This window comes from Ictalurus punctatus, chromosome 24, assembly GCF_001660625.3.
Source record: "Ictalurus punctatus breed USDA103 chromosome 24, Coco_2.0, whole genome shotgun sequence".
Taxonomy (NCBI): domain Eukaryota; kingdom Metazoa; phylum Chordata; class Actinopteri; order Siluriformes; family Ictaluridae; genus Ictalurus; species Ictalurus punctatus.
The window spans coordinates 10,617,248-10,863,116 of record NC_030439.2 but is presented as its reverse complement, the minus strand read 5'-3'; the positions used below and the strand labels follow the sequence as shown (position 1 = coordinate 10,863,116).

The 245,869-nt window shown below is 37.7% G+C and overlaps 9 protein-coding genes and 1 long non-coding RNA gene across 19 annotated transcripts; 7 read left to right on the top strand and 3 right to left on the bottom strand.

Moving 5' to 3' along the window:
* Positions 1-40,363: 40,363 nt before the first annotated feature.
* mfsd2ab (MFSD2 lysolipid transporter A, lysophospholipid b) lies at positions 40,364-56,173 on the top strand. The gene is made up of 14 exons (XM_017455117.3): positions 40,364-40,659; positions 42,913-43,038; positions 44,841-44,965; positions 47,618-47,741; positions 47,844-47,922; positions 48,430-48,599; positions 48,719-48,809; positions 49,454-49,572; positions 49,761-49,844; positions 50,573-50,656; positions 50,837-50,949; positions 51,032-51,175; positions 53,319-53,495; positions 54,565-56,173. The coding sequence occupies exons 1-14, from the start codon at positions 40,573-40,575 to the stop codon at positions 54,617-54,619; spliced, it is 1,578 nt and encodes a 525-aa protein (XP_017310606.1). The 5' UTR covers positions 40,364-40,572; the 3' UTR covers positions 54,620-56,173.
* Positions 56,174-57,986: 1,813 nt separating this feature from the next.
* On the top strand, positions 57,987-64,527 carry yars1 (tyrosyl-tRNA synthetase 1). Its single transcript, XM_017455174.3, has 14 exons — positions 57,987-58,142; positions 59,134-59,213; positions 59,892-60,038; positions 60,525-60,700; positions 61,391-61,520; positions 61,623-61,703; positions 61,847-61,939; positions 62,058-62,193; positions 62,274-62,359; positions 62,675-62,804; positions 62,924-63,024; positions 63,136-63,329; positions 63,489-63,630; positions 63,725-64,527. Exons 2-14 carry the CDS (start codon positions 59,157-59,159, stop codon positions 63,833-63,835), a joined length of 1,584 nt encoding a protein of 527 aa, XP_017310663.1. The 5' UTR covers positions 57,987-58,142; positions 59,134-59,156; the 3' UTR covers positions 63,836-64,527.
* A 1,218-nt stretch (positions 64,528-65,745) lies between these two features.
* Positions 65,746-106,831, bottom strand: kiaa1522 (KIAA1522 ortholog). 5 transcript variants are annotated; one of them, XM_017455152.3, is made up of 8 exons: positions 106,443-106,831; positions 105,202-105,482; positions 73,523-73,678; positions 73,373-73,413; positions 73,141-73,285; positions 71,454-71,561; positions 67,722-71,342; positions 65,746-67,578 (listed from the first exon to the last, which is right to left on the bottom strand). In XM_017455152.3, the coding sequence occupies exons 2-7, from the start codon at positions 105,449-105,451 to the stop codon at positions 67,759-67,761; spliced, it is 4,284 nt and encodes a 1,427-aa protein (XP_017310641.1). In that variant the 5' UTR covers positions 105,452-105,482; positions 106,443-106,831; the 3' UTR covers positions 65,746-67,578; positions 67,722-67,758. The 5 variants fall into 5 exon arrangements, with proteins under 5 accessions (XP_017310641.1, XP_017310642.1, XP_017310640.1 ...); XM_017455153.3 differs by having other exon boundaries at positions 106,450-106,831; XM_017455151.3 differs by having other exon boundaries at positions 106,454-106,831.
* LOC108256892 (uncharacterized) lies at positions 70,089-117,834 on the top strand. 3 transcript variants are annotated; one of them, XR_006980954.2, is made up of 6 exons: positions 70,107-70,168; positions 70,766-70,909; positions 82,425-82,466; positions 111,169-111,345; positions 115,313-115,386; positions 117,107-117,834. It is a non-coding gene; the product is annotated as an uncharacterized LOC108256892 (long non-coding RNA). The 3 variants fall into 3 exon arrangements; XR_006980953.2 differs by lacking the exon at positions 70,766-70,909 and having other exon boundaries at positions 70,089-70,195; XR_008393377.1 differs by lacking the exon at positions 82,425-82,466.
* Positions 117,835-123,165: 5,331 nt separating this feature from the next.
* On the top strand, positions 123,166-127,779 carry sync (syncoilin, intermediate filament protein). Its single transcript, XM_017455060.3, has 5 exons — positions 123,166-123,312; positions 124,508-125,265; positions 126,557-126,979; positions 127,138-127,262; positions 127,348-127,779. Exons 2-5 carry the CDS (start codon positions 124,522-124,524, stop codon positions 127,403-127,405), a joined length of 1,350 nt encoding a protein of 449 aa, XP_017310549.2. The 5' UTR covers positions 123,166-123,312; positions 124,508-124,521; the 3' UTR covers positions 127,406-127,779.
* A 237-nt stretch (positions 127,780-128,016) lies between these two features.
* Positions 128,017-139,374, bottom strand: rbbp4 (retinoblastoma binding protein 4). The gene is made up of 13 exons (XM_017455062.3): positions 139,199-139,374; positions 138,641-138,925; positions 137,855-138,002; positions 135,786-135,931; positions 135,515-135,688; positions 133,843-133,958; positions 133,564-133,724; positions 130,511-130,637; positions 130,266-130,343; positions 130,105-130,181; positions 129,944-130,001; positions 129,691-129,801; positions 128,017-128,687 (listed from the first exon to the last, which is right to left on the bottom strand). Exons 2-13 carry the CDS (start codon positions 138,654-138,656, stop codon positions 128,625-128,627), a joined length of 1,275 nt encoding a protein of 424 aa, XP_017310551.1. The 5' UTR covers positions 138,657-138,925; positions 139,199-139,374; the 3' UTR covers positions 128,017-128,624.
* Positions 139,375-139,954: 580 nt separating this feature from the next.
* bzw2 (basic leucine zipper and W2 domains 2) lies at positions 139,955-154,204 on the bottom strand. Of its 2 annotated transcripts, XM_017455090.3 has the most exons (13): positions 154,150-154,200; positions 149,195-149,427; positions 148,088-148,158; positions 147,010-147,186; positions 146,263-146,366; positions 146,010-146,075; positions 145,048-145,183; positions 143,509-143,618; positions 143,066-143,236; positions 142,385-142,531; positions 141,903-142,041; positions 140,542-140,664; positions 139,955-140,414 (listed from the first exon to the last, which is right to left on the bottom strand). In XM_017455090.3, the coding sequence occupies exons 3-13, from the start codon at positions 148,149-148,151 to the stop codon at positions 140,389-140,391; spliced, it is 1,263 nt and encodes a 420-aa protein (XP_017310579.1). In that variant the 5' UTR covers positions 148,152-148,158; positions 149,195-149,427; positions 154,150-154,200; the 3' UTR covers positions 139,955-140,388. The 2 variants fall into 2 exon arrangements, with proteins under 2 accessions (XP_017310579.1, XP_017310580.1); XM_017455091.3 differs by lacking the exon at positions 149,195-149,427 and having other exon boundaries at positions 154,150-154,204.
* Positions 154,205-154,453: 249 nt separating this feature from the next.
* LOC108257374 (ankyrin repeat and MYND domain-containing protein 2) lies at positions 154,454-164,422 on the top strand. Of its 2 annotated transcripts, XM_017455087.3 has the most exons (11): positions 154,454-154,576; positions 154,647-154,716; positions 155,458-155,522; positions 156,510-156,648; positions 159,528-159,626; positions 159,738-159,898; positions 161,416-161,630; positions 161,759-161,894; positions 162,385-162,513; positions 162,720-162,849; positions 163,682-164,422. In XM_017455087.3, the coding sequence occupies exons 2-11, from the start codon at positions 154,695-154,697 to the stop codon at positions 163,858-163,860; spliced, it is 1,275 nt and encodes a 424-aa protein (XP_017310576.1). In that variant the 5' UTR covers positions 154,454-154,576; positions 154,647-154,694; the 3' UTR covers positions 163,861-164,422. The 2 variants fall into 2 exon arrangements, with proteins under 2 accessions (XP_017310576.1, XP_017310575.1); XM_017455086.3 differs by having other exon boundaries at positions 154,454-154,716.
* A 4,298-nt stretch (positions 164,423-168,720) lies between these two features.
* Positions 168,721-172,072, top strand: sostdc1b (sclerostin domain containing 1b). Its single transcript, XM_017455085.3, has 2 exons — positions 168,721-169,441; positions 171,263-172,072. The coding sequence occupies exons 1-2, from the start codon at positions 169,246-169,248 to the stop codon at positions 171,634-171,636; spliced, it is 570 nt and encodes a 189-aa protein (XP_017310574.1). The 5' UTR covers positions 168,721-169,245; the 3' UTR covers positions 171,637-172,072.
* A 16,111-nt stretch (positions 172,073-188,183) lies between these two features.
* On the top strand, positions 188,184-196,795 carry meox2b (mesenchyme homeobox 2b). Of its 2 annotated transcripts, none has more exons than XM_017454007.3 (3): positions 188,184-189,140; positions 192,335-192,507; positions 195,709-196,795. In XM_017454007.3, exons 1-3 carry the CDS (start codon positions 188,642-188,644, stop codon positions 195,928-195,930), a joined length of 894 nt encoding a protein of 297 aa, XP_017309496.1. In that variant the 5' UTR covers positions 188,184-188,641; the 3' UTR covers positions 195,931-196,795. The 2 variants fall into 2 exon arrangements, with proteins under 2 accessions (XP_017309496.1, XP_017309497.1); XM_017454008.3 differs by having other exon boundaries at positions 188,188-189,131.
* The last annotated feature ends 49,074 nt before the right edge of the window (positions 196,796-245,869 follow it).

The following is a 245,869-nucleotide window of genomic DNA, read 5'->3' as shown; positions in this document are numbered from 1 at the left end:
GTGTGTGTGTGTGTTCTTTCACATTATCACAGTTATGATACTCGAGGTGTTAATTAAGAAGTCTGTCTTCAAAGCTGTGCATCAGTAATGAGAAAAGGAAAACTTGTATGGGCACCTGGAGTGAGGAAGAGACACACACAAAAAAAGATCCAGCACCAGAGAATCTTGGTATCCTGAAGATGTTTAAAGGGTTGTTTTAAGGAGAAGAGGTCATCCAAAATCCTTCATTATTATTAGTGTTATTGTTTTCAAACTAATGTTATAACTGAGTGCTTCCTTTATGCTATCTCTTCTGGTCAATGGACTGAAACAATGTGTGTGTGTGTGTGTGTGTGTGTGTGTGTGTGTGTGTGTGTGTGTGTGTGTGTGTGAGTGTGTGTGTGTGTTTTACTTTTTAAAGTGTGTTTCATTTATAGCCATTTATTATTTAAAAACTGCACATACAAATGAGTCGGTTGTATTACAATTTGTGAAGAACAATCCAATCTAAATGCTAGCCGAAATCTTTCTACTTCTTAACACAACCCAAAACTTAGCTTTAACTTTAACTGTAACAGTCTGTGTAGTTATAAAATGTAAGTAAGGAATGCCAAAATTTGTGTGTGTGTGTGTGTGTGTGTGTGTGTGTGTGTGTGTGTGTGTGTGTGTGTGTGTGTGTGTGTGATCACACACAACCCTACATAACAAATTGGCATATTAAAAAGAAAGTATTTTGACTATGGTTGTGATGAATCTGTTATTCTATCTTCACTGTAGTGTGTATATTCAAGGATCACTCACTGCCTTTAGCTCGAGGCTCAAAAGGATACATTGACAAAGTGCACTGAATGCCATCTGGTGCCTTCAAGCCCTGAAGATATAGCAGAAGAGGTCAAACCAGAGGTAATGTCTCTCTCAACCTCATTACTCCATTTGATCTATGGGCAACAGGAGAAGTTCATATCTTCTTTTCCCTAAACCCCAGATTTAATACCATCTAGCGACAAGTATATTTACTTTAATTATACATTTAATTAATAATTAAGTTAATATTTATATTTAACTCTTATACCCTCCTGTATAGTCATATGTACAATATACATAACCTGTATGTATATGTACATGTATATGTGTATAATAGTTTTCACAAGGCTACAATCAAGGAAGCTGTCCTGGGTCCAGGCTGGCTGAGAGGCCCAGGATGGTTTAGTAGTCCTCTGCATTGACATGCAGAATGAACCCATCTGAAATATGCCTGTGCATTGTTTTCACCTCATTAGATAAGTTAATATTTCTCCTGTTTTGTGAAATGATTTATTCTGGTGTGCTTTTACAGTCAGAGCTTCCATGTCCACCGAACTTTTTATGACTATTTACAGTGTGTAACTAGCTATTAGTTACTATCTTTCGTGCAAGTAGGCTAAGATGTTGCGTAAGACAGATGCACCAAAAAAGAAAATAAGAAGAAGGACTGGTAAACTCAAGGGAGTGCATGGCAAAGTTCTTAAAGTAAAATTGATTATCACATTAAAATGAGTTATTGTGTATGCATGTTTCCTTGGGGGCAGTTTTTAAATGGTTTTTCCTAGACCCAGGCAATATGTATTGTGTATCTTTTTCAGTGACAACAAATACAACAATACAATAAGTACACCAAACCAGCACACCAAAATCTGATGATCCAACTCTTGTATTTTTTAAAAGATCTATAAGAATTTGCACATGCATGTCGAGTGAAGTTATTACAAACACATTTACCCAATGAACCCAGTGTCAGCTGATCTGCCGGTCAGCTGTCATAAGAACACACTCTATCCCTGCTTTTGTAACTCAGTTTCCTCACAGACCCATGGAGCCACCCAAAAAAGCCTGCAACAACAGCCATCCTCTTAATTTACTTCTCCTTCTCCTGCACTACAGGACTGAACAGATGGGTGGGGTGCGGTGTGGTGGGGGGTTGCTGATTTCCAAAAGCTGGATATTTACAGCTCTTTTATCACTATCCAAAGTATGTTTGTACCATGCATTTTTGTTGCTAATCCTATATAAAAGAACTGTGTGCTTATGTCTTCTATGACCTGAAATGACCCGAATATCCACCTAGACATGCCACAAGATCCCAACATCCTCAATCTGTCTTCATTCAACCAAAAGTATCTTTGCACCTCAGCAACATCAATGTTGATTATAGCACTCCTACATGCAACCTAATCGTCGTGCATCTATTTCAAAGGAAGTGTAAATCTACCACCAAGAAATGTAAATCACAGTTAGAACTAAACTAAAAACATACGCTTACCTTACAAATTAAGATGAATGCATGTTCTGCCATTTGCTAGCATCTAAATGTGTTTTAAATAGCAAATATAACCTTACACAAAAGTTCATTAACTTGCATATTGGTTCATTTTTAATTTTGCAAATGTTTTCATTTACAAGGAATTTTATTTATTGATTGATATTGTTTGTTCATTACAAATGCAATTAGTAATCACTATTATTAGTGACTACCATTAAGTATGCACACAAAATGGTCCCATACTCATTCAGTCCTTTGGGGAAGCTTCTCCATGAGTCAGCTGGGCAGGGTAATAAGATTTTTGTTACCACACCAAAGAACAAAGCAGAACCTATCATTCAGGATCTTGGATCTTGTGATTATTTTGTCTGGGGAAAAAATGCTTTACATTAAAAATTGTTACTTTACTGAACATATTAGTCAATAAGAACAAACCATGTACTTCAGCATTAATAATCCACACTAACACTCGTATTAATTATTTGCAATAATGAACACTTACATAATACAATATTCAGACAAATGATGAATAAAATTGAACCCACAATGGCTGATATGAACCAACACCTTATTATTAAAAATTGAAACTGAACAGAAAGTTCCAGTATTTATTCCTCGAGTTCAATAAGTTATAAACTTTTACGGACATATAATTCTTTGCTAATTTATTTGGATTTATTTTTAGACATGGATTAAATAAATATTAGTCATTAATAACCATTAATCACATCTTTACTATGTAAACAAATGTCAGTTAATACTGTGTTGACTTTGATATTTTGTTAATGTTATTATTAACAAACAAATTATCCATCCATACATACATCTTCTACCGCTTACTCCTTTTCAGGGTCAAGGAGAACCTGGAGCCTATCCCAGGAAGCATCGAGCACAAGGCGTTGTACACCGTGGACAGGGTGCAGTCAAACAAATTCTTCTTCTTCTTCTTCTTCTTCTTCTTCTTCTTCTTCTTCTTATTATTATTATTATTATTATTATTATTATTCATGCTAATAATACATTTGCAGCAAATAATGTTAGTTAAGCGAATCTTAATATAAAGCATTACAACTTATCCTTGTAAACATGTCAGATTCAAGATGACCCCCATGCTTTGGAGAACGGAGCGATCAGGCACAATGTTACAGTGTATTTACAGTGTACAGGCAGGTGGAAATGTTATGTAACCATGTCATATTACTCAAATGAAAGTCGAATCTTAATTATCAACAATTGTCCATGCTTAATTCTGTACCACTCTTACTACCCCCACTGTATCCAAAACTTTCAAAGATTACAATGACTAAAATACAAAACGTGATCCAATAGGGGAAACAATGCAGTGAGTGGATTACAGACACTTTGAAACAATTCCTTCTAAAATGTAAACATAAAACCAAAGCATTAATCATAACATTAGGAACCTCTTGATAACCTTGTACATGAAGTACCTGAATATCATCAAAAATTCACAGCCCATTAAATTTGATGAGATGCAGAGAGCAGTTTGAGCAAGCCCCTTTTGTGGCCCCTACCACACACACGCGCACACACACACACACACACACACACACACACACACACACACACACACACACACACACAGAGAGAGAGAGAGAGACAGAGAGAGACAGAGAGAGATAAGCCTCCTCCTGAGTTGGGTGTGAATAGGGAGCATTGGGGGTCCTTCAGCTCCTCCTCCTCAGGAGGTCATTGCTGTTTCTGATTGGTTGACTTTTAAAAGATGCACAGCTAATGGAGACCCCCTTATCCCTTCCAATGTCCAAATGCAAATCAATAGTAATCCTGAGTGTATGGCCTTCTCTGCAGGAACAATGGCATCTACTATATTCTCTCTCTCTCTCTCTCTCTCTCTCTCTCTCTCTCTCTCTCTCTCTCTCTCTCTCTCTCTCTCTCTTTCTGTGTAAAACACAACAACTGGAACAACTGGAACAGATGTGGAAGGTGAATTCCAAAGTGGTCCCAGTGGTATTAGGAGCATTAGTGGCTGTGACCCCAAAACTGTGAGAGTGGCTCCAGCAGATTCCAGGTACATTTGAGGTCTCTGTCCAGATGGGTGCAGTCCTAGGAACAGATAGAGGACCCGAGCTTGATGAAGACACACCCCCCCCCCCCCCCCCCCACACACACACACACACATTTTAGTATAATAATAAAGTCATTAAAACTCTGGAGTAACACAAATGGACCTATGGGAATTATGTTGTGATAAAAAATCCAAAATAAATCAAAATAATTTGGTATTTTATTATTTTTAAAGTAGACGCCTTTTTTGCCTAGAATTTTCAGAAATGCACTCTTGGCATTTTCTAAACTGATTTCTTGAGGAATTCCCCTGAAATGCTTTTTAAACAGTAATAAAGGAGTTCCCACCTATGCTGGACTCTGATTGGCTGGGACATGGAGGACTCTGATCGGAATTTTTTACTCCAAGCCATCTGCTTAAAAAAAACATTTTTTTGTAAATAAAATGTTAGTTTTGAAACTAACATGAAAGAAATTAATATGTTATACTATATATATATATATATATATATATATATATATATATATATATATATATATATATATATATATATATATATATATATATATATAAGTCAGTACACTTATAAAGATGGGTGTATTACTGCATTAGTAGCAAATGCGAAAGAAAGTATTTTTAGCAACCTCTGTGACTACTCCAGATTCCAGAGTAGTGTAGCTGGCTGGTCAGCCTTTTTTCGGTAAATGATGTTGATGGCCTTCCCTTTGCATGTGTTTCTGTATGTGAGATTTGGAGAGACAGATTGAGAGAGAGAGAGAGAGAGAGAGAGAGAGAGAGAGAGAGATAGGGCAGGGGGGTTTGGGGGAGGGGGCTGCATAGTTGTGCTGATCCGTCACTTCAGAGGTAATGCAGATCACACAGCTGATGCCTGATCTGATAAGACACTCACCAGGCCCAGTCTCTGATTATTGTGGCAACACCAAACAGCAACCTCACAAGGCAAGCTTCTCATCATACACATGTAGTTCTCCCCTCATAGCATCCTGAATATCTACACAACAGCTTGTCAGATCAGTGCATGAGATTTACACAAGGTGTGAAGCATCACTGATACACACCCTTCCTGTGTGATAAAAAAAAAAGTCTGCAAATTGCACACTTTTCCTCCACATACAAAATAAAAACAGTGTAAATGGAATCTTTTTCTCTTTTAGATTTATCACAATGTGTGTTTTTTTCAATCTCAGGGTGTGGTCTTTGTGTTTCATCTCCTCTGAGTATACAATTTACAGGATGCCTCAGAGGATTCTCTGTGAACTGGAATAGCGGTGCCTGGTAGTGCAGTATCGAATCGATATTACTGCTTATGAGCCATATTTAGGACAGGATTTTTTGCAAAGTGACTGATGTCATCTAGGGGTGGAGAGCATGGACTATTGACCAGCACAGAGGAATGTGAGTGGGTTAGTCAAGTGGCCTGTTTGATTGATAGATCATCATTAATCCTTAAAGCTGCAAGGTCTGTACTGCATTCTTGGCTGAATCAACCCTGAGAATGAGAGAAAGAGAGAGGGGGGGAGGGAGAGAGGGAGATAGATAGATAGATAGAGAGAGAGAGAGAGAGAGAGAGAGAGAGAGAGAGAGAGAGAGAGAGAGAGGAGGGTGAGCTCAGCTCTATGTACAGCTTGTTCTTGTTGCAAACTGTGCCTTGGCAGTGACAGGGTGAGAAAGGGTGTGTAAGAGGAGAGAGAGAGAGAGAGAGAGAGAGAGAGAGAGAGAGAGAGAGAGAGAGAGAGAGAGAGAGAGAGAGAGAAGATACTGATACAGATTGACTGAGAGTTGGAAGGGAGGTGGAGAAGGAGGTGGTGTATTTCACAGCAACAGACTCTGTTAAAAGATTTCATAATCATTTTCTGGTGATGAAAAAAAAATTGTGAAGACAGAACATGCAGTGTTGTCATGTCATTATGTTAAACATGCCAACTGTACAATTACTTATTATGCTGGCAGCATATGCATTTGTACTTATGGCTGAGAAAATATAAATGCTTTATGATATCCACTAATGACAGATTTTCACATGGATAACATTAACAGCAATGGAAATGCTGGCCACCTGCTTTTCTATTTTACCAACACATCACCACAACTATACTACAGCTGCTGTGTCCTGTGGCCAGTGCTCAGTGAAATGAGCATATGAATTTAAAATTATTCTTTCGAATAAAAACTGCGAGACAATAACGGCAAAATTTAAAAAAGACAAGTAACAAAATAAAATAAAATAAAAATCTTCTAACCAGCTGTGATGGTAAACAACAAAAGTCGACTGTCTCAAATGCTAGATATAAAAGACAAACAACCAACTGCCCTCTAAAAACAGGAAACATGGATTAGCATGAAATTTAATACCACAGTCACAAAAAAAATATCAATGTCGTGGATGTATTATGTGAACGCAGACTATATGCTGTGTATCCAGTACATGGTTTGTGAAATCTAAATTGCATTGATAATGTATTCAGTAAGGAAACCTGCAATACATATTTGCGTAAATAAATTTACATACATTACATTACAAATTACATACAAAAAACATTTTGCAGAGTGTAAGTGGAGAACATGTGCAGTCAGTGTTTCCTGCTAAAGTAGCACATTATAATGGAGCTTGGATACACTTCTCCTTTCAATCAAATACTAAGACAGAAGTTCAGCTTTGTGAGCTTCTGAAGTGGGAGGAAAAAGAGAGGGAGGCTGCATTGAGAGTGTACTGAAGATGAAGAAGCCTTTATTTGTCACATACAGTGTACATTTCAGTGAAATTCTTTTCTTTGCATAAACCAGGTTGTTAGGAAGCTGGGGTCAGAGTGCAGGGCACAGGCCATAATTCAGTGCTCCTGGAGCAGAAAGGGTTAAACGCCTTGCTCAAGGGCCCAACAGCTGCAGCTTGGCAGGGCTGGGGCTTTAACCCCCACCCATCTGATCAGTAATCCAGAGCCTTAACCGTTGAGCCACCACTGGCCTACAGGAATAATACTTCCATCATCCCCCACCCTGTCTTTCATGCTGAATACTGCTTTAATACACACCTTTCCTTATTTTAGGACTAGGCCAATTGAGCCAACATCTGCCACTATCCCTCACACTCTTCCCTGTTTCTCTTCTTGCTCTGATTCTTTCCTCACCTTCTTACTTCTAACCTACTGGTCATTCATGTTCCTTCATCCCATAACTTCACATTTCAGGACTATGCCATATTTACTACCAAACGTAGACGAGGACTCCTTCATCCAGATTTATTATCTCCTGCAAAATTACACAGAGGCTGATGCTACTGTTCTCATTTTCACATTTGGAAAGTGTATACTTGAGCCTTTTTGTGTACTTGCTCAGATTTCATTCTCCTCACTGGCAAAAGTTGTCAACATGTCGTGTGAGAGAAACTATCTCTGTATAAATGAGAGAGATGAGCGTGTCTTCATGATATATACATGGTCATGATTCAGAACATTCCCTGAATAGTATATACACATCATAGTAATACAAATGGATTGTTTTGACCTTTATAACACAGTAAGCAGCATTGTAGGGCTTGTGGCTGTGCTTGATTATTAGTAGGTTGTTTGTGTATTGTCTATACCCTTAGGAAAATTAACCATGGTTTTTACAGTTGTAGTGAAATCATGGTTACCATAGATTTTAGTGCTTTACCATGGTTACTACACAATTATTTTCAGCTGCTTTATCCTCCTCAGGGTTATGGTGGATCCAGAGCCAATCCCTGGAATACTGGGTGCTAGGCGGAAATGGGACGCTACACCTTCACAGGACACCATATACACACATTCACACCTAGGGGCAATTAAGCATAGCCACTCCCATTTCCAGCATCTTTTTGGAAGGTGGGAAGAAACTGGAGATCTGAAAGAAACCCGTGCAGACACAGGAAGAATGTGTGAAACTCCACACAGACAGTTAATCTGAGTTGAACTAGGGATCCTGGAGTTGTGAGACTACAACACTACCTTCTGCACCACCACAGAACTCCATGGAGCACTGTTTTACTAACGTGGGTATGAAATGTGAAAAGAGTAAATACTAAGTGTGAAAGATTACTGCATTTACTGAAGATTATTGAATGAGTCAAGCTGTGGTGAAGTTACACTTACGAAACATGACAATAGAAATTCCTGAAAGCCTCATTCTTCAATTGAAAGCCATGTCGTAAAACATAAATATCAATGTACAGCCTTGACAGCAAGTCTTAACCAGCACCAACAGCCTGATGGACATCTAAATACAGTGCCACTATGCTGATTGAATCCTCAGCATTGACTAGGACACTTTTTCTTATTATTTTTTAGAACAGGCCTGTATGGAAGCCGATTGAGGGACTGTTGCTGCTAAATCTCTTGAAGATCATTTTACTTTCTTTTCTTCACAGGCAGATGCTAGTTAACTGTCACACTATGGAAGTTGTATTTTGACACAATCCCATTTTTTTCCAGACAATCAGTTAGCGCCAAGGTGAATAAACAATATTGGAGCAGGTGTGTTAAGGCTGTTTAATAGAAGGTGATTTAAAAATTTTAACACATATGTGTAACATCAGTGTAACACTGTAATGGTTACAGTGGCAAACTGAAAGACTTAATCTATTCCGCAACCTTTCTTCAACAGTACTGTTAAGAAGGGAAAAGTAAAATGTGAAGGAAGAAAGAGTGATTTGATCAAGGTTTGGAGCAAGGACACCCAGTGGCGGAGGAATAAAAATACATCCTGCATACTTACATTCATACAGTAATTCAAATCAATCCAATTTGCTCATGTTTACCTGATCCACTAACGTAGGCTGCTGTTATTTTGAAGTTCATCTTTTTTGTTGTCCAAAAATTCGAAAGAGCAAATAGTTTTGGCAGCACTCAGAAGACTGTACATTCAGTCTCTTTGAGTCACAAAGCAGAAGCCTACTACATTCACCAAAGAACATTTACATTTCAATACCCAGCTGAGCTAGCAATGAGAGGCAGACACTCTTCCCACTCACTCTAATAGAATGTCCTTGTCATTTGGTGGGTTTTCTTTTTCTTGAGAGTCTGTGATCAAGGTTTAACCTGTATAACTTATGTGTGTTTAGACAAAATTGTACAGTCGGAAATGAACTCAAAGCCCCATGCACTGTAGGATCAGTGTCTTGGCCTTGCTTCAAGGCCCCCTTTTATTCACACCCACTCATCTGTAAACTTCTGCTGCCTCTGCAATCATTGTTCAATCAGTCTACCGCACCGCTACACACACACACACACACACACACACACACACACACACACACACACACACACACACACACACACACACACACAGAAAGTGCTCATCATACCAATCCAATACATGTGTAGTTTATTACCCATCTATGCACCTCTTTTAAGCCCACTTTATGCACAGTTTTTTCAAGCACTTATAAGAACATTTTAAGCCTATCATGTGTTTACTAGGGTTACGAAATAATAATAATGCTGAAATGTGACAATAATAGGGCACACGATGACTTAGTGGTTAGCACGTTCACCTCACAGGTCCAGGGTCCGAGTCCCGCTGGGGCCATATGTGTTCTTGTGTTCCATGTGTTGCATGTTCTCCCCGTGTTTCCTCCTTCCAAAGACATGCATGGTAGGCTGATTGGTGTGTCTAAAGTGTCCGTAGTATATGAATGGGTGTGTATGTGATTGTGCCATGCGATGGACTGGCACCCTGTCCAGGGTGTACACTGCCTTGTGCCCAACGCACCCTGGGATAAGCTCCAGGTTCCCCATGACCCTGAAAAGGAGTAAGCAGCAGTAGAAGATGGATGGATGTGACAATAATTATTATTACTATTTATTCATACTAAGACACAGTGATACGGAGACATGATGATGTACCTGCAGCCAAATTAAACTATCAAACATTTTATATTCTTATACAGAAAAGTGTAGTTGGCTGGGAAAACCTTTCACATTGTCAAAATCTTGACATCTTCTACTATGTATAGCTGAAAACTACAGGGTTTCCTGAAATATCTTCTCTTTTACACATATCTCATTCAAAAGTAAATAATTTTAAGGTCTGGTTACCTCCAAAAGTGTAAAAGGAGAAAATTTATTTAAACATTCCGTTCGGACTGTGTCACCAGATCATTGTGGACATTTTGACAGACGGTATCTGAGTACAAACTGAACTGATTAGGCTGATCTGATTAGGGTTATCTCCATTTTTCTATCACCTATAGCCATCCAACAACTTGATCAAAGCCTGACATTCACTGTGTGAGGAAATCACACTTGGCTAGACAGGTTTTAGACATCTTCAGGCAGACTGATGATATCATCATGTTTGTTGAACTGGCTCAACATAATCTTTGCAGGAACATAGCCTAGGCAAGATTATAAAGTAAATAAAACACGTTCACATTTTCATGAAATATGTTTAAGGTGAGTTGGTAACGTATGTTAAAGTCCTAACATCTTCAGACTTTTGCATCACAGTTTTCTTGGGAAATTGACTCTGTCTGCTGTTTATCAGGTGAATGAGTGAACTATCCATGTCCTTTGCACTCCGTCAAGCTTTTCAGCAATGGCCTGATGGAATGTGATGCTCGTTGACAGAGGAGGTGTACATTGTGGTCTGTTATCTGGTCAAGATCAAGATTAGCAGGCCAGCACAAAGGGCCATGTTGAGTCAGGAGGTCCAGGTGACCCACCATGACCTGCTGCCACAGACATGTTCCCTACTTCAAAGGGCTGAACTCTCAAAACTCAACACCACACAAGAGGAAGGAATGTGAGTGGAACTTGTGAGGAATGAGGTATCAGTGTGCATAACAGAAACCGGATTATTTAAATTTGTACAATATCAGATAGTATCAAGTGCTACAGATAATGCTACTCAGAGACATTTGACTTTTTTTTTTAACCCTGTCAAAACTACTCATACTTGAATGCAACGCCATGCTCTTCTAAATTACAAATCAAAATAAAAAACTGACAAGCCACTCAATGCTGTTCATTTTCCAATTTTTTTTTTTGCTTCAAAAGGTTCAAGCTGTTTGTTTGTACCAGCTTGTACTCTATTTCTCAAATTATATTTTTTTTAAAAACAACAACCTAGTAGCCTCATTTAACCACTGCATCCCTATCCAGGACGTTACTAAAGATGAATGAAAACACGGTCTTTGTTTGATTGTCCCAGAAGCTTTTAAAGCTTCTACTCACTTGACTTTTTTGTAGTGTCCCTGTCTTAGTTAGCGTAACTAGCTGTTGTCATTGTTAATGTGATCAGTAACATCTGAGAATTGTTTAGAGGAGTACTGTGGTTTTTTCATAGTGAATTTTGACCCTAGGTCAAAATGAATCGATGACCACTGCTGTATCCTATTGACTAATACAACTATTTCTCTCTGTTTCTTTCTTTCTTTGTTTTTTTAACCTACACACAGGTCCTGAAACTGCATTCATACAAACTCTAAATGTTTACTTCCACAGCTTGAGGATTAGAGAAAACAAGAATCAGCAGTCTTTTATTGATTATTTTTTTGTGAGTATAGCCTGAGTATGTGGAGCTCTGGTGTGACGTGAATGGTAATGTCTCCTTGTTGCCTCTTTCCTTTGATTAAGTAAGACTCCACCTTTGTCATGCACAGTAGAAACCCAGCTGTGCCTAAGAAAACAGTTGTAGTTTTGTGACTGGTGCTAAAAGTCTATTGCTTCCTCTGTGCTGCTCCAAACAGCCTAGTTGCCTCCTAATTCTCTGTGGGACCGTGTGTGTCTGTTTGTGTATATGTGGGTGCGTAACTCAGAAAAAAAAAGAGATCAAAAGAATCAACGTTAAACCACGATTATTGTTATTTGTTGTTACTTGTAACAAACAAGACATTCTTAGGTTTTAAAACTATACATCAAAGTTTTGCTGGGAAAGCGTGCACATTCAGTATGTTCCTGTTTATCCCTTAGTTAAGTAATTTAACAAAACAAAGGTACAAGGGAATCTGTCATCAATAAAAGCTGCTCAGACTTATTTAGAGGAATAGTCTTGCATTTTTTCAACCTATCTGCATCTGTAGCATATGTGCAGTTACCAAAGGCAGTAATTTTGACACATTTCCCTATATTGAGAAAAAAAACCATGTTTACCAGAATACCAAAACACACTTATAGTAGAGATGTAACTGAATACATTATTCAGAATTAACGGATAAATTGCTCTGAATGGATACACATTCAGAGACAAATAGGCAGCAAACAATAAGAAAAAAAAACTTATTTATGGTGTACTGAGTGCCACAACAAACAGCATTCACCCTAATTTCCAGAGGTTGTGAGTTCGAATCCCAACTTTGTCACAGACATCTGTGGCCGTGAGCCTAAGAGCGCAAAATTGACTGTGATCTCAGAGTGGGAGGGATGGCATACACTCTCTCCCCTGTCAATCTCAGTAAAACGAGCCAATTATGGGCATTTGTGAGCTCATGCATGCAGAAGGGGGTGGATAGCGCTTTCCTCCAAGTGTGTTGTGTCCATTACGCAGTTTGAAAAGATGTAGTTGGAAGCATGTGTTAGCCTTCTCCCTCCTGAGTTGGTAGCGTTCGTATTATAAGGGAGAGCTGGCTGGTGGGTGGGAATTGGCCAAGACTACTTTTAGGGAGAAAAATCATGGAAAAGCTCCTTAAAAAGATAGTTTATTTGCTTAGCTTGCTTGAAAGGTCCATAGGACATTTAGGACATTACACTAAGGGTGTGTATCATGACTGGGATTCTGCAGAATTCAACAAAAAGTTTTGCTAGTGGGAGGTTTTTGGTTTCATGTGAATGCAAGCTAGCTTAAAAAAATTCCCATTTAGGCCACACCCACTGTGTGTTTAAATTCAAATCCAGAGACATATATGAATATTTGGGGCACTAAATAGATACAGATACAGATCATTGCATTGCATTACACCCTTAACTTTTATTGGACGTCTAAGGGCAGTTATTGTGATGAATGTTAAATTATCTTTCAGACTACTTTTTAGGTGGGAAGAGCTTGTGGTTAGTAATTACCAGTGTGGTGATGAGGGTTTGACTGCACATGGATACCACAAATGCTTAAGTTAAGCATCACAAACCAGAATAACATTTTACTGTATTGTACCAGAGTTCAAATATTGGATGAAACTACACGTCATTTCTCATCCTCCCATGTCCCATGTCTCGTCCTAAGACCTAGCAAGTAATGACCTAGGTCTAGATGATCAAGACCTATCCAATTAGAGTGTAATGGCTTTAGTTTTACGTTTTGAGTTTGTGTTGCATGGCTTTATTTTAAATGATTATTGAGATAATTCAACAATTGCTCTTAGGCTTTCATTACAAGTAAATATGAATTTTCTGTTCATTCTTGGCACAAGAAAAGGTGGCGAAATGTTTTGTCTTTAGCAATAGCACATATGATACAGATGTAATGGACAGACATCAGGCAGAAGTTAGGCAGTTATTTAGGTTGAATTGGCCCTTTAACCACCTCTTTGTTAACAAATTATGTCTGTGTTTTGGATTCCAAATTACCAAAGATTCAAAGTGTCAAAATAACAAATCTATTAGCATAATAGCTTGTAAATAAACCAGCCATTCCTTTGCTCCTAAACTATTGTTGTGTTTTCATTGTTAATGTCATCTTAACATTCATGCGAGTTTTTTTTTAAGTTGGCCATTCTCAGGGGAAGAAGAATAAACCTCATGAATACCACTTTGCCTTTGTTGTAGCTTTGCTACTCAAGTCCTTTACATCGTGGCTGCATTTGTCTTTAATACCTATTGTCTTATGAGACAATTTCACTGTTTTGGGGCCACCCCACAATCTGTTGCTCTTGTGAGGTATTCAGCAGTGGCTAAGAGAAAAGCAGACCCTATGGCATCTTGTCCACCCACACCAGCCATTCATCCTCTGCCAACTGTAGCTCAGAGCTCCGATCATTGTGTTCCGCCATTCACACTTCAGCCACAACAATGCTCAGACCAATTCTTGTTTTCACCCTGAAGAGCTCTACAGGTTAACTGAAGCTGAAGATAACTCAACTTATCCTCCTCACGCTGCATCTCTTCACACCCTTACACCCTGTCTCCTTTGTGTCTGAAGCATATGTTGCAGAAACAGTGAGGGCCAGAGGGCATTGCTACCATTAGGGAGAAGTCAAGCAGGGCACATTAGCACATTAGCAGCCAGTCACCCCAGAGAGATGGACCACTACTGAGTCTGCATGCAGTTGGGAGTGAGGGGGACTGGAGACGCACCACAGGAATTCAGATCATTCAGAGAATTCTTCTCATTGATCCATTGATCCCACCCCTACATTATTCACTCATGACAGCCCCCCACTAGAAAATTCAGCTTTTTTGACCCCCAATCACCTCTTATATGCCTCTACACTAAAGATCCAATCTAGAACAGATTGAAGGGAGAGAAAACTCTTATTACTGACAGGGAAGCACACTGTCTTCCTTTTAGTGTATGCAGCTGACAGAATGTCTGTTGAAGGTTTGAGTTAAGGGGTCTACCGAGTCAGTGCCTTCTCTGGCCGTTCTGGTGGGAAGAACGAGAGAGATATAGAGGAGATAGAAAAGGAAAAAGAGAGAAAGGGGTGAAATAAGGATGCCATACATCGTTTTCAAGAACATGTATAGTGCCATCACTTACTCCTGTTGTCTTGGAACACAGAAAGGCCATGAGGGAGGCCATAAGGCATATCCATGAGGCAAAGAGATGGACGTGGTTTGTCTTGGAGAACACTCATCAGTCACTCAGCTCTTCATGCGCGTGGAGAAAGAAGGAGTAGAATACATCTGTTTCTTACATAACACATGAAACGGAAGCCTAGCAACAGGCTACCGTAATTGTAATACTACAATTACCATAATTGTAATACTACACATAGTCTGTGTTATGATACATTAGATACATTAGAATTAGGAGGGCAGCATGGTGGCACAGCGAGTAGCGTTGCTGCCTCGCTGCCAAGGACCTGGGTTCGAGCCTGAGTTCAGGAGTTCATGTGAATGTTCTCTCTGTGTCTGTGTGGGTTTGCTTTGAGTTTTTGGGTTTTACCCCACTTCTCAAAAACATGCTAGCAAGTGGATGGACTAAGATAAATTGCCCTCTAGGTGTAAATGGGTGTGCATTGTTCAATGCAAAGGACTGGCGTCCCATCCAGGGTGTTTTCCTGCCTCATGCCCTGTTCCCTGGGATAAGCTCTGGAATGTCCACAGCCCTGATCAGGGTAAAGTGTTTATTGAAAGTGATTGAGTGATCCTTCCACAAATACAGCAGATTGAGCAGTCCATTTGGTCCATTCTGGTCGAATCGCTAGCCCAGGTGCCTGGGACATGCAGATTTTATGACCAGGCTATTGAACACTTCTCCTTCCAAATCCCACCGCCTGCTGCACTACATTGGCTGAGGCACAATCTTTCTGACAGTAGAACGGTTTTTACTATGCATAATAATTAGTGTGCATGAATGACAGACAAACCTTCCATAATATGTGGAGACACTGACAAAATGGAGTCCAGTGAAAAAGCCATCATTTAGAACTATATTCAGTCTTGGATTTAACTATATATCAAGAGAAAATAATATAATAGCCAGACTATCTTTCATGTGCAATGAGAGCAAAGAAAACTAAAATGTATTGCCAAAGTAGTGGTCAACAACTTACACAAACACAAGGTGCTACATCAATATTCTACATGATCATACAATTTCCCTTAGTCTGTATTAATGCACTTAACTAGCTAATAAGCTTATAAAACATTATTACATTATGTTAGCTACTTATTTTTCCCGTGTCATTTCATGAATAATTGATCATGATTGAATAATGAATAATTCACACAAATGTAAATGAGCTTGTATGTGTCTGTATAAAAAAATTCGTTAAATACTTTTGTGTGATTATGTATGAGTCAGGAACAACTGGATACTAAATGCCTTAAATAGTCCAAGCCTAAAATATATGCTCTGAGCTGTAATAAGCATTTATTGAACGCTGATTATTATTGCCGCTGTGACTGCTGAGTTTGGCCAAAGATGAAATCTTCACTGTGTGTTCACTCGATTTGAGTCAATTAGCTGTAATGAGTATGGATGAGTCACAATCCATCACAGTCCAGCTTTTCATCTTGGCCATGGCTTAATAGGCCATCAATCAGGAGTCTTTAACGAGAATCTATGCACTGTAGCCTTGTGTGGTGATAAAGAATTATACTATTGTGTAGTTTTCAAAAGGCGCTGGCCATTGTTTAACATTTATGACATTTCCTCATCATAATAAATAAGAAACATTTCATCACTGTTCCCTGTGCTTTCATGATATTGTGTGAAAAGCAACAAAAGAATTAATACATGTCTCACTGAGCATCATCACTTCTAGTGTGCTGTGCTTCTGTCGCATCAACCTCTATTCTTTTCATGTTAGGTGTTTATAAGTAATTTTTTTTATTTAAAACAGTTGATGATTGGAGAGTTAACTAGCTTGTTGCAGTATTTTACAGCTCCAGTAGGACTTGTAGCAGATTGTGATAGCAGGTAACATATGTAGATTGAATGTAACAAACTCCTACTGAGTTTCGGTTTTCTGAGTCTTGTCTTTATTCCCATTTGTAGGTTTCTCTGGTTTTGACTCATGTCGGCCTGTTTTTTGTTGTTTTGTATTTAATGGTCTGACTGATTTAGCCAACCTGTGTTTTGGTGAACCAAGACAAGTACTTGGATAATCCAAATAAACAACCTTTGAGTATACTCTTGAGTACAAGCTTCAAATTGCTTCCTCACCCCCACATTAGTTTCACTACTGGCTAGTTGATCAGATGAGCTTTTAAAAATGAGAGTTATTCCTAAATTGAAAAACCTTTTAAGTGCTTTACAAAGGCTGAGTTGAGAATATTGTACGGGCTGCATGTGTATCATATATAAGGAGTAAAACACAATGGGGTGTGCTGTTATAGTAAAATAATCAATGACAGGGTGGTGTGTAACAGCCTGTGTACCACATCAATACTACACTAAGCTTTTTAAAAAATTAATTAAAGAATGACACGTTGCAATTTTATTAGTTTATAGTTCCGTTTATGATTGTGGAACATCTGAGAAAGTTAGTTCCTGCTATCACTTACGTTTACAACAGCTATAAACGGTCATTTCCTCACCAGACTCTCTTTTTCCCTCTCTCTTGAAGTTAATAAAGTGAGAAAAGTGCAAAAACCTAAGGTTACAGGTTTACCTCTGACTGTTACAAAGGGCTGATACTGGAGACTCCTTCGAAAAATGCTAATCAAATGTCTCCTCTTTTTCTAGACACCAAAAATCTCATGGTGTGTGGTGTTTTGTGTTGTGTGGATAGTAGTGTGTGTTTTGCATCTAGAGTGCTAGTAAATCTGATTGTATCTGATTGGAGTGTGCGCATTTCTCCTGCTCTGACAGTTCTTTCAATATTACGGCGTCAAAAGAGGAGGAAGGAAAAGGAACGGGAAAGAAGTGGTTACAAGTGTTGAGTCAGCAGGATGCTAAACACACACCATCAGCTTCTTCTTCCTGACCACAATGATCGAGTGGAGCATGAGCTCTCTGGGGAGATCTGGCCCTTCTGCTCATCCTGAGCCCCATCTTGAAATCTAACACACATTTGTGCTCTGTTTCTTGTTTTTTTTTGTTTGTTTGTTTTTTTTGTTTTGAAATGCGTACACACAGTGTGTGTAAAACTGCTCATCCTTTACTATCTACATGACCTAAGCATTATTCACTGTGAACAGGAAAAGGGGGGTGGAGGTAAGGTGGGGAAGAGACGCCTTCTGTTCTTTTAGAAAGCTGTAAAATGTTGTCGTAATTGCACTGCGACACCTCCTACAGTGAGACACTTCTGAATAATCAATCGCTTGAGCCAATGCAGTCAGTTGCAGATTCAACAACATTGGTCAGATGAGCTGAAAAACTGAAGAAGAGTTTTACATATCATTAAGATGGTGAGATGAGAGGGAGATAAAAATCCTTGAAAGATAGGCTCTTATTATGTGCTTCAGATTTTTTTGATTAAAAAAAAGGGAGTCCATAAGTTTTAAAATGTATTGATGTAAAGACACCAGAGCTTCTTTGCATGTATTTAGAATGTATTTAGAGCTAGCTGTAATAAAACATACTTTGGATATGGGTCGTTCCATCTCAAGTGGTCCATCAATTGTAAAGTTGTTTGCGTGACCGTTTTTTAATTTTCTTAATTGTTTTGTGTGATTACAGTGATGTCATTGCAAAATCACCCATTTTTAATATTTATTTTACTTGGTTTAACTATGACGGATATCTTTGTGTCATGGCACACAACAAATTTTGGTTATGCAACTGTTTACAGAAACCTCAATATCTCAGATCAGGACGCTCCTAGCTCCTTGACACAAAATAGATCAAAATAGACACAAATTATATATATATATATATATATATATATATATATATATATATATATATATATATATATATATATATATATATATATAATGGGAGGGGTTTGAGTCTCAGTCTCATTTTTTTAGGAGGTATCTTGGAAAGTATCGTGTGCATGCAGAACATTTCAGGTTTGAGACTTTTTTAAAAAAATTTATTGGGGTGAGAAAATGCAATTGCTTTTTTATAACCCCAATTCTGAAACAGTTGTGACAGTATGGGAAATGCAAAATAACAAACAAAAAGAGTCATTTTAAAATTCATTTCACCCTGTACTTTATTGAAAATACATTATTAACACATTATTTGATGTTTTACTTTGTTTTACTTTCATTTATTTTTGAAAATATATACTCATTTCAAATCTGATGATTGCAACACACTTCAAAAAAGTTGGGACAGTCGACTGTTTATTACTGTGCAACATCTGCTTTTCTTTTAATAACTCTTATTTAGCATTTGTGTGCTGAATGAAGACAGCAGGTGGTTAAGTTTAGCAAGTGGAATTTTCCCCCATTCATTCATTATGCATTTCTTCAGCTGTGCAACTGTACAGGGCCTTCATTGCCTTATTTTGCACTTCATAATGCACCACACATTCTCAATGGGAGTCAGGTCAGGACTGCAGACAGGCCATGCTCGCACTCGCACTCTCTGTTTACGCAACCATGCGCTTGTAATACGGGCAGAATGTGGTTTGGTGTTGTCCTGCTCTGCATGGCTGCATATGTTGCTCCAAAATGTGTACATATCTTTCTGCATTAATGCTGCCCTCACAGATGTGCAAGTTACCCATGCCATGGGCACTGACACACCCCCATACCATGACAGACACTGGCTTTTGGACCTGACGCTGATAACAGCTTGGATGGTCCTTTTCCTCTTTGGTCCGGAGAACACGACGGCTGTTTTGTCCAAAAACATGATTCCACCCTTTTACTCTCCATCTCAGATGAGACTGAGACCAGAGAAATCAGCGGCTCTTCTGGACAGTGTTGATGTATGGCTAATGCTTTGCATAGTAAAGTCTTAACTTTCATCTGTGGATGCAGCGGTGAATGGTGTTTTCTGACAAAGTTTTACCAAAGTATTCCTGATCCCATGTCAGGATATCCATTACAGACTCATGATGGTTTTTAAGACAGTGATGTCTGAGGGATCGGAGATCACGCGCATTCGGAAGTGGTTTTCAGTCTTGCCCTTTACGCACCAAGATTTGACTGGATTCCTTGAATATTTTAATTATACTGTGCACTGTAGCAGGAGAAATGCCCAAAATCCTACCGATTTGTCTTTGGGGAATGTTGTTCTCAACATGTTGGATTATTTGTTGACGCATCTTTAGGCAGATTGGCGAGCCTCGCCCCATCCTTGCTCTTGAAGGACTAGGCCTTTTTTGTAGACTCATTTTATACTATGATTAGACGATTGTCTCACCTGTTTCACATCACCTTCTTATTTCAACTCATCACATCATTATTAGTCCTAAATTGCCCAGGCCCCAACTTTTCAGGAATGTGTAGCATGCATCAATTTCAAAATAAACTTTTATCTTCAAAAAACTATGCAGTTGATTAGGTAAAACATCAAATACCTTGTCTTTATATGTTTTTTGTTTAAAACATTTACAAATTACTCCTCTTTGTTTTTATTAACATTTTCCATACTGTCCCAACTTTTTCATAATTGGAGCTGTAATATCTCTGGTGGGAGACCAGACACAAATCTGAAATTTTCACAGAAATAAGTCCTCTATAGTAGCATTCTGCTGGAAAAATTGTGAGTTTGAGATTGGAGGTAAACTCCGCAGTGGACCTCGACGGCCAGATGTGAAGAACTAGCCTGATTTACCATGTTGGTACTGTATGTCTGAATAGATTTTATCCAAATATGGATGTACAGTGTTCATTTGGGTGTTTTACAAATGAACAGTGTCATGAACAGAGCTGTGGTGTTATTTCTCCTGTGATAAAAGCAGTAAGTAACTTCTGAGCTGTAGTCACTCACTGCATTTATCACAGGAGAAACAACTCCACAGCTCCGTGCTAGTTTAAAAAAAAATATTCCACTTAGAATTTTAATCTACTTTGGACCTTAGGCTCCTCCAGGAAAACAATCTAAAGAAGTGTATGTGTGATGGTCTGGGAATACCCTTCAATTTTAGACTTTTTCTGCTATATATATAATGATGAAAACTAAAGTGAAAGAAAAAAATCTTTCGGCTGACTGACTGTTAAAAAAACGAATTATTTACTTTTTTTTTTTTTTACTTTTTTTTTTCTTTTACCACAGTCTTTGTTACATTGGCGCTTTTATGAAGATAAAAACATGTCCAGCTCATTTTGGTGAAATATATTTGTGGTTTTCAAAAGTTGATGTGGCAAAGTATGTTATAGCAGTCATCGGATGAAATTATTATTTTTTATCTTTGGATAAAGGTTCATGGACAGTCTATTTTCTGAAATCTGATAATGACACTGCAAGAAGAAGCATGGAGGAGATTCAAGCTGTGCTGCTGCTGCATGTGATGTATTGTTTTGCTAAAAAGGTCATTGAGAAAACGTTGGAAAAGACACGAGCAGTGGTAGTAAACGAATTCAGAATGCTCCTAATACTAGACTTAAAGTAAGCAAACGGATTTTATCAGCTATTGCTGAGATGACTGAGACGAACGTGTGCACGAGGTTCTCTCTGCACTGTTGTCCTGTGTGAACAATGCCCAGCTCGCTTAACCCACTTGATATGTTTAAGTATACTTTTTCATTGCAGGTCACCGTTTCCAGTTCCCGCTGTATTTCGTCCTCGGCATAAATACTTAATAAGGCTGTGGTTGAAAAAAAAAAAAAAAATGCTGTGTGCACTCAACCACTCAGCATGTTCAGTGCCCAAGTCCCACCCCCAAAAGGTCCCCCCAAGTAGGGACTTTCTGAGGGGAAAATATTTTACCCGGACCCTGGTACCGAGTGCCTCCAAAAGTCCCTAGTTCCTGGTGAAAATTCCTGCAGTTTTATATATATATATATATATATATATATATATATATATATATATATATATATATATATATATATATATATATATATATATATATATATCTTCTCTTCAGCTGTTCTCAGCCTACTGCAGGGCGTAGGCCTCTGTTGAATGCCGCCACCAGCTATGATCCTGTGCCCTTTGTTGCCAATTGATTCCAGCGAACTTTCTGATGTCATCAGCCCACCTGGCCTTAGGTCTTCTTCTTGGGCGTTTGGCTTCCAGTGGAGTCCAATTTAGGACTGCAGACGTTCATTTTTGGTCTTTCATTCTTGCTACGTGTCCTGCCCACTACCACTTTAATGTTTTCACCCTTTTGATTATGTCCATTACTTTGGTTTGACTTCGTACCCACACATTAGTCTTGTGGTCTAATAGCGATATGTTTAGCATGCGGCGTTCCATGCTTCATTGAGTGACCCTTAATTTTTTAATTATTTTAGTATTTGAGGTCCAGGTTTCACATCCATAGGTAAGAGCAGGGAGAACACAATGATCAAACACTTTTCTTTTGAGACATAGAGGAAAGTCGTGTTTGAAGATGAAATTGAGGCGGCCAAAAGTTGCCCTCTTGTTGACTTTGTCAAGGCCATTCAGTTCCACTGATATGTTTTGTCCTAGATATATGTAACTGTTTACTTGATCCAATAGTTTTCCCTGTATTTTAATTGGTATTGGTTGAACCCTATTGTTGAACATAACTTGGGTTTTTTGTAGGTTAATTTTTAGCCCTGATGATAAATGTTCAAAAAGAAACCGATATATATATATACACACACACACACACACACACACACACACACACACACACACACACATACACACACACACACACACAGACACTGCCAGTTGTCTCAGCATTTTTGGTTTTTGGATTTATTTAAACACAGAATGTATATATTATATGTAATATATAATACTCTGAAAATGTATACTCTGAGAATGAACAAAACTGAAGAAAAATTAAAAAAAAACTTTTTTTCTAATGCCAAGGAGAACACTCTTACTGTACAGTCTCTTTTAAGAAGCCCTCAATGACCTCAGTAACACAAAAAGTAGCTCAGTGTCTTGATCTGAGGCTTCCACATGGATGTAGTTTAGGAGCAGGGAGATGAATGGATCATTGTGTGAACAGCGAGGTGACAGAGCTTGGAGACTGACAGCAGTGTAGTGTGAAGCTAATGGAAGCAGGCCAGTTGCCAAAAGGCTGGTGTAACACTACCGGAACATATGTCCAAACTACCCAACACACACGGCATACTTATGCTTTGGGCAGCTGGAGTGGCGAAGTGCTTCAAAAAACATCGAGCAACTGGACCTGGGTCCAAACAAAGAGGCTTTCAGAGGAGAGGATAGAAGAGGATAGAATCAGCTGTTGCCTTTCAGTGTGTGTAGAGGATGTGTGTTGGTTATTTGAATTCATCTACACATTAAAAACATTCATTCCAGTAGTGTTTGAAGCTTTCTGGGTGTGTATACGATCCAAAATCTGTGCAACCTTCTAAAGTTTCACATTTTGTTAATGTAACAATCAAAACCAAGACAAATTATACCAGACTTCAATTTGATCATGGAAGCTTTTCTTTCAGTTTGTTCATGGTGATCGCCAAGGATCATGCAAGTTTAACCAAGAAACCTGCAATGAAAGTCTACAAGGATAACAGATTTTTCAGGGCTAATAACAATCAATTAAAATGAGCAATTTTACCTTTTATGCAATTTGCCCTTTGAGTGCTTTTATCTCAGCACAGATACAGTATGACGCAATAAAGGCTATAGACTCTTATGCAACCAAGTACTTGAAGACTTCTTGTAATTTTTAGAGCTTGCAAAAGCAATAAGTTTCATTTTAATGCATATGATGCAGTTTTATTAAGAGCATTGGCCTTGACATGAAAAACTCTAATGTTTTTATAAGTAGATGTCCATCTGTAGACTTCTAATATACACAGTATGTGAATTTAGGCACTGCAGTGTGTCCATGCATGTGCATGTGTGAGTTTAATATGAACATATTCTGTATCATATGCTAAAGGAACCATGCTCTATACTCCTTTTGTTCCTGTCTCCTGAGGGAGACTTTCAGGCTTCTGTAAGCTGATTCCATGACGTTGTGGACAGTTGGCCTGGCTCATCTGTCCATCAGCTCAGTTCAAAGAGCCGCTGAGTCTGCATCTACCCCAGAGGAATTGCCACGGTCAGCCTTACAGTTTCGATGTACAGGGGGTCCAGGCCACTTTATTGATCATACACTGCAAGTGAGCGGGAGTTACAACGGGAGTTCAGGTTTAATGACTGGATGTATTTAAAAATGACCATAGTATCAAGAAGGAGCATTGATGTGAATGAGCTACTGTATACTGTACAGTTTACTGTAAATTACTGTAAATACTGTACATTTGTAAAACCTCCACACTTATTACTAAAATACACTGAAATATATTTGTAATTTTTTTTATGTATTTAAGTATATAACAGTCAAAAATATTGTGTAATAATAATAATAATAATAATAATAATAATAGTAACACCACCAACAATACTACTACTACTACTACTACTACTACTACTACTACTACTAATAATAATAATAATAATAATAATAATAATAATAATAATAATAATAATAATAATAATTATTATTATTATTATAATTATTATAAATAGTAATTCCACAGTTTTTTAAGCTTTGTTAAGGTCAGGCACCACAGCTACAGTATTTTCTTTTTTCCTTAACTCACAGCAGACCTTCAAAATATACAAATGAAGGTTTAATTGTGTACGCACGTTTTTCAACAAAAGGTTTTACTTTGTTTGTCTGTTTGTTGTCAATGATCATATTAACTACAAACAAAGTATCAATATTACTTCATGATGCATATGATATTATATAAACTATGCCTAAAATCTGGCTTTAAGGCCTTTATGAAACAATCTGTGAGATTGTGGTATGTATGTGTGACTTCTTTGAAATTTGAGAAAAAATAATTGGCACATTGAAAAGACAACATTTTGAGGAAAATACTAAGACTTACTTAATACTCTTAATACTAAGAGTTGTCTATTCCTTTTTACCTATTATAGAATTATGTAAGTTATTGATATAAAATAAAATAACTAAAATATACTGTTGCCTGTGGTGCAGCAGTAACTACTATGTTTAAGAGTGAATTATTTCTATTTATTATTTACAATTAGATTTACTTTTTAAATTGTTCCAAAAGTAAGTACACCTTTATAAAACTTGTGTGAAATGATCTTTCTACCACCACTTGTTCCTTGGACTCTTTCGTGTGAGCTTGTAGCTTGTGTAAGGTCCATCTGTGCTATTTCACAGTCAACAGAGTTGCACCAAGATGCCTGAAGGGTCTGAAGAGGATAGTGTGTGTGTGTGTGTGTGTGTGTGTGTGTGTGTGTGTGTGTGTGTGTGTGTGTGTGTGTGTGTGTGTGTGTGTGTGTGTGTGTGTTTGTTGTGTGAGTGTGTAGGTGTGTTCATGGGGACATGGGATGAGTGTCAGTGTTTGACCTGCACCTCAGTACCCAATAAAATCCCAGTAATATGTGAAGGAATGTAAGGCCTTGTCAGTACTAAAGTTGATGGTATCAGTTTGTCTGTGCCACACTGAGCTCCTCACCATGATGAAGTTGTGAGACATTACACCAGTTAGACCATATGAGCTGCCTTTTTTCATGCCAGTGGGAACATGCTGCTTGTACTGAGCCATTGGGGAACAAACTAACATCAATTCTAGCCCAATGTCTACATCTTCAGGCCAAACCACAAATTACAGCACACATCTTCATTTCCCTTGGAAAGCTTTCCTGTAGATCAGTGGTTCTCAAAGTTTTTCAGCATGAGATCCCCCTTGTGTAGAGTGTATCCCTTAGATATACATATACATGATATACTTGTTGCAGCATATAAATATACATGTGGCCCCCTAGAGTCGTCAGATTTTCACAATTGCATTTTTTAAATTCACGCTAGGCTCTTCAGTGTCCAATTTAAATAGTCTTATGTTTTTTCAGCGTGTGGCTAGCAGTACTGTACACTAGTATATCAATGTATATCTCTATTTGGTGTGTGTCAATATGCTGTGTATAATTGATTAAGATTTCTAATTTGTATGTACATCATAGTTCAAAGGTTGACAATCCTGACTTACATACAGGTTAAATTTATTTTTTTTAAAAAGTGGCCCCCGGTTTGAGAAGCACTGCTATAGATAACTGGTGGGAAAAGTACCAAGAAATCATACTTAAGTGAAAGAACAGATCATGTGTCAAAATCTTACTCAATCAAAAGTATCCGGCCAAAGGTGTACTCAAAAGTGTATAAGTAAATAAGTTGCAGCCTTTAAATTTATTTATTACATTTAAATGTATTAATTTACTTATTAAAACGTCCTCAGGAAAATAAATATGTTTATTTTTATGTGAACTTTTATTACTTATCTAAACTGTTATAAGCAACTGTACTGTTTTGGCTGAAAATACCAATCCATCTCTGTATATTTGCTGGTCATATGCATGAACAATGGTACATAATGTGCTACTTAAAAATAAAATACCCCGTAAATAACCAACATTTACCATTAGCTAGAATTTGACTTGCTTTCTAGCTAATTAAATTAGCTACTGGAATCAAGTTAGCTACTGGAATCTAACCTGGCATTAGCAAAGAAAACAGATTAACCTAGTTAAATATAGCCAGTCAATGTTAGAAAATTAATGTAACTTACAGTACCTAAATATGTGTTTTCAAATGAGATGAAAATTAAATGAGTCTTTGCTTACTCCAGCATACTGAACCATTTACTGAAATAGGGCTGGAGACACTCGTCCTCACGCCATCCTGCAGTCCATTAGCTTTATTCGTCTTCAAAATGCTGACTACACTGTGCAGCCTAAGACAGTCACAGCAGATGATGAATTGGCATGATTGTTGTAATTGAATTCTTTAAACTGACATACTGCATATAGTCGTTGGATAGATAAAAAAAGAGACCTTCACGTTTTATAAAGACTACACTGAAGGCCTAAATCAGGGGTGCAAAACATGCGGCCCGCCTGTTGATTCCATGTGGCCCGTAGGCCAAGTAACGGAAATGCAATGCTGTAATGTAATGGAGATGTAAAGATTTATCCATACACAGATGCAGTTACTTATATATCTACTAGAGGACCTCTTGTCGACGTCCTTAGTCTATATGTGGCATTCCTGAAGTGGTGGTCCTCAAATAATTTAATATTCGATCGCATTACAATACAAAGCATGTGAACAAGTACAGCCAGTATACTGGCCAGGCACGGACAGACAAAGTAAATGCACTTAAAAAGCAACAGTTAGTTTTTACTCATAGTTGGGAGCTTAAAGATGCTGCTGTGAAAGCCAGTTATGTGTGATGTGGTGAAATGATAGGTCTGGTCTTGTATCAGATTTATTCTTCATGTTGTATGTTAGCCTAATCCTGCCTATTATTGCTGTTATATAAAAATTTACCTCATTTACCATTTTGGGTGATAAATAAGTGTCCAGTTCAATTTTAACTGTTCTGATTGTTCTCGGCCCGCCTAAGGTGATATTTTAGCCAATGTGGCCTTCTACTCCAAATGGATTCCCCACCACTGGACTAAATAAAAATAAGGACTAAAAAAAATATTACTTTTTTTTTTTTTTTTTTTTAATATATGCTTGTTTTTTTTTTTTTTTTTTTTTTAATTAAATGTAAGTAAGTAAGAGTACAAGTATTCAATTTCAATAACAGCAAGTAAAGTAGCTGTTAAGAAAACCCCAAAATAATACAATATAAAGCTTTTACACTTTCTGGTTCCCTGAACTGTCAGTTCCCTGAACTGTCATAATTGTAGAAAAAATTTTTTAGGGTGACTTTAAACAATACTGCTTCTGTAGTTAGAAAATTCCAACCTTTTTATATTGGCCCAGAAAGCTGTGATAAATTAAAGGGAAAAAATGTAATAATAATGTGTTGGACCACCACTGCAAGCCACCAGAGCTTAAACGTGCCTTGGCTTATATTCGGCAAGTTTCTGAAACTGTACTGGAGGGATGAACACTATTCTTCCAAAAGATATTCCCACAATACGTGTCCAAACTCTCTATAGGTTTTCAGTTAGGTTGAGATCTGGTGACTGTGGAAGTCATGGTATGTAATTTACATAATGTTCATAATGTTCCCATCAAACCATTCAGTAGTCCCTGTGCCCTGTGGACTGGGACACTGTCATCCTGAAAGAAATCACTTCTAAATGGATAGAAATGTTTTAACATAGGATGGGTGTAAGTGAACTCAAGTCATGCCAGAAGCATGCTTCCCACAGTATAACAGAGCAACTGTAATTGTCACAATATGTCTATTCAGCAGGGGCATGGTGGTTTAGTGGTTGGCATGTTTGCTTTGCACCTCCAGCTGCCACAGGAACTCTGCTGAGGTTATGTTTTCCCCATGCTTTGGGGGTTTCCTCCAGTTACTTCAGTTTCCTCCCCTAGTACTAAGACATGCCTTGTAGGCTGACTGGCATCTCTAAGTTGTCTGAATTGCGTGTGTGCAATTGTGCCCTGTGATGGATAGGCTCCAGTCTCCCTGTAACCCTGTGTAGGATAAGCAGTTCAGAAAATGGATGGATGTCTACTCGGCACACATATACATTAGAAGGTGTATTACTTTCCTTTCTTGTTGGCTTTATTCCTATTTGTTCAACTGATTTTTGTTGTTCTGGGATTTCTAGATGAGTTGGCTGAGTGCATAATGATTAATCACACGTTCTTTATTTATCATGGCCACGTTCCCGAAGACTAAATTGCTAAGAACAGTTTAGAATCAATCACTGAACACTTGACAGCATCAGTTATCAAGTTAAAACTCGAATGGTGCTCATATTCAAGTTCCTTTTATAGTTTACAGTTATAGAAGATAAATGATTTATAATCACACGATCCGGTGTCATGATGAGAATGGGTTCCCTTTAGGGTCTGGTTCCTTGCCAGGTTTCTTCCTCTTGTCACCGCAGGGTGTTTTTCCTTGCCACCATCACCTCTGGCTTGCTCATTAGAATTAAATAAAATAAAAAATTTATATCTGGATTTCTGTAAAGTGGCTCTGTGTCCAATGTCCATTGTTAAAAGCGCTATTTAATTAAAATTTTACTGAATTGAATTAAAGTCTAGCTCCATATTTACATTGTTACATGATCGATTTATATAGTTATAATGTTTCTGATACCTGAACTGACATCACTGGTGGATTGAATGCTGGTTAATCATGCAAGCAGTAAACACACTGCACTTAAATATTGTATTTTTCAGAAATTTTCAGTATTACAGCTTCATTGCATTTATGTGCATCAGTTATTAGCCTAAAAAGAAATATTGCACAGGTCTCCTGGAGCATCCTACAACTGTGGTATAGCATGGTGAGTGGAAATGCATTCTGGAATAATATGCAGACTTTAGCTATAACAACAAGTGGCAAAAGAAGCATTAGCCAGCACCATCTACAGGAAGTCATTGTAGGCTGCCAGGTGTAAATATAGGTATTTGTGTACATCACAGATCTAAAACAGCTTGCAAAGCTTGTCCATTTGTGTGTGTGTGTGTGTGTGTGTGTGTGTGTGTGTGTGTGTGTGTGTGTGTGTGTGTGTGTGTGTGTGTGTGTGTGTGTGTGTGTGTGTGTGTGTCTGTGTGTGTGATGTAGCTACACTTTCTTTGGCATTTTGTGTAATTGAATATAGCAGATGTTGCCTTTTAGTTACCTTCAGAACCTATGCATGGCTATAACTATTATGAGGGCACAGAAATCCAGACCTCTGTAGTTTTGGAAGGTTTTATTTATTTATTTAATTTTTTTTTTAAAATCATTTTTATAATTTTTTCCCACATGTAGAGAGTTGAAATGCTTCCTTTCCAGGACTACCCATTCAGCAATCCAGCCTGCTGTTCAAATGACCTCGGAGCATTTTACATTTTAGGCTTGCCCATAAACCTCAACTTTTTGCTAAGAGGTGTGCAATGCACAATGGTGCTTGAAAGTTTGTGAACCCTTTAGAATTTTCTACATATCTTTATAAATATGACCTAAAACATCATCAGATTTTCACAGAAGACTTAAAAGTAGACAAAGTGAGCCCAATTAAACAAACAAGACAAAAATATTAATCTTTGTCATGAATTTTTTAAGGAAAATGATACAATATTACATATCTGTGAGTGGCAAAAGTATTTGAACCTTTGCTTTCAGTATCTGGTGTGACCTGCAGCAATAACTGCAACTAAACATTTCTGGTCATTGGTGATCAGTCCTGCGCATCAACTCTGAGGAATTTTAGCCCATTCCTCAATACAGATAATTCTCCACAAGGGGGAGATCCAACATGAGCTTTGGTCATTGAAATCTTTTCAGAGCAGAAAGAATCACAAGTGCTTGAGTCAGTCTCTGCTTTGAGGAAATATTTCAACAACTAAAGCTCCTTTTGTGTGTCTCATTGCCAAACAGGTGAAACTGGCATGAAGTTGTACCAGCAGGTTCTAAGCAATGCAAAGCTGTTTGCCCTCATCATGGAATGCATAAAATGTAATGCTCCCTCCTCAAGATTAACTAGCTACTCATGTGTAGGATAGTTTCTCACACTGTAGACACATCTGTCTCTTCGAGATGTCTTTCTTAGACATTTAGCAGCTTCCTATTTTTTAACAGTGTAACTTTCATTACAGTATTCCTCCACCATGCTTGACTGATAAGCTTGTATGCTTTGGATCATGATTAGATCCTTTCTTTCACTACACGTTGTCCTTTCCATCACTTTGGTAGAGGTTAATCTTGGTTCAAGAACTTTTGTGGCTTATCTCTGAATTTCTTTGTGAATTTCAATCTGGCTTTCCGATTCTTCCTGCTAATGTTTGGTATGCATCTTGTGGTGTGGCCTCTATATTTCTGATATTGAAGTCTTCTCCAAATGGTGGATTGCGGTATCTTTACCCCTGTCCTTTGAAGGTTGTTGGTGGTGTCACTAACTGTTGTTTTGGGGGTTTTCTTCACAGCTCTCACAGTGTTTCTGTCATCAGCTGCTGCTGTTTTCCATGGCTGACCTGTTCCTTGTCTGGTTGCTAGTACAACAGTGGTTTCTTTCTTTATTCAGGACACTTCAAAATGTTGTATTGGTTATGCCTGTTGCTGTTGCAATGGCTCTGATGGATATTCCCTTTTCTAAGCTTCAAAATGGCTTGCGTTTTTCCAATATGCAGCACTCTGGCCTTCATGTTGGTTTATCCTTTTTAACAACAAATTCTGACTTCACAGCAGAAACCTAGTTCACAAACCAAGTATAGACATTCAGAGCTAATTAATTCTTTATACAATCAGTTTAACAAAGCAGTATGAAATGTCTATGAGTCACATGCTCAAATATATATTTTTTTTTTAAATGGGTTGGTCCATACAATAGGTGGCATGTTCTAAGTTGTTTAACACATCTAGATATAAATATAAAGAAATGAAAGGTGAAATTATGATCTGTCATCTCATATTCATCTTTTCATCTCAAACCAAATTGTCTTCACTGTATAGTGAAAAAATAGAGTTGGCCTTGCTGTTTCAATAGTTTCAGAAGCTTTGTGACTTCTATGACTTGTCTAAACTTGAACATGCTTCACAGTATTTCTATCTGTCATTTGTCAAGCCAAATATCAGTACCAATACCTTACATAGCATGCCATAGCACTGACGTAGCTCATTGGTTAAGGCATTGGACTTGTCACCAGCAAGCTGCCTCTACAATACTTTCAGAGGTGAATGTAGTCTGTCACAAATGTTTGTGAATGTAGTTACTCCCAAATCAGATTCTGATGACTGTGTTACGTCTATGACTTGACATGCTACTACACCCTCAACTGCTCAGTTGTATAACTGAGATAAATGTAAGTAAAATGCTGTACAACTTGATATATTCACATAAAGGCATATAAAATGTTCAAATGGATGAACTTGTAAGATATCCCATGTAACTTATCTGAAGTCAAAATTAATGCCTTTGCCTCATTGGTCATACAGAGAGAGATACTTCTGTTGGCAAAGGGTGTGTGACATTGCAGATTTTGATCCAAGAAATCAAAGGGCACACACTGGAGCAAACAAACATCCTGGTACGTGCAAAATTCATTAATCTTCAGTAACTTTATCCGTATCAGTAAAAGTAGGTGATCTAGTCGATCTCAACACTGCACAGATAATGTATAAAGAATAAAATCATTTACTCCATAAATGTATTCAGTTCAATTCAGTTCAATTCAGTTTTATTTGTAAAGCGCTTTTAACAAGGGATGTTGTAATAAAGCAGTTTTACAGAAATATATAAATTTCAGATCTAAATTTTAAACACATGAATTTATCTCTAATGCGCAAGCCAGATGCGACGGTGGCAAGGAAAAATTCCCTGAGATGAGGAAGAAGCCTTGAGAGGAGCCAGACTCCAAGGGGAACCCATGCTCATCTGGGTGACACTGGATAGTGCAATTATAAATAATTCCTTTCTATAACTGTGTGCTACATGATAAAAACAAAAAGTGCAAAAGTGTAATCAGGAAATTCAGCACAGTCTCAACATGAAGTCTATTCCATTGAAGTCATGAACTGTCCATCGATGGAGATTCAAGCGCAAAGTCTGTTTGTGCAATTGTTTGTGACAATTGCAGTCCTAAAACCGTCACCACAAACGCAGTCCAGATACCGCACCAAAAATGCCCGCCTCAATTGCAGTCCAATGCCATCTTCATGGCTTCCAAGTGTGTCCCCAGGCTGTCCATATGGGACCGTCCTCAGCAACAGCAATTGGCCTCCAAGCAATGAGATTCCAGAAGCAGGGCACCAGGATGGTTACTCACGTTTACCCTGAGTAGACTTTCTTTTACACAAAGCATAGTCTTACTTAACAATCTCTCCGTCTCTCCTTCTGCCGAGCCATACATGATTTTATGGAGATCCTAATGATCCTGATCCTTTCTGCTGTCCGGACCTGCCTGATCCGTTCGGATGCCCTACCTCTGGATGGAGCTCTCATCAACTCCAGTTACACATGGATATTGTCACTGTGGTTGCTGTGACTATGGTTTCTATTTGGCCCTGGGACTGCAATTACCACATGCAGTTTTGCAGTCGGGTCTCCTTTGAACAGTGGACTAGTTCAACAAACAGACTTCATATAAAAACTATAATGAACTTTCTTTTACTTTCACACTATCTGTTGTTACCCAGATGAGGATGGATTCCCTTCAGAGTCTGGTTCCTCTCAAGGTTTCTTCCTCTTAACATCGTAGGGGTTTTTTGCTAGCCACCGTCACCACCAGCTTGCTCAATTGGTATAAATTCACACATTTAAAATCTGTATCCCATGCTTATATATTTCTGTAAAGCTGCTTTGAGACAATGACCACTGAAAAAGTGCTATACAAAATTTTTAAATAAAAAACTTTTAAACTTTTAAAATAAGGTGGTAAATAAATATAGAACTCAAAAATAAATAATTTGTGTATGTGATACTGAAATTATTGTATTAATGTATGAAACATGTACCTTTGTAGGTATGTCTGAAAGTTTTGGGAAATGTCTTCAGTTTTTGTTTTATTTTATAGAGATCAAAACTAGTAATGAAAGTGATGCAACTAGATTTAAAATGAAAAAAGGGCAAGCGTAATAAGCAAAGACTTCAGCCTACACCTTTTTTGGTTAGTATGTACAATTATGTAAGTTATCATGGAAAATTGTTTATGAGGACTGAAAATAAACGGATCTTGTTGTTGTTGTTGTTAGCATCAGTGGTGTTATGGTCAGGGTGGATCTGGCGCCAATCCTGGAATATACCTTGGATGTGAGGCAAGTCCATCGCAGGGCATCAGACACACATCTAAGAACAATTTAACATAGCCAATTTGGTTAATGTCGTGTTTTTAGGAAGGGGGGGGGGTAGTGGTGGCTCATTGGTTAAAGCCTCTGGGATACTGATCAGAAGGTCAGAAGTTCAAGCCCCAAGACTGTTGGGCCCTTGAGCAAGGCCCTTAACCCTCAGTTGCTCAGTTGTATAAATGAATCAAATGGAAGTTACTCTGGATAAGGGTCTCTTCCAAATGTCATAAATGTTAAATGTTAAATATGGGAGAAGACCGGAGAACCCAGAGGAAACAGGAGAACATGCACATCACACCAAAATGAGCTCAGGGGAGCCTGAACTGGGGAGCCTGGACAACTGAACTGGGGAGCCTGGAGCTGCATCATGCAGCCAAATGCCAAAATGATGTAGAATACATATTAAGCAAACACCACCACAAATTCCAATATAACCAAGCAAGAAAACACAAGACCTTGTTGCCTAGTACCAGATAAAGAAACCTAATTTAAAATAAACAAAAGCAGAAACTATTATAACTATTATAAATTTTATAATGTTATTTACACCTGAATGTACACTGTCTTGTAATCTGATGTTTTTTTTGAGGGTCAAGTTTTATTGTTTAGTAAATATGGACTTTTCACTTTAAGCCTTATATGCCTTTTCATCACTAAAGTGTACAATTTCATGCATGCCTCAGGTTTATTGCCCTGAAGAGTTTCTGCATTATCTTAGTGTGCTTTAAATTAAAGTATTCCTTATTTCATACTTAAATTGTTTACATTCTGTATAAATGTGTCAAATATTTTTTTTTTAAATGGTCAAACAAAGCTTTTTGGGGGGAATTATGTCATAAGCAGTATTCCTCAAGCTATCTCACATCTTAGTTTGGTCAATTGCCACAAGCTACTAGAAGATGATGCTAAGCTAGTGTTTGAGTTCTGCAGTAACCTTTCACTATATTGCTGCATTTGGCAAAAAAACACCTGTCAATTTATAATGAACACAGTCAAAAGTTTCTGAATGTTTGAGAACCCCTGTTCTAGAGAATGCACTCTTATATTTATAGAAATCCTGAGAATTTAGAGGCTCTATCTCAGTTATACAGTATAAGTATGCTTGAGCTTATGTTAATTTACATTATGCAATTGCAGCACATTCCCCATCTAAATCCTTAAACAGTAGTTTATATACGGTTCAAGAATGAGTAAGTTACTAAACTAGAGTGATTGCTATAATCTTTGGCAAAAGTGATCCATTATGAAGTGATGAAACCATGAAAGCTCTTATCTGCAGAGACATGTTATTGCACTAACAAACAGGGTGACATCCTTGACTCTCTGTGGTCAGACTGAACGTTTTATGGGTTAGGCTGCATCGGTTTGGCTCACTGGGTGTGTTTGACCTGCAGCCACATAGACATGCTGTCATACTTTGATCCCATCACCTGAGATGGGCAAGGTATAAAAAAAGTGTGTGTATATCATCTGACTATTCACTGTCAAATATACAATGAGGTGGCAGTATATTAGATGCACCTATATTTAACCTACAACAATTTGTCATTGAATGAGGTATGTTTATTATATTATTGCATAATGTTGGTATACCATTACTGATGCTGACTATGTAAGTGTAGGCGTCAGCCATGTCTACTCCATCCATCAAAGGATATTGTAAACCCTTCTATTAGACTCTTCTACCTTATTTGTCCACCCTGTAGGTGTACAGTTAAAGACTACAGCCCAGTTTGTCATGCACGACGTATTTAAGCCAGTAGTGCCTGATACATTTGTACATTAACTGGTCACTTGACCCTCACACCCATATGTGCTTGTTGAACATCCTATTCCAAAACTATGGGCATTAATATGTAATTGAACTCCTCTTTGCTGCTATAACAGCCTTCACTCTTCTGGGAAGGCTTTCCACTAGATTTTGAAATGTGGGGATTTGTATTTATTTAGACACAAAATAATTTGTGAGATCAGCTGAGAAGGCCTGACACACAGTCTGCAATCCAAATTTATCCCAATAGTGTTGAGGTGCTGAGGCTCCATGTAGGCCACTTGAGTTCTTCCACACCAACCTTGGCAAAACATGTCTTCATGGACGTCACACTGTCGTGCTGGAACACAATTGGGCCCCTTAATTCCAGTGAAGGAACATTTGAATGCTACAGCATACAAAGACATTCTAGACAATTGTGTTCTTCCAAAATTTTTTGGCAACAATTTGGGGAAGAACCACATATGGGTGTGATGGACAGGTGTTCACATACTTCTAGCCATATTGTGTTATTTATATTGTTATGCTTTGACATATTTTTGTGTGTTGCATGTTAGGCAGTGGAACAGGTGCCCTCAATTGCTTTTCTGGATAAAAGAGTTAGGTTTTCTCTTTTTAGCGGCAGCTACACCTTGAGCTTGGTGTGCGGAATATTATTATCTCTATAAAGAAAAAGTTAAAAACTATTTAAATAAACCAATAAAAAAAAATACCACTTTAAAAAAAACATTTAAATGAACAATATTTTTCAATTGCCAAATGAAAAGCAATATGTACATACTGTTCCACATAGTATCAAAGGCAGGCAGTGCTTTCCATGTGGCCATGCTGGGACACAGTGCACATATCCTGCACACAGAAACACAAACCTATCCATGTGAGTTTCCATAATACCTGTGTCTATGTATAGGCTATGTGTGGCCCTTGACTCTCCTGACACACACACACACACACACACACACACACACACACACACACACACACACACACACACACACACACACACACACACACACACACACCTCCTCACTGCTATGCTTTGCCCCTTCGCTGTGTGTAGGTATACAGTGTGCTTGTGAGTAAAAGCAATATAAGGCACTGTGTGATAAAAGAAGATTACTGTTATAGTCATAAGTCACAGTGACTGATTCACCTCAAACTAGGTGAGAGGCCATATGAAAAGCACAGTACGTAATGAGTATAATTCATGAAAATATTAATGAATGAAAATATGAACGAATTTATGAATGAATGAATGAATGAATGAATTCAACCAATCATTTTCATATTCAGTAACAGCTTTTTCATGGTCACAGTCACTATCAATAAAACAAATACAATTTATATAAATATAATTCAATTGGTGTATTTTGTAGCAGGAACTCTTTTATGGTACAAGAGACTTGCCTCCTGAATAGTCCTATTTCAACCACTGTCTTTTGCAGAAATGTTAAACGCAACCATAAACCATATAAAGATTAGTGGATTTTAACTGTCTTGAGTATATTGACTTTCTCTTATTGTTTTATCTTTCATGGGTTTAATTAATGTGTGGATTGCTATTAATGTTCTCCTTTTTACTGATTTTATGTCTTTAATGGCTTCAATTGTTTGTATTTTCAGGTCTGCCTCAAAAATCCCCTGTAGGAGTAATTTAGCTTAATCACGTAAACTCTCAGGACCTGTCTAGACTTAAAATGTCTAGGAATTTAAGTCCAGACTTAAATCGCTTACGCTTGTAAATACATACACTAAAGGCAAAAGTTTGCATACCCTTAGGACAAAATGGAAAAAGGTCTAACAGACAAATCACCTAAAATTATATGAGTTCAAAAATGTGTGTAATATATATATTTTCTAATAATTGATATGCCCACATTTGGGGAATTTTGCTGCCTCCTTTTTTTTTATTTTCCTCTCAGTTGTAATCCACCTCTTCTTTTTGACATATCTGTTATAATTCTGCCATATATCGAGCCAAATCAAATTTCAAGTCAGGTTTGCTGGTCGAGAGGATCATTTAAATGCCTTCTCATCATTTATTTCAAATGATCTCTCTCTTAATTGTGCCATAACCTGTATTTTGAAATGTTTTCTTGGTGGATGAGCAATGCAAACATTTACAAACTTTACTGTACCTTTCCTACCTTTATTGGCACAATGTTATTACAAAAGAAGCACTTGGATGTGAAAGTGTGAATGTGTTTTTCATGGTCAGGCCTAATGGGAATTCTTTTTTCTTTTGCATGATCTGTATTCATATCCAAAAGACGAAAAATAGTTGCGTTACAGGGTAATTTGCATGCTTGGCCTCATGGGGAGAACATAGTAACAATTCATGGTTTATTACATTAAAGGTCAATAATCTGTTTTAATTCTGTTGTGAATTACACAATGCAATGGGCAAATATAAAAAGAGTAAACCTGTTTTTGGCATTTACAACTTTAGTTCCAGGCAGACTGGTTTTGCCTGTAACTGTGTTGCTTTAATATTTTCCAGCACAACACAAACACATACCATGTGCAATGCATTCTGTCTTATATATTTCAACTGCATGCCTCAAGATTTACTATAGGACCATGACCAAACTGCTGTTGTAAAATACCTAATGGCTTCAGTTCCCTGTTGGCTTCAGATAAGTGCACATAGCGCTGTTTCATTAAGCTCTACTTACTACACTGGAGTCAAGTGATGCTGCTTTAAGTGCTATGGCAGTTTACTGTAACTTGGACCAAAACCTCATGAAATCTGCCAAGTCAATTTAAGCCTGAGTGGTAATTATTAAAAGTTTTTATTGCTGTCTTTCCTTAAGCAGTCTGAATTAATAAACAAATACCCAAATACAGTGAGGCAATATTATGACCAAACATTACCATTATCAACACTAACAGACACTCTCAATAAACTTATCTTATCTTCTGTTGACACACATTGATTAGTTTGGTCTGCATGAACTTGACTTATGATCCTAAATCTTGAGTGACATCAGATAGTGACTCTGAGATAGTAAATACTGCCACCTCCACGTGGACATCTAGGCTTTGCCTAACACTGGCGCCCATTCAAAGCTCATTCGAGGTTATGTACATAACTAAAATGGGAACACGTAAACATTGTGGCTAAGGCTAATTAAATAAGATTTGTTTTTAGTATGATTTTGTATATACATTTATAAAAGGTTTAGTAACTATTTTAAGTAGATATTAAAATTAATTTCTGAGAATGTCATCTCAAATATACTTCAATATCAGTTATTGTGCCTGTTTGTTCTTTCTTTTTCTTTTTAAAAAGATCAGTTACTGACCACTATCATACATCTAAGGTCACTTAGTGTGTAAACGTAATGTATGGATAGAATTAAAATGATGATTTTATGTGAATATCAGCAAATAACATTAACTTCTTCTGGTGATTGCTATGGACTTTGCTCCATGCAATACATTAATGTTCATTGTCAATGTAAGTCATCATTCAATTGAATGGTCCTGTTTTTTGTAATAATAATAATAATAATAATAATAATAATAACATGAAGTATTAGTAATGGCATCTGACGTTCGCATTAGAAATGTAATTGTGGATATTGATTGATCTGTGGAAAACTAAAAACACAATACTCGTAGCAAAAGTAAGCCAATATGCCATCTGTGAATGTTGTTCCAAAAAATGAAAACAAAAATTCACATTATTCATATTTTCTTTCATATTATTTGCTTTGACGGCAATATTTATAATTTTAGTTTAATTGCTGTTGTTTTTTTTTTTTTTTTTTTTTGGGGGGGGTTTTTTGCGTAGCTTTAGCACACTTTTAATGTCCTTTAGTTTTTGTGAACTCTAATAATCCTGTCTTTTGGGAATGGCCTTGCAGTCAGTGTCATGCCAGGTAATGTAACTCAATGTCAAATGAAGTAATACAGTTTAAATGTGGTTATGGATAAATGTATTTGGAGTCGGTAGACAAGGCTTGGACCCTGGCATGTGCAGATGCTGGTCTAAAAAAGTAAAACAAACAAACAAATAAATAAACATACACATGCACACACACACACACACACACACACACACACACACACACACACACACACATATGTATATATATATATATATATATATATATATATATATATATATATATATATATATATATATATATATATATATATATATCTTGCCCGACACATGACCCTCCCAGTGTACAATGCCTGGGACAGGGCATGGCCAAATTTTTGTCAAAAATGGAAACAAACAAACAAACGAACAAAGAGTCAATACATGAATACTGCCTCATACATGCTAGTGTAAGGATTGTTCAGGGCAATTGTTCAGTAAATAAATAAACAAATAAAATAATTGTTCATTAAATAGGCAAAAAAATTAAAAAATAAATAGATAAATTAAGGAACAAACAAACAAACAAATAAATGCTGACAAGGACACCATCTTGCTACTGTATGAGGCTCAGGCACAAACAAACAAATAAACAAATAAATAAATACTGTCACGAACACCCCCCTGGTAGTATGAGTCTCGGGTCAGGACACTCCTGGATGGTAATATATTATATCATACATACATACATACATACATACATATATATATATATATATATATATATATATATATATATATATATATATATATATATATATATATATATATATATATATATACACACACACACTGCCCCAAATATGACTCTGCTAGAGTGCCGTTATGGGCAATAGGGGGTTTTGGACATGACCCCATGCTGAATTTCGTCTCACGAAGTTAAACTTCTTCTGTAGTCTCGCGCCTCTGTAAGATTCATTACGTTGTATGGTGCGATGTGTGGGTGGGCGGAGCTACAACTACAGGCATGAATGGAGTGGAGTGACTGACTCCGGTGTATTTCAATTGGCCCGCTCTCAAGCGTGTGGTTTAACGTGTAGTCGGTTACAAACGGCGTTCACGGAACAGTTACACTTCAAATAAACACCTCAGACGGTAGAGTTTTATCTGTCGGTTAGCTGTGTTTACCACATTCTTCCAGAACACTAGTGGTTTTTTGGAGAGAAGCGTCGCGACATGGCCAGAGGTGCAGGAGCTGAGCAGTACTCCAACGCCAGCATGCTGAAGAAAACCGAGCCTAATGAAGTCAGAACCGGTCATAAGGTAATTTCATAAACAAAAATCTTCATGAAGATTGATTCATAGCGTTATTCTGAGTGAAAATACATGGGTTTAATCCGGGGTTTGTATCTAACAGGATAGCAGGAAGACTCCAGAGGTTGATCTAGCTCTGTACTGACGGGCGTGGGTTTAGTCTAGTGACTGTACAGTGTTTACTCTCGGCTTCAGAGGCAGGAACATTTAATCATCTTAATACAGGTCCGATTAGTCAGATTTTAAAATAAGGTTCATTTATTTATTTACTTGTTTGTTTGTTTTTTTATGATTATTACATGATCACTGGAGGTTTGAACTTCAAAAGTGCCGCGCTTTCTTGATCTCTATCAATGAACCGAAATGCTTTTATTTATTATTAAAATAACTATCTTTCCTATCTTGCGTGTAACTCGTCTTATCTAAAACTATAAATGTGTGTGTGTGTGTGTGTGTGTGTATGTGTGTGTGTGTGTGTGTGTGTATATATATATATATATAAAGCGAACCACGTCATGCTCTGTGTCCATATACTGGGCGCACATGATGTGCTACGTGTCATTTGCCGGTGTGGCTCGTGCTTACGTCACCACATCATTCTATCTCCCAATCTGTCTCCCCAGTTTCTGTCTCCCAATCTGTCCCCAGTCAGCCAGGAAAGCCAATGAAGGAATGACTTGAATGGGCTTTTAATAATCGGATCTACTTCTTGCACCACCTTGTGCATTTTATTTAATCAGTGGAAAGTAAGCGCAAGGACGTTTATCCAGTTTAAATGAAGTGTGTACTTTTTTAAATCATGGAACTCAATAGTGATGTGAAGGTGTGACTGCACATGATCAAACCTTTCCACGTAACTGAAGCTTTTCATGTTAATATTCCAGTACAAGTTTATCAGTATAGGTTTCATGTGTTGTTGTTTTTTAATGTGTGTGTGGTTTTGTCCCCATTTTGGTGATAGTTGTGTGTTGGATGTGTTGTTGGTGGTGTAAATATCAGTTTGAGTGAAAGTTTAGGTTGAGTTGTACATCATTGAGATCATTGTAGACGTGCTACATAATGTACAGTCGCACCCCACTGCAGATTAATTAGTCAGAGTGGAAATCATTTCATAAGGTTTTTTTGCCTTTTTATTATTTTTTTTTTTACGATGAATTTTGCTACATGTTGTTGTTGTTGTTGTTGTTGTTGTTGTTTATGTATTGGTTAATATTTTTTTCCATTACCATTCGGTGTTTTCTTGCTGCCAGTAAATTATGACAATTCAATTATCTAGTTTGGACATTTTGCAGAAGTGAGGAATTTCCAGTGTGAAAACGCAACCAATGACACAAAAGGATGAGAGTTCTCCATTGTAAAGCACTGTGTTGAAACTTTAGATCAGTGGTCACCAACCCTCTCTTCCTTGAGATCGACCTTCCTGCACGTTTCATCTCCAACCAAAATCTAAACTCACTGGTTTTAGTTGATCAAGAACTGCTTAAGGCAATGATTAGATGGTCAGGTGGGCACCATTTATAGCTCTAGCTAAAGTCTTTAGGAAGGTAGATCTCCAGGAAAAGGGTTGGTGACCAATGCTTTAGGCTAAGAACACGAGAGAGTTCACTGGTTTCCTTTCTGACTTTCGAATTTTAGGTCCAGTTCAGTGCACCTTAAAGATAGACTTTATAGTGATATATTTTTAACGCATTATGTTAGTTTTTATCCGTGCTGATATGTTCTGCATTGTGTTGGATCACGTCCACCTATTTTGTCAGCCTGCTCTTGATTTTCGAACTCGATTGGCTGTGCCCCCAAGGGTGTATGTTTGTGCACTAGTGACAGAACGTGTGTGTGGTCTTTGCCAATCAATATGAGGTCAGTAAACGGTCAGGTGTATGCACACAGGTTCTAGTCAGTACAAAATACAGATACACCCATAAGCTTGTACATGTTCACCCCCTTGACTAACACTTACAGCATTATAATTCTGATTGAATAGCATGATTATAACTTCATTTGGCTTTTTTACAAAAGTATTTTGCCCTTCCACTTGTCAGTTATTTCTGACAGTTATCCTGTCAGATCCACAAAAACATGATGTGTTTCTAATAGCAAGCCAAGCACTTAGCCATCGTTAATCATTAATACATTAATACAGTATTATATATAATTCTTTCCCACAAAGAGTTTTTGAGTCTTATTTGTACTTTTTTTTTTCTTCTTTTTTCATGCAGACTTGAAAATTATTTGAAATGTGATGTCTCTCTTTTTTTTTTCCAGAGTGAAGTGAATCGTCACTTGTCGGTGTGCAGTAAGCTGTGTTATGCCGTAGGAGGAGCGCCTTATCAGATCACAGGATGTGCCTTGGGTTTTTTCCTCCAGATCTATCTCCTAGATGTTGCTCTGGTGAGTTTAATGATCCTTTAAAGCTTTGCCATTAGTTATTCCAGAGAGAATGGATGCATCTCCATGTGCTACTTTATGTGGATATGGACATGCTGAGAAGAAGCATTAAGATTGACCACCTTGAAGCACCCTATCCTGTCCTAACACTTCACATTGAATAATGACATGATTCTCATGTGAAGTTTTCCACATTTTCTCACATTATTAATTTTGTACATGTTCATATTTCACATTTGGGGTGTGTGGCTTTTCAAACAAGATCACTTATTGTTAAGAACTTCTGACCAGGTGTTAAATGTGTATGTTTCCAGAATTAGACTCAATCAACTAAGCATTTAGGCCAATGTTGACTCCTGAGGTCAGGCTAAGATTTACATTTGCAATGTGTTAGTTGGTGCATGTGCTAATACTAAAACCATAAAGTTACACGTTTATGATACAAAAACCAAAATACAATAGATTGCACGCAATACACCTCATTAGCACTTCATGGACTTCTGGACTTCCCAATGGCATTCATACTCCAGTTTATGAGCTTGTATTTTAACTTCAGGAGCCAGTGAGTTTGTGTAAATAACACCCCACTCACAACAAGGTGACGGCCACTACACACACAAACGCAACAGAGGCATTGTCTTGGACTGTAATAGAGTATGACATTTATTATGTTTCCAAAGGCGAACAAGCAAAGTCCTCCTACAGTGTGAGTTACGATTGTCCATTCAGGATTTTGAGAAACTGCTAATTACGCCATACCGACTGATAAAATGTTTAACCTTAGTCAGTCCTGTCAGTTTGGCACTCTAGACTGGGAAAATACAATGCTCACAAAACTCACTTGGTGAACAGATTTCAAGGCCACTTTGGTGCTTTGGGTACTTTCTGACTTGTACAAAAGGTCACTACAGTTCATTTATAGTTCAGCCTTGTACATCTGTGCCACAACATTCAACCAATCAGAACTGTGCTCTGCGACAGTATAGTTTCACGTGCTAGGAGAAATTAATGAATAAAGCATACAAGATAGATCAGTCATACCCATGTGAAAGCACTTGGTGTGCGAATGTGACTCCGTGTGTGGTGTTCCATTCAAATTAGTCCTTGTGCTCATGGTAGTTATACTTCATTAAAATCTTCATCATTTTGTCTTTAAATTTCACTTGGATTGGCACTTTAGAAGTGCTTTTATGGGCCATATATCTCTCAATGCAGCTCAGGTTATTCGTGTCACTCCTTTTACATACAGGAACTCAAATTTCAAAATATGACAAACCTTTTGTTTTCTTAAATGATAGTTCTATGATTGAGGGAACTAACTTCATTTCTTAATTAGTTGCACTGGATCTGATATGCAATTTCAGAATATAAAACTTAAGGTTGTTTTCCTGTATAATTAGCAGATAGTTATTTGCAGCACACCTAATCATTTTCAGTTGGTAACAGGCGCCACACCTTTCATGCATGGGAATTTCAACTGAAAACGACACTTGATCTTTTTAAAGCATTTCTCCAAAAAAATCTGATGAATCCTTGAACAAAGCCATGCTGTTCAATTGGAGTTTTTCTTGTTGCAGTAAATGCTAATAACTGTTAAATTCTAGTCAGGGCTACAGTGGGATATTGTATGTGATGCTGTGCCTGCTTCTGGTATGCACAATTGGACATTTCTTAAATTCCTCCTAAATTAGCATGTTAATGTGCTCTGGATTATGACCAGTGTGCTGTCTGTTTTGATTATATTTATTGCTGCTGAAATGCTCTGTTTGTGTAAGGCCTTGATCATTCCCCTCTCTACTCTTCAGCTGGATCCATTCTATGCCTCCGTTATCTTGTTTGTGGGACGAGCCTGGGATGCCATCACCGACCCAACCGTGGGATTCCTGGTCAGCCGGACTCCGTGGACCAGATTTGGGAGGATGATGCCATGGTATTTAATTTTTTCTTTTTCTTTTTTAAACTTCTTTTCCTGGTGTTATTTTTGTTACCACACTATTTGTAAATAGGCCATACATTATACATGAATTAAATTGGTTTTATTGAAATATCTTGGGTTTTTCTAACCCTCATATTGGTGTCTGAATAAGATAAAAATTTCCCTCCCTTCCTGATTCAAATTGGTGTCTGTAGAAGGAGTCCCATATGTAAAGCCAACTAAGTAGGACTTTTTCTGGGATGAGCCCATGCCGAGGCTCCTGTTTTGAATGATTGGTTTACTAAGTTTAACACCATCCCCCAATGGCCTGTGAGTAATAACGGAACTCACCCCATGAGGCTATTTTAGTTGAAGAGGGAATGAGTTGTACCGAGTTGGCATTACAGGATCTCTCACATGATTCTGTCCAACTAGACATTTGTTCCAGTGGGTTTGAAATGTCATGGGAGATTGTTAGCTCAGTTGCCAAGTCAGCTTGGCGGCCTTGACTGTGTGAAAAAGTCTAAAAGCTCATTAGAGGCTGATTTACAGACTTTGGAAGGTTGAGAGGACTGGGGATGGGAAAGGGATTTTTAATAGTGATTAAATTCCATTCAGGTAAACAAAAGTTTTTCCATGTCAGTGGGTCTTGCCAGAACGTTTGGAGCTAAAGTAAATAGCTGCACCTGATACTTGCGTGAGAAGATTTAGTGATTGGATACAGCCCTTTCGTTTTGCTAGATTATGGGTGTATTTGTCTACTATAACTGGGAATGTGGCAGTTAAACAAACCTTGTTAATTTCTAATCCTGTGGTCATAAAATGGGTGGAAAGTCATGAGTCAAGGTGGCATCTGGTTTCGAGAACCCTGAAATGCTCCTGGTACATTTGAAAGGACTCTCTTGGCTTTGTGAGTTGGATAAGGACAGAGCTGTTCGCTTGGGTTGATGCTGCTTCCACATTACTGCTTCCAATTTTGTGGCGAGGTCACTGCCCTTGGAAGTGCCCATCCCCCTTTCTTTGGTTCATTCTAGCCACAGAAACACGTCAGTTTCATTAGCAGACTCCTGGTATATATAGCTGGCTGGTGGCGTGATAATTCTCTCTGCTAAGTCTCTGAGGAATGGACGGGCATAATATCACATGTCCGTTCATTGTTCCATAGGTAGAACAAGGCGATTTTAAAACACACATGGGATTTTCTTTCCTGTTTTATCTAGTCACATTTATGGTTGTAGGCATGACTGTTTGAAATTAATGCAGTTTAAATAAGGGTGAAAAATTCTCTTCAGATAATTTGTAATATTAAAGTATTTAATATACAGAGAGAGAGAGAGAGAGTGAGAGGGAGACGGAGACGGAGACGGAGACGCGAGAGAGGAGAAGGCAGCATTTGGAGGGGGGATGAGGTCTATGACGACACTCAAATTCCAGACCCATGAGTGGTCCAGCCTACAACACGCCACTGTTTCTCCTCCAATCAGAGGCAGCCAAAGGGTTACTTTAGTTCAAATAGAATAAGACACTCAAATGTTAGTCATCAAACAGCTAGTAGCTGTAGCAACAATTAATTATGGTTCTGTGCCGTTCTTTAGGGTAGAATCTATTAAATACTAGGTATTTGTTTAATGGTTAATGAATTAATATTGGAAAAGAAAACTAAAAATTCACCATTGTGCTCCAACCTACTTGCTGCAATGGAATTTGAGGAGAGAGGAGCACAAAACAATGGATGTGTGTGGGGTTGGATATGCAGATATAATGCTTAAATTTTTACACAGAATATCAGGACAATATCTGAAACTACAGGGGCTGTAATAACAGTGCATTCAATAAAGCAATAATCAGCTTAACGCATGCTTGGTATTTTAAATGAGACTGAGGATAACCCCATAGTTTTGAAAAGAAAGTCTGCTTTTCTCTAACACATGCTAGACAGTACTGTCGTCGTGGTTTATCGTGTCTGTGTGTATTAGCACACACGCAGCTAGAGAATAGTTTGATCCTTTTTTTTAGTTAGTTGAGTCACATGCTTGTACATTATTTTCTGTCCCTGACCTAATACATCCATGTGAATATAAATAACATTACCCTCCAAACCTGTTCACAAAACCAGTTTCTTATACACATACATTTGTATAAGATTACACATTTCTAAATTTTTGTTCCTCATAGTGAAACGAGTCCAACCTTCCCTTTAATTTTACATCCTGTACATGTGAGATGAGTATTGTGCCATCGGAAATTTGTAGCAATTGCAGGATGTGACCCAAAACATTTTTTGTAATGAAATCGTCAGCTACCATTCGTGGTTATGTTACAGTCCGAGTAGACGTACTGTAGGATATGTCAAAATGGAGAGAATTGTGCATTGGTTACATGTGGTCTGGAGGACATTTTCTCAATTTTGGATATGCTGTATATGAACTTCCAGAATTTGTCTAATGGCACTAAAGTGAACTAAGGTGTATTTATTACGTCTGCAGATGAAATCTGACCATTAAACCCTTATAAGTCCTACTTTCTTCATTTGTAAGTCGCTTTGGATAAAAGCGTCTGCTAAATGAATAAATGTAAATATGTCTGAAGACTGAATGGTCTTCATGTTTTGCATCGCAGTGCTCATACAGCTTGTGTTGTAATTTTCTCGTATCCATTTCTTTGCAGGATCATTCTATCCACTCCTTTTGCAGTCATATCCTACTTTCTCATCTGGTACGTGCCTCCTGTTGATCAGGCCAAAGTCGTCTGGTACCTCATCTTCTACTGCCTCTTCCAGAGTCTGCAAACGGTGTGCATCATCTAGTTCTTCTGTATGAAAACTACCTGTAGTTTTTGCGTGAGTGAAAACTAACTTTCATCTCTTCATTTCATTTCTGTTTCTGCATTGCAGTGCTTCCATGTGCCATACTCAGCCCTCACCATGTTCATCAGTGCAGAACAGAAGGAGAGGGATTCAGCCACCGCCTATCGTAAGTACTTCAAGGTGCCAGCAACAGTAATGGCATGAGTCATGCTTAAATACAAGTTTGATTCAGAGAACCACCCTTTCAAAGTATATTTTAATTCATCATAAAACTCTAGGCTGAAAGAGAGCAGTCAGAACACATTTTGTGTATTTCAGAGCAACACACTCACATTCACATGTTTAAGGTTCCATATTATGCTGCATTATGCTGTGCTCCCTACATTGGGTGTATTTGTACTGAATAGGACACCATTTAGAATTTAGCCTAACTATGTGAAGACTTTATTAATTAAAATTAAAATTGTTATCATAGGATTGCTAACAATGAAGTGCTATTAGAATAAGCATATTTAATATAAACTAGCTGGCGATACTGTCAGAGCTGATGTTACGGAAAAGTAAACAACACCTTCTGACCAATCACATTTGAGAATGTGATATACACTGTACTGTGATAATGCATTAGCTTTCTGCTCCATACATACCCTCATCATTGCCATTTCCCATCCAGGTATGACTGTGGAGGTTTTGGGAACAGTCATTGGCACTGGAATCCAAGGCCAGATCGTGGGGATGGCCAATACACCCTGCATACCAGTTGGAAATGATCTCAACTCCACTTTCCGGAATTCTGGATCTGAGGTCAACATCAGCCAACCAGATCTTTCCCTGGACAAAATAGTAAGTCCCAGAGCTCGGAGGCATTGTCATGATGTCTTAAGAATGAACTGGATTAAAGATCTGTATTATCCTTGCTTGGAAATGTTTAACACGTTACCTCACCCATATTCTTTTTGCAGAGAAATGCTTACATGATTGCCTCAGGGGTTATTTGTGCCATTTATATCCTCTGTGCCATCATACTCTTCTGTGGTGTGAAGGAACGCAAAGGTAAGACAGAATTTGTGTCAGTTTTCATAGCATTATTTCAGCTTCCACATCCTGATATTCTCTGGATATTAACAAAGATGGTTTCCATAGAGAGTTAATTATACCCACAGGTTTTAAATAGAGATAAGTTTGGTTTAATTTAGATCACATTTTCTGTTTCGTGGACACAAACTTTTCCACAGGTCTCGGGTTACTCTGAGGCAGTGGCTGGCACACGGGCAGTTTTTGGGGGCCTGGGAATGGCACTGGGTAAACCGAGAGGAGTTCTTTTACCAAAGACACAGAAAAAAGGGGTCCACTGTAAAAGATAGTACTGCAGTTTGTTCGTTTATTTCGGGACAATTTGGGGAAAAACTTTTTAACAAAGTAGTCTTTGTAGAGCAAGATCAGCCCAGGGCAGAGGAAAGCACAGAACAGGAACTGTATACCTTCAGTCAAGAGTGTTTACTGCTGAACAATTCACATGCTGTTGAACGGATCCAACATACACACTGTTTTAGTATTTATGGTATACACAGGGTTTGTGTGAGCTTGAGATGGATGAAGCGTTCACGGTGGCTCCATGACTCAAGTACATTTGACACAAATTACATTTAACATAACCACAGCTTCAGCCTCTAAAATGTCCTGTCTTGTTTTGGCAGAAACCTCAAAGGTCCAATCAAAGCACATGTCCTTCTTCCGGGGCATCCGTCTAGTAATGGGCCATGGTCCGTATGCCAAGCTGGTGATGGGCTTCCTGTTCACCTCTCTGGCGTTTATGGTGAGTGTTCGGCCTGCTTTACAGGAGGTGTTTGTTTTTGTGGGATTTGGTTCAGCCACTTTTTTGGCCTCCTTTCTGGGGCAGAAGCCTCAGACCACCATGGCTACCCTTAGCTATCTTTGGCTGGTGTTTTATTTTATTAGGATTTGCAAGTAGGTTTTTATAAGTCTTAATGTTTCTTTGTGCAGCTCCTGGAGGGCAACTTTGCTCTGTTCTGTTCCTACACCCTGGGCTTCAGAGATGACTTTCAGAACGTCCTACTGGTCGTCATGGTAAGAGCTGTTCATAGCACAACAGCCAGCATTTGAAAAAAAATTAAGACGTCTTGCTTTGTGACCATTTTGTGCATGTGTATAGGAAGCTTTTTAAATCAAAGAGTAAACAAATAGGGTGCCTTTGAACTCAGAAATGTGACTTTTTTTTGTTGGTTAACTGCTTTTGGTTGGTTATAGATGAGTGTTTTGATCAAACGTCTGAACACAATACAAAAGTCACATTTAGTATATTATTTAACTGCCTCAAGGTTTACTTTAAATTATAGACTCTTTGACACATATATCTATAAAACAGTCTAATAAGTGGCTCATCAGGGTAGGTGAGTTGCTGCAAGTAACTTCCAGCTTAAAGACTGTTTCTCATTTAATGCCATTCAACAGCTAATGTAGTGTTTTAACATGGGATTTGGACTTACTGACCACTTTTAACGACAGAATCCTTTCTACCTGCGTGCTGCATGTTGAATTGGCACGCACACTTTTGATAAAACAGGTTATACTCAAAAGGAATGCATAGACTGATGTGTAAGCTTAGTTTCGTTATGAATGAGGGACCAGTTTTACTCCATCAACTTTACCAAGCTCACCATATAATTACCGTCTTCCTCCCAGTGGCTTTACTAGTATGAAAAGGCAGTTCTAAAGCTCTTAAGAGTTAATTAATGATTCAGGAAAAGTCTTAGCCTTGCCTTGTTCTAATCTTTTCTAATCCATTTTGTCTCCAGCTCTCCGCCACTCTCACCATCCCATTCTGGCAATGGTTCCTTACTCGATTTGGAAAGAAAACCGCCGTCTATGTTGGGACTACAGTAAGTACTGGCAGGACCATTTAAGAGGTGTAACTTGTGGCATAGTTTAAAAATAGTGAGCGCAGTTTTGGATGTGATTTATTTGTAACGCAGTTGGCCAAGACTAATTATCTCTGGGCGCTATCTGGTGGTCATTATACCCGATGAAGGTAATGTTTCTCATCTTTGTGATGTTTGCAGATCGTGATTCCATTCTTGATCACAGTGGTCCTGTTGAAAAGTAATCTCATCGTGACCTACGTTATTGCCATTGCTTCTGGAGTCAGCATTGCTGCTGCCTTCCTCCTCCCCTGGTGAGTGGCAGTCATAAAGGGAACCTATGATGCTGACCAAGACTGCTTTCGTAAACTAATCTGTATATATGTGTGTATGCAGGTCCATGCTTCCTGATGTGGTTGATGACTTCAAAGTTCTGAATCCAGAATCCCAGGGGCATGAAGCCATCTTCTACTCCTTCTATGTGTTCTTCACAAAGTTTGCCTCTGGAGTTTCTTTGGGAATTTCAACTCTAAGCCTTGAGTGAGTCAATCTGAACAATCACACCTCCTGACCAATTCTTCTTAATATTCTCTGCCTGCATGAGCCTTTGAAATGAGATTTAATGGGAGGCTTAAGTAGATGAAAAGCCTTTTATGGCACATTCACTCTGACAAGCTGTGTGATTCAACTTTTGGCTCAGTGTATTCTTGCATTAACACGCAATGTCTTTCTGGATAATGAAAGATAGGCTCTTGCATTTAGACCTTGTATTAATATACATATCAGATCTCAGTGCCTTAGCATCATTTGCAAAAACACTAGCGAGGTTAAGTCTGAGATCAGATGTCAATTAGATGTCAAAAATAGGATTGGCATAGACCAGGATTCCTCAGTTCCAGACATGAGGGCAAGAGCCCGACATAGTTTGGTCATTTCACTGCTTAAACTGGAGTTTAATCAGAATTCTTTTAGCAGAAAATCACAAAAGTCTGCTAGATTGGATTAATTAGGGAACCAATTAATAACAATACACAAAGTTGCAAAAGTCTTAAGAGCCTTTCACACAGAGCGTGATTAAGCAACACAAATGTACAACACGATGACGCTTTTGAATCGGAATAATAAATCCCTTTGAAGCTATTCACACCGGGCGCAATCAGTCGCGGCGTGACATAGCGATTTTTTTTTTTTGCTCCCCCCCCCCCCCGCCCCCCCGAAGAGTGTATTGAGTTTTTTTTTTTTTTTTCTCCCCGTCGCTCCCCCGATGAAATGGTTAGATTTGAGCTTTAGATCGCGTGCCTAGAGCTGCTGCTGTTGCACGAAAGGGTAAGATAGGTAACTCCATAACACAAAAAGCTGTTTTGAAAACCAGTGTAAACACAGAAGAAAAGTATTCTGGAACAGAGAAGAGAATGAGCGTTGAGTTTTTATCATTGCTGCCTGAGAACAGAAAACTTTTTGATAAAAGTCACAGCGACTACAAAAACAGACAGTTTTCTGGGTTTTTATTTTAGATATTATGATTGTAATCCCCTTTATTCTTATCATTCTTCTTCTTCTTCTTCTTCTTCTGCTTTCATCTATATATACATATTTTATGTTTTATACTTTTAGATATTAACAGTTTTTTTTTTATTTTTGTTTTGTTTATTTATCTTGCACAAATAAACGGGTGTTGTCCCACTACTATGTTTCATTCATACTAAAACAGCTTGATGGTGCTGTTCAAAAAACACAAAAACTTTCTGCCTCCCTTTCCGGGCAGAATACACATAAAATAATTAAAGTTAGTGTAACAAGCCTAGAGGCATTATTATTATTATTATTATTATTATTATTATTATTATTATTATTATTATTTAGTATAAACTTGTTATAGATTTTTATTTTAAGCAGCTTATTACAGAGACACTTTTCAGACAAAATACACAATTAAGGCTGCTGGGTTTTGATGCAAAATAAGAAGCAACAGTCAAAGTCTCCAGAAGACTTGATGGGCAAGATGCTCAATAAAAATTACAGCTCATTTCCTGAGACAATTTTTTTATTTTTTTTTATTTTAAGGGTCGTCAAACTAAATATTGACTTTGTTTCATTTATTTGATTGTTTATTACTGCACTTTTTTAATGTAGAAACATTTAATTTCTGTATTTTTGAAGGCATCTTTGCTGTATAGACCTTTGCACAGTACTGTGTGCATGCATATTTATAAATACACACATCACATCACACATAAATGTATTTGAGTGATTTAATGTTTTCAGTTGCTGTTAGATTTTTTTTTTTCAGATGTAGTCAATTGCTGCCAGATCATTGCTGAAAATGCATATTGATGCAGTTAATCCCATTTAGTTTGTTAGTAGTCCTGCAGAGTTTCATGCAAAAGCATTAACATGGAAGTTGGTCTTTCTGATGTGGCTCATCACAGTCTGATCTCATTGTTAAATCTGTATGCGTTTGTGTCTGTATAATTATTATTATTTTTTATGTGGTTGGATTCTTTTCTGGTCTCAATCTGATGACTTAAAAATGCAAGATTGCATCTCATAATCAGTATGATGGATCTCAGTGAAGACATTTTCCGAAGAACCTCACAGTTGTTTATGACTTGCCATCAGATTAGTTGAAACAGGCTGAGCGTTAACATTTCCTTTAAAATCATTCATTTTTCTTTCCGAACAGTTTTGCCGGATATGTAACGAGAGGTTGCACACAACCAAAAGCAGTGGATGTTACACTGAAGGTTCTGGTCTCTGCTGCTCCAGTTGCACTAATCATCATAGGACTCCTCATCTTTACCTCTTATCCAATCAACGAAGAGAGGAGGCAGGGAAACCGCAAACTGCTCAACGAGCAAAGGTAAATTCCACTGATGCACACAAAATGCGGTCACTTTTAAAAAGTGATGCCACGAAGGGTTTTTGGTCACAGTAGATTGTTTCCAACGTTAAAAAGTTTTAAGAAAAGTGCTGCATGACATAAAAATTTTTTTTGTTTGTTTGTTTTTTTTTGTTACATACCTCCTGATCAGGTTGCAGTTTAGGGTCCATGTGAGAACAAGCATAGAGGACAAAGTGTTGATGAACAATGAGTTTTGTTATTGTGTAAATTTAAGGAAAATTTCAACATGTATCAAATATTTCATTGGCAAAGATGCAATATAATAAAAAATCAGTCGCCTGTTTTTGGGATTTTCACCGGTATGCAAAGGGATGCCCTACTTTAAGTGAGGCTGCACCTCCTCACTGCCAGAGTGAAACCTATTTTAGTTCCTCTTTACTAATGATATGATATTTAAAAATCTAATGTAGATGTCAAGCTAAGCTAGTTAGTTTGCAACCACTTGCTGGGACTGATAAGATACCTGGTGTCCCAAAAGTCTCCGTACATGTAGTGCTGGCAAACACAGTCCCCTGTCAGTTGTGCCTTCATCGGTGGATGTTCGTGGACATCCACTTCTCAGTTGAGCCACAGCATGTCCAGTCATTTTGAATTGATTAATAAGCTAATAAGTGTGTGATGTGCTTGCCAAGTTTCATATTAAAATCCATCGGAACCTTGACAGCTCCTTGGTGTTCATAAAGGCTATCTAGAAATAATATAAAGTATAAAAAAAATTGGAAGATATTTTGCTACATAAGTGTTAATTTCCCCTGTGTATGGAGACTTTTGGAACACCCTGTAGTTATGATTACGGTGTGCATGTCACATTTTATTCATATCAGCTGTGGTCAGCTTTTTTTTGTCTGGAAACAAACAAACAAACAAACAAAAAAAAGCCAACTGTGAAACCATCCTTAGAGAGGTTAGAAATATTAATGTTACGGCCGAGCTGTATCAGTTGTAGTACCATTTAAAAAGTTACTACATTTTGCAAATTTTGAATGTTATGAACATTATCTGACTCTTTCTCTTTCTCTTGCTTTAGGGAGCTGGAGTTGGCAGCAGACTCGTCAGAAACCGAGCTGGTCAATGTATTGTAACATCACACAACTCTAAAGAGGGCATTTATTGGACGACCAAATAATGGACCCTCCGAGACAAATTGCCCACAGAGGCATTCAAGCCAATCGTGTTTAATCAACTGTGTTCACATGACTTCTACTTCCTTAAGAACCTCAAGCGGAGGATCTGAAACATGCAGGTTACATTGCTTTTTAGTGTCTGGAAGCTGCTCAACCACATGCAAGGCCAAAAGACACAAAAGCTTGAAATGTGTTATGAACGTATGCATGTTTTGTTTGTGCTGCCTACAGTAGTGCTACTTGTCACAATGGAATTAAAAAGTGTCCTGTACTTGAAAAGCATAATGCTCTCACACTACACTAAGGTTCTCCACCGGGCAGATGATTGGGAGAAACGTCACATCATGGTTCTTTTTGAAATTCAAGTATGTTTCATTAAATCCAGGGTACCTCTTTTTAATACCTGAAGCAAGTTTATACATTACAAGGAATAATTAGCACATTTGGAGTGCTAATACAGCAGTATACTACACTACATTATAACACTGTACAGAATAAAGCCGTGTGCATGCGCATACATCTGTGCACATTTAATACAAATCCACAATCTTTTATTTTTGTATAGAAACAGTATACGGTCGGTCTAGTTTAGACTCCAAAGCAACATTTTATCTCTGTGCAAATAGCAACTGTGGGATATAAACAAAAGACAAGTTCAAACAGCACCCTGGGGGGCAAAATTCCAGTATTTGCACAATAACAGTGCACGATGTTGAATCTTGGTGTTTTGACTTGGACAGTGTTGGTCCTTCATAGTTGACTGCCTCAAATATGAGAAGAATGAAGCTCTTTAATAATTTAATATTTTTAATATTATGTTTGTTTGGTCGTGTCAACAACTATGTAATGCCGCTTGAAGAGGAAGGGAAAAATGCTCCTGGACCTAATTGATGTCTGTACATTTAAGATTCTTTTGATGTTGCATTGCTGTGGTTTTTTTTGTGTCTGTGTGTTTGTGTGTCCTTCATTTGCATGTGAATCTTTTGGCTCTCCAGAAGTTCCCAGATGGCATAAGGGATGCACTAGTGTTTTATTTAAGTGTTAGAATAATGCATTATAATATTCTAATATTAAATATATAATGTAAAATTTGAAAGTGATTTTGTAAATATGGACCGATAAGGAAAGATTCTGTTGTGACATTTAAAAAGCCAACTATGAATTTGATTTTAAATTGCAGATTTTATTTATTTATTTATTTTTATTTTTAAACTTTTTTTTTTTTTGCATTTCATCTCTTTATTCAGGCCTGAGATGATTTCTGAATATACATTTGTGTATGTTGCCATATGTCATACATATATTAATGTATCTACATTTGATGCAGAATCTCTTGGAGATCACTGAGGACTTTTGTACATATTTATGTGTAAATATGTATATAAATGTTTGTACAACATTTAAATACTTTAGGTGTTAATGACTGTAAAAAGAGACAACCTGTATGTGGAGTTATTTAAAGTTTTTGCCAGTTGAATCTGAAATGGTTAATAAATGCTAATTAACTCTTTATACTTTTGTATTCTGTGAACTTTTGTAATGTTTTTCTATGTATAGTATATGGAAGTGCCAAAGTTTACACACTCTTAGGAAAAATTTACAAGAAATATTTCATAGCAACACGACATTTCGTGTGTGAGGTTTCACACATGCCCCATCAATATCACAAGTTGATAAAATATGAACATTTTAAACAAAATAATAATTTTAAAAGCATTTCCCACTCTGAATTCTACTTTCCTTAAAACTCTGCTTGTAGTCACACCCTCCTTTCTTTGAATCACGTCTGGAGACTTTGAGTGTTATTCAACGTCTAACCCTTATTTTTAACTAGCTGTTTTTCATTCTTTCTTATTTTTATTTGTTTTTGGGGGGCATATGGTATAGCATAACATAATTTTCATATGGGTCACATGCTAAGTAATCTGACTTTAGTCGATTTTGAACATAATCTAATTTTTAATATTTAAATCAGCACTCTCGGGTTTGAATAATATTTTAGTAAATTATTCCACAGCTTCAGAAAAACAAACAAAAAATCTAAAGAATTTGACTGGGTCTTTCTGATTGTTATATTTATGTGTGCTGTGCTGCTGTGTGGTTCTGTTAGTAACAGCCTGCCAAGGCCACTTAACTTAAAATGATCTTGCTTATGTGCAATGTGTTGCAGTGATCAAGTCATCCTTAATAATATACACTGGAGTAGATAAGTGACTCAAAAGGGTCAAAAATCATAGTGTATACTATAAAGTCAGTATTAAGAGTGTTGTGTGACCGTATCGTGAATAGGAAACCTGGGATGAGCAAAGTGCGGTCTTTGTCTTTACAGCTGCAGTTCTTAAGTACGAATCTACAGTATGAGATTATCCACTGAAATAAGGGTGACAACTGAGCATGAACTGTTATTAGGGAGCACATTTTTTTTCATCACATGTATCCATGAATGATTATTCAGTCACAAGTTCAAGTCAAGTTCAGAAATCTCCCAGCAGAAGTACAGCCTCAGCAGACAGCTATACTGTACATTCAGACTGTAGTAAAAAGTCTTCATATTTTAACATTTCCAGGCTAATACAGTATTGGCAATTTTTTTTTCTTTTTTATAATTGAAAGGAAATTGTGTAAATCTTAAGACAGACAAGCGTAAAATATGGCAAGTTGTTTTGTTAGTAATGCTAATCATTATCAATTAATTTACAAACTGATTTATTCAAGTGATTGAATCCATTTATTAATATTCGCATTTGGGGAGCACGGTGGGGGTGCACGTTCGCCTCACACCTTCAGGGGATTCGCTTCCCGCCTCTGCCCTGTGTGTGCGCGCAGTGTGCATGTTCTTCCCGTGCTGCATGGGTTTCCACCGGACACTCTGGTTTCCTCCCCAGTCCACAGACATGCATGGTAGGCTGATTGGCATGTCCAAAGTGTCCGTAGTGTATGAGTGGATGTGTGAATGTGTATGTGATTGTGCCCTGCGATGGATTGGCACCCTGTCCAGGGTACCCCGCCTTATGCCCGATGCTCCCTGGGATAGGCTCCAGGTTCTCCACGACCCAGTAGGATAAGTGGTATAAGAAATCGATGGACGGATGGATCGTTGCATTTGGGCTCCATCTAGTGGCTGGAGCAGAGTAGCTGCTATTCGATTAGTCAGCCTGGGTAGGTGACGCGACAATGGATTCTACAGCGCTGATGCAACACTTCAAACACATTTCAAACCTACCCTCACAAAATAAATATCAACTCATCTAGCTCTAAATTGTAGAGTTATTAGATTTGTAAACTGTCATATAAACTGTCATATACAATATCAACAAGTATTGATATTTTCCACATCATCTCCATGGATGTTTAATTATTATGTAGCAATGAGAGACTTTTATTTCGAAAAATTTACTTTTATTCGAAAGTGAGACGTAACACCCCGGAAGCGTGTGTAACCGGCTTAAGCTACACGTTTTCATACACCACAGAGGCTCGGGTACGACATATTATTCACTTATCTGTATATTATATATCAGTTTTCATAAAAAATATTTTTTTTTTACTGAATTTGTCATTGAATATAGACATTCGTTTGGGATGCTAAACAGCGTAGAGGCGAACTCTTAGCTTTATAGCCAGCTAGCATATGCTAACTGAACGAAGGTTCAGCAGGTTTAAACCTGACTTTTTATATTTAAAAAAAATTACAGTTAAACTTACTGTAAAATAAATGCAATGGAGAAGATGTAATACTTCAGAAATGCGAAAGAAAACGAAGAAAATGTGCAGCAGGGCTTGTATGAATGAGACGTCATCATAGTTTGAATTCCAAATCTGTATGTCATCTAGTTCACTATACAGGGGTTTAACCCGTCATGTAGTTCACTACACAGGGGTTTAACCCGTCATGTCATGTACTTCACTACACAGGAGTTTATCCCATCATGTCATCTAGTTCACTACACAGGGGTTTAACCCGTCATGTAATTCACTACACAGGGGTTTAACCCGTCATGTCATATAGTTCACTACACAGGGGTTTAACCCGTCATGTCATATAGTTCACTACACAGGGGTTTAACCCGTCATGTAGTTCACTACACAGAGGTTTAACCCGTCATGTCATGTAGGGAGTTGGGAGGCGTTTGAGATTTAGCCGTATTATTTCATGTTTTTGAAAGAGTAAAATGTTTAGCACCGTGTCTAAGCTGAAAGCCATCTCAATGCTTAGTAAAGTCAGATTAACATTGAAGTGAAGAATTAAACATGACGGGGTAATTATTTTCCTATAACAGCACACGGCCAAGTGTTTTATTCCTCTTATATCACAGCTTAAACACTAAACTGTACAGTGAAGTTGGGTTCAGCAAATCCACACTTATTCTGAACCCTGGAAAACCATTCGAGTTGCGCAGAAAGCATACATTATGTTTGATTTTCTCATCAAGTAATAATATTTGCTTTTCTGCTGTTTCTGCATATTACAGTGAGTAGAGGCAGACAGGGCACCATGGCAGAAGAAATGAGTCCTGACAAGAAGTTTAACCTCATCACTCGGAACCTTCAGGTGAGCGCACCTAAAGTGAATTATACTATGGTTTAAGTAATAATCAGTGGTGTTTCTACATACTCTTTATGTAAGTAAGTTAGTACATTTTATTTATATAGCACATTTAAACACAGCAAAGCTGACCAAAGTGCTGAACAGCGTAAGAAAAAGTTAAATAGAAAACAGAATAAAACCAAATAGAGACAGACGATAAACAATAGTAAAAATTAAAACACCTTGGAGAAGAGATACGCTTTCAGCCTCTTTTTAAAAATGACAATGGAAGGACCAAGACGGATATCCAGTGGCGATTGATTCCATAAACGAGGGGCAGCAACTGAAAAAACTCTATCCTCCTTAGTTTTTAAACGGGATGGAGGGACATACAAAAGAAAGATCTTAAAAAGTCTGATAGATGAATGTGAAATATGGCGCTTGATCATTAAGAGATTTAAAGACAAACAGCAGAATCTTAAACTGGATCCTACAATGGACCGGGAGCCAATGGAGCAATGCTAAAATTGGGGTGACGTGATCATATTTCTTTGCCCTGGTCAACAGCCTTGGAGCTGCACTTTGAACCATCTTTATGTCCTAATATATGGCACACCTACAACTATGCTTGCAGATTATAATTTATACTGCTGCATCTATATGCCACATGAGAACTTAACTTATGGGCCACTTTATTTTCAGGAGGTTCTGGGGGAAGAGAAGCTGGAGCTGATTCTGAAGGAAAGAGAATTAAAGGTGTATTGGGGCACAGCAACTACAGGCAAGCCTCACGTAGCCTACTTTGTCCCCATGTCTAAGATTGCAGACTTCCTGAAGGCTGGCTGTGAGGTGGGTTATGTGGTGATGTGTTCTTTGACTTTATAAATTTATTCAAAATTGTAGTAGTCACATCGATAATTCAGACTGATAACGCTGCATTTATTGTCAGACTGTTCTATTTCTATATAAATAAAACAGAGTGATTGAGTGCTGTAGATATTGTAACATTCAGCTGCTGCTATATCTGTAACACTTTATTAATTAAAGAAAACATACCAGGACTTTCAGCATCAGTGATTCAGTCACTCATGGCTGTGGTTCAGCAGACATTTTTAATCGTAATGGATTTGAATTAAAATGATCTACAAATAAATCTTTAAGGCTAATTCAGCAGGCTCTAATCTCTCTTTCTACTTCCACCATCATCGGCATGTGTTAACATAAGATTTTTAAAAATGTTCTTATATCGGTAATGAAAGTATTATTAATTAATAACATCGTCAGATCATGCATTATTAACGTGGACACACTTTATCACTCATTTGTGATTGGTAGGTGACCATCCTCTTTGCTGACCTTCATGCCTTCTTGGACAACATGAAGGCGCCTTGGGAGCTGCTCGAGCTCCGGGTTAAATACTATGAGCAGGTCATTAAGGCCATGTTGGAGAGTATTGGCGTCCCTCTGGATAAACTAAAGTTTGTCAAAGGCACCGACTACCAGCTGAGCAGGTGAGAGATTGCTGACTTGTGCTCAAGATACACTACACGCACCTTAGAAAATTACATTAATTGTGATAATATAATAAGAGTTAATTTTATATATAAATATATTGCCGTGATTTCCAGTTTTCATTCCATCCAAATAGGGCTTGTACATAATAGTTTCTAGAAGACAAAGCTTGAGGTGGAATCACTTGCAGCTTCTATTTGGTTGGATTGAAAGCTCCTATTTGCATGGATAAGATTAGTGAACCTTGCACTAGACTAAGTATCACAAGATGGGGTTATATGACAGAAAAAAAATCCTCAAAATCCCAACATGCATATGGTATGGTACTCAGTGTCTGCATATCATTGAAATAAATATTCATTCATTCTTTCATGTTTAGTAAGCAGTTGATCCTAGACAGGGATGTGGTGCATTCAGTGCCAATCATAGGAACACTGGGCACAAGCTGGAATAAACACTGGATTGGATTGGATGCTCTTTTACATATAGGGGCAATTAAGCACCGACAATAATCCTCCCTATGTTTTTTGGGAAGTGGAAGAAAAGTGGAGGAATGCATATGGATACGGAGAGAACATGAGCTCAGGATCAAATCCAGAAACGCTGCACACCACACCATGGTGCCACCCCTGAAGTAAATATTTTCATTCTGTCTAACCTCCTGCACTGTTATTTTCACTGTTATGCAGGGAGTACACACTAGATGTGTACCGGCTCTCGTCCATGGTGACCGAGCATGATGCAAAGAAAGCTGGTGCTGAAGTAGTGAAGCAGGTGGAGCATCCTCTCCTGAGCGGCCTTCTCTACCCCGGATTACAGGTACGTCACTTAACTTCACTTAGCTGGTACTCTATATGTAAAGCTTGTTTAAATAGACTTGAAGTAAAAATCATGAGATCATAGCTTTATATTTGTATTTAGGCACTGGATGAGGAGTACTTAAAGGTGGATGCTCAGTTTGGTGGAGTGGACCAGAGGAAGATCTTCACTTTGGCTGAAAAGGTATGAATTTTAGGCACTATATTATCCTGCCAAGCAGGGTTTTTTTTTTTTTTACACAATTGTCCTTCACAACAAGTTCTCTCTGTGGATGCAATATGTACAGTTAAGTTACATTGGTTTAGAGTTTTCCTCTTTTCCTGCAGTACCTGCCCTCTCTAGGTTACACTAAGCGGATCCACATGATGAACCCCATGGTGCCCGGCCTAACTGGAAGCAAGATGAGCTCTTCTGAAGAGGTGAGGTACTGATCTGTATAACTAAATCCATACCTGGATCTTTGAGAAACGTTTATTGTTGCTCTTCCACGACCTTTGGAAATATTTCATTTGAAAACTTTTGCTTTGACAATCTAAGGAATCCAAGATAGACCTGCTTGACAAGAAAGAGGATATAAAGAAGAAACTGAAAAAGGCCTTCTGTGAACCTGGCAACATCCAAAACAATGGAGTCCTATCTTTTGTCAAGCATGTCCTCTTCCCGCTGCATTCTGGTGAGCAAAGTCACAATGTTAGAAATATTCAATCTGCTGTAAAATGGTGTGTTAATGAGCTACTCTTTTCTGTTCACTAGAATTTGCGATTAAAAGAGATCTTAAATATGGCGGAGACAAAGTTTACACATTGTATGAAGAACTAGAGAAAGACTTTGCTGTGGAGGTAAGTGGAGTTGCCACGTACGGTTTTGTATGTTTATGTTCATTTGTATTTGTATTCTATATGTATTATATTCTATAATTATATATATATATATATATATATATATATATATATATATATATATATATATATATATATATATATATATATATATTGGCACACATTTGTGAGCTCTGATGCTTTCTACTCTCGAGTAAAAATGTAATTTCTGTCCAGTTAGCATTTTTATTTTCTCTTATGTTTAACTGCAATATGACTGCATAATGGGCTTGGTGTCTCTTCTGTAGTAACACTCTTTGAACATTTGATCCATAGCAAATCCATCCTGGTGATTTAAAGGCGTCAGTAGAGGTGGCCCTGAACAAACTTCTGGATCCCATCAGGAAAAAGTTTGAGACACCAGAGTTGAAGAAACTGACCAGTTTAGCCTATCCCTCAAAAAATAGTAAGTACAATACAACACAAAGGTATACTATACATACACTCGTAGTATCTGTGGGTAATGTTCATTCCAAGCAAGGTACTTTCATTTAGCCTGATGAAGAGTTTGTAACTGTTTTATAGAGAATGCAGTAAAAGTGAACCCCAAAAAGGCAGAAGAGGAGGAAGAAATCATCCCATCCAGACTGGATCTTCGAGTGGGCAGAATTGTTGGTGTAGAGAAGGCATGTCCATTTTATCCAGTACTTTTTGTTTGATTTAAGATTGTTAATCACTGTAAGTGTACCAGAGTTAACCAATCAATTGTTCACATTTTTTCAAATTCAACTCTACAGCATCCAGCTGCAGACACCCTTTATTTAGAGAAGATTGACATTGGAGAAGAGCAGCCTCGGACTGTCGTGAGTGGACTGGTGGCATACGTTTCCCAGGAGGAGCTACAGGACCGACTTGTGGTAGTACTGTGCAATTTGAAGCCTCAGAAGATGCGGGGGATCGAGTCTCAAGCTATGCTGCTCTGTGCGTCAGTGTGAGTATTCCCAATATCCAGGTTAAAACAAACTGACGCTGTTTAACATTTTAGAAAAAGCTCTTGATTTAATAAGGCGAATTACAATTTCGTAGACATTTCTTAACCATTTAAATGTATGATGTACTGTATGTTATTTGTTTACGTTGTATATAACAGTGATGGTGAACCCAAAAGAGTAGAGCCTTTGGATCCACCTGAGGGATCAGCACCAGGGGAATGTGTCTTTGTAGATGGATATACATCAGGGACCCCCGATGATGAACTCAAGCCAAAGAAGAAGGTGTTTGAGAAGATTCAGGTATGTGAAAGTGAAATTTGAAGCAAACTATGACCTTGTATTGAGGGCGGTGTGCAGGATACTGAGTTTTACATGTCTGTCTGTATCTCTACAGGTGGACATGAAGATCTCAGATGAGTGTATAGCTCAGTGGAACAAGAAGGATTTGATGACCAAATTAGGAAAAATCACCTGTAAAACATTGAAGGGTGGAAGCATTTACTAAATATTCTTTCCCTATTCTTCAGAATGACTAATCTTCAGAACTTCATTTCCATAATAATGCACATCATGTTCATCCACACATAATGTTCATGCTGAAACTCTGTGCCACACATTGCTTGTACTGATGTCCATTAATGGAGCATGTTTGGATTAGGTAATATGTGTAATCTCTTGCCTTTCTTGACAGATTTTCTTATAGTGACATTGTATCAGAAGTCACCTCAATTTACATTAATGAGTAAATGTAAAGGTATGAGAATGTTAAAGTACAGGAAAACAGAAGCATTTTCATACCGAATTCAATATATGAAATCATAATTTAACCAAACGCATACAAAATAAATATGTTCAATTGAGAAATGCTGTATATCTCATTTTTGTTCAAAAGGATTAATAGCTGCTGCAAGGAAGATGGTTAGTGAGATGATTGAACTGTTTAAATCTGTGTACAAATATCTGAAAGTCTTACCTTTCTATGTTGATTACTAAGAGGTACAAATGCATCCAAACACTCGTGGTTCTAAACCAAATTATGCTACTTCTGAAATGTGATGTTGTTATACAGTGGTACATCTGCCCACTACTCAAGCATCTTTGGTAATTTGTAGTAAACCACACTGAGCATATGTGGATTGTAGCTCATGGTTGAATTCATACCTGAAAGTGTATATGAATAAAGATGAGTAAAGTTTTTTTTTTTTCTTAAATGTTTAATCCAATTTATGACATGGTTTGCAATAACTAAAGAACTGACTAGATCAAATAATACACAGAAGTGCTATGCTTGGGGCCTAGTTACAGTTAATCACAGTGGATACATATGTTTGGCCAAGTTTTAATGCATAGTTACTTTTCTTTGTATTTTGTGAGAGATTTATAGACATTAACCATAAATATGTGTGTATACTAATATAATAACTTTATTGTTTATTTTATTTAACCCTTCACCTAAAATTGCACTCAGTAATTCAAAATTTCCGATCAGAGAATATGACTTATTGCATGGTATTCTTTTTCTATTCATTTTCATGAAGGGCACTTAAAAATGTAAAATTACATTGTCTCCTTGTAACAATGGTAATGTTAAGGCTAAATTATTACTCTAAATTATAAACAACTAATTGTTTACTTGTGATTTGTACAGGGCAATTGCACAAAAGCAGGGGAAAAAAATATTTGAAGCACCTCCAGTGACATTTTCAATTGGAATAATACGGCAAGTGCTTAAATTATAGGAATTAGATTAGAACTGCAAAATTTGGGTTTTTTCATCTAAAAAATGAAGAATGCATTATAAAATAAATAGAGAATAGTTTTTTTTTTTTTTTTTTTTTTTTTACATTTTCATTTAAGGTTATGCATCCTTTGCAAATGTTTACCAAATGGACCTTCTGTCCAATTATACATCATGATAATTGGCACTAGGTGTACTGCTTCTAGCATCTCATGAGGGCTTTCAGAGACTGTTGTGTAAAGACAGTACAATATTCCTGCACAATGCATCCAGCATTCGTAGAGCCCATGATGCACAGATTATTTTATACAATTCTGAAAGCCAACGGAGGTACGAACACAAGTTTGGTGTACATAATAAACTCTCAGTACTATTTAAAAACTCTTTGCACCTACTCTTAGCTTCCTAGAGATACTAAATATTAAGATATTATGGAATCTTGTATTTTACCTCTCAAAGAATAAAAAATCAACCATAACTTCAGCCATTCACTATGTTACAGTATGATTTTGTTATACACACAAATTTATTACAATTGTAATTTTTTGGGACAGATTTACAACCTTAGAATGAAAGTTGGCAAAACGTTGTCATTCATCTTACCTTGCTTTTGGTCTGGAGATCTTGATCTCCCACATGACCTTACATCCATGATGTCTACTAAAAACTTGTGCCAATAATGTTGACTTGCTTTTATTAGAGTATATAAGAGAAATAAACAAATAATAAATAAAAAGTAAAATAAAAAACTATGTAAAAGAAAAAAAAACCCAAACAAAACAGTTGTTACCATTTTGATTCCATCCTGTTTGGCTGGTTCCCATTCAAATGACTTTGCACATTTTATTACCTTGTTATTCGCTGACAGTTTTGAGAATTTTTCTTACTTGTACTTACAGTGTAAATGACAAAGATCAGTTTAGCAAGATATAAACAAAATGTCAAAAGATACATTCAGACCAACAAGTTTTATAGAACATGAAATGATATCTTTACTTGAATAGAGAAAATACATTGCATATAATTGAGAATACTGGAAAATACTTGGTGGTGTTGAAAATAACTGCTATAATTTACTAAAATTATTGTAAAATAGGCTCCACAATGCCAGAACTAATTCATGATTTAACTTGTCAAACCAAAATAGCCAAATACTTTTAACAGCCAAATATTTTAATACAACATTGTTCTCAAAGTGTCAATTCTATTTGTGCTGTGACATTAAAAGTAGCAGCTATTTTTTATATCAATTTTACAGGGAACATACAGAAATTTTACTGCCTTGGTCATTTCATTAGAAATAGTTCTGCATTTGTAGCTTGCAAAGTGCTTTTTCTAGAAATAATTATAATAAAAGGTCATTTTAATGTAATAAACACTAATCCCATCTCTCAAGCACATTCAATATATACTGTGATGTTTTTTTAAGCATGTGTATCATATTATACAGATGCAGAAGGCCAATTCTGTAAGTTTCAAATAAAATTGATTAATGTGTAAATATATACATTCTCAAAATGTATTAGCATAGCATTAGCCACTCCACATATACACTATATGGCCAAACGTATGGGGACACCTGACCATCACACCCATATGAGGTTCTTCCCCAAAATGTTGCCATAAATTTGGAAGCAAACAAATGTATAGAATGTCTCTGTAGGTTGTAGCATTAAAATTTCCTTCACTCTAAGAGGTCCAAACCTGTTCCAGCATGGCAATGCCCCTGTGCTTAAAGTGAAGACAGTGAAGACATGGTTTGTCAAGGTTGGAGTGGAAGAACTCGAGTGTCCTGCCCAGAGCACTGACCTTAACCTCACTGAACACCTTTGAGGTGAAGTGGAATGCTGGCCTTCTTGCCCAAAATCAGTGCCTGACATCACCAATGCTCTTGTGGCTGAATTGGCAAATGTTTCAAAGTCTAGTGGAAAGCCTTCCCAGAATAGTGGTCATTATTATAACAGCAAAGGGGGAATTGAATGTTCAAAATGTACATATGGGTGTGATGGTCAGGTGTCTACAAACCTTTGGCCACATAGTGTAAATGGAAGGTAAATTATGTACTTGTGAGCATAAAAATGCATATTTGTGTTGGGAAAAAGCTCTTTGATCAGCAGTGACTACTACCCATTATAACCACTAGATGATAGATTAACATTGTAGTCAAAGAATAAACTGAGGAATTTACAAAATCTAACTGCAGCAGCCACCCTTAATACCATAAGGTGGCTTAAAACTTACTACAAGAGACAAAAATTGTATTGTGTAGAAAAATATGCCAAAGCTACGGTAAAGCTATTGTATCAAAAGAACTGGAACCAACTCCCAAATTTATTTATTTTTTTTTGCATAAATATGAAGGCCATATTCAGGCTAAGGCTTTTACAATAGAACAGTGAGTGACATTGTCCATGATTGCTACACATTGTCTTTGCTAACATTGTTTTCCTTGTGTTGGACAGTTCTCCCAAAGCATTACTCAAGACACCGTGTACTCTTTTCTTTTGTACCTGAAAAGAGATATTTAAATGTAGTCAAAAACTTCATAAGTATCAAATAACATAAATGCATAAAACAAAGTTAATGACATTTGTTCCATGTATTTTTTTATATTGAAACATTCAATAAGTATATATTAATATATATTTATTACCTGTGGTGGAGGGCACTCACTGGCCAGCAGGTTGCTCTCAGTCAGTCTGTTGATTATTTGCTACTCCATTGTTTTGCTTACTTGAAGAGCCCACTATTGTAAGCTTTGTGACAGTTCCAACTTTTTCTGATGGACTTGTTACATGTACTGGTTTCTTCGCAACAGGTGGTGGCACCTTGTGATGCTTCTTTGTTCCATTTGTAACCATTGATTTATGCTGATCAGAAATTTGCATGAGCTCTGCTGCAAGGCTCTGCTTGAGACTGGCCTGGGCCTCTGGTGATGTGGCTGTTTCAATGACTACTTTCTTTGTGCTCTTGGAGAAAATGAAGCTGGCTGTAGAGGCAGGGGACTTACAATCATCAGGTGTTTTAGGGGACAGTGCAGGCATGTCATTGCTGATTGCAGTTGGGGTTGGCAAACGTAGACTGGGCCTTGCTGGGAAGCCACTGGAAGACATTGCAGCTGTCTTCATACGTATAGCCTCTTGGAGGCGCATGGAAGGACCCGAGGATGCAGAGGATGACTTCACAGGAGACTGCATGGATTTGCGAACAGGTTTTTGTGGAGTTACTTGAATAGACACAGACAGATCTTGGTCTGGGGTGGTCTCAGTACCAGCTGTATCTTCTTGTGATAGAAGGTTAACTTGGTCTTCAACATTTACAGTCCGCAGACGCACCATCTGAAGTAGGGAAGGTGTGACAAGAGGAATGTTTGCATCCTCTTTTGGAATAGGTGCACATTTCTGCAATGATGAAAGTCCTTTGCATCTGCTATCTTTACTTATTAGACTTGGTTGTCTTTTGAAATTAACTGTGGACTGATCTTCCATTGGAAGTGGGGGTGTAATTTTCAAATCAGTAGAGAGTGCAGGAGCATGAGACATGCATTGTGATAAATCTTTAGGTAATGTGGCTGGTGGATTCAGAGGATCATGTTGAGGTGAAAGAAGGGTTTCTTGAGGCAGAGTTTGTAAAGGTATATCATGTGATTTGGAAGATTTCAAAGAAATTTCCGAAGGTACAGGAGTTTCTGAGCCAAGTAGGTCAATGCAGACTTGGGAAACATTCTCAAACGATTGTGGTTTGTCATGTGTTTGATCAAACAATTTGTCATCTGACATATTTGGAATGCTATCAACTGGTAGAGATTCATTTATTGTTTTCTCCACTAATGTTGTGCTCTGAATAATTTGTGGCTCTTGATTTTGCTCAGTGTGACTGGATATATCTGATAAAACAGGTGGCTTCTCTGGAGCCACGCTGTCTCTCTGTCCTGATGATTCTACCTTGTAGTGCTCTGATATGACTATAAATGATTCTTGCATGCCTGGTGGTGGAGGTGGAGGGAAGTCTATCTCATCTTGTCCTTCAAATACCAAGTCAGATGGCTCGTCCAAAGGAGGAGGTGGTGGAGGCCAGGAATGCTCCAGAGTGAGGAGTCCTTGTTCCATCTCAGTCTGTACTTCTTCCTCCTGTAATAGTACAGACACTGAGCATACTGAAAAAGTTTTAGAGGGTGGTGGAGGAGGAGAATGTTCAGGAGGTGGAGAGGGAGATGGAAAGATACCAATGACTCTAGGACCTTCTACACTTAGATTACGTGCGAGTTTATGTTTGGGAATCTCTTTATCAGTGGTGTGTTTGACAAAACATTGGTCTTCTGTGTCAGTTCTCTCTGTCTCTGGGGTTGAAAAGTCATTCTCTGGCAAACCGCCAATGCTAACATGACATGACTTGATGACACATTGCTCTTTTAACAGCAATATTTGATTAACCTTGTCTGCTGATTGCAATTTCATGGAATTTACTGGACTTTCCTCCTCACTTTTGAGCTCTTCTGAGTTTACATGCTCTCTTTTGTTTATAACATGACTCACTTGTTCCCTTTCATCCAGAGGAACTTGTTCTTGCACTAGCATATGCCCATCCTTTCCCTCAGACATTGCAGCTTTATCCTCTGAATGGGTTCCATTCATTTCAGTTTCTACTGATATCTGTCTTTGTCCAGAAGTTAGGTTAGTGGTATCTGCTGTGGCCTGATTTTTCATCAATAAAATGTCTGTTTGATAATGTTTTTGGAGCCCAAATATCCTGCGGGCACTTGGATTTGGACCACATAAAAGTTCGGTTGTGCGTTCATTGTGAGCCCAGGTTTCAGGGGGTGGGGGACAAGGCGCTTTCACCTTAGGTGGAGGAGGAATGTTAAACAATTCCCTGAGGTTTGCCGTAGGTAGTGGAGTCACTTTGTTTTTTATTGTTGTTGTAGTAGGGGAGATCTTTGGTGGCTGTGACTGGGTGGTGTGAGTTTGTTTAAGCTGATTGGCTGGATCTGATACATTTGATGACAGGGAAACCAAGGATGATGAGACTGACACTGCAGGAGAAATTCGTGTCACTGTCCTCTCTGGCTTTGGCGGCTTCAACTTCTGTTTTCCAGGAGAGGTAGGGCAGATGTCTTTAGAAGAATGGGTAGGTGTTCCACTTTGACTTGAGTATCCACTTGAAGGTGATAGTGTTCTTTCAAATATATCCTGTGGGGATGAGTTAATTGATTCAGATTGAGCTTCAATAGAGTCTTGAACAGGTCTGAGTGGACTGGCAGTCACAGATAATTTAGATTCATCAAATAATGGAGACTGGGTGGAGATATTTTCAGTGTAGGATAATGTAGAATCTTCTTTCATATTAAGATCTCCATCCAGTTGCCTGCCATTGGATCCTAGGTATTTTAAATCTTTTTTGCATCCCAGTTCCCTTGGCCTTTGCTTAAGGTTTTCGAGGTGTAAAGAGTATGTTCTCCTTGGTGGTGCTGGTGGTAGTTTAGCCTTCATTACTGACAGATTACGAGAGAACAATCGACTGTTTTGGGCAGTCTCTGCAGCATCACTTATTTCCCCTTGTTCCAGTCTCTGACTGCCTGCTTTACTGGTGGAACTTGAGCAACTGACTAAGCTCTTAAAACTCATCTGTTCCTCATTTAAATCTGTGACTTCCTTCATGCTGTCTGTTACATGTGAAGATGGTATGCTTCCTTTGAAGGAGATGGTGGAGGTGTGGGAGACAATAGTCTCAGAAGATTGTGAATGGCTCCATTTAGAGCTGGTGGAATTTGGTTCATCATGAGTACCACCTCCTGAGCGTGAAGAAGCTGGACTTGCAGGTGCTAAGCTGCTCTTGCTAACTGTACGTACACTCCGCCGGTTGCAGCTTCTATCAATTTCTATCACATCTATTGCAGAAGGTAGAATTGCATTAGGAATAACTGTGGATAAATAGGTAGCCTGTGGTGAGATAGACATCACGGGACCTTGTGGTTCTTGCAAGAGGGCAGAGGAAGTTGTTATTCCAGGTACAGCAAGAGACCTGGGTCTCTGGGAAATTTGTGTTCCAGATTTGGTATTTAGAAGGAAGTCGTCTCTGTACACAGCATGTATGTGGTGCCTGAGAAGTTGATCATCTCTGGAAATCTGAAGGGCTTCAATATCCTGTAGGTGTACACGTGCCCCTTCATGATTTGTTATAGGCACTTCTCCATCAATTGTTGGGATTATGATTCTACCAGACGAATCATCATCTTCATCAGTTGGGAGTTGTAGCAAAGCTCCCCTCCCCATAGCTATGTCGAAAGTTGATTAACAAAAAACATGAATGTTTTTAAAATTGATATAATTTTTTATATATTGTGTCAACATAGAGTAGTAATTAAGTCAGTAGTTAAATGACATACATAGTTCTCTCTGAACCTGTTGTGGTATGCCCATAATTGTTGTTCTTCTACTCCTTTTTCTTGGGTTGTCCAGCCTCTTCACAGTGTTCAAAGGCTTAAATGTCGAACCTAAGAAGTATGTAGAATATATACATTACATTTACAAATGCAATAACATTTAAATGGGCAGAAATAATCTGTTATTACAATTTTTACGACTGTTAAATTTTCAATTCTGATTGGTCAGAATTCACTGGTTAATTTTCTATAACTGGATGGCAATGACACAAAATCATCAACTTTGAGTTGGTAACATTCTGCTTTGCCTCAGACTGAATCACACCACCCACTGTTGATCATATGTGTGTGTATATATATATATATATATATATATATATATATATATATATATATATATATATATATATATATATATATATATATAAAGACACACACAGCTGTAATTCCAATAAATGTAAACAAATGTAAATAAAAACTGAATGCAACAAATAGGTAATTTTGAATTTGATAGCTGCAACACATCTCAAAAAAGTTGGGACGGGGCAACAAAAGGCTGGAAAAGTAACTGTTACTAAAAACTGGAGGTTAATTGGCAACAGGTCAGTAACATGATTGGGTATTTAAAAAAAAAGAGTATCTTAGAGAGGCAGAGTGTTTCTGAATTAAAGATGGGCAGAGCTTCACCAATCTGTGAAAAACTGCGTCCACAATTTGTGGATGTTCCTCAACCTAAAATTGTGAAGACTATGAATATCTCATCATCTACAGTACATAATATCATTAATAGATTCTGAGAATCTGGAGAAATCTCTGTGCGTAAAGGACAAGGGTGAAAATCAATATTGCATGCCCGTGATCTTCGGGTCCTCAGGCGGCATTGCATTAAAAACAGGTATGATTCTGTAATGGAAATCACTGCATGGGCTCAGAAACACCTCCAGAACTCATTGTGTGTGAACACAGTTTGCCATACTATCCACAAATGCTGATTAAAGTTCTATAAAATGATACAGAAATGCCACCATCTTCTCTGGGCCAAAGCCCCTTTAAAATAGTCTGAGCCAAAGTGGAAAACTGTGGTCAGACGAATTGAAATTCTTTTTGGAAACCATGGACGCTGTATCCTGAAAACTAAAGAGGCCTAAAAAGGAGAGGGACCATCCGACTTTTCATCAGCGCTCAGTTCAAAAGCCTGCCATCTCTGATGGTGTGGGGGTGCATTAGTACCTATAGAATGGCCAGCTTGCACATCTGGAAAGGCATCATCAGTGCTGAAAGGTATATACAGGTTTTAGAGCAACATATGCTTCCATCCAGATTCCATCCCATCTTTATTTCTGAGACTCTGCCTCTCTAAGATCTTTTTTTATACCCAATCATGTTACTGACCTGTTGCCAATTAACCTAATTAGTTGCAAAATGTTCCTCCAGCCATTTCTTTTCACTTTTGTTGCCCCCGTCCCATCATTTTGAGATGTGTTGCGGCCATCAAATTCAAAATTACCTACTTTTTTCCTTAAAATGGTACATTTCCTCAGTTTAGACATTTGCAAATCATTGCATTCTGTTTTTATTTACATTTATTCACATTTTACACAGTGTCCCAACTTTTTTTTGGAATTGGGGTTGTATATAACCACGTCTCTTTGTGTTTTATTTCTTACTTAGGGTAGTGCATGTACTATACCTTGTCGTGTTAGCACAGGTCTTGAGGACACTGCAGATACAGTAGACACTGATGTAATGGAGTGGTCAGCAGTGCTGTCAAAGCTCAGATGTCCATCTCTTTCTTCACAGTTGACATAATTTTCTTGTTGTGCCGTTACTGTGGACTGCACAGGAACCAAACCAGTAAAGCTAGGTGAAGTCTCTTTAATTTAATAAAAGTTGTACTCTGTCTTGATGAAAACAAAACTTACAACAGGCTGATCCTCCTCAAGAGCCCTTGCAATGTTATGCTCTGTATTTGAAATTGGGAAAACATGCATATCAGCCCAGCCATATCACTGATATGGCTAGTATATAATAAATTAAGAATTTTAATTATTAATGTTGTATAACATGCTCACCCTCCTGTTGTAGTATCTTAAGTCCTTCTTGGGCTTCAGTGTGCAGATCTTCCAGATACTTTGGCCTGCTACCTTCAATGAACACATTCTCTTGGTAGTGTTGGGAGGCTGTATAATGCACTGTCAGTTTCGTCTGCTCATCTTTCTTTTGTCCAGCTGGAGAAAGCGATAGAATATCTTGTGTGATTTTTCAATTTATTCAAATATACGCAAGTGTGTATGTGTATAAATTGCCCATAAGTGTGATTGTGTTTGAATGATGCCTTGCAGTTGACTGTAGTGCAATCCAGGGTTGAATTCCGAACGATAAATGAATGAATATTACATGAAGATATATTTTTGTTTGCATGAAGTTTCTCTAGCAAACCAGTGATGCATGGGCAGTTGTCTAGATGTTCAATGTGTTATAAGCCCTGACACTTGCATGATGTAATGTCTCTAGATCCTCGTAACCTTTAATGATTCAGCAGCAGGTTTAATCACTGACGTTGCATTTATGGTTCTGGTTAAACTAATTTGAAATAAGACTGCAATTATAGATAATACTAGAAGAGTAAATCGACATCCTCATTCTTAATCAGTGTAGTAGTCTGGCCCTTGCTGGTCACTATGCCATGCTTCCTGACTGTTAGTTGACTGTTAGTTGGACAATAGTGAGAAACCTGAAACTTCAAGTTGACCTTTGGACACTGTCTAAGAAACAGTAAGAAGCTTCATTCTGGTCCCCCTATCAGGTTTCTAATGTCCCCCTGAGTACCTTAAACTCTTGTTCAGAAGAGAAATTCAGCTCTTGTCCTTGTGAAGGCATTGGGATGCAAAACTGATGAAAGGTTTTTGCCTAAAAAGGGAGGTTTTCCTAAAAGAAATCCCCTTGGCTTTTTATTACACTCTCTAGCCGCCTACCAGGCATCGACGTTTAAAAATCTGGATTAGCAGCTACCCCATGGGGGTGTCAGGTAACTTAACTGTGAAGACAGTGACTCTGATACCATGCAGAGCTTAAAATAAAACCTAATATTGGCAGGTTTACTACATGAAGCAAACTAAGGGGAACAAGAATATCACAAAATTATCATGACTATGTAGTATATTAAAACTTCCAAAAGACTTCCTTTAGACTTCTTAAAGCAGCAAATCAATCAGCATTGAGTGATCTTTAGAAGGGAGTAGAATGGTTGAAGAGCCAAAGAGTCAGTAAAGTGAAACTAACAAGGAACATACAAGTAAAAACCTCTGTATCCTGCTCCCAAAACATTTTGCCTCAGCTTCGTGATAAAAGACTGAAGTTGACAGATGATTAGAGATTATTAGAAATGATTACAGATATGCATTTTCACAATCCTCCCATCTGATCAAAATATACCTGCAGTGTACACAGTGGTGCCAAAGATACAAATACTAACACTAACCTAACTCCTAATAAGACAAAGGTCTTAATTACCCCCCCCCCCCCCCCCCCCCCGCCCGTGAATTTTGATAAAATATAATGAAATTCTGAAATATGTAGACACCTTATTAAAAAACACACAAACAAAGACTCACTTGAAAGAATAGAATGATATAAAACCCTCATTTTGCAGTATTATATTCAGTAACTAAAAGTTTCTGGGAATACATCTAAGTTAGAATAAGGTGTTTTTTTGGGGGGCCTTTTTTTAAAACCATGAGTATCCCAATTGTTCTCTACTCACCCTTTTTCTTGAAGACTGAAAGTAGCGATCGAAATTTTTTACCCAGAAAAACCACCATCCTTTCCTTGAGACAAAAATCTACAAATTGATCACTGTACTAAATGCCAAAATGAGTTCAGTAAATGTCCATGTAAAGCTAACTGCTGCTTTCAGCATCATGACAAAGTTCAAACTGCAGATGCCACAGAAAAGACGTTGTGAGGTAGTTGATCAGCAGACTGATGAAGGATAAGCCTAGTGAAAACAATATGAGCTGCTTCTAGGTTTCAATCTCAGCTCCCTCCCTGCCCTCCCTCCTTCCTCTAAACAACTCCCCCTCCTTTTGTCACACATAACCACCCCTGAACCACTGAGGGGTTTGGCCACTTTTACTTCTTTGATCACTGAACTTGGGATCTGATTTCCCAATGAAGAACCAATTTCTTTTAATCTTTCTTTTTTCCCCTTTCTTTTTTAATACAGCTTTTAACATCCGCTAAATATTTAATTCAATGCTTTGGGTCAGAGTGTATTTATCAATAAAACAATTACTTCTATATACAGTATAATCCTACTGAACTGTGTGTTCACGTTTTAAAGAGGTTTGGAAAACCCATTTAGAATGTTAAAAACTATTAGTAATATTGTATACCATAATAACTATAGTATACAAGGAAAAATATAGAAAAAAAATGGTTATAATATAGCATGGTTGTTTTTGCGCCAAACACATTTTCGTTAGTGTTAGCCTTGCTACATTAGTCCATATTGACAATTCGATACTGTTTTGCAAGTGAGGAATAATAAATGAATGATTTCATTGGTAGTATCAGAGCTTTATTAGCCATTATTCAATATAATTTTCCCTATGATGCATCTCTACAGGTGGTACAGCTGTGGAATACTTTAGCCTGACAGGAGGGACACACTTTTGAACCATTTATCCACCCTCCCAATGCCTCCTTCGCTGCACAGACACTGGTTTTGGCACTGGGTTGGGACTCAAATGGATTTGGCACAGAAAAGGGGCACCATTTCAAAAGGACATACAAAAGGAGTTATTTGGGTTGGTGTGTTGCCAACTCTTGGTTTATCCAGGGGGTTAATCCTTTTGGCCTATGTGTTGTTTTCACTGCCTCACCTCCCATTTCAATCTCACACTTCTCAATTCTCAGTCCTCCCTTCACCTAATACCCTCTTAGCCATCAGTGTGCTCAGTGTTGTCTGATTTTAGCTCCCTATTCCTATCCTTCTCAGACAGACTGAGCATCAGAAGTTGTTGCCCTTCTGTCTGGAGCTGTGACTCAGATTCTACCACCACCTGTATACAGCAAGACACACTGCTGAGACAAACCTCACTCCTTATACTAAGATACTCAGTTGCTCAATTTTGATATACAGTATATACAGTGCCCTCCACTAATATTGGCACCCTTGGTAAATATGAGCAAAGAAGGCTGTGAAAAATCGTGTTTATTGTTGAACCTTTTGATCTTTTCTTAAAATAATTAACAAAAATACTCTGCTCTCATGGATATCAAACAATTGCAAACACAACACAGGTTTATCAAAAAAAAAAAAAATCTTTGCTAAATATAGGTGTGCAACAATTATTGGCACCCTTTTAGTCAATACTTTGTGCTACCTCCCTTTGCCAAGATAACAGCTCGGAGTCTTCTCCTATAATGTCTGATGAGGTTGGAGAATACATGGAAAGGGATCTGAGACCATTCCTCGATGCATAATCTCTCCAGATCCTTCAAATTTCGAGGTCCACGCTGGTGGACTCTTCAGTTTACTCCACAGGTTTTCTATGGGTTTCAGTAAGGGGACTGGGATGGCCATGACAGGATCTTGATTTTGTGGTCAGTAAACCATTTTTGTGTTGATTTTGATGTATATTTTGGATCATTGTCCTGCTGGAAGATCCAACCATGGCCCATTTTAAGCTTTCTGACAGAGGCAGTCAGGTTTTCATTTAATATCTGTCAGGTCCTCTGGTAGAAAAACAGCACCAAAACCATCTATGGTGTTTATTGCCATATTGGTGTTTCATGTGACCATAGAACCCGATCCCATTTGAGATTCCAGTAGTGTCTGGCAAACTAAAAACGCTTGAGTTTATTTTTGGATGAGGGTAGAGGCTTTTTTCTTGAAACCCTTCCAAACAACTTGTGGTGATGTATGTGATGGATTGTAGTTTTGGAAACTTTCTGACCCCAAGACGTGACTAACTTCTGCAATTCTCCAGCTGTGATCCTTCACGATTTTTTTTGGCTCAAACAATCCTCCTCACAGTGTGTTGGGACAATATAAACATGTGTTAAATTCCAGGTTAATTCATAACATTACCAGTTGACTGGAACTTCTTAATTATTGCCCTGATGGTGGAAATGAGTATTTTCAATGCTTGTGCTATTTTCTTATAGCCACGCCCCATTTTGTGAAGCACAACAACCTTTTTCCACTGATCACAGCTATATTCCTTGGTCTTGCCCATTGTTATGAATGACTAAGGGAACTTGGCCTATGTGTTACTTCATATTTATATCCCTGTGAAACAGGAAGTCATGGTTGAACAATTTCCTGTTCCTAGTCACCCAGGTGTACTAAATAAATGAGAATTTACTTAATCAATGGGAATTTGCTTAACATTTTTATATTTTTCTCATACGACTTCATAGGAGTGCCAATAATTGTCGCACACCTATATGAACCTGTGTTTTGTTTGCAATTGTTTGATATCCATGAGAGCAGAGTATTTTTGTGAATTCTTTGAACAAAAGATCAAAAGGTTAAACATTAAAAACTATTTTCACAGCGTTCTTTGCTCATATTTACCAAGAGTGCCAATATTATTGGAGGCACTGTATGTATGTATATAACACCTGTGGTCTAGAGTAGGGGTATGCATTATTGATAAAGACTTGGGCATACACTGTTGGTGTTATTTTTTGAAAACTGAAGGCGAGACACACCAAATGCAAATTGTGTGCCTCCTGTTGCTGTTGTCCCTTCATGCAAGCCCAATTAATATTTATCAGGAGATCCTAAAGCCACCATCTGGCACATGATAAAGGGTGTGGGGTATGCTTATGAGCCTAGCAAAGAGACCCCAAGTTTCTACACACAGCCAAGTCAGCACAGCAGTCTTTGCAAATGACCCATGGGGCTATTTTATGCTAAATTACTTGGCTGTGGCTCACACAGAATTCTATTTTAAATAAAACAATGAACGCTAAAGGACTTCAAAAACAAAAACAAAAAAATATTATACTGGATAAACTGTTCAGGAATTAGAGACCTGTTCTGAGGACCATAAATACTTAAACTAATATAAATTAAATTGTCACACTTAGTTCTTGATTGTGTATACACTGCCTAAAATCTGTGACGCAAAGATATCAACAGACCCAGTATATGTTTCCCTTTGTAGTGCAGCTGTTTTCTTTATTTTTAATGTTAGCTTTAGTTGGTGAAATACAATTCTTAGTGGGGTCAGATCATTTACTTGGCTGGTCAAAAAACCATTACAATTGTGGCATGGAAAATACCATGTATTATTAACTGTATCACATCCTGCTGCAGCAGTACCTGTTGTTGGGTTTTCTGGCATTTTGTTGAATTTGAGGAATTGATGATTCTGGGGACTTCAGAAATTTGCTTCTATGGTCAATAAAGAGACACAAACTTATTCCGCTGGCAGCGATACAGCTGTTTCACACATGCTGTGGTATGGTTGGAATCCTAAGCAGTCCCTTTTTTCCACCTCCTAATTTTCTTTATTCCCTCACATTTGTAAAGGTTATTCTTTGCCTAATCTCTCTAATAGACTTAGCTTCAGACTTTTAACCAGTGATTATGACCGTAACATTGGTCTGCTATTCTGTTTACGGTGCTGGTGCAATATTTAATCATCTTTAAAATTCCAGGACTACTCACAAATACTGTATTGCATTTTGCTGTGTTTAAGTATGCCATGCAGTAATCGGTAACCACAACTTGCATGAATATACTGAAGTTAAAATCAAAATTCAAAAGGGACTTCCATCAAGGTTGTACAAGATGATCCAATTTAAGCACTAAGCTTTCAAAATCATACAAGTTAAAATGCCTTTGGAAGAGTTAGTATGAAATCTAGACTGAGGTCTTCTTCAGTCTAGACAAATTTAAAGAGACCACACCTCTTTACCCAAAAGTGCAATGTTCTTGACTGTTCCAGGTGTGTGTGTGGTTTTGATCTCATTTGCCTCATTAAAAAGTCTGCTGCTAACAAAACTACCAGAACATGTCCACCAGGTGGTACTACTGTTCATGCTTTCAAGTGTTCACAAGTAGATCTGTCCAACCATCTCTCTCTTTGTATTTATGAGAATATGATGGAATTTGAGTGGGCTACTTTGATTGGGCAGGCCAGGCCTCCTTCTTGACAAAAGCTGTCAAACCACTTGTATGCTCTTAAATAAATGAGTTTGCTTGGGAAGACTGATGTCAAACCCACACATAGCAGTTTGTGTAGTTCATAATGTTCTATGACTAGATTTGTATCATGAGCGCGATTGGGAGGCAGACGGCATTGAAACATGTTCCACTAATACAGCATTTAACTTACTTCTCTGATGCATATAACACATATGAACTTGAATTCTCAGCCTCAATATGTTCTATTATAAAATCCATTATTGTCCATATTAGTAGGAACATCTACCAGAAAAAAATATCTTATATAGTGGAGAGCGAGTGGTCTGGTGAGGTCTTCATGTTCCCTTGAGGCAGTGTTGCTGAGACTGAGGCAGTGGGATAGAGAAACATCTGCTGGTGATGAAAAGGAGCCAGATGAGCTCTGACTCTGAGCTCATCATAAAGCAGATCTCCACCCTCTCACAACCCTGACTGGAAAAATCCCCATACATGAGCACATTGTGTTTGTGCATTGTTCTAGGAACTTCACATTCCAGTGTGTTTTACATTTACAGAAAGCTGAGGACATGCCCTACACCCTACACTGGAGTAACACCGGAGGACTGGGGTGGATATCGATAGAAAGTTAATGTACCAATGAGAAACACACAGCACCTTCTGTTTTGTACATTATGCATTACAAAAGAGCATTATATATATGCCAGGTAAAGATCTGAAAAAAATATTTTACACTTCCTCAGGGTGTTCCTTTTATTATTATTTGTTTAATTGTACTGCACTTTGATACAAAATGGCTTTCTTAAGTTATATTAAACAAATATTATTCCCAGATATTAACTTCTGGATTTCATTATTCTCCTAAATGTATTCCTTGTAAAATGATGTCTTTCGCAATCTGAAGAAGACAATAATGTTTAAAACAACTCCCAGGCCCATAGGAGGAGACATATTGCGTATATCAGGGCAACTTTCCAATACCTAGGGGACGGAAGAAGCATCTCTGACCCACTCCCTCCTCTGCAGTGTCTCTATAGTAATAATGCTCAGTCATCAGGCTTGTTTTAGTTCAGCCTGCTCCATAGCAGCACATCCAGTTATTAACAGCAGGAAATAAAACTGAGTCATTTATTCTCACTGAGACTTGGCTACAATCCTAAACTATATTATGGATGTCACAAAAAATAATAATAATCCTAATTCTGTTCCTTCTATACAAACACATTCAAGGCTGAAAGCTTCATCGCTAGTGTACTATTAGTAACTGGTATTGTGACATTGACTGGTACTGATACCTTCTGTGCATCTCTGAGTGACATTTGAGCATGGCTTCCATCCAGACTGAAAATCAATCAGTGATGTCCTTTCTAGCCTTGAAGTGTTCCATATAGTATTATGGGGTTATTGTTTTTTTTTCCTAATCACAAAATATCTCGCGCTAAAAACTTGACTAATGTGTCTTCTGGTGTACTGCAAATAAAACCCAGATTTGACCCATAAGCATAAGGTTTGGATCTGAAAACACTCTCATTGCTGTTCTCATTTTTCAAAAATATCAAGTCTTTCCTTTGGTGAGTCACCCTGGAAAGTGGATGGTGAATGGCTTTACTGTAATGCCTTGTAAACACATGATCTGAAGGAATGCCCCAGTGTTATTTTAACCTAATCTCTATCTACCACTTCTGTAGCCTCTGGGAGATTACCACAGCCAAGAATTTCAATATTTTCCCTGTATGCGGAAAACCGTCACTTATATAATGGAAGGACATTTCTTGGAGCAAACAAGAAACTTTTATGCATAATATATTCATAGAATACCTTTATATTTTTTTCAGTTAAAGAAATGTAAGTAAGTAATAAAATATGGCGGGGGGGGCAACAGAGTGGCGTGATACATTCTGACACAAAGTTCATTGTTTGCCAGTAGCAGCACATTCTGAAGTGTTTCATATCTTCTATACCACAGTTTATCAATGCGAACATTAAAAAAAAAAAAAAAAAAAAGTATTAAAGAATGACATGTAATGTGAAACAAGTTAGTTCATGGTATCACTTATAACTGATTAAGACAAAAAAAAAAAAAAAAAAAAAAATCAGCTTATCATGTTACCAAAAAACCTTCATCCTAAATACTTGTCCACATCAGAAACTTGTTGTAATTCAGGTTTATACACAGCATCTACCACACAGGTCTATGTGTAAGCTGTTACTATAGAAACAAAACATATTGGAAAGTGTGCTGTCAGGAATTTCATAGAGGAGACGGATGCAAGTGCAGATTTCATTTTTAATAAGAAATGAACGGTAGAGATGGCATCAATTTATACACCAAAACAAAAAATATCATTTCAAGGCAAAAAAAAGACATACAAGGTCTATCAAGCACAACCTGACAGCACACGACAAACGACAAAAGCCAGTCAATAAGTGAGGTGCAAGCCGTGACTTAAACACTTGTGCTCATTAACCAAAACCTGACACAGGTGCAAACAATCACGTGACATGATCCAGTGAGGTGCTGGTAAGTAAGTAGTCAAGTGCTGAGTAGTCAAGTGCTGAGTTCAGGGTAACCATGACAGGTGCATTAATTTTTATTTTTGATTTGCCTTACAGTCGTCGCTACAGTCAGAGCTGTAAAATGAATGAACACCTTCTAACTCATCTGAATTGAGATTTCAATAGCAATATGGTATAAATCTGTATAATCCATCCTTAATGATATAAGACTACTTTATACAGAGAGAATGACTGTGTTTATGCATACTGTGTCGGTCCGATGGCAACTAAAATGACATTTTACTTTGTGTCTCCAGTGCAGTTCTAAGTTGGATTGAACTACAAAAAGAACAGATTTGGTAAGCTTTATCTCACACTGGCCTCATCATAAGACTTTTATTGTTTAGTGCCATAGCTACAAATTTAGATTTGAAATATATGGTAATGTATTTGAAATTTCTTCCATTAGACTTCCATTATAAGTTTGTTTCCATTATAAGTAAACAAGATTTTTGGTCTCAGTACAGAGAAATGTCAAAATTCTTGTAAACACCCATATGCTCGAGATGAAGTATATGTAGAGATTAGGTTTACAACATGCCGGCATATTCCTTTAATACTGCTTTTGGTTGATTTATTATTGTCCATCTAAAGGGCATCTAATCACTTAAAATGCTGGCAATGTTCTGTGAATATATGCTGAGCAGATTGCTAAAACACTATAAAAGCCTCCTTGTGCATCTTTGAGATAACAGAGCATTGCATAAACCAACCATGCTATAAATGGCAGGCATCCAGGAGAAAGCCACATCACATTTTCTGCCATTTTTAATTATATACATTAGTTGTGGAAGGCTAGACTTCATAATCAGGATTGAGCCACTGACTGTGCTTTCTCCTTTGGGGTGGTAGTGCTAATTTGAGCACTGAAAAAAAAAAAAAAAAAACACACACAAAAAAACACATTTATTCGGGGGACAAGAGTGTAACTGGGGAGGAAAAACTAGCTATTTTATGATTGCATTATGTCAGTATGCCAGCATAAACAAATCTTTGATTGCATGTCAGGGAGGATATTGTGTGATGTTCCAAGACTAAGAGAAGAATAGAAATACAAAAACAAAATCAACTGGACTAACTCACTAGATATATTTAGCCTATAATTTGCACTGCTTTCTAGTCTGGCACCAAAGCCTCAATATAGAACCCACTAATCCTGCAGTATCCTTTATCACTCTCATTGTGTCTGCCACTTCTTCTTCATGCACCACAGTACATGTTTAACATTTTAAGGGTTTTTTTTTTTTACTCCACAGATTGAACAGCACTACTGTTGTCTGATGAGTGTTTTGCTTCTAGTCTTATCTCTGTTCGTCACTCGTTTGTGTCAACATCTCCATAACCACTAAACACCAAGGTGCTGATATAATCGATAAAGATTTTCCATTTGTCTCTCAGTGATTTTGAGTTGTATATTCTTTCAGGTTATTCATAGCAGGGGAGGATAAATCATAAGCTCAGGCTACAGATTTATTCATCAGTTTTTCATTTAAAGTTCCACAGTAGACCAACAAGTTCAGTAGGCTGTTAATACTATATAACATCAGCACCATTGTTTGCTTCACTCTTCCAAAGAGGTGAATCCCACCTCTTGCTGAACTATGTACACAAATTGAGGATGTGGTCTGGCTGTTGGTTAAGAACTATTTTTACTAGGCATATTAATTAGCTTGGATGGATGCCAGAATCAGGAATATGCAGGGATGTGAAGACTGAGGAAACTGAGAAAAATACAGTACAGTGTAGGGCTGTGCCATATTGTATTGCCCAAGATATATCAGTACAATTCCTATGTAATTGTTGACTTGTTTATGCACCACAACGTGGGAATCTCACATGTAGAACAAGAACAAGCATGCCAGAAGGTGGCGTTCCAACCCTAGAGGAGGAAGAAGAATGAATCTCCTAAAAAGGAGATTCCTCTGTAATATGGAAATGGTTCAGATACAGAAAATCAGATATGGTAAATGGTCTGCACTTATATAGCGCTTTTATCCAAAGCACTTTACACTGGTTCTCATTCACTCATTCACACACACATACGCACACACCAATGGTAGCAGAGCTGCCATGCAAGGTGCTAACTTGACATTGGGAGCAACTTGGGTTTCAGCGTCTTGTCCAAGGACACTTCGGCATGTGGAGTCATGTGGGCCGGGAATCGAACCGCTAACCCTATGATTAGTGGACAACCCGCTCTACCACCTGAGCCTCAGCCGCCCCAATGTGAATCAAACGTCAGTGATTCACCCTAATTTAAATTTGTGAATAAAATTCATATTCTATTTTTTTAGCCTACTTAATTGGTAGAGAAAGTATTTGATGATGGTTAGGATTAAGTTTGACTTTTTTGGATCAATCTTTGTGTTGGCACAGCTTTCAAGACTCTATACTGATGTGACTTGTGGCCAAAAAGATAGGGTTGGATGGTATTACTTTCACATTTATATCATTACTGCAAAAAATACAACCCATGAAATATCATGATATTATTTCGATATACAGTGCACTAGAAAACGGATATGTTACTCAAATGCTAGCACAACATGCAGTCACCCCGCATTTAAACATGCCATCAAGCAAAATGAAAACACTACCCTCTCTCACATAATATCATTACTTGTAACAAGAGAGCAGCACAGTTCATACCTGAAATGTTAGCCAAAGACTGTCTGCCTTTGTGCCAAGGCTACAAACAGAATATACTTCAGCAGCAGAGACATTATCAGGAAAAGATAAAGCCTATGGATATATAAAGCCAACCCTCCTAGGAATTCAAGTATTTTCTTATTTTTTATATTCTGTATGAACATAATAAATTTACTCACATAAGTTTGAGTTAAATTATGTTAGTTTGGCCATTTTTATCCAAGGCAAGCACAACATGGCACTGAGCAAGTACACTGGAGCTTTCACTTGGCCAGTGGGGTTAGCCAATAAAGCTCTGAGCTTTGTCCACCCCTGCATAGATAGAAAGTGTATGTTGTAGATAAACCGAAGCATCCCAACATGCTGCTTTTATACTTCTTTTAGATCAATTTCTTAGTCCTGTCATACTATAGGAGTCCACATTCTCTGTAGTCTATGTCATCGTGTGATACTGGATATTCGACATGATTTGTTAAATCATGCAGGCCTTCACAAACAAAATCATAAATCTACTTGCGTGGTATTTAAAAGTCTGCCACTTTGGCGATGCACATGGCAATACTGTCCAGACACAATAAAATTGAAAGAGAGAGAAAGTGATTGTAAAGCTTTAAATGGTATGAGAAATTCCTTCCATGGTGGTTGAATGTTTGTCCCATGCAGATTTAGACATGTAGCAGTCTAAGAAAGACTTTAATTCAGGGATAAGTATAGCCACATAAAGACCAAAGCAAGCTATTGTGGACAGGCTATGGTTCTTTTAGTGTGTGACTTTGCTTTTGCACACTAGCAGGCTGCATTTCCTTGATTTTATGTCTATGCTTTTTTTGTTTATATCATATTTTACTTAGGGTCTTTTTAATATTTAGAGAGGACTTGTACTCAACCCCAAAGACACAAACAATGCATTCTACAATCAATCAGTAACTAACTCTTATAATTATGAAACCATTACAGTTGAGCCTCATAGCATTGTAGGCATAAAATTAATACACATACACAGGAACACACACACACACACACACACACACACACACACACACACACACACACACACACACACACACACACACACATTCATTACATGACAGGCCAATACTTACTAAAATACTTACTTTTATAAGTGAAGTGTTTTACTAATGACCAGTGATGGTGACTAGAGGTCAACCGATTAGTCGGTTCTGCCGATTAATTGGCACTGATAACTGATTGCTGGAACTATCGGTTATTGGCAAAAAATCAACACCGATTGCGTCTGTTTCCTGTCGGCTAAGAAGAGTCCGCTGTCACTGTACAGTATGAGAGCGGCCTCTAGAGGCGAAATAAAAACTATTTACTTTAATAGCCTATTTATTAATAGTTAATATATAATAATATTGATATATTTATTATTTACATTATGTTTATTAAAATCATACAGCACACTTTATGGTACAGTCAGAACTATTTATTTTTGTAATAAACTTCAGCAGTATTTTACTTTGAGTGTAATGTTGTCATTCAGTATGAATTTCAAAAACTATCGGTTGATTAATCTGTTATCGCTAGGAACTGCCTGACTTAGTTATCAGTATAAGTAAAATCCACTATTGGTCAACCTCTAATGGTGACATCATTCTTGGTTCCACAAAAATAAAAATAAAAAAGCCATTTGTTAACAACAAATAAGGTGATCTGGATGCCAAACATGAGCTTTATTTTTTATGTCTTTTTCCTGGACATAGAGGGAGGGTTTAGCCCTGTTAGCCCATATATACCAACTGGCCCTGCGGTACCAAAGGACCAGTGGTATGGAAAACAAGAGTATTTTAATCCTACAAAAATGAAGATTGTTAGTCTTTCCCCAGGGCCCTTCAAGTCCTTTTTAAACTTTCACCCTACTCAGACAAGACATTAAGCTTGTCATTTCTTCGAGACATCTGGGTAGTTAGTCTGAGACTTACAATTAAATACCAGTACAGAAAGCTCAGAGCTATGCAGCCATTAAGACCCTGTAATTGTGAGGTGACCTGCTCTGTGGAACAAAGTTAAATCTGGATTCAACAAATCATAGCTTTATGGTTGTTCTGACACTAGTTAATGGTGTGCTTCAGCTTCCGAAGCTGAATTAGAAGCTTTAGTCAGAGTAATGGGTGTGAACCTTTCACAGTACAATAAAACACACAAGGAGAGTAAGTGAAGAAGCTCAACTCTTGGCATGATACCACACCCTCTCTACTGCCATATCAATCTGCAAATAAATGAAAGTCTGTTGATCAAAACGGCATTAAACCTGAGTAATTAAAATTACAACAAATATTACAATTACTTTTAGAGCTTGCCAGCTAATAATTTTTTAGAGAATAACAACATCCCATATATATCACCAGCAATTTGGAAACACAGTAATAATGCTTCTGATGTAATGCTTTTACTTACCAGTTCATACCTTGGGTTTACTATGCTGAATATTTCCTCCTGTATGACAGAATTAGGTAAAAATGAAAATGACAAAAGCAGCATCAGCTGTCTGATAATAATATAAATAAAACAAACTCAAATGCTTACAGCTATGCTTTATTTGTGAATTGCAGATCTGACTAACTGGATAAAGCTAGAATATTAATGATTAATTATGTTTTATGTTTACAAAAACTTCCAGGCAATCAGGCAGTTATACCAAGTCAACCAAGTCTGGAATAAAAGTAGTTTGGACATAAAAATAAATAAATAAATAAATAAATAAATAAATAAATAAATAAATAAATGCTGCATGTGCTCTAAAATTCTCTCCATTTCTGTATCTCTGAGAGTAAAAAATATCTCTCATGTGCCCCATGAGCTCTTGGCAAAATATTTTGAAGCAGAGGAAAATTAAATTCACCCATTTATGCTAATGAGAAACAGAACCTCTGTTTCCAGCTTGTGTGTGAGTATGTGTTGGTGTATAATCTTCCCTTGCTAACATCGATGCTAGATATCTTCATGGCAAACTCATCATTACCCCTTTAAATGAACTGGGTTTGCCTTTTTTTATATATCTGTAACACAATAACATCTTGAGTCTGTTCACTAAAACGTGAGCAAAACAGATTTTTAAATAAAATACAAGATCTCATTTCACCCCCAACTTGTACAGATTGTTCTAATGTGGGGAAATGATCATATCAAATTATCATCATGTGAATGGTCTTGATGACTATCAGTACTGGGTGTCTCTGGTTGATATGTAGTCCACTCAATGTAGGTTGCTTGACACAGAGAGCACTGACTGTGCTGAATAATATTTTACTGAACTACATTTGCACTTCACTCTGTAGCAGGACACAAAAATAAACCTGAGTGAATGCATCAGATTTATCAGTGCTTTAGATCACATAGCATGGGATACAACCTTGTTTCAGGGTCGGGTTCAATCCTAGGCCTTTGGTGTCCGCAAAGTTTTCTTCCTCCCTCTCAAAAAAAACATGACTGTAAGTGAATTGGCTACTCAACATTTGATGACCTCGATTTAGCATCTCCTGACCACACGCACAATTTTCTGTTCACTTTTGGTGCAAATCTCAACAGTAGATATAGTGTTTTATTTACACAATAGCTGAGTAGTTTATCAAAAAAAAAAACCTTGGATGGATTCAATTAAACTATTATTAGATGTTGGTGTGTGTGTGTGTGTGTGCGTGTGTGTGTGTGTGTGTGTTTCAGGTCTATTCCTGCTTTACATCTAATGTTTCCCAGAATAAAACCTTTACTAAAGATAAAATGACTGAATCAATCTAATTTGCTGCTAAAACGTCCCTCCCTCTTTTATTAAGCTACTGATTGTTTAAAGTTGGGAACTGAAGCTTTTCTACATTTTCCTTGTTGAGGCATTTAGATCCTGAACTCATCATTTGGACATTCACAGGTAAGCAGGTTCATGATGCTGAGAAACTTGCAACATGCAGGTTCTGCTTTAAGGAGTCAGCAAAGCTAATGACATGAGACGTGTGAAAATGTGAAAAGCAAATGACCCTTAACATCCGAATTTCCCTTAGTCACCTCTCACCCATTTATACAGCATTAAATCAAGAGGGTTACAGTAATGCTGTGCTTTGCTCGAGCTACAGAGGGCAATGGGTCTCGTGTTGGATTACATTTCATAAATGAAATATATATTTTATATTTTCATGGTGGGGATGTTTAAAAAAGGAACTCTGCTTTGTCAGGGTGAGGGCATGATTCAAATGGGTATAAATGCACAAATGATCATGAATTGGTGCTCGTCTTGTCTCCAGGAGTCTAATATCTTAACTCAATTTGTGCCTAATGGAGGAAAGGAAGCGGCTGCTCTGGGCGCCATTACAGCCAGGCACAGAGGGCTTTGTGTTAGAAACCTTTTACTCTAGCTAAGCACTCATTCTCTTTGCTTCATCCAAAAAGATCCAGCTGACATTTCTAAATATCATTTCAAAAACAGGTGGTTTCCATTAGGTTAATATATGTGTATTTATAGTTTTTACCTAGCATTACTGTTGAATCCTTTAATTTGATTGGTCAGGAGGTAGGAATTAATTTTCTATAACAGCAGTTCTGAGAGCAGTGCCAGCTGTAATTCAAATCACAAGTTTATATTAATGTGGTCATTCTAATACGTTATTGTTTCTATAGGAACAAATAATTCAGTGGGACTTGTATGGTGGACGCTCGACATACTCTAAGCCTAATAATAAACGGTAAAAACATGTGTTGCCTCCAGTGTCAGCTATATTTTTTAATAAATAAGAAATTGTTACTGTTACTGTTGTAAAGCAGGAATAAAACACACACATGACTGCGTCATTGATTATTTTCCTATAACTGCATACCCTGTCGTGTTAAATTCTTTAATATTAGTCGCTGCTTAGTGTGATAACTCACCCTTCTCTGTTAAACTGGAACATTATAGAAATAAACCCAACACCAAGGCCACCGATAATGCTCTGCAAGGCTTATGAATGCTATAGCACTGGAAATCCCAGCCCATCATTAAGTTTTATTTATTATTGAGTTCTTATAGTTATTAGCTTATTAGACTGGTCACTTGAGTTAAATAGGTTTAATCCAAGCTTTAATAACTGCCAAACAAGTAGGCCTTTAAAAATAATCTCAACAGAAAGCCTGAATGAATAGATTTTCATGGGGAATATTATTATACATATTTGAATAATGAGACTAATATTAAAATAGCTTGTACCATAAATCAGAGGAGTGCAGAGGGGGTCCACGGTTCATTTTAGAATATACAGTATAGAAGAAGTTATAGAAGAAGTTATACAGAAAATGTAAAATCTCTATCCGGTGTAGTTACTTCAGTTTATCGCTGAGAAAAGCTCAAAATTAATGAATCATTCAAAGTAACGCAATGTATCTACTGTACATCACACCAGAGATTCATTTGACTAACTTAATGTACATGGCTGTCAATGCATAAAATACATATAGAACAATACAATATTGTAACTAATAGGCTACTTCACAATATGAAGTAACAGATGGGAACTAATAAATTTGGCATAGTATTTTTGCACAAGTATGGGGTTTGGGATGCAGTAAGCACAGATAAACTCAACTACCTTATGAGTGAAAAGGGCCTGGAGCAGAAAATAAATCTGTGCATATTTTTTTCCTCAAACAATTTTGTGTGGAATATGAATTTTTCATCGGTCCTCCGACTGCAGTCCTTATACTCCTCATATGAGATTTTATACTCAGGCAAAGCTCTTTTTTTTCAGGACAGCATTGCTAAACCAGTTCAGTATGATTGCACATTTTTTCATGACTTCAGATTTATAAGATTGGCTAATATATCTGTGTAATATACTGCAATACTGGGGGTCTATGAATATTAATGACTAGTGAGTAGTCTCAATTAAAATACATAGAGTTCTGAAAATACTTTGAAATCAAGAAGCAGAAAAAAGCATGACAGTTTATTAAAAATATATTGGCATTTTCAGAGTAAAATCACTTTTAGTGTGTTTTTATGAACATTTAGGAATAATTCAAAAATGCCTGAAATTAATAAGATAGAGGACTGTCCATGCCCCACCCCACCCCCTTTGCTGTAATAAATGTTTTGTATTCAGTGGTCAGTTTGGCACTTGTTTAAAATGAAGGCAATTATTATGTATTGTCTTTCTTTTTCAGCAATCATCCATGGATGAGCTCCTAAACTGCTTTTACAGAATATAACCTGACTTTTTTAATAGTGGATAATAAATATCTGTCCCAGCACTGGCCTGCACCTTCTCCCTCCTCTATGCTCAATTCTTAATCTTCTGTATTTGCGCTGACTAACCAGGGTATTAAAGTATCTCACACACTGCAAACTCTGTCTTTATTCAAGTTAATACATAAGGACACAAGAGAGAGATTAAAAATGCTATCATTAACAGCCATGAACCTTATCTGGAAAAATGTTAACAAAAACATGCTATTGTATTGAATAGGTCCAGGTCAAGGCCAGTCTCCTTACCAAGCAGCACAAGAAATGGACAGGGTGTGAAAAGGAACAAATGTCTGTCGCTCCTAAACGCAAAGTTACCAGACAAAAATGAGTCATGTTTTCTCTACACCCCATAATGATCATTGTTTATCTTACAACTTTGCAGCATGTCTGCACTTTGTGAACACATCCAGTAGAAAGCGAGGACACTTGTTCACCCTGAGCTATCCACTGTCCTCAGGCATCCAGGAAGTTAACTCACAAAATGAAAGAGGTTGTAAGAAGTGAAGAGGTGAAAACATGTGAAGAGGGCTGTCTGAAAATCAAATGCTAATTATAATCTGCCAATTATAAGTTTTCTTGCTATCTTTTAGAGCTGCAGTAAGTTGGGCATGTTTTTCTTTTTTTGTATTGTAGAATAAAGTTCATTAAGATGCTTGAATGAATAAGCCTCTTTGACTCCTTTGTTATATATTAGCCTTCTTTATTTGGTTCATTAGTTATATCCTGTTAAAACCTAACTTCAGTGACTTATTGTGAGGATCCTAGTTTTCTAAGGGTGGGTTTATCACAGGTGGGAAAATACCAAATGTTTTTTCATCTGTGTGGGGAAGTGGTGATCTTAAACATTCATTAAAAGGGATCGTCAATTGTAAAACGCATTAACTAGCAGGCTTTCTGTGTCTTGAGTGCATTTCCATGGCTAAGTGTAGGCTTCCATCCAGCTGGTTGCTCAGTGAGCATTTCTCACAGTCAGTGTCTGACTGGCCATTTGTGCCAGACATTTAACAGTATTAAACATGTTTAATAAGACATTTTGAAGAATAGGTCCATGAAAGAGTGAGATTAAGACCTCAGTAGAACATTGCATCGTGTTTTGACATTTGTTGTTCTAGTCATATGCTTTTAGACTGGAGATAAATAAGGTCAGAATAATTACAAACAGCAGGTTCTCAGTTGGAGTCACACTAAATCTTATGACTGCACACTTGGAGAGAAGATGTCGTTACAGGGGTTTTAATACTTAGTGAAATATTAAACACTGAATATTATAGTGCTAACCAGAGAGATTTTCAGGAGGATTTTCAGCAAGTGAAATTCCTGAATTTGGATTGGGAGGAATGCCGTAAAGTGGACCACACACATGCACGCTGACCCTGGTATTTAATCAGATTGGTCTCTAATCAGAAAGTCTCTCTCAGTCTCTCTCGCTCTCTCTTTCTCAGTTTGTCAAGCGTTGTAACTCTGGCAGTATTTTGGGTATACTGAACACTGCATTTGTAATGAAATAAATCAATGAAAGAAGGTGCCTTTACTTAAGATTGGCTTTTAAAACATGCCATAGCTTAACGTACTTTAAGTGCTTGGAAACATCCCTTGTGGTGTCCCACTATGGTAATGCATATGGGTGCCCATATCACCTATAAAACCTTGCAATAAGGACTTGCTTTTATAAGCAATAGCACTTAAGGACTGAGCAATAAGAACTAGTTTCTTGCCTTAATGGTTTACTCAGAACTGTTTCAGATGTGCATGTGCCACATACACTGTTCAGTAAAGACTTAAATTGCTTTCCTTGGCATGTTCAAGCAAATGTAGAGATGTGTTACATATAAGTCAGTTTTCAATTAGAAGTCATTTGTATAAGATAATATTTAATCTCAATGATGATCTTTTATAATGGCTTATTTCAGCGCTGGCACATCATCTTTATCCTAGCCAAAAAAAAAAAGAAAGAAAAAAAGACAAATAAATCCATCTGCTTTGTGTCCTCATATTTCAGTCGGGCTTCCTGGTAAAAGGCAGTATAATCCTCCCCCATATGCATTCAAGGTCTCCTCACTCTGCATACTGAGTATAAGGATGAGTCAGAGATAATAGGAAAAGGTTTACATTAAGTCTTTAGTTAAACGAATAAATCAGCATTAATACACTATAAGTGTTAACAAGGTATTTAAGACATGTTTTATTTTTGTTTAATTAGTAACTAAATAAATACATCATAATCATTTAATGTTTATTTCATCCATGGCTAAGGACATATTAATGTCTGGTCTGTGAAATACAGAAAAGCAGTCAATGAATTAATTATAAGTCAGATAATTAATGCATTATGGTAAAATTCTGTATGGTAACATAAATATTAGTTATTTCAGATAATCAAATATGAATAAATACTAGCATTATTTTTTCTATAATTACTTATTGTTAGTTAATTTCTTAATTTCATGATGCATTAATGTTAAATAAATCCATAAATAATGATAAAATGTCAGCAGACCAGTCATGACCTTGGAACAGGTTAACACTTATTCAACCTCTAATAAAGGCCAATCATTCGCTTAACCATGTAGAATGTGATGTCATTACAAGCAATTAAACCATTTTACATGTTCTGTTTTCTGAAGTATGGACAGCAAGAACCCGAGGATGTACATATTGACATGACCTTCTGCTGTGTGATGTGTCCAGCCATGTGTGAGGTGTCAGACCTCTCTCTGAATGAGGATAAACTATGCAGAGCTCAAAGACACACAGGGGACACATCTATACCCTACAGCCCCTGGCATTAAATAGAGCTTATTATTATTATTGCAAGCCTAATAAATAGTGTTTTGTTGAGTGTAGTTGAAAGGTCAGACTTTTCCCTTAAATAAGCAGTACATAGGATGGAAACTGAGTGGTGCAAACACAGGAAACACCCCATGAGTTTCCACACACTGCTCTTTACCCACAGTTATCTCTAAGCATTGAAGCAGACCGTAATGCATTACTACTTGTTTTCTCATAATGAGATATTTAGTACAAAACATCATTGTTGTGGCATGTTCTGTAAAAACAGTGAGTTCTTTTAGAAAGTAAAGTATATGAAAGAATAAAGCTATAACCCCAATTCCAAAAAAGTTGGGACGCTGTGTTAAATGTCAATAAAAACAGAATGCAATGATTTCCATATCTCATAAACCCATATGTTATTTCCAACAGAACACAGAAAACATCAAATGTTTAAACCGAGGAAATGTACCATTTTAAGAAAGAAATAAGGTCATTTTGAATTTGATGGCCGCAACACGTATCAAAAAAGTTGGTACGGGGCAACAAAAGGCTGGAAAAGTAAGTATTACTAAAAATAAACAGCTGGAGTAACATTTTGCAACTAATTAGGTTAATTAGCAATTGGTCAGTAACATGATTGGGTATATAAAGAGTATCTTAGAGGCAGAGACGTTTTGAGACGTGTTGAGGCTTTCAAATTCAAAATGACCCTATTTATTTCTATAAAATGGTACAATTACTCAGTTTAAACATTTGATATGTTTTCTATGTTCTACTGTGAATAACATATGGGTTTATGAGGTTTTCAAATCATTGCATTCTGTTTTTATTTACATTTAACACAGTGTCCCAATTTTTTAGGAATTGTGATTGTAAAAAGTTACAGCTGAGGCTTGGAATATTCTCACACATGCTTCAAAGCATTCTTAAAAACAAAACATAATAAAAAGACAGTAATAAAAAGTGTTTTTGTATGTATAAACTGGAGTGCTGGTCATGTGATTTTGCTATTTGCTCTTTTTTTTTTTAATTTGATTTTCTGTTTAGAGGAGGCTCTCAGCTGTCATCTCTCGAGATTCAAAATAGTAGACCTAGTGTCTTACACACAAACCACCTTGTAAATAAGCCTAATTAAGTGACATAGCTAAAGAGAACAAACAGGGCCTTTGATAGCAACACAATAGTGTGAGTAGCCTGAAAGTTCTGCTAAGCATGAACCTGTTTATTGGCTTTTATTGAGCTATAGGAAAGATAGTCTAAGCGATGGACACTGGGCGGGTTTAAAGAAAAACACACCCACACGTGTCCCAGACTGACTCGCATAGGAATAATAACAGAATTCATGATTAGACTATCGAGTAGTTTAATCTCATGCATCGTGATGCCTTAGAATACATGTGTGGTACTGCTGATGTTGCCTTACCTTTGTAGAGCTGACTAAGAACGTGTAAGCAAATGAAAAACAGCATACGTTGCAGATAGTGTGCACAAAAGTCTAGGAGCCTCTGCATATTGTATAGTAGCATTAAAACCTGACTACTTTAGGTTTCTAAAGCATTAACAACAGCCATGACTCGTTTTAGACTAATTTTAGGTCAGATTGGCATTGGGTGAGCCCCCCCCTGCTTTCATGGATGCCAACAATGTGGTGAAAGTGACATTCAGTTATTATTATTGTTATAAGGAGTAATAGTAGTTTGATCATTTGATGTACCATCATGTGATGAGACTTTTAGTTTTTCAATATTCCTTGTATTCCATTAAGGTCCCTGAGTTTCATTTCTGGATGTATTTGTTATGTTTTAAAATAATTTGGTTATGAATTAAAAGGGGGTCTCTGTGTGGAGTTTAAGATTGGGATCAGACTTCATTTTGGACAAAACTGGTAGCCTTACGTTACGTTACCTTATCTTATCTTATCTTAACCAAAAATACATGTTACCTCTGATAACGGAAGATAAGAAGTCAATAATATGCCCCAAAACAAACACTTTCCAGTTTGTTCCTACCTGGTTTTAACTTGTCCACATGTCCTATATTCCAGAAAGCCTTAACTTTACTTGGGTGGTGGTTGGTGATAAAATTGGCCTTTGCCTTCTTTTTGCTGATGGGATTCCCCATGACAGTACTGAAGTCTCCCAAGAGTACTAGATTCCCAAAGTGTACAGAACATCAGCCACATCTGGAGCCTCCTACTCATTTAGTTCCTCATTTCTGTTCCTGATGACTCTCTACTCCAGCTGCAGATGCAGGACAGTATGGTCACACTGTGTGCAGTGCCAGCAATCCAGGCTGCTTGTGTGCATGGTGTGTGTGAACACCACCCTCTCTTCCTTGTTTAGAATGCGCTCCTTTCAGTGGTGATCAGTTACGGATCACTCTAGTGAGGAAGGAGGGATTGTATCCAGCCCTTTCTGGCCCTACCCACCCCTGATAACAAGCACACACACAGCACACTTCTTTCAGTCTAGCTTAACCAGAATTTAGAGAAAGATCAGAGTAATCACATGTGTTCAAGGATGATCCTCTGTCCTATCATTTTGTTATGACTAAGCTTATCTGTGCCTGATCTTATCTGTTATAACTCCAGCATGTTCCTGTCCCTCTCAGCTTATATCCATTTATTCTCTGTTCACTAGAACATTGTTGTTTTTTTTTTTTTGGTTCTTGTATTTCTTTAATCTATCTTTATTAACCCCCCCCCCCCCCCATCTCTCTCTCTCTCTCTCTCTCTCTCTCTCTCTCTCTCTCTCTCTCTCTCTCTCTCTCTCTCTCTCTCTCTCTCTCCATATCCGTTTCTGTGGTCAGGTAATCTAATATGCTTTTCAGCATATTGTTAGCCAATGCTTTTATGTGGTGCTGTTTCACATGAACATCCCAGATCTGTCAGCTGTCTGTGGTCTTTTTTTAATCAGTAGTGCACGGCCACCAATTGTAATAAAATGTTACCTGAGGAAATAGTCCTTTAACAAATGAACATGTCCACATGCACCTCTTCTCAACACATTCCACCTGAATGGAAAAACTATACCGATCCAAATGGTGCATACAGTATTTTAAATAAAGAGCAGTTAATGTTGCAGTAATGTGGGCATAATGATATTATCCTTGACAGTAAATTGATATGTGATTTAATATTACTAATTCTATTGTGCCTACTAATCCAATATATACACAGCATGGTGAAGACCTTGTACCATATTTGAGACTGAGACAGCCATACGATGTTTTGAACTTTTCCAAATTCTGTAATGTTATGGAATGGAAATGCACTTATTTAGGATTCTATGATTCAAGAATAAGCACGAAACAGCCCATGATATTGAAGTAAGGACAAATCTATATATCTGCTAAATTATTTACAAATAAATATAAAGTTTGTTTTGCATAAATAAGTAATCGGTTGCTGTGAAACCCCTAAATTATTTTTGTTCAAAACCATTTGCCATTTGATGTAACATAATTGAAAGAATTCGACGTGCGAGCGATTAAAGTGTCACATGTCTCAATATACATACGTCTCTTCCTGGAAGGCCCCAGAGTTTTTTCGAGAACATCAAAATTCAGTGACTGGGTAAGGAGGACATTAGTCAGAGAAGCAACCTAGTTCTGGGTTGTTACACTACAAAATGTGGGAAAGTTCGGGGGTGAACACTTATGCATGGCACTGTGTACATAATTTCAAAAAGGTGGATGAATTTGGCTGGAAAAGTCAGTGTGACATTCTGAACATCAGTAATATCAATTCATTTAGCACAGGATATTACTTCTGCACTTTATTGGTACACGTAACACTTCTCACTAACACTCTGATCAAATACACTACTGTCCTTCCAATTCTTTATCTAGCACGCAATTTTTTGTTACACTTGAACCTCAGATATCAGTACAAATATAGCTTAAATAACATTTCCGACAGGGTAACTTTCTTAAATAGACATTAGATAAATAAATATGTGGAAATGAGTTGTATTAGCACACATGTACTCTGACAGCAATTTATTGAATAGATAGCTTTTAGATGTCGGCCATTGTAAGCCAATGTCTTATTTAAATCCAGGTAAAAATTCTTCCATGTTGTAACTAATGCTTAACACCAACTCACACAGTGAACGCTATTGAAATACTGCCTCTTACAGCTAAGTGCAATTACACTGTATATCCCAAACTATCTGTAATTCTGCAAATCTCTGTACTGATGTGACCTTCATAATATTTACACCTGATTGTCCTGTACATGTGGTGCAATTGTATATACTGATCTTTATTTGCACTTTTCCTAGCTTTTTATTTCTTGTATTTCATGTCTATTGTTTTAGTTTCAGTCAGCATTAATGGATCAAATGCCAGATTCATTGTCAAGTCAAATTCCTTGAAAATACATTTTCAAAAATTTTACTTTACCAATAAACCTCTTCTAGATTCTGATGTTTATATTGTACGATTAAAGCCATGGCTATGTGACCTTATTCAATAGGATCAGATTGTGTTTTTTGTTTTTTTGTTTCTTTTTTATTTAACAATTTATGGCACCTGCACATATGACTTCTGGATACTCTTCCACACACAAAAAGAAAAAAACCCTCACCACCAAACTCACAAGATGTTCCAGTAATACCAAATAGGCTCTTAGTCTTTCCAAAGTGAACAATCTTAGAAAAGGCTTGTGCTGATGATTAGTTGATTTTATCACTACTGCAGTGATGGAGTGTCTCACACTGATACATGGACGTGCACGTGACATTATTGATTAAGAAACTGAAAGCCTGTGGGTCATTTCAGAGCAGGGGTTTATTTGCACTAAAGACAGATATTGGTCTTGAAACACAGAACATTTGGATCTGAGAAGGAAAATGAGAAAGAAGCAATCAGGCTTGTAACATAAATGCAACCTAAATGCTGCCCATTTCTGAGTTTACAATACATTATATCCAGAAGGCCAGCCTTCTTCAGTCCTATCATTGCTCCACTGTGGGCCTGCTTCATTAAATTCTCTCCCCACTATTGATTTCTTTCCTGCCTGGAAAATGCACGTTGGTATTTTAGTTGGCTTGTGATCTGAAGAAGTGGATATTGCATGACAAAGATATAATGCCCTGAGGGGTGCACGGTGCTTTACTTAGAATACCTTCTGGATCTACGTTATGAAGGCTAACTGCTGGCTTTAAAATGCAGCCAGATATCTAAATTTCACCCGGGAGTGTATGCTGTGTGTGTTTTATGGGACTTTTTTTATTACACCTCTAAAGACTATGCATAATTGTTGAGGGAGCTGATGAAAAAATGAAAATGAAAATTTAAAAGGGCTCCATCCATCCATCCATCCATTTTCTATACCGCTTATCCTTCAGGGTCACGTGGAACCTGGAGACTATCTCAGGGAGCATCGGGCACAAGGAGGGGTATACCAAGGTGGGGTGCCAATACATCGGAGGGCACAGTCACATACACATACACAGACACTTTGGACATGCCAATCAGCCTTCCATGCATGTCTTTGGACTGGGGGAGGAAACTAGAGTACCCGGAGGAAACTCTGCACACACAGGGCCACGGCGGTAATTGAACCCCCAATCCTGGAGGTGTGAGGTGTAAATCATTGCTTTATACAATTATAGAGTTTAGACACTCGCAGGAACAGCAGTCTGAGGTGGAATGGAGAAGTCACAGTTATCATTCTTTTGTAAATGCATAAAAAGCAGCACTTCTGTTGGTTATGACAGATAATGAATCTATTATTTAACCAGACTAGCTAGTTATCCTGTCGCAATGATATAAGTGGATGAATGACTTTTCGAACCATAGCAAAATTTTCACCCATATCTACTCTAACCCTAGCTCACTACTCTACTACTTTAATCCTGTTATCCAGAAGGCTATTAAAATACCTGAACACAGCCTGAGCCAGTGTAAGTTTAGTGCCAGGAAGAGATGGTCCATGGAGAGCAAGTGAGGAAAATAAGCTGTGAACAAGTAGTTTCTGTCTTCCTGGCATAGTTGGACTCGACTGATGGAGTGCTTTGTTTCACACTGCCCTCTTCTGGTTGAGACACACACACAGCTTGGCAGAGATATCTAAAATCACAGAATGCTTTCTGCTTTCTGGAGCATCAAACTAGGCAGAAATCCTCATACAACATTTAAGTAAATTAGATGTTTTCTCGCCCTCAAATCCGCTACTGTGTTAAATGGGCTGGAAATCTGCCGTGCTGGAATGTGGGTCGAAACACAGCTGGAACCGAAACGAAATTCCATCCAGCTGCATTCCAGCAGGTTCAGAGACTGGCAGGCTCTCAGAGCACTCACCTGGTGCCAGCATGCACCTCTCCATGCCTTCCTTCAGAGGTTCTGAGATAATGGTTTGTTTTTCAGCTAGTTTTATTGCTCCTCGCTGTGGTATTCATGACCATTGACATTTGTGACTCGCTAAAAGAAGCAGGAACTGATAAGTAAGATTCCTGAATGCAAGTTTGCATTCTTCTGGCTTGATGCCAGTAGCATGATTATTATTTTTTTTTAATCCTTTGTGTCTATTGGGTCCTGTCTCCATTCTTGGCATGACTAGGTCTGCGCTATGAGCAGCGCAGGTAGGGGAGTCTCAAGGTTAATGTGATATGATACGTCATTGATACGTCCATTAATGGCAAGGCATTCAGCATTCAGTATGATTTAACCACACAGCTGGTCAGGTGCAATGACAGGAGAAAGTGAATATAAAGTGAGTGAAAAGAATGTACTGTTTGTGAATGTAAAAAAAATTGAAAACATTATTTGAGGTGACCAACACCTGCCTTTCAAAAAGTCATCTATTCTATTAAGTACAGTTTTGCCCAGTGTTTATAAGGAAATCAGTTTATAGGTCCTTATAGATCCTTTCTTTACCAGCATGTTAAAAAGTTCTGTGTATCATATGTTTATTTAAAAAATAAATGTTTGGAAATCAAAAAACCTGTATTTTTCCCCACTGATGCACTATTAGCTCATGGTAGTAGACTTGCTACAGACTGTCTGTTCTGCTTCTGTTAGATGCTCAACCAGCACACTACGGTACAGACCATTCTTTTGTTAAATGTCATTACTTTGTCTATAAGTTGGTATGTTGGAATCACCATCGAATGTCACTTTTTATATGCAAGTTATAAAAGTTTGTCTACAATTCTGTTGCTATGGCCCTAAATGAAACATTGAATAAATAGTTCATTGCACATTTTTCAAGGCCATGACAGTGCTGCTCTGTCTTATCCACAGACCTCTGGCCCTGTGCCCATTTCATTAACAGTCACTGTGTTTCAGATGACTGAGATAGCAGAGTAGCAGGACGTTCCCGAGACTAAAATAAATGGAAGAGAAAAAAAAAAGTAAGTGTGTGATGGAGGGTGGTTTTGAGGTAACACACTGGCTGCTATGACAACAGGAAGGGAGTTTATTGTCTCTGTGGTGATCTCTGTTATTGTTGGTCACAAGGGTCTGGTCTGGTGGCCTGGTCTAAAAGTGTGTGTGTGTGTGTTTAAGTGTGTGTGTGTGTGTGTGTGTGTGTGTGTGTGTGTGTGTGTGTGTGTGTGTGTGTGTGTGTGTGTGTGTGTGTGTCAAATAATTATGGGTGTATCCAGCATGACCCTGTCTGAGGTCACTGAGCCTGTGACCTTGTCAGCTTGGTGTAACACATGTTCCACATCACTGTGATTATCCCCTGCAATGCTGAACTATTCCAGTCCGTTCACACTGTTACCTCCTCTGTCTCACCGGACTAACATCACAGCTTACAGTCGCTGTACCTCAAACACCAGGCCAGCATTCAGCTGATAGATTAAAGCCACATAAAATCTGACTACAAAAGGATTACCCACTCAGTTTTTCCCACTGTTGACATTAAAAGAGGTGTGCACGAGCCCTGACTCCTAGTTTCCACTAGAGGTTTATAGTAAAAAGAAGACTTAATGGCTTCCTGAGTAATTGTGGAGTGAGTCATAGCACTTACAGACAACAGTCAAGTTGATTTGCCAGGCAAGTGGCAGAAAGAAGCAAACTAAGAGAGGTCAGGTGAAGTAAATAGTAAGAGTGGATGTGTCATCAGGTGTATTCATTACTGACAGTTACATAACAAAAGCCCCACACACAGAGTGAGACACATGAGATGATCATGATGTGCTGGAGGTGCAATCCAAAGCCTACACAGCAAACATACATGTCTATCACTCCAACTTTCAAATAAGTCTGTGTTATTGTAAAACTCCAAGAAAGACAGAAAGAAAGCAAACAGGGTACACTTTTTATACTTAAAAGGAACAATTCTTTTCTCTCTATCTTTCAGCCTCATTGGGTTATTTTTTGTAGCTTGTTTTCCTATTTTTCTCACATTGCTCCTTCTTGTAACTATATGCCTTTCCTATTAGTTTCGCTGTAGTTACTGAAAATGTATTTAGTAGGTACTGAGTAATAGGCTTTAAGATAAATGACTGAATGATAAGTCAGAAGTGGTGGTCCTCCAGCAGTCCTGGGATTTGATTGCACCTAACCGTAAGCCTTTAATGTATAGTGTCCACACTTATAGACAGTCCATTTAGGCTGATATTTAGGCAAGAATAAGATGTAAATCACTTGAGACCATTACTGTAATTTAGTATAAATCATTATTATCTCGGTTGCTCTCAAGAGTATATACTATTCTTGGACTGTCTACACAAAATCCAAAATTAAATACAATATAACTATCAACATGAAATATTTAGACCTAAATGACATAAATCTTTTTATAAACACACTAAAGGTATAAAGTTGAATCCTTTTTTACTCATGGTATTCCTATACATTACTATACATTCGTATACAATCCATTTACTTTTTAATATAAGTGATAGTTTTAAATAACATCTTGGGGAGTTTTTCCGTCACCACCGGCTTGCTCAATTGAGATAAATTCACACATTTAAAATCCGGATCCCATGTTTATATGTTTCTGTAAAGCTGCTTTGAGACAATGTCCACTGTAAAAATTTGATTGTAAAAATTGTCCATTGTAAAAATTGAATTGAATTGAATTAAAATAGTTTTTGCATGAAACAGTTAACCACTAAGCCAAAACATCCGCTTACAGACTTTGGGGCAATGATAAAATGATTGTTCCATATATTTAACCTGTGTAATATATTATTCTACACATAAAGTGCATTCAAAACCAGTTTTTCAGTGCTTAAACACTAGGCCTTAAAAGCTTCATAAATAAATGTTAACACTTTCTACAACAATTTTAACATTGTATCCATCAGCAACACATTATGTTCTTTGTAGAGTTCTTTCTCTGAGATCTCCGAGTCTTTCATCTCCTGCACGCGCTTACATATTTGTTTTCAGTGACGTATTGTGAGCATCTATATCACTGTCACTAGACATCATTAAACATTCAGCTGTGTGTTTTTCCAGAGTAATTATCAAGCGGTCACATTTCACCCCTCCTCCACCTCGATTTGAGCACGGATCTCCTCACTATAGTGATGTTCCCATAACTGATAACAAACAGACATTACATTTGCTTTTAACAAAAGCCATTAACACCTTTCTGCTTGGCTCCATTTGACACTTTCAATACACAGATGACGCATGAAGCTTATCATCAATCCTACTTGGATGAAAAAAAAAAGGCTTCATTACATTCCACATCTCGAGCTACAGTCCCTACAACAACCAGTATGGATATCCAAAGGACCTGTGGGGATGGGTGTGGGTGTATGTGTGTGTAACATGTCCTAACCTGGACAGAGACTGAGGGAATCCTGCACACAGTGATCTCACCCCTTAAAAAGCCTCTGGACTGGATATAGCCCCTTGAGGCAAGGGAAGGGGTGGACAGAGACCAAGCACAATGAAACAAGGCTGACGCAATGGTTTAGTGCTGCACTATCAAGCACACAGCCCATAGATGTGTTTGCATTTGCCTGAATCAGGACAGCACTGTGGGTTCTCAGGATCGAGAGAGGTCCAACAAAGCATGTCTGCTTACGCTGTGAGAAAAATAAATGCCATACTGTACAACAGTAAGTCCATATTATTTAGAATTAGTTGACAGTCTGTCTGTTAACAGTCTATAGATGGTTCATGGATTGGTTGTAGAGTGTCTACACTGGACGATTTACATTGATGGCATTTGGCAGACACCCGTATCCAGCGCAACTTACATTTCTCTAATTTATACAACTGAGCATTAGAGGGTTAAGGGCCTTGCTCAAGGACCCATCAGTGGCAGCTTGGCAGTGCTGGGATTTGAACTCACGCCCATCCGATCAGTTGTCCGACCTCTTACCCACTGAGCTACCACTGGCCCCTAAAAATAAAGTTTTACCAACTTTACTGCTGTGGCTTTTATTGAGCACTTTCCTTTACTTATCTTGAAAGTGCAAGTTTGTCAAGTGTATTAGCAACCTAAACCATATTAGACCTCACACCAGAGTTCAAAGAACATAGTAATGTGCAGTGGGGTAAACAATATAGCATAATAAGCAGTAATGAATAGCTGAATTGGCTAACTGTATGCATGTGTAATTCTACCTCCCTGTAATTCTGCAGTTCAGGAGTTGTACTGTCTGTGAGAACAGAGAGGAAAAGAAGAAAGAGACAGAAAAAGAAAGAGAGTGTGTGCTCTTTTTTTTTTTAAAGGCATTTAATAAGGAATTCATTCTCTCATCTCTTTAGATCAATACAGCATTGTGTCTTTAATCTCCCTCCTCTCTCGCATGGCCCAGTCGACATTCTGGCTCACATTGCCTGCTCTCTATTGCATGCCTGAATCAAATTTTTCATCCTGAATAGAAGATAGGAATCCAGTATAAGTAGTTAAACTCAAAAACCTAATGCATCCAATATGATCTTATACTCATGGAGAGCATCCAGGTAAACCTTCAAGCATTCTTTGTCCATTCCATGGACAATGCTTCATTACATTCGAATAGCACAGTAATTTTATAATATATTTATTTTTTCAAACATCTATATAGTATATTTCATGCAAAAGAAAAAAAAAACAGTTTGCCACTGATCTGGTTAGTCCACCAACTCACCAAGCAGGTTTTTAAGATAGACTATAGAGGATGAACTCTGAGGTCTCACACATTGTGTCACCACTGGCTGAAATACAGACTTTGCACACTTCAAATCAACAATGTTCTTTAAACTGACATAACAACGCTCTGAAATAAGACTGAGCCAAGTGAGCAACCAGACCACAAACAAAAAACATATCTTCATATGCGTTTAAAATTTTTCTCAAAATTAAAAAGCAAAACGCCTTAGGCATTGCCATACCATACCAGGGCCTGAGAAGATATATATGAAGTGGATAAATGAAACCACTATGAAGTGTAAACATCAGAAACATCTGAAATGTGACTTACCTTTGGAAACGTCATGATCGTCAGCATCCTGTCTGGTGGTAGTACACTCTCCCGTCCAATCTCCCAACCTCCCTGACCGACTTTGACCATTACTGACAAGCCTCTTTGGTTTACTGCCTTTAAACCAGCTGAAAGTCCGACTCAGAGATGAGCCACGCTTCTTCCTGCTCTTTGTTATTTTATTCTGCAGGGCCAGCATCTCCATGATGTCCTTGGGCACCAGGTCCCCTGTGGAGCTGCTCCTGGACATCCTCACCTTTCACTTACTCCAATCCCGTCACCTATTATAGCAGGTGGAAAAAAAGGAAAATGATCCTTGATTTTTAATCATCTGTAATCATCTGTAAAGGTGTATTCAGTGATTTTGACAGAAGGTATCTGTTCAAAACAAAACCCTCCCGTCACATGCACATGCTACACCTGCTGCCTAGGCTAAAATGCCTGAATGCAAGGAATTTTCTACATCTTTATGGTTAACAGATTAACAGGACAGTCAAGACAAACACGAGGAAGGAGTGGTAAGGGACCAAAAATTCAGGAATGTGGTCAATCCTGACTTGTGGCTAGCTTGCTCAAGCAATAATATCAAATCCAAAGTTAGTGCTCTGTGTTGTGTCTGTGTTTCGACACGGAAGGAGGAACGTGTGAAAGAGACTGAGGGTCATTTTGTCCATGGCTCACATGCAGTTCAGTTTAGCCAGTATTTCCAGTATGTTCAAAATGTAGCCTCAGCAACATTGTCATCCTTAGGGGGAAAATGCCTTCTCACTAATCCTCTTAATCTTATTCATGTCATGAAAACTGGGGGGAAAAAAACAAAATGGGAGAAAGTAAGGGACAAAAAATGCAGGAAAAAAACCTTCATTTCCCCCTCCCTGTCAGAGGTATGTAGTAGAAAACTCCTAGCTTTGCCACAAGCACGTTATTTTTTGCAGGAGTGTGCCTGTGGCAAAAATCTCTCAGAGCTGAAGGATGTAGCTTTTAGAGTCTTTGCAATATGCAATTGTGTGCATCACAGAAGCAGAAGATGAGAGCTGCTCAAATGAGAAACATACTCCTGAATACACCCACCAGTGCAAACAATCATCCCGAAACCCACCCTTAAACACGCAAACTTGTGTTCACAAGCTTAAATACAGTCAGAATGATATACTACAGACTCTATATGTTCTAAACTAAGGACCTTTTCTACTCTAGCACAAATAGTTCACACTTACATGCTGGTTGACATGAATACATACATATTACCTACATACAAGTACACTTCCGAGGGGATCTTCCCTTCTTTTCTTGTCTGCCTTGTTCTCTCTGTCTCGTCGGAGCTGTGCTGTGCTGTTGTTCAGCTCTTTTGGGGTGACTGAAGCTCCATGCTGGTCAGTCCTCCCCCTTCTGACTGCTCCAGCTCCAGGACTGCACTGGCCTCTATTCAAGTTCGCAAAGAGGAACTGCAAACTCACATGTGTATTCCAGCCAGTGCTGTTTCACAATGACAGACTGCCTCCCTGTCTCACACTCTCCCTCCTCTCTCTCTCTCTCTGTCTTTCTCTCATACCCACGCACACCCCTCTCTGCCTTTCTCATTGCTCTCAGACAGAGCTTTTCTGTTGTTCCTCCTTGTTTTCATGTCTTGTATTTCTTCACTCTTCCTTTCTATGGCTTGCTCAGGTTTCTCAGGTAGTTGCCTGTTGTACCATCAGCTGACGTCTGGTTAGCATCTGTTTATAATTAACTTTATGTAGCATTTCTGTTTTAGCAACAGACATCTGGATAAAGGAATGATGGAAAAACCAAGAGGATCATACATCCCTCCTTCAGCAGGAAAAATACGTACTTCAATCTTCATTTCTGTGAATGACAGTCAGACTTCAACAGGTGAAATATGAGCTGCCACTTTTCAGTTCACGTGACAAACCATGACCTAACAACCTACTTATCTCACAGTCACACACAAACTCAAGGAGTGGTCAAAAACAGAAAGTGTCTCCTTCTCTTATAAAGACACACGTGTTTATATTTATTAACTTCTACACATGGATAAAAAGCACTTCATGTGTGTTTGATTTGGATGTTAATTCTTTCATTTTTAAATACAAAAATACCTAAAAAGGAATATTTCCTAGAACTTCCTGACTGCAACATTGCATTAATTGGCTATTTTCTGCTGTTTCACAGTGGAGTGAAGCTATAAATCAGAAACTAAGAATAACGCAGGCAAATGATGGCACACCACATTGGAGTCAGTGATGGGGAAATGGAGCAGGGCTCATCTGGTTTCAATAGGGTTATGATGGTGTAGAGCTGAGCTTGCCACTACAATCTGAGAGGGCCATAAGCTCTATGCTGGCTCTCACATTGTGTACCTGCTCATATTATAAATGGTGTGGGGTTTATGTACAGAGCAGTACAGTTTGTAAACCCACATCCACAAGAACTTTTTGTATTTGTCAAAAGCACATTCTTATGTGTTGCTGGTGTGCACAGGAAGCTGGTATAGATGGGCTAGCAGGGCTTTTAAAGACAGAAATACAGCAATGTAGGTAAGCATTAATTTAATAGCATCCATATCAGATTATTTGCTTTTAACAAATGTCTTAATAACGACCCAAGGCTGGGGCTGATTTCTTGTCCCATATAGTAGATTAATTTGTGTCAGGTGATTACACCTGATTATCAGTCCCCGTCGTAAAAAAAAGAATAATTAATGGGTGACAGATTGCATCATCATCTTCATCGCCATGCACCGGTGTGCGCTGTCTATCAACACACCATTCTCATTTAAATGAATTACAGTGGTGCGTTTTTGGATAGCAAATTATAGGACAGGAGATTTTGGATTTAAAATAACTGTGCGGTTACAGTTCTAGGGTCCTGGGTTTAAACCTGAGTTTGGGCAAGTGTCTGTGCATGATCTCCTTGTGTCCATGTGGGTTTTCTCCAGGTTCTCCAGTTTCCTCTCTCCTCCCAAAGACATGCTAGTAGGTGGCTTGCCCCAAGATGTGAATGTGTTCGCATGTGCCATGCAATGGCCTGGTGTGCCATCCAGGTTGTATTCCTGCCTCACACCCAGTGTTCTTGGGATAGGCTCTGGATTAATCATGACCCTGATCAGGATGTGAGTGGGAGTGAGTGAGTGAAATGGTTAAAGGTGGGATATGTGGAGAAAAGAAGAGAAACTCTGGTCTCTGAAGCACCCTAGGCTCTAAACGGGAGAAAAAGCAAATCATGTGGGTCATCAACATCCAACCAATCACCGAAGGTATCTCTCTTCCCTGTCAATTCCCAAACATACCCCTCTTGCACTAGTTTTCAGGCATCTTACCCTAGTGGTTAGTTGGGGGAGTGGCTTCGAAGGGGACACTGAAGGGAGGGACTTCGTTTGTTTAGATTTTTAAGACTCTAAACAGCTAGCTTCAGCTAACTTCTTCCAAAATTGTTTATTACACCTTTAAACTGTGACATATCAACAGAGTTTGTGTCTTAGAAGGCAGTGTGTTGATACTTACAAAAATATCTAAGAGGAAATGATTTGAGATGTGTTTTGATGACATACAGTATGCTGCCTTCGAAATGGATGAGTGTTAATGGTTGCTAGCCCAAGAAGATAGATGAAATACCACAGGGAAACAATAAAATAAATATTATGTGAGCACACCTACTATTTCTCAACAGAAATAAAACCTTATGTCACAAACACCTTATTTATATGACCACAAGCTGCTTCCATTCTGTGGATTTTGCTACAATTTTTGGTTGCTGCACTCAAGTTGACACACAGGATTATGGGATATTATATTGCTGCATATAAAACTGGTCACAAGAAGGCATCTCAGAAGGTAGCATTCTATGCAAACATTCAATTCAGACATTAACCCAATCCTTTCTTTATTCTGACTACCAGCATTTCTTTTTTGTGTGTGTGTTCTACTTTTTCCTACACTGTGTTTTGGATACAACCTCAAGCTGTTTCTTGGGCTTGGGTAGCTCATTACTTCATGGATATAAGAGTTAAGAAAACGTCTATGGTTGTCTTTAAATGTGGCATTGCATCTGGTATGTTACTTTTCTCCATCTTCAGAATGAAGACTGAATATAACGATGGAATAAGGATGAAAACATTTTGTTAACCAGAATGCAAGACTCCATTCATGCTGATATTGAAAATGAGTCCATTAATGAATCCTTCCATACTGTTTTGTAATTTCCACCAAAATATAGATGCTCACTGCTCAATTATGCAGGCATCACCTCCATCATTTTAGAAAATAGAGCCAAACATTGCAACACAATTTAAGTTTTATATTAAAATCGCAAGGTTCCACCATTACATTAAAGGGGAAAGTTTGGAAAATGGATCCATCAGAAAAAAAACAAACAAACAAACAAAAAAAACCTTTGCATAGTGCTTGATTTGTTTTGGTGGATTATTCAGATATACTCAGATGTATTAGGTTCAAATATTTGCTCTCATCCTAAGCACTAGTAATCAATCTTACTGTGATTTAACTGTCCTCTGTACATTCTTTCTGCACGTATAGCAGCTATAATTTTAGACTTACAGCTGAATTACTGCAACCCTCTAATGCTGGGTGCTGACCTGGTATTTCTTCACTGAACATAACCATGTTGGAGGTATTGGTTAATGTATTTTCTCTCATGTGAGTCAGTGAAAATTTAACTAGATTTAAAGCTAAACACAGATAAGGGAATGATGTGGACTGGGATATGTATCTAAGAAGATCCGAGATGCACTGTAAACAGTGGAGGAGGTTTTTTTCATGGTGGTTGTTTGACTTTTCCAAGCACAGATGGAGCTCTTCTGCTCCTGGCCTCTGCCTGTACTGGACTGGACCAGACTGGATTGAGTAAATCAGTGCTATCTGGGGATCACTATCTCAATCTTTTTTTATCATGCTCCAATCCAGAGAGACATTTTCAGGAATTTTGCTTGAAGTGTTATTTGGACACTTTAGTATTTTAGTGTTGAGACTGACAACAAGAGTATGGGCAGAATAAAGAGAGAGGCAATGGGAGAAGGAGAACCCCAGTACATAAGTATATAGGGTGGGGCTGGAGTGAGTCAAACTCAAGTTTAGTCACTCCAAACAGATTGAAATGTTTAAATGCTGCTATAGCAACTATGAAGAAAACAGTCATCTGCTATTTCATGCAAAAAGTTTTTTTTTTTCTGGTAAAACTATGGGGTACTAACAGCAGAGTTCATTTCTGTGCAGCTGTGTATGAACATTAACCACCGGCATATCCTGAACTTTGTGTGCAGTCTTTGATCTGGCAAAACCAACTTTTTCCAAGTTCAATTCAATTCAATTCAATTTTATTTGCATAGCGCTTTTTACAATAGACATTGTCTCAAAGCAGCTTTACAGAAATATCAACATGGTATACAGATATTAAAGGTGCGAATTTATCCCAACTGATCAAGCCACTGAGTGGCGACGGTGGCAAGGAAAAACTCCCTAAGATGTTTTAAGAGGAAGAAACCTTGAGAGGAACCCGACTCAGAAGGGAACCTATCCTCATCTGGGTAACAACAGTTAGTGTGAAAAAGTTCATTATGGATTTATATGAAGTCTGTATGGCATTAGGAGCAGCCGTAGTCCCAGCAGTCTGGATTTAAAGAAGATTTGAGCTCCATCCAGAGGCAGAAAGGATCTGGATCTCTAGTATCTCCATAAATTCGTGTGGGGCTCGGCCAAGTGCAATGAAATAAAACAAAACGGGCTTAACAATCAACCAGGAAAATGCACATTCTGTGTCATAAACTAATACGCACATGCTTCTGACATACTCACTAACTAACCAGCTTCTAGTGTCTCCCTAGAGTGCACCCTTCTCATATGGAGGACCAAAGTATAGAAAAAAATCGTAAAAGTCCATCTTTAATATGGAGTCTTCAATAAATGAATACTGATAATATTATTATTGTTAAAACACTTTTATCCTGGTCAGGTCAGGGTTGTGCTGAATCCAGAGCTTATCCCAGGAACATTGGGCAGGGGTAGGAACACACCCACCTACTGGCATGTTTTTGGAAGTTGGGAGGAAACCAGAGAACCTGGAGGAAACCCACAGAGACAAGGGGAGAACATGCAACACTTCACAAAACATGGACCCTGGAGTTGTCAGGTAAGAACGCTAAACTGGGCAGTTGAATGTTGGATATAGACTAGGCTATGTTTTTCCATGCTTCATCTGTACAGTGTGGATGAGCCTGTACCCCAATATAGTCTCAGATTCCTGCTATTTACTAACAGGAGTGGAACCCAATGTGGTCTTCTGCTGTTGTAGCCCATCTGCCTCAAGATTTGATGTGCTGTTTGTTCTGAGATGCTTTTCTGCTCACCACAGTTGTAAAGAGTTGTTATTTGAGTTAATGTAGACTTCCTGTCAGTTCGAATCAGTCTAGCTATTCTCCTCTGACCTCCCTTATCAACAAGGCATTTCCACCCACAGAACTGATACTCACTGGATGTGTTTATGTTTCCACCACTGAGTGCTGGAGGCATTATCCTTTCAGGTTATCTGTCTGTCTGTCAGTGTGTCTGTCTGAGATGCCTGTTAATGCAATATCTCGAGAATGACTGCTCGAAAGTTTGTAGGATTTATTCAGAATTATGATAATAACCAGCAGATGGTAACACTTTACAATAAAGGTACACAAATATGTATTAATTGATCATCATTTAAGCATTAGTTCACTCATTAATATATGCTTATGTGTGTACCCTTATTGTAAAGTGTTACCCAGCAGATGTACTGAATAGATTTTTTCTTCTTCAATAGTTTGCTTCCAGTTTGTCATACAAATAAGTTATTTACATGTTCATGTTTAGGAACTCAAGGCTCACTTTTTGGCACTATTTGGTAAGATTTTTGCCCTTGGTCTGTTTGGGTGTCCATCTGTCAGTCTGTTTGTCCAGGATTTGAGATTCTTCCTAGCACAATATCTCAAGAACGAGTGATTGAATGTTTGTGGGATTTTTATGGACTTATCATTGTAACCAGCGGATGAACTGAATAGATTTTGGAATTGACCAAATAAGGCCAATGTCACACAAAGGTCAAATGTGCAAAATAGTTTTCCTTCAGTAGCTTCCTTCCTGTTTGAATTATGTTTGAAGGTTATTTCTGGCATAGAAATTAGTAACAAGAGCGGCTAGACTTGAGGAGGAGGCTTTCTTGTCGATGTCGTTGGTGTTGATTTCTACATTTGTTTTTCACATCATTCCGTGTAAACTCTAGAGACTGTTGTGTATTAAACTACACAAGCAATTTCTGAAATACTCAAACCAGCAACCATTCCACAGTCAAAGTCACTGAGATAACATCTTCCCCATTATGATGTTTGATATATGGCTTTATGCATTGCACTGCTGCCACACTATTGGCTGATTCACTAATTGCAGGAATGTGCAAGTGTACAGGTGTTCCTAATAAAGTGGACAGTGAGTGAAACCTACAGACTATAATTTCAGACTACAACTCCACTGCTCACACACCCAAGAGAGACAGTGATCAGTGCTGAGGCAACAAGCAGGAAATCCCATGTGCCAGCAGGACTAAGCCCCCCTTTCCCACTCCTCATTATCCCACTGCTCCTCTCTTTGTCCTCTGCATACTGGATTTCCGTCTGCACCATCGGGTTGCTCTGCTGATAACACACACACACACACACACACACACACACACACACCCAGATAGAGAGAGAGAGAGAATTGTACCACATATACGTAATTAGCAAACACACACTTCTATTAGATAAAAGAATAGCTAGCAAAGCTGTCTATCTTTGGTGCACATCACACAGACATGAGCTCACATTTGTGCATCTCTCACACCCACTTTAAACTACTGTGTCTCAGTGTTTGATGCAGCCATAGTCTCACTGCAACATCAATACACTGTCTGTACTAAGTAAGTAAGTCATATCAGCCATATTCAATTTTTCAGTTAATTTCTTTCTTGCACACTTCCAGGGTTAAAAGTAGGAATACTATTAGCTTTTGGTCCATTATGAGACATATCATTTATACATTTTTGCACTTTATGCCCTTCAAAAAGCCAGAGGTGAAGGCACAAATAAGATTAAGTCCTATTATTTCATTAGCTTCCTAACCATTTCTATTTAATTCATTCCTATTAATTCATTAGCGTCCTACCCAATTCTGAACCATCAGTAACATCAGAGTAAATTTCACATTTTACAATTTCACATTCTGTTAAAAATGATCATTTCTACTTGTTTAATACTTCTCAAATGTCCATCAACAAAAACCTATAGCTCTGATTTAAAGTCTGCCACAGGGGACAGGATGTTTCCCAAAAAAATCTACAGACCTGTTTCTACACTGTCAGATTACTTGGCCAGGTTTGATTTGAAGGATTTCACCTTTCCTTTTAGAGGTAAATAAAATCCCTTTGTTGTCAGTGCGGCCTTAGAGATACACACACACACCCATGCTTGCCATAATATGCTTGGATAAAAAATGGATACAAATTCTGTATTTCTGTGAGAGCAAACACAATTGAAGATCACCATAACCAAAAGTGGTGTTTTAATAAATGCAACATACAAGTGAATAAACAGAAAATCATCTGTGGACAAATAACTAGTTTAGGTAGGTTTCTTATACAAGCATATGCATCTGGGATAATCATTTTAATTATTGATTTTAATCATAATTGCTGATGTACTGGTCTAAAGTTTGTTGGTTATTTATTCCTGTCTTATTCAGAGAGAAAAATCTGTTTCGTATTAGCGTATACTGCTAAACAAAATCTCTCATTTGATAGGCCATTTAGAAGGCCTACTGTTATATATTTTCTTTAATACTTAACCAGATAATTAGCTCATTATAAATTAATTATAGATCAGTTTTGTTACCTTCAATTATTTAGTCGGTTAACATTCTGTGCTAGGTAGCTAACATAACATTATAGATAATTTCCTCGCTAGCATGCAAGTCCTCACTCTTAGATATAGCTTCAAGATCAAATCTGACATTTTGGTTACTGTCATGTCTTCTACATGTGAGCGTGATATTAAAAATAAACATGGGAGTATTCACTTACCCAATAGATTTGTGATGTCTCCACACCTGATAATAATTTTTCCACACTTTATATAATGAATAGACAACAAAAATATAATTCAGAGAGGAATCACAATATTATTGAAGGATTATTAATGATAAATACTAAACAGAAAAATTTAATTGGGGGCATAAATTCATGAGGTATATGAGGAGAAGGAGATGTAATAATATATAAAACATATCTTTGAAAGTTTTTCTGGAAAAAGCAGCAATTAGCAAGTGGAAAAAGGTTAAATGAATCACAGTCTCTCTCTCTCTCTCTCTCTCTCTCTCTCTCTCTCTCACTCACACCCACACACACTCACACACACACAAACACACACACACATTTGTTTTTAGTTTCTTTTACTGTGAGCAGACTTTTGAGAGATCAGACATACAGTCTGCTTCATTATTCCTTCATTCAGTTCTCTGTTTAGAGGAATAGGCACATGTCCAGGCCTGGTGATGACCTTCTATATCTCTCTTTCTCTCTCTCTCTCTCTCTCTCTCTCTCTCTCTCTCTCTCTCTCTCTGTCTCTCTCTCTCTCTCTCTCTCTCTCTCTCTCTCTCTCTCTCTCTCTCTCTCTCTCTCTCTCTCTCTCTCTCTCGGGCCTCGCCATCCCCGGGGCACACTGAGAGGCTGAATGTCCTGGAATTCCTCCACCTTGCTCCATTTGCACCACACAAAGGACCGGACAAAATGTTTGTGTCCGTTTTTCTTCCACATCCCTGAAACTGTGGAGCTGAACCAGTGGGTGTTTTGTTTTAGGTTAGAGACATGTTTGCGCTGCTTCCTTTTCTAGACAGTTTAATTATTGCCTGCACTAAGAGAGCCTGAACACATTTACTCATTGTAGTCTGATATATACAGTATGTTTTACTGGTGCTGTACAGTATGTGCAATCCTCATGCTGAACTGAGTGTCTAAAAGTATTCAGGCTCCATTGGGTGATGTGGTTATTCAGGACATTAATGCTCATGTGGACATTGTTTTGTTTTTGTCTTTTTCCATGTAGACCTTTATTTCTGGATCTCTGCTCAGGAACGCTGCTGGCCTAAACCTACACTGACCTTGCTCACTGGAAAAATGGTCTGGTCTTTCCTTTGTCTGTAACATGTCACAATATATCAATTTATAATGGAATATTTGTAGAATGGAAATAATTTACAATAGGCAGAGACACAGAAGAGCAAACATTTAATATTTTTTTTAACTCATCCCTGTGAGTTTATATATATTGCAAGACTTAAAATTTTGAGGATTTGTAGGTCCATGATGGGTCAGATCTAACTAGTACAGTCAAGCAGAAATAAATAGTTCTACTCTATGTTGAATGGTGTTTCACTCCTCTTTCTGTTACTGTTCTGTGGTTATGACATCACAGTAAATGGTAGGAATGTGTATTTGAACCATTGTTGCATTTTTCCCCATCACAGTGCTAATGAATAATAGACTAGCCAGTCAATTGTTGTGCGGTATTGTGAAAAACATAGGGAATCTCTTTGCTTTCAGTCAGTGAAAGTTTGTGAACCCTAATAAATATGACCCAAAACACATCATCAGATTTTCACACAAGTCCTAAATGTAGACAAAGAGAACTCCATTAAACAAATGAGACAAAAATATTATACTTGGTCATTTATTTGTTGAGGAAAATGTTCAAATATTACATCTCTTGTATGTAAGTGTGACAAAAGTATGTGAAACTCTAGTATTAGCAGTTAATTTGAAGGTGAAATTAGAGTCAGGTGTTTTCAATCAATGGTATTACAATCAGGTGTGAGTGAGCGCCCTGTTTTATTTAAATAACAGTTCTGGAAGCCAGATTCTCAGATGTTAATAGAAGTTTCACAGTTGTATGTGGATCAGATGAAAGTGGTAGCTTGGAACAGCACTGTGTTATCACGCATTTGTTGTCTGGTTTGTGTAATGTTGATGATCTGTTCATTGAAGGCACCAAGGTATTTGTATGTTTGTTTGTAGTAAGATGGACTATAAATAAGGATCATGGACTTTGTTGTTGCAAATTTTTTCCAAAAGTTAAAGATTAATAAGTTTCAAAGTCAAGTACTTACATCAGATCAGCTTGTGGATGAAGAAAAACACAAAGAACCACGAGTGAGAAAAGGAAGGGTACAATTTATTGTCCACCACACGAGATCCACACAGTGAGACGTCCCAAACAGATCTGGAAAAAAAAACTCCCGTTACGGGGCTCCCTTATATACATTGGAAACACCCCTGGTTTGCCTAAATACCAATACATTTGATTTCTGAGTGATTTCCACACCATAAAGTCTGAATTTTAGTTTTTTTTCCAAAACTATTATGTTTGATTTTCTGAAACTTTCAACAACCATTGTTTCTGATATTCTGATACTTCTGAAAACTATTATAGTTGATTTTCTGGAATTTTCGAAAACCATTATGTTTGAGATTTAAGGTTTTTTTTTTCTTACTTTTTAAGTTTGCCCTTTTTCTAGTTCCTCTTTTTTAAAAACTACTTCTGCTTATTATGGCATTTTGATCTGACCATCACTGATTGAGGACCTTAGCTGTCTTTGTACTTTTCTTCTCCATCATGGGTAAGTGTATGTTTTTCTTTATTTGTCAATAGTATATGTTTAGTATGATTCTTAAACTGTAAATGACTGTTTATTCACTGTAGTTTATTCTATATGTTCTCTGTCTGTGTGTGTATGTGTGTGCTTCCCTTTTCTGTTGAGGCTATGTAATGCCTGATTTAGAAGGGCCTTCTTTTTATGAGGTAAAGAGTATAGTATAACTTTGTTCTTTTTTTCCCTTACAGCTGCACGACTTAGGCCTAGACCTGAACGCTCGCTATCAACTAGCACATCTTACTGCTGATCCGTCTCTCCTGAGTGACATCCCACAAGATGAGTCCAGTGTTCCTGGTCTCCCTCATTCTCAATAAATTTTCATTCTCCACATTTGGTGCCCTTGTGTTTTATTTCTATCATAAATTTTATCCAACGTTCTCTCCTCTGAGGCTTTCCAAGCATCACATCACTAATTTAGTGGATATCTGTGAATAAACTGATTCTGGCGTACTCACTGGCCATCTTCGGTTAATTGCCTGATAGAAACTTTTACATACCCATAGTGTCGGCAGTCGTACTCACCAATTGTCGGGCTGCTAGTCGCGACTACTTCTATAATGCTGCTGTTGGGGTGATCCTTAAGGAGTGTTCGGAGGGAGGGCCGGTGAGAGAGACTCCAAAGCCATTCTTCTAGGCGCCTCGAAGTAAATGAGTAACTGAAGTATGGGGCGTAAGGCTCCGTTTTTCCAGGCCGGAGCTACATAGAAATACCTGCTCATGTGGTTATGTGGGTTAATGCGGCTAATATTATAGTGGTGTTAGCTGCTGGTTTTGATCACACTGGTTAAATGCTGATTGCTTATATTTTACCTTCTACCTGTTAACTATGTATACTTAAAATTTTGCCTGTTTTTCCCTAGAGGTGCCTTCTTTTTATGAGGAAAAGAGTATAGTATGACTTTGTTCTTTTTTTCCCTTACAGCTGCACGACTTAGGCCTAGACACTCCCTAGCACATCTTACTGCTGATCCGTCTCTCCTGAGTGACATCCCACAAGCTGAGTCCAGTGTTCCTGGTCTCCCTCATTCTCAATAAATTCTCATTCTCCACATTTGGTGCCCTTGTGTTTTATTTCTATCATAAATTTTATCCAACAACTTTATATTTTTGGTATCTTCATGGCCATCAGTGCAGGCAGTAACATGGTGCAGAGCAGCAAGGGTGTAAAAAAAAAAAAAAAGTTGAGTTTGAATAAATACATTACTAAGAGGTGTAGTTAGGAATGCTACCGCAATATATCTAATCAAATCACCTCTTCTCATTCCCTAAGAAAGAACCCAGTATTAGCAGTGACATGAGATTTTCATATGATGACATGATTAGAGTACACTTACAGATCATTTATTGATTTTTCAAAAATTCTAAAACTTACAGCATATGCTATGTCTAATCTGAAATCTATATTCTAAATCCTAAAATTTATAGCCAATACATAGGATTATCTTTTCTCATTCTCCACCTAAAACATGCTGACCTGAATTAAATATGGAGAGACATGTAGTAACTGATGGTCTTTTACCATCATCCTTCATGCCCTTATTCACTGTGAACATTAACGGTGACACGATTCCAAAAACCCTTATTTACCAGGCAGCTGACTGAAAGACAAGGATAGGTTTGATTGTTGTCATCTGCCTCAAAGGCTTCATTATCACTGTCATCATTATTGAGGTGACATTGTTGCAGGGAGTGTCTGAAACAATCGGGTTAACTAGAAACCTGTTCTAGGACCCAGGGACAAGATGTTAACTCAAGATTTCTTTCCAGTGAAAGTTACGCTTACCAGATAAAACCATATATAGTGATTAAGTAAAGCACTGAACCTGGTGTGTCCCTAACTTGTTATAATTTATCATAATTTATTCCATCATTTACATCACAATTACCAGACAAGTGTTCTAATATATGTGCCTTAGAGATGGTTATAAACAATCAAGTTTACAAGACAATTTGTAGAAAACAGATGAACTCGATGTGATTTCTGAGAAATGAATGTGACCTTCATCATGAGACACATAACTCAAATACAGGGATGAAAAGTAACAAACTACACGCACTCTCGTTACAATACTTGTACATGGTTCACTGTAACTTCAAATTTTTTTAGATGAATTAATAATAGTACTTTTACTTGAGTTTTTAAAAAATAATAATAATAAAACATACAACTGTGCTACATTTAGTTTTGCTCATCATTAATCATGTATTTTATCCAGGATGTCATTTGAAAAATAACATTTACTTCAAAGGAAACAATGTGATAATGATCTGCAGATTACCCAAGGAGGCATCAGCATTTCACATACAACCTAGGGCAGTTTGGGGTGGCTGTAGCTCAGACGGTAGAGCAGGTTGTCTACTAATTGCAGCTTCAGTGGTTCGATCCCTAGCCTACATGTCTCCACATGCCAAAGTGTCCTTTGAATCCCAAGTTGCCCCTGATGGCATGCTAGCACCTTGCATGGCTGTGTGTGTGATTAAGAAACAATATAAAGTTCTTAGAACCACTAAGGTTGATTTACCATTTAACCTGCAATAACATACACAGGCTACAGGTGAGTCATTATCTGAGTGAGCTACACTAACTATCCAGATCTTTGGATGTAATACATCTGTATTAAGAAATAATTTTGGTGTTTGGTAGTTATTGTCTATTGTGTTGATTATTTGCTGATACACCCTATAGGTAACAGTCAGGTTAATGTGTAAGGGGCATCTTTACTAGGTAGCTAATTATGTAGCTGGAAACATGCTCACTTGATTAGTTAACATAATTGTTCAAAAAATGCATTTCTCAGGTATAGAACATTTTTTGTTTAGTTGTATCAATTGTAGACGTAAAAAAAAAAAAAGTACAGTAGCAGTACTTTAGCTCAAGTTTAAAATGATACAAATAACAAATGTTGCAATAAAGGAAGATACAGTTCTGTAATAAAATGAACCCATTTTGAACCTTTAATTTTTTTCTGTCTGTTTTGTCAAATTCAAATGAAACCCACTGAACCTTCACTCAACACAGGTTTATTATACAGCTGCAGTGCTGCTGCATTCCAGAGAGGTTTTCTTCAACCTGTGTTTCAAAGGAGAAAGAGAAATAATGAGACAAATGGGAGGGAGAGAGAGAGAGAGCTTACAGACTCACACAGACACACAGATTGGTGTGGATGTAAAGAGGATGAGGAGAAAGGGAAAAGCTACCCAGCCCAATTCAGGAGGAGTGAGAGAGTCTTTGAGAGCACCGAGAGATCTGCAGTGTAAGAGAGCACCCTTCTGAAACAAATGTACATTCCTGAGGAATTCACAGGTCCTTATGGCTCAATCTGCATGGATGAGAGCTTGAGAGGGCAGAGAGTGGGGGACTGGGATTTTTTCACATTGCTACATAGCCTTCACTGTGTGCTCAGGTTTGGGATGTGCAATGAAAAGAGAAACTAAGCGCCTCTCGGTGGTCATAAAAGAAAAGCACAGTTTGACCAAAGGATTAAAATGTGAAAGGAAATGAATCAAAGATGAGACACTGGGGTTTCATTTTACAAAAACTATTAATATTCTTAAATATAAGACATCTTTGTACGTATCTTATAGAATGAAAATGACATATTAAGGGATTAATAACGGTCTAACGTGTAAAATAACTGCAGAATGACAGTTAATAGCAGCTTAACAATTCTAACACCAAATGTTAATGCTAACGCTAAACTAAACTTCATTAAAAAACAATAAAATTGAATATTGAATCAATCAATTGCACGTTATAATAATAATAATTATTATTGTTGTTGTTGTTGATTTATATTATACGTGTAATTAAAGATTTTTTTTTTGACCCAGCCCGTAGCCGCACTATATTAGTAAATTAATAAAATCTAGTGACACATATAATAATAGCATTAAAATACAATAAACAAACAAAGAAACACTTAAATTACTGTCTTGGGTAAAGAGAAGCTGAGCAGCACCTCTTTGTGGTCATAATGCTGAAACACACCACTGGGAACCCTGGGAATTTAGTTTGCAGGAAAGCCCCTGGAAGCCAGTGATCTTTTCCATTTGCTCATGTACACCTGTTTGACACTTATATGACTTCTATGCACTTCTATGTAAGTTATGTGTACTTTCATACATCATTTCTCTTAACATTTTTTCTTACAATACATTTCATTAGATTTCACGAAATACACTACCACTCAAAGGTTTGGGCACACGAGAATGGATGACAAAGAAATGAACACAAACAAAATGATTTGCCAGCAAAGGTTCTTCTAAGTGATCAGCTTTATCCTATGATTTTCTATCCTGATGGGAGTGCTGTTTTCTAGGAAGACCTTTCCCATGCACAGGGTATTAGGGCTTCCTCAATGGTGTGATGAATATGAAAACAATGTAAATATACTCACTCAGATCACAACCCAATTGAATGCTTATGGGAGAATTACGGGATGTGTTCATCACCACCATTGTCAAAAGACCAGTCTTTTGGAAGAATGATGTTTATCAATCCAGTTTAGTTCCAGAGATTTGTACAATTCCAAGCAGGATTGAAAGCTGTTCTGGTGACTCATGCTGGTCCAACAACGTACTGAGACACTTGTTTTTTCCTTTAACTTGTCACCCATTTTGTACATTTCATTGTCTTAAAGAAATGTTAAAGACGAGGCTTGAAATTGCATCTAAGACAAATATAAATAGTGAAGTAAATGCCGGTGTATACATTTATTTCTGAATTAAACCTTATTAATGATAATTTTCCCAAGCAAGTCATTTAGATTCAGAAATTAGGAGAAGCACTGAGGGCTCAGTCTATTTTGTGACCTTTAAGAAAAGCCTCCTGGGTGAAGCTCCCTCATGAAGCTGGTTGAGAAGATGTATAATTTGTGCAAAGGTTCATTAAGGATTTACAGTACGTATAAATTCCATCTGTGTATTTCATAGTATTACTGTCTATTATTATTTCTTTAAATAATTTTTAATAAAAAATAAAACCCTTCTATGTGCAGACATGTCCAACATCAACCAGTAGTATACATATAGACTTTCATTAAATAAAAGTAAAAATATTTTGTTTATTATTTTTTGTTCATTTTATTGTGTTTAAACGCAAAAATTGCATAATTGGGTATACATATTACCAAGGCTAATGCTGCATTTATTTATTCATTTATTTTGAGTTCCTTGTCTACTCTACGGTCATTATCACTAATCAGAATAATGACCAGGAAACCTCTCTCAAGAGATCACAGGCTGATCCATATAATCTAATTCTTTGCTCAGTTTTGAAATAAAACAGGCCAGAGAAAATCATATTATAACAGAGTTATGCATTATATGTCACATACTGCATGCATAGTAAATTGCTGCTGAACTAAAAGTTCATTCAACCATTAAGAGGTATTTTAATGCGTATTCATGATATTAATTAATGATTATTGATATTGTTGTGAAATGTTTATCCTATACTCATTTTATTTTGATTTCTGTCTAATCCTGGAAATTGCAGTGCTTAAATGACTTGTGTTTCCTACATATAAAAGTAAATCATATGGTACACGATTTACTTTTATATATCAAGTGAACAGAGAAACAAAGTAACAAAGTATCCTTTTCTGTCTTCTGACAGGCCGTGTAAAGTACAGTGTATATTTAGAGTAGTTGTGGCATAGAACAGGTATGGAGGGAATTCAGAACCGTTACTCTTGCTACAAGACATACACTTTGTCTTCATGGGTCCTCCCTCCTCAGGTTACCTCTCTGTTTTGCGATAGATTTCAGTTAGCTTCAGTTATGTTTGATGATAGCCAGGCATTTAGGCCATGTTGTAGTCTAGGTCACCGTTTAGGATTATTCAAGAGTCAAGTCAAAGGCTCGTCAGTGAAGCTTACTTCACATTAACAGAGGTAGCAGAAGACCTTGATGTAGTAGTTGGTACAACAGTATGATGTTTTGAACACAGCCACAGATTTGCAGCCAGCTCTTCCTTTGTTTTTCCCCGGACATCGTAGTGTCACATTTATCTGACTGCCCTTTTGCAAATCCCATTTGATACTCCTGCTTTGTCATGAACAATACACTTTAAATTGGTTGCTGACATTTATTTACATAAAATGCTCTTTCTGGAGCCTCATTGGTTCATGTCAGCTGGTCAGCTCCCAGTGGACCTCTTTGTACATGCTCAGATTAATATGTTTGCTCTATGTTTAACTAGCTCATATTTCGTCCCTCCTACTGTTTATTCATAAATGTAAACAGAGCCTACGTTGCCTGGGTGACTCGGCAGTCTGGGAGAAAGAAACCAGATGTCCTGTGTCTCTCCCTTACTTTCTGAGTTCTACTGGCTCTTTCTCACTACTTGAATCTTGCTCTGAGACTGTGGGGGGAAAGAAACTTAATGACTGTGGTGAGTACCTGACATGTTAGCTTATTTTATACAAAATACATTTGAATGAATCTAGGTCACTGTAGTATATAAGTAATTGTGTAGCACTGACACAGTGTAGTTACAATCGTGCAAGAGCTTAACGCTTGACCTTTTAAGGATCTGAATGAAAGTTTGGCCAATTTCAAGCTAGGACAAATTTGCTCAAGCAAATGTTATTACTGCAAATCTGTTTGATATGTTGTTGATGCACCAGGGAAGAAACAGACAATGGAAAAATTAAATGTACATTTCGGATGTTCCTCGTAATAAAGTGATCATGGGCGGTTGTTTGTGGTGGACGTTTTGCAAGTGTGCCGCTTGTGGAATGTGCAATGCCTGTGTCCATGGCTGGCAGCTGCTCTTTCTGAGGTCCCACTGAGTCCGCTGTTGTACCTACTGACCCCATATACCAGGGATGTGTTCTCTTGGACCATTTAGGGTATCATATCAGTAATATCACATTTTCTCCCAAGGGAACACATGGAAAAGAGTGCAGCCATATACCCTAAAGCTGGAATAGAGGTTCAAGCGTGTGTCACTGGGCTATATGGGCCATACCGATGAGAACTTCAGCATGCATCATCTGTAAAGATGCATCACCTCCCAAATAAATGGATGTATATTGTTATAATGGACCACATATAACAGTATGTAAAATAGCTAAAATTACATTTAAAATAATTTGAAAGATTTTCATCTGAGCTTTGCTCAGTACTGCATTTATGTCTGTAGGCTTATCATCAATCAGCTGTTCATTAGGCTTGTGCAGCTGCTGCTAAATGACCCACATGCCTCTCAGAGCTTAGATTCCCCTCAGCCTTATGTCCTTATCCATGTACTCACAATCCATCCAAACATTAATGTTGTTCAACAAGATCTCTCTCATCACTGAGAACCAAGCAGGAATGGTTGCTAAGGGAACAAGTCAAAAACAAGTCTTCTCATAACAAGTTCAACACATCTCACATGTTTCTTTGGATAATTAATAGCGCTAAGCTTTGTAATGGGATTCTACTTGGGGAAACCCTCTGTTGTAAGGTTCTACAAAAAAGTTCCTAAAGGGACAGACCAAAAATCTGTTTAGGATTAACTTTTATTTAAGAATGTACCTGTATGTAAATGTCTAAATTATGATATAGCCTATAATTCAGCACAAAAAAAAAATTATCCACAGGTAATAAACTGAACATGGCTGAAGAAGACATTTACTTGGAGGAACCCTGTGGGTCTCTGTCCGAGCTCAAGGAAAAGCACGAACCATTATTTATTCAGGAAGATGAAGAAGAATACTTTGAAGATTGCTTGGAAGAGATCGAGGCTGCCCTTGCTCTTCCTGATGATTCCATGACCTATTCACAAAAATGTCAGGAAACTTTGAATGCTGAATTTAATGTACTTATGAGACAGATGCTGGTACAGTTAGAGGAATTTGAAGCCACCCATGAGACCAAATCTACTCTACCGGCTTTCTTCGACGAAAGAGAGAACATTTTGGTAACAAATTGCTTCAAGGATAGTGGCGATTATGAAGACTATATTTCAGACACAGCAGAATCTATGGCAGTATTCGAGCCCGAAGACATCACCGTTGAAACAGGACCAGAACTGTCTGCACCCATGGAACTAAAGGAGCTGGGGACAACATTTGAGAGCTGCATTGAGGAGGTGAGACGACTGGAGCACAGGAAAGAAGAGCTGGTGCAGGAACTTCTGGAGCTGGAGAAGCCCATGGAGGAGGACACTCATGCCTTAAGAAGTGAGCTGGAGGAGGCCCAGAAGCTCCTGTCTAAGGCCAAGCTGCAGAGACAGAATCTACTGGACGAGATGCGACTCTTCAAGAGACGCTTGTTTGTTGCTGCCAGAGATTGTGCACAGAGCCAGATGACCTTGGTCATACAGCAGAAAGAAGTGGAGCAGCTGAATGAAGAACAGGTAAATGCTATATATGTTTTAAATGTTTATATACATAAATATGTGTGTGTATATATATATGTATGTATGTATGTATGTATGTATGTATGTATGTATGTATATAATATATACACAAACACACACACACACACACACACACACACACACACACACACACACACACACACACAACCGATCAGCCATTACATTCAAACCATTGACAGGTTGATGTTGATATTTCTGTAAAGCTGCTTTGAGACAATGTCTATTGTAAAAAGCGCTATACAAATAAAATTGAATAGGTGTAGAGTGAATAACATTGATTCTCATTTCAATGGCACCTGTCTAGGGGTGGGATATATTAGGCAGCAAAAAAAAGTCGATTTCATTTCTCAAAGTTGATGTGTTGGAAGCAGGAAAAATGAATAAGTATGAGGATCTGAGTGACTTTGACAAGGGCCACATTGTGATCGATTGACGACTTGTTCAGAGAATCTCCAGGTCAGGTGCTGTAGTGCAAGGAAGGACAACCAGTGAACCGGTGACAGGCTAATGGGCATCCATGGATCATTGAAGCGTGTGGGGATCAAAGGCTATCCCATCTGGTCTGATCCCACAAAAGAGCTACTGTAGCACAAATTGCTGAAAAAGTTAATGCTGGCTGAACACACAGGCATCCCGGTTTGCTGTGTATGGGGCTGCGTAGCTGGCCTGGTCTGATAAATCATGTGTTCTTTTATATCATGTGGATGGCCAGGTGCATCTGCATTGCTTATACGGGGAAGGGACGGCATCAGATCTCAATCTGACTGAGCATCTGTGGGATGTGCCAGACAAAAAAGTCTGATCTATGGGATCTGCTGCAAACGTTTTTGGTGCCAGATTTCACAGCACACCTTCAGAGGTCTCGTGGAGTCCATACCTTGACGGGTCAGCTGTGTTTATGGTACAAGGGGGACATGCACAATATTAGGCAGGTGGTTTTAATGTTATGGAAAATGTTTAAGGGTTGCAGATTTCACTTATATTCTCCAAGGGTTTAACTTTCAAATGGGGTTCTACTTGGAAACCTTTTTCGACGGGAAATATTTTGTTGTATGCTTCTACATAGAATCTTTCAGATTGGCTCCTCATAGGGACAAACCAAAAAACCCTTTAGAGTGCTAGAAGGATTTTTAAGTGCCTAGTATAGTATGCAATTGCACTTAAATATTGATGCACTCACCTAATACACATTTTTAAATATCCCATGCTCCCTATACATTTCATAGCAATTCACAATGTCTAATGCTGCATTGTCCTCTTCAATTAGGATGAGATGAAGGCCTTTTTTGAGAAGTTGATTGAAGTCATTAATCAGCTTAACTCTGAACACCAAAGCCAAGTGCAGGCCTTACAAAATCAGATGGACAACATGACCCAGGAATCCAGCAAGGACAAGACACACTCGTACCTGTCCCAAAGCAGACGTGCATCCCTCGACCTACAGCAGTACCTGCAGGGTGGAATCAAAGCACTGGAGGAGTGGTATGAACCCAGACTGGTGGCATTACTAAAGAGACGACAAAGCAGCGCTGATGCTTTAATAAAGTACAGGGAGCAGTGTCAAGATCTGAAAACACAGCTGGGGCCCCTGAAAGAGGAAGAGCAGAGGCTGGGATTAGAGAGGGCCCGACTGGAGGAGCGCATCTATCTGATGGAGAAGCAAAGAAAGGAAAATGTGGAGCAATACCGTGTATGTAACCGAGTCTATATACAACATTTCAAATAAGCCTACACTTTCGATATGTGTTGAGACAAATAGTTGAGTCATATAGCTCTCCTAAACCAACAGTTTAACTATAATTATCTTAAATTATAATGTGCTAAATGTACATGATTCCCCCCCACCAGGTAACAATAGACCACCTAGAGGAGAACAGCCGAGAACTGAAAACTGAACTTCGGATACAGATAAATAAGATAAAAGAGCTTGAAGAACTCAAGAACAGTCTGACCCAGCAGCTATACTTCTATAGGCAAGTGTTACCATCCATGTAAAAGACTTAATTCGCAAATTATAAGACAAATTACAAGATATATGTTGTATTTTTTATTATACAGAGAGAGCATAGAGGGACAACATCCACAGGAGACCCTAAAGATGGAAGAGAAAACCTGATCGCTAAAGACGAATATGCCCGAACACTGCACAGTTTAATATTAGTGGTAGAAATTCTTCTTGGTGTTTCTACAGTATGGTCTGATAGTTTAATTCTTAAATGTAAATAATCTCTCAGTGCACTGCCATAATTGTAACAGCATAAACATGCATGTGGGTGCCCTTTATAAATATTCCAAAGCAGGCAGAAGGTAATATGAAATGTACCAGCACCACTCAGCCTTTCTGCAATGTCACATCAGAAAGGAACGTGTGATGGAGACTGCCCAGATTTTTATCTGCCCACTTAAGCAGCTCAGAAGTCTCTAGATGTACCTGCAGTGTTGACAGGGATGTGAGTCAGAGTGGAGGAAATAAAGCTTTTATACACAACAGTCTGAGTGCTATTGACTTGTTTTTGTGACCGCAAATAAGACGAGTCACGAGAGAAAATGTACATATTAGGGCATGATGGTAAAACTCAGAACGTGCTGTCTGAATGACACTGAGCAGCTTTAGATAATCCTCAATAATAAGACAGCTGAAGCACTTTATTACGATCAGTATGAACATACTTAAATAAATCAAAAATGTTTGAGCCAACGGTATAATCATTATTATGGCTAAATCAGTTTGACGAAAACAGTTTATTCTCAATGTTCTGTACAACAGTGTGGACATAAAGAAAGACACTGAAAAACACAATGATTTTAGAATATTAAAGACAATAACATGACAGACCATTGTTGAGGAAAAAGTACAAAATTAAGAGTGCACAAGTCACCCTGTGGACCCATGGCAACATTTGATGAATGACTTGATTTTCAGCCGTGTAAAAATAAATCTAAAATTAAGTCACCTACTGAAGATACACCACAATTTGACCATGATAATTAAGCACGTGGGCCTAAGCATTTTTTGTTTTTACTTTTACATCCTTTTACCCAAGACAATCCCTTAGAACGTGAAGGCAATGGGAGAAACATTAAAAAAGGATCAGAGCTTTAATGTGCCGTATTAAAAATTAAGAGCAACCAATTTCTCTTAGAAAAATACACTTCATATTAAAGAGAAATACTTTGAGTCATTTTTTTCTCTTTCTCTCAAGAAAATGTCATTTTGAGTACATGAGAGTGGCTGAAGATGCGACTGATGCAGTTCACCACTTCAGAAAACAGGAAAGAGCATGGTCATGTGAGACAGTGGGATGTGGTGGAGGCTGAAAGTTCTACATTGTTCTTCATCCCTGGACCTCTGTGTCTGCTGCTCCTTCAGGGTCCTCATCGTTGTAGATGTTCTCCGCCTGTAGGGGGAAAAAAAAAGTGCAAAATGGAATCAGGGATTTCTCGTCTTTATATACGGACACGATCAAATCCTTATCACACACTGCACAGAACTTGATAGCACTATTCTTTCAAGGGAGTTCCCTGATCACAAAAAGATTACACGAGGCAACAGTAACAGCTTTTCACAGTTCCCCTGTACACACATATGCAAATGAATACATGCCAGCAGTGCATAGGCTTACACTCAGAATACACAGTGCATATTAATGTTAAAATTTAGGATGCCTCACTCTGATCACTGGATAACAATGTTAAAGAAAAGCTAAAGGCTTTTATGTTTTGGGGGCATTTTTGCTGGTATATTTTGGGTCCACTTTCTCACTTTAAGGGAAGTGTCACAGCAAATCAATTCAAAGTTTTTCTAACTGATCACCTTCATCCTATTTATCCTGATGGGAGTGCTCTCTGCTGTAATGGCCTCACCACCATCCACAGGGAACGTGAGCACATTCAATTGTTTGAGGAGTAAGAAAATTATGTGAAACATATCTTATGGCCTTCAGTCACCAGATTTTAACCCAAACCAACTGATTTTTTAAATATCATTCCACCACTACCAGAACACTAGTTAAGTACATTTTTGGAGAAGAATGTTTTTTTCATCTAGTACAGTTCCAGAATATCTGTGCCAAGGTGCACTGAAGCCATTGCCCCCCCCCCACAATCACTTCTGTATACATACTGAACTGATCTTGAAAAAAGGTAGGAATTTTAGCAACAGCAAGAAAGCATATATAGAGGCAACTGTTGGCCTAGGGAGATACCGTTTGTCCACCCCACCTGATGTGTACACACATGGAATTTGTAAAATAAACAGATGACCAAAATAGCACACAGTAATTAACTATTGGCCTGACTGTTTATTTTAACCATTGCATCATTTTGAGATATTGGTTTAGTTGGAAACCTTAACAGTGGACACATGTACACAAGCTTTCAAAACAGAGCATATTTACCCACCATCTGCCAGACTTGCATGATGTTGTCCTCAGACACAGAGCAGATCACCCACGGCTCATTGGGGTTCCAGGAGAAGTCAGAGATCTTCGCTGTGTGCCCACCATGGATGAACTGACAGGAGAAATAAATAAATAAATAATTCCATACATACATACATACATACATACATACATACATACACATAGATACATATACAATCTATGCAAGTCTGAATAACTAAATCGTAATCAATGATGCATTTGCAGCTTCTCACCAGCAATTCAGGAGGCCCATCTTCTGCATCTTCTGGTGACTGTTCCTCGCCAATTTTACTACACAAAAATAAGGATCAAAGCGATAGTGTGATGGATTACAGCAAACATCTTTGTGCTTCGAGGAATCAAGAATGGAGTGAAAATAAGTGAGGAAATTCACCTGAGGTCCCAAACATTGAGACGTCTGTCTGTTCCACTGGAGGCCAGGATGGTCTCGTTATGAGGTGACCACTGAACCTGTAGGCACATTGAAAGGTCAGGGAAATTTGCACTCAAGATTGAAGCAGCCGTTACAAGAGAATTTTAAGGCCGTTCACAAACCTGGAATATTTCGTCTTTGTGGGACTCAAATGAATGCAGCTTCAATTTAAGGTTCCTGAGGTCCCACAAGGCAACAGTCTATAAAGGAAAGACTTACGGTTTATGGTGGGATTTTTAAAAAACAAACAAACAAAAAAAAAAACAAAAAAAAAAACCCCTATTTAAGAATAACATCCATCAAAAAAATAAAAACAAACATTCTTTACATTTTGATCAGAGAAAGGCTCTTCCACTAACGTTCCTACCTTGTCAGCAGATCCAGTAGCCAGGATGAACTCACTGTAAGGATTGAACGAGAGGCAATTGACCTCTGCAGTGTGTGCATCCACTGCATGACTAGGCTTGGATGTGTTGTTGGAGCGTGTATCCCAACTGAGACAGAAAAATGAGGGTAAACGTGAATTCTCATAACCACTGACAATTTTTAAAAATAAAAAGGACTTTTTCAAAATCCCCATTTATTCCAGTTGTTCCAAGTAAAAAGACATTTTGCTGGGATTGCATAGCATTTGTACTTTACTCCGATTCACGCACAAGATCATGCTGAACACAGATTTTGGTTGTAACTTGGGGACAGATGCATTTACTCTAGTATAAGAGTTGGCTATAATGTCTTTCAGGCTTCTTTAAAATGAACTGTGCAAGTGCAACTGAATCTCTTAAGCGAGTCCTTGGTGCATTTATCTGTGGATAATTCTATCCAGATATATTTCTGATATTCAAGAGGCTTAAAAAAACTCTGGTTCCAGTGGGGTCCCCTGAATAAAATTATGCTGGTACAACCTCTGGCAATAATGATGGAATCACCACACTTTGAGGATGTTCACCCGGATTTTTTTATTTCGTAGCAAATAAACAAATCACAGATATGACAAAACAATTTTTGTTTAATAGCTGAACATTCTGGCTTCTTGAAACATACCTCAAACTAATTTCATTAAATTGTTTGAATGAAACGCCATATTTCTTTCCAGATCAATTAGAGGAAAAAATTATGGAATCACCCAAGGTTGAGGAGAAAATTATGGAATCACCAAAAAAAATAAAAAATCAATCCCAATTAGTACTTTGTTGCTCCTCCTCAGACATTTATGACAGCACATGGACTTCACTAACGAAAAATAATATTGTCCATCAAGCTGGTTCCAACTTTCTTGAACAGCGGTTAACGGATCAGCTTTGCAGTATGGAGCCTTGTCATGGACTAATTTTTTACATTTCCACCATAAATTTTAATCGGCTTGAGATCCGGACTGTTTGCTGGCCAGTGTACACTTGTGTATTGACTGTTGAGGTCTCCCCTGGTCCTTTACCTGACATGCAACACCATATCATAGATGAGTATGGAAATCTGATAGTCTTTTTCAGACAGTCATATTAATACGTTTCATTAGAACGGCACCAGACAAAACTTCAGCATCATCTCCTTGGCCAATGCAGATTCTTGATTCATCACTGAATATTACTTTCATCCAAAATCATCCACACTCCATGACTGTAACCTGGTTTTCTTCTGGTTAGGTGTTAGTGCTGAATTTTGTATGGCTTTTCTATCCATAAATTCCATTTCATTTAGCCGATTTCTTACACTTCTATTACAAACATCGACTCCTGTATCCCCCCATGTGTTTTGTTGTGCATTTTCTATTTTCAAGGCATATTGCTTTGAGTTTTCTACCCTGACGCTTTGACGTCTTCCTTGGTCTACCCGCATGGTTATCTTTTATAACGTTCCCATTTCGTTTATACTTGCACCAAATTTTAGACACAGCTGACTGGGAACAACCGACATCTGTTGCCACACTCAGTGTTGGATTTCCTTCTTGAAGGAGTTTTATAAGCCTTCCCATTGCTTCAACTGATTGACACTTGTTAGGGTTAACTGTCCAAGGTTAAGGTCTGTAAGCACGCTCTTGTAACTCTGCAGCTATCGGCACTTTGAATGTAATACTTTTTATTACCACATTCAAGACATTTCCCAAAATTTTTAAGACCTGCACGTCACTTCAATCATGCTACGCGATACATCAGCTGTAATGGGTTGTGTTCGTGCATATACATCCATTTCTGGGTTTAAGTAAACCATAGCAGGGTAAACTTCTATAGAGGGATATGGGAGACCAGAGCAAATATCCTTTTTGTATTACCATTTGCTCAAACAATGAAAGGAAAAGAAAAAAAAAATGCAGTATTTCCTTTCCATGACTTTCCAAGAGAGGAAAAAACAGAGATGGATTACAGCAGTAAGAAGAGAAAAAGATGTCACATTTACCATCACTCCCTCAGCAGCTGTTTTAAAAATCCCCTCGCAACAGTGTTTAACAGGTTTTTTTTTTTTGATTATTTAATGGCAGGGTAATGCAACAAGTAGTGTTATAAATGCACATAAATGTTTGTACAGAATAAAATATATAAATAAAAAATTACTATTTTGTAATATTAAATATTATTCAGTGCAATAGTAATAGTATATATTTTTTGCTATAATTATTACAGAAATTAATAATACATTTCTGACTTAATTCACTTTTATGCGTTAGGCTGTGTGGCTTTTATTCTGACGGAAAACCGCAGGAAGTCCTCTGTTTATTTGCAAATAGTATTTTTTTTAAACTCACTTCTCATTACCAATCAGGTGAAAGGCTGTAATCCTCCACCCATAAAAATGTTTGAGATTACGTTAAGGTAAAACCAAATTGAATCTAGCGCGTGTTGTGCCTAAATGCAGGTTATGAGTGACTCAAACTCACAGCACACACAGAGTTCATGTGGAGCGTCATTTATCGTGGACCGAGCTGCTCTAAAACACGGGTGAGCCGCACACACACTGAGTGAAACAGCAGCGAGCAAGAATAAAATCTAAATCTTGTTTACGGTGTCTGTCCGGTTGCATTTTTTAAATCTTTGAAACGTGAATTTAAGATATTTTAATGCTAATTAAGGCCTTAAAATAAAAACAACTGACATTTTAAGACTTTTTAAGGACCTGTGGAAACTGTAACTACAGACCAATTGGCATTTTTTAGACTTTTTGGTATTTGTTTTACACATGCAAATTACAAGGTGATTCCATAATTCTTTCCTCTGCCATTAATTAAACTAACTTCATTTAACTTGTCTGAGGTATGCTTCACAAAGTGAGAATGTTCAGCTATTAAACAAAAATTGTTTTATGCTCTATATGTGCTTTGTTTATTTGCTATGAAGTAAAAAACCTGGGTGAACATCCTCCAAGTGTGGTGATTCCATCATTTTTGCCAGGGGTTATAACTGCTCAAAAGAATCCAAGGTAACTTACATCATCAGCTTCTGGTCATCTGCTACTGATCCAAAGAGTGATTCATGCAGAAGATGCCAGGACACATCCTCCACCACAGCAGTGTGACCAGTGAAAATGGTCTTAGCATCAACTATCTTCCCTTCCTTGGGTACTGTGCTGATGTCCCACAAACAGATCGTCTTAGAAAACAAAACAGGAAAATATAAGCCCATCACGAGGTGTACAGATTTTACCATACCGTGATCTGACCAACAGTATATTCAACTGTGATATGATAACACGAATTATGCATCTTACATGATCATCAGAGGCACTGAGCAGGCAGCCACTTAAGTTGGGGTTCCAGGACAGACCATAGCCCTCTTTCTGATGTCCTCTCAATCGCAGGTCAGGAGTGCATTCCCCAGAGGGGTCTACAGAGAACAGGCAGCAGAGAATACACACACACACACACACACACACACACACACACACACACACACACACACACACACACACACACACACACACACACACACACACAAAGGCTATGACAGATTTCACAAAGCTCGATGAGCCACAATGGTGGGTTTAAGATTCTCTGGCAGAAAAAAGTGACATTGCAAGCTACTTGTGGAATAACAGCTCAATAACATGAGCTGTACCGTGTTGTTTTTCCACTGCACAGATCCAGCTCACTACTGTGAGCGAGCGCAATGCACACCAAACAGTATGCCTAAACAGTAAGTGACGCCAATGGCGGGTGAAGTGGCCTACTATTTAGCAGTATGCAGTTTAAGATGCTGCAACTAGCCCACTAGCTCTTGATAAAACAGTGTGGTATGGTGTGGTGTTTATTTTGATCTCCAGTCTTTGAAAAAAAAAATAATAGTTGGTCATAAACTACAACACCCAATCTAAAATCAACACCAGAGAATAAAAAGACAAAGATTGGCTAGTAAAGAGCTTGAATCGCTTACTAAACTGAGCTTAACATTCAAAAACACGGAGAAAGGTTACATGTTTACTTGTTACAAATACACTATAAAGTCCACAACAACTCAGTTCTCTTTTATATTCTAATAGACTTATTCACACTATCCTGGTTGCTGGCTCTTTCATGCCTAAAGGTGGGGCATGTCAATATTTCATATACCTGAGTTGGAGTATGATGCACACATAGAAGTTTCCCATCAAAATACGCTCAGTAATGCTCACGCTCAGGAACACTATATACAGAATATCAATTTTCAATAAAAAAAATTGCTACACTGAAGACTTGACATACAACATAATAGAGCTGCAAGAACTTACCGATAATAATCGATTATGAAAATCATTATTGATTAGTTGGTCTGTGCACAACACAGACCAACGTACATAGTCTGAAATTTATATTTGTAACACTCGGTTTGTGGATTTTATTTTAAATATGTGAAAAAATAATACTTTTAGAGTAATACAGTTAGATTTATATAGCGCTTTTCTAGACGCTCAAAGCGTTTTACATATTACTTTTACATATTTTCGATTACGAAAATAATAGTTAATTGCAGCCCTACAACACAATAAAAGTTTTGAGACACAAAATTCATGTCACTACAGCAATATGGGAGACACCTGAAAAGCATCCCTTTTCTGCTTTCTCAGCTAAAGCATTCAGACCAAAACAAGAATGAAATATCTTGATTCTACGCCAACTCTCAAACATCCAGTGACCTCACATTTAAACACAAGACTTGCACAAGAAAGGAAAAAAAAAACAAAAAAAAACGGAAAGGCCACATACCTACATAAATTAAATTGTACTCTAAAGTAAGATTAAGAATATCTACAAAAATGTCATTTTTAGTATAATCAGCATAAAGACAAGAGACTTGTATAAAAAGCTCTAAATCACCCATTTTTGTTCCACTAGCACTTTAACAGACTTTGGGGTTAGAAATGAATTGGTTATTCTACACAATCGCCACTGAAAAGGTGTTCATACCTGGTTTGGATGGGTGTTTGGTGTAATCAAAGACCAGCACATCACTGGTTGGCGTCTTGGTAGCAATGATGCAGGGGTTCTGAGGCATGTAGCGAGCCCGGTTCACTTCTCCTTCATGGTTAATCTTAATCTCAATCTCAATCTTGCCACTTACTGATCCGAAGCCACCAAACTCTGAAAGCAAACAGGACACTCTTCATAGACAACTTGCACACCCATGCTTATATCAAATACCTAACATCTTATCACCAGATTACACAAACACTCTTACCCCCTTTCTCACTGTCGTAATGCGAGGCATCGAACTGGGCATCATCATTGGGCAGCTGAACACTGGCAATGACCAGGTGGTTTTGCTCATCGGAGGTGTGGGTGCCGAGGACCAGCCGGTGGACACTGTAATCTTTCCCCTCAGGCCTGCAAAGCACAGGACAACAAATCTTTTCTTAATTCTATAGCAGATGCAACAAAGAACAAAACTTTAAAGTAATGCTGCTCAGAAGAAGTAGAAAAAAAAAGTCGCCCCGCTTCACTGTAATTCTTAAGGTATGTTAAGAAAATGTTACACATAATTTACACAGGCCATGATGTGACAGAAGAAAAAAAAAATTTATACAGAGAACATGAATTTCTACTGCTGTATCCACACTGGTCAGAGACTTTTACTCATCTACTTTCGGTTTTGCCAAACTGCTAATATTATTCGGTCTGTAACGAAAGTCATGTAAAGAAATGTTTGAGCAAGTTAACAAAAATGTCCTGGTGATGATAAAAGCTAATTACTGCAGTCTGTTCTCTATTGCCACACTAAATATCGGCCAGCAACAGCTATCAAAACACACACACACACACACACACACGTCTTCACAAAACAAAGCTTAGGTATGTGCAAAGATAAATCAAACACACAGTAAACATTTAAAGCATCAGTATTTGATAATTGAAATCACTACTCGGGTATCTGTTATGCTCTACGGCCACGTAAAGTCTGAAAAAAAGAAAAGAAAGATCTATACTGACGTTAGTCTGAACACAAACAGCTACTAACAAATTGTCAGTCCAATGAGTTTCACTTCTACACCCTGTGACAGAACAATCGCAAAGTTTGGTTTTTAACTGACACCAGAGCGCACGCTGTTACTGCATGCCCGAGATATACTGAGCTGAACTTCAGTGATGCTTTTGCTGCGTGTTTAATATTTTTATGCATCATTATTTTATATATTACATCTGACAAACACACACGTGCCACTACAGACAATATTAATTATCCCTCGTCCAACCGAATGCCTGCCCATTTCCATTAATGGTCTTGGTTTTCCCCAGGGGGAATAAAGAGAACACATGCTGCTTGTGGCAAACACTGATATTTAAAAGGACAATACAAATGTCAATGTCTGTTGTTCGTTCCTTTGTTAATTAACAATAACTGGTAATTGAGAAACTGAAAGCACTTTAAATCATACCATAATAAATATCGATGCTATGAATTTAAAACTGTACAGTGATTAACTTTTGGCCATCCAGACGACTAATACCAGCTAAATGTAACTAATAAAGTTAGGTGTCTGTGGTGTGTGGGTTTTAAAACAGTATTCTTAACTTTTTCAGTGGCTATGTTTCATACTCTGGTATTTTGCTATTCGTCACATGAAAAAGATCTAAAGTTTGAGATGAACCTGAGCTTCAGACGGGAGTGTGCTGAAGCACCTCGTGGCGCCAGGTACGGGAGTGTGCTGAAGCACCTCGTGGCGCCAGGTACGGGAGTGTGCTGAAGCACCTCGTGGCGCCAGGTACGGGAGTGTGCTGAAGCACCTCGTGGCGCCAGGTACGGGAGTGTGCTGAAGCACCTCGTGGCGCCAGGTACGGGAGTGTGCTGAAGCACCTCGTGGCGCCAGGTACGGGAGTGTGCTGAAGCACCTCGTGGCGCCAGGTACGGGAGTGTGCTGAAGCACCTCGTGGCGCCAGGTACGGGAGTGTGCTGAAGCACCTCGTGGCGCCAGGTACGGGAGTGTGCTGAAGCACCTCGTGGCGCCAGGTACGGGAGTGTGCTGAAGCACCTCGTGGCGCCAGGTACGGGAGTGTGCTGAAGCACCTCGTGGCGCCAGGTACGGGAGTGTGCTGAAGCACCTCGTGGCGCCAGGTACGGGAGTGTGCTGAAGCACCTCGTGGCGCCAGGTACGGGAGTGTGCTGAAGCACCTCGTGGCGCCAGGTACGGGAGTGTGCTGAAGCACCTCGTGGCGCCAGGTACGAGAGTGTGCTCAAGTACCTGGTGGCGTCAGGTACGAGAGTGGGCTGGAGCACCTGGAGATGCCAGGTACGAGAGTGGGCTGAAGTACCTGGTGACATCAGGGAGCCACTGTGCTGTGAGACTGGGCCACTCGAGCGCATGGGTCATCACCAGGTCGTAGAGGAAAGGTGTGTTTTTCTTCCATATCTTGTACTCTTCATTGATCACCCTCTCCTCAACTGCATCATCAAAAGCAGCTGCAACACAAACAATGGAAAAGTTAGCAAGCCACATGTGAACTATCAAACTTTCAACTCAGCCACACACACACACACCTAAACACTCCATCCATATCTCTACATCAACTCTTCAGAGACAGCTTTAAAGCTTGATGAATCGAATTTCTAAAGACAGCGTAAACACACAGCTCTACAATGAACTCCAATACAAATACTCATCTCTAATAATTCATTTGGACAGAAACACAAGCTGTTAAGCAATTTGCAACCATGATTTAATTTACAACTTATTCTTATAAGAAATAAACCTAGCTGAGACTAGCATGCTAATTCATTCAAATAGCTGCCGCCTACCACCGGCACCGAGCCACATCCTCCAGGCCAACCTGTCAACTATTTACAGGAGTATAACTTTCATTTCCGGCCCAATTCGAAGTGCATCACACTACAGTTTACTCCTGCAAATGAAGTTCTTTATAAAAAGTTACAAACACTGAAGCCATATTGTGAGCTATTAATATGGCGGGACGCGCGCGGCCTGTATTGATTCGCAAATGGCTAACAATTAGCAGCATTAGCTCAGGAAGTAAGCAGCTGAATAAATCTCTCAGAATATAAAACAAACCATTCATACCGTCTGCTTAAACAGCGCTTACCTTCTTTATCAGCCATGCTGAGTCAGTCAGTCGTAATTACACACCTACAGTCCAATAACCGATAAAAATCAACGGAGACTCCACATTGACGAGTGCAGGATGCTCTTTGTCTTGCGCTGCCGTGCACGTTCGCGCCAACTACAGCCGGAACCGCAAAAATGTCCGCCAATCAGAGAACAGTAGTCGGGACACGCTGTCCACCAATCAGAGAGCAGCAGCCGGGACAGCACGCTCTCCACCAATCAGAGAGCATCATCCGGAACAGCGTGCTCTCTTTATGATATTCTGGGAAGTAGTGATGCGAAGTTCGGATCATTTTACTGACTCGGATCTTTGAATCTCGTTCAGCAAAAAGAACGGATTTCTTTTCGAGTCATTTCGTTAATTTCAGCAGAATATAATTAAAATGTTACATGTTAAATTCCCCGACACATCTAGTACTTAATAAACTACAAAATAAACTATAGGCTAATGCAATAAGGCCGAATTATGAGAAACAGAAATTATTAATTAATAGCTTATCATTAGGTCTTCAGGCTATGCAGTCTGTTGGTTCACCTCATGGTCCGAGTCGTTGTTTCTTTTGTCACGTCACATTTGTCACGTCTGTTCCCCGGAAACAGATATGATTAGTACACGTCTCGAGTCTTCGGGTTCGGGTCGTTCGTTTATACCGTTTCCTGAATGGGATGGTGCATTGTCTATGCGGTGGTGACCGGAAGAACGAACCACTCGAACCTGAAGACTCCAGACGTGAACTAATCATTTCGGTTTCTGGTACAGAACCTATGGGGGATGTTGCTGCGCATGCGCGGTCAAAAATGAACGAATCACTCTCTGAGACAACTCGTTGCTCCCGAGTCATATTAAAGATTCGTTCAAAATGACCGAATCGTTCATGAACGACACTTCACTAGTGGCAACATGTCAGTTCTGTTCGCAAATAAATTCTGGGAACTTCAAAGCAAGTTATGGTTTAATATTATAATCTTATGGCTATATGACATCTGACAAGGAACATTTGCTAAAGGTTGCTTTTTAGGTAGCTACAATTTTTTTTTAAACATTAATCCTTCAGGAACATTTCCCATAACATTCTTTCACTGTCTCATAAAATAAAGTTTGCCCAGTGGGTATTATTCATGTAATGACAAATTAAATATGTGATTATTTAAAATATTACTGTGGAATCTGAATTTTGTTACTGTAAAGAGAAAAAAAATAATAAGGGAAGGTTACACAAGGAGCTTCATAACCTACACAGTGCACATTTGACAGATAAAATAAAAGTGCATGATTTACACCACTAAAGCATTTGGGCTTTAAAAAGATTCTTTATTGGGAAATAAAAAAATACAATAAAACTTTTGTATTTTCACTGTATAATATTTTCTGAGGGGAAAAAAAAGACAAACTATAAACTTCTAATCCCTCCCACATTAGTAGAAACTGAGATTATGGTTTTGGATTTTTGATGTGACATTTCAACAAGATACAGTACATATAAAAGCCTTTTTATTAATAAAAATCAGTCATACATACAAGTGGGTTTATTCTGTTGAATATTTGAGAAACAGATTTTCAGAGTACCTGAACAGTACACGGTAAGGAATATGTGTCTTTTATTAAAAGGTTATCTATGGCTTCTCCATTGGTTGTGCTTGAGTGTCTAGGACTCTTCCTACTACAGTGGACTAACAGGCTGGCCTCAGAGAGCAGTGTGTCGTGATCTTCAGTCGTCCTGAATGCTAATCTTCTTTCTCGGATTCAGACTCTGCCAGAGAGAGTGTCATACACACATATTGACTTCAGTAGTGCCTGGTATACAGTATATGCAGTAAAGCAAAACTGAGAATGAAGCAGAGTTTATACTTTTCAACATTTCTGTAACACCTTCATACCTTCCTCTGCATTCTGAAGCCACTCCACAAATTTCTTCATCTGCTCCAGAAAGATACTTTTCCCTTTGGCAGCATGGGCATCTTTGTACCATTTTAAAATGGCTTCCTCACTAAGGACGTCAGCTAACAACAGAGAAGGGTGCATAGTCATATAACACCATTTGAAAAATATAATTTACACAATGTCCAAATGTAGCCGAGATGTTTCCAGGGGGTTGGTATTTTGTATCAGCGTCATAGTGCTATGAAAAGCTACAGATATGAGAAATAAACATTATATATACATAATGAACATTACACACACACACACACACACACACACACACACACACACACAAATATATATATATATATATATATATATATATATATATATATATATATATATATATATATATATATATATATATATATATATATATATATCTGAAACTATCAATAATGTTCATAAGGGTCATTGCCCTGGATAATAGCCTTTACAACAAAGGCAGAAGCATTTTGTAGTTCAGAACCTACTTTTAAATCTTTGAAATTGCAGAAGTATTGACATTCAGTGTACAACCAGGAAATAAAATAAATTCTGTGCAGTCAAACTGACCAGTTTTCCCACCATTGCTGTCCTGAGCAGCTCCTAGCTCTTTTTAATCATTTTGACTTTGCTCATTAACTCATTAGACAGATGTGCATATTGTCCCAAACTGTACACTAGCATACTAAACAGTATGTGAAAAAATAGCAAGCGTCCAACCTTTACTTGATATGATGGAGTAGCTTGCTACTTGTAACTAGTATTTGGGTTGGAATTAGATTTGGGTGCCTATTATGCTGTATGTTATTTAAGTGCCATTGGGCCAATCACAGCCAGTTATTCATCACTTGTGATGTAGATAAAGACGGTGATTTTTTGAACAGAGTATAGTCTACAACCTGCTAAATCTATTGTCACAATTACGGATCTTTGAGTAAATTTAGACAGGCTTGAGGACATGGTTCAGGATAATGAATGACTTGCTGTAATATAGAAAATGAATAAAACTGTTAAGGACTCAGTTTAGACAACAGAATATTTTTTTTCCCTTAGTATAGCTAGACAATGCTTCATTGAGGGCATTTATTGTAAATATCGACTATCCTACTCTCAAAAAATCAGTTATTTAGAGATGAGTTTACATGATTAGCTTAACATTATAATTCGAATCAAGTATATAAGTTGAGGACAAAATATATTCATTTGGACACCAAACACATCTTGGCTGATTGGTTACGTTCAGGGTAATGGGTAAATTGTGTATAACTTTCCCCAAGCTTTTCGTATATACGTACTATAACTGAGCAAGTGAGTTTTTTCTGTTAATAAGTACCTTTGTAGAATAGCACTACTATCTTGGAGAAGGATTTCATAAAGTGGATGTTGTCATAGCAGTACTCCTGAATCTTCAGCAGCAAGACCAGTTCAGATTGACCCTGAGTACTGAACACAGCCAGCAGAGGAGCGTAGTGCTACACAAAAGAGTGAGACATCAGTATGACTAACCATGCGGGGTTGTAAAGGCTCATAAATGAACTAGCAGAAAACACTCTTAACATTGAAAAGGTCTGCAAGAAGCACTATCTGTACTTTTGCTCAGGATTTATAGTTTTGTGAGCAGTCTGTACTGTCCATAAAACAATTCCTGTATAAATGTCACAACACTTACAGTATGAATAAATTGGTTAGTTTTCCTACTACCTCCACCCAGGGAAGTGCAATTTACTGGCATAGTCACTGTAACAGGATGGCGTATTAATATATTACTAAATGTATTTAATGCATTTCAGGAGAACACCTCCTCAATCTGTGTACCTTTAGGTGTTTGAGGGCCTGCTCAGTAACCAGCTCTTCCTTCTTGTTCCACTCTACAGCGTTCATAAGGCAGGACCAGAGTAAGCCAATCACAGCCTGCTCCTGTAGATCGTTCCTCTTCATCTCTTCCTTCACATACACCACAATCTAAACAGGAAAAATGCATATAATTTTTTTCTAGATTAAAAAATATACATATCACCAACCAGCTTACCGTGTAGCCTTAAGCACTATTGCTCATCAGCTGTACATATTGATGAGCACAAATATTTGTGTACAATATAATTCTCAGTAGTAGGGCCGGGCGATATATTGATATAATACTGATATCATGATAAGTGATTATGCAATACACATTTCTATCGAGATATCGGTGATATCGATATATCGCTGGAATGGTGATGTATTTTTTACTTTTTTAATAATTACATATTAAATGGTACTGAATGGCTGAAGTTTAATATGACTTCTTTGTATTTGTAGGCATTAAAAAAATTACTGTCAAACTCAGTTTAACTATTTTTTATTTCTTTTACTACAGTTTTGCAGACAGTTTGTTACCTAAATTATATATTGTGATACATATCACATATCGTAGAAATGTCCTCAAGTATCGTGTTAACCACAACCAATGAGATCATGACTAGAGAAGTAAGTGTATAAATGCGGAGGCATGTTCACCTCTCTGATGGGACACTCTTGAGACAGACGCTCTTGCAGTTCTTTCTGCAGCTCCTTGCGGGTGCCCAAAGACTGCTGCACACGCAGGAAGTCAGACAGCTCCTTCAGTCCAGCTTCAGTAAAGTACAATGTGAAGTGCTCCACATTTTGCTTGTTGGCAGGAAAGAGTTCCTGAGCAGATTTATATGAGACTGAATTATATTCATTAACTAAACTGGCTAATGAAGAACAAAAATAACTTAAATATTACGTCAAAATTTAGTAATAATCTAAAAAAAACTAAAACAAAGTAATGACTTTCTCCGCTGTCCAGTTCTTAAGGTCATGAATGTTTAGAGCAAACACCTTCACAGATCTGCTGATTATCTCAAATTTGGCATGTTTACAATATTAAATATCATCTATTATTGAAACCGCAGGAAATCTCTCACACACAAACATACCAGGAGTTTCTTATCCAGACTGGCCTTCCTCAGGGCTGAAGTCACTGCATTGGCATCTTTCTCAGCTATCCATGCTTTGAATAGCTTCACTGCAAAGGAAGCAGCAATTCCTGTATAATAAGATTGACATAGAGGTGAGTAAAACAATCATAAATTCCCACATCACACACAGAAGGATGATTCTAAAAACTTTAGTGTGCATTCATACGGTGTACCTTTTCCAAATAACCTTTACTGGTAGTGAATATTTATTCTACAAAAATAGACATGTTTCTAAAATTAAAAAATTTAAACCTATAAATGAAAGCACTGACATGCAAAGTGTCCCATCACTACAAGGACCACTACAGGGATTTCCATGCATCTATTGAATTAAAATTTGAGAACTCCTGAAAAGCCTAAACTGCAAAAAATAACTCATGCTTAGCAAAGGTGAAAACGTTGTCATGTCCATGAAACCAGTTTGCAATAACCTTGCTTTGGAACATGGTGTATTATCATGCTGGAAGTAACGATTAGAAGATGGTAAATTGTGGCCATGAAGGGATGCACATGGTCAGCAACAATACTCAGCAATACTAGATTGTGGCATTCAAGCGATGATTAATTGGTATTAATGGTGCCAAAATATGTCAAGAAAACTTTCCCCACACCATTACGCCATCTCCACTAGTCTGGACTGTTAACACAAGACAGGGTGGGTCCATGGATTCATGCTGTTGGTGCCAAATTCTGACCATCTGTGTGCCTCAGTAGAAATCGACATTCATCAGACCAGGCTACGTTTTTCCAGTCTGTCCAGTTTTGGTGAGCCTGTGCTCACTGCAGCTTCAGCCTTCTGTTCTTGTGTAACAGAAATGGAACCAGACCTGGTCTTCTGCTGTTGTAGCACATCCACCTCAAGGTTAGACGTGTGGTTATCTGAGTTACTGTAGCTTTTCTATAAGCTCGAACCAGTCTGGCCATTCTCCATTGACCTCTTTCATCAACAAGACGTTTCCATCCCCAGAACTGCTGCTCACCGGATGTTTTTTCTTTATTATTCCATTCTGAGTAAACTCTAGAGACTGTTGTGTGTGAAAATCCCAGGAGATCAGCAGTTATAGAAATACTCAAAGCAGCCCGTCTGGCACCAACAAACACGCAGTGGTCAAAATCACTGAGATCACATTTATCCTCATTCTGATGGTTGATGTGAACATTACCTGAAGCTGCTGGCCTTGCTTTGCATTTCACTGCTGCCACGTTATTGGCTGATTAGATAACTGTATGAATGAGTAGTTGTACAGGTGTTCCTAATAAGTGGTTGTTGGAGATAATGAATGTCAAATCGAATGTGAAATCTATCCATTACGATGCTGTTTCACTGTGGAGAGAGAAACTCTTGATGGACCTAGTAAATGCTGACCTTCCCAGTATCACCATAACTGTAATCCCTAAGCCCTAACCTTCCATACACACACACGCACACACACACACACACACACACACACACACATGCACATGCTTAAAGCCTAATGTATAATATTTTCCACAAACCTTCTTTCACAATGTTATCACTGAAGAGGCTGGTAAGGATGGCAGGTGGCAGTGTGCCATTGGCCAGCAGGATGCCAGTCAGCATGGCCAGTTTCGCCTGCTCAGACTCACTGAAGGCTTTCAGAAAGAGAAGAAGCTGCCCAGGGCAAACAGCAACATGCAGAAGGTGTCCATGTTTAACAGGTTTTAGAAAGAAAGAAAGAAAGAAAGAAAGAAAGAAAGAAAGAAAGAAAGAAAGAAAGAAAGGCCCTTATTTGAGTTCCTCCAAAACATTGCCTGAACAAAAGCCTTGCCCATTCTTTACTAAGGCATAAAACAGCCAGATGAACACTGAATAGTTATATTTTTAATTATATAGCAACCAGAAACTTTGACATAATGAGTATTTATTGACCATGGTTTCAAAAGTCCATAATTATGTGGTTTGGTTATTATGCCTTGGGCACACCTTATTATGGAATATCTAGGCTCACATGTTAAAACCTACCAGGTACCTTAGTCAGTATCATGAGTCAGTAGGACGGACACAAACAAAACCACACCACTTAAAGCCCAAAGCCCAAGCTATTTACAGCTTAAGCAAAAATTATTTTTAAGTAGAAAATAAACACTAATGGTATAATATAATAAAGCATATAGGTACTGCATCAAGTCCTTCATACCCATTAATGTGTCCTGTTCTCAGCATACTATTCTTATTAAGCAGAAAAGCTTTGACAGAATAAAATGTTCCTTAAGATGTGGTCTTTTTCATAATTAGGTTTACATTTATAATTAGAGCCTGTCAGAAGAGTAATAAATGGGAGCTACATAGACAACAGTGAGTCATCATGACAAATAGCACAGAGCTCTTATACCATAGCAGTATTTAGGCTGACTGATGAAAGATGCAAGACAAACTGTTTTATCTCCCCACAATATAAACGCCATCTGTTGGAACAAGATGAGTACAAGGAAAGTACCTTTTTTATTTCATCCTCAAACGCCTTCTCCAGATATTTGTATCTCCTGATAAGTTTATTGAAAACCTGGCGATATGTAAATGAACAAAATGAAAATCAGAATAATAAACAAAAGTCATTTCCAGCCATCCAAGTGTTAAAAATGTACATTATACATAATAATAAACTTTTACAGGATTCATTTATAAAGCACTTTGTAATATAGTGTCAAGTCGATCTGTACTTGCTGCATCTGAGCATTACCAAGCATTACCTGAGCATAGCTACGAGCAGCAGTGTGATTTTCCTCTGTAGTGAACACACAGTGGACAGTCACCTTGGTCTTGTCCCCATCATCAATGCGCGTTCCCCCAGGGGCTGGGAGAGAAACAGAGGTTAGAGGTTAATGCTGTAATGGCTTGCATGACTGTACATTGTTCGTTTCAATAAACACTAAAGAGATAATGCCAACAGGGGGGAAAAACACAACCTGTGTGTGTGAAATGTAAAAATTAGCTGTTATTTATATTTATATAAGGTGTATTAGCTTTATTACGTCAATGTGGGGTTGACAAACTGTGCATAGCCACAGACTACATATCATAATTGAATACCTACTATGAATACCTATGTGCATGTACATTTAATAGCTTACTAACTGCAACTTCTGCTCACTGTTAATCACTTTGCCTGAACTATTTCTTTAAGACAGATTTCATACTTGTCCATCTGATTAATGTAACTTAATATAAACCATTTAACTGCAGCTAAGTTTACAGAGATACCCTGAATGTGAGCTCATTCTAGACAAAGTACAGTGTAGTGATTCTGTAGGAAACATTAATGAACTGTTGCTCTTCATCACGATACTAAGCTAAGAATAACCCCAGCATTACCAAGTAGCTGCCATTTAGTAACAGACACCTGATAACTAAATAAGACTCAGCTCATGATAAAATATATAATTAATTGAAATCTAAAAATAATAATGAAGATAGTACTGTAAATGTGGAAAAAATACCAAGCATGCTCCCAGCAATGAGGATGTCAAACAGAGTGTCAGCATAGCGACGGTAGTCCAATCTCGAACCGGTGACATCCAGAAACTTGGCTACAGCATCAAGATCACCCCTAGCTTCGTTGAGGCCCTGAATGATTGTGTCTCTGAAAACCGTGGGCTCAAACTTCTCCTTTTCATCTGCAATAACCAGAGGGAAATAATCAGAACCAAGCCAGCTGTGGGACTGATACAGACTGGTACACACTACGCTAGGGTTCACTAAAGACATTTCTTGTCTGTATAACTGATAGTTCTGCACAAATGTGAGCATTTGAGGATGAATGCTGCACTTTTTAATGAGATCTAGTAGCCATCATTACTGTACATGGTTCATGAATACATCAGACCAAATGCGTGGAAGTACACACTAACTGGCTGTGGCTGTGACACCCCACATTTGAACAGCCAATAGCACCTACAGAGTAAGGCTTTGAAGTATGACACCAGTGTCCTGCAATTTAAAAAAACAGATTTAGCAGTCACAGGCCCATGAGGAACATTTTGTAGGCCAAGCCAGGCTCAGGATGACAAACAGCACTGTGCTGCAATCATAGCTTACTTGTGCTAATGTATTTAAATCATGTAAAGCCTGTTTGAAAAGTCCTGTATCTGAACCAGTGTGGGCAGATTCATAGCTGCTGTTCCTGATCTGTATACATGTACAGTATGTGTGTGTGTGTGTGTGTGTGATCAGGTGGAAAAATGGCAGCAGCAGTGAGGTGGTAGGGGGTCTCCACACAGCTTAGTGTTGTGTAAGAGCAGACACAAACAGGCTATTAATGGAAGGCAGTGAACTGCTACAGGGACTGTAACAACATGGAGTGAAAGACTGTAGAACACAAGTATCTTAGGGGAGTGTTATATGTGTGTATGCGCGCTTATGGATAAGCGCCCAGACAAACTTGGATAAAAGTCAATTTGTTTGGAAATAAAACTTTTAAACAAACAGTCTATAAGGCAAAATAAAAACAATTTAGTCTAGTTAAATCGCTATAATTTATTACAGAGTAGATGGACAGTGCTGAAAATGGAAACTTACCCCTTTTCCTGGTCTTAAACCGTTGGCCTGTAAGCACTGGCTTCTGTTGCTTACCGGTATTCATAAAAGTCCTGAAAAGAAAAATAAATGTTACATTTACTGAACTGGGCCGATGCTTTTATACAGAGAGATTTACAGACATGCTTTTTTTATCTACTTGGAAAACATTCTAATGCCAGTCCAAGTCTAAAGATACCAGCAGGCTGAATAATCCAGAGATTTACACTTTCTAACTAATTTCCATCTCCAGCCTCTGTAGTGTATCTGTGATTATTAAGGCCCCGCATTTTGACATCTGTTTATACAAAACTCACTTAACCTTGGAAGTCTATAGGCAGTTGCTAGGGCATTTGTTATATGAAAACCACATTTTTGGAGGAAGTTGAAGGAATGTCTTCTTCTGCCTAAAGTAAATTAAGCTCTAAACTGTATACTTAATCCTTTCAGACAATTTTTTCCAGACGGAATAATTTGTGTTTATGTATAATCAAGGTAGCGCAAAGTAAATACAGAAGTACCTCGAGTTCCACCTGATCTCACAGAAACCCAAAAAATAACCAGGAAAGCTTTTTTTTAATACTGAATTGCTCTGTCATGCTTGTGTCACATCTGAATTCACATTTTATAGCTGTCTATTATCAATAACTGCCTTTAGACTTGCATTATTAGGCTTGAGTCCCCAGTTGCTCTGTTCTTTCCACAGAAGAGAAATATGACAAGTGTTCTCCATAGTAATTACCCATATGTTACACATGTACTAAAGAAAAAATTAAAAGTTAGAAAAAAAAAATAAACAAATGATGGCGTAATCCTTTAATGCACAGCGCATGTTCAAATTATAAGTGCTTCTGTTATATTAAGCAGTCCTAAAAAAAAAAAAAAAAACAGTCCACAACCCAATACCATTTTGTAAGAACATCATTCAGAATGCAAAGCAGCAGTAACGTATAACACCCAACTTTTCCACTCCTTGTTTTCAGTAACCACTTCTGTGCCAGGTATTTCCCACGGATTATAACTAACACTTTCCTGAACACATGGCTTATCTGCAGTGAAACAGTACAGAGAGAACCAAAATAAAAAAAGCCTGCTGTTTGAAAAGCTTACCTGCTGTAATGTCCTTTCACTACAGAGTGAGTGTGATGTGTGTGTGTCTCTGTGAGCACTCCTGCACAAAGTGACTGTCAAGCTCACACTGCTCGGAGCTAAATATAGAGGAGCTCATCTCTGTGACAGCGTAAACTTCAGTAAGCCACGCATGAGACATGTGTCGTATTACAGCAAGGACATGTCCGAGCATAGTCCACTGCCTGGCATTGTCCACATGCACGCCCACCTACCTACACCCAGACACACACACACATACACACGGCTTTAACAATGATTAATGGAATGTGCTTTTTCTCTACCTATCACATCTTTAAATAATATTTACAGTTACTTGTACTGAGAAAAGGACCAAAAACATGTTTACTCAAAACTCACATATGAAAGCCTAGGGTCAGTTGTTGAATTACATCAATAAACATTCAAATGTGCATACACTGTACATTGAAAACTACTACATTAAAAATAGGAGAATTTTTGATTATAGCTCTTACTATTTGGATTTATCAAACTTTCCATAGCAGTTAAAAAGTAATTCCGGTTGCTTTCCTAAAGGTTTTGCATAAGTACCTTTGGAAAATGTAGGCCCATCTCTGAAAGGACAAAACCCTTTAATTATAGAATTCATGAAAGTGGTTGAATTAGTATTTGCTGACCTCTTCTACAGCAGCCCTTAGGCCTTATAAGCAGGTTGTGAGTAAACGTTGTGTTTTTCCATTCTTATCTCAGTATGGGGAAATGTGCTGAAATTGGTGTGCGTGGTAGTTGCATATACAGTCACATGTTCCAATATTTTTTATCACTTGAAAAAATAGGTGGGTTCAAAGAAAAGGTGCCATGTTCTAAGTTGTTTAACACAACTAGATATAAATATGAGGATATGAAAGCTGAAATTCTGACATCTCATATTTATCTTTTCATCTCAAACCCAAATGTGTTCCGTGTATAGCGAGTCCCTTTTCGGATGGGACTGTACACAATCCCTTTCAGGTGCACAACCACTGACGATTCCCAAATCAAGCCATCCATTACAATATTCAAAAAGCCAGTAATCACAAAAATGCAACATTTTCCATCTTCACTTTTTGGAAGGTATTTTAGAGCGTCCTATGTGGCCTATCAGTGCATATCCAAACACAACCCCCACAATCAATTTATTTTAGCTCAATTAGAAATAAGCGCTGTCCATTCAGCCCTAACTCCTGAAACTACTGAAATATGAGATTGCAAAGAAAGCCATTGTAACTGAATTTCTTAGCTGATTTTGAAGTGGCTTCTGCAGTAAAAAGGGCGTGTCTTTCACAAATAATGACAAATTAAATTGGAGGACAAATAAAATTGGAGATTTTGATAACATTAATGATGAGGAGCTTTTTTTTGTCCCCTTCATGCAAAAGTTTCTTTAGGACTAATTTTTATAGATACTAGATATATAATAGAAAATGCTCTATTGTTTTGTTTTGTGATGCATTTCATGTACTGTAGTATATTTTTTTGCTGCATCACTCAAGCCCAATAATGGCTTAGGCACACTGTCCTTTCTGAGCTAGTCATTTCTTGCAGCTTTGAATCCATGTACACAGGAGATATCCAATATCGCCCTGGAATCCTTGCCCTAAAATTGGACACAAGGAATACAAGTTCCACAAGGGTTGTTTTCACTGCAGCTTTACTCAGGCTGGATTTCTTCATCCGGTGTATGCTAAAAATGACAACATTGCGTTTGTTAGGTATGCGGAAAAAGTAACTAACACAAGCACTGGCTGTATCAATAACCTGGTATCACTGATGCTAGAAGAAGTTTCTGGGTGTCGTCTCTGGGTTAATTTACACTGTGAATTAGCTGGGAAACTGAGTCATCCAGAGAGAGATCACACCTCGCAAACGAAAGAGGAGCCTGAGTCGTGTCTCACCCTTTAATTACATCAGATAAGAGTCCATGTACGACAGAAAGAGGAAGCTCCACTCCTTTATTATATCTATACTTTATTACACTGGAGAATACAGTATATCCCATACTGTAATACATGTTTGTTCTTTCGTGAAGCTAACAATACACAACAATCACATATTTCTGCCCTGCTGAAACGGTGGTATTGTACATAACTTTCTAATGTTATAGTAAGAAAGACTGAAAAATGTATGAAGGGAGTAAAAAATACTTTATTACATTATGTTCTTCAGCTGCTGTGAGTTGCCCTGACAACTCTGTAACAGTAATTCACAGTGCTGTGTCAGCTCGGATTTGGCAGTAAATCTGCAAGCATAAGTCTTACGCCAGCTCAAAAACATCAAATGTCATCATGCTCCAAATTCCTGCATGAAAGAAGTCCTACTACACAGTGAATGGCAGGAGCCAGCTGCCAATCAGGTGAGAGAGAGAAAGCAAGAAAGCTTAAAAGCCTAAACAAACAGGAGTGTAATAATGAAAGAGTCTGATATTAGACTATTAGAAAGGAGTAGGACTGACTGAGTTTTAGATTGTTTAGATTTAGATCGAGATGTTTTTACTTACTAGACAGAACAGGCATTTATTTTTTCCTAATTTGGTGGGGAAGCTAGTGAATGATAGGTGATAGTCAGCTGTCATTGTTCTGGAGTTTGTTTAATTATTGTTTAATTGTTTAAGAGTTGAGAACTCTTGATACCTGGTAGTGACAAGAGGTGTTGGGAAGTTTATCTGCAACAGTGTAGAGAGAGGGAGTGGTTCAAGCCATTTGACTGTCTGATCTATGTACTTTTATCTTCTTGTGTGAAAACACTATCTAGTTAACACAGATCGGATAAATGAAGTAAAAACACCTCGGAAACAACCTACATTGTAGTTTTGCTCTCTACAAAATATTTTAGAAAACTTGCTAGAGATCAGGCTCATTGCATCCATTAGCCCAGGAGATGCTCAGTGCCTCAGCAAAAGCACCTACACTTTGAGGTTACAGCAGACCAACCACTTTCCCTTTCAACCGGAGCTTATATTTGAGCTAGCTAGCTAACTTTAGGTGACCAATTCATTCTGTAGGATCTGTAATGTTTGTGATCTTACAGCATGGGGAAAGTTATATACAAAGGTGGTGTTCAAGCACAGCTGCTTGGTCAGGCAGTCACAGTAATAGCTAACTGGCTGGTAGATAAAAGACAAGCACTTGTTGAGAATTCTTGCTCAGGCAGCATTGTGGCACAACAGGAAGCATTGCCACATCACAGCTCCAGGGTCCCTGGTTCAAGCCTACCCTCAAGTTAATGTCTGTGTGGAGGGTTTCATCCGGGTTCTCTGGGTTCCTCCCATCTCCCAAGAACGTTCTGTGAATGTGAATGTGTGTGTATGCATGGTGCCCTGAGATGAACTGGTATCCCATCCACGGTGTATTTCTATCTCGAGTCTAGTGTTCTTGGGGAAGGCTCTGGATCCACTGTAACCCTGACCAGGATAAAGAGGTTATTGAAGATGAATAAATGAATACATGTACAGCACATGTACAAAGCATTATGTTGAGGAAGAATAAAAATCAGGTTGCGCCACTATTGCCAAAGCCATATCTCCCTGCAGTTCTTGCCTGGCTTCCCACTAAAGCTAAGCAGGATTGAGTCTGGCCAGTACCTGGATGGGAGACCTCCTGTGGAAAAACTATGGTTGCTGCTGGAACTAGTATTAGTGAGGCCAGTAGGGGAGGCCAGTAGGGGATGCTCACCCTGTGGTCTGTGTGGGGCCTAATTCCCCAATATAGTGACTGGGACACTATACTGTAAAAACAGAACTGTCTTTAGGATGTGATGTTCAACTGAGGTCCTGACTCTCTGTGATTGTTAAAAATCTCAGGACACTTATCATAAAATAGAAGGGGTACATCCCTGGTGCAAATATTTCAATTTGCAAATCTAATTTTATTTATTTGTGAATTTAATTAATTTTTGTGAATCTTGCTACATTTATTTATGGATCGTAATCTATTTATTTGGAATTATAAATCAATTCAAGAGAGAGAGAGAGAGACAGAGAGAGAGAGAGAGAGAGAGAGAGAACCAACAACAACAGCTTGGTGTCAGGGCAACTGTTTCCAACTCCTCCAAACATATACTTGTCTGAACGAATGGGTGAACCAGATCAAACCTGACCAGCATGAGAAGTGCTCACATCTTAGTACAAATAAAGAATGGAAAACAATCAGCTTGATGAAGCACAGGCATGTAAATTACAACCTTTACATACTTTTTTTCTATAACAAATAATACATTGCTTAATGTAGGACTTCAACAAAAGTGTCACAGGACTACATTAAAAAGCACAAAGATTTTATATGCAAATTGGGGACGCCCACAACTCTGCATGCACCTAATCATTCACTGCAAAACAGGTGTTGCCTGGGCTTCATTTGCATACTGGTATATGATTGGTTCCTGTATTTTATTGTGTAACACTTTCTTGTGTCCTATTCAATACAAACTTTCAAATTAGGTCTTCAGTTCCTCTTTTAAAACACCACCTGCCTGCACACTTGATTCATCCGCACATATTTAATCAGAGAAAAAAAAACCACATATAAGGTTGTCCTGAACAAATAATGTGTTAGTAATCTTTTGACAATGATAAGACATGATACACAACTTTACCTGTGCTGTTGAAGCCCAGCTGCAGTCCTTACATTATATTCATGGTGCGTTCAATGCGCTTAAGCACTTTTTTGTGTTGTAAGTATTTATGAATCCTATGCGATGATGATTTCAGTAATCAAAGAAAACTGCATCCACAATTAGAGTTTAAGGCAACTTGCTTCTAATGTTGGAATACTTGTTTTAAACGGGCAAAATATACATGTTCATGCAGAAGCTGAACATTTAAGCTGAACGGTTTAAATATTACCACACCGGGTCACACCAGTATAGACAAAAAAAGGAACGAAAACTACAGTACAAAAGACACATTTAAACAGACCACTGGTTAAGTTAACCTATTTTACCTGGCAGTGGATTTAACCTTGTGAAGAGTTTGAAGCACCAGTTGAAGACCACTAAGTCTCACTCACTCTTCCACACGGAGAGGTAGTGAAACGCATTGGAGCAGTCCATATTTGACAGTAATCAAGGAGTTTATTCTACATTAAAGGTCTACATTATTAATCAAATACACTGTAACTAAAACAGATTACATGATGAAAGTTATATTCTATACAAAAAAAATAAGGCATGTCAACTTATAGTCAAAAATGACCTGTTTCAATGTTCTTACATTTGAGCGCATAAATTGTATCTCCCCCTTTTTGCAGATGGTATGATCCTAACAATGGCTTTCCCTTCCATGGCTACAGTGTTATAAATTGAGGACTCCTGTATATCTCCCATTACTTTATCGTGATTGAATAAAGGTGTTTTAAAGGGGAAATAAAGGTAAATTCTCATTATTAACAATTAAAAAACAACAACAGTAGGAATTAACATTAAAATGACAACTCAAAAGAACACAGCTAAAACGAAGAGAGGTGATTTAACATCTGCTGAAAGAGAGATGCTACAGGTTGCTGCTGCAGGTATCAGTCAGAACACATACAAGATATATATACTGCCCTTTTTAAATTTTAATTAAAATGTAAAATTGATACTTAAAATTTTAAACTTAAAAAAACATTCTTCATTTTTTTAACCTATATTTTTGCATAAATGTTTAATAATTCATTGTTTTTTTAAAAAAAAATGATGTGTGTATGTGTGTGCTAATTTAATGTATTTTACGTGATATGTAGAGGTGTATCAATTTAATACTGAGTGTCAGGGATGATATCGACTTGAAAAGCTGGATCGGTATCAGATCATCCATCCATCAATCCATTTTAGATCCATCCATTTTCCATACTGGATATTGTATGGGGGTGGGGGGGCCTGGAGCCTATCCCAGAGAACTAGGGGCACAAGGCGGGGGACAGCATGGACGGGGTGCTAACAGTATTAGATCATATTTACCATTTTTTTCTGCTCTCCTGATTATTTTATACCTTGAATAAGTGATGCTGAGTGACTTGTTTTGCATAACTTGACAATCGAAGCTTGCTGAGAGTTGATTTGGTCACTACTGGTTACTGGGTAGCAGTTCTCAGTCGATACTTAGACCTCTGATATCGATATTGTTTTGAATAATCACATAGACAGCTCATTCTAAACTGATAAAATCACCTAGTACAGGGCCAGTGTGATGGACACAGTTTTACACAATATTCATGTTTTTACAGTGCTGAGTTTGTATTTATTCGACCCAGCAAATCTTCTCTGTGCAGGGGATGTGCAAGAGGCCGCTCAGCTTCTCAACAGTAAAGAAGTGCGCGTTAACTGTCTGGATGAGGTAAGGATAATTAATTCACCTTTATAGCATAAACACAAATAAACACATAAATACGGGTCATTCTGTTATAGGAAAATAATCAGTGAAAGGTGGTGTAATATGGGACAACGCAATACTATTATTAATTTGATTCTTTTCCAATAGCATTTTTTAATAAAAGTATTTTATTTGTCTTATACCACATTCATTTGCCAATAATTACATTTGGATGATTATTTCTGTTTAATATTGTTAAACATCCACAAAATAAGTTAGTTCTTGTTATCACTTATCTTATAACAGCTATAAGCTACAGTCATTCCCTCATTGGCATCTCTGTTTTCTCTCTCTTCTAAGTGTCTGACATACAGGTCCTTGTGTAAGCTATAGCTATAGAAACAACTTGCAGCCAACCCAGTTGTCAGTGGCATACTGTTATAGAAAATTAATCAACATCTGAACAATCAGAATCGTTTAACTGTACATTTTGTCCATATGTAAGTGATGTAATAATTTATTGAGTAGCTCTTATGTGAATTTGTGGAGTGCCTGTTGGAGTGAATTAACAACACATGCTGTCCATTGTTAGACAGACATATGGTGTAGACTTGTGAGAGGCGGACATGCAGCTCAAAGGGGTTTTGATAATGGAGAGGCGGCACTCAATGTAGCCCACAGTACAGGCTTGTTCAGATTCTTTTGTCAAAAAATTAGAGTGGTTTAAAACAGCAAACCACAAGCCTCCTGCCTGTCAAACTCAGATGTATGGCATGCAGTCTATGCCACCAACGCACTCAGTCAGCTCTGACCAAAAAGCAGCGCAGATTATGAGTCATAAAGATGAGAAAGAACTAACAATGTTTGTTGATTAGAGGTAGAAATGCAAAAGAAAAAAAAGCAGGCTGTTCTTTTGAATAATCATATCAGATTTCTTCAATAAAATGTGCAGTTTCAGTTACAATCTCACATCTGTTTATTTTATGTTTTCCCGATGATCTTTCCATCCAGAACGGCATGACCCCTCTCATGCATGCTGCTTATAAGGGGCAAGCAGACTTATGCAGGCTACTGCTGCAGCATGGAGCTGATGTCAACTGTAATGAGCATGAGTATGGCTATACTGCGCTCATGTTCGCCAGCCTCTCAGGTGACAACACTAATGTTTTCTGGGGGCGAAAATGGGTATTTTATGTGGCGTATCAATCAGCTAAATGAAGTCAAATACATTTTCGATTTTTCATAAATAAAGAGAGCTGTTTATATATAAAACAATTGTGTTCCCTTTCAAAGGGAACTCAATGTTACATGAGCTTCACACTGTGGGAAGCACCCTTATGCGCGACCGGTATCTGAAATCTGTGTAAAATCACGCCTCTTTATAGGCCTGCCGTGGTCAAGTGACGTGGAATTTTGCAAGTCGTGTGACTATAAAACAGCGCCTGTAAACCACGTCATCAGCTTCTCTTTGTCTTCAGCAAAGCCGCATGTCAGTTGTCTGTGTAAACATTCCTATAACTCTTCACTTTTCTCTATTTTCAAAAAATATATATATATATATATATATATATATATATATATATATATACACACACAACCCCAATTCCAAAAAATTTGGGACACTGTGTACAATTAAATAAAAACAGAAAGCAATGATTTGCAAATCTCATAAACCCACATGTAATTCACAATAGAACATAGAAAACATATCAAATGTTTAAACTTAGTAAATATACCATTAAAAAATGGTCATTTTGAATTTGATGGCCACAACACATCTCAAAAAGTTGGGACGGGGGCAACAAAATGCTGGAAAAGTAAGTGTTACTACAAAGAAACAACTGGAGGTTAATTGGCAACAGGTCAGTGACATGATTGGATATAAAAAAGTATCATAGAGAGGCACAGTCTTTCAGAAGTAAAGATGGGCAGAGGTTCACCAATCTGCGAAAAAAAATGCGTCTACAATTTGTAGAACAATTTCAGAATAATGTTCCTCAACCTAAAATTGCGAAGACTATGAATATCTCATCATCCACAGTACATAATATCATTAAAAGATTCTAAGAATCTGGAGAAATCTCTGTGCGCAAGGAGCAAGAATGAATATCAATATTGCGTGCCCGTGATCTTCGGGCCCTCAGGCGGCATAAAAACAGGTATGATTCTGTAATGGAAATGACTGCCTGAGGTCAGAAACACCTCCAGAACTCAATATGTATGAACACAGTTTGCCGTACTATCCACAAATGCTGATTAAAGTTCTATCATGCAAAGAAGAAGCCATATGCAAAAATTATCCAGAAACGCTGCCATCTTCTCTGGGCCAAAAATAATTTAAATTGGACTGAGGCAAAGTGGAAAACTGATCTGTGGTCAAATCGAAATTTGAAATTCTTTTTGGAAACCATCTAAATTAAAGAGGAGAGTGACCATCCGGCTTTTTATCAGTACTCGTCTGTACGCCTTTCCCCTGATTGCTCTGCTCCCACTGGTTCTAGCGAGAGCTCGCCAAGACCAGGCTAAGTCTGCTGCTATTCGCGCCTGATTGGCCAGCTCAAATACCTCTGCTGGACAGCACTCCCCGGGAGCTTCCCGTTTGCAGAGATCTATTGTCTCAAGGCAGAGGGTTGATTTATGTTCTTCGGCTGGAACTATGGAAACTTTGAGTGTGGCCCCTGAGGGGCACCATCTTATGTAAAATGCTAGTGCACCATCCATGAGAAAATTGTATGCATTCAAGTGGCAACTTTTTTATGGTGACGTGAGGAACATCAGTGAGACCCATTAAACTGTCTAATAGCTTCAGTCCTGGAGTTCTTACTGGAATGTTTCTCAGCAGGGTTGGCTCCTTCTACAATTAGGGTCTACGTGGCTGCCATTTCGGCCAGCCATGCCCCTATTGATGGAGCCTCTGTGGGGCAACATCCTCTAACTTCAAGGTTTATGGATGGTGTCAGATGGCTGAGGCCCATCTGCAGTCCGTGCGTACCTTCCTGGATATTTCTGTGGTCCAGGTGCCCCATTTGAGCCCTTGAAGCTTCTTTCCCTAAAGGTAGCTCCTTTGGCTGGCTCTGACATCTCTGTTGCCCCTTCCTGCCTTGACTTTGCCCCTGGATGAGCCAGTGCTTTCTTATATCCGAGGCCGGATTATTTCCTAAGTGCCTACATCTGCTGCTAGTGTTGTAGGATTTCTGCCCTCCTCTGTTCCTTACACTGGAACGAGAAAGATTGCACCTACTGTGTCCAGTGAGGACTCTTTGTATTTACGTCCAACGCTCCGGCCAGCGGTGTAAGTCAGAGCAGTTGCTGGTCTGCTTAGCAGAGGCAGTAGAGCTGTGTAAAGCAGCCCATCTCTATTTGGATAGTGGATGCAATCTCTATTGCTTATGAAGCGCACGGTCTCGCTACGTCTCTATGCATAGAGGCTCATTCCACTAGGGGGGTCACCTCCTCAAAGGCTTTATCTAAGGGGTACCCTTACAAGATGTGTGTGCGGCATTACAGTTTGGTCGAGGATCTTGCAGTGGCCCTTATGCCCAGATCTCTCACGCCAGACTTAGGCCATAACCTCAGTATGATGGAGTGGGTATACTCGTTCACACAGCATGAATTTCATGCAGCATTGAGTTCCCTTTGAAAGGGAACGTCTGGAATACACATGTAACTCTGTTCCCTGTGAAGGGACCAAGACGTTGCATAGCTTTGTCATACTGGAGTATGCCTGTAAATTGTGTCTTTGTTTCAGACAAAGAGAAGATGATGACTTGGTTTACCAAAGAGCCACCGTTTTATAGTCACGCAACTATAGAATAGGTGACTACGTCACCTGACCATGATAGGCCTATAAATAGGAGTGATTTTACACAGACTTCAGATACCGGTCGTGCACGAGGGCGCTTACCACAGCATAAAGCTCATGCAACATCTCATTCCCTTCTCAGGGAACAGGGTTACATGTGTAACCCAGACGAATTTTTTGTCGTATTTTGAGTAAATATTCCTAGCTCTAGTAAAACTCATGCTTAGGCAATGCTGAGATTACATGGATGATGCTGGATGCTGGGGCAGAGACAGACCTAGTCAACTCTGTGGGACGGACTGCAGCACAAATGGCAGCTTTTGTAGGTGAGTAATGCAGATAATGCTCACAGACAGACAAAGATGTTCACACACTGCTCACAAAATCAATTATATACAACCACTGAGCAGCTATTTCTATTTTTTTCTGTATTGCAGGCCAGCATGACTGTGTGACAGTGATCAATAACTTCTTCTCACGAGCAAGATTAGAATACTACACCAGACCACAGGGCTTAGAGAAAGAACCCATACTGCCTCCAAAACTGGCAGGACCTTTACATAAGATCATCATGACCACCAACCTTAACCCAGTCAAGGTAGGGTTAGCTTTTTAAATCTATATATTTGCTACTGAGATAATTTTCTGTAAATTGCAAAAAATCCTTATTAATACTTATCCTTATTGGTTAGCACATTTGCCTCATACCTCCAGGATTGGGGGTTCAATTCCCGCCTCTGCCTGTGTGCAGGGAGTTTGCATGTTTGGAGTATGCCCGTCCTTTGGGGGTTTTCCCCGTGTACTCAAGTCCCAAGACATATGTTGTACGCTGATTGGCATATATGATTGGCATATATATATATATATATATATATATATATATATATATATATATATATATATATATATATATATATATATAATGTATGTATATATATAGGCCTCAGTCTTTAGGGAAGGCTTTCCACTAGAGTTTAGAATGTAGCTGTGAGGATTTGTACACAGACACAAGAGCTTTGGTGAGCTTGTGCACTGATGTAAGATGAGAAGACAGTCAGCATTCCAATTAATCCCAAAGGTGTTCAGTGCATTTGAGGTCAGGGCTCTGTTCAGGCCCGTTCAGTTTTGTCCACAACCTTGGCAAACCATGTCTTTATAGCCTTTGCTTCGTGCATGGGGCATTGTCATGCTGGGATACATTTGGGTTAGGCCTCTTAGTTCTAATGAAGTGAAATCGTAGTCCAACAGCACACATGCTTCCAACTCATGGGTGCAATAGTCAGGTGTCTACATACGTTTGGGCATATAATGCATGTTAAGCACAGTATCAGAATGTAGCCTGCTAAAGTACATTACTGGTAGCAGAAAAGCAGAGATTTTATTTAAAATATTCACCAAATGGCTTTTCTTCACTCACAAAGGATGTATGGGATAAACTTGACTACTCAGTGAGAAAAGCAGATCCCACCAGGCAAAAGTACTTATAACTGACCTGAAATGCCATTGATTTTATGCCACCCATTCATGAGGATCTAGTAACATATCTGCTAAAACGTTGTGGACTTTAAATAACAAGTATACTTTAAATCAATGTAAAATAATTTAAGAGTTCAGTTAGTTGTACAATATAGACAGTATATATTACATATACTACCTATTAACTATTTCTTTAAATGGTGAAGCATTAATGTTTTACAGACTTAGTACTGCGTTCAAACTTTTGGCCTGTTGTGTATATTGTAAACATGCACATATATAAATAAATAATATTACATTGGAAATTCTTGCAGTGTAAAGGTTCATGGAAAAATGGTGTAATTGGATCTTATGTGCCTATGTTGTTTGGAGCATGGCATCTTAGCTTTCTCAGATGTCTTGCTCTCACATGCATAAAATTCTCACAGTCTCACAGATATTTAACTCCTAATCTACTTTTTTTTGATGAGTTAATAGAATATGTGTAATCTACAATGTTCCTGGAAACCTGCTACCTGGACCAAAATGGTGCTGAAATATTTCACTGTGATATATTTGTCCTGACTATCTCCTATTCCTTTTATTTTCTTTTCCTTCCATTATCTCAAATGCCACCCATCGTCCCACTCTCTCTGTTAGATGGTAATGATGGTGAAAGAAAACCCGCTGCTTGTAGACGTCGTAGCTCTGGAGAAGTGTTACCAAGTGATGGATCTGCTGTGTGAGCAGTGTGTGAAGCAGCAGGACATGAATGAGGTGCTGGCTATGAAGATGCATTACATCAGCTGTGTGCTACAGAAGTGCCTAGCCTTCTTACAGGAGCGTGATGACAAACTAGACGCTCTCCTCAAGAGGTAATTTCATTGTCAAGCACCATAAAGTGATGCAAATGGAAACCTTTGATCACACTGCCCCATCAATGTGATCACACTTATAATATATTAGTTCCACAAATGATAATTATGTGATTTTTTTTTTTCAGTCTTTTAAAAGGGCGAGATGGTGATGGCTTTCCACAGTACCAGGAGAAATTTATTCGTGACTGTATCCAGAAGTTTCCTTACTGTGAGGCGACTCTGTTACACCAGCTGGTCCAAAACATAGCTCCAATGGAAATTGTTAGTGAAACTGTATGGCTTATTACTAACATTTTGATTTATTTGTTACCTTTACCTTATGTAGCCTATAACCTCCATGTAATTCACTTTGTATAGAGGTCAAATGTGTGGTATGAATAAGTTACTCCATTGTATTCAAAGGAGAATGAAAAGGCTATTGAAAAAACAGATAAGATTCAGTTCATGGTATTCCCCACTGTGTTTTAATAATTTCAAGGTTAGCTTAGAAAAACTAATTTGCTATCTTACCATGCAAAAGAGCTTTTCCCCCCATACCAGGCTTCTGTTTATGTTTCCAGCTTCTTATCCTTAAATTACAACACACAAGGCATATGTAGTTTTTCCAGAGGAGGTGGGGGGATCAGTTAGGGGAAATTTTCAGTGGAATTGCAATTTACCTCACAGGCAGAAAAGAACATTAAAATGACAAACTGTTACTTTAATCAACCATATATAATTGTAAAATCAGCAAACTGTTTATTGTTCCAAGGGAAACTCCCCAACAGCCTTCTTAGTTCTTACTCAGGCATTAACAGGTCAGATGGCTCTAATGGATGCCGAGTTTTGTGCTACATGCGGAGAGAGGGGAGCTGATAAGAAGTGTTCATTCTGCAAAAAGGTACAGAGGCTCTCTGCTTCCTGTCATATAGTCCTTGGTCTTTGCCATTTTTAAACTTGATATGATGTGATTAAGATTAGGTTTAAAAAAATCATCTTGTGAGTTCTATGTGTTTACACTGAGAGTTCTTACTGAGACTGGTTCTAGCACCGTGAGCACAGGTCGGTAAAGGTACATGTTAACTGTCTCGATTTTTTTCCTTCCAGGTTGTGTACTGTGGGCAGGCTTGTCAGAGGTTGCACTGGTTCACACATAAGAAAGTTTGTAAGGCTCTGCAGCTACAGAAAGAATTTCAAAGTAAAGATTCCCAGAGTGTGAGAGAAATCGCTGGAAATGGTAAATATTAACATGTCTTTATGCCATAATGTTTTTTTTAATTAGACCATTTTCCTGCATGGAAATCAATAATAAATATGACCGTTTCATTTACGGTATAAAAGGGTGAACTTGTTGCTTACTCACCCTTTAATTAAATCTGACATTAAGCACTCTAATCAATCATTGTTTTATTTCATATCTCAGCCACTTACCGATTATTTTAAGCCATGGCTGTTCTTTTTGCAGCCAGGGACCTGTCAAATAAATTCCACAGACTCTCTCCAAACATAATCCAACTATTGAAATATTAGGATTATTATTTAAATATGTACAATAATATGTTGGCTATTTATTGGAGCCATAGATCTTTTTTATTCCTGAATTTTCCACTGACAGACTATATTATGTCTAAGTTGACATTATTTATAGGCCTATTTGTTTTTCAGTTACTGGGGTTTGGAATAAGTAGCAGTCATTTAGGCTGATAACTATAAGAAGTCAATAATAAATATGATAAATTTGATAATAATGGGTTGACATTTCCAGCACTGTAAGAAAGTAAAAAATAAATAAATAAATTACAGACACCCTGTTTATGCTTCATGGATCCCTGGGGGTCCCCAGACTGCAATTTGAAAACTACTGCTTTATATCATGGGAAAATTTCATTATTTCACACAGAAACAGAAAAATGATCATAAGGCACTTTATATTTCTGCAAAGTAGTGATGAATAAATTTGACAGGAGACGTAGGCTCTCTGTCTCTCTGATAGGATAGCATTTCATGGTTCATGTTTAAGTGACTGATTTCTCTATTGTTCACTCAGATGTATCACTTTGTTTCTTTAGATGATGGTTATGACGCTATAGAGGGAAATTGCAGCTCATTGCTGGGTCTCTGTTTGGGCTTTGCGGAGCTTGGACGTTCACATTCTTTTGCTGAGAATTTTCCTGAGCCTTCAAATGCTGTTGCAGAGGCCATGTCTGGCTGCCAGGACTGGGGAAGAGAGGGCCGTCCATCTTCCTGATTGTTAAACCTCTGCTCATTCACCATACATTATAACTGGGCAGAACACTACACAAGCTGATAGGGAAACCCACAGTTCTACATAGAACCCAGAGTGATAACCAAAGAACCATTAGACCCTGTACTCTATATTAGACCCAAAAAAAGGTACTCAGGGTTCGTTAGAGTTCTTAGCACTTCTAGCCTCCAAAAAGGTATTGTACTTGAAATAATCTCTAACAAAAACCCTCTGTTGTAAGGCTCTACACAGAACCTTTAAGAATTCCCCCTAAGTGCCTTTTAGGGTAATAGATACAAGTATGTATACTACCAGTCAAATTGTTTGGACACACTAGATTAAATGTATATTTTTTGTCGCATTAAAGGCATTTTGATAAAAACTTATGGTTGAAAAGTTTAGTGAAGTTAATGTCCATGTAAAAATGTATTTCTGAATCAAATTGTTTTTAAGTTTTTTTTCCTTTACTTAGTTACATTGTTACCCCAAAGAAGTGCTTTTTATTTAGAACTTAGTAGAAACAATTCATATATAACAACAACAACAACAACAACAACAACAATAATAATAATAATAATAATAATAAAGTCAAAACTCTGGAGTAACACAAATGGAACTAAAAATAATAAATCAAAATAATTTAATATTTTAGCATCTTCAAAGTAGACACCCTTTTTGCCTAGAATTTCCAGAAGTGTATTCTTGGCATTTTCTCAACCAATTTCTTGAGGAATTTCCCTGAGGTGCTTTTTGAACAGTATTAAAGGAGGTCACACCCACGCTGGACAATTATCAACTGCTTTTCGGAATATTTCACTTCCAGTCATCCGTTTAAAAAAAAACATTTTTTTTTGTCAATAAAATGTTAGTTTTCTAATGAAAGAAATGAATATGTTGGCACAATTATATTTTTGTCTACATCACTGATTTCAAACATTTAATCACACACATTCAAAAGGTTTTTAAGATTATGAGAAACCTTTCAGTCCAGTGTCTCCAAACATACTAACATGTTATTCCATAGCGTGAGTACTCTGTGAGCAGGTGTGTCCAATGTGTTGACTGGTAGTGTGAGTCTGCACTGGCATAAAGGCTCACTTTATATATATATATAATATATATATATATATATAATTTGAAGAACAGCTCTGTTCTCTAACTGATGGTGGATTATTTCTTATTACAGTGTTTTTCATCCTTTTATACCTCCAGACTGAACACTTTGAACAACTGAATTTTTCTTTTTTGTTTAAAAAAAAAATAAATCCTGTCTTGTAATTTGGTTATTTTTTCTTAAGATTTTTTCACTGAATAAACATTTAATAAACTTCACTGGTGTCTTTCTTAATACATATCAGGGTAGTTTATCTAAATGTAAATATAAATGGGTTTATCCATTAACAAACCAGGCTAAATTTGGATGGTTGATTACATATCATTATAAAAACGAGTTTCTTGTAAGGTAGAGGTTGCAGAAGTTAAGTGTTAAGTGTTGACTCTGTAATGGGTGTCTGAGGCTTTTCTGGTAGTGTAACAATTATGACAGTAGAGGGCAGCTTTTGTCCTCCAAAACTCCAATACGAGTTATTATTACAGCATTCTTCCATAGTCCAGTAGACTCCATGTTTAAAAATGCAGGCTGTCTTCCTGGATTACACATAATAACAAAATAAAATGGACTTAAGTCTAACTATAAAGATCTTAGGATGAGACAGATTTGACAGTTACAGTGTTACCAAAACGTTTTAGTTCTGGAGCCAAGTAATTCCTGTTCCTTACACATTCCTTGAGCAACCGTATGTTAATTAATTCTACCATGTCAAAATGTAGTCCCATCTCTAAATAGACTAATAATATATAATTAAAGTTTGGGATGCGGAAGAACAGGAGATCCACAGCATGAATGCAGCTGGCAAATCAGCAGCAATAATGAGATCTGCAGCAGAAATGTGAATTTTTCAAATTTCAAATTTCAAAATGTTAAAATCAAATATTGCATCACATAATTACTGCAGATCTCTTGTTTAAATTGTTTCATTTGTTTGTTTGTTTTTATAAATAAAAATTATTTTTTATATAGAAAATTTATTTAGAAACTAAATTATTTATTTATGATGCTTATAATGATTTTGTAGAAGCCTTTATTTGTCACATATACATTACAGCACAGTGAAAAAAATTTTTTTTACCACATATCCCAGCTTACTAGGAAGTTGGGGTCAGAGCATTGGGCCAGCCATGATACGGCGCCCTTGGATCAGAGAGGGTTAAGGGCCTTGCTCAAGGGCCCAACAGTGGCAGCTTGGCAGTGCTGGGGCTTGAACCCACAACCTTCTGAGCAGTAACCCAGAGCCTGCTTTGCTGGCAGTTTGTGAGCAAACTATATATCGTGATGCATGTTTTGTATCGTGTAATCCATCCATCTTCCATATCGTTTATCCTACACAGGGAGCTCAATGCACAGGATTGGGGGCACCCTGGAATGGGGTGCCAACCCACTGCAGGGCACAATCACACACACTACATCCAATTTGGAAATACCAATCAGCCTAAAACACGTCTTTGACCAGGTTTCCCCCAAAGCATGGGGAGAACATGCAAGCTCTATGCACACAGGGCAGAGGTGGGATTCAAACCCTTAACCCTGGAGGTTGCTTGGTAAACAAGCTAACCACTAAACCACCGTGCCTTATCAGGTGTTATATCACCCACCCTTATTTTGTGGTGATCTTGGGGTCAGGTCAATATAAAATTTTAAGTTGATTATAAATTATAATGAGTAAAATTATTTAGGTGTAAACTATAGAAATTATTTTCAGTTAATAATTTCAAATTATTCATTCAAATTAATAATCCCCTCCGGCATCAGTCCTGGGGCCCTGTAGTTGCCATGTTCCACATATTCTGCATAACCCCTAATTTAGAGCAAATCATTGCACATTGCCTGCTTCAATTATCATAATGTTATCATTATTGCCCGTATCACTACTGTAGTTATTTAAAATTAATTATGTAAGAAAATATATTAATGCAATAATTAAATGAGTCAGCAGGATATGAGAAGAACAGAAGTGATCTTCTCAGACTTTCCCACGCTTGGTACTGTTGAATACATCCTAAGGCACTTCTGCAGAATTCTGTAGTGTTACTCACCTTTACCTGTAAGCTTTGTTCCCCAGCTTATCCCATCCCAAGAGAGCAGATCACCCTGTAGGCCAGTGAGGGTCTGTGTAATGTTCTCTTGTCATGTTGCATGTCAGTATGCTCATAACTCAATGCAGAAACCCGTCTATGTCTCCTGGGAGATTATCTCTTCCTCCTCAGTCTCTGCTTCTCACTTTGTCAAAGTCACAGAGCACAAAAGGACTATCTCAAATAACTGCTTTTCAGATGAAGAAATTAGCAAATGCCACCTTGTATCACATGGCTTTTATATTCTGCTTTCAAGCCTTCGGGTTGAACACTCAGTGTTCCCCAGTAACCCTCCACAGACCCCTGTCTCTCAAACAATATCACTAGCAGGGTTTCGAAAGTCATAAGAAATCATTTTTGACAGCTTTTTTAAGCATAAGTGGAATGTAAAATGCAAGATCAGCAAAACAATAATGCACACATAATTCTATATAACCAAAATCAGAGAAGTGTACCAGTGGTAAAGTATGATGAATTGAAAGTAACAGCCTGAGGAAAGAGTGAAATTAGACCCTTGTTTCATTTGGAGAGTCACACAGATTCAGCAGAATAAAGAGAGCATGGGTCGTTGTGTTACCATTTGTGTCATCATTCGTTTATTTGGCATGCTCATCGGAGACACCTGTTTGGATCATTTTGAGGTAAAATAATCCTGGGGTATTTTATTTCATGGGTTTGTTGCACATGTTGGCACTTTAGAGAACTGTTTGGATTAGAATAAGGAAGGTAGAGTACATTTGATTCTGCAGAAATTCTCTAACAAAGTACAGCACATTCAGATCTACCTACTCACCTGCACTAGATAGCAGAGATTACATCGAACCCTTGCTTGGACTGTTTACACAGTTTGATAATTATCTTTGAAAGTACTTACAGTGAAAGAGTTTAATGATTAATGTTTACTGTACTGTACAGAGGAGTATGCATGTTCTCCGTGTGCTTCAGGGGTTTCCTCCTTCGGGAATTTCTTCCTGCGATGGGGTTCGCACCCCGTCCATGGTGACTCCTGCATTCCACAGGCTCCAGGCTTCTCTGTGGAGGAAAAGCGCTATAGAAAATGGATGGATGGAAGCTCAAAATTAATAAAAGCATCTAAAAGCAAGCTGAACAAGTTTATATTTTATTTATCTTATTATAAAAAAGATTACATTCATTTGCCAATATTCACAATATTTTTTGTAGAAAAGTTTATCTGTATCCATGTTGTAGCTATTTAGTGCAAAAAGTATCCATTCCTATATGCCTCACTAACTCTACAAATACACAGTACACCACCAACTCTATAAATACACAGTACACCACTAACTCTATAAATACACAGTACATAGAGATATACTTGTTTGCATTTCTCAGTCTCCGCACAATACTGTTAAGCATACTCAAAAATGATCTGGAATACTATGTGATTTGAGACAAAACGTATAATACTGTATACTGAATTTGACAAAAATATACTCCCCATTACATTTTAGTTTCCAAAATAGTTTTGTCGATTGTGCTCATTTTCAATTTAAGAAGAGTCATGAAAAATATGCTCAACATGTAGGCTTCCTTCGTCTATACTGTACTTCTTTTACAAAAGTAAATTTAAAAAAAAGGAAATACAAACAAAAATCAAGAAACTGGTGTGAAAGTTTTATAGACTTCATACTGTAGACTTACCTGCTCATGGCTTGTTGTAATATTTTACGTGAATACTCCTTGCTGTGTTATTCAACCTTAACAAACACGACTGTAAAAGGATTAAATCATTTAAATAATAATTCAAAATAAATAAATCAATAAATAAATGGATAGTATTGTAGATACACTACTGCTGCATGTGTGTAGTTAAAATAGATTTGTTTCCCCCTAAAAATTCTGAAAACCAAGCCCAGCATTTTCTCGTCTTTAGTCTTATTACATGTCCTGGTGATCTGGTGATGACAACAAAAAGTGAATAGTGAAACCACAGGGATTTGCTCAGATGTGCGTGGTGTAGGCTTTCCAGCTTGAACATGACCACATTTTCAGCACCTGCCATCAATGCAAACACACACCCATTTCTTACAAACCACACTTGCCAGGCAAGTGCTGTTGGCTGAAGGCGGGGAGGGATGAGTATAAAACCTTATAACCATGTGAGCTACAGGTAATATCTCCTCAATCCTGGAATGTTTAGAGACTCACTGAGCACTGGAAGGCTTCTTGTGTCATATGGGCTTGAACATGCGTGGTTACTGGCTGATGATTTTCTCCTTTGCCTTGCTGAAGAGCTGCCAAGGAGTTCAGAATGGTGCCACTGAACTGTTGGATGGCACCGCAGCCTCTTCACTTCAGGAAACTCAGGCCAGTGGGTCTGTAAATGAAGCACGTGGAAACAGGAGACACGCAGAAAACACAGCGAAAATAGGTGTGTAGCTCACTACTCAGTTTGCACAACTAATACTGTATGTGTGTCTTGTGTCTTTAGTTTATTTTTGATTTGCCATCATTGTTTTTCTGGTAACAAGGGTGTAGTCTCTCTCTCTCTCTCTCTCTCTCTCTCTCTCTCTCTCTCTCTTTCTCTCTCTCTCTCTCTCTCAAATGAACTTAACCTGTTAACTTATTCATCTTCAGTAATCTTTGGAGGAGTGTTAAAGAAATGCTCACAGCAGCTCTTTACACTGCCAAAAAATTACATCAAGTGGAAATATCTTGAATAATGAACTTATGACTAATGAATTATTTCCTATGTGATTACAGTAAACATAATATAAGATTATTAAATCTATTCATAGACATTTCAAAAAGTAATTTCAAGCTTGAAATGGTCTTGTACTCTTGGCAGATTGTTGTGCTAATTTAAAGTATTTGTGTGCAGAATTATTTACAAAATCATCTGCTAATAAACCAAATTTAAAACTTGAGGTTTGGAAAAATAACATCTAGAAATTAATAGGCTTAATAATCTTATATAATAATCTTATAATTAACTAGGATTAATAATCTTATATTTGCTTTATACTCATCTTATATTAAGAAAATAATAGATCAATCTGACTATATACAAGATATTTTCACTTAACTTTCACTTTGATATTTTTACACATTTTCACTTTTAGTAAGATATTTTCATTTAACTTGAGATTGTGCAGTGTATGTTATCCTTGCAAAAATAAGCAATAAAACGCAATTACTTCATTGCACAAACGATATTTTAGGAAGTGAAAATATCTTGAATATGGGATCTATTTGTCATTATAAATCAAATATGAGCTTATCCACTCTGTTTTCAGTTTAAAATGAGATAAATATCTACCAATACAACAAGATAATTTAAAAATTGAAATTAAAAAAAGGATTACTAATTACATTATAAGTTTATTGTAACCCTATAATAGGAAATACTAGATACATTGGACAATTTCAAGATATTTTCACTTGATTAGATGTTATTTTTTTGGAATGATGAAAGGTAGTTTTACTCCCTAAAGGGTACTAACCTGTACCTTTGTCAGTGGGGTGGTACCCTCAAGAGTATATTTTTTGTACCTGTAATGTGTATCTTTTTATGATAAAGTGTTAAAGGCACCCTATATTGGTAAAAGATACATACTACTTAATACAGTTAACAGACACAATGGAAATAAAGAAGTAGTGTAGGTGATTACTGTTCAAATTCAAGAGTTAATCATACTAATGTTACATTTAGCAACGACAACAACAATGACAACAACAGCTAACACACAACTGTTATTCTGTTCTTTGGAGTTTCATTAGGACATAAGATATTTTCCACCATGGCTTTTGGATAAAGAATTGTAAAGCTCCTAAACTGTAAAGCTCCTAAATTTTCCATCAGTTACAGTGATGTGATGGAACTTTGAATGGTGGTTACTTTCTACCTCTACATATGAGTAACCAAATGAACTCTTACTGTATACATGTTCAGATATAAAGGTACCAAACTATACTTGGCACTGGGGTGGTGCCATCTGATGTATCTTTAGTGTGTATTGTAACCCTTTGAAAAATTTAAGATACATAACTGGACAACACATGCACTTTCCTAGGTAAAAGATATATAGGCCTACAAAAGTTACAAAACATACAGCCTTAAAGGTACCACCGCAGTGACTAGGGTTCGGTAACCTTATTTCTGAGGGTGTACGGAGTAGCCTAGGTAATCTTCAGAATCACTGCAGCCTATACAATAAAACTATGGACATGTTTGTTTGTTTGTTCTTCACAGAGCAAAGTCAGCTGGGCTGCAGAGAGCTGCGTTCCACCAAGTACATATCAGATGGTAAGTGCACCAGCCTGAAGGCGGTGAAGGAGCTGGTGTGTGCTGGCGAGTGTCTGCCTGCTCACCTGCTACCCAACTGGATTGGAGGAGGATACTGGGCACGGCGGGATGCGTCTGAGTGGAGGTGCGTGAACGAGCATGTGCGCACGCAGCGTGTCAGGCTCTGGTGCCGGGATGGCAGTACACGCACGTATAAGGTTGCTGCTGTGACCTCTTGCACGTGTAAGCGCTACACAAGGCAACATAACAAGTCTGAGTTGAAGTCTTCACCTCAGAAGCCCACCTCGAAGAAAAGACATGCAGTCAATGCAGAGGAGTAAAGCGGGGTTTAGCTCACTCTCAGCTGAAAAGTTCACCGTCATCATCTTTTAACCTTACATCAGCTTTCTGTACTGGAAGGCCAATGATATTCAAGAACACTGACTTGTGATAATAAATGGAACTGCAACTACAATATATATCCCTGTAGTTGGATCTATTAATTCTGAGTGTTTTCTATCTCAAGTAGCCTCCCTCTGTTTGTGTATGACAGCTTGTTTTCACATGTTCATTTTCTAATCTGTTTTGCAATTAGACAGCAACTCTCCTTCAAGGCCTTTTTAAAAAAAACAGGTTCAGTTCATAAAGTTCATTTCATTTCATTTCAGTGGTACACTATGCAGATAACATAATTTGGAAGGTGGTTATTAAATATTTTCCTCTGAAATAACATGAGAAAGAGCAGCAGAATAAAGACAGACCTCATTTAAACCCCAAGGCAATGTTAGCTTTTGGATAATAATGAAATGAAAACATTTTTAATGAGGGAAATTGGGCTTCATGTGTGAAGACATTACTACTTCAGCACTGGCACAATATTATGCCATGTCACAGTCAAAATAGGGGGATGTAAATATTTGTATAACTGTTTTTGTTGGTTTTTTTGATGAGATCTGTCATACCCATTTTATATATCAATTGAAGCCAAAATATGTGCTTTGGGTGCAATAAATCAGCTTTTTTTTGTCATAGTTTGTATCAATAATTCTGCACCCAGCAGCCACAAGTTTGATGTGCCAAGGATGGATTTGGAAAAGAAGAATTAGTCAAAAAGAAACCTTATGACTCATTGCTGTGGGGGGATACCCTTAGCCCAAGGCATATCAGCAACTCTTTGTGGTAACATGTTACTGAATGGTTGCTTTATTGTATTCTAGGCCTTTTCATTCCTTATTTCTAAAAGCAACACGGTTTTGCAATTACACAGTACCTTTCCCCCAGGCCACTGTTTTGAGCAGTTCATCAAGAGTTTTCCATTGACTGTAGACAGCTCTGTAGTGACTCTGAGCACATAACATTTTGGGTGGAGAGGAAATCATTTCAATAGGAATAAAATGTGAGAAGTAAAAATAAAGTCTGGTCTTGCCTAAAAGATTACTTTACCTGTTTATGTGTAATTAAAACAACAGATATATGTACTATTTTATAATGGAGGTTTAAGGATAGGTGTTGGTACATTCAATAAACATTTATGTGAAAATTTTTTGCAAAACACACAAATATACATGTTTGTAAATGAAATTTAAATATACATATATATGATGAATGAAAAGAATTTGCAGTAACATGCTACCAAAGCATTCAATATAGCTCGAAGAAAGTACATACATTCACTTCTGCCTGATGACATTATTTTCTTTTGAAAGTTTGAAAGTTAAATAAGCCTACATAAGAACAGTTTTGGTAATATGGTTTCTTATGTCTGTTACCATTTAAGACCTTTATTGTTAGTTTATAATGGTTGTATTTTTGAGTAAGTCTTTCAGTCATATATTTATAAATGATTATTGAAAGCCTGCCCTTAGGCATGTGCATATACAGTTGCAATCAAAATTATTAATCCCCCATTACAAATGAGGTTTATTGTCCAAATTTACAGACTTTCAGCTGTTTGCAATGAACAGATCAAACAAAAGCAATTGAAATAGTTCAACGCAATGAATGCTTAAGTGGTTTCCCCAAATTCAACTGAAAATGCAACTTATAATGATTTCTCCAGTTTCAAAATGATTCTACCCCCTGAATAGAATCCCTCACAACAGCACAAATATGCAAAACAGGTGTTGTCTCAAGCACACCTGATGCAACTAATCAAGGGCTTCATTAGTTGCACCAGGTGTGCTTGAGCTGGAACACATGAAATACCTGAACTGGCTATGGGCAGACAATATGTGAAATACCTGGACGGGGCAGAAAAAGGAAGCTATCAACAGCTGCACCAGATTTCTGAGAAAGCAGGTTGTGAAAAACCCTCAAGTGACTGCAAAAGACCTGCAGCAGGACTTGGTGGCAACAGGCACTGTGGTTTCAGTGAGCACAGTAAGGTGCGTACTAAACACAAGGTTTCCATGCCAGAACTCCAAGACGTACACCACTACTGACCCAAAAGCACAAGCAAATTAGTCCCAAAATCATATCAGTAAGCCACAGAAGTTTTGTGATTCTGTTCTGTGATGTGTTTTGTGATGAAACAAAATTGGAACTTTTCGGCACGATGGATCAGCAGTATGTCTGGAGGAAGAAGAATGAAGAAAGAACACTGTCCACACTCAAGCACGGTGGTGGCTCGGTGATGCTCTGGGGCTGCTTTGCATCCTCTGGCACTGGAAACCTGCAGCGTGTGGAAGGCAAGATGGATTCATTGAAGTATCAGGAAATCCTAGGAGAAAACATCATGCCGTCTGTGAGGAAGCTGAAGCTCATACGTCATTGAACCTTCCAACAGGACAATGATCCCAAGCATAACTCAAATTCCACCAAGGCTTGGTTGCAGAAAATATCCTGGACAATTCTACAGGGCCATCACAATCACTTGACTTGAACCCTATAGAAAATCTCTGGTGGGATTAGAAGAAGGAGGTTACAGCATGCAAACCCAAGAATATTACTGAACTGGAGGCCATTGCTCATGAGAAATGGGCTAATATTCCTCAGGAATGCTGCCAGAAGTTATGCATCTCATTTGCAGCAGGTCATAACAGCAAAAGGGTGCACTACTATGTACTGAAGATGCTTGCCATGAAGGGGGTGAATAATTCTGAAACTGGAAAAATCATTATAAGTTGCATTTTCAGTTGAATTTGGGGAAACCACTTGAACCATTCATTGTGTTGAACTATTTCAATTGCTTTTGTTTGATCTGTTCATTGCAAACAGCTGAAAGTCTGTAAATTTTGACAATAAACCTGATTTGCAATGGGGGTTGACTAATTTTGATTTCAACTGTATTTTCCGTTCTTGTCTTCTTTGTGATAATCTCTTCTCTTTGTGATAATCTCTATACTACAAATGCAACAGACAGAGAATGCTGTGGTATTCCTTTAAACCCTTCCTTTAAATTCCTTTAAAGGCAGTGCTAGCTCTTGAAAGTGTTTAATTTTCTTCTATCACATTAATTAAAATATTGTACTGGATTGACATCCACCGAGCATGGTCTGACTTTCTATTTGTTTTATCATACCAGCACCATAGTCCCCTCTAGAAAGCATGAGATACAAGGACCACCTGCTGTTATTTATAACATCAGTTAACAGCTACACTCTTAAATGTTATCTTAAACATTATGATGACTATATATATATATATATATATATATATATATATATATATATATATATATATATATATATATATATATATATATAAAACCTAATGTTTAACAGACACCAGGCACCCTCCTTGCCCATAGTTCTGAAAAATTTTATCTTTTGAATTTAACCATCTTTCCCATATACAGTAACAACCTATTAGGTACATAAGAAAAAATAAGAAATGTGTTATCCCTTGTATTTAAATTTATCAGTTTATTATGACCCTTTGCTTCTTTAGTTCATTGTGTATTTTTCCACTCCATTGTCTTATATAACAACCGCAATCAGTTATCTCTTAAAGCTCTAGCTGAAGCCACACATAGATAGACTGCATTCTTGCAGTTTGTAACTCCCTCTGTCATCACAGTAGATCATGCCAATGCACCCATACTTTTTCCCTCCATCTTTTTTTGGCTGAAGTACATAAAACTAGGAGGCTAACTCCACATCAGCAAGTAGAAACCACAGGGTTGAGAGTAGGAGTCATACACACTTGGTGGTTGCTGGCAGATGACATGTACTTGATAGATGGATATGAGATCATGATATTAAGTATGCTCGAAAACACATCCTTCAAAAAAACAAATATTCTCATCCAAGAAGATCTTAATCTCATGACTGTCAACTACCATGTTACTGAATCTCAATCATGCAAAAATAAACCTGCTGTAAATAATTGAATTTCAGATAGAATTATTTTTAGGGTTTAAATATTTTTTTATTATTCTTAAAAACTACAGAAATTTTAATAGAATTTCTACATTTACCAGCATTCTTTAGTAACAAATGAATGTTCTTTCATACAAATACACAAATTTCATTCTTTACTTTTGCAGCTAAATGAGAAGGCATTTAAAACATATGAACTTGATGTTACCCTTATCAACATATGCCTGGCATGGCTGGTGATCTCTACCACTGAAGAGAGCAAATATAAATCCTACTGTCAGCAGGTGTGGGCTGAAGAAGGATTTAAGAGTGTGCATGTGGTAACAATCCCCACAGTAATGATGCATAATTAATCACACTATAATTTTCATCTATTACTAGGCATTAGGCCAGACCAGATTCTCATCGAGCCAAAAGCTACCATATTTCTAATCTTTCCTTTCACAACCCCAGGAAGCTCTGAGTAACCCTTCTCACCCTGGGCAGAAAGGTCTATTTATGTCACTGTATGATTTTAAATGTAAATAAATTATTTTGGAAGTTGAAAACAGATATGGTAAGTATTAATGTTCTTACATGGGTTCCTGACAATGTTCCAGAGACGGGGCCTCATTTATCAATCTTTTAATGAAGATGTGTGTAAATGACAACATAATCTGTATATTAAATTGTAGTAACTTATGCCATTTCCCTATCAGTCAAGGTTCACATATGTTGTTGTTTGGCTCAAAGAACTCAAATTGTAAATTGTAAACAAAATGTAAATTTTTACACAAACTCGAAAAATGTTTTTGGATTTTCATGAATAACAAATACATTTCTTCTGTAAATGCACTTCTGAATCATTCTGAATAAATTCACACCGATGAATGTCTATGGTTGGATTTTAAATGTGTTATAGCAAACCCCAAAAGAAAGATCCTAAACTGGTACATCCTTTTTTCTGGTTTCTGTAAACCAGACAGTAAATAAATCACCTGTATATTCATAACAGTTGGACTTTGGAAATATGCTTCTCTCAGGTCTAATGGTCACAAAGTATAATTGTCTATTACGTGTAGTATACAGTTGTTTTAAGGAGACAGTTAGGCTCCAGAATGGGACAGATTCCAGCTCTGGTTGAAAAATTTGCATTATTTTATTTTTTATTTATCTCTTTGCACCCAGAGCACCAATGCTACTACATTTATATTTACATTTATATTTATGGCATTTGGCAGACGCCCTTATCCAGAGTTACTTGAGAACTCGCCCTTATCCAGAGTTACAGAGTTACTACAGAAGTGCTTTGACGTCTCTATCAATAAATAAATGCTGATACTGGTTCATTGGGTCATGGTAAGAATACCATTAGTCAAAAAAAAACAACTGTTTTTTCAACTTATATTACCTTTTGGTGAGGTAATTTAGTAAGAAAAGCACACAGACAACATAATATTTTAAGTGGTAATTTAAGCATTAGCAGAAGTGGTAGGCTTTAGAAGTCTTTTAAAGCAGCTGTTGGCTGCACCACCATACTGACTGTTACTTTTGATCACCCCCCCCCCCCCCCTTTTTTTTTTTTTTACTTCTTCAGGGACTCATTATTCCATTTCTGTTCATCAAATATCTGTGAAACTTCTTCAGTTTATGTCTCAGTTGTTGAATGTGTTTATGTTAACACAAATATTTACACGTTAAGAAATTTGCTGGAAATAAAAGCAGTTGAATGTGAGAGGATGTTTCTTTGTATTTTGCTTGAGTATATTTTGCATATCTACTGCCCCCTATAGGGGAAGCCTGCTTTATACACTTGATCACAAATTATTCAACATTGTTGTGAATGTAAATGGAATCCAGTGAGCAGTGCCTCTTTTTGTTCAATCAGTTAGAGCATTGATCATCTATAAACAAAAATGATCATATATACATACAGGATCACCACATACACACCTACCTACTCATCTTCCGAGTCTATGTTATGCTTTCCTGTATAGTTATTGTGTTGTGCTCCACTTGTTATTGTTTTACTTTTGTAAATTTATATGTACATTTACATTTTATTTAGTTGTACAGAGCTCCTTCCTTCTACTGTATGTTTCATCATGGCCCATGGGAGCAATATATTTTGTCCCCTTATAATAAAAAAAAAAATAAAATAAAATAAAATAAAATAAAATAAATAATAATACATTTTTGAGTGATATAGCCAGAGTACTGGCCAGTCTTGAGACGTAGATTAGATGTAATACAGATGTAATACTAATGTTTTTCAATCAGTCATTACTTCTGTGCTTTTCACATTGCCATGGTGACAGTCTGACTGCTAAATGATGATGAGAATGTTTAATATAAAACAGCCCTGCATGCTCTCAACAGCAAGTGATGACTGCCATTGATTGGGGGTGTTGAAATAAAGCAAAGACATGTGGGCTCACATACACAGGTGCTGAAACCTTCATGAATGTCACCCATCATGAATCTCTCAGAATAATGGAAAATGATAAATAGCCTAAATCTTTCCCAGACCTCTTTCACCATACACCCATAATAAAGAAATTTCCATAGTGAAATCGCAAAACCACAGGAAAACTCATACATGATTCATTTTAAGAAATACATTTATCAGTATACACAGTTGACCTTTCATCTGCTATTATGCTGAAAAATTGCTGCCTGACAGTTTGTTCCTCTTTTCAGGATCTTTGCTAGAGACAAAGAACAGGCAATGTCACGCACACACAGCACCACCCCATATAAAAAGAACATTTACACTGCATGCCATGTGCAGTAAAATATAATTAACTCTGGCCACAGTCTGATGTCGACAGTGGATCTCCCAACCAAAAAGCATAGGTCCAATAATAGAAAACACTGACAGGATTCTCGTTTGAACTCCCAGTTTGATCTGATTAACAATCACTTATAATAAAATCAGCCATCAGCCAAATCAAAACAGTATGATGAAAAGACCGTCTGTTGCCATGTAATTAACGTAATTATGCACATCTCTTGGCAACTGAAATCCATTAAGCACGAACATTAGGTATGTATTTCCATTTACGTGCAGCAACAGGTGTGCTAACCAGGTGTTTAAAGTAAATGTAAGGTCAATTTAAGGTCAGTTATCATATAATTAATAAACTTTAAGTGCAATAAGACATTGCTATTCATTCATCTTCAGTAACTGCTTTTTCCTGAACAGGGTCATGGTGGTGCCCGAGCCAATCCTGGGAACGCTAAGTGTGAGTCATGAAAATGCCCTGGATAGGATTCCAGTCGTTTGCAGAACACACACACACACACACACACACACACACACACACACACACACACACACACACACATGCACACACACAGAGCGCAATTTAGAGTTACCAATCAACCTACCAGCATGTTTTTGGGAGGTGGGAGGAAAATGGAGAACCTGAAGGAAACCCACATGGACACAAACATGTGAAATGCCACACACACTGTAACCCTACAGATGTGAGGCAGCAACCCTTCCCTGTGCCATCCGTGTCATAGTACATTGCAGCCATAAGCAGTAAACATGTATGAAAGACTAATAATAATCTGGAAATATGTTTGTAGATGAACTGTTGTACCCTCCTGGCTCATTCTGTAGCCATTTTTAACTCATTTGCCAATTGATCTAGTAATTTCTGCTTTACAAACTGTGAATAAGAAACTCTAATAAAAATTAAGAAAAGGAAATACACATTTAATGTCATATTTTATTAAAGTGCCTTGCGATCAAACCAACAAAGTCTTGATCTCATTAAATAATACCATTTGAATACCAGGTCCTTGTGGATTTGGGCAAGAACGGTATCTTCTCTTCTATAAACCAATCAAAGACTGCAAAAACATAAATAGATTGCAAAAACTGTCTTTATACCACATAGTTCCTCAGAAAGCAACGAAGAAATGTGATAAAATGTGCTGAAGTAAACAGAAAAACTGAGCTGAGAGTGGGGAGAAACGAAAAAGAAAAAGCGAGTCCGTGAGAGAGACTGAACGATGAGAGAAACAGAAGGAGGGGGCAGACAAACAGAAAGAGAGAGCAGTCAGTGTTAGTTCTATTGTTATTACACTAGACTGACACTTTGCAATATTCCAGTAATATTTGGCTGCATCAGTTTTTACCCTTTAGTCCACTCTAGATGGTGCTCTTTACACATGCTACTAAATGACTAAATATAAAGTGTTCGAAAATACTTGTGAAGTTAGACTGCACATATAGAAACATTCAGTTGGCTCATTATTTATGTATTACGCTGCTTTTTCATTTCACACTCATATTATAAAAACACAGTGAATATGAAGTGAATATTATGGATTATCTCATAACAATGGCACCTGTCAAGGGGTGGGATCTATTAAGCAGCAAGTGAACAGTCAGTTTTCGAAGTTGATGTATTGGAAGCAGGAAAACTGGGCAAGCGTAAGGATTTGACTAGGTCAGAGCATCTCCGAAATGTCATGTCTTGTGCGGTGTTCCCGGCATGCAGTGGTTAGTACCTACCAAAAGTTGTCCAAGGAAGGACAAGTGGTGAACTGGTGACATGCAGTTTGCTGCGTATGGGGCTGCATAGCCCATGCCCATGCTGACCCCTAACTGAATGGTGAATTTTTAAAAATGCAACATGAAATTTGAGCCAAAGAAGAAAATTAAAATCTTCCTCAGCACCTAAGGAAAATCGAAGCAAAACTAGAGCAGAAAAATGCACTTCACTTAAACCTCAGGAAACATTTCATTAGTGTAAAATACAGCCTGCACTATACCAGAAAGATCCTTCCAACCTTCAAATAAAGCTGTGTAGCCCAGTTGGTAGTTGCCTGGTACTCCATGCAGCACTGCATGTGAAGCGGCTCTTCCCACTCCTATGGCCTTGCAATGATGGATGTCTCATATGGGCTGTCCGGCAGAATGCCTGCTTCACCGCAGACGTCTGGTGAAGGGAAGCATGCCATAAATCTAAAGCCAAGGCTTCCACATGGGTTCATGCCAACAGCCAAGAACAGTACAGCAATACTAGCTTAAAATGACATCTTTTTGATCAACGTTGATGTCATGTCCTGGGTTAGGTGTACATGAACAACAAGTAGACGAGACAAGGTGGTATATAAAAGTCTGTGTGAGTGAGAAAGTGTGTGTGTGTGTGTGTGTGTGTGTGTGTGTGTGTGTGTGTGTGTGTGTGTGTGTGTGTGTGTGTGTACCAAGCCCATACTGCCTTAATTACAGATTGTCTTAAGGGGCCCCTGACAGACATGAGAGGAAAGAGAAAATACTGCAGGGATGGCCAGCCTGTATGATGATTTACTACATTCCACACACTCAAAGGAGCTGAGGGGAATAAAAGGCAGGCCAGATGGGATAGGATGAGTTTGGATATTTCCTCCTCTCCCAGTCTCCATGATGATCCCACTTCCCTGTTCTGATTGAATAAATCTGTAGTCATAGCTCTGCAGTTGGAAGTCCTGTGGTCATTACTTCAGGCATATTTCATTCATGACTAATGAAAAAGAAAAGAATACATTGGGTCCATGATTTCTTATTGATTAAATGTCTCAAGGAAAAGTGGAGGAGCTCATCCCCATGATCTTTAGAAAGTGAAATAAAATATGGCAGTTTTGTTATAATTATTGCTACTACTACTACTACTACTACTACTACTACTACTACTACTAATAATAATAATAATAATAATAATAATAATAATAATAATAGAAACAGAGAGGCATGATGGTGCAGTGTGTAGTGTTGCTTATTCACAGCTCCAGGGTCCCTGGTTCGATCTTAAGGTCGAGTTACTGTCTGTGTAACATTGAGCAGAGCATGCTCTCTCTGTATCCATGTGGATTTCCAGTTCTCCAGTTTCCTCCCATCTCCCAAAAACCTGCCAGTAGGTGGATTGGTAACTCTAAATTGCCCCTATGTGTGAATGTGTGTGTTCATGGCACACTGCAAAGAAATAGTGTACCATCCAGTGTGTATTCCTGCCGCATGCCCAGTGTTCCTGGGATAGACTCTAGCAACACTAGCTATGATAAAGTGGTTAATGAAGATGAATTAATTAGTTAATAATAATAATAATAATAATAATAATAATAATAATAATAATAATAATAATAGTCACAAATAGTAATCATTACCAAGGGAATGGGTTGTCCGAAGGATGAAAACAAAGTTACCGTTTTGTAAAGAGTGTGTTTTGTTTTGTTTTTCTGTGCGTATGAGTGAACAGTCTTTCCACAGAGATTTTATGGGGGGTTTTTTTTATATCCCTTCAAAAAATTTCAAACCAGTGCATTTTAAACTACTTTCATTTGCTGCTTCACATTATTAGATTTATGTTAATGTGGCTTTTTACTTAGTTATGTAGACAAACTGCACCACAGGGAGACAGAAAGTTAAAAAACAATGCATACAGTCTACCTTCAAATTTACATGAAGCTATAGAAAGAGAAGGAGGGAGAAAATTGCTACTGCTCCTTTGGCTTGCCTAATTTTGTTTTGCTTTTTTCCCCTCTGGATTAATCAGCGCTGACAAGAGGTCAGCCCTATTCCATGTAAACACAGCATGGTGGGGCGATACGGCCCATTTGTTAAGAAAATGCAGAATTCAAGGCAATTTAACTGTGGCTTCTTGGAAAAAAAACACATATACTTACAAGCTTCAGAATTAGTATGCCAGGATGGCACAGGTCGCACATGATGTTTACACACAATCTTCAAATAGGATTAGTGTTTAGAGGGCAAAAATCTAGAATCGTGCCCTGATTAAAGAACATGAAGACTGAAAATTCGGCAGCAAATACAAAAAGTCATTAGCTGGCTGACTGGAGTATTTAATTCTCAGTGGGATCCTGTTTAAAAAGACTTGATGTGAAAAACCTCAATGGGTAAATACACAAGTCTGTATGAAGGAAGCATCTGTCTTTTTTAGTCTGTGATGCTCCACTGGTAGTCTGTCATTGGAGATGCCTAATCAGTATTTTTGGCTTTTCTGTGGCTTAGAAAAACCTGTTTCAGTTATTAATGTCCCTGAAGATGTTCCACTCATGCCAAGTTGAGGTTGAACACTAGATGTCCAGCTATTCAGGCAGGCTTTGAACTCATCCAAGAAGATTTGAATGTGACCAAAACTCTGAATTAGCTGTGAGTAACAAAATCTCAAAAAGTCAGAGGACAGCCACAGGATTATTTTGTTTACTTAAGAGTAAACCTACTTTTAACCTGTGCCAGCAGAGGGCGTGATACACACACATGCGCACACGCACACATACACAAGCGCATTTGTTTTTGTGACTTTTCAGGACATAAGATTATACAGTATACTGTGTATGTAACTCATACTGTGTGTATGTAACTACCTATATATTGGAACTTTCTACACTAAATCCTAATCCTAACTTTAACAAAGTAGGTCAGCACTGTTTTTTGTTGTTGTTGTTGTTGTTGTTTTTTTGTAGCTACATAATAAGGGCATTTTTATTCCTGACAAATAATACATAATATTATTAGACAAGACTTCAGGGCTTAATGTTCTTTTGCTTTCATCTGTGAAGAAATTTCTGATCCATTTTAATCAAGTACAGCAAGACTACTCAAAACTAATAAAGGCAGCACAGCTCAGGTCCTGTGTATGATATCCTAGGACGTACTCGCTGTCATAAGTGTATTAATGCATACATATGCTGAGAAAACACTGACTGATGCCATGGCAGCAAATTCACAGAACAGGAATAACTCAGATTGTGAGTCATATTTCCAAGCTTAAATCATATGTTTGAAAATCATTAGTTTCAGAAATGTGACACAAAAAAAAAGTTAAAAAGAAAGAGGCATTAAGGGTACAAAGAAACCAGAAAAGTCTAATTCCATTGAGAAACTTGGCCAGAACACCAAGGACTAAGAAAAAAGAGGAAGCAGTTAAATCACACAATGTCAGCATCACTTTTTAGAGTTATCGGTAATATTAGAACAACATGTCATAGAAGGTAGAGACCTAAGTTGGAAGGATTTTTTTTTTCATTTGTGTTAACTACTGACATATGGCAGTGATTTCAGCCAACCAGAGACAAATTCTCTTTTAAAAGGCTGAGACAAAGTGAAGGCATTGCGTGGGATATAGCAGTCTCAGCTATAAGCACTACAGCAGACTGCTTCACTCTGTGGATTCAACAGCTAACTGACAAAACACAGTATAGCTTCAGGCATTGGAGGTGTTATAATTCCTTAACAAATGAAATGTCAAATCAATTTCAGGTTCAAATTAATTGTAGCAGGCTGGTGGATCTTGATATTAAGAAATTCAAAATTAAAATCACTGACAAATTGCAGTCATATAAGAGAAATAAAACACCATGGGATATGGTTTTTTCAAAAAAATTATCAACACTGGGGAGTGTGATCATCACACCTCCGAGTTGTTGATTTGCTTCCTATAATAGCAGGTCCCGAAGTGTATTATTCCCTATATATAACATTGTGTAGTGAATACAGTTTGTTAAATTTAATAAATGATATTTCATACTTTTAATCATGTATAGTTAGTTATATGTTGCATGTTGTGGAACTTCCATGAAAGAAGTTAGCTAATATTATAACTTACATTTCAGTAGCTATGAACAATTGTTCCCTCAACATTTAACGTTACTCCTTTCATTTTCTCTCTCTTGAAGTTAATAAACAAACAAACAACAAAAAATAACAAACTCTGTCATTTTACCAAAAACAACAACAAAAAATTAAACAGAAAATGCAAAGTCCTCTGAGCGTGAAGACTTTCTTATAGCAGAAAACTGTTACAAACTCCCAGCAGACTCTTTCCGCAAATATTAAACAAACATCTACTTACAGAAAGCTGCATCACCATATCAATCTTTGTTAAATAACGTACAATTTTAATCTATTTATTATTAGCTTCAGATTATGTGGCTTATCCACCATACAGGTGCCATGAGATTCTTCTGACCAATCAGATTAGAGAATTCACCAGTATTATCCAGTGACCGTACTCAGCAAACACATACAAGTGTTGAGCTCACAAGTCCACTGTTGGTCATTAGTTCTGGTCAGTGAAGAGTATATATTCTGAGGACAAATAAATCTGTTAAGATATTCATTTTAAACTGAGGACAACAAATAGTTCTAGTTTACAAATAATAAATGTACCTCTTTACTTTAGTCACATACTATAGAAATATGAACAGGTGAAAAAAACAACTAATCAAACACAATACACAGCACAACTGAGACTTGGTGAATAGAAGATCTGATATGATATGTTTTATTTATTTATCATTTGACTTGATTATGTTACAAAATCTTTGGGAGTCAAGTGTATGACTCCATTTTCTCAATGTTTCCTCCATTTTTTTCCCATGGCAAATGTTACTTAATCCACATACTGTAAATGCTGCCTTTGAGAATTAAATGCTGTTTTCGGAAACAAATTAATTGCATATATTAGTTTCAATATACAGAGGTGTGTCTTATGTGGCTACAAATTACAGATAAGTCGAATTAAAATACATATTAATACATATGAAATATTTACATATGCAGATTTCTTCCTTATTATTGATGTTAAAACAATGATTAACATTTGTTGTTAATATGTTGCAATTTTTCAAAAGGACCAAATCAAATCATTTGCATTCTGATTTCATTTATGAGTTTTAAAAACAGTTTATAATATGAATATGATATTAATTATTCAGATTCTTCTCAGGAAAATAAACCCCATAAGATCCGCCTTTAAATAACCTAAATCAAAACACGCAAAAAAATGCTAATTTAAATAGACATAAAGTCACAAACTGTCCTATGTGTATCAGTGAGAATTTAATCATTATCAGTGAATTTCTGTAAAAACAGATTACAAGAGAGATTAAATCTAGTCAAAGCTGCACAAAGCTTTTTTTTTTTTTAATGTAGCACAACCAAAACTAAGCAAACAGTTCATATTACACATGCAACCTTACTGAAAAGAAATCACATACATTTTACATTGTGTGATTATGTGAATCACATCTGAATATTGAAACCACACACAAAAAATGTACATGTGAAAATAAATGGATTGTGTGAAAATTAAATAGGAGCCTAATTTAATATGTGAATCATATAACGCTCGCCTGACTTTCCCGTAAGGATTTACATTTCATTATTTTATACTCTTTCAAAAGTCATCACAGAAATTTGTGGGGGGAAAAGTTTGGAAGTAATACCTAAAGAAAAATAAGATTAATAAATTGAGTATAATTCAATGTAAATGGAAAATAGATTATGTTGCTGATTAACATTTTAAATTTCTCATTCATCCTCCACAAACTGTCAGCAACTGAAAATAAAAATAATAGAAAAATAAACGCGCAAAAAAAAATTGAGTTCAGCCATAATTTCAGGAAAGTGCATGTAATTGTTATTGCTTGCTGATTTGATTGACAGAAACAGTTTGAGGGAGTGTTGCCTAGGCAAAGCACAGAATCCAACAAAACTGCCAGGAAAACCGCCTCTAGAACTACAGTAAAACAGAGCTTCATTTGTGTACACATGCCCCACACACACACACACACACACACACACACACACACACACACACACACACAGTTGGTCACCAAGGTCAAAAGGCCTCACCTGCAGAATATCCCTTCTCCGCTGGGAGCTGTCAAATTAGCAGTTGGTTATTACAGAGGCTTAGGGCTTGTACTCTCAGAGAACGAAAGCAAAAGAGAGAGAGACAGACAGGCAGAGCGAGAGAGAGAGAGAGCATGAGCAAAAGGAAGAAGGAGAGGAGCTGAAGAGTCACATAACCACTTGGAGGCCACAGGGCATTGCTATGGCACTGCGACTGAAGCTAAAGTGAAACCATATGAGCATTAATACACACCCTGGGGCTCTACGCACAGATTACTTTACATAACGACTAATTGGCTTAATTTGTTAAGCAAACACTGTATTTTATTTCAGGTATTAATACAAGACCTCCACGTGCAGTGGTCTCTACAAACTGAGAGACACAGGATGTCAATAACACCCACATGAGCTCTGGTAAAGTCATTTACCTTCGAAATGAATCTAATTTCCTCTCCTGGTTCAGCTTTACAAGTCTGGTGGTAACAACATAGATAGATAGGATTGGATAGGACAGTATGGGGGACAGTGTGTTTAGTTATCTCACTGCGACTAACCAAAATTAAAATATCAAATGTGTTTAATGTGTGTCCTTATTTTTTATATTTATATGTTTATTCATTGATCTATCTTAAAATTTGGTTCCTGTATTTTACTCTCTGGCTCAACAAGAAGAAACACACTACGTTTAAAGAATTTTTTTTTTTTTTCTGCAAGATGCCATTGGAAAAAATAAGGAGGGTAAACTGCAGAGCCATTTTTAGTTTCTTAAATAAGTTGCACATAAATTTAGCACAAGCAACCCTTGATAAATTCATATACAGTTAATATTAAAATATAAACATCCGCCATATACAGCAAATTATAATCAGGTAATTTTTTCTGTTAATATTAAAGAGCTTTTAACAGAAAGTTTCCATTAAAAAAGGAGATTTAGACATGTTAGTAAAAATAAATAAACCATGAGGTTTTAAAAACAGGTATAATAGACATAAAAAGTGAACTGGTAACCCAACCAATAACATTAATAAGTTTATAATATTACCATTCAATAAAATACAGATTTTTTTTTTGTTTTAACTCATTTATGTAAGAAATTTTCCTGTGGTAGTGAACACAGAGCTCGTTAAATACATTTTTAGCACTATTTCAAATATGCAAACATCTTGTGACAGACAAAAAACGTTTTTCATGTTTTCCTTTTCAGTGAGAGCTCTCAAAAAGAAATTCTGTCTTCCCCACACTGACAGGTACTGTATATACGTGAATATTAACACACTGCTTGCTTTCTGGAACCCATTCTTATACATTCAGCTAGTGCAGATTTATGAAATCCAACAGTCTAGAATCACGGTGCCATTTTGCAAGGGATTACATGTGAATGAGTGGAAATCCTGCAAGAGACACATGGAAGGAAGAGCAGGTTTTAATATTTAAATGATTTTTTAAATAAGTAGAGTTCACTTAAAATATAAGAATAATTTGGTTCCATGTAGTTTGAAGATATTGATAATACTGTAGAGCTGTCTGAAAATGTGCTATCGATAGTGATGAAATGGTAAATAATTAAGATGAAGAAGATGAAGAAGATACATGTAGTCAAAGCTTGCTTTTTTAAGGCAATTTTCTAAAATTGCACAAACAAAGCAATCTGAGTCTCAGTCTCTCCTCATTGCACATCCGAGCCCCCTTTTCCCCCGACACAACTCGATTCTTAGAAAATGTGTCAGCCAGGTCAGACAGCTGAGATCCAAAATAAATTGCCTGCATTTCCTTTGAGGTCAGACCTGCTTGGCCAGGTTCAAATTTATTGTCTCTCACTTTCTAGAGGAAGACCATAAGTATGTGGTCAGTAGCAAACAGCCAGTGACCCGGCCTCACTCTCAAGTTACGCCCTATATATAACATCCAACCCTACCACCTCCTTCTCTGAGCCTCCCCCATCTCTGCTTCTCCCTCTATTCCCCTCTCCTTTTCCATTTCTCTGGAAGCGCCTCTACACTCCCTGCTCTATCTCTTGCACTCTCTCTCTCTCTCTCTCTCTCTCTCTCCTCCCTCTGTGTTGTGTGTCACCCGAGCAGCCTCCAGCAGGCTGTGTGTGTTTACCCTCGCTCGGCCTGGCAACAGGGGCCGCATGCTCAGGATTATCGGAGGCCCTGTCTTTCATCGCCGCCTGCTCCCTCTTCCTTTTGCCGTTGAAGTACAAGATTGTGAGAGCCGTCAGTACGAGCGGGGCCGGGAGGGAGCGGCGTGATTTTAGGGGCTTTTTTGGTCCACCCACTACCCCTTTTCTGCATCTTCTCTCTCTAGCGTGACACTCAGTTCAGTCTTGAAGGGTATATATTTTTGTGATTTTTGGTCTGGAGTACTTCAGTGTGGATTTGTGGTGATTGAAGCAAGATGGATCATTCTCTCTTCGGCTGCCTGCGGAACCCACACGCTCCAGCCCAGACTCTCCACCCGGCCTTCACCCAGTCCTCGCTGGCATTGCATGGCCGCTCTGATCACGTCTCCTACCCCGATTTGCCAGGACCCTCACCACCATGCAGCTACACAGGTGAGGAGGGAGGTTTCGGAGGGCTTCATGCACGCAACCATCCTTCTCATCAGCTGCCCCATCATCAACAGCATCAGCCCACCTGGCATATCCAGCAGATGCCCTCACCTGGCAGCACCCGTCACGCCGCGTGCCTTCCTCACCCTGACACTGCTGCAGCAGAGCTGTGCACGTCTGGAGGAACAGTGGGTCAGAATATGTGCACTGCAAACACAGGCCTAGGAAACACAGACCCAGCAGGAGCAGTGTGTGGGTCTGGGGACTACGGGCGGCAAACCATGTCCCCCATAGAACCAGAGAGGAGGAACAGTAAAGGAAAGAGTGACAACTCGGGTAAGCAAGGTATATTTATACGGTATTACTGTACTTTGTTAACGCATATTAGGAACAATAATATAAATAATAATTACTATTAAACTCAATTTTTTAAATGAAAATTTAAAATGAAAAAAAAAATTAAATAGTGAATTTTTAAAATGTGAACTTTTAAAATTGACAGAAAAAAATGATTAATTCACTAACATTTATTTATTTATTTATTTATTTATTTTTAATATGACCAAATTACCCATAACAGTACAACTTTTTAAAACCAATATAACTCAGGGAGTTAACATACATGCAATATATATTATTATTTATCCAAATAAAGTTTGTGTTTTTCACGAAATCAAACCGATTTTCTGATTGTTTCTAGCATAATTTAACAATAGTTTTCACCCTTCTGATGTAATGTGATGTCACCTAAAAATTCACTTTTGTTGACTTTTTTTTAAAAAAAAAGTTGAATAATTATGTAAAACATACACCACAGTGAAAAGGTTCATACTCTTCCATTCAAAGACAGTGAATATTCTTTACATTAATCTATGTGATGGAATGAGTGTATCAAAGTCAATTATAATTATTGCCTTTTTATTTTTGTTTGGCCATTTGCTAGTTGTTTTCAAAAAGACTTCTGGTCTGCAATCTGGATTTAAATTACACATCTCAGCACTGTTACAACAGCACAGAGTCTAACAACTGAAATGTTTGCAGATTGCATTTCACTTTTCTAAACCAACTTTGGTTTGGTAGTCATCCATTCTATTTCTATACTCACTAATAAGCCATGCTGACCAGGAAAATGATCTTTCCCTCTTTCGGCAGTAATTATGATTTTTGTCAACTGTCAGAACAAACATTTGGTGAGGTTTAGCTATATTACATATGCATGCTTTTTAAGATTTACTCCACATAGGCCACATCAGTTCTGAAAGGGATTTTATAATAAAAAAAGAGGTCTTTCTTTGTAGTAAAGGTTATATATATATATATATATATATATATATATATATATATATATATATATATATATATATATATATATATACACACACACACACACACATATATATATAATGCAATACAATGAAGCCTGTCTGTAAAGGACAGATAACAGAAACAATTAATTAATAAATTAATCAATTAAATTCAATTAATTTCAATTCAAATCAATCCAGTTCAATGACCTTTATAGGCTTGATGGTCACAACAGTTACTGTATTGCCAAAGCCGTGAATTTTATCCAAATAGCAATGAAAAAGGATCAAATTACACAAACAATAAACAAACAAACAAACAAAAACATTCCTATATAACATGTACCAGGCCGCTCATACATTAAACCAAATCATGTGTCGCACTCCTCAGCTCACGCTTTAAATATACTAAGTACAATAGATAATTTAAAATAAAATCACAATGTTTTGTAATTTTACGTCATTCTAAGCATATTTAGTTATGGTGTTGAGTTACATATGCAATTAAAATTAAAATGGAAGAATATTTTAATTTAAAAATTAAAATGGCAGTGCAAGTTCAATGCTAATGACCGTATAAATTTGTTAGCATCACGTTAATGATTGGTCATTCACATCAAATGTGCATGCAAGGTAAGGTCTAACGATATATTCTTGTTATTTCCCAGTATTTTATTTTCTATTCTGCTTTGTTCTGTTCTGAAAGGTGCTGCTAGAAACATTTATTAAATGAATGGTGGCACCAAATAGCTGAAAATGACCAAGTGACCAGCTCTTGCACATACAGTACTAATAAATGAAGTGGGTTGTAATTTATTTCAGATCGCTTTCATGTGGTCAGGACAAAAATATGGATTCAAAGAATATTCCTTCTCCTTGAAAGTCGAGGCAGCAGTTCAGCTCTGTAATGGTGCCTTTATCCCTTTCATGAAAACACTTTAGGGGGTTAGTTTTGGTTGAACTTCACAGGGACGTATAAAATATTACAGTTCAAGGCGACAAAGTGCTGGATCATAATTTATGGGCCATTCATTCAGACATGGCTTTTATTTTCAACTGCCAGCATGAAAATTCTTTATGTCATAGTGGTGCTGAAGAATGGGGAAATGCCAACCAGTGTCTTTACTGTCTTTGCTGATTACTTTGCTGAGGAGATAGAAAAGAAGACTCCACTATAATATTTTAGAAGTTAACAAATTTCATAATACATATATTGAGCTGGTGTAGGATCAGTAATATCAGCAGTCAGATCTTTACTATGTTGCCAAAATTTACTGTAAAATGACTTCTATACAGTGGAAATACAGAATTGTTTTTAAATTGTGTTTACGTTTTCGTACAATGTGAAGCAATCAATAGAATGTTAAATGACAGTTTTCAGCATGAATACTGAACATATTTTGTGGCTCAAAATCCAGTACACATGTTGTAGGATCAAAAGCACAGGTGTGACTGGCGCAAGCGTTTAAAGCCAAGTTTCAACAGTAGGCCATTAAAGCCCTGAAGGGAAATGCCACAGCAAGTTATACCTCTGAGGCTGATGAGAGAATGACCCAGTGTAGCACCAGACTCAGCCATTAAACCTGCACTCCACTGGCCAGCACACGCATGACTTACTGTTCCACTTAACAAAATCACCCCACGTGCACTCAGGTTACAATAGGTAAGAGACAGACCTTATTAAAGCTATTAAGAAGAAAGCAATAGGTTCCCTGGTGGAAAAGAAGAAAGCAATACGGTTGTTTGTTACTTTTAACATCAGAGCACAATTTAATGTGGCCAAAAGATGTTACAGTGCAAAGACTATAAATAGCAGGGATAGCAAAGTTTCTGTATCGCAAACATCCTACATTACTGGTAAAAATACTACATCACTTCAAATATTTAAAAAAAATAATAATACCTGATCTATAGCAAAGGACTGTAAAATATAGCATGGATTGTATAGAAATGAGAGAGAACCGGAGAGCTGTGTTGATTTAGTCCAGGTTTACTCTGTTTCTGGCCTCAGTGACCTTCTGCAAACACATGACCAATATCGGCGTAATAAAAGGTGACTGGAACCCTTAATTGTTTAGCTCTCTTTTTATTTTCATTTCTCCGGGGCTCCTGTAGTTTATCACATAGTCCGTGGTCTTTTTTTTGTGTCCCTTTGTATTTTCACTAAAACTTTTTTTGTCCAGTTTTAGCAAATTTTCCCCCCACAGCTGGAAAATGTTCTGTTTTTCATTTCAGATTCCCAAGACGGGAGCTATAAGTCAGACGTGAGCAGTAAACCCAGGAAGGAGCGCACAGCATTCACCAAGGAGCAGATCCGGGAACTGGAGTCAGAGTTTGCCCACCACAACTATCTGACACGACTAAGACGTTACGAAATCGCCGTCAACCTTGACCTCACAGAGAGACAAGTATGCCCCATACTGAGATTGCTTTCTGTTGCATATTTATTTTGCATAGAGTGAGATACGGCTATTCAAATTCTTTAATTGCTAAAAAAAAAAATAATCACGGTTAGTTTTAAGGTAAAATACTAAAAATAATACTTGAAACATTATTTACATACCGCGTTTTGATTGGAATGTTACAGCATGAAGCCAGTGAAAAAATGAGGAAAACTTCCCCTATAGAAAAAAAAACAACAGTTTAAATATCTGATGTTTTGACATTTGGTGAGCACGATGCTACTCTGAGACTAAAAGATTTCAAAGCACAGGTGGTACGGCTGGTTTGGGTTCCTGTGTGTATTGTGTGTGTGTGTGTGTGTGTGTGCGTGTATTTATGTGCATATGTGTGTGTGTGTGTGTGTGTGTGTGTGTGTGTGTGTGTGTTATGTGTGTGTGTGTTTATGCACGCTCAAAAATCATGTGGTAATTAACAACACGCTTTTTGTGTTGTCAGCATTCTACAGATCTGCTTTTTGATTTTATGTATGATTTCAGGTCGTATGGGGGGCAAAAACATCGCCAAGACAAATTTGAGAGAAAAAAACAACTGACCACACCTCATTGTGTTATAAGTAAAAATATGTTCATTTGATTAGACACACAGACGTGTTGAATATGCAACACTAAATGTTGATTTTAACACATCTGTGTCGAGAATGCGTATGCACATTTATTTAAGTATCCTCATTCCTCCTGCTGTTTGTGTAGCCCGAACAGAGGCGAATGTTTCCCCCACTTCTCTCACACCCACAGCATATTTCACACTCTGTAATTCTGACACCCTTAAATAAGACCAAAACCTACCGAATTTTCTTTTTACCAACATACAATGCTTCAACTCCACCTTTGGCTTCCACTGTATCCCAGCATAAATCAAAGTTCTGCTTGTCAGACTGCATTTATCCAACACGGCCTATGGATGTCACACACCCATGCGTGATCCAGAGAACCTGTAGGATAAACCCATCTTGAGTGCCTTGGCCCAATGAAAAGCCCAAGAAGCCAGACAAGTCACAAAGGATTCAAGTCTTCCTGTTCAGCCCTGTTTTCCCGCCGCACTCCTCCACACACTGGCTCTCAATGATTCCCTTCACCGGTCCAATAAATCTGTGTGTGGGTTGATCCTGGAACAGCCAAATCTCACTAGTTGATGTGATCACTCATCACATTATATCGACGAAAGTATTGAGTGAAATATCAGTCTGTGTGCAAGTATTCTCAGTACTCCTAGGACCACAGGCTGTTCTTGTTTTTAGTGCCCACCTAAATTACATCTCCTCAGCAAACAAGTTTTGGTTAGCAGGACAATTTATAAAGGTTACAGTTCTAGGAACAGTTTAAACTGGTTAAGTGTTCTCTACATTCTGAGAATATAACATTTTTAAATGTTCCTACAGCATTGCTTCACTCTAATATGTTAGCATTTCTCTAGTAATAATTTATTCACAGGGACTTCAAAGGGATTATGAGAAATATATTTAAAATCATAAAAAATGTATAATCATTAATATAGTGAAGCATATCACACGGTTGCTTTATTCCATAAATCATATAACCAATTTATACAGTACTGTGCAAAAGTCTTAGGCACATGCAAAGAAATGCTGTAGAGCAAAGATACCTTCAAAAATAATTAAATTAAATGTTTCTCCATTAAAAAAAAAATACTTTAAAGAGCAGAAAACTGTAATAAATGAAACAAAGGCAATATTTGGTGTGACGACCCTTTGCTTTAAAAAAAATAATAATAATAAAAAAAATTTTAAGATAGAATTAGTGCAGGAAATGATCTGTAAGTTTTATTGAGCATCTTGCAGAACCAGCCACGGTTCTTCTGGAGACTTTGACTGTCGCACTCGCTTCTTATTTTTGCAGCAAAAGTCCAACAGCCTTCATTGTGTCTGAAAGTGTCTCTTAAAACTTAATATGCTGGTTTTGTTACTGGAATACAAACAATTTTCTGTAACATTTAATTTTGGAAAACTAATGTTTGGAAATCTAAAATGTTTTTGTACTGACTCAATGATGTAGAACTCATAAAATAAAAATCTATAACAAAGTTTGTACTAAAAAAATAGGATGCCTAAAACCTAAAACTTTTGCATAGTACTGTATATATATATATATATATATATATATATATATATATATATATATATATATATATATATACATATATATATATCTGTATATATATATATATCTGTTGAAAAATCTGTTCTGTTAGCTAACGCTGAGAGTTTGCAGGAGCAATGTGAACATTACAATTGTGAATTTAGAGAGATTCACATTCATGTAACCTTATTCAACATATAATTTCCAGCACAGCTCACTTTAAAATACCTGCCATCTAAAATAACTACCTACCCCTAAAATAGTCACATAGGTTGGGGGGTGGTTACCAACATGGGGTCTGGAACCATTCGGACTGTTTTAGGCAGCAGCTTAATCTTCACCAAGAGACACAAATACAGGGCAAGTTGTTGAGTCAGGCAAATGAGTCAGGGCCAAGGGCCAGCAGGCTGCCAGGCGCCATGTATCAGCACATTATTGACCAGGTGTAAATAGCCTGGCTACCCGATGCCAACCCCCCATGGCGCCAGTCAGGTTGTTGCACCTCCACTCATCCAAAATTCATGAAGTAATATACCCACAATGTTAAAATAAGATATCTTCTGTAAGCGCGACATCAAATCGTCGCCATGTTCTACCATGGAAGATGAGGTGTTGTGTGTGCTTAACATAAGAGCCGTGTAAAGTGAACAAGTGAGAGAACAACTGAATGCTGTGCTTTCAGTACTCTGTTACCTAAAGCTTGTAAATCAAGCAGAAACACATACATTCATACGCCCACATTAAGAAGAGACCTCTCACATAGAGGTGATGGTGGTTTTAGAGGTGGGGCTTGTATGCCACAACAGCTCCTTCTCAAAAGTATCACACCCGCCTGCTTAGGCACGCACCGAGGGGCATTGAGTTTCTCTGAAGGCAATTCAGTGTTGCTAGGAGACTCAATGTACTCCTGTAAATATTGTGTACAGTTGGCTACTCTGTGTAATTATCCACTTTACAATACCAGAAGTATATTGCTTTTAAAATGCTTTACAGTATACTGTGTGCTTAACTGAAACTTGAGTTGATTGGTTGTGTCTTCAATGTGCGTAGGTGAAAGTGTGGTTTCAAAACAGGAGGATGAAATGGAAACGAGTGAAAGGAGGACAGCAGGGAGCTGCAGCACGAGAGAAAGAACTGGTGAACGTGAAGAAAGGAACCCTGTTGCCCTCTGAGTTTGCTGGCATGGTGGGACTGCATCACCCTGTAGGCTCCCCAGCCAATGAGGACGACAGTCACGACAGTGACCAGAGCTCTGAACACGCCCACTTATGACCTTCTGGAAACTTCCACCTGAACCTTACAGTTTTCCTCAGGAATCGACATTCTTAGGATTCTTAGGGCCAGCTATTAGCATTTGCTACAAATCTGCAACGTCTTCAAGTTGGCGAGACTGGACCCAGACAAAGAAACAGGCACAATACAGACAAGGGAAAAGAATACAGACAAAGGACTGGGAAAATGGATGACGATAAATGACTGAATTATTATTATTATTATTATTATTATTATTATTATTATTATTATATATTTTTTTTACTTGTGAGTTGTAGCTTTAAATTTGGATTTTGTAAATAAATGAAAGACTGTTGTGAACATTCCACATAAGTGCCTTGGGGGAAAAAATTGCACTGTTTTAATTATTGCCTTAATTGATTGCTACTGTATTGACATAGTTTTGTATATGATCTGTAAATAAAAACTTGCAGTATTGAGGAAGCAGTATTTTGCCCAATAATCATCATCATCATCATCATCATCATCATCATCATCATCATCATTTTCTGAATCACACTGCCTATTAAATACCCATAAATATCCTGTAAAGAACAGTTACTAGTATGATGTGCACTTCTCACTGAGCTAGATTTTCACCAAAACAACCATTTGTGTCGGATATTTAGTGAGATTATAATTTAAATGAATATCCTATTAATTAAAAAGTTACAGTTTTTACAATACTTGCATTGCTTAATTCCTGCTAGCTTGAAGTCTGTTTATGAGTAATTATACATAATATAAAAACAGTGCATTTTATACCATTTCTGATTTGCTCCCTTGGATGTGTAGTTCATTTTTTTTTCATTTTTTTTTTCAATTTAATATGTTTACCTTTTGAATAAACAAGAATTGCATTTTTGTTGTGCATTGACCTGAATAAATTTACCACAGGGTTCTTAAAAACTATTCACCCCCCCCCCCCCCCCCCACCCCATTTAGAGTCTTGGTTTCCTTAATAAATATTATCACCTCTAAATAAGTTAATGTGATGCAAATTTGATGGAAAGCCATGTTGAAAAACCAATATTATGCTTTGACATGTCTATGATTGCAGAGTATATACTAATTTTTGGAGTAGCATTTTGGAAATTGGCCTGAGTTTTGAAGAGTCCTCACTTATGAGAGCAGCTGGTGATTCTATCCCTGTAAAATGTAGAGTGATTTGATTTGTGGCTTTACTGTTCCCTCTGACACTCTGGCAAAACCCAGTCTAAGTGGATTTGTTTTCAGCTGTGGTCAAAGCCAGCCATGCGTTTTCCTCTGTGCAAGACGGTTTTGATTAGCTGTACAATTTAGATGTTTGTATAAGATATACTGTGATCAAAGCGAGACATGGAGCAATGCTCTTGAGAAAACAATTCGTGGTCGTTAAGAAATGCCTTGCCAATATGTTTAGCTGTAGCGTGATCATAGCCATGTCTAAACAACGACATGAGTAATATGTTCTGGGAGACGTTGCTATGGACAAACAAATCAATAAAACTTATATATATAAACACAAATCAAGACAAACATGACTTAGGTATGAGAAGTATACCACAGACTACAAACTAGATCATTAAAGAAAATGAAAGCAAGCAACTAAAACTTGGATGATATGTTTTTCACTGTGACTGTGTGGTAAAGAGATCATTGGAAGCCATACTGATTATCTGTTTGACTGTAGATTTGTTCTCTAAAATAAAGATTAAAATAGAAGTTAGGTAAGTAATAAAACATGACAGACCATGCGGTTATACTAAATCAGTCAACAGTGGGGTGGTGGGATGCAGTCACAAAGTTGAGTTCCTCTTACCACCATAAATTTGATTATATTCCTGTAATAGCACATCTCTTGTTTTATTCCTCTTATACCCCAGCAAATTACTTGTTGTTTATTTATTAATGAACAAAACATAATACTTTTCATGCATTTATATCTACACTTAATGTTGTGGCAAAATCCATGAACCAAGTTAGGTCCTGTTCTCACTTACATTATAGCCGTTATATACAGCCATTCTTTGAAAATCAGAAAGTGCAACGTCCTGAAGAATTCTGTGCCAAAAAACTAATTGACTGTTACAATGACTGCACTGACACTGGAGACTGCTTCCATAAATACATTTTCTTTGTTAAAATCACCACATATTGTTTTTTTAATATGTTTATTATTAGTCTTAGATTATGCAGAGTGTCGTGCAAGTCCCTGTGCATGAGGTTTTAATGTAGAAATGATAAGATACTACCACAAGCATATTCATTTAAACGATTTGGATTACAACCCGGCACTATTGTCAGAGCTGCTATTATAGAACATTAATAAACACCTACTGACCACTCATACCAGAAAATTCAACTCTGCTGTGGTATAAATTATAATAATATAAGGTTAAAATATTAAAAACCAGCTCCTTTTACTTAAACATGACAGATAAATATTTTGAAATATTATTATTTCTTTTTTTATCCTTTTTAAAAAAAAAAAAAAAAAAAAAAAACTGTGCTGCTGGATGATCTGGTTTCTTTCCCCTATTACTTTTGAGTGATTGTCCTGTTGTATACAGTCTCCCTGGACATTTACAAGGTCCGACTTATCCAAGTTCAGTCAGTCGTTGCAATGCAAGAGGATGATAAAACTGCTGTTGTTTTGGACTGCTCCATGTTACTTTTGATCTTGGATGAACCATCTACCTTGACCCCACAGGGAACAGCTTTCCTTTAGCAGGAAGGGAAATGTTGTCATTTCACTGTGCCATGCCAAGAACAACACAGCCAACTGAAGACTTTTCCACATTGAATTTGGGTGTCTGCGTGGTCTCTCAGTGCAATGATTTAGGATCATTTTCAGTGGAACTGAAGGTGTTGATGGATGATCCTTGCTGGACTATGATAGCTAGTGTCATAGTGGTTGTGGGCTTCTGAATCCAGTGGCTCAGTACAAGAACAAATCTTTCATCAACATCCTACAGATAATGAAACACCCACATATTTAAATTAGATTCAAACAGCCATTTTCCTAGAGTAGGAGATATGTTTCAAAAGTACAAATGACCGTGATTAAAATGTGTGCATTGAATTTCTCACTGTTTCCACAGACAGTCTGGATCAAAGCCAACTCACAGTTCATCTGGGAGAAATTAAAAATTGCTGTCTGTGAAAAATGTACATGCTTGTTCAAATAATTGAGCACAACATACATCAGGTGTCATCACAGTTCCTTAGGCTTAATCACATTCCATGGCTGTTATTGAGCAAAAGTCAACTGTCATGCTTCCAGACAAAAACAAATGGTGCTTGTGGTGTAATAATAAAATGGTTTACCCATGTCACATTTTTCAGTGACTTAAAATTCTGAACTGGCAAACTGGAGCTACATTCCCCTGCAAGTGTTTAAGCAAGAGTTCGAATTCATTATGCTCTTGGAAAGATTATTATAGCAACTCAAACAAATCCTACATCCAAAATTCAGTGCGGTTTAATGCTGCGGTATCCAAGATTGAGGAATCGTCTAGGGCTCAGGAAATTGTTCCGAATCGTAAGATTATGGCCGGATGATATCGAATGACGAAATGCAGGAAACCACAACCCCTCCAATAAACTGGCAGGGGACCATGAGTGACAGCTGTTTTGTCCATTTAGAGTCTTATTTATTGGCACAACAGTGACTTTAACTACAGTAGATCTGGGCCAAGAACTGAGCAAAATGTGACTTCACACCTGGAGCATTAAAAGACCAAGTCACGCATATGACCTCTGGACCAAAAAAGATGGAGATGAAGAGATGAAAATATCAAATCTAAAACAAAAGCTAGAAAATGATTAAGTCATAAAATAATATGTCATAAGATTTATCACACTCAGACCGCCATTTCAGCAAAAACCATCCAGGCACTGTAATAGTAACCATATAAGCTACACAGCATATTCCCTGAATTGAACAGATGTTTATTATTTGTGATAAGCTCTAATCAGGCCATATAAAAAGAATAAAAACTGATATTTGAAGAGCAATGAGACATAAGTCCTGTGGCAGACATTAATTGTGTCTCTTTATCTCTTTATTTGTCCAAATACTATAATAATATATATAATATGTATAATGTATGTATAATATGTATATATGAATGAAAGAAAAACAAATGTCCTCTCACATGCAACTGTTTTTATGTCCAGCAAATTTCTTAACATGTGTAAATATTTGTATTAACATAAAAATTTCACAGACCTTTGACGAACAGAAATGGAATAATGAGGCTCTCAGCAAAGTACTACAGTGCGTCTCATCCTCATGGACTGCCCCAGATGTGTCAGTTCTTGCTGTGAGATGTTACCCCACTCTTCCACCAAGGCATTTGCAAGTTCTAGATCACGTCTGGGGGGACATGTGGTTACATGTAATTTTCCTGCTTAGGGAGTGCAGGTGTCATTTAAACATCTCACATCTAGTGTCTGGTGTTCCCTTTGCTATTGAGGTGTGTGATGTCATCATGCCACGATCTAAAGAGTTCTGTAAGGCCTTCAGAAAAATGGTTGTGGATGCCTATGAGTCTGGCAAGTGATTTAAAAAGCTCTCCAAATTATTTTAAATACATCATTCCACTGTAAGGAAAATCATATACAAGTGGCACAGATTTCAAGTGACTGCCGATTTGTTCAGGACTGGCCGTCCCAGCAAATTCAGCCCAAGAGTCTCTAAGAACCCCAAAATTTCATCATAGGATCTGCAAGTACCCTGTAGTCTTGCAAAGGCTTTTACCTGGCATGCCTCCCATGCAGGTCAAATGTTGTTGTCAAGAACTGAATGCTTCTACAAACAGAAAGAGATTGCACAAATTTGACCTGCATGGGAGGCGTGTCAGGAAAAAGCCTTTGCAGGACTACAGTTTACCAATGAGCAGATAGGCCAGGCTTTTTGGAATAAGTTCTCTGGACAGACAAATCCATTCAAAGATAGAGTTTAGCCACAGTAACAGCAGACATGTTTGGCACTGACCAAAGACAACTTCTCAGGAGTAGCACCTCATAGCCACTGTGAAGAATTGTGGTGGAAATGTTATGGTTTGCTGCCTCAGGGACAGAACAGCTTGCATTCATTGATTCAACTATGAATTCATTATATCAAAGACTTCTTGAAGATAATGTGAGGCCATCTGTCCAGAAGTTGAAGTTGAACCAAAAGTGTAATGGCCTAGCCAAAGCCCGGATTTGAATCCCATTAAAATGTTATGGGGGATTAGAAACGGGCAGTTCATGCAAGAAAACCCTCAAACATCTTGAAACTGAAAAAATATTGCATGGAAGAGTGATCAAAAATTCAAGCAAGCCTAGTGGACAATTATGCAAAATGCCTACAATAAGTTATTTCTGTTAAAGGAGGCAATACTAGATTTTGAGGCCAAGGGTGTACTTACTTTTTCCACAGAGGAATATCACATCTATTGATATTTCTGTTAAATAAATGATTGAAAAAGCAATTTTTCCTTGTGGTTTTGTTCAAGTATAACAACTTTATCAATAGGCACTGTTTCAAAGATGATCAAATGTTTGCGTGTCCAAATTTCTCAAAAAAGTCAACAATTTCCATGGGGTGTACTTATTTTTTCACATGACTGTATATCTGCTTGTAGCATTTGGACAAATAAAGTGTTCATTTATCTTTTAATGTTACTTTGAAATGTCTGTGAAAGTGTTAAGGCCACATGAGACCATAATAAATTAAAACTTCTTTTTGCACACATAAGAAATTCTTTCTTTCTTCTTTCGTACATTTATTTAATTAGCATTTCGTGTTTTATGTCACTCAAATGGCTCTGTTAACAGCACTCATGCATAAACTGAGGCTTTACAGAAAACACAAACATCTGTTCGGCAAATGCTGTCATTTTCCACCCAGGACCGCAGTCCAAGGCTTGTAGTCTGGAAGTGCGAGCAAATTAGTCTTAAATCTGGCACAACTTGAGCGCTTAATGTACAGTATGAGGTTTAGGAGGACAACTTATTGTAATCTTGATGATTCATCTTAAATTGTAAATCACAGTAAAGTAGAAGTTAAGCATGTTCATTAATCTTTTCCAGAGAATAGAGCAACAATGAAAATTATGAATGATTGTCCATGTTTTTCCCAGAGCTGTGCAGACTATAGTTTTTCGTCACTCTTCCCCCAAAAATTGTCGTATTCAGAGCCAATAAGTTGATTTCTATAACCCACTCTTGCTTTTTTCCCCCCCAGATTCACATGTGGAGTTATTGTTTTTTCTATGGACTGATTGCAGAAAAGTTTAGGCACTGATTTTACATGTCCATTTATATTTCCCAATTAACTGTCTGATCCCAATGCTATCCTATTTCCTAGCGCACCTGTGTACACACACTATGACATTCCTGTCATTCCAAGGCACTCCCAAACACTCCCTATCTCTAGTGGAAGACCACCAATTCAGCACTGAGAGCATTTCTCCACATTTCTCCAAGTATGAAAAGGAGTGCAGTTATTTGGGTAATAATCATGAAATTAAGCTTTTTTTATTACGTAACTTTGGTATAACATGCATTCTCTGGGATAGTTAGGGTCTCAATTAGAGGTGTGCACTGGGACTATAAGAAAAAGATCATGGGAATGGGTAGTTTTTACTTTCAAGTGGGTGGATGCAGATGGTCACACATAAAGCTTGCAAGGAAAGGCCACATTCATTAACATGGCCGTGGATTAGATGTGTCAGAATGAGACAAATATCTGTTGCTACTGTGAGCTACACAGCAAAGTTCCCATGCAATAAGAAAACACAGTTTAGTTCCTTTTCTGTGCAGGAAGATCTGTTTTAAGTTGTGCATGAATAACCTCAAATCCGAAACACCCACACTCCCAGTAGGTTATAACGCCCACGTTCTCACTCAAGGTTCATGCTTGTGAATTTGCCAATTCCAAGATCAATTGGTCTTTGACATTGGCTCTCTATGTAGTGATGAAGCCTGTCCTGAGATTCCCATTGGATTCTACCAACACTGCAAAATCATTACATCTTAGATTAATCTCTGTCAGAAAGTCTGCATGTGTTCTGGAATTGATGCCGAAGTGCACACCTGGAGGAAAGAGTTTCAGAAAGTAAGCACATCCAACCACTTCTGTGATAAAGTCTTTACAGCCTGATTTATGCTTCCTTTCAAAGCAGTCGTCTAAAGCATTCAGAAGGTCGGAAAGCACTTTAGAGAGAAAAGTTATTCTCTGAAATCAAAATGTCTAGAGTCACTACCTTCCTCAGCTACAATTGGTCAATGTCGCTAGATGTAGCAAATCTTTGTTGTTTAACTACATTTCTCAAGTGTTATAGAAGTGTAGACTACATTGTTAACAACATCAAACAAAGCAGTGTTCGAACTACCGGATTGTAAAAATAATGATCTGTTGTTTAAATCATAACATGGGACCAGCTGGATATGAGTCATACAAGCTTTCCATGCTCATATAAAACTGTAATATATTAGTTCAACAAATTATTATAGTATTCTCAGGTGAAGTAATACTGAAAAATGGAACAGCCTCATCTTTAATAAAGTGTTGCATTTTTTTAATTTAAACAACAAAGGCAATGTGTAGACTATTATGACAGAATTAGAAAGTTTATTTTCCTGGAGGATTCAGATTTTACCCTGTCCAGGGTGTACCCCACCTTGTGCCCGATGCTCCCTTGGATAGGTTCCAGGTTTCCCGTGACCCTGAAAAGGATTAAGCGGTATAGAAGATGTATGAATGGATGGATGGATGGATGGATGGATGGATGGATGGATGGATGGATGGATGGATTCAGATTTTGGAAATACGGACAAGAGCAGAAAGAAATACAAGTAGCACAAATGTCCAATATGCACCACAGTATAGTATTACAATAACTTTGAGAGTGAGAATTCTGTGCATTGCTTTCTGGATTTCTGGATTTTGTAACAGTTGTTGGTTTACAAGTTGCATCACTTATTCTACTCTTCTAAAAGAACAATGTGCAAGCTGCAGACCAAAGCTTTTTGGGACGCTTCATCAAGAAATACTTGTAAGTCTATCTGGCACTAACAATATCTCATTTTTCTGACATATTACTTCTTTGGACAACAAAGTAATCAAGTCATGCAAGAATATCATAACAGGATTTGTGATGATGGATTTTAGGTCCTTTATTACTGTGTCAGGGCAGCATGATTGGCTTAAATGATATCATTGCTCTGTGGAATGGCATATTAAATCCTTAATGAAATGCTCAGATGGCAAAAGGGTTATTCGCATGTAACTTTTAGCAGGCAGAACCTCATATGTAAGGAACCCTTTAGAAAATGTTGTTTTCAGCCTGTCTAAAGCTATTTTTATTCTGAAGCTAATTGAAAGGTTCAGTATTTCAAATTATTTGACAAAGAGCTGTCGTGGTCTGGGAAAACCCATCAGATCTGGCTTGAGCTGACATTATATTTTTTGACACGTCCATTTTAAGAAAACATAAACTTATTTGACCAAAGTTTTGACCAAAGATTTTATTTAGCCTTATATCCTTGCCTTAGCTGCTAGCCTGCAAAAAATGGAGTAAGAAGTTTAACTAGTTTAACAAACACAGTGGTTAAAACAATTAGCTTGCCAAAAAGTTGTCTAAACCTTGATACCTAAGTGTGATTTTCTCATGACTCAGTCAAGTTTTTAGATAGTTATCGATACCAACTCTTAAAATGTCAGTGATGCTCCTGCACCATCACATCATCAACAAAACATAGATGAGTGACTGCACACACAGATGACAGAGAACAAAGTGTTGAATTGTTTAAATGATCTAATAAAAGGTCATTATGAAACAATATATTTAGTCAACAGAACAAAATTTAATTAATTAATCAGAGTTTATTTCCTTGCCAATGTTATCAAGAACAGAATAGTTGGGAAAAGAGACAACAATAATGCTTGTGTTTAAATGGCTTGACTGACTTGTACCTCAGGTGATGAGGCCGGGAACAATGTGGATGAAGCTAGTAATTAAAATGAGAAATAATTTTTACATCCAATCATTTGCAAACTTGTAATTCTTTAAAATTTTTCAGTAAGCAGATTAGGTTATAAATGTGGATACATTTTCAGAACTATATATATTATATATTGAACTTTGACCACATAAAGGGTTTTCCCAGGCTGCCACACATACACCGATCAGCCATAACAACCACTTACATGTGATTTGAATAACATTGATTACCTCATTATAATGACACCTGTCAAGGGGTGGGATACATTAGGCAGCAAGTGAACAGTCAGTTCTTGAAATCAATGTGTTGGAAGCAGGATAAAAGAGCAAGTGTAAGGATCTGAGCAACTATTACAAGGGCCAAATTGTGATTGCTAGACAACTGGGTCACTGTATCTCCACAACAGCAGGTCTTATCGGGAGGTTCCAGTATGCAGTAGATAATACCTACCAAAAGTGATCCAAAGAAGGACAACCAGTGAACTTGCGACAGGGTCTTAGGAGCCCAAGGCTCACTGATTTGCTTGGGGAGCGAAGGCTAGCCCGTCTGGTCTGATCCCACAGAAGTTAATTCAGGCTATGATACAAAGGTGTCAGAATACACAGTGCATAGCCGCTTACCGTGCATGGGACTTCGTAGCCACAGAACGGTCAGAATGCCCATGCTGACACTCTGCCAATGGGCACGTGAGCATGAGAACTGGACCATGGAGTAATGGAATAATGTGGCCTGGTCTAATAAATCATGTTTTCTTTTACATCATGTGGATGCGTGTGCGTCACTTACCTGGGGAATAGCTGGCACCAGGATGCACTAAAAAGGCAAACTGGCAGAGGCAATGTGATGCTCTGGGCAATGTTCTACTGGGAAACCTTGGGTCCTGGCATGCATGTGTTACTTTGACACGTACCACCTACCTAAACATTCTTGCAGACCCCCTTCATATCAATGGTAATCCCTAATAGCAGTGGCCTCTTTCAGGAGAATAATTTGCCCTCCCACACTGTAAAAATTGAGCTCAAGGTGTTGACTTGGCCTCCAAATTCCCCAGATCGCAATCTGATTGAGCATCTGTGGGAAATGCTGGACAAATGGCGGGCCCACCTCGCAGCTTGGATGTGCCACTAACATACAGTATTAATGCCAGACACCACAGCACACCTTCAGGTGTGAGGTCTTGTGGAGTCCATGCATCGACGGGTCAGAGCTGTTTTGGCGGCACAAGGGGAACCCTACATCATATTAGGCAGGTGGTTTTAATGTTATGGCTAATGGTATATATATTTTTTATTTCCACAACAATCTTTCTTTCTACAACGATCTTTCTTAAATAGTCTCACAGACAAGTCTGTGACACGTTCACTTTACACATTTAATAAAATATCCTCAAATGTTGTTTGGATACTTAAGATACGGAAACGGTTCTACATAGAACCATGAAGGATTCATCCAGAAAGACAAACCAAAAAACCCTTGAGAGTGCTAGATTTAAAATATTTTTTGTAATGGTATTTCTACTTCACTTTGTCAATGAACCACAATCTGAGGAACCCTCAAGTTGAAAATGGAAACAAACATTTTCGATGAAGTACCAAAGGAAACCATGATTTATGGACCCATCCAGATGTTTTAAGGCCAACAGATGTTCAGCTGTGAGCTTTCACAGTTTAGGTCATCCTACCTGTGCCATTGAAGAGAGACATCATAAATAGTTCTGATGTTAATGATATCGCTGCAGGAGGCAGGTCTGGAAAAATGCAGTTGGGCTATTTGTTATTAAGATCTGATATACACCTGTGATTCAAATGTCTGAAAATCAGATCATCCCTACTCATAGACAAGAAGTTAAGATTTATGTCAGCAATTTTCCCCTGCTATGAAACCAGCTCCATGGATCATGTCAAGTTCACAACATTAATCTGAGTGTTTTTAGGACAGACTTTATTTCCTGGTTTAAAAAATGTTTTTAGTTTACTTTTTTAAATTTACATTCATTCATTTTGCTCACACTTGTCAAGTGTCTGTAAGTAAGACTCTGTAAGACAGCAGCTCTCTGTCAGTTCTGGAATTCTAACTTTTTGAACAACTCTCAAAGTTGCAGACTATACAACGATGATCTTTAGCCCACAGCCACATCATATGCCTTCCAGTCAAGCCCCTGTCCCACTTAAAATGACCTGATTACTCAACTGTTATCAGCATTGTGTCTCTGACGAGTTTTAGCCTTTGTTATCTGCTGGTCTTAATTATTATTTTCATCATAGCCTGTTTCCCCATTTACCAATTCAGTTTAGTCTAGTTTATGCCTAAATGACAATCAACTATTTGCCTACCTCGTCTTTCTGAGTATTGCTTAGTCTTTTTTTCTACCACCAAAGCGACAGACGACCATTAATTTTCTACATAGATACTGAATATGTACAACCTACAGCTGTGACTTCTGCAACAGCAGCAAGTGGCAGAGTAATAAATGGCATTTAAATTGAATTGACACTTTCCTTGGACCAGTCCTATGGCATGTGTGGTCTGACATTTCTTCAGTTCCCCACTCAGAAATTTTATTTCCAACCTACAATTACTTCCCATTTACTGTTTGACATAGAAAAATGGAAGAAAAACCTATAACCATGGTTTCATTGTATCCTGTCATATAGAACCTAATATAAATGTGTATATTCTTCACATTATGTATATTATATACATAAATTTTTTATAAAAAGTTTAGAAGAAAGTAGCAGATCATTGTTGTCTTTGCTGAGTGTACATAGCTAGTGCAGTTAGCTTGCTCTGCTAAACTGCTAATCCACTGGACAGTGCATGCTGCCCACAAGAGACGATAGTAGGAATCGCTATACACCCACAAGAGACAAACTACAAGCAGCATGAATAACTTGGAACTTGCTATTAAATTAGAAGCAGCTGGAAATTGACAGAATTGCATACCTGTAATGGTCTCGCAAAGGTTTTTTGAATAGTTAATGGTTCTAGCTTTCAAAAGGGGTTCTACTTGGAAACGTTTGTAACACAAAGCTTGTTGTAGGGTTGCAAAAGGTAACTAAATAGAAATTTCTGACCGCATTTTTATCTTAGGAAAAAGGGCATTTAAAGAGTTAAGGACGTTTAAAGATTTTCTTAAGAGTGCAGTTAAAGATCATGAAGCTAAGGATTTTGAATGGAGGAGATTACTTTACCAGCATGGTTGATTGAAAACGTCTGTAAAAAGGAAAGAGGGGAGGACTGTTCAGGACCAGATAGATAGAGTCACAAATATGACAAACAGTGAGCATAAAACCAAGGGCATAAAGTTCAGCTGAACTAATAAAAAAACACGAGATATATAATCTGACTGACTCCCTCTTTCCTCAAGCTCCCTGGATCGCTGGATTTAGTGAAAGAGATTGCTGATATTCACCCTTCTTTTGAAATTGTCAGGTAGGAGGAAACGGGAAGAACATGTTGAACTCCACACAGACAACTGTGGTTAGGATTAATTCAGGGACCCTGCAGCTGTGATAACACAACAAGCTGAAAATGGCTGAATAATGAAAATTGCTATTGCTGTAAAGAGTGCAAATTACCAATTAGATTAACTGAAAGAAAACAAAACAAACATCTAATAACTGTTCATAATAACCATTTCCTAATCAAATACATTAATGTTTATATGAAACAAGTGAACTTCTCTTGGTAAGAATCATATGGTTAAAGGTGGTCCTCTGCTGAGTAACACAGGGCATTTTGTCTTGACAAGAGTTGTAATAAAGGAAACAGGAGAGCGATTTGGCCCCATACAGTGCATTCATTCACTCATGTAATAATCCTGTAATACATCTTCCTGTGTAGCCCTTAACCCTGTGACCTGAGGTTTGTTGAAACAAATCATGTTCGCAAATAAGAGCACCACACTTAAGAAGAGCACACTTACAAGAACATGTAAGGGGGTTGGTCATGCTCACACCCATGTATCTATAAGTACAGACCCTTTCTATTAAAAAAAAAAAAATGGATGCACCTCATCCAGGTTAATAATACCAAATTCATGAGACATGGAGTTCACTTGCATTATTAGCCTCACAAGAAAACCATATGGACTAATGGCAGTTCCCCACACATGTTTTGACTGGTCTTTCATCACCCATGCTTCCTCCGCACATTTCTGCCGAGGTCTGGCGTGTGTTAAACCGTCCAGAACAGAAAAGCAGGAAAGTAGGAGATGGAGAGTGAAAGAGGGCCAGTTGGAGTGGAAAGGAAGAGAAGAAATTAAATGAGGAAAAGTGAAAGTGGAATTGTTGGGACCATTTGAAAGAACTGAAAAGCATAAATGGTTTTGTATGAGTCACAGCTCATATCCTTTCTCGTAATAATCACCTGGGACAGAGTTCGGATGTATTTCAGACTGATCCTTTTTTTTTTTTTTTTTTTTTTACATTCAAAGTGGCTCTTAGTTTGAAAGTTACATGATCAAGCACATACAAAATAATTTTAGTACAAATGCTATTTGATTACTATTCAGTATTGGTTTGTCCCAAGAGTGTTGACAAAGTTGAAAATGATTAACATATATTGTAATTCTACAGACCAGATTTAGATAGTCAGAAAATGTCCTGTTTTAAAGCATGAGAGGGAAGAAGAAGGAAAGAAAGACAGAGAGAGTAAGCCTTCCTGTGCATTTGGATGTTATTGTTTGAAGAACAAACCTGGTACAGCTGCAGTGGGGCGAGCCCCTGTCGAGAGCAGATTCATAAATCTGGCCTGTGACTGGAAGTTCCTGGCTGAGCAGGTTGGAGAGTGGACAACAGCAGTCGAGTGCTCAGGATGTGGAGAGACTGGCCCAAGGGGCTGTGAAATAACATTAACACCAGGCCAGACCCCGCATACTGCAAAGAGCCAATATGATCACTTAACCTGTTTGTGTGATAATGTAGATATGATTGTATACAGCATAATAACATTTTTACAAAATTTTTTTTATCACATATCATTTTATATTGTTTTCATACTGCAAACACATTTAACACCTGGATTTCTGCCATGCGTAGGTTGTATTGAGAAATCAATCTTTGAATTAAATATTATTAAATTATCAAAATTTTAAAATGCTCTCATACTAGATGCTTGATAATAACATAGTTCATATATAGTTCATGTACACCTGAGTGCAAAAGTTTGCATACCCTTAGGATAAAATGAAGGAATTTCATTTACAAAAATAAAGCATGTGATATTAGCATGTGATTTTCCACTGATATTCATTCATTATAACAAGTAGCAAATTCATCTTCATAAGCCCTCCATTCCAAACCTTGGTATGGTACAGATGGAGCCAATCCCAAGATCACCAGGCACGATGTGGGATCACACCTTCGATTGGACGGCAGTCCATTACATACCACTCATTTACCAATAAATCAATGGGCATGTTTTTAGGAGGAATGAGTAAACCAGAAAATCTAGAGGAAACCCACACAGACATAGAGAGAGCAAGTGAGCTAACCTGACTCTGACCCTGAACCTTGAACCAGTGACCCTGGAGCTGAGAGGTAGATATCCACAGCACCATCACGTCACCACAGTTAAATAACGCACATTAATATATTAATAGTGAAAAATTACTGTATCAGTTTTGTAATGAATTTCTCTATATTTTCTAATAACTTGTATGTCCACCTTTGTCATTATAAATGCCTTCAACCTCATCAGATCCTCTGAACAGCTTTTTGTTTATGCTTTTGATACAGTCACGCCATACCACCAATCTTCCTGACACTAACTTTTCTAGATCGCTTGCTAATTCTTTGCCCATTTCTCTTGATATATCTAATATAACTATGCCAAATATCACTTGGACACAATATCTGGACACTGAGAGGGTCACAACTTCTTTTAATTTTTTTTTTTTTGCTGTTAATTTTGCCTTAAAACAAAATTGAGAGGCTATCACATTTGACCTATGCTATAGGCTACTATAGTGAATTTTTAGAGTAACCACGTAATAGGCAGTTGAAAGACAATAATGTACAGTCATCCAGCAGATAGTCTAGCAGCTCGTTTTGAGTGGTTTTAGACATTTTTTCAACTGTGTTCACTGCAACAAGTTGATCATCAACAAATCTCAAAAAACACACAATAGCTCTGAAAATAGTCCCAAACATTTGAGTACTGGAAAAGGAAGACATATTTTCTTCTTTTTCTCAGACTTTGCATGGGAAATAAGGTCATTGTTGTACACACACATTTCTTTTGCATTTATCTACAGTATATCCACATAATCCCCCTTTCCTTCTCCCAGCCTTTGCAATCTATTTTACAATAGAAATGGTTCCATACACCATAACCACACAGTGTGCACTTAAATTTCGCCTTTTTGAAAATGGTTTAGATTTAATTTCTGATTATTGACTAAATGCAAGATCATGCCCTGTCCACTGCTCCTCATCCACTGAAAATGTTCATAGAGTGAGCATGAGGCAGCGTTATTCCTGTCTCAATGGGTGTCTATTAGTGCTTGTTGCACTTCCAACTTTTATGCAATAATAACTAAAAATAAAGCTAAATGGGACCTAGAACCATGATTAGATCAATGGAACATTAATTTGCAGCATTTTTAAAAGTGTTGGTCACTCAAAACAGGTCAGAGTATTTCAGTGGAATTTAAAATGTATGGATTTGTGAATGAGGACATTTTGTTGAACAACTGATGTACAGTATCTGGACAATCACCAGCCATTATGTATGAGCCTAAATTAATCAGTGCTGATTAATTACCCTCAATTAGTAATTTGTTCGGCCACCCATTGCACCTCATTCAAAGCTCATCAGCACTGATATGGTGAAATTATATGAAAGTCATCAATTAATATACAATAAGAACATGATTCTGTTAACTAAACGCAATCATGGACTGAAAAACATATATCTACTCCCCAGATGTGAACTAAATGCCAAAAATGACAAGAACCTAAATCCAGCTTGGCACTATTGACATCATATCCAAATTACTTGAAGATATAGGCTTTAACCTTTGTGTTATGAGTTCATCTAATAGTCTATAATATGTAATAATAAAGCAAATCACCACATGTAAGCTAATTTTTTAAAAGAATCCTCTTCTGACTCAGTCAGAACTATTCACGCGTGCTCTGAATCTTCTCTCAAAAAAGCTTATTTTGTACATTTGGCGGCAGAGTGGTGGAGACAGCGTGAAGTATTGCGATGACAGAGAACGGTTTGTCCAGTGTCATGGGGCTTAAGCTGCTGTTTAAGTTGGCATCCAGAGTGAAGAGGCATATGTGCCAAATATGAAAAAGGTTTCACAGCCCATTGATAACATGACTGGCAGAGCATCCAGTTACTCAGCAGATTGAAAATCAATGCCTCATTTGATACCACTGGTGATTACATAGGGACTATATTCTGTATGTGGTACTGTATTTTATCCTTCTGAACAGCAGTGAATATTTAGGACATTATCATTAGCTAGTGTATAATTAAACACATGATACCATCTCCTTGTGAAATTCATCTTGTTTGATATGGGAGCTTTCCAACATCTTGAGCAGCAAACATATCCAGTGTGTTTTTGGTAATTCATATATTCAGGCTTTGGCATTGCTTGCTTAGACAGTTAGTTAGTCTCTGTGGCTTTCCCTGTATAAGAGATGGCATTAGTGCAACTTGCTATTATGTAGGAGAGCAGGGGCACACTCCACTGAAGTCTACTTGTTCTTACAGCCAATGACATCTTGTATCGATCTTCTTCCACATTCATGCAGATGAAGGGCAAAAACACTAGAGGATCAAAAGTAGGTTTGCTTTTCTGCTGCTGATGTTTATAGCTTGGCAGCTGCATTGTTTATCTAACTAAGGAAGCTGTTGGGAAATAAATAACATCTGGGCAAAGACTAATGAAAGCGTTCCATGATGCTTCCGGAAAAGAGATTTAATAATAGTTCTATTTTGAATTTTGCTTTTGCTTTTCTTTTTTAAGGTCAGTCAAAGCATGTAACAAGTTTTGTATGCTACCCAACACCCAAAACTGATTGTGTTTCGGCTACTGCAGTATAGTGTTTTGTGTGGCACAGTATTCAGTGGCTATGTCTATACAGCTATAAATTCATCACTTCTTTTTGTGATTTTTTTAAACATATGAGCAAGGCGATAACCTTGTCATAAAGAGTGCTGTATGAAACTAAAGACTTACTCTGTTTTTGTGGTAACCTGGACTGCATGATGAGCCAAAACCCATTTGCTGAAACAAATGGGTGGTCCATCATTAGGTCTGGGCCCCACTAAACTTTACAAGCATGTAATTAGTCCCAAGTATAATGTGAGATGCCAAGGTAATGCATCTTTTACTTCACCATATGTGAAAGAAGGAAGTAAACTAAAGGCGTTAGGCTATCTGTGGACCAGCTGTGAGTGACTATCCTCGCTGTAATGCTATAATTTCCAACCATAATAAAACTCAGTCAGAATAACAAGTAGTCTATAAAAAATAGTACAGCCTCACACCCTCTCATCCACCCTTCTCTGTATTTTTTTCATGCAGACACCATCTTCATCAAAGAATACAATATTAAACAAAGGGAGTGGTGGTGGATCTGTGAACTAAATTTAGACCTGTGCTTTTATTGTATGAAAAGTCACTGAACTGTTACCTCTTAAGTTTAGCTTACAATGTATGAGAAGAGAAATCTTGTCTTCTTACTACTGCTCACATTCTATCCCCGTATAAGCATCTGAACTTAAATGCTGATGATAGTCACCTCGGTCTCAAAATGTAATTAGCACTCAGTTTTTACAGATTAATGGGCTGAAATTTCTAAAGAAAATGGGTAAAAAATTATAGACACATAGGACACTGTTGCCACTGATCAGTTACTGCAGCTTCCATTACTTGGGTGTATTTTGTGATCTTTTGTCCTCTCAGTGACAGCATAGTTTGATGTTGGATGCAAACTCTTGAAACAAGCTGATCAGTAGTCACCAGTAGCCATGTGCCCCAGTGAGTGATGTGTGCAATTAAATTGATAAATGTGATGTGCTGGTACATTTTGGGTGGATGCCAGACAATAGTAGAGGTGGTGGTAGTATTCAGAATCTTGCCATATTAATATCATTAATAAGGATGTGGAAATAAAAAAAATCTTTACGACAGTTCCTCTGTCATGCTAGAAATAGGCGGAAAATATAATTTATTGATTAATCTTCAGTAACATCTTTATCATGAGCCAGGTCATGGTGAATCCTGGTATCACTGGGCACAAAGCAGGAGAATTCACCCTGGAAAGAATGCCAGTCCATCACAGGGTACTATGCACACACACAAACTGCCCCTAGCCAGTTCAGGTATTTCATGTTTTCCAGTTCAAGCACACCTGGTGCAACAAGTGAAGCCCTTGCTTAGTTACATCAGGTGTGCTTGAGACAACACCTGCTTTGCATATTTGTGCTGTTGTGAGGGATTCTATTCAGGGGTCGAATCGTTTTGAAACTGGACAATCATTATAAGTTACATTTTCAACTGAATTTGGGGAAACCACTTGAAGCATTCATTGTGTTGAACTATTTCTGTTGCTTTTGATTGATTTGTTCATTATAAACAGCTGAATGTCCTGAATAAACCTGATTTGCAATGGGGGTTGAATGTAGCAGCAACATGAATGTTTTTAGACAGTAGAAGGAAATCTAAGAACCCGAAGGGGGAGAACATTCGAAATTCCTGGACCTGTGGAGTTGTGAAAACCTGGAGTTGTGAGGCGGCAATGTTATTCACTGTGCTGCTATGCTGCCTGGGAGGGAAACATTTACATAATAAAACCAAATATACTTTTTGTTCCTCTAGCAATAAACTTCCAGTAGTTCATCAACTGTTACCTCTATATCTCAAAGCTTACTGTGATGGCTGTGGCTCAGGTGGTAGAGCGGGTTGTCGACTAATTGCAGGGTTGGTGATATGATTCCCAGTCCACGTGATTCCACATGCCGAAGTGTCCTTGGCCAAGACACTGAACCCCAAGTTGCTCCCAATGGCAGGCTAGCACCTTGCATGGCAGCTCTGCTGTCATTAGTGTGTGTGTGAAATGGGTGAATGAGAAACAGTGTAAAGCACTTTGTAGAACCGCTAAGGTTAAAAGGTTCTATATAAGTGCAGACCATTTATTTATTTACCACTTAAGAGTGTAGCTAGCTGGCAGTTTCAAACAGAAATGAGAAAAAATGCATGACACAGATTGATTAATCCTGTTTCAATATAAATCCTGGAAAACCACAACATTTGTTAGAGAACATATCTAAACAAACAGCATCATGAAGATCAAGGAGCTATAAATGTCTGGACAAAGTTCTGGAAAAGTATCAATCAGGGTTTGGTTATAAACAATCTTTCTTCCAGAGCACCATTAAATCCATTATTTAAAAATAGAAATAATATGGCACAACAGTGACTCTGCCAAGAGGAGGCCATCCACCAAAGAACAGCAGCTGAGTAAGGAGAGAATTAGTCAGACAAGCTACCATGTGGTCAAGGTTAAAACTGCAGGAGCTGAACAGATCCGCTGATCAGGTTATAGATTATACGCCAACTGTAGCCCAGATGCTTCACCAAGCTGGGCTTTATAAAAGCATGGAGAACCAACTAGAAAATGTTCTCTGGTCTAATGAGACCAAATTAGAATTTTTGGCTTTGGCACAAAGTACTATGTTTGGTGGAAATCCAACAGTGCTCATCGGCCTTAGAACACCATCCCCATAATGAAGCGTGGTGGTGGTAGTATCATAATTAATGGCATCTTTACCCAGTCGCTAAACTTTGATTCTATACACACAAAGAGGGTAAAATCAAGACCAAACTATTTGGACTTAATTCAAATTAATATCTAGGACTTAAAACCTCAATGTCTTTGCTCCTAATATATATATATATATATATATATATATATATATATATATATATATATATATATATATATATATATATATATATATATATATATATATATATATATATATATATATATTACATCATGTCACTGACTGTCACTTTAGGGTAATATTGTGTTTCTCTAAACTATACTAGCATTTACACTAAGACCTATTAACTATGCAAAGGACCCTTTTTTCTTTATGGTGTATGTGGCTATTTCTTCTTGAGAACCCTTTTTCTATAGCCTATGTGACTACTTCTTTAGGTGTTTGGAAGCACTTATATCAAAACATTTGGAAAGAATTCAAGCTCTCCAATAAGAGTCATTTTACAGTGTTTAAACTGCTGGCTTCAGATTTGTATTGGTATTAGTCAACACATTTTTTTCACCAACACATTTATCATTGAATTATTAAAGTTGGTTGGAAATCCCTCTTGAACCATAATATGGTGCCTGATGTCCAGCAGACATTCCCCTAACCACCTAGAGAGGATTTAAGTTTCAGAGAGAGAAGCTGTGATCCCTATAAGCAGTCTTGGAGAAGCCTTAATAGCCTCAGGGATACAATCAGACCTGTGTCTACTACTCGTGCTCAAACAATAAGCCTTTATTGTTACACTGAGTTGCACAAGTGTACTCTTTCATTTCATGTGGGTGTGCGAGTATTACACATATCTGTTTTTACAGTTTGCTTCAGTGACCAGGGATTGAGCTGGAATTTATTGCCTTAGATTTATCTCACAGGATATTTTTCATCAGGTTAACCATAGCTCCAGTAGCCGAGTGGGTTTAGTACTCGGGAACTGTGCTTTCCTTGCATTATAGAGGTGAAAATTAGACTGCTATGGTTACTGTATTATTACTCGAATTACTGTTCTTTAGAGATTGTTTTGATTTTGTGTACTTTCTTATCTTTGATAACCTTATTTGGCTACTTTAAGTGTTTTTAGGTGGCTTTATAAATATCCATTATTTAAATATAAAGCTCTTGAAAATATTTCTTCACAGCACAGGGTGTGTTTGTATTTATCATGTTGCTCAGACACTCAGTGTTTTGTTCTCCAATTAATGTGACTGATTTGGGCTTGTGGTCAGGAGAGTGCTAGCTCTTTCCTCTTCCTGTGTGCGAGGATTCACCCAGCACCTCTTGGGAATTAGGGTTGAGTGCTGGTGGTCCACAAGGATGAGGGAAATATTTGTGTGGTAAGAGCAACCATTTCCTGTCTGAATTATCCTTAAGACCCATCAATCACCAGAGCTTTCCAGGCAAATAGCCCTAACTTTAGTCCATATGCCTGTTGCTTGTGCTTAAGCAGGTTTATAGCTTTTAGGTGGTCTGGCATGCTGAATTATAAGTTCCTCAATTATTGTGCCACGGTGTTGTAAAACAGATATACATGTAAGGTACTGGATAGAAGGTTTGGAAGAAATCAGGGATATTATTGTATATTTTAAGTAATATTGTAAGAAATTGAAACTATTGCAATTAACGCTTAATTGAATACAGTGAGGAAATTTTAGAACAAAAAGTAACTTTCAAGAGCTTAAAAATATAGTTTATTCTTTGTAGAGGTATTTACAGGAAACAATAAGGCAACATTGAGCATAAATGACACTGGCAGCACTGGACTTGTTTGACTTTAGAGGAAGGTGGTGTATTTCCACAAAAGTGGAAGATACCAGTAACCCAGCAGGAAGAATGCTCGAGAGTGCTGTCAGCAACAGGCCACTGTTCCAGAGACCTGGTGATGTGTCCTTGGGAGACTGGAAACACCACTGAAAAAATATAACACTGCAGAATTGGCCATCGTCTGGGGATATTAAGATGAAAACACTGGTTCCAGACAGTAATTGAATCTCCCGTGTCTGTTCTGCTTCGTGAATAGGAGAGTTTGTGACATTGCTATGCTTCGATGAGCTAAACTGGACTATAGCGCTCCTGTGACTTCCTTTTGGAAAATCTGAAATCGCCAGCGTCAGGTTTTATTTTATATGTGAATGTATTTGGGTATGCGTGTATGCATGTGAAGTGTAAATCCTTTTCTCCTTTGAAGCTCATCAGTGTGGACTCCTGGATTCTGCATGCCTTCTGCATGTCCAATTTGTCCTTCCAGCTGAAGGACCCAATTCCAATTGTCCATGAAATTGCAGTGCTTTGCTGAAGATGTGTGGCAGTGGCTTTGGCCAAGGGTGCAGATCACCAGCGACCTCTCATTATTTGACATCGTCCCCTGCCAGCCCATCCCACATCTGGAATCAATTACACATGTCTGCCTTTAATGAGAAGTGGAGAACTTGATTCACACATGAGGCCTGATGCACTTTTTATTATTACAGCCCATCTGCTGCTCACTCGGGCTTGGTGCTGAATCCCATTGAGAGTTTCTTCCCTTTGAGATTTATATGACATTGATGCCCATATGCTCATCGCAGATATAAAAGGTGAATAAAACATTTAGGACGGAGTTTATTACCTTCGATGTTGTTACTGAAACTTGTAAGAGTGCACTTTTTGTCAATGGCTGGAAAAAACCAAACATGGTAAAATTTTGACAAAAACTTATGAAGACAAGTAAATAAATACATGTATTTCTAAGACACTCTGGCAAGTATTTTTTTTATTATATTTATTTGTATCTATTTTAATAAACCTTTTTGAGATTAAGAGCAGTGACATTAAACCATTTAAAACAATTTACAATGTGTTTTTTTTTCAACGCTAAGATAATTGTCTGCTAAGATAATCATCTTCTGTACAGAAGTTACTAAAATCCAACAGGGTTTTTTTGGTCTCTTTGGGGCTCCTTTAAATATTCTATGTAGAAACCTACACTAGAGGGCTCCCCTTTCAGATAGGACTCCAAGAGGAAACCTCTTAAAGAAGCTAAGAAACTTTAAATATCCAAGGAACCTTTTGTCTAAGAGTGTACTATATACATCATGACACTATGGTCTAAACACTTTGAGTCAAATTTTAAGAGATAATTCCTAAATTGTGGACCTACTATCCAACATATGAATTGTTGACTTCCCCTGATGCAGAGTGGAATTTTATGACACTGCTCAAAAATCAGTAGTCTCTCTTCTTAATTTTATATTAGCATTGGGGTAAATTCAAAATGTAATTAAAAAAATATATATATAAATTTAAAAGTAAATAAATATCTAGCAATATACACTGTTTAAACAAGAGTGCTTCAGCTACAGATTTGTCTGAAAAGTACATAACTTAACTGCTAAATATTCACATGAAAATCTTTCCTTTCCTAATATAGGTCTTCAAATAATCTTATATTGAAAATATAGTAAAGATTTAATTTTATATATTTATCTAATATGTTTGAAAAATCCTACTAAATATACTATATAATATATATTTATAAACCACACACTTATTAGGTTGGTCTACTGGGAATTATATTTATCAGTTAGGCTTAAACATCTTAAAATTTTGTGCATATTTTGTCTGTAAGGTATGCCTTTGGTCAGTTAGTGCCTTTCATCAAAGCCACTTCCTCTGTGACAGTAATGAATATTAACCTAGAAGCATTGGAGATTATGTGGGAACCCATTACAGATGGAATAAATATGTTAACAATATAATATCTGCACCCCTTGATGTGAACGGCCATGGCTTTTCCTTCAAGAAGGCTGTTTTGAAGTCGCTCCAGTCGATTAACTGTGGGTAAGACCGAGGACTTGAATAGTATAGTGGGACGGCATTTAATTGCATTTGTAATGAAAAAAAAAGTGCAAGTAAAACAGTCTATGGCTAAGGCAGCACCTTAAAGCCAGGCCTATATGATATATGTCTGTGGTGTTGCCACAGCCAGGCACAAGTGCTTGCTCACTAAATACCACCAGGTTTGGTCCATAAACCTGGGTGACACACATCTGCTCTACTTTCTGCTTTCACTGAGTAAGTGGCAGCCCTCACAAAGCCATCACATGAATATATGTGCTTTAAGAATGTGTGTGTGTGGTGATTGCTCTCTAATGATGTAACACTTGGCCCTGGCTGGGTGGTTTTGAAGGCAGCCCTCAGTATTTCCCTCAGTAATTACCCATTCTCCCTGAGCGCTGATGGAGGCTGGCCCTGACCCACCAGTGAAGTCATTTGAAGCCATTTCAGAGGAAAGCTAATAAAAACCCACCTGCCTGGCAGTCTACAAGCTGCCTGGGGTTAGGACACCGCGAGCTGCTCCACATTACTAAGTTAACCGACTCTGATTTAGGCGCCTTCCCCTATCTGCCTGTCTCCCTCCTCTCAGCCCTTTCTCTCATACTCATGAGAGTTCAATCCAATCAAGACACTCCATTGTCAGATGAGAAAAACCTTTTGGCAATAAGTGTTCATCACACTTAGTTAATAACTAAGTTTGTAAACTATTATTTTGTGTTTTGTTTGCATACTTTATATGTACTACGTGCATACAAATGAATCAATTACAGCAAACATTTGACCATTTTAGCTTCAATCTGTTATCTTACAGTAGAATGTGAATGAAATTTAAAAAATGATTACATTCATTGTAAAAAGGAAACTGCAATGGATATAAATGTGAAACACATGGAGAAAATAATAATTCGAAGAAAAACTGTGAAATTGAATAATATATTTGTATCACATCTACCTCACGTACATTAGTAATCATGAAATATGATTACTTTTAATTAATAACTGTAGACAGTTTTTCCAATATAATAAATGAATTGCGCTTCAGAGCGCACAGATGAAACTCTATCACAAACCTCATGTTATCTTGCAACCAGAGGCGGATGCCTGATATTTGGGAATGGAATCGTGTGAGACAGATCTGGGAGGTAATTATACAAAATCATTTCGATGACAGACTTTTGCTCAGGTATTTCAGAATGACAAAAACAACATTTGAGATTCTGTGCAATGAAATGGTCCGCTGCTTAGCCCCAGTTCCCACGGAAAAATGCATTGCCATTGTGCTGTATAAGTTGGCCACATGTGCTGAATATCCAATCACATCAGCCAATTATCCAATCACATGACTTTTTGGATAAGCACTGAGGAATTTATCCGAATAAAAAAATTATCTACTTCAATTGAGTGCATACATTTTTTAATGCACATTCCGGAGATTTTATTTGCATCTGGTGTTTGCATCCAGCATTTACTTTAAGCGATATCCCAAAATTGGCATAAAAATATGTGGACGAAAACTCCTCTGGTACTTGATTGACTTTCCCTTCATGCCTATTTCTCAAGTTAGTTTGTACACAGTGCAGCATAACATACATTTTATAAAAGGCTTTATTGACTATTTTAAAATTCATTAAAGGCACTGTGATTTAGCCTAATAACCGGGCTGTTAAGGGTATGCATACTGTTAATCGTTTATTTTTATTTTTTTGTTGAGTCAATTAAGCTACGAATCACTGAACAAGAGATACATAAAATGATGGAATTAAAATGTATTATGTATATTTATTTATGTTGTGGCATGTATCATTGCTACAGTGCCACTTTGTCAAGATATTTGATATAGCAATGCACCCACCTCCTACTGGAAAGTGTAAACTAATTGGTGCTAGTGTAAGTGTTAGTGTAAACTAATAAACTTTGTGGTGATGTCAATTAAAGATCAGATTATTTCGTTCATGTGAACCCACTCAGTGTGGGTTCATAAAGTTCAGACCAACTCATTAAAGATAAGGTTTTCATACATGAGACTGTCTTTGCTATTCCAGTATGCTCTGGAGGTTAGAACATTTAATCAGTGAGTCAGTTCCTCTTCTGATCAATTCAAGTTAACATCTATTCAGATTAGCTTATCCAAGGCGACTATGCCGGATGCGGTTAACAGAATGGGCTGTGTTATGATTAGGGAATTTGGAGATTCTCTGAGTGTTCAGACACACAGCTGCAAAGTCAGAGAGGAGCTGCTACAGCCAGATCAAGCACAGCGAGAAGGAGAGCAACAAACATGGCTGTGGGATGAACATATTGGATGCAGATGCAAACTTCACTGTACTTGTTTTAAGGTGTAGAGTGTATAACCAAACAGCCTGGTCTTATCAGAAGGTGCTGCTGATTTTCTTATCAGAGGTGTGCATAAGTAACCATTTACAAATGGCCTGCATGACTACAGTATGTAGACATTATCATGTGTAGTTTTTTTTTTTTTTACTAGAACTGAAATATTTTACTCGACTTTTAGTCTACTGTTCCTCTGAACTGTGCTTATTTACAGTAGTATAATATGATTGTATATGAACTTGTATATTTTGTCTGGCATGGTTTCAGTTGCAGGGTCAGTCTTTTATTAGTTTCATTTTATTTGTAGTCACAGCTTACGCTGATCCCAGGTGTATGATTCAGAGAGAAAATACTAACATGTCGGCTACGGAACTGTGAAGAAAGACGACTTTTACTTTCAGTACAAAATTAAATCACACACCAGCGTTACTCTTACTCATCCAGAGCAGGGAACAAGTATGTCTATACAAATTAATGGAACTGTAATTCTACTTTAATTTGTCAGCACTAGAGGAAGTGTGTGTGTGTGTGTGTGTGTGTGTGTGTGTGTGTGTGTGTGTGTGTGTGTGTGTGTGTGTGTGTGTGTGTGTGTGTTTATGTGTGCGTCTGTGGGCCAGATGTATTTTACCGAGAGTCCCAGGCTCTGTAGGCGGTGGGTGTTTCTGAACGTGTCGGCAGCCATATGGACAGAGGAGGTCTGGAAACATCCCATTACAAGTCGTACATCAGAGGACTGACAGGCTCGCCTCAGCCCTGTTTTCTTTTCAGTCACTAGTGCAGCTGCTGCAGGCCTCTGGACTCTGGCTGCCACCTTAACCCCTCACTGTCCACACACACACACACACACACACACACACATTCACTCTGTCTCTTCACACATACACTATTCATACTCAGACATGGGCACTTACACTTTCTATACACACACACACAAACCATATTTGGCCATAGAGGTCACCTGACAGTCTTAAGAGGTCTACCCTCTTAAGTCACCAACACAGCACGCTCACTTGTAATCAAGGTCTACATTTGCACTCGAGCATATTTAGCAGCCCAACTGTGATTTATAATAAACTGCTTCCATTTCTTCTCTTGTCTTCTGTTTTGTGCGATCTGCTCCACTTTCTCCTCCTGTAATAGCCAATGATGCGATTAGTTTTATTGCAAGTCCGGGACACTTATATGGAACATGGTCAAATGAAAAGGTGTCATCCTGTATGGCTGCCTCAGTATTCCTAGTTTATTTTTAATACAGGAGGAGCAAAAGTGCTAAATGAATTATGAGAAGAGCTGAGGAATGTGTGGGAATGTGCCAGAGCTCAGCGGTATTCCTGGATTAAAGAATTGCCACTTTCTGCAAACCGCACCATGCTCCAATTTAAGCAGCTTCCAAATGCTTCTGGAAGCCAAACACAAATAATCCCCTAGAGGTGATTCTGTTTGGTCCTGCTCTCAGTCATCATGGATCATAAATGAAAAATTCTGAAGGTGAGCGTGCTGAGTTGAGCTTTTCTCTCATATGGGACAGCTTCAGTCAGAGCTGGGACATCGCTGTTTCCACATACATAAGGAGATAAAAACTGGCCCAAGTTTATTCATTTATGACTGAAATCATATGCGTTTGAGTTTATAAACATCATTTTTGAAATCTAGAATCTCCCAGCCAATGGAAAATCAAATAAAAATCAATAGCCAATCTAATTAAAAAGCTCAGAGCTAACAGATGATACATCATTTCAACAGATTTGATTGTCACATTGCAATAAAACATGAAGCAGTTTAGAGCGTGTTTCAAATATAAGTCAGTTTAAAGGAAATAAATACACCTCGAAGTTATGAGATGGATTTTTAACTTTCTTTCCTCTCATGTGGTGCCTGTAATAAATCAACCCCTTGCCTCAGGCTATTATAAAACTCAAGACAACTGGAATAATCCGATTTTTGCTGATGAAATTATTAATTTATATTTTTTCCCAACTATCTCACAGCATGTTAGTCTTTTTTAACTACATGTGGCCGTTTGGTATCCTTCTTTATTTGATTGCTAGATTGGAAATTCATGCTATTGTCACAAATTTTCTTGTGCCTACTAGAAAAAGAATTTTTTCATTCATCTGACATGATCATTTGACATCTGGACTTGGGACAATTTTATTGTGGAAGTGAATGAATGGAATATGATTGACCAATACAATAATTGAGCATGTAGGCTTGAATCAATAATAATTACAATATTGGGTCGGTGTCATAATTGTGTTCCGGTGAAAGGTTCAAATGTCCAAGCAACATTTTTGTTTTGAGGGTGTCACAGATTAGGTCTGATTTCTAGCTAATCAGACCCAGCTACTGAATCTCAATATGATATTTTGTCTATCTGTGCTCACCACTGAGCTTCCGCTTCATCCTCATCTGTCATGCTCATATAATGTATACTAAATTACAGCTCACAACTTGTGGCACTATGACAAAGGCCAGAAAGGGGAACTGCATTTCATCTGAGTGTGTATAGCATGACTTCATGCTGATGCCGTCTTCTCTGTGCTTAATTTGATTCTGTATTAAAGCCAGTAATACTGTGATTACACTGACATCACTGCTTTTTGGTCTGTTTATCTAAGACTGAAATCATCCTTGGTAGTCAGACAAAAAGCAGAAGCAAACCAAATCTTGTCAAAATTCAACATATGACTTGTATTATAGATCCATAACAGTAGTCTTTATCACTAATTTTATCATTAATACAGCAGCTTTCTATTACAGGTTACACTATACTACTACTACTGCTACTACCACCACTACTACTACTACTACTACTACTACTAATAATAATAATAATAATAATAATAATAATAATAATAATAATAATAATAATTATAAAAGTAGTAGCACTTTATTTATGTGACACTTTCATACATGTGGTGGATCAAAATGCTGAACAAATGCATTTAAATTAATTAAATTAATAACAATTAAATTATACACCTTAACTGTAAATGCACAGATAAATAATAAACAAATATCAGTACAAGAAAACTTTAACAAATAATAAATAATATAAATACAAAGTAGCATGATTAAAAAATAGATCAAAGGAATTGTACATGCAAAAATTTAACATGCAAGATGGGATTAATATATAATAATAATAAAACATTATTATTATTAGTAGTAGTAGTAGTAGTAGTAGTGGTAGTAGTAGTAGTAGTAGTAGTATTTCACAGAGCTCTGTAAATCTTTTTGATAATGAGAGCCCGTATAATTACATTCAAAAGGCACACAGCACCCCTTTGTGGTCATTTTTGGTGATGGAAAAAGATTTATGTTAAAAATATAACAAATGATAAAAGGTACAATGAAAATCTTTGTTATATACAAGTGAACACAGCTGCTGTTGAAGTTGTCATAGCTGGTATTTTACACTAAATATGACTAATGAATTTAATTTTTGTCTAGCTTTGTCCATGCTGACCTTTTATGTGCCACTAGATGGTAGTATTGCATTCTAGTGGAATTGTCCATTGCTCCCAGCTGCCCTAATCTTACACACCTAACCTATTTAATCAAGCTGTACTGTACCCCTGAAACTGTTATTTATTATGTACTGTACTATTAACCATGTTATAAGTCAAGTGTTAAAGCATCCGCAATGCATTGCAACACATTAATGTCCAAACAATCTTAGAGGATGCAACGGACCCATAATGCACTTTGCAGTTTAAAGGCTATAGTGAGTAAGGCACAATTTTGAACACAGAGCAGACCTGTGTTCGCCATCTGATTATTATAAGTGTATATTCAATCAGTGTCAGAACTAAACTCTTCAGGATGCTAGATATGCAGGAATGTAATGATGCACTTACATCCTCTAAACCTAAGTTTCTACCTGTCAATGTTAATTAAGGTCAAATCTACTACACACACCCAGTGCTCTGTTATCTCTAGGCAGACACAGCATCTTAAGAGTGTCATCGTCTCATGTAACCTATTTGAACTAAAGTACAATGCCTAAAGGCATTGTGAACTGCCACTTTCAGTTTCAATCCCATACCAGAAGAGCTCTCTGGCCTATCTAGTTGTTAAACAATCAAGGAATTCAAAACAGCATGTAAATTTGCTGCTTTAGGAACAAAAAAAACAACAACATTTTTTTACATGCTACGCATCCCATGTCATTACTGAGAAGATGAACAAATGCAGCCCTAAGGGAAACGTGCACTCAGTCTGCTTCACTGAACACTCAGGCCTGGGTGTATTTTGTGAGCTGCTACTGCGCACAACACAACAGCCTGGGCTGAAAGGAGATGGGATGCTTTTTGAGTGATAGAAAGGTTTGATATTTGAATGTTTCACCTCAAATGGACCTTAGTAAACCATCCAGGATGAGAGACATGTCAAGAATGGGTCATTGTTGATGGGAATCCTCTTGTGTCCAATCTGTTATCAATTTCATTGTCAAGCGTAATCTCACTTGAGGTTGGCGCTTAGATTAACTTTACTTAACTTTATAAGTACTTATTTATTGTGTGATTAATCTAGTCTTCTAAGTATACATTATATGGCCAAAAGTACGAGGACATCTAACCATCACACCCATATGTGGTTTTTCCCCAAACTCTTGTACAGGATGTCTTTTATATGCTGTAACATTACAATTTCCCTTCACTGGAACTAAGAGGCCCACACCTGTTCCAGCATGACAATGTCAATGTGCACAAAGTGAGCTTTGGCATTGTTTGCCAAGTTTGGAGTGGCAGAGTGGCCTGAGCCCTGACTTCAACCCCACTGAACACCTTTGAGATGAACTGGAACTCATGAAACTGGAATTGCATACCTCCATGCCTTCTTTTCCAATGTTCAGAGCCTTCCCTCAGTAATGCACTTGTGGCTGTATCAAGAGGCTACGTTATATCAAGATATAGTATATAATAGCTAGCGATCTATATTCAGAATTATTAACTATATTGTATTTGATAATACAAGATATGGTTTCATTCGGACAGGGTCAGATAAAAGTGCCTAATGTGGACAAAGAGACAAGGGTGGACAAAGACAGGTAAGGGCAGACTAAAGCTGCCTAAGGTGGATGAGGGTGAACTAAAGTTACCTAAGGCCGACAAAGGCAGACTAAATCTATGTAACGCAAACAAAGACAGACAAGGGTGGACTAAAGCTGCCTAAGGTGGATTAGGGTGGACTAAAGCTGCCTAAAGTGGATTAGGGTGAACTAAAGTTACCTAAGGCCGACAAAGGCAGACTAAATCTATGTAACGCAAACAAAGACAGACAAGGGTGGACTAAAGCTGCCTAAGGTGGATTAGGGTGGACTAAAGCTGCCTAAAGTGGATTAGGGTGGACTAAAGCTGCCTAAGGTGGATTAGGGTGGACTAAAGCTGCCTAAGGCAGACAAGGGTGGACATGGACTGAACAAAGCTCCCTAAGGTGGATAAGCGTGGACTAAAACTGCTCAAGGTGCACAAGGGCAGACAAAGGTGGATAAGTGCTGACAAGGGTGAACAAAGGTCGACATGGGGAAAGAAAGGTGTACAAGGCTGGTCAAGGGTGGACAAAAGCTGCCTAAGGTGAACAAAGGCAAACATAGGTGGACAAGTGCTGACTAAATCTGCCTAATGTGGACAAGTGAGGACAAGGGTGGAAAAATTAGAACAAAAGTGGACAAAGGAAGAAAAAGGAGGACAAATTTGGGCAAAAGAGGGCAAGGGAAAATTACAAAGGTGGACAATACTGCATAAGGAGGACAAGGGCAGCCAAAGGCGAACAAAAGCAGATTAAAGACGCCATAGGCAGACAAGGACAGCATAAAGCTGCCTAAGATAGATAAATAGCCTAAGACGGACAAGAATTGAGAAGGGCAGACAAGGACTGCTTAATGTGGACAAGGGTGGACTAAAGTTGCCTAAAACAGACGAGGGCAGATTATAGCTGCCTAAGGTGGACAAGTGTGGACATGGACCTAAGATGCCTAATGCAGACAACGACAGCGTAAAGCTGCCTAAGGTGGACAAGGGTTAATAAAAAACTGCCTAAAGTGGACAGTGGTGGATTACAGCAGCCTAACGCACACAAGGGAAAACTAAAGCTGCCTAAGGTGGACATGGGTTAATAAAAACTGCCTAAAGTTCGACCACGGTGGTTTACAGCTGCCTAAGGAGGATAACGGTGGACTAATGCTGCCTAATGTGGACAACGGTGAACTAAATGTGCCTAAAGCAAAGAAGGACAGACTAGAGCTGCCTAAGGTGGACAAGGGCTAAAGCTAAAGACTAAAGCTGCTTAAAGCAGAGAAGATTGGACTTAAGCTGCCTAATGTGGACAACGGTGCCCTAAAGTTGCCTAGACCAGGAACAGGGGACCAGAGCTGCCAAAGGTGGACAACGGTGAACTAAAGTTGCCTAAATTGAACAAGAGCAGACTAAAACTGTCTAAAGAGTTGTTGCGCTTGGTTCAAAATAATCCACCTTAAGCCACTTCTTCACAGCAAATATTCTGAGGTGGATGCCAAAATTAAAGCTTATATTGATGTGTTTCTATCTTTTAAAGACAGGGGTATGTGGCTAGCCCATTTATATCAGCTGCCTCGGAATACACTGAAGGATTAGGCAGGATTTGCAGTATTGTTTGACAATTTGTTTCTCTTCTCTTTTCTTCTCAGTGCATGTTTTAAGAGGATGTCTGATTTATTTAGAGCTTGTATAGGACATCACAGTGGGGTGCCAGGCAGGCAGAAGCTTGGATGACAAGCTGATTTGGCCTAAATGTGGGAGAAGGGATGAGAGAAAGGGATGGATGCTCTTAACCTTGGAGCATTTAAGTGAACAGGGTAAGATTCATGAGTAAATAAGGAGAAAATAAAATAAGAATGTGGCACTTCCAGCACCTGGAAGTGCAACAAGAACAGAGAGGTGTGATAAAATGCATATATGGTGGTCATAAATCATAAAAGCCCATGAAATATTAATGTAAAACACTAATCGCATTATCTGCAGTTGACTTTTAGGAGATCCAGATGACAGGGATTAAAAAAAATAAAAATCCTCCTAAAAGTATTTTAAATGTGATAAAGTATGTTTCTAAGTGAAGATTTTTCAAAATCTGCTTCAATCTTTTGAAAGGCAAGTGTGGTGGACATATGTTTTGGCTTCAAAGAAATAAATATGATGTGGTGTCATGTTGAAAAGTATGCTGGAGATGAAAAAGAGGGAAATAGCGATGGTGAGAATGTTCTGGCATCACTACAGCTGGAATAGAGAGTGAAAGCAGAGTTATATATATATATATATATATATATATATATATATATATATATATATATATATATATAAAGCAATCCTTTCACATAAGAGTGTTAAAGAATACCATAAAAAACAGGAGCAACAGGCAATTGCTATTCACTTTCCGTGCCTCAATTTTTCAGGAGGGGCAGAGTAAAATAGCAGAGAAAGCTTTGATGTCTGTTCTAAAGCTAAATCTGCAAAGAAAAAGACAAGACTGAGAGAAATAAGTAACATTTTGTTTTGAAATATTCACATCTTCAGAAATGGGTGAGACAGGTTTTTCCTGTATTATATATATATATTATATATATATATATATATATATATATATATATATATATTCCATATATTCACATCCTCATAGAATACGTCCATTCTCAGTGTTCCTCATGATACTGTATGTTGCACAGTGCACCACATTCCCACAAAATCCTACTCCATCTTCCTGCATTTAAAGCACGCTGTTGGTAGAGATGAATAACAGGAGTGCCCCTGATAGAGCACCACGCCTTCTCGCCTCTTCTGCATGCACAACCTGAATCCAGAAGCTTCCCTCAACTTGTTTGGCAATACTCTGTCAGGTCCTTTATAGCTGTTTACGCTTCATTCCAGAACAATGTACTGTACTCCTCAAAAAAATAAATAATAATAATCTGTGCAAACATTGTGCTACTATGATTTAAAGACATACACATAGAATAGTAGATAAGAACACACAAGGTTGGCCATTCACAGTAGCAAAACCAAAAATATACAAACAAGGAAGACTGAAACTTAAAGTAGTCCACCCTGAAGCACATTAAATATGGTTATATTTAAATATTTGTGATTCTGGTGATAATTCGTTTGTTGGTGCTATAGTTTAGTTATTCCCATGTAAAGTTAGTAGTCTGTTGCACTGAAGTCACAGGGATAGCAGTTTTTTAACAATCTCAAATATAAAAATGACAATTTAGAGGAAAAGTTATATTTTTCCGTAATTAATTCAAAAAGTGGAGCTTTCATATATTCTACATTCATTACACATAAAGTGAAATATTTCAAGCCTTTTTTGTTTTAATCTTGATGATTATGGCTTACAGCTCACGGAAATCAAAAATCCAGTATCTCAAAATATTACAATAAAGAATTTATAATATTAAATTAATATATTAACAAAATACACATTATAACATATTATGATTAACGATCAAATGACTATACATAACAGTTTACAGCAGTTGTGAATGTAGGAATTTATGTTACAAATTTGAAACACAAAGATTTTTCATAAAGCAGTATGAAACTATTACATTTAGAATTACAGTTATTACTAGCACCATTATTTCATGCTATGGTTTACATTTCCATCTTTTTAAATCACATTAGAAATATCATAAAGGGAAAAATGAGTACTTGATTAGATATTTACAATACTATAACACCAGATGGCGTACTACAGTTGCGCCGGGGTGGGGGGGGGGGGGGGGGGGGGTGTACAAAAAGAGTTGTAAGTTTTTTGTAAGTTCCTGTGGACCTTTCAGGTATCAATACCACTCTCTAAGAGTATACATGCATGTAGAATCAGCTACAAACTTATCTGTCCCGAATTATCAGGCGTTGTGCAGCTGTATGGTTGTCTGTCTCCCCAACTGCAGTAACATCACAGCTTTTTTTAGGAGCATTTATTTTAAGAGCCCATTTTCAAACTCTTGCCTAGCTCCTTACAGATCCACCCTCCAGCCCCTCCCAACCTTAAAAGAAACTCGGGGATTAGGAGAATTGTTGTCAATTAGCTGAGTGACATTTTTTATAGAGTCACATATCTGATTACATTAGAAAATTTCCCAAAACTGAATAAAACCGTAGGGAGTAAAAGCTGCACCCCAAAAAGACCATCGGTTATGCAATCACTTATTAATCTCGTGCTTTTGCTTTAATCATGCTTTTGGTTTTTCCTCTATCTGCACAGTATGAGCACGGTAGCAGAGTGACCAGCAAATAGAGCTTCGGTCTGATTGCTTTCCACACATCTGGTCACTGTAAGCCTTAGCAGATTGTTTGTGTTACCATGAGGGGAAAAGTGTCCATCTAAGGGATCACTGCTACCCTCCTCCCTAGGAATCCTTAAGCTCCCCTCCACACACACACACACACACACACACACACACACACACACACACACACACACACACACACACACACACACACACACACACACACACACACCTGATGGTGCCAAGCAGTGAAGATTATTGCTCTGTTTGATCCCTGGTCAGGGTGGAATTAGTGTAGCACTCAGTCAGACTTGCTGCTCTATCTGGCTGGAATGAGTGTTGAAAACAGATATGGATATGTTCAAAGGAGTTTAACCGTAAATATGTCAGACAAATACAGGTCCATAATCTTGATAAAAACCTCTTCTATAGAGCTTTTCATTCCACAGTTTGCCATGGTTTATAATATGTACCAAATGCGCGTAACCTAAGATATATGAAAGGAAAAACATTATACTGTACATAACAGTAGAAAGCAGTAGGCTGCTTGATAAAAGCATTGTTTTGAACATGACATCTTATGTCGATGATAACCATGCTTCACTTGCTGTTGTTTTCTTGCTCTCTGTTTGACATCTTCCTGTTCTACTGGGGTGTGAAACAGTTTGAGGTGAAGAATAGTCCAGATCATGGGGTTAAGTGTGTAGGTCAATGCGGTTAGTAACAGTCCTGAAGAAAAGCAGACAGTTGAAAACAGTGCAGCATCTGCTTGCTGATATACAGTACTCTTTTTATTTAGACGATAAAGGGATATATTACTTTCAGAAACCATTGCAATTCACAAATGTTTTCATCAATATAGACAGTTCATAACATCTATCACAAGACACAGATTTTGTCCACAACACTATGTCTCTGCTCATGTCCCTCCAAATGATATAATGACCCAACAAGGAACCTGCAATCACAGTTTTACTGACATGAAATAGGTTACAGAACGCTGATAAGACATTTCAAAACTATAGGAGCACAAAAATCATCAACATTCCTTGTGTTAAAACAGAACAAAAGTGTGACCAAAATAGCTTGAAAAATATTATATCTTACATATGGTTTTGGCACAAGTAGTTCCTGCACATTGTGTCAGCATAAATTTATATTATTTCAGGTAGCAAAACGATATGAAAGATATCCACTGTACATGACACAGTATATTCTACTGTATATCACAATATTTAAGTTTGCATCCTAAATATCTTGCTCTATCAGCTGCTGGTTATTAAAAGAAACAAAGTTTAGTGCAAATGTACTGTGACATAATTTATTCACAACACTATTATATCTTCATATCACGCAGCACTATTTTATTTATTTAGTATATTCTGACTTCATAAAAAATTGAAGTTGAAGTAACGAGGATGGCTGAATTTTTTGGATTTTATTTATGTCATATAGGCTTGTGTGATATAATGATTTAATCATCTCTACATGACATTACACGTCTGTGATATCTAGTGGTGTTTACTCCTATTGTGTTATATTGCCAGACCTTAGGAGCGCCACAATTTAAAAGGGCCAAAGGGGCAGTCCGTCCGTGTAAAAAAAAAAGAGAAATAACCCAATTGATATCTTAATCTGGAATGATTTGTACAGATGTTTTGAACTCTCCAATATTAATGGACACTGCTTGGAAGACCTGTCCCCTTCCCCCATCTCGCCTGCTCCTGACTAGATTCGTGGAGTCCCCTCACTTTCTGCTATGGTAAATGGTTCATTAATGTGATATCGACTTAGCTAACATTAGACATGTGCTGAATATAGTTAACTGTGTTCATTAGGGATGCCACCACAAAATTCAGTCAAATAAGGCACTTTCAGTTGAAAGAGAATGAAAATATTTACCTGGAAGCATTCAATAGGCCTACAACGACATGTCAGAACTATTAATGTAGTCTATTAGTTTAGGGAATAACTTTAGTTTATCCTGATCAGGGTTGGATGGTGTCCTGCATCAGCCAGTGCTCAGACATACCCTATTTTTTTAGACTGGGGTAGATAGAAATTTACGGAAGGAAAAATCAGTTGCGTTAATTGTGAGAGAAGACAGCCAAATGCCAGAGGTACTGTATGACAGGCAGCAGCCTTAATCAGGGTTACAATGTCAAACCATTGCCCCCTGCGTGTAACAGAGCGACAGAACGGATTCATATCGTACTGTGCATATTTATGCACTCCACATGCTCCTGACCTCATGCTGTACAGGGGGATGAGTGACAGCAATAGAGAACAGCAAAAAGCCTCAATAAGGAGTATCTGGTTCAGATCTACAGAACATGCTCTATGCACATAATCTCAGAAACAACAGTATGTATATTGTGACCCAAGGTTCAAAGAAGGTAAATGTACCATTTAGGGCAGGGGTTCTCAAAACTGTCTTGGAGGGCACCCAGCACTGCATATTTTGCATGTCTCCCTTATCTGACACACCCAATTCAGGTCTTGCAGTCTGTACTAATCAGATGATGAGTTGAATCAGGTGTGTTAGATGAGGGAGACATAAAAAATGTGCAGTGCTGGGGGTCGTCCAGGACAGGTTTGAAAAGCACTGATTTAGGGTACAACAGTGGTTCCTACTGTACTTTAAAGGAGACCTATTTTAAGCCTTTTTACAAGATGTAATATAAGTCTCAGGTGTCCCCAGAATGTGTCAGTGAAGCTTCAGCTTAAAATACCCTACAGATCATTTATTATGCTATGCTGAAAATGCCCCCTTTTGGGTGGAAGCAAAAAAAAAAAAAAAAACACGCTGTTTTGATGTGTGTCTCATTAAATGCAAATGAGCTGCTGCGCCACGCCCCCTTTCCGGAAAAGAACAGCTAGTGCTTCGGATACTACATTAGCCATGTTAACAAGCTCATTCACAGAACAACCTAGTGTAAAATGATTCGCACAAAACGTACACAGTTTTCAAAAAGCCAATCACCTTACTGTATTGTGCATAATAAAGGCTATTCAGGTTTTCAATAAAATAAAATATATTAAAAAGTTAAAAATAAAACTGATGACATAGCTCTGGGCTCTGTGAATATAACCAGAGACCACGGTAGCATTAACTGTGGAATCTGCAAACAAACAGATTTGCAAACATTTACAAAATATAAAGTGCAATACTTACGTCTTCTGGATATGAAGCTGGATACAGTTGATACAGTTACAAACAGTTGGTACTGATTCATACATGAGAATCAAGTTTTTAGCAAATCCTGCTTGTTATTGACCCTCGTTCACAAAGCAGTTTGATGTGAAATGATTTAAGGTATTTTTGGGGCACATTTCCTTCAAAAATAAAACTTCTCCACTGCCTCTGATGCTGGGAGTACATGTAGACTCTTATGTTCATTCATTACAAACAGGCCCGGACTGGCCATCGGGAGCACCGGGAGAATTCCCAGTTGCCTGATGACTGATTTGGCCAAATGACTATGACTGATGTAGCAAAAATTACTGACCAGTTCAGGGCTTCAAGTGCAGGTCAGTCTCATCTGTAAATATTGCAGCTTTGTGTTTGATAACTTAGCTAATCAAGTATTAACCACAGTCTCACTACTAGCAAACTAGCAAATGTTAACACTATTACTATTACTTAAAATATGCTAAAGGACAGCATTATCTACTGTATAGTTATAGTAGTAAGTAATTTAGCAGATAAATATCTAACGTAGAGTACATTTAGGGAGCTCCATGTTGCTATTATAAATGTTGAAATTACGAATACAGCTAGGTTGTTTGTTTATGTTTTTATGGGATGGCCACACTGTGTGTAATAAACTGATTTTAGGAAAGAAAAAATAGGGTTGCCAGTGGTTTCAATAATGTGTTGTGGCTGTATGTGGTGGCCCTGGATGAGTGTGAGACTCTGGCCTAAAATTATGTCCCAGTCTGGCCCTTCTTACAAAGCTGAGACATTCTTCTTATCACTGTAGCTGCTCCAGCACAGAGAACATGGCAGACTGTAAATGGTAAGTGGCACACTTATTTAGCACATTTATCCAAAGCACTTTACATTGTATCTCATTCACGCACACACTCACACAGCAATGGCAGCAGAGCTGCCATGCAAGGTGCTAACTTGCCATTGGGAGCAACTTAGGGTTCAGTGTCTTGCCCAAGGACACTTTGGCATGTGGAGTCACATGGGCCAGGAATCAAACCACCATCCCCACGGTTAGTGGGCAACCCACTCTACCACCTGAGCCACAGTGCCCACTATGTGACTGTGTGCTGCTCACTCAGGGGGAGGAGCTCTGCTAATAGGGTAGAGTCCCTGGGCAGGGCTTGCCCAACGTGACGTTACGTTACGGCGAAAATGAAAAGGCTCATTTTGGAACACTGTTTATGATTTATTGGGAATATAAAAGAAGGAGTAGGTGGATTTTTATCATTGTAGGGTGGTTGTACACACTTTGCCGACACAGATTTATGTTTAAACACCATTTAAGAGTGAATTTTGCATAATACGTCCCCTTTAAACTAACATTGTGTTCCTTTAGCTAAAAGATACAAAAGACACACCAATGATGGTTCCACCCTTGTGAAAAGTATTTGTACCAAAATATGACATTGTAAACCCTGAAAAATATCATGTATAGAATAATAAAATGCTGTGTACTAAGTTTTTATACCTAAGTGACTATGAAAATGATCTCTATACTTTATATCTGTCATTAAAATCTTAAGATCTATGGAGACCATGTCCTAATACCATTCCTAATAGCTAGTAAACTGGTTGACTGCTAATAAATTACCTCTCAGGTAAACACAAGTCAGATTTAATATTTGAGTCTTAATTGGCATTACCTAATTACCATTACCATTAGCAATTCTTTTTATTTATTAGCTATATTCTTATTAGCTTAATTCTTATATTTTTTTAAAAATGCATTTGTTTGTTAATAACATTAGTTTTCTGTTAATTAGTCTGTTAGTTAGCTAGCTGAATAACTTAGCATGCAGGTTCTGTAGCTAAAAGATTATGCGCCATGTTATCCTCTAATAAGCAGCAATTAAGGCTATTTCGTTATATCACAAACTGAGCTCATTAATCATTTTCCACTTGGAAACACATTAAATGGAAATATGCAACTTCTGCACTGTCTTCTAAAAATGAAGCCAAACACCAGTCAATATCCAATCTATATCAGCCATCCAATACTCAAGTCTAAGTGTATCCTCAAGACACTGTAAATGCACAGATAATTTAAAATGACACGTAGGAAGTGCCCTATCTTTGATGGTGACACATTCTGAGAGGCTAAACTAGGTCAAGGCTGCATGTGCTGTGTTTGCGATTTATTTCCACTCCAGTCATCAGGTTCTAGCACCAGCAAGCCACAATACACAAAGTAGCAAAATAATAAATGATAATGTGCTGTGCATTTTCACAGCAGGGAACAATCACAGCACAGTACTGCTGATAACTTGCCTGAGATATGAATTTTGACTCATCAGTGGCATGTCTGTTCATTTCCTGACTATGCAATACGGATACTGTTACTGAACAGAAAGTGATATATGGATCTAGCCAGTGTGGGTGGCCCTCAAACAAATGTACCTAATATTTACATACAGTGCTGTGAGCATGTGGTCTGACGAGAATGGGTTTACACACAGTTTAGTCAAGTAAAAGGGAATACCACACACACACACACACACACACACACACACACACACACACACACACACACACACACACACACACACACACCCACACCTTGGTCAACGATGACAATGTACTTAGGGACCTGAATCAGTGATGGCACATTGTTATCCAAAATGACTCAGCATACTCTACTCTACTGCACACATAGTCAAAGATCAAAACAGGTTACAGTGTGACAAATTTACATGCCCTTGACATTTTATCTGCATTTTTTATTTTATTTTATTTTTTTTTGCATTTAAAAATGAAAACTGTAGATTATTTGAAAGAGTGTAATTGCTGAAGGTTATAAATGAGGTGATGACTTTGTAGTGATTTAGGTCACTTCCAGAGAATTCCTAGGCACTACTCCCAATCTTCCCAAAGCGGAAAAGGAGACAGGATATAAGCTAGTACATGGCCGCTGATTCCACCTTTTAATAGGGATAACCAAAAGCATGAAATGACATCTTTTAGAAAAGGAAAACCATGAATTTTTTTTTTTTTGGATTCATTTTAACCCTTTTTGTAACTACTGACACCTTAAGCTGGCTTTACAAGTGTAAAATTTTTGTCCCGCTTTTACGGTCACAGATAATAACTGTACGTCATAAAAGAATTCTTTGCTCAGGAGTTCAGATCAGTGGTCTTAGATCACGTAATATGATCAAAAACAGATTTAGTGCTGTTGTGATCAAAGGCAGCCAATGACAAAGCACTGGCAGTGTCAGAAAATTTTTATGAAAATCTCAGTGTAAAGAATGTTTTGGAAAGTGGTAGCTCAGAGGTTTAGATGTTGGGCTTATGATTGGAAGGTAACTAGTTCAAATCCCAGCACTGCCAAGCTACCATTGCTGGACCTTGGAGCAAGGTCCTTAACTGTATAAATGAGATAATTGTAAGTTGCTCTGGATAAGGGCATCTGCCAAATGCAATAAATGCAAATGATTTGATGCTCATCTAAAAGCCACCAATAAGAGGACAGTATAGGATTATGTTAAACTTATGGGACAGCTACAATTCAATAATGGCAATGGTGAAACATAAATTAAAGATTCTAATGGACAGAAAAATATCCTTATTTCCTTCAGCTCACACTGAAAAATGTTTTTATTTATTCTGTATTAGACTGGATTGTGCTGCTTGATGATGTAACATAGTAATTTCCTTTAATCACAGATCTATCATTATAAGATCTTCATTGTATAATCATACTGTAATCTCGCTAATTATGTTAAAGAATTCAGCAAGATTTTATTAGGATCATCTCATACAGTGTGGCAAGTAATACGCCCATAAGAGCACTTTAATTGCACAGTTTAAAATCAGCTTTTCTTAAATAGCTTAAAACAATTAAAAACTATTAGAGGAGCTTAACCAAGTAATAAAAATCACACACATAAGAGCTCATACTCTTCATTCACTTGGCTTCCTTTGAGAAAACTTTACTTTTGCTTAAGAGTTCCCCAAGTGTCATCATCTTCTGTGAATCATGAACTTGCATACTCACCCCCTGCTAGAGACCAGACACTGGTATTACACTGAGCCCTAACTCTAGACATTGTTCACCGAAGACTCTTCTTAATCCAGCAATGGGGGAGATATAGAAGATACAGGAGGAGCCTCAGGCTAGTCTTGTGACCATTGCTCTAGACACCAGGCAGCCTCCAATGAAACCCAACAATATGCTGATTATCATGGCCTTTGACCCACGGCACATGGACTCAGTAGGAGGTCATGGCCTGGTGTTGCTATCCTGCTGTAATCTTCTTTAAGACAAGGTGTAACCCCTAACAAACCTGCCATCAGGCGACCCTAGTCAATCAAAAAAGTATGAGACCTTCTGTCACAGAAAAAGAAAGAAAAAAGTTGCATAAGTGAAAAGGAAAATTGCTTAAAATGAACTTCACACTAACTACAATTTGCTCATCTTAACCAAAAATTTGGAAGGTTTTTTGTTAAATTACACTGTTGTACATATTAACTTGGTATATAGATGGAGCAAAAACGTAGTTTCTTTAATCCTTCTAAGGCTAACACACCAGGTGCCAATAATTAAAACTGCTCAAATAGACACATACCACACCACGAACAAAAAGTTCACCTTAGATGTTAACCTTGAATTATGTAGGTCACTTTTGATGAACCATGAACAGGATATGCAGATCTCCAGCGTGGGATCAGACAATGCTCCCCGCTACGACTGAAATACTTCAATAAACATGGACAGGAAGGCTTATTTGATCAGACAAGCACTGTATTAGTGCCTACAGTTTTTCATCTTGCATATTAGTTTCCTACTGTGCAACTAGAGGCAGTGGCAAAGTTATGTAAATGCTGACATGTCTTTCATGATAACTAAAAGACAGGAATACACCCAGCTATGAGAGGTAGGCAAAAAATAAGTCAAGAAAGTAAAGAAGAGTTTAAAGGTTTAAGAAATTTTTTGAGATACTACGCTTTTGAAATAATTCATGAGTAAGGAAATACTGTATCCAATACCCTTACAGCAAATAAGTGTGGGATGACTTCAGGAAAGCACTTTCTGCACCAAAAATCCTTAACATAGCTTCACTCATAGGCACACACACAAACGGGTCAGTGATGACTTTCTACTTTTTCAACAAACTACTACTTTTTAAAAAAAACATGATGATGGGTGGGCAAACCATGCAGGAAATTGATGGTGAATAAATAAAGCAGTTACTGAAAATTAAAACATGAATATGAATGGATTAATGAATGAATGGAGCAGCAATGACATAATATCTTCATCCAGATAGATATAGGAATAGATACAGTGACGAGAAATGAGTATTCAGACTGTTGTTATTTAATATACTTCTGGTGCATGTATACACATTGTACCTTTTGATTTAGTACTTAATACATATGAACAACAATGTATGCACGTATTCATAAACATAAACAAACATAAACACCACAAATTACCTACATACCAACATTAGTACTTTGTTGCAACGCCACTGTTGGCGATTACAGCTTCAAATCATCAACAATAAGAAGTAATCCAGAATTGTGATTTAATTTGGCCCATTGCTCTTCACAAATAGTTAGATAATAATGCTATTTCTCCTCACTATGTAGGAAACTAGATGCTATATTTTCTGCTGTCATGTCAGTTTTAGTCCAGTGCTGTTTCTAGGATTTCTATACTCAGCATTGTACATACAACCCCAATTCCAAAAAATAAAAACAGAATGCAATGATTTGCAAATCTCATATCACATATGTTATTCACAATAGAACATAGAAAACATATCAAATGTTTAAACTGAGGAAATGTACCATTTTAAGGTAATTTTGATAATAATAATAATAATAATAATAATAATAATAATAATAATAATAATAATAATAATAATAAGGTAATTTTGAGTTTGATGGCCACGATACGTCTCAAATAAGTTGGGACGGCGTAACAAAAGGCTGGAAAAGTGTTACTAAAACGAAAAAGCTGGAGGAACATTTTGCAACTAAGTAGGTTGATTATCAATAGGTCAGTAAAATGACTGGGTATAAAAAGAGTATCTTAGAGAGGCAGAGTCTCTCATAAGTAAAGATGGGATGGAATCTGGATGGAAGCATATGTTGTTGCTCTGTTGTGAATAACATATGGGTTTATGAGATTTGCAAATCTTTGCATTCTGTTTTTATTTACATTTTACACAGCGTCACAACTTTTTTGGAATTGGGGTTGTAAATGCTCAGTTAAATTGAATTAAAGTAGAACAAGACATTACCTAGATCCGTGTTTATATGCTAAATTTATGTATGACAGGTTACCCATACATATTTTTAGTTGAACAGAATAAATACAGAATACTGTAGGTGGAAGTAATTGCTAAAGGTTATAAAAGAAGTGTCTGGATATGACAGATTCAGGTCACAGACAGAGAACCCACTATGCTACTCCCACTTCTACTCGTCACACAGAAAAAATACTACATGACCACTGATGTGACAAGAATAGTAACACAAAAACATGTAGTTTGTAAAGTGGAATTTCCCCTCACGTTTTGCCTGAGTGTAGGTTACTACAACTCCACCCTTTCTAGAAAAAGCATCATCTCATGTTTCTTTCACCTCATTTGGCTCTGCCACCTCTCACTTCAAGGACACACTACAAGGTGATGTCAAGTCTGCCAAGAAAGCCATTAGCTCCCCTCAGGGTAAATATCTATCTACACAAGCGCACTAACAAGCACACCCATTGACGGTAACATTTGCAAAACATTCACTTAGGAAAATACTTTAATTCCAGTAAAACCACCAGAACCATGTAAATAGGTTCCTTAAAGCTCAGTTTACACTCTTTAGGTCTCTTGTTCCAACCTGCATATTACATTTTACTGTACATGTTTAGTGTAGCACTGTTGCTGTGATAAAACCTATGATAAGTCACCTAAGTATTACACAAACAATTAATTTCAAATGCAAACCTGACATTTAAAGAGCTCTGAAATGTTACTTTTTTTCTTTTTGCACAAAGCTATTTAAAGTCAGCAAGAAAATAATAATGGGAAAAGTTAATATAATATTGCTGGAGAACTACAGACAGCTTTTAGGAGGCAATATTACAGTTTTTTCATATGTTATTAAAAATTTCCTTTTCTATTTATATACGCACAGTAATGTCTTTTTTTGTCACAGATCTAGCACTAGCTCTAATCCACATAAAATCTATCATCAAGTTAAGCCAAATCCAAATGATTACATAGGTCTGCACTGTAACCTCTCTGTATCTTTGCTAAGATTATAAAATATGTTTGGTTTATTAAACATACCCACTGTGTCACTTCGCCCTGTGAGGAAAGCACCACATTTTAAAAATAAAATAGCCTAAGCTACATATGGGTGATAAATTACAGAATAAAACAACATAAAGTGTCTTAGTAAAGTGCTTGGCCACCATAAGCCACCAGAACAGCTTCATTGTGCCTTGTCAGAGATGCAAGTCTTCCATATCTATTCTTTCAAAAGAGACTCCCTCAATTAAATGTTTTGATGATGATGGTGGAGAGTGCTGTCTAATACAATACTTTAAAATCTCTCCGGTTTTCATTTGGCTTCAGTTTTGGTGACTGCAAAAGGTCTTAACATATGATTTATAGAATTTTCATGCTCATTAAACAATTCAATGAGGCTTTGTGTCCCGTGAATGAGGTACGAGGCCACTCCCATTAGAATAGAAATGCTTCATCATAGGATGAAGGTGATCAGTCAGGAGAACATGATGAACAAGAAGAATGCAGTATTTCATTTTGCAGTGAAATTGCAACATGACTACACAATTTAGAGTGTGTTTTGATGGTTGTATTAAACGTTTTGAGAGCATTAACTTTAATTTGGAGAAATATGTCTAGTATGCATATATCGACTGAGAAAACTGTAAAAAGCCAAAGAATCTCTTTAGTAATTTATTGTAAAAACACTCAGTGCTTATTTTTACATATAGTATTATTATACATTCCATATTATTATAAATTGGGCATAGTGTTTTGCAGTAGAAAACCGTGATGAAATGAATAGAGCTTTGCTGTTAATATATATATATGTCTATATATATATATATATATATATATATATATATATATATATATATATATATAGAGAGAGAGAGAGAGAGAGAGAGAGAGAGAGAGAGAGAGAGAGAGAGAGAGAGAGAGAGAGAGAGAGAGAGAGAGAGAGAGATGTACAGTATAGTATATTCCCACCTCACACCCGTGTTCCTGGTATACGTAGGCCCCGGTGCCACCCTGACCTGGATAAAGTATGTTGCTAAAGATGAATGAATGAAACATGCCTTGTATTATTAGACCACTGTCATGTATGTTATGTATGTTATGTATGTTCTCCCTATGTCATATAGCTGTGATTTGTGATAATTCCATATAAATGGTAAGCACTGGTGAAAAAAAAGGCTTCTGAATCTAACTGTAGATATTTCCTCACTCTGAAGCTGGTGATTGGCCTAAACACAGCAGAAAAGTACAAACAGAAGGGTTGCATGGCTCTGCTACACACAGGCAGCAGCGTTTCCATGACAACTAGGAAGGACCATGGATGCAGAGACGAGCTGGTCCTTTCACAGGCCATCTGTTCTTATTGTATCATGTATGCATACAGACTCACATACAGTGCCCTCCACTAATATTGGCACCCTTGGTAAATAGGAGCAAAGATGGCTGTGAAAAATTGTCTTTATTCTTTAACCTTTTTATATTTTGTTTGGGAAGTGGCTATAAGGAAATATCACAAGCACTAAAAATGCCCGTTTCCACCTTCAGGGCAATAAGTAAGACGTTCCAGTCAACTGCAAATGTTATGAATCAACCTGGAATTGGACGTGTGTCTATATTGTCTCAACACACTGTGAAGAGGATGGTTCGATTGGCCAAAAAATCTCCAAGGATCACAGCTGAAGAATTGCAGAAGTTAGTTGCGTCTTGGGGTCAGAAAATCTCCAAAACTACAATCCGAAGTCTTCTACATCACTACAAGTTGTTTGGAAGTGAAAAAGCCTCTATTTTCATCCAAAAGCAAGCGTTTCAGTTTGCCAAACACTACTGTAGCTTCAAATGAGATTGGGTTCTATGGTCAGATGAAACCAAAATAGAGCTTTTTGGCAATAAACACCAGAGGTGGTTTTGGAGCACACAGAGAGGTAGACATATGGAAAACTACCGCATGCCCACGGTTAAATATGGTGGTGGCTCTTTAATATTTTGGGGCTGTTTTTCTGCCAGAGGACCTGGACATTTTGTTAGGATACATGGCATCATGAACTCAATCAAATATCAACAGATATTAAATGAAAACCTGACGGCCTCTGCCAGAAAGCTTAAAATGGGCCGTGGTTGGATCTTCCAGCAGAACAATGATCCAAAACATACATCAAAATCAACACAAAAATGTTTTTTACTGACCACAAAATAAAGGTCCTGCCATAGCCATCCCAGTCCCCTGACCTGAAACCCATAGAAAATCTTGTGGGGTGAACTGAAGAGGAGAGTCCACCAGTGTGGACCTCGAAATTTAAAGGAGCTGGAGAGATTCTATATGGATCCCTTTCCATCTATTCTCCAACCTCATCAGGCATTATAGGAGAAGACTCAGAGCTGTTATCTTGGCACAGGGAGCTAGCACAAAGTATTGACTAAAAGGGTGCCAATAATTGTGGCACACATTTGTTTAGCAAAGATTTTTTTTAATAAGCCTGTGTTTTGTTTGATTTTGTTTGCAATTGTTTGATATCCATGAGAGCAAAGTATTTTTGTGAATTGTTGATCAAAAGGTTAAACAAAAGACAAATTTTCACAGCCTTCTTTGCTCATATTTACCAAGGGTGCCAATATTAGTGGAGGGCACTGTATGCACACACAAAATACACATGCAAGACAGTAATGGGCCACGACCCTGCTCGCAGACTCTCAGAGAAGCTTATCAGGGCAATGCAGCAAAGAGTAGTGGAAGGAGGAGGAGAGAGGCACAATCGGCGGAAGCATGGCTGCGTACTGATTATCTCCCTCTCTGAAGAAGTAGGCTGTACAGAGCAGAGAGAGGGGACAGACATGAGCTCATTACTGCACACAGCAGTGAGAACTGCTTCTTCCTCTCCATCACCATCTCTCTGGATAAGAAAGATGATAATGAGATCATGTGCTAACTGACTTGATCCATATGAGCTGATGAGGGATTGAAAGGTTTCCGATCACCCTAATAAACACCATCAAAACTTATACATATTGAGTGCATTATACATGAGCCTTGATATGTTCTCTGTCAATGTGATTGCCCTTCAAGCCATATAATATAATGACACATCTTGACTTTAACATCTTTACCAATATTTGTTCTGTTCTCTAAGGAAAATGTCACTTGCTTGTCTACTGGGAAGATTTCCCTACATGGATTTGACCTACTTCCAAATTTCCTGCCCACTCATCTCAAAACGGGAGATAAGGAGTGAGAAAGATGATGGAGACAGAGGGACAGAGAGAGAGAGAGAGAGAGAGAGAGAGAGAGAGAGAGAGAGAGAGAGAGAGAGAGAGAGAGATGGTTTATCTTCCTAGCCTTTAGCTGTCTCCCAGCAGAGGTTCTAGATTAGAAAACTCTGCACCTCTGGATTTTTCTCTTTCAAATTTTAACTTAAAACATACACAGGAATGGCAGATCTCACACATTGTTAAGGGTTGTGGCATTAACAACACTTTTATATGCACCAATCTGATACTGTATTATCGAGGTAGTACTGACCTGAAATGCTGGCTTGGTATTGGGTCAGATATTGCATTTTTTCATTTTAATCTGCTAATGTATATTATCCATGTGTTGACAGACAAAACCCAGATCTTTGCATATGACCATAGCTTATGGCCATCACACCCGTGATGTTTTGAATAACATGGTAACTAAAGCTTACAGAGAGTCGGATCAGTTACTGTGAGTATGTCAGTATCGGCTTTGTATCAAGTATCAGCTAGTGCTCAGAGCTCTTGGCATCTTACTAGTTATATTCCAAGACAATAGATTGCTTTGTGCATTGTGTTTCAGATCAGATGAATAACATGTGCTATTTTTGTATTCTTTTTTGTAACTGCATAATAATGCGTAAATGAAATCCATCCCAAGTAGTTCTCAGACCTGTGCACAGACATTTAATGAGGAAAAGGCATCCCCAGAACAACCTCATCACACTCCAACTATACATTATTCCCACTACTCTTATCCAGATGTTCCCATGTTCTTCATATGGGTCGTGCTCCAATAATTATCTGCTAAACACATTATTCCTTGATGAATTTAATCAAAGCAGCCATCAATTCACGCACATCATATACTGTATATCTTAATACTCAGTGGTGTTAATATCTTTTTTTTTTTTTTTTTTTTTTGAAGAAGAAGAAGAAGAAGTTGTTCTGTTGTTTTAGCTGTGGTGCAAAAGTAACTCACCCATTCATCTTCAGTAACCACTTTATTATGGTCTGGGCATATCCTGCCGTAGTGAATCCAGAGTTTATCCCAGGAACACT

Excerpts from the sequence above, each read along its gene's own strand:
- meox2b (XM_017454007.3), top strand. The coding sequence starts at position 188,642 with ATGGATCATTCTCTCTTCGGCTGCCTGCGGAACCCACACGCTCCAGCC. Across the intron at positions 189,141-192,334 it reads TGACAACTCGGGTAAGCAAG|ATTCCCAAGACGGGAGCTAT; the intron begins GTATATTTATAC and ends TTTTCATTTCAG. Across the intron at positions 192,508-195,708 it reads TTGACCTCACAGAGAGACAA|GTGAAAGTGTGGTTTCAAAA; the intron begins GTATGCCCCATA and ends CAATGTGCGTAG.
- bzw2 (XM_017455091.3), bottom strand. The coding sequence starts at position 148,151 with ATGAATACCGGTAAGCAACAGAAGCCAGTGCTTACAGGCCAACGGTTT. Across the intron at positions 143,237-143,508 it reads GTCTGGATAAGAAACTCCTG|GAACTCTTTCCTGCCAACAA; the intron begins GTATGTTTGTGT and ends AAATCTGCTCAG. Across the intron at positions 142,042-142,384 it reads AGGCCCTCAAACACCTAAAG|CACTACGCTCCTCTGCTGGC; the intron begins GTACACAGATTG and ends TCTTTTGTGTAG.
- sync (XM_017455060.3), top strand. The coding sequence starts at position 124,522 with ATGGCTGAAGAAGACATTTACTTGGAGGAACCCTGTGGGTCTCTGTCC. Across the intron at positions 125,266-126,556 it reads AGCAGCTGAATGAAGAACAG|GATGAGATGAAGGCCTTTTT; the intron begins GTAAATGCTATA and ends CTCTTCAATTAG. Across the intron at positions 127,263-127,347 it reads CAGCAGCTATACTTCTATAG|AGAGAGCATAGAGGGACAAC; the intron begins GCAAGTGTTACC and ends TTTATTATACAG.
- rbbp4 (XM_017455062.3), bottom strand. Across the intron at positions 133,725-133,842 it reads TCAGTGCCTCTGATGATCAT|ACGATCTGTTTGTGGGACAT; the intron begins GTAAGATGCATA and ends TTGTTTTCTAAG. Across the intron at positions 130,002-130,104 it reads CTCAATGTTTGGGACCTCAG|TAAAATTGGCGAGGAACAGT; the intron begins GTGAATTTCCTC and ends ATTTTTGTGTAG.
- kiaa1522 (XM_017455152.3), bottom strand. The coding sequence starts at position 105,451 with ATGTCCAGGAGCAGCTCCACAGGGGACCTGGTGCCCAAGGACATCATG. Across the intron at positions 73,286-73,372 it reads TTGAGGAGGATCAGCCTGTT|TCCACAGTAACGGCACAACA; the intron begins GTAAGTTTTGTT and ends GTTCCTGTGCAG. Across the intron at positions 71,562-73,140 it reads ACCTGTGCTAACACGACAAG|GTTCGACATTTAAGCCTTTG; the intron begins GTATAGTACATG and ends CATACTTCTTAG.
- LOC108257374 (XM_017455086.3), top strand. The coding sequence starts at position 154,632 with ATGACAACTCAAAAGAACACAGCTAAAACGAAGAGAGGTGATTTAACA. Across the intron at positions 159,899-161,415 it reads CCAACCTTAACCCAGTCAAG|ATGGTAATGATGGTGAAAGA; the intron begins GTAGGGTTAGCT and ends TCTCTCTGTTAG. Across the intron at positions 161,631-161,758 it reads CTAGACGCTCTCCTCAAGAG|TCTTTTAAAAGGGCGAGATG; the intron begins GTAATTTCATTG and ends TTTTTTTTTCAG.
- sostdc1b (XM_017455085.3), top strand. The coding sequence starts at position 169,246 with ATGGGCTTGAACATGCGTGGTTACTGGCTGATGATTTTCTCCTTTGCC. Across the intron at positions 169,442-171,262 it reads AGAAAACACAGCGAAAATAG|AGCAAAGTCAGCTGGGCTGC; the intron begins GTGTGTAGCTCA and ends TGTTCTTCACAG.
- yars1 (XM_017455174.3), top strand. The coding sequence starts at position 59,157 with ATGGCAGAAGAAATGAGTCCTGACAAGAAGTTTAACCTCATCACTCGG. Across the intron at positions 62,194-62,273 it reads CCTCTTCCCGCTGCATTCTG|AATTTGCGATTAAAAGAGAT; the intron begins GTGAGCAAAGTC and ends TCTGTTCACTAG. Across the intron at positions 63,025-63,135 it reads GAATTGTTGGTGTAGAGAAG|CATCCAGCTGCAGACACCCT; the intron begins GCATGTCCATTT and ends TCAACTCTACAG.
- mfsd2ab (XM_017455117.3), top strand. The coding sequence starts at position 40,573 with ATGGCCAGAGGTGCAGGAGCTGAGCAGTACTCCAACGCCAGCATGCTG. Across the intron at positions 47,742-47,843 it reads TCTTCCAGAGTCTGCAAACG|TGCTTCCATGTGCCATACTC; the intron begins GTGTGCATCATC and ends TCTGCATTGCAG. Across the intron at positions 50,950-51,031 it reads GCTGCCTTCCTCCTCCCCTG|GTCCATGCTTCCTGATGTGG; the intron begins GTGAGTGGCAGT and ends GTGTGTATGCAG.